The sequence below is a fragment of the Colias philodice genome, chromosome 1, assembly GCF_061535455.1.
Source record: "Colias philodice isolate Cphi_HAF_F1 chromosome 1, ilColPhil1 Martin Lab GWU primary, whole genome shotgun sequence".
NCBI lineage: Eukaryota > Metazoa > Arthropoda > Insecta > Lepidoptera > Pieridae > Colias > Colias philodice.
The window spans coordinates 11678984-11926590 of record NC_143086.1 but is presented as its reverse complement, the minus strand read 5'-3'; the positions used below and the strand labels follow the sequence as shown (position 1 = coordinate 11926590).

The window sequence follows — 247607 nt, the reverse complement described above, 5'->3', positions numbered from 1 at the left end:
TTACGGACTAGGTGTTATTAATTATTATAAAGTTTTAGTAAATATTCTGTAAGTAGGTATATTATAATCCTCTCTTTTTTCTCTTCTCTATCTCTATATTTATTAAAAATAAAATTCTCGTGTCACAATGTTAGTTATACTCCTCCGGTAAACGGCTGTGGGCTGAAACAATTCTCGAAAATTTTTTGAGCCAATTGGGTAGGTCTAAGAATCAGCCACTAATTTTCATACCCCTAATTGATAAGAGTAAGGCAGAACAACTACTGCCGGCACAGCTAGTACTTACCTAATGTATTTTTTTTTAATAAAGTGCAATGTAAAAAAATAAATACTTGCAAAGAACAAAAAAAGCAGTTAGGAATAGGTAATACCTACTTATTAGTACTGTGTAGTGGAAACTACGATAGAATTATTAAAATAAAGAACTAGAATGGTAAGTACTTCAAATTGTAAAATTATCATTCCTATATTTTTACGTTTGAAATAACGAATACCTAACTATAACAAATCCCAAAAACAGAACCTTCTTATTGAAATTCCCTTCCTATTAAAACCTTCTTATTAAAAACAATTCTTTATTAAAATAATTGGGTTTGATTGGAAACAGATATTCACCAGGGGCCTTTTTTCAATTCTCGGTTTAAAATTAATTCGTCGTATTGTATTAAAGTTTTAATTAACAACAACTTCAAAAACTTACTTATAAAAATCGCCCGCCTAATTTACGCACAAAGTACCAAACAATAAAGAGAATACCTAGTTACTAGCCTACTAGGTACGTAAATACTTAAAAGAATAAACGTTATTATACCTAATACATACCCAACCAAGTACCTACCCCACATAATATAACACTCAATAATTGTCAAAAAGAACTGTAGATCCTTGTAAGATTTCTTGGATATTTACACACGATTTTCATTCCAATCAGAACAAGAAACAAATTAATAGACAGTAACAAGATTAATATTTGCTACTGTTTCAATTTTCAGCTACGTAAGTAATAATCTGGAGAAGAAAGTTTGAATTTTTAATTTGACACAAGCGAAACCTTTTGAAACTGCTTTTCACTGTTAAATTCGTAAATTCTCAATTCGGTACCTAGTAACATAATATTATTATTAAAATGATTCAATTTATTCAGAGTTAGATTAGGAGCATTAGACACAGAATAATAATGAAACTGTTTACGAAACTCACGAAATGCAAAGACAAAATTTAAATTTCGGTACAATAATCTAATCAAAGACATTTAAATTTATATAGTGTGGTCTATGGTATGTGCAATTTTCTACCAATCAAATAATTAATTATTATAGGTGTTATTAAAATTATAGTATTTAAAGATTGAAATGTTCAAAATATATATTTTTAATATACTTAAATATTTTGTAAATAGTGTACTGCAATAAATGATATTCATACAGTGAACGCATTTTAGTACTGCCAACTGTTATAAAACCTTTACCAACATCTAAACATCAAACTGTCAATGTCAGAAAGTAGAAAAAGGGCTTACAACATTCGATATTTTGCTATCGATATTAATAAGTTAGAACAAATTTTCTAAGCAAAAATTGTTAGTGTGTAAAACATGAAGCCATAAATAGAACTGTAACAGTGCTATTTTTAAGAGGGCATTAGTACTAGCTGAATATAAAGAACCATGCCCATCTCTGCTCCTGAAATTCGGGGATAAAGTACATAGAGCTGGAATTTGGGCATTGCATGGCAAGGCATTGCTGACTTTCAGCTCCATTGTAATATGAGCATGGTCCTTTAAAATAATTCATTTTAAGTGAATGTTCGATCTGTAATATAAATTACAAAATCCAACAAAATATGGTTATGAGAACTTTTGGAACAAATCTACCTAAATAATATTTACCTAATGCTAAAATGGGACCGTGAAGTTTTAATTAAAAAAAGAGAGCGTATGTGCCGAGCACATGTGTCAGAAGTGATTCTTCTTCGGCAAAATTCAAAGATAACTAAATTACCATCACTCATGGCCTTACGCCATGACTCATGAGTGACGGTATTGCTATGACGCGTCCTTGAATTTTTACTGTCAACACGCCTAAAGAAGTTTCACGTCTGACACATGTGCTCGGCACACACGCTCTCTTTTTTAAATTCAAATTAGGGCCTATATTCGGCACGGCGAACCTTGATTCCTAAGACAGTTCGTGTTAGTGATTGGTCGTGTCGATACTTTAATATTTTATAGGCAAAGGTATGGCTCGCATTCAGCCACGTCGGTAATCATGTTTTTACAAATATTATAAACTGCATTTTTAACTAAGATTTTTACCGCGTAGTTATTATGTTGTTGTTTTATTAATTTAAGTTTTTAGCATAGATTAAGTAGGTAAGTAAAATATTAGTTTTGCAAAAAATAAAAATGCTCATCATCATTATTTCCTCGTAATTTTTAACGCGTTAAACACGTAATCGTTAGTGTATATAACATTTTATCATGAAAATGGATGTCGTCATTTAATTTGTCTGAAAAACTTATGTTAACATAGGTAAATGGATATTTTTCAGGTATAGTCTCAATATTTGGTTTGATTATTCGGTTTTAAAAATTTGAATTCATTTCCATTATAGACATTTGTTTATCGATACTTCCGCACTAGTAGGATACATAGCAAACGGTGTAAGTTTTGCAGGACGTAAACGTAAAGTCAGATTGAAATAATTTCTCGTAAATGTTAAGAATTGTTATAATCCCAATGGAATATCATTGTAATAGCATAAAGCTACGTAAAAATTAATACAGTGAAACCTGGTGCCATTTTTAGACGCTTCCAATACGTTTCTAATTTAATGGTGACGCCATTACAAGGTTGTATCTTGGGAATAACTGTCAGTGTCCTAAGGATTATGATATTTTATCTTAAAGACGAGGAAATTCTATTACCGTTATGATATTTTGGAATATAGTGATTTTCAGGTTTCATTCCATGCCTTAAGGCTTAATGAATAAAAAAATAATTGAGAACAAAGTATAAATTATCGATAACAAGAATATTTTGTTAATATTAAGGTCAAGTGAATTAGTCTTTAAAGAAAACGATGCCTTTACTTTTTCCGTTTATTCGAAGTCATTTCGAAGTTAATAGAATAATGTAAAAAATCTTCTCTTTTGATAAATTAGGGACTAACCATGGACCTAAAATAGAACTAAGGTTAGTTTTTTAAACTACACATATCACAAGAATTTGTTCTTTATTTATTATCGATAGAATACGCGTACAGCCCTATAAGTCTTTCCGGTTCGATTGGTACTACACACAGGCTACAGTTACTTGACATTTATTGCTTTCTGCGTTTGGCAGTTCCGTTTGTAAGCTCGAGATGGAGATTGGAGATCATAAAGACTGTCTATGTTTTTAATTGTATGTGAACAGTGGTGTGCGATTCCTTTCCCATGTAAAAGAATTGTTATACTATTATATTAATTAGTTATTGATGATAACTGAACAATATAGTTTATTACAAGAACTGGATTACATTGAATCAAAATAATAATAGTTTTCATTGTGTTTTGTGATCATCTTGTGAGAAAAATGAAAACATTTACGGTATGTATCCAACATATTTAAAAAAACAATAACAAACCTTAATTGTGAACTAAACATCTTATTTTTATATTATATTTTTGCATTAAATGATGAAACAGGGATGTTACGGTGCGTAAATAACATTTCATACGAGAGTAAGTGAAACAGAGCAACTATTATATACTCTATGGTAAAAGTGCATTCGACGCATGTTCAGTGGAGGCACATTTACCTGGGATAGCATCAAATCAATCAATCAATCATATCCTTACTGCGTCACCGGCAACGCTCTCAGTGCATTCCGGGATTTCGCCAGTGAAAGACCTCTCCACTTTTTTCGGCTCAAATATTCTAAATAATTATATCTGGACTTGATTCTGAAGTTTAGTGTTTGTTTGTTTTTCATTACCCACCTGTTTGTCTTGTCTTATAGATAGCCATCTGGGACAGCAGTTGGTGAATAATGTGAAATAATACATGAAATTTAACAATCTTAATTAGAAAGGAGCAGATATCTCAGGAGTGAGTATTATTGCTTTGTTGTTTTTAGTAGGTTTTTCTTTTGGGTTTGGTGTAGTATTCATTTGGTATGTTTGATAGTGGGTGATTGCTGCTGCAAGAGCCGGGCTCCGGATGTCTTTGTGTACGCAGCGCCTGGCTCTTCACGGAGTTCAACTTCATCTGAACATCAGCATAGGGCGGCCAGAGTAGATCCCAATCTGGTGAATCGGTTGGTGCTGGATATGCTGAATATAGCAGCTTCGAGAGTCGACAAGTAAGTCTTGATTATTTCATTTATTACAATCAAGTGCCAGGAGAATTTTATTTAATGAATGTTCTGGGTTCATGATGTTAACAATCCAAATGTATTATTTCAGCGGAAATTAGACTCTTTGTGTATTTTAGGTAAAATGATCAAGATACCGTCAAAGGATAACTCCAGCAATGCAATTCATACTGTAATATGATTTTATTTGTTTTCTAAGATTTTTTTTTTTATTTCACTAATTTCTTTTATTCATATTAGATTGTAGAGATTGTTATTCTTTGTCTATGCGAAGGTTACAACACTAGCAATGCATTTATATCTATGTGTGAGCAACAGCGAAGAACATAGCAAGCTAAAAAAATTATCCAACATATGTTTCAAAATGGCCTCCCTGAAATATTTCATAAAATTATTTTTTTTATGTTTGAAAATTAAAGTACTTAATTGTAATGGTTTCAAATTTATTACAATATTATCACAAATAACATATTTTTATAAACATTTTCTGCAACATTCATCCTATTTTCATACATATTTTGTCAAAATAGCTTTATATCAAAAATTCTACAAAATTATATCAGAAAACTTAAAATTATTGTGAAAATAGCCCTCATTGTAGCTGGATATGGAGAAATTTGTAAATTTGAATGCTTATGAGACTCATCTGTTGCTTTTATTCTAATAAAGAATCCATATGTTATATTGCGCCGAAAGTAACGCGTAATTTAGCCTCGCCCATAAATCAATGATTTCAACAATTTCACAAGCAAGATTTAGTATCATGTTCTAAGTGAAAAATATACTTGAACTCTCAGCAACAAGTGGTTATTTGAGGTTTAGTGTATACATACTGTAACACAAATGTATCATTTTAATCACCACATAGGAATTTGATATCATTACGATTTACGACACTTTTTGCTTGAGAATGATGTTTTGATGAACATCAACATTATTATATTTTATTATATATATTTTCATTATATATTTATAATTTCTGATAGGCGGATTAATTAAAGCAAAGTTTTTATTTGGCCATGCAACTAGGTCAATGTAAAATCGCAATTAATTCCACTTCACAATAATAGATAAGATTAAAGAAATACAGCCATTTGTAAAATCCTCTTTATTGGATGAAAATTGTATTGCCCCAGCTTATGAAAATATAATTTATATAATTTATAAAAGGGCAGCTATAAAAGCATTTCTTAATCCACCTGAAAGGGACAACTGTTGCACGCCTCATAAGCGAAGCGTTGAGGTGGGTACTACTGTCGCTTCGCGCAAAACATCTGATTTTTCAAACTTAAAATGTCTTTATGTATCATACATTGCACTTGTTAGATAATACATACACACACATATTAAGAAAAAACACTATTTTTAACATTCATGATATTTTTGATGTCATTTTTGTTATTTAAACTAGTTAAAAAACAGTTTTAAAAAGTTCTGTCTTGGACGTCCGTGTGTCTGTATGTGCGGATCCTTTTTCTTGTTAACACGATAGCGACCGAAATACTTTACTAATCGAGTCTTTTTTTTCTCTTACACTTGAGTATGCTCAGGAATAGAACCCTTTCATTTTTCAGGGTCTGATTCGATGTGGTTTAATTGTTATTAAATAAACAAAAATAATAATTAATAAATATTTATTAAAAAAAAATTATGAGGCGTGCACTTTTGGATTTTTCAAATTATTTTTTATTTGCTATGAAGGAAGATGCTATACAGCAAGCTTACCAATTTATTTGATTTGTATGAACTACATTGGCAATTCATATTGTCATTATCATATTTACGAAAATTTTAGATTATTATCAAGAAAAAAGTACCTTCTTCTTATTCTTGCAATGTGTTAATAATACTACATAATATGTTCAAAGAAATATTACTTTAATTTTCATCTTGAAAATTGTTTCTAGGTATGCATTAAAGTTAAAACTTTGTAATATCTAGAGTGTAAATAAATGGTAACTTTAAATATTTTATTAGATTCATTATAAATATATAGATACTATTAAAAGTTTATGCTTATTACTATAAATAATTAAATGATGCTGATAAATAGTTTGCATGAGCAACACTCTAATCTCAGGAACCCCTGGACCCATTTCAAAAAAAATCTTACCCTTTGAGATATTATGTATGTTATCCCTGACTGCTAAATGCACTATTATGTACCATGAGGGAAGTCATTACCAGTAGCCTATAAAGAAAGAAAGAGACACCTATGGAAAAACAATTTTAAGCTAAATTATAATAGAAGTATGTGATATTTATCAACTCATCTACTTACTGTGTTATTATATGACGTGGCTATCGGAAATCGGTAATTTCAATTCAATCAATTTTTCCACAATGTAAACTTGAAAAAGGATAGTTTTATAATGTAAAATGAATATTCGAATGAAATAATATATTTGTTTAGTAACTGAAGCCAATGTAGAACTTCGAGGTCTTCAAAGTTATGAAATTGAAATAATAGATGGATGGGTTGAATTTCACTATTTTCCCAAGAATATGCACGGAAATAGGATAAAGTTATTTATGCTCCGAGAAGTGGAATAAAAGTTCGCATTGTATGTAAGATAGATCGCAGTTTCTGAATTAAAAGAAATAGTAAGTCTCTAGAGGTTTCCATCGAGATAAATACATGATTGTGCGTAATTGAGTATGATAAGAGCATTTATTCCGATAGATTTACAGGAAAACTATTCCACTCCCTTTAACTCGGAATGATAGAAAATATTTTAAAGTTTGAAAGCTTTAAATTACGAACGTATTTTATGCCTAGTTTTTTATTCCGCCCTGTTAAGTTTACTGTGAATTCTATCTGAAGCTTATGGTTTCGTACAACTATAGTCAAAGTTAATCTAAGTTATGTGCCTGTGCTATTCCTATTAATAATAAATTTTACGAACAGCTTTATTGCGAATGTTTAACATTATCAGATTCAAAGATATGCGTTGGACAGACTTTTAAAAACAAAAATTTAATTGCCAGCAATTCATCTTAAATGGGGATGGGTATAATTATCAATTTCATATAGTCCATTCTATGTGAACAGTGACGAAGACTCTCCTGTATCACTCGTAAAGCTGCATCTCATAGCTGACAAAGAAGAAGGATGGCTTCAGATGATATCTTCGATGGCAAACGTCATTCCCGTCGAGAACCCCTTTGGGCCGACCGCCATCTCAATACTGCTGGACGCCTGTCCTCTGCCCTCCAGAGAGTCTGTAGTTAAAGTAAGAAATGCTTTATAGAGCTATGGGAAAGCCAACTAATCGGGAGGAAAGAATGTAAACAGACTAATGTCAAAACGAAATGTCACTAATTTCTTTACGGGAGATGTCGAACCACTATCAGAAGTACATATAAGAAAAATATTGACCTAGTATTTGATTACTATCGCAATGCAAGTAGGGAACGGTCACGTTGTTTATATTTTATACCTCGATTTGTTGGCCTTACTATAGTTTCGAATGGAATTCTGCGTTTATCTCATTTAGGAAAACAATAAAAATTAATGATAATGTCCTTTTCCCTAGGTGTCCGAAATGTTCAATTTGTCGAATGAGAGGGCAAGGGCGGAACGTGCCAGAAATAGGGTCGATCGCAACATATGCGTCGTGCTCGGCTGCCTCGCCGAAAAACTGGTCGGGCCTAACAGCATTGCTATGTTCACGACCAGAACTCTAGACTTCCTTTACACATTGATTGTAAGTTTATGGCCTTTTATTGTATATGTTAATTAATATTTTTCAGAAATTGGGTTAAATATATGAAGGTACCTTACTTTGCCATATCTTTTATATGCAATGGAGATAGTCTTTATTCTTATTTTCTTACTAATATTATAGAAAGGAGATTGTTTATATGTTTGTCCCCTTTTTACGTCGCAACGGAGCGATTTTATAGTTTTGACTCTGGATATAGGAAGCTAGAGAGTGCATATATGCTACTTTCTACCACGGTGAAACAACTCATTCCCATGGGAATTTCATTTGACCACGCGGGTGAAGTCGCTCGCGGAAAGCTACTACAAACATAATAATAATCGTCAGTCAGCTGTTTATAAACTTGCATTCACTGTACTGTACTGACCTGACAATGACAAATGACCCCAAGACATAGCGACATTGATAATAAACCTTCGCCCTGACACAGTGCGGCTAGAATTCTCGTTCCGATACAACGCGAGCTAATACTACATATGACATAACGTATATATAGTTATAGTATATATACTAACTAGTAATATAGTAATATGTGAGAAGAAACCTAGAAACTGTTTGACTTCGAAATGCCCACGTTACAGCTTCAGTCATAATTATTTCGGCTCTCACTACGATGTCATCGAGTTGACAGTGACATTAACGACGCTCGGTCAATGTTAACGCAGATTTTATCCAATTTTTGGATGTGTGATAGGCAGAAATGAGGATTTGTCATAAGCGATTGATGGCAATACAGATTAACTTTTAGTTATCAGTGTATAATAACACGTGGATATGTTTCCACCAGGCCGAGCCTCGGGATCCATTGCTTTGCTTATTCGCAATGGTCGCCATGGAGAAGTTCGCTCACACAATGGAGAACAAACTCAAGATCAAACAAAAGTTCACACACAGAGATAACCCTTTGGTGGATTTGGAGAATCACTCCAACGATGAAGATTTTGTATGGAGGCAGGTGGGCTTCGTCGCCGCATGGCTTCTGGATAACCTATGTAAGTAGCTTTTTTTGATATTTTGTGTTTTCAGGGATTTTACGGTTTTTGGTCTAGAACTCGGTCTGGAGATCTTGGAAAAAAATTGACACAGGCACATATTTATAAGTATGGTCGGAATTGAACCCCCATCCTTAACGATGCCCTACAACTACGTCATTATCTGCAATATTGGATCGACGTCTTCATAAGCCTTAATTACGTTCAATTTCTTTGTATAAATCATATTTCCACAGCTCTTCATCATCTCGCATAATAGAGCAAATACCTATTGCACAGAATTCCATCAAAGTAAACTTAATGAAATGAAGAATTCCATGAAAATGCGAAATTAATCAAAACATGCTTTCATAAAATTCCCTTGCATAATAAATGCGAGCTTCTGCAAATGCTCAATATTACATTTTCCATTAAATTATCGCAGTATGGTATCTTTGAATATTCAATACCGATTTTACATTATATGAGCGAATGGATACCATGATTGCAGTTGATAATGAACATAATGAATGTGATTACGGAATCAAATAGTGCGCTCACAAGTAAGCACAATTTGTTGAATGCAGGCTAGTTTATTATGCAAATGATGTCAGCGATGTAGCTTCGACGAAATGATAATATAGAGCGGAGTGGAAACTTTATGTAGCCTATTGGAGCTTGATTCCACGAGGCTGTAAATATGGGCGGAAATCAATAACAGATTGTATCTCTCCTACGAGATGTATGTGGGCTGGATGAAGGTCACATGTTACATCTCGTTCTAACTATCACTATGGCTCTGATAACGAAACTATCTCGTATTTTCTTCGTTTTTTAATTTCCGTATTGAATATTTTCGATTCTAATTTCGTTAAACACATACTATTATGGTAATGATTTAAATATATTATTATATATAAGATTCTTCAACAAAAACTGTCAAGTACGGTCAGCCATTGTAAGTTATAAAAGATTCAATAGGAAATTACGAAGGTTTATCGCCAATGATTGTACAGGCCGATTAAGGAAAGCTGGCATGTTCACAGTACTCACACTTATGCAATTTTATTACACAGTATGTTCAAAAATAAATGCGACTCTAGTTTAAGTGTAGACTTGAATTGTAAAATGGGTGCGTTGTAAATAAATACATATATATACAAATATAATTATGAAAGCTCTCATAATTTATATATGTTATATTATAATTTAAAAGTAACTCAATTGATGAACTTAATTGTTTATTCTCATAATCAATAAATAAAAGTATTAATAATCATTCAATTATCAAATAATAATTAAATTTCATTTCATATTCATAATGACGATAAAAACATTACAAATAACACGTGCGCTCACTCCCAAGAAACAAGACAAGCGAAACCCTAGCACGTAAGAGATAAGGGCTACATTACACTATAAGCTGTATTGTATTGTTCAGCTATGTATGTAAATTTTAACATACGACGTTTACATTTTGCTTACAAAACTTATTATTAAAATTATTACATAATTTACCAATAAACTTTTTTTATTTTTACTAAAAAAATATTCTAATCCGCGTGCCGTGCTTTGTTTAAATTACATCACCCTGTATTTATAAACAATTGCAAAATAAAAACAATAATTGTCCCCTTCACGCCCCCCTAAGCTAGTCTGCGCGCGAGAGAGATGGGCAGACTTTTCATGATGCGTATGCAGTATGACGTCAAGCCGCGCGCGTCTTCACAGACACAACACATGTGCAATGTGTAAATGTGTTGACGTTTCAGCTCTTCTTAATCGGCCTATATTGTCAACAAGTTATCAAGTTAGCAGTTAGCGAGTAGTAACGTCCGGCGTCCGCGTCGTAATAATATGAGTTCGGGTGACCATTTTTTAAAGGCACACCTGTAGTACGTTCCAGACAATAATTATTTTTGTTTGCTAAGCTGATCATTATACATGCCAACACAGCTTAATCTTCAATTTCTGATTTACAATGTTTCCTAACATAAAGTTCACTAACAATACGTGATAGTTTCTTTTTAGGGTTCCGTACCTCAAAAGAAAATAACGGAACCCTTATAGGATCACTTTGTTGTCCGTCTGTCCGTCCGTCCGTCCGTCCGTCCGTCTGTCCGTCTGTCAAGACCCTTTTTCTCAGGAACGCGTAGAGGTATGAAGCTGAAATTTATATCAATTACTCAGGTCTACTGTCCCTTGAAGCTGTGAAAAAATCAAACTTCTAAGCCAACGCAATCAAAAGATACAGCCGTTTATGCCGAAAATTTTCGACACTTGCAAGGGAATCAAAACCTACAGGGTGCTTCCCGTGAACTCAGAATCTTGAAATTTGGTACGAAGCAACGTTTATAGCATAGATAAAGGAAAAATTACGAAAACCATAAATTTTTAGTTACATCACATAATATATATTTTTTAATAATTTTAAACTTACTACCCATTTCCTCATAAACGCGTAGAGGTATTAAATTGAAATTCATATCAAATATGTACTTAGATCTAATTGCCTTTAACCCGTGAAAAAAAAATTGCAGGTTTGTACGGAACCCTCGGTGCGCGAGTCCGACTCGCACTTGGCCGGTTTTTTTTATATTTTAATTTAAAATGGATCAAAACGTTCCATGAAATCACATTGTATCGAGAATCAATCCGCGTGATTGCTGGTCATATAAAATACTTCTCGAACCAGCAATTAAATTAAATTCGTAATAAATTCCATTGAAAAACGATACTTGGATATGGCATTAAATATCGATTTCTAATATGTATTCACGATCTATATCAATTATTATTTTTAACAAAAAAATTAATCACCTTTCAAATAAAAAAGAATTGCATTACAATTCTTTGCTTTAGAAACAAACAAAAAAATCTCATTTATGATTTTGGTTGAAAAAAATAATGTTTATTTTACAATATGACATCTATTATATAATTATGTAAGGACAAGTAACATATAAAGGGCTGAAAAATAAACACCGTACGATGTTGGTTAACATTAAAGGAAACAATATGCTATGTGTTTATTTAGCAATTTAATGTATTATGAATACGCAAAATAAAGGATTAAGTAAGTACATAGCCCACTATGTTGTCGGATTTTAAAGTTATTCTAAAAGAGCGAGAGGACTTACATGTTAGAAAGCATGAAATTTTAAAAATAATTTCAAGGAATTAAAAAACGTTGTATAAAACTTATAAAATATTGTTGAATCAAATACGTACATTGAAATATAATTGCATAGAGCTTAGAGAAGGAAATAAGAAATAAACGTCAAGAAAAATGTATACAAACAACTGTGATGAGTTTTCTATTGTGGTAAAGGTCACAGTAAAATTGCTTTTGTTTTCTCGTTAAACATACTTTACGAGAACATTTCAATTGTTGAATAAAAGTAATAAAATATGTAAAGAAAGCATTCGTTTATTGTGGACACAAGTACAAAAAGAAGACACAAAAAAAGGTTTGTACATAAGTATTCAATGAATAATTTTATTAATAATTTATATCTTTTCCAAATGCACGTATTATTTAAAATTAATTAAAATGGAGTTCATTCTTTACATAGAATGTATATGGACCATATTTCAGATTAAAACGTTAACTAAATACGATTGCAGTAAACATACCCCAATATGTTATTAGAAATGTGTATGAGAAAGACGAAAATTGTCGACTATCTTGAATTTTTATTTGACGTTATATAGTGTATACATAGTATTTATACTAGTCAAGACCTTTAATTTGATACGCATATTGAAGGAGCAAAGAAAAGCTGACTCACGGATTTTTATTTAACATATCTTAGAACCACCGCAAATAAACTGGCTTACAAATGAAAAAAAAAACCGCATCCAAATCTATCCGCTCAGACATCGATGACAAACTTATAACACCCTTCTTGCCTCTGGGGCTAAAAACGTGTGCAGTTTTTTTAGAATCATGCCCTTACATATAATCATACATTTATCTGGAAATATATGCCCTTCACTCTACCTCCCGTTAATAATTAATAAACCATTCGGTTCTTTTCTGTATTTTGACTTAAAACTATGAATATCTCATATCATAAGAAAAGTCACTCTTGTTCAAAACAGACTAACAAGTCCATATAAATTTCCAGTCATGGTCGAGGGCAGGCTATTGTCCTTCGAAAGACAAGACATGAGCGGTATCAACGCCATACTAAACTGCAAGGACGTGAGCGAATACCTCCAGATTGCGCCAAACGGCCTGGAGGCTAGATGTGACTCGTATTCGTTCGAGAGTGTTCGGTGCACATACCAAGCTGATGAGGGATGCTGGTACTATGAAGCCACAATGATTACACCGGGCGTGATGCAAATCGGATGGGCTACTAAGAACAGCCACTTTTTGAGCGATGTAAGTACTTTGTCGATACTATACCAGTCTCACACTTAATTATTTGTACTGAAATAAAATTGTATTCATTTCTGACGTGTGAAAATATATGTAATAGGTACTCTTTTTTATAGTTATCTACTAGTAAAGCGATAGGTTGTTCATTTAACGTGTTTTACTTTATAAACATTTCTAAATGTGCCTAACTAGCCATAATTAAATCATGCCATTTTATTTTTCCTGTTTACCTATTATATGTTTTTGTGCCGTTTTTGAAGATTGACCACTGTATCTTACACCTTATTACTTATAATATGGGTTAGTAGGATAGTAACAGGGGTGTAAGTCGCCTTATAGCCGTAAGCAAGTAAACCACAGTGCCTAGGAGTGAGCAATGTTTCAGGAGGGTTTCGGTATCGGTGACGATCTGTACTCGATCTCGTACGACGGCTGCCGCAGGCTGGTCTGGTACAACGCGAAGCCAACAGCCGTGGACGAGGTGCAGACCTGGCAGCCGGGAGACGTGCTCGGGTGTCTGTTAGACCTGAACACCAAGGAGGTGATCTTCTCCCTCAACGGGCACAGGCTGCCGCCCTACAATGATATATTTGAAGCTACCAGGTGAGTTTTTGAAGTGAAAACTTCTTTAGCGGCGTTAAGCACTTTTTCTGTAATGGGTATAAAATCTTAAACTCGCGTCAGGACACGTGACCTGATCGAAAAAGCGTAAGACGGATGGATATCAAACATGCTCAACGTTAATAATCAAGTTTTCACTTCTGCCGGCACTCCCGGAGTGCAACACGTCTTTTTTTTTTACTAATACAAAATGCCTTGCGAATTAATGTAGCAAAGTAATACGTAACGTAGGAAAGCTCTCGAACAATATTAGCAGCAACGTTCGTTCAAATATCCTTATAGCAAATTGGCCCCTAGTTTTTGCTAGATATAGTGTCATCTGTAATTGTTTTTCTTAAATAAATAATATTTAATGTAATGCAAAAATGTTTTATAAAAACATATACATTTTTTATCTTTTTTGAAATTTTATTACAGAAATATGTCTCAGTACCTAAAATATAAATTTCAAATATGGTTTGAAAACCAGTCGTACATTTATTAGCGGACAGCATACATAGTAGATTGATATTATATTTATTTCTTAAACACATTCTTTCTTTAAATACGATACGTATAGATTTTTCTCTTTATCAAGAGGTAATGTCCCAAATTTTCCTTATGTCGGATGTAAATACGTTTTTATTTGTAAGGATAAAAATCATTAGGTGGAAAATTCATCGCCACACGCTTTTTTCTGTTTTATAATCGATTATAGCTTGTACGACATGTTTTTACTTCTAACTTTTAGATCGTCGTTTAACGATAAAAACATATACTAGGGGCCTTTCATTATTTCAGAGATAAATATTTATGAATAATAATTGCTTGTTTATCTAACGATTCTTCGTAATCCCGTCTACCTAGACATAATAATGTGGGATGTTTTATAAACAATATAACAATAGTACTTAATTGAAGCTTGGAAAATAATTATTTATTTAGGGCGTATTGTTTGTTTGATTCGACCTTGGAGATGTGTACACAACTGAAAGGATTCTGATTTATAATCAATACTTTTGGAACAATGAATTTCTACAATCCAAATGAAAATATAAAATGTACTGACTTTAAGACTTCAAGATATTAGTGTTCGACTATAAGACTACTAATACCAGTTTTGAATATTTACTGATTAATCTATCCTTTGAAATGTGTATCAAATAAAACGTTTAAAAAGAAGCCCCTCGTGTCTATTAATCCGATAACGTTTAAAACATTCGGTTACTAAGCGATTTTCACCTTATCTTTTTCGGAAAATTATTTATACTTATTTTCAGCTTATATTTTTCGAAACATTATTGTAACCTTTCTGCCCACGCCTTCGCTCGGGGTCAGAGGAAAATTCCCATTCCATTTCCCAATTTGTATTGTTTCATCACCGTACTATTGTACGGACATCGAAAACAATACCACACCCACACCACAATGACTGTTGGAGATCTACAACTGTGCCCTTTAAAATATGTTATATCTGGAATAAACTCCTTCACGCGGTATTTCCAAACAGCTATAATCTAGGGACTTTAAAAGGATTACTGAACCTAAACGGCCGGCAAGATACTCACAAAATATATCTTCATCTCTGGCTTTGTGGGTGTATATGGGTGACGTGAAGCACTTACCATCAACGATAAAAAAATATAAAATAAGGATAAACAAATAAATACGCTTTGCATTTATAAATATAGGGGTAATAATCATTTAGGTATAACTTAGTACTTGTGCCTTGCCTTGCCTCTTTTAAGATTCCTAATAAAAGGCCTGGAAGGGATCACTTATAAGTGATAAGGCCGCAAATAAGTTGTGCTCTTTTTTTTTTTGAAGTGAAATTTATTTAGGCGCGTTGAGAGTAAAATTACAAGGTCGCGTCTTGGCAATACCGTCACGTCTTGGAGTAAGACGATGATTTTTGTATCTTTGAATCTTGCCAAAGAAGTTTCACTTCTGACACGTGTATTCGGCACACATGCTCTTTTTTTTTTAGAATTCCCAATAACATATCCTAAATTTGTGTATATTCGTTCCAGATACGGCTTCTTCGCGGCGGCCAGCTTCATGGCGTACCAGCAGTGCCGGTTCAACTTCGGCAAGGACCCGTTCCGGTACCCGCCGGTCGATCGGCTCTTCGCCACTTTCAATGATTTCGGCATCCTCACTGAGGAACAGAAGATGGTAATCTTTATATATAAAAATGAATCGCAAAATGTGTTGGTAAGCGCATAACTCGGCTGCACGGCTGAACCGATTTCGATAATTCTTTTTTTATTATATTCCTTGAAGTACGAGGATGGTTCTTATGTAGAGAAAACGTAAATATGTACCACGGGCGAAGCCGGGGCGGACCGCTAGTAATTATATAAATGTGCTTGCTTAAAACGTCTTCAAACATTTCTAGTAATAGTAGGTTCCAAAATATGAGTATTTTGTTGTCGTACTATATCTCCACCATTTTAATTCTGTACAAATATAATATTTCACTTATGTGTAATGTTACTAATATCATGTTTTATCATGATCTAGTTTCAATATTTGAAAACAATGTAGGATTTAGAATTTTTTCTTGATATCTCCAAGAAAGAGCAGATAACTAAATGAGAGAAAAAATTAGCAAAATCTAAAATTATATAAAGAAAACAACATTATTAATGCAAAACTAGAAAATAAGTACTCCAAAAATATAATGCTTGTCAGAGGTCAGAAGAAAAAAGAAATAATGATTAACAATAAAGACTTGTACACACTGAAGAATAATCCCAAAGAGATGTATAAGAGATATATATTAATAGCTTCACTATAAGGAAAGACCTTTATGAATCCATACAAACTTAAAACACGATAAACTTTTTATCAAGAGGAAAATCCAAGCCAAGGTAAAAGGAAAAGCCGAAATCTATATAAGTACTTATATAATTTTTAATTTTGAAACAATTGAGCAAACAGGAAAGAAAATTCAATATAATCCACGTGTTTTTTTTGATGAAGCCTTGACAACAATGAATAATAATAATTATGCTAACGTCATTAACGACCAGAAAGAAAAACTTTAGTTAGTGTAACATTATAGTCATCATACACAATGAACAACAAAGTATCAAACAGGAAGATATATTTTCAACAGAAGAATATTTGAAAATTACTTTACTCCACTTGAAAATATACTTGTCACACTTGAAAATATATAATTTGACATATATAGGTATGTGCGATGTAGGATTTTAAATAAGGAAAACATTCTTCAAAAGCTCGGTATAAATAGACCTTCTTTTCGTTTAAGGTAAGTTTTAGCAAAAATGTACCTCAGGGAAAATTGTGAGATCTTTATCTACAAAACGATCCTCCTTCTATATTTTCTAAGAATCACAATTCGAGACTCAACTGCATAATATGTCTTTAAAGTATATCTTTTAAACCACTCTCCCAATGAATCCAGTAATCGAAATGGATGCAGTAATTTCAGGCATTTTTGCTATTTGACCACTTTTATTATTACTGGGCTAGAAGAATGAAAGAATTGCATTATTGTAACTAAAATTTGGTTAACTGGATAAAATGTCAATAACGTATGGTTCATATACAAACAGACAGAGAAATGCAGGTGGTACTTTGTTGGTGGTTTAGAACCAGAAAAAAGTACAAATAAGCACAAATACAAATATACAAATAAAAATTTTTATGAATATAAACTGTCTACAACATAAAGCAGAAAATGGACATGGTTATCAGTTATCACCGTACAACAAATACTTAAAATTTAGTGGATTTTTTATCACATATCCTAAGAATAAAAGCAAAGAAAGAGTCGGTGGTAAATGCAAAAGGATGTAATGACGATTCAAAAGTACTTCTTCTAGTAATTGAATAATATAACCGTACATGGTGAAATAAATAAATGTTTGAGTAAAGATACATTTTCTGTAACCGGCTAACGGAATAAGCAATCACAAGGAATAGAAAAGTTGAAGAAACAATTACGTAAACTACAAGGTAAGGTTTACAGAATGAAAGTGCATAATAACATATAATTTAAATATATTTAGAATCACAAAGCGAATATTTTAAGAGCTGAAAACATAAAGGTAAAAGCTAGAAGCAAGTCAAAGCAAATTATAAGTAACTAGGACATGAAAAGATATCTTAGAGCCATTCACCATATTTTTTTCAAGAACTATTACTGCATTAATAAATTACATTTATTCTAAGAAAACTAGAAATAAAAAAATAGATGAAAGAGAAGTATAGGAGCATATAAAACATTAAATATGACAAAAAACAAAAAATTTTACAATACGCCCATCAATTTAGTTACTTATTAGTATGTGGGACTCGCTGCGAAGCCATATCCACTAAAACCCAGCGGTGGCCGTCTATCACCCTGAACGACGGGGGTTAACAGCCAGGCCTTATACCCCCGCCGTCTGTAAATTGATACACAGCCTGATATATATATAGATAATATGATGGACATTATTCTACTGAACAAAAAGGGCAACCTATTAGACTTATTGTCTAACATATACTAAATCTTTGCATGACTTATTCTACAATACATATCTAACAAGTTAACAAAACACAATTATTTAATGATACAGGGTCAGTTCGTGCTTCAGTACAATTAGGGACAACCACCAATATTTTCTGCTGTATTAGAAACTTTTTGTTATCACTTTAGAAAATGATTCTGATAGAACATTATTTTCCTTACGTAACCTATTAATTTTGATTTAAATAAGATAAAAAAGTTAATAACATCTTATTATTAACAATCAGTTTTGGGCATGGCTATCTAAAATTGATGATATCTCGTCAAATTTAGCAGAACTTAGAACTCAGAAGCTTAGGAATACTTCCAAAGAACATCGTATTAACATGGTATTCAACATTATCATTTATCTTTATCATGTACGGCCTATTTGACTCAAGAAAATGGAGCTTTCTACTGGTAAAAGAATTTTTGAAACCGGTGTAGTCGTTTTTGTGGGAAATATCTACAAATATTTCCTCTTTATAATAAAGTTTAGACAAAACAAAGATTTTTCTTTTTACTGAGGACTTTAAATTTATCTACAATTATTCCATTTTCTGTGTCAGAAATTTCTTTATAAATCTTAGAACCATCCTAATCTCGCAGCTGACAGTGTTATGGGAAAAATCTCCAAAAGATATACAATTTATTTATGTACTCATAAACTCTTATATGTACTTGTAGCAATGGTCTGTATACATTTCTCGTTATTTCAATAATTACTGGACACTTGAAATATAAACATGAAAAGGAATGTGAGGAAAGAGAAAATTAACGCCCGCAATGGGCTGAAGAAATAAATTATATTGAAGGGAAAGACTGGTTAATCTCTGGTAAAAATCAGGCAGATATTGAAGGCGATAAAGGAAACCGTCACTCAAGCTCATCCTCGTGCTTCATGATTGCTCATGGCATAAAATGTACGACATCTAAAAAATATTATCTGTCTTACCAAAAAAACTTTAGACAGGATTTAACTTTAAGCGCGGGATCTCTTTAATCTGGTTTTTTCGTATTTCACATACTCAACTATTAAAGTGACAGATCCCTGGTTTAAAGTTAGACTGTGTTTAATTTTTTTTTGTGGTAATCCTACTAATATTATAAATGCGAAAGTTTGTGAGGATGTGTATGTGTGTGTTTGTTACTCTTTTACGCAAATTCTACTGAACCGATTACAATGAAATTAAGCACACATACATAGAGGGTAACTTGGATTAACACATAGGATAGGTTTTATCCTGGAAATCCCACGGGAACGGGAACTATGCGGATTTTTCTACGAAAACGCGGGCGAAGCCGCGGGCGGAAAGCTAGTACCATATAAGTCTAAAAATCAGTTACTTACACAAACTGTTTTGTATCCAACTGTATTTATTCTAAATTAAGGTTTGGAAAAACAACAGACAAATTGTGATGTTGGACTGAAAATTATACACCGTTTATTCATAACTAACACGATAGTTGGAAATTTGCATACTAAAAAGAATAATTATTATTTCCAATACTCAATGTATTCGTTTGTCTCTCTAAATAAATACGATAACAAAGCTTTCAAATGTCTACTTTTCATGTAACTCTGCGACATGCATACTTGAGTTGACATAAATTGCACTCCTTGCAATCTCTCCATTATTATTTATTTACAATAAACGTTGGGTTGAAACAACATTTACATTTACATTTACAATTATCCAGCGCTCAACTAGGGCTTCTACAATCGAAATACGCAACATTCCACCAGAGGACAAAGAATCTACATCACAACTGTCAAACATAGTCAAAAAAGTTTGTTCCGCAGTAGACGTGACGCTGGTTGAAACAAATATCCGGGATGTATATCGATTACCAGGTAAAACAGGAACCATAAGACCCATCGTCGCCGAGCTTAGTAACGTGCAACTAAAAAATCAAATTGTTACCTCCCTAAGAAGCTTCAATAAAAAACATTCGAAAGATCATCGCCTTACTACTCATAGTATCGGCTTGCCTGGAGAAGATCGTCCAATATATGTATCAGAACACCTTTACGCTAGCTCGAGAAAGCTGTTTCTTGCTGCCAAGGACTTTGCAAAACATAATAATTACAATTACTGTTGGACAACAAATGGAAACATATTTCTAAGAAAAATTCCAGGCGCCAAACAAATCCTCGTTAAGTCAGAACAAACATTGCGTGAGTTACAATCACTTAACAATACTAATCAATGACTATATTCCAAATTTTTTGAAAGTTTTGTCGTATATAATGATACTATCTGTATATTTAGCATAACCTTTGTAAATCGATCTTATCTCTTCATAATAGTTATAATTAATGTTATTAATAATATCCATATAGAAAGGATTACACAAACATACAATTTAAAATCACATTTTAATTTCCCATTTATAACTTCAGCATACTTGTACTCACTACTTAACACACATACAAACAATAAAACACATTCATTAATTATTCTGCACCGCCCGCATCACTCTATACCATGTTTAAAATTTAATAACATTTATCATTTCTCTCGCACTAATTTAACACAGAACACTTGCATTTCATTAAACACATTCTCTCTCCAAACCTCCATACATAATAACCCATCGCGTGTATACTTAAGTAAAAATTGCTTTGCATTCCGAAACATCAAAAGTCAATTATTATTAAGTCTATTAACTATACTCAATGGCTCCTGTAAATGATATAAACGACGAGTTGGACAATCTCATTGTCTGCTCTTCATATACATGTTTTCCAGAACAATGTAAAAAATATATAAATCTTACTGAAAGCTCGCTTAACATAATGCACATTAATATCAGAAGCATTACCAAAAATTTCAACGATTTACTTTGCCTACTCGTAGCGATGGATATCAACTTAGATGTAATTATTTTAACTGAATGTTGGCTGCAAAAGTCTTCTATTATTCCACAAATACAGGGATATACCTCAGTCCACACATCAAAAGTCATAAATAAAAATGATGGAGTAGTCCTTTATATCAAAAACTCCTTAAGCTTTAATATTTATGAACCAAATCTCACTGATGCAAGTGGCCTAGTATGCAATATATACAATAAAATTATATTAGTAGCTTTATATAGATCCCCATGCCATAAAAACATAGACAATTTTTTAGACAGCTTAGATTGCATTTTAATAAATTATAAACAATTTAGTAATATTTCATTAATTGGCGATATGAACATTAATATAACTCCAAATAACAGTGATCATCGTTCAAATTATTATTTAAACTTTATGGCCTCGCATGGGCTTCTTCCAGCTCACAATCTAGCAACTCGGTTAGATAATTGTCTAGATCATATATTTATTAAATCAACCTATGTTCCCACATCTCTTATTCTAAAAACATCAATTACTGATCATTCGGCTTTATTATTAAATTTAGAAATAAAATTGACTAATAAAATCACTCACTTTAATCGTCCCCACTTAAATTTTACAGAAACCGTTAATGATATTCAACAATGTGATTTATCGAGTGTTTTCAGTTGTACGGATGCTAACACAGCCATGAATAGACTACTCCACCTACTTTCGCCTATTTTGACTAAGAATACTATACTTAGACCCATTCCCTCCAAGTTCAGACTCAAAAAACCGTGGATGACAATTGGCCTTCTCAGATGTATTCGCAATAGAGATAGGATGCACTATAAATCAAATAAAAACCCTAAAAATACTATTTTAAAATTAACATACTTACGTTACCGTAACTTCTGTAACAACCTACTCAAAAAAGTAAGGCGAGTGTTCGAAGAAAAATTATTCGTCGAGGCCGGTAAGGACACTAAAAAAATGTGGGGAGCTGTCCGTAACGTGTTAGATCAGGACTCATGTACCTCATCATGCACCGAACTTCTTAACACGCATAGTAACCCACTGGAATCAGTTAACACCATAAATAGCTTCTTCGCCAGCGTAGGTAAAAATATGGCTAATAAAATAAATGCAACAAGTCAACCCAAATTTGCAAACTCAAGCTTAAATTGCTCAATGCCTAATTCGATAGTTTTCTTGGAGATCGACGAAAATACAGTTGATGGTATAGTAAGTAACCTCCGCATTGATAGTGCCCCTGGGTGGGATGGCATTACCCCCAAACTACTTAACGCTACCAGATCAAAACTTGTACCTCCCATCACACACATCTGTAATCTTGCTTTAACTTCGGGTATTTTTCCTACAGCTCTCAAAAAGGCTATCGTACATCCGGTTTACAAGGCTGGGGATAGAGATAGTATAAATAATTACAGACCAATTTCAGTACTGCCAGCTATCTCCAAAATTTTAGAACGAATAATATACAAGAACATGAATAGCTACCTTGAGAAATATAAAATCATCGCTGACAATCAGTTTGGTTTTCGAAAAGGCATGTCAACAGAAAATGCAGTCGCTGCACTTCTAGAATTTTTAGTTAAAAATATAGACAACAAACTAAAGTGTATTGGCATATTCCTCGACTTGTCCAAAGCTTTTGATACTGTCTCTATCCCTATCCTACTAAAAAAGCTCGAGCGAATTGGTATCCGGGGAACGGCTTACAAACTACTTGAAGATTTCCTCTCGAATCGAACTCAATCCGTTAAGATTGGTAGTCACATCAGCACTGAAGAATCTTTGGAATTTGGCTTACCCCAAGGTAGTTTACTATCTCCACTCCTCTTTCAAATATATGTTAACGAACTTTGCCAACTTGCTTATCCTTCTACACGTATCATAGCATATGCTGATGATACTGTCCTTTTGGTGAGTGGCCGTGACTGGGATGAGGCAAAGAAAGGAGCGGAAGGTGCTTTAAGTGTTGTTCAAAATTGGCTTTCTTCAAACTTCCTGAGTCTAAATGTTCAAAAATCTAAATTTATTACCTTTGCCAGTAAAATATCTGCCATTCCACCTGAACCCTCTTTCAAAATTTTAGCTCACTCGTGCGATAGAGTAAATACCTGCAATTGTCTATCTATAGATAGGGCCGACACAGTTAAATATCTCGGTGTCTGGATAGACTCTTGCCTTTCCTGGAAACAGCACCTTAACGCTATCTCTTCACGAATAAGGAAGTTAATCTTTGTTTTTAAAAAATTACGAATCCCTGCTAATAAAGACGTTCTTAAAATAGTGTACACCGCATTATGCGAATCAATTATTGGTTACTGCATCACCGCTTGGGGAGGTGCTCCGAAAAACAATATTCTACAAGCCGAACGAGCTCAAAGAGCAGTGATTAAAACTCTTCTCAACAAACCCTTCAGATATCCAACGAAACAAGTATACACTGATTTTAAGGTACTTACTGTGCGCAAAATGTATATACTCCGGGCAATGATGAAGAAGCATAAAAGCCTTCCCGCAACTAAAAGTAAACTCTCAGATAAGAGGCGACCCCCGCCGATATGTCCAGTCATATATACTAATACTAAGCTTGCAAAAAGACATTACGACTACCTAAGTGCACATCTATATAATAAATTACATAAGACACTTAATATACACAACATGAACACATTACAATGTAAGTCCAACCTAACTAATTACCTTCTAGAGCTTAATTATGATGAATGTGAACACTTGTTAGATCATTATATTATTTAATCCAAACTACAAACTAGAAAACACACACACACACACACACACACTCTTACACACACACGCACACCCACACACACACACACTCAATACGTATATCCTTTCTTTTAAATTCTTTTAGATTTTTTGTTAAATTTCTCTCATATATATATATATTTTTTTTGCAAAGAGTTTATTCTTTAAAGTCATCAAATTTTCGGCTAAAGTGATACTTGCATAGTATAGAATTGTTATAATATTCAGGTATATTATATCTTGTATCAACGGACGGATAAATGTCTCCTGTAACACAGGACATTTCCTAGCATAGGAGACATTGTTCAAATATTGCAATTAATTGTACCTACAGCTACGGTTTTATGTTTTACTTATATGTAAGTTATCCTATAATTGCATGTACATGTATATTTTTTGTTGTCAAATAAAGAATTTATTATGTCTCTCTCCATAATACACGGGTACCACCAGAAGGAAGATACCCGGTCCTTTGGAAGGCTTACGTGGGGACACAGGTCCAACACGCAGAGGCCCTTTAGAGAATTTAATGTGTTGTGGGACACCAGCCGCAGCCTGCCCATGACTGCACTATAGAGATACAGCCCTGGGCAGTCCGCGGCCAATGTAGGACTATTGCAGAAAAATGGAAATGAATAAAACTGGGTTATGGAATGGGGTGTTAGATGGACTGGTATATTGGTTCTATGGGGACTATGGACGTCTGCCTTTTCAATATTAAAAATTGAAAATAATGGCAGACGGTGACTCGCCAGTTCGGTCGATGGGCTCCCAAAAAGGTAATTTATTATTATTATTTTTATTTGCGTATTTATATCTCAGCATAAATGCTGGTAGCAGCCACATTTACGGGCGGAAACCAAGTAAATGCAGCATTTGTAATTTATGTATGTGTCTGTCTGTCAAGTATTGTCACTTTCTTCTATTTGGAGGAATCTTCTTACTATTCTGCATGTGTTAAGTATTACTGCTTTTTGTAGTTGAATAAATACGGTTTCTTCTAGATGAATTTGTTTTAGACTTTGTTTTAAATGTTTGGGAATAACACCGGTAGTAGAAAGAACTATTGGTACAATGTATACTTTATCTTGTCTCCAAATTCGTACAACTTCTTCTTTTAGATCATTATATTTATTAATTTTTTCAGATATTGTTTTTTGTATATTATGCGTATTTGGAACTGCTATATCGATGAGGTAAGTTGTTTTATTTCTTTTGTCTTGTAAAGTTATATCCGGTCTGTTAAAATGAATTGTCCTATCTGTAAGTATGGCGCGGTCGTAATATAGTTTATAATGATCGTTTTCTAGGACAGTTTCTGGTGTGTATTTGTAGTATGGTGTGTTTGTGTTGTGTATGAGTTTGTATTTGATTGCAAGTTTTTGATGAATGATATTGCTTACCTGATTATGTCTATGAGTGTAGTCTGTTTGTGTTAGTGTTGTGCATGCTCCCGTAATGTGCTGTATGGTTTCTGATTGAGTGTTGCATTTGCGGCATTTATCATTTGCTATTGTAGGGTCTTTGATGATATATTTTCTGTAATTTCTTGTGTTGATTATCTGGTCCTGAATTGCTATCATGAATCCTTCGGTTTCCGGGAAAAGATTGCCTATTTTAAGCCATTTATTTGATGCTATTGTATCTATGTGTGGTTGTGCCAGGTCATGAGGGTGTCGTCCATGTAAGACTTTTTTTCGCCAATCTTCGATTTTTCCTTTAGTAGGATCTGCATCTATATTTGGTATATCTGTGTTTTCAATTAAGTTAAGTGGTGTGTATTTATGATCGTGTTGGAGAATGGTCTGGTGTATGCTACTGGTGCGGGATTTAGATTGGAAAAATATTTTTAGTTTGGATATTTGTTTCTTCCAGAGATGTCGGATATCTATTAAGCCCCTGCCTCCATATTCTCTTTTGATAGTAAGCCTTTCTATTGCAGATTTAGGATGTAAGTTGTTATATTTTGTAAGTATCGTTCGCGTATTACGTTCTATTGTTTCTATATTAGTTTTACTCCACTTAATTATTCCAAATGAATATGTCAATATCGGTATTGCGTACGTGTTAATGGATTTTATTAAAGCCTTGCCTGAAAGTTGTGTTTTACAAAGTAAACTTAATCTCTTTTTATATTCTGTAATTAAAGTCTTTTTAATAGTTGAGTGGTCTAGTCCTTTTAATTGCTTATATCCTAAATATTTATAGAGGTCAGTGGGTTCAATTGCTGCTATTGTTTCTCCGTTTTCAATTTCATAGTCTCCAGGGCGGACTTTACCTTTTATTATATGTAATGTCTTACACTTATCTAAACCGAATTCCATTTTAATATCTTTACTAAATCGAGCCGTAATATCTACAAGCTTTTTCATATCTCTGTCGGATTTTGCATAAAGTTTAATGTCGTCCATGTATATAAGGTGCGATATAACAGTTTCTTCTACGTTTCGTCTGAAGTAATAACCAGCTTTAGAACTTTGTAGTAGATGTGATAACGGATTTAAAGCTAGGCAGAACCACATGGGACTCAAGGAATCACCTTGGTATATACCTTTTCTAATAAATATTTCTCTAGTGGAAATATTAATGTGATGTGTGCTGAGATGAAGTGTGGTCTTCCATTGTGTCATTATGTTCTGTAAGAAATCTACCAGTTTTGAGTTTACTTTATATATTTTTAGTATTTGTATTAACCAGGTGTGCGGAATACTGTCAAAAGCTTTTTTATAATCGATATATGTACAGTGTAAGTTTCTATTTTTTGTGGTTGCATGTTTATGTATTGTAGAATCTATAATAAGCTGTTCCTTACATCCCATGTGACCCCGCCTACAGCCCTTCTGCTCTTCTGCTATAATGTTGTAGCGTTCGATATGCGAATTAATTTTTACTGTAATAGCTGATGTCAATATTTTATAAATTGTTGGTAAACAGGTGATAGGTCTGTACTGAGAAGGTAACGGGGAATAGTCTGTTTTCGGGAGCATATATGTTATTCCAGTTGCAATAAATTCGGGTATATTCTGATGTCCTTTTATAATATCACTTAAATTTTTAGCTAATGATTTGTGCAAGACGATAAGTTTTTTATACCAGTAATTATGAATTCTATCTATACCAGGTGACTTCCAATTGTGTAATCTAGCTGTTATGTTTCTAATTTCGGATTCAGTAATTTCGACAAACTCCATTTCTTCTATTGAACTCCACTTTTCTGTTTCTTCAGTTATCCAATCAGCTTTGTCATTATGTTCCACTTGCTGCTCCCAAATACCCGCCCAAAAATCTTCTAACTGTTGTACTGTGGGTATATTTTGATTATCTTCTCTGTGTATACCTGTTATCGGCTTCTGCAAGTTTCTATAAAATTGTTTTTCATTTGTTGCAAACATTTTATTGTCATTCTTTCTCTGTTGTGCTTTTTTATATCTTTTTAATCTATGAACTTTAAGTGCTAGCTTTTGGTTAAGAGTATCTAAGAATTCTTCTGGTTTTTTATTATTGTTTTCATGTCTGGTATGTGTGAGTCTTGTTTTAAATATAGCTTCTACTTTTTTAACTAATTTTTTAGACCTATTATTATTTATATATTGTGTAAGGCGGCCACAATCTGCTCTTAACTTTTCAATATCCTTTTCTAGTCTTATTTCCCAGGGAGGTTTCCTATAATTTTTTGATTTGGGGTCCTGGCGGTTATTGATAATTTTATAGTTTAGTTTCTGTGATATTACTAGAGCTGTGCAATATATAATTGTATGGATATCTTTTAATTGTAACTCATCATTAATGAACTGTCCCAGTATCTGGCTGTTAAATATTTTTACAAGTTGATCAAGTTGAGGACTATATCTTAGTTTAGGCAGTTTTGGTCTTACTGTTGGGTCTATTTCAGAATATTGCATTTGTACTTCTCTAAATTTGTCGTATAAATCTTGAACGAGTTCATTTTCTGTCATGTTATTGTTATCTGTTTGAATTACGGTGTCGTTTTCTAATGTAAGTGTTGTGCTTTCTGTTTGTGTAAATATATGTGAAGATTGTGTGGGTGATTGAGATAGCGAGTAAGTAGATAATATCATATTGTCCGTCGGGGTATATATTGGTGCGATCGGTTCATTAGTTTCTGTGTTTTGAATTTCTGTTTGTAGTTTGTCTTGTACTTCTTCTTTTAATCGGTTCAGCGTCTCTTGGTCCAGTAGTTTATTTCTTACTATAGTTCTCCTTTGATCAGAAATTCTTTGCTCTGACACGTTTATTTCTGGGTATTCTTGTGTGAAAAGTTCATGAAGTTGTTTCCTATATATAGTAAAATCTGTTTCTAATTTAGTTATATAGTAGTAGGTGCGCATGATAAATATGTTTACATCTTTGCTCCATCGCATGCGCACTCTTGGTTTTCCAGCTTTGGTGGACGCAGGTAAGAAGGCGTTAGCCTCCCGCGCAACATCCAAAGTCGGTGTAGGGGAACACGGATTTAAACTAGTAGTAGATGGTGACGACGATGCGGAAGGTGTGTATGATATTGTGCTTGGGCTATATGGTTCTTCTGGGGTATTCGTTCTGTCAGTCGGTGCGTCATTTTCGTCGTAGTGTTCGGCTGTAGTATTTTTATCGGTAGAAGCCCGCCTGCTCAGCTCCTCACCGCTGACGGTTCGCATGCTGAAACACCCAGCGTCAGCTCCAGGTGTGCCCCGGCGATCGCCCCCGGGCAGCGACCCTATACGTTTTCTTTTAGATAATCTAGTCTCCATATTAAATTCAAAAATCTCAAATGTTAAATGGGTAGTTGGGACCGTTGGTTGAGAAGGGTAATGCCGAGATGTTGTGGCTATTTTGAGTCTCACCTGTTTTTTTTTTTTTTTTTTCACAGGGTATAGTCAAGTTGGCAGTGACTATCAATTAAATGATCATGCCTTCCCGTAAGCCCCCCCACCACGACAAGGTGGTCCCGTGGGGGGGTTATTATTATTATTATTAACATGTGTTCTTTCGGTCAGATTACTCAGCTATTATCGCACTTACAACAAAGAAAAGCAATCAATTGAAATGTAATTACGACACTGTTATTTTCTAACATCGTTAGATAATTATAGACTTGTTTAAAATTATAGACGGTGTTCTTTGTCTATATAAAGAGTCAAGCGGGGTCATCATATTGGTTTATACGTGAAGAACTAATGTTTGTTTTGGTTAAGATAAAACCTGGTAAAATGCAAATGAAAATATTTTTTTAATGTCTTACAATATTCCAGACATTTGTCCGTTCTGACCGAGTTAACTTGTTCCAGGTGAAGCCAAAGCGCCTGTACTTGCAGCAGATGCGCACCTCGAGCGTGAAGGAGGACTCGTGCACGCTCTGCTATGATGCTACAGCTTGTTGCATCCTTGATCCGTGCGGACATAGGTATGTAGGTTTTTAGTAAATAAATTTCAATGGGTATTCTTATTAGAATTCACTACAACATAATATGGTGTTATTTGTATATCATTTTCTTAAACGTAATAAAGTGTAAGGGAATTATACTGTACCATTTTTTTCATTTTTTATCTTTGCTTTGTCTAAATAAATTAGTACTAGGGTTTACTCATCACAAAATAAAAGGTCCGTTTTGACATTTGCCTTCGCGACGAAATTACTCATGTAACCATACGACTCTGTACTCTATCATCATCATCACTACCAGCCTTTGTTTGTCTGCACTGTCTGTCACTGCTGGACAAAGGCCTCCTATGAGGGTACAGCCGGTACAGGCCATATGATGATGTGTATAATTTGTGTAAATCTTAATCTTAATATATATAAATCTCGTCGCACAATGTTTGTCCTCAATGGACTCCTAAACCACTTAACCGATTATAATAAAATTCGTACACCATATGCAGTTCGATCCAACTTGAGAGATAGGATAGTTTAAACATGTAGGTACCACGGGCGAAGCCGGGGCGGACCGCTAGTTCTTTATAAATTTATATAATTTCCTGTGTGTAGGGGCTTCTGCTCGGTGTGCACGTCGATGCTGCGCGAGTGCCCGATGTGCCGCGGCTCGATCATGAACGTGCGCCGCGAGCTCTTCTGACACGGGGACGGCGACTACGTGCCAATCTTCTACATCGAACTGCACGACCTGGACGCCATTCAGGAGTTGGACGAGAACGCGCCGGAGCAGCTGTCCAGCGACTCCAACGAGTTGGACGAGGACGCGCCGGAGCAGCTGTCCAGCGAGTCCAACGAGTTGGACGAGGACGCGCTGGAGCAGCTGTCCAGCGAGTCCAACACCAGCCAGGACTACCTGCGCGTGCTCTCTCCCCACTCCTCCGACCGCTCCTCGCTCGTCTCCGTGTCGCCCATCGACTCCGAGGACGACTTCTTTGATTAAGTCCAACGAACACGTGCGGATAGTAGGGAAGGAGTGGTGCAGCTGTCTAATTTTTTATCATAATATGTGTCTGTAGTGCCAACGTCAGCTGCCGATTTCTTTTCCATCATACCGAGTGTGACGCAATGTAACATCAACAGAGACGTACGCAATATACTCATTGACGAAATTCGAATTTCAGGTTTGCACAGAGACGTTGGGCGAGTATAATACTCATTTTCAAATTCGAATTTCGGAATTGACACAATTTGCACAAAATACCATAGACATTGGACGAGTCTTAATCGGTCTACTTTAGAGGGGGTATCTCATTCCTGAAGCCTGTAGAGTGTAGTAGTAGTGGTGGCCTTGAAAATAGGATACTGTACCATCGGTCCCTCTGAGCTGAAAAGATCACTTGATCCATACATAATTAGCGTAATTTATTAAATTCCTTTTGATGATATTATATGTGTTGTAGTGAATGTCTCAGCTCAATGGATAATACGTAATTGTGTAGCGTGTTATTGTATCTCTTATTCTATCGCTTCGTTATTTGTATGGAAAATAGTAATATTCAAATTTTGTGGCAAAAGATTCAAAACAGACTTGAAGTCCATTTTGGTTTATGTTATTTTTTGCATATTATATTAATTGCTATTATAGCACGAGCTTCGCTTAAATTGTTAAGAAAACTTAGGAATTCCTCATTTGCAACGATATTTTCATACGTATATTTATTGTTACATATCTTGTATACTCTATGTGTTACGTGTAATTACTGTAATTTACAATTATCTTAATGTTGTAATATTAAACTATAGATAGACGATAAACTCTTAAGCGGTGGTAAATTTAAATTATTGTTTTATTTATGTCACAAGGACAGCTTTAACTATTCTAAGCATTTTTTTAAGGTCTTTTTGAGTTGTATTTGTTAACATTTCTGTCTTACAGGCGATTCTTCATTATTTTTTTGTAAAGAATCTATCATTTATTTTTGTGATCACTACAATGTCTAGATATTATGATATAGATATATGAAAGTATTAACATAGTTGTATGTTCGTAACATATATATTTGAATGTCATGTTTTGATGTCTAATTGATTATTATCGATGTATAATTTATATTACTTAGGTCGTTTTATTATATTTGTGGTCGGTTTGAATATCCAATCGATCTCAAATTGGTCGTTTGCGCTTTCGTTGAGAAACGCCAAACTAGCTCGGACACTCTTGGAATAATTTCTGAACGATTGGAAATTGAAACCAGGCATTAGTCAATGGAGATAAATATTAGATGTCTATTGTCTACTTAAATGTTTAAATTAGTAAAAATAACGTAGTAAAATTCCGATTGTTACATGACATTATTGTATTACTGATTCTATAGCATGTTTTGAATTCCATTTTTTTATCACGTGTTTCGACTGAGATTTAGCCCCGATTCAGGTGTGAGAAAAAGCTTTATTGTGAAGGTTTATAGAAACTTGAAAAATATATGATTAGTTATTGATATGATAAATATATAATTGGCTAGGTTCAATAATATGAAATTATTAAAATTTCAACAGTTACTTGACTTGATTTTGGCTAAAGAATTCGTAAGGCCTAAACGAATATTATTTGTTTTAAATAATAGTTTATATGTTTAGGTCCCTTTTTCAGACGGCCAAATCGTATATTATTTAGGTACGAAATGGTAAATTAAATCAGTTTTTGCATACACAAATATATAATAGCTCGAAACTAGCGCAAAAGTATCAAATCAAATATACGAATCTAACTAGCTGATACTCGAAGTTGGCTTGATATGATTTATTTTATCATTTCTTTTCTCTCTTTTAGATTGTCCATCCTTCTTCCTACAGGATTTGAGCTACCAAGGGGAATTTGAGAAAATTCTGCTTAAGAATGAATAACTTCCAACTCTGTAAGCTTTTCTTATAAGATGTGTAGGTGTGATTTTGAAAAGTTTATGGGTATCCAATATCTATTACCTATGTTCTATGCAAGATCTCTTCATATATTTATCGGAAATGCACCCAGGAAATGGCTTGTCCTAAAAAAGGTAAAGGTAACCTAAAGGAAAGAAGAATAATTTTTTAATACATTGTATAAAACTGACCTCGTGTGTATCTTGTAGGATGAGATGTATGTTTGTAACAATCACGCTAAAATTTCTAAACCGGTATTTTCGACATTAGAAAGGGAGTAAGTTTATGTTTTGTAAAGGACAAAGGCTACGTTTTAGCAACGAGGGTAACGTAGGGAAAGGGTCACATTAAAAAAGCGAACATTCAAAAAACACGACCGAATAATAAGTATCCATTTTTTTATTTAATATAATCAACTCGGAAGACTGTTAGAATACCCCTACTATTATTTTTTAAACGTACAATAATCCTGTATTTCACTTTAACTAATTTAATTAGTAAGACTTCGAAAACGACTGAATGGAATCTATTATATACTTCCTTGATACTTGCTAGTTGCTTTACTTAATATATTTTTAGCGTAGCTTTTTTTAATATCTCTATACGGAAATGTAAATGATGGTGCACGAATTACTTTAAGTTGTATATTGTATCACGGGAGAGTGTAAATATATTGTAGAATCGGGCAAATGTCGGAAAATTATACTTTCGTTACGTTCTATTGGAATTTGGGAACACCTCTCACTGGCTTTATTTCTTATTTTATACGTAATGATCTTATGTAAAAAAGGTCTTTTTTTGAAAAATTGCTAGTCATTTAAGGTTAAGTTACAATAGTTTTATTTTTTTATATTATTTTATATTAAACACGCTCATCTCTGAATCCATAAATTTTCTAATGCTAATTTTTCAATAGACCTAAATCAAAATTCTTATATAATAATATTAAATCTTATTATATGTGTATTACTGTTGTGTATTTAAATAATTGGTGTAAATAATGGAAAATTTATTATCTGTAGTGACTTAAGTGTTAGTCTCAATTTATATTCTATAGTTTGTAAAAATTTAAGTATTCTCCTTTCATTTAGCTTAAATATATTATTGTATCGCTTATTTAGCATCGAATATCAATATAGTACCTACCTACGTAGGTATAATATTCATCTATCCGTTTTTTTAACGCAAATTTATTTGACATTATCATATTATGAATACGTAATATCACTAAATAAAATTAAATTATCAAAGTTATTAATACTACTCAAAATTCTGTTTTATACAAAAACAAATACAATAAATTACCTCAGTCCACAATTTACATAAAGAATATAGAATTCTATATATCGAGTCGTATTTGGATCAGTTTATTAGCGACTGATTCACTTGCGTATGAAAATAGGCTAATTTACTGACAATATACTCGTTTCTGTAAAACGTCCTTGCCGCCACTCGCTCGTGTGATTGGCCGGTAAAAAATCGATCCTATCGCACCCAGCTTAGACAATATTACGTCTAATTATATTTCTATGGGAAAGCCTGACGTCTTTACAGATGTATTTTTGTAAAAGATAATGCAACACATCTAAAGTATAAATGTGAGCATTTGTATTTTCTGACATTTGTTAGGAGCATTTATTTTTTTCACAGTATTTTACTATTGTAGCATATACTCAAGAAAGGTTGTAGGTAGTGACTAGTTCGAGTACTATAAACTATATTTCATAACTCAACTTGTAAATGTGTAAAGCACTTCAGTATGAATAAAAATCTCTATTCTAATATATTTTAGGATACCGAAACGGAGTCTGTCCAATCCAGAGTTATATCATAAACGGCTGATATTTTTGCAACGATTTTCTCTTATGATGATTAATTTGCAATTTATTACAGGTCTTCAGTTCGATATAATAATTTGGTGTATTATTATTGAATTGCGCTCAATTTATTTGATTCTTTGTGAATTTAATGTGAATTAATGTGTATTACATGTTACAAATATTTTGTCTAAATGTAAAAATATATTTAAGGAATCACTGTAATTGTTGTTGGAGTCACAATAAAATAATTATAAAAAAAAAAATATTTTTTAATTAAAATGAGTAAGTATAACCTAACAAGAAACAATTAAATATACAATATTTCACGATATTTATTATTATCGCCGTCACATTCATCGTTCTTTTACTTCGTATGCTCAAACGACATGTCCAAAAATGTATGAACCAAAAACCCAGAAACGACAGGAATGAAATGTGTACCAATGGGATATTGAAGTATAATATAACTAGTGGTCCGCCCCGGCTTCGCCCGTGGTACCTACATGGTTAAACTATCCTATCTCTCAAGTTGGATCGAACTGCACATGGTGTGCGATTTTTATTATAAGTAATCGGTTAAGTGGTTTAGGAGTCCATTGTGGACAAACATTATGACACGAGATTTATATACAGGGTGTCCCACTGTTGGTATACTAAGCTCAATGGAAATTTTAGTTTTGCATACGCTGAGTACGTAAAAAATACTTATAAAATTCCAGATACAGTTTTTTTTTTCAAATAGATGAATTCTTAAAACTCTATGTGTACACCCATAACAAGCAACCCGCCCAACTTTGCTACCCGCACGTGAGCTATCGTTTAAGATTATGTTTTCATAGACAAAATGCTCACTTTAGCGAAACGGTATATGCCGGCTGCGCGAAGTTAGAGAAGAAAACATGGATTTTCAGGAAAAATTTAGCAACAATTTTTTGATGTAATTTTGTTATTTAAGTATTTTTTACGTGATCAGTGTATGCAAATCTACAAGTCCCTTCGCGCTTAGTATACCAATAGTGGGACACCCTGTATATTAAGATGTTTCCAACGGGGCAACTCTGAAGTCGTTGTAGTAGGAGCTAGGAGCAAAATAAAATAATTGAAAACCAAAATTTAGCACGTTTTCTGCAGTACATCAAAATACTTATCGTTATATAAAAACTAGATTTCCGCCCGCGGCTTCGCCCGCGTTTTCAAAGGAAAATCCGCATAGTTCCCGTTCCCGTGGGATTTTCGGGATAAAACCTATCCTATGTGTTAATCCACGTTACCCTCTATATGTGTGCTAAATTTCATTGTAATCGGTTCAGTAGTTTTTACGTGAAAGAGTAACAAACATCCATACATGATGTATGGATGTTACGATACATCCATACATCCATACATCCATACATCCTTACAAACTTTCGCCTTTATAATAGTATTAAGATTAAGATTATTTGCAAAATCAGAAATTCCATTATTAAATAATTCGTTTTCGATTTTTATTTTAGCCTATTTTTATGATTTTATATGATCGAGCAAAATACACGTGGTTGTGTAACAAATTAGGACACTTTTTAGGCAATATCTTGAAGTGTATTGATTATTTTTTTCTAAAAGCGTCATAATAATTATAATTGCAAATACATGAAAAATTTGATCTTGCAAACCAATTTTACTCCGCTTCGCTAACAGGACTCCCCTTAATAAGTTTACGTTATGTTGTGGCTTAATATGACGTAAGACGTTGTTATAATGTTGTATCACTTGTGTTGATAATTTTATCATATTTGACAAGCAACGAAACAAAAACGTTAGCAGAACATAACAAAAACTCTCGATTTTGTAGTTTTTTTTAATCTTTTAGCTCATAATATACAGGGTGTCCCAAGAAGTATATGGATATACTGAAGCCAGGAGGTAGAGGACCTAGAGGTCTATCCGAATCACCCCCATGTATGTCCTGCGATTTTTCGTAGTTATGACTTTTTTTTTTAATTTTTCACCTATCGCTGAGTACGATGAGATTTTTACTCATGGTGACGTCAATTATTGCGGTAGATGCTACTACAAAGACCTCGGCTACTTTTTAGAATGCCACAATTTGGACAAAATAACCCGGAAATTCATAGTAGCAGAAGAAACCATTAAAAATGATAAAAGGGCATTCAGACATTTAAAAGACAACTTTTTACGGTGATGATACTTGCATTGACCAACATTTATTATTTTTTTATTTCCAACCCTTAGCCACAGAATTCGGTACCAAAAATGCATACAGTACTGTAGCAATTATAGTATCTTGAGCCAAAAGAAAAATCTACAAAAAAATGAGTCTTTGTTATGTTATGATTGAACATGATGTTATTATGTTGATGTTGCTTTTAAAATGTGTTAATGATAATTATTATCAAGTATAACACAAGGGATACAACATTATTACAACGTCACATTATTAAGCTACAACATGACCTAAACTTATTTTTTAATTTTTATAAACGAATTTCTTATTTATTTTATTTTGCTCCTAGCTCCTATATACTATAACGATTTCGGGTTTACCGCTGTAGCTACATTATATTATATTTAATTATCAATCCATTGGTACACATTTCATTCCTGTCGATTCTGGGTCGTTTTTTGGACATCTCTTTTGTGGTGAGCTTTTGCTTTAATCCTTGGACTCTACATTTAGTATTCGTTCATTTATGTTATTTTTCTTACAATGACTAATTTTAGAGGTTATGTATCAATTTAATGAGATGCTACACCATGCTATCGATTTGGTGGATGTAAGTATTTATTTAGATCTACCACATCGGGGGCCGTGGGTATCTTTGGAAGATTTCCCCACTATAAAAAAAAAAGTACCACATGGACTATAAAGTTGGATGTGAAATTAATTACGCTTATTCATACTCAACCATTTATTTATTTTTTATTAGACTTCTAGAAGCACTTTTTATTTATTTCTTTTGAATCGTCATAACATAATTTTACCATATAAGCTCCACAGGTTCGGAAAGCAGTTGTTTTGTTACAAGAAAGCTGAATTCCATCTTCTGAAGGATTATTTATCTCTTACACACAATACACGCCCTTAGCGTTTAATATAAATTTAAACGCTAAGGGCGTGTATTGTGTGGGTTCTGAAGGCTTTCGCCTTGGCATTTGTGATTTAACGAGTTCGTCAATTACGTTTAACATAATTTTTATAAGAAATATGACTCAATAATCAGCTATTTTGTCCTTAACTAGATATTATTGTTGGAAAGATATCGATATTCTAGAACAGTAACCAAATATTTTTTGTATTCCTACTGCGCTTGATCTCTTTATGTACATTAACTAGGAATAATATAATAAAAGTAGCTTTTGACAGAAGGTTTCAAATTAGAGCTAGCGCGCACGAGCAACTTTGTCTCCGCAACTATTTTGTCTCTCCCATCAATTGTATGGAGAGTTGCGTCGCTACGTGCGCGCACTTTCATACTAGCCCATAGGTGGGAGAGACAAAATAGTTGCGGAGACAAAATAGTTGCGGAGAAAAAGTTGCTCGTGCGCGCACTGTCTTAAATTACATACCTACTGAGAAGTTAAAAATTGGACATTATTCTGCATTGAGAGCGGTTTCCCTTCGTTAATTAGGCCAGCTTCAAAAAAAGTATTTGGCTAATATACAAACTGCTTTAAGGTGCATAAAGATCGATTTTGGCATAATTTGTTAAAATTGGGTGTTGTTTGGCATTAGCTACCCACGATACCATTTTAATGATCAATAACAATGAACCCGACTTTTTCTTTGAAAGCAACACTGTTCAATATTTATAAAATATACTTCGATTTTTTCTTTGATAGATACAGACTTGGGAATAATAAAGCTTCGTAATCCTCTTACGACCAAGCTTTTATGCTTTTCTGACGTTAGATTATTAAAAACATTATTATGGAGCTTCATTCTGTTTTTATAAACATTGAACAAATAGTATAATTTTTTTCTTATTTAGGCTTATTTTTGATGATTTGAAACAAGAGCTTTTTACTCAGCTTTTGAATAGGGTGTTATAATTTACAATTTGTCAATTGTGCATAGAGACGGTAATCATACTCTTTTAAATTATACTATTATCTAGTTGTTTGAGTAGTTAGTTCCCTATTTCCACAGACACGACAAATCTACTAATATCCTATCCTATCCTACTAATATTATAAATGCGAAAGTTTGTGAGGATGGATGTGTATGTGTATGTTTGTCACTCTTTCACGCAAATACTACTGAACCGATTACAAAGAAATTTAGCACGAGTATAGAGGATGACTTGGACTATCACATAGGATAGGTTTTATCCCGGAAATCCCACGGGAACGGGTACTATGTGGATTTTTCTTTCAAACGCGGGTGAAGCCGCGGGCGGAAAGCTAGTCATAATATAAAATTCGCTTCGTTCGGGGTGAAAGAAAGACAAACAAACACTTTCGCATTTACGGTTAGACATTTATTTATTTAAAAAAAAATATGTATTTAAGTACCTAGTTTTATCGATCCATTAATCATTTAAATCTTTTCAGCCTTTTGTAATAAGTGGTGTTATGTTGGAATAGATTAGTAATAGACCGGGAGATATTGACACAAAATTTCGAGTCATTTGTAACAGGATGGCGGTTCTACAGGGGTCTTAGTACGCAATGACAAAAAGAAAAATGATGATGTGAACGCTGGTACCGGCGGCTTAGTCGCGTGGGCGTTAGTCGAACTCGTCGGAAAAATAGCGAAAGTCAAACGATTTGTAACACAAAAATTTTAGAATTTACCGATATATGGGCATAAAAAAGAAGTAGGCGGTAGTGTCATGCCATACTTTTCCGGTGTGACTTACAGCCCGCCATACCGACGCGAATGTGTTGATTTAAAAAAAAAACAATTCAACCATTTGTACCAGGCTAACTTTTGCACAGGTAACCATCGTCGTGCAGCCATTTACGAAAATCGCCATGCCATACTTTTCGGACGATTCCAATGGTCGCCATACCGCCGAAAATCTGCATTCACACCATCATTTTTCTTTTTGTCATTGCGTACTAAGACCCCTGTAGAACCGGCATCCTGTTACAAATGACTCGAAATTTTGTGTCAATATCTCCCGGTCTATAATGTAAGGATTATGCTACAAGATAAATAAATATCCCTTATTTCAGCAATAAAAATTTTAATTTTATTTAGTCATTATCACTATTCACTAAGAAACAGTCTATGAAATTAAGATTTTTACACAATAGTTTTCAATCTACAGTTCTTTCAAGTTCGAATAAACGCTCATTCATGAAATAACACCTATCATAGGTACCTACACCATTTTCTCTGTAATCTAATAATGTAATGTACTAATTAATGTATTGATTGCACTAAGCAAAGTCTAAACTAGGATAATTTGATAAATAAGCAAGATGTAACAGTGATTGTTATTGTGAGTCTTGTGTAAAAATCAAGTATCTATTAACTTTTTACAAAGTGAACGGGAGGAAGGTAAATAATAAAAGTAAAATTTGCTGTTAAAGAATTTATTATCAAACATTTGTAATGATCCTGTAAACAAGCTGTTAAATAATGACGGTATAAAATTACATCTTCCACTCTTTTTCTAATGAAGCGTCGTCGTTATCTACACTAATATTATAAAGAGGAAAACTTTGTTTGTTTGTTTGATTGTAATGAATAGGCTCATAAACTACTGGACCGATTTTAAAAATTCTTTCACCATTCGAAAGCTACATTATCCACGAGTAATATAGGCTATAAAACATGAAAGTACCACGGGCAAAGCCGGGGCGGACCGCTAGTCTGAAATAAAAACAAAAGAACAATATTAGTATATACGGCTTTAATTAAACGGAAACACAATATGAAAATGTACATCATAAACATTAAATAAAAACATTGGACAGATCAATAACAAAAAAATCACATAAGTATCTTCATTCTTCATTTCCGATGCAAATATACAAATGATACATTTCGTAAAGCTGGATAGACGATGTTGGCACATAGCAGTTGCGGCCGCAGAGAAGTCAACAAAGCTGGCTGTGATATGTGGAGTCGGACAGCATGTCACCGCCACTTTGTCAGCTTCCCCATCGCCCAAACGTAATCGCGTCAAACACGAGTCCATCGGTTCAATGACGCTTGTCGCTCATCAAAGCTGGCTGTGATATGAATGGAAGCACACGACAGCCACTTTGAGAGACACACGCGTCATATTCCCAGGCGCGGAGGCTCCTTCCTCCTCCCTCTGCGTTCGTCGATCTAACTCGCAGCCCAACTCGTCAAAAGTGGCTGTGATATGAATGTGCAGCATTTCACAACCATTTTAACGAATGGGCCACGGATTGTCCCCTGTAACGCTTACCTCGATCATTATTATTAGCGACATGGATCTCCGTAAACCGACCACATCAAAGTGGCTGTGATATGAGCACGGAGACATTTCACAGGCGCTTTGACAGGCTAGGCTCGAGAAACGAGGCGGTGCGGCGCTGTAGCGATGCGTTCGTGCGGTTTGTAAGTGGAGTCATGCTCATCAAAGCTGGCTGTGATAGTTACGTACTGATCTATAACAAACCGACTTTGATGCCACAACTCTGCACCTAAATCTTCGAGTTTTTACTGCTGTGAATGATACAAGTGCTAACACAAAACATACAATAGTACAATAATATAATTCAGTAGGTATATAAATGTTTGTCAATACTGATAAATTCTGCGCCAATCACATTTTAACGAAGTTACGAGAAGGGCTATATTCGGACCGGGCATTAAACACTTTAGCGATGTAAATTGTAGGTAAAATCCTGTCTGCGCATAGATTCCACGACAGCGAGATTAAATTCGCCCACGCTCTATCAAAATATCGGAGATAGAATTACAAATTCCAGGATAATATTTCGTTAATTTCGACCGTCATAATTTCTTCTCACTAACTTCGATTGACAGATTTATTTTGAGCTGTTAATAATATTAATTGCAATGGAGAGAAAGCTTCATTAAATATTCAGCACTTATTGACAGGTAAAGTTCAGACATTCGTAAATTATTACAAGAGATATCTAAGCTCGTGCTATTGTGCGAAATCTATTCAAATCATTGACTTTGCATTAGTTATGAAAATGGATTAGTTTAAATTCTTAATGAAATAATAAAGCGCGTCACACACGGTGAAGATACTATAATATTTTATCTTAAGATACTGTTATATTTTATATTACAGTATCTTATCGCATCCGGTATCAGCGTTCGGACCATCATTTTTCTTCTTGTCATTGCGTACTAAGACCCCTGTTACAAATGACCCACAAAATTTCGCGTCATTTGTAACAGGATGGCGGTTCTACAGGGGTCTGAGTACGCAATGACAAAAAGAAAAATGATGGTCCGAACGCTGATACCGGATGCGATAAGATACTGTAATATAAAATATAACAGTATCTTAAGATAAAATATTATAGTATCTTCACCGTGTGTGACGCGCTTAAAGCATTTGTGACTCTATCGTAATAGATATATGTATATGTATAGCAGGAGTAATAATATTAATTCAAGTCCAAGAAAATATGTCCATGATACATTGTATAGTAAACGTGAACTGCAATACAAATTGGATTCCACTAGGTATAGATTCGCAACGAAAGGTTTTCTTCGAAATAAATTTAATCATAACAAGTAAAGGTTTCTAATCTCGTATTTTCTATACATCCAGAACGTCTGTAGGGTCATCATTAATATCATCTATTCCGCGAATAAAATATGTAAAATTGAATGAAACTTATATCATGGTTTAATCTGGAATAAAATTCTAAGATTTTTCTTTTCGTGAATGTACCTCCTTCTGTTATAAACATATTAATATTATCTATACATATAACCACATAGTTATAACGATAAAGCGAGCCAAACGAGCATCCATTAGGACATCAAAACACGTTTCGCTAACCGGCAGGAAATCACGATTAGGTCCTTTCATACATGGTCAGCTAATATTAATCGGAAGTCCATGGAGTGTAAATGCACGGCGAATACCACGGCACGGCTACGCTCGATTTGGCCTACGTTTGGTTAAAACAAATGGAATGTTTCTGGCATGCAGAGAAAAGGAGAATGGCAAATCCGAATAGTCGCATCAAAATTTGGTGGAAATCTATTCAACGTTTACACTTTGTATTGTGAAGCGGATATCTACGCACTAACAAGGACACAAAGGCGTAATGCACAAGGCAGTCGAACTATGCTTTATAGGGATGAAAGCTTATTTGCTATCCGAGAGGCGACTAATTAACGTTTCTGCGTGCGTGTCGGCCCATGGACTAGTTAGTTAAAATTGAGTTATTGAATGCAGAAGCCCGGATTTAATATCAATTTGTGTTCACTATTTATGAAGGAAGTTAAAGGTTTTTACACAATAATTCTTTCAGTTTATCATTTATGAAATGAAATTAATAAAACGAGGTAACTCAATTCTCACTTAGTCTCCGAGACAAGATATTCAATTTCAGAATTAACAGCTGCTGCCAGCCATACCTAAGAAAATTCCGCTAATATGTATTACTTCATTATGAAAGCTGAAGCTTATTAAGCTCCATGTCACCACGACTTTATTATACGTGCACATAAGCTTGCATCTTGTAAGACGTAGAGTATAAACAATAGCAAACCTGAGTACCGCAAGTACCTTACGTTAAATAACGTAGTATGTAGTACAATATTATATTTGGATGGAGAATTGTATTTGTGCGCAATATACAATAACATACTATTATGACTAGAATATATTATGTACGTTTGTTTTAAAAGCCGTTCCTATATTATGAGTTTAGACCGCATTCAAAACTGATGATTAATAAAAAGTATGGCGAAGTTTACTTGACAGTAGAAAACAGTTTAGAGTATTGAAATTAATTGTATATAATTGTCTGATCTTGTAAGCGGGTAGAACTATTTAAAAAAGAATATATTATTTAACTTTAGTCAGACTAAAAGGCGTCATTCAATTTGCGTGTTTAAAAATTCGGGACGGTGCATATTTCGTGTTAATCATAAAATTTTTGTGTGTATTGTGGTGTGGGCCGTGGGCTGCGGCTCGGATAAAGTGACGTTAAGTACTCAACGTGCTTAACGTGCAATAACCGCCCAACCGAAAATCCATTAACGTCGAGGTATATTGAGCGATTTTGGGAAAGTGAACGATGTATTTTTATTTGGCTTATAAATTGGATCGTTTGGAAATAAATTGAAAATATTTAAAGCGATGAATGTTTAATATTATTGCTTTGTCAAATAGCAACAAAGTGTTGCGTAAAGTCATTCCCATAGTTAGTTCTATTAGCCTAGCGATCGACAATCTTCATTGGATTAATACGAATTCTTTCTAATGACTCTCACTTGCGTGAGAATTTCGCGTCGCGATTAAACGTATATAAGTTTATTCGATAAATCCACATTATATATATATTAAAGTACAGATAATATTTAGTGGGACACAACGTGAGCGCTGCGACGAATGAATGAAAACATTTGAAGCGCCCCATACAAGGGAATTCCATAGGTTGTAGAGAATACCGTGAGACAAAGGCATTGTTATCACAAGAAGCAGACTACATCTTATTAGAAATTGCGCAATAAACATTTTAGTTTAATATGAAATCAAGCAGCTTTAAGCTTTAACGTGGGAGCGGAGATGCCCTCTAGGTAGAAATTCTAGAAAAGAGGATTTTCCTGTAATGCTTATAAAATAGCTCCTTATACCAGAATCTTAGTACTGAACGAAGCCGATATAGAATTTCATTGAAATTCAAGGCGTACACTTAAGTATTGTACTTAGAATCATAAATTCAAGATAATTAATTTCAAGAGGTTCTATCATTTTACAATATTTATTTATTTTACTTGAAGTTTTACGTAATTAGTACAATATTTGATTGGTACACTAAATATCATTTATACAAGTTCAAAAATGAGGGGTAAATTTATAAAACCCCGGTCGCCAACCTTTTGACTTTTCCGGGGTCAATGATCTGATCATTGAGTCATCGTGTAGTACCTACGCGCAACGCTCGAAATCATATTTTATTAAGATTTGAAGTATCATTTCATTTAATTATATTAAAATAAATACTACTTTTAAATGAATTTATAATGAAAATAATTAAAAGCGTTATTATTTTGTTGCCATAGTGTAAGTTTCGATAAATTATACTAATATAATTATTTATAATCTAAATACATGCATACAATTTGAACAGTAACATTTTCGTCAGTTTTATTGAAGAAGTAAAGTCATGAATAACGAAATAATGGATCATACACATAAATGGACACGATGTTTCATATTCTCAATTACATAATTTATTTATTTTAAGTTCATTAGTATCCCGTTTCTCCCGAATAATGGGATTGGCTTTTTCGGATAATGAAAATTTCTGATAAAACCGACGTCCTCTATTTTACTCGTGATAATCACGTTAATAATGTGAAATTGGATTATATGCGTACAAAGAAGGATATATGGTTGTGAGGTTGCATATTTTAAGTAGACGAGTAAAAAGCTACGAACATATTAAAGATTAAGTCTTAAAAAGCTCAATAAAAAAACTAGTTTATAAAAAATTTGTTACAGACAAAATTTGCCATTTGGCAGCGGAAGTAATAGGATGTATTTATTTTATTACCTATCAAATCAAATATTAGAAAAATTACTTCAGATAAACGGGCATATACATTGCAAAGTACATTCATAGTAAAACGACTAAGATTTCTTAAAAAAAAAAACATTACCTACGCACCACTGAAGCAAAAGGGTTGTAACTGTTTTCGCATTATCTTTTTTTTTTCGTTAATTATTACTTGATTTCTGTAATGATCAATTGAATTTAAAATAAACTCAAATTGAAAAATATAGTTTATAAATAAAAGTAAATTATTGAAATAAAATTTCAAATAATTATCATCGCGAAAAATTTATAATATATAAAGCTTAGTAAGTCACCCCTCGTCCACGAAGTCAGCAAAAAGTTCGATACTTGGAAATGTATATCGCGATGCAATCTCTTGGCATTTTTAAAGCTCGCAGAAGTTAACTAAAGACGTGGCCGCTCGCGATGGCGCGGCTCGCACGACTAATAGTACGTACTCGGGCATCTCGCCGATGCGCATGTTTGTGTGAGTGAGTTGTTTCGAACGTTTTGTAGGTAGTTTGCGTACTGTCGATATTGATACTGTAACAATAGGTCTCGGATTTAAGCACACTTATAAGTTTAATATTAATTTAACAACTACTCTTTAATTTTTTACGTTGTTGTTGTTTTATATTTGCATTGTATATTTCTTACGTAGTTATGAAATAGTGACTACTATCTCCGATAGTATGCGAAAAGCTAACGTGCTGGCCACGGACAATTCGCTATAGCGAAAATTCGCGCGGCGCGACCGGCGGCGCGTCTTGCGAATGAATCAAATGTATGGAAATGTACTGGGCATGCCACGCGCAGCGGCGACCAGCGAGACGACCGGCGAATTTCCCCGAGCGAATCGCGCGGCACGACTAGCGATCGAAACAAATGTATGAGTTATTACGGCGCAGGCCACGGAGTCGAGCGGCAGACGCGGCGACTACTCCCGGAGCGAACTTAATTTAAAATAGTTTGTTTTTTTTTTCGCGAAAATGGAGACGGAAGCTTTTATTGCAGAAATTCTAGCTAGACCAGCTATTTGGAAGTCTAGCCACCCGCAACATAATTTTTCATCATGCCTATATTTTTCATATTTTTGGTGGAATTCTCCGTCTGTAACACGATTTCTATTTAATTCGTGTACTCCACTATATCTTCCAAACATTAAATCTTGAGCAAAAAAGCTGCTACTCTCCAAACAACGTCGAGCTAACTTTGATAAAGCCATCTCGTCTCCTCGTCTACACTGGTCGCGGCGGCGAACGCAACTGCCCGTGGCGTGCTTACCGCGCCGCGCGAATTGCCGCGCCGCCCGTCGCGCCGTCGGTCGCGCCGCCGGTGTCCGTGGCTAAGGTGTAACAATGAATTATGATCAGAGTAATAAATGTCACACTACTTTCGTCTCCTCGTCCTTCAAAGAAATCTGTTACGTTTTTAGTTTCCAGAATCATCTGCATGTATGACTTGATGGTTAAGAAAATGTTCTAATCTTCATCATTATAAAAACCAGTCAGAAATCTTGTATAATCATATTTCCTCATCAATTATAACGTAATTTAATGTGTATCGAATGATTTATGACTAAACTCAACGCGAATAATTCTGAATTAAGTCATTTATGGCCAATGTACCTACAGTGTCTATATTGTACTGCAAATAAAAGTTATAATGATAATAATGAATTAAGACACTTCGAAACCACATATTCTCTATTCTATTCTTCTATATTCTATCTATACATTAAATTATCTTTTTCCGTCAAGACTTTAACTTAATATGAAATAAGCCCAGCAATAACATATTATCTTGCTAAGTACATTAACAGCATTTAAACTCTTTGAAAATGCACAATAAATTCCTCTAACGAGCCACTCTACTTTGTATAAAATATTTTCTCAGACAATTTTCCTACCTTTTCAAAATAGATTTAATACGCTTAAGTGATTATTCATTTTCCAGACAATGAAGAATGTTACTAGGTATGCCAAATCCCTTGAAATTGTGTCTCAGTAAAGCCTGTATGTATACAAATACACTAGTTTTTGTCGTAGTCAAAAATACCAAGTAGTTTTGATTTTATACGCATTCAAAGTTTCGAAAAATATCGAGTCCCGCTAATAGTCACGTGACCGCTTGTGACGTCACGTCACAACGCACCGCGCGGCCGCGTCCCCGCGCGGTGTGTATAAAGCAAAATTACCAATCTTCTATTGGATGATACGTGTAATATTCAAGACCAAATCTAAAAAATAAAATATATATATCAAACTAGATGATATGTTCAACGATTCTGTTTAATCAAAAACATAAAATATTAAAATTTACTCGATAAAAAAAAATTACCAAGTTAGCTCTAATTTCCACACTTTTACGTTTTCTACTTGACATGGTAATACTTATTATGATTTTTTTTTCATAAACAATTATATTAAAACATTTGCAAGATATTTGTCAGATCATTTTGTGTAATTACTTTTAGTTTTGGTTTTATTTTTGGCGCTCTTTTTTTCTCGAGATAAACGTTTGGTTTTGTCACGATAAAAGTGGTTTATCGCAGATAAAACCAGAACTAAAAGTAATTATTCAAAATGCTCTGACAAATATCTTGCAAATGTTTTAATATAATTGTTTATGAAAAAAAAATCATAATAAGTATTACCATGTCAAGTAGAAAACGTAAAAGTGTGAAAATTAGAGCTAACTTGGTGATTTTTTTTTATCGAGTCAATTTTAATATTTTATGTTTTTGATTGAACAGAATCGTTGAACATATCATCTAGTTTGTTATATATTTTATTTTTTAGATTTGGTCTTGAATATTACACGTATCATCTAATAGAAGATTGGTAATTTTGCTTTATACGCACCCTAGTATCAAGTCGGCAGCGCTGTAGTAGGTGTTATAGCTTGCGCAGTATTTTGATGGGTTTTCGTCCGCGAATTTCGTTAATAGTCCAATAATAGTAATTATTATTCGTTTAATAAAATAACAGTCATGCCAAAGTTTCATCTTTATTTAATAGTTTCTCAAAATATTCTATACGATTGCGTTTTTGCACTGCTGATCTCTGAGGTTTATCTTCATTTTCCTGTTGACATTTGAATTTGTGTGGAACTATACCCTGTTTTTGTTTAATTCTTCCCCCGACCAACTTATATTTTAGTATAGTTCTCCATATCATTCTCAACTTAAAACAAGAAAAAATCTTACTAGCCATCTACCTATACTTAGCCCATACGAGCAGAGCAGAAGCACAGTCTAGTATAGATTAAAACTTGTATAGAAAACAAAGGATAACGCAAAACAGCTGCAATGTTCTCAAAATATTATAATATGTAGCTTACTTCCTTTGCAACTATAAAAAACAACTTATCCGGCGAATTGGTAGTTGTATTTTTACATTTAGGAACAACACATGATTTTCTGGTATTTGGATTGGACATTTTTAAAAGTATTTAATTATAATTTCGACGGCGCGGGCGCGCGATCGCTAGCGGACTGAGTGAGCCAGATTGAGCGTGTTGTGGTGTGACGTCACACCATCACCGGGCGTTTACAACTTGTTTTACTTCTAAATCGGAAAATAATTGACGTATCGAAGTAATTTTTTCACTAGTATTATTTATTTTTGACAGAGAATATGGAGTGCTAATAATCAAAATTAGTGAACATTCTCCATTAGAGGGATTTGAAGAAAATGTATAACGAGAACTCGTTTTAATCCCAGATTAAGAATCTTGTATTTTTCCGAACGTAAACAAGCTTAATAATAAAATGGTTGTTGAAAAACAAAGAGAGCGCCGTAGCTCTGATAGTGGGCGCTCCGAGCCCCGCTGGCTGTGCCCACGTCACAAGCCAATTAAGGTCTATTATGTCGATCTAAGTCCAATTAGAATAATAATACAAACGTTATTTCGCACTGAGCACAAACAATCTGCAACTACACATTTATTGGTCAAAAAGAATTAAACGGACACGATGCAATTCACATGCTGGCTAACGGTACAGTTTAAAGTGTACGAATACCAGAAATTTGATAGTAAATGTAATTTACTACCACTTTGACTTTTATTTCATTTTATAAAATTCAACAGTTCTTTCATATCTGTTACAATAACGAATATTATTCCATTGCAAATTAATTAAAACATGTTTCCAATCACAGCCGTGTCAAACAATTCCAACATATCTCTTTCAGTTATTGAAATAACGATATTTGTTTAATAAACAAGTGTTGGTATTAAATTGGAAATGTACATTGTATATACAAAAACGAATATCTATCTGGCCATGTTAAAATTTGCGCATCACAATGTAAACATCAATTTTACAAGGAATCCATCATATTATAATTTTTATCAGCAATAACATTATCGACATTAAAGTCGCAAATATTTTTACATCTCATCTCAAGACTGGGCTCGCCATGCGAACATGTGTTTTCATTTTAATAAAAGTTATGTTTTCGTTCGATTTACTCAAGTAATATATTTGCAAATTAAAAATTACATTAAAAGAAAACTTACAAGGATCCACACTCCACAGGGAAACTTGAAAGGGAAAAACTTTTCGCATCCAACAGTAATAACCAATCGGCAAGTTTCTAAAGAGAAAACTTACAAATGCAAAACGTTCAACTATTCAGTCTCGCACGTAAACATCGCAGAAATGTTGCTTTAACTTAATTAATAACGTTTTTTCATAGCTGTATATTAATTAGATGGACAGCGACCTACTGTAGTTAAAAAACACGAAGTTATTTTTATTAGTTTCATTTGGCACCGAAAGACTTTTGAGAATCTCAAGACAACACACTCTTTATTGCCAAAACGTAGTGGTAACACGGCTCTTTATGGTTATTAAGTCATTCTGGCGTGCAATAAGGATTAAATTGTGTTTCACTGTAGTAGTTTTTAGTCGCTATTACGATGGTGATAATAATTTAAAAAAACAGTGAAGTTGTAAATAGGTCCATATATCTAAACGCGCTGTGAATCAGCATATAATGATATTCTGAAAATCTTTTACTAAACCGTTCGCCGTTAGTATTATTCTCGAGCACCGACTCTGAGTTCCACACTCGAGTGTGAACAATGCCGTGCATGGACATTGTTATAGAACAGACACTTCGTTGCAACTCTGTATGTTCCTATCTAACTTATTGTGAAGCCACCGTGAACTAAGCGTCGACAGTCTCGGATTATTCCAGATTAAACAATAGAATAATTATAGCACCATACTCCATGAAAATCCGTAAATGTTAAATGATGGTTATGTGTAAATCTATCTTACAACCGTATGTTTCTCTATAGAATACGAAACATTTTGCAGATCGACTCGATTATGGTTAACCAATACTTATTTTAGTTAATTATAACAGACGGAAACAGTGCAACCGTAGACAGAATAAATTAATGAGCTCGCTACCCGACGCGCGATCGATATCACATTTTAAGGGCTGATTTTTCAATCCTTGGATAAAACTTTTTCCTCGAATAATGTATAAAACTACCATTTTAAAAACGTATTCTAATTGCCCGTATTTGACAGTTTACGTGACATTTTAATATTATCGTGTAATACTTTATTGGACGGATAAGTTGAAAAATCGGCCCTTAATCTCACGCATTATATTCAGAATACACCAGTATCTATGAATAATGAAATAAACTAGGTATTTTATCGATATAATAAATCCTCCCTCAATTCAAAAACAATTTCAACACACAATAATAGAATCGAATTAAGATACATTATCAGTTCTAATAGCAAAATTATATATGAATAATTAATAATTATGTCAATCGTTAAATGTATGACTAATTCATTAAGGAAATTACTACAAACCTACATAAATAACTTATGCCATTAAAGTATATTGAAATATGATACGATTATATTAGTAATAACTAATAATGCATCTTATTAGACATCGATTATAATGAACATTTAATATTTAATAAACTATAAATTTACATTAGCCCGGTTTACACGCACACTCTTTACCGCGTGATTGAGTGCGCGGGATTGAACGCGGGAAAGCACGCGCGCTGAGGAAAGAGGAAAGATTGTGCGTGTAAACGATAATCGCGCGCGATTGAATGAAGGAAAGCATGGCGCGTTGGAGTGTGTGCGGAGTGGAAGCGCAATCTCGTTCTCTCTGTCATCGTTTAAATGCTCGCTCTTTCCCGCGTGAAAGCCGAATCGCGCGCGAAAGAGCGTGCGTGTAAACCGGGCTATTCACATATAAATCTATTTGTAATACATATATGGTTATACCCTGTAATTTCATCGTACGTCAATGATAATGGAACATATATTATGGAATGAATTTCCAAATCACACAGCTATTATGAGTGTACGGAGAGATGTAACAAAGCTGTCTGTAAGGTCTCTGAATCAATTTTTGCCAATTTGTATATTGCTATGGATGGTGACCCTCGGTGAGCACAGACTTATTGTTGTGACCAAAAAGGTTGAAATGAGATGGCCTTTTTATACAGCGAATGGCAATTTCACGCGGACAATGTCGGGTCCAGAAAGCTAGAGACATATATGCAGAATCACATCGAATACGTTTATTCAAAGAGTAATATCAATTTTAAACTCACGTTATTATGGACTCCCAGAGGTCCACCCACTTAACTACACAATAACATGGAAGCGATTGCAAATCATATTGGAAATATTGGAAATTGCGATAGGTTTCCATTCAAATCGCAACATCAAATAAAATCAAATATTACATTTTTATATGAGAATTTTCAAGTATTCTCCTTGTGCTACAAGCAATTACCCTTATATATATTATATCTACGTACATAATAATTATTTTCGGATCAACACGTGTACAAATTTCAATGAAAATATCAAAGGGACTTTATATTCTACTTCTAACATTCACACTGAAAATCGCAGCTACAATAAATAAAATACAATTTGTTAAGTGTACAATAAAATAATGTAAAATTTTTTATAGAAAAACATTTATCATATGTTTGCAAGGATATTCAGATCTAATAACTTGATAGTTGGTACCTGATTTCACAAAATGAAATGTTGATTTCTAAACATTAATCTAAACATATAACATCAGAATTATGAAAAAGGATATTTGAGCCGAGTTGTCTCGAAACTCAAATTACAACACACAATTCGCGAACACAGACATGTCTGTGTGTTTGTGTTCGCGAACCGTGTGCTTGTAATATGTACGCCGCAGGGTAAGCATTCGCATTGCAGGAAAATCTTCAAGTGCGCCTCACGGAGACAGTGCTCATTCCGCATGAAAGACAAGGTAGTGAGAATTGGTGATGTACAGGACATCTCATTACCCATGTCTTTCAAGCGGCGGAGAGCAACCGAAGGCTCTGGAACTCTTCGCAGACATTCCTTGATGCAATCGACTTATTCTCTAATAAACTCTATTCATCGTATTTGAAGGACTGAATCTAAATGCAAATTGACAAGGCAATTTTAAAGCAATTTTACATTCTTTCAATCGTGAGAGAGGACTTTAAATATGTATTTATTTATTTTAGAACTTATCATCATAAGATTTAATTATAGTTAGACGGATCTGAGACTAGACGCAATTGCACTGTTTCCACGCTAAATAGCATAATTAAATAAAATATCTAAATAAACGGAGGCAGCTCTACCTACATCCTCCCTATGTCAATACTTAAGTATTTCGTTGGACTTAAAGTTCACCTGTGTTATTTGTGCATCAATATGATTTATTCATTTAATAAATATGGTTAATTAAAAACCTCTTTGTAGTTATAATTATAAATATTATGACAACACGTGTCAATAGTAACGATATCGTTAGTAGCAAGGTTAGTAGTTACCAAGAAGAAAATCATCTTACAATAATAACATATTATATTATCTTTAACGAACTAGCCTAATTGCCTATTAGTTATTTTATTAATAAAATAATGATATTATCTTGTAAGTATTATTATTATGTTTAGTGTCTGCCCCGCCTACGTCTGTATCAACAAATAACCTGAGAAGAAAATAATACGACGAAAAATATGTAATTATTGAGTAGTCATGTAAACATAGTCTTAGTATATTATATATTCGAGTAATTGTCTAATTTATCAAAGACTTTTATATTGTCTGTTGCTTAGTTGTTATTTTTCCAACGATATCTTTTCTGAAGCGCTGAATTGCTTCAAGAGTGGAAAAACATCTTCATGTTCAAGCGTAAAAAAATCAACTATTGCATAACTCATTGAAATATTGTGACAATTTTTTCTGATGGTATTAATTGTTCTTTTATGTATATTAAGCCCCTGAATTTTTTCCATCTTAAATTTTGTATTTAATGTGTTAAAATCACTTTTATTAATAATGTGTCTGAAGAAGGCGTGGCTTATGCAAGTCGATGCAGGCATATTTTCATCCCTCTGGGAAAATTATAAATATTAGTTCTACAAGAGTTGTGACTTATTATAGGAAATATGGTGCCCCTTTTTGAACCTTTGAAATCATTCTATCCAATAAAAAAATCTTAGCTATTTTTTTAGATATTTGTAACCTAACTCCTTTTCTATTGTCTAGCTAATAAAGAGTTGTGCAAATTCGCAATCAGTATTTCATTGTTTTTTTCAAAAATCATCTCGATGCCATTGCGAATCGAAATGACACCTCAATCATAATTTTCGGAGACTGCTGAAAGAGTTGATTGAAAAGGCACCTGTTTATTAGGCTATGAACTAGGTACCATCCTAAAATGAAATATCACCGACCCGAAAAGCAGCCTGTCGAATTGTCAATCATGATGCTCCTGCTCTTTTTGTTTTCGTTATTTCTCATTGATATTTTTGGTCTTGGATTACTGATAATAGGAAATAATCCGAAAAGATCGATAATATAGGTACATTATGTTGAGAATTTAATGAACTGACTAACACATAAGCATAGAGCGCACAACTTTCTCCAAGGGACATTTAGGGCATATCCCAGACATATATGTAGATAATATATTTTTTGAGCAGTCAAAGTAACATATTTTGATAAAGTTATACAGATACTAACGTTGAAAATTTTAAAATTGACTTATCGACGCGACCATTTTTTTTCGACTAATTTCATACATCAGAGTTTACAATTATTGTTCTTTTTTGTTCTCTGTCGTCTGTTTGTTTAAAATTTGTATCAGATTATTTTTGGCTTTTCATGTTCATCACAAGTTCGAACTATAACTAATAAGTAGATACTAAGCTCCATCTTATTTTAAATTACGTGTTTTATAAAATCAAAAGTCTCTGTTTACATTTACAAAATCCCGCCAATAAAACATCAAACAAATCCTAATACTCTTTCAGCCATGCAGATAAATCAATCTGTTTATTCACAAACATTTGTAAACCGAGATACAAAAGAGACCATAAAAATGTGCCAATTGTTTTCTTTATCATGAGAACACACGCCACACTTGGTTGCGAGCAGTGCGTTTTATTTCGACAACAAAGGTTCTACGTTGACCACATCCATTCTTCTTTCTTTATTTTACAGCTACGGCTGCGGCCGAGACTTTAATAAAAGCTCTTCTGAAACGCATTCAATAACCGTCTCAACACAGGAATGTACATTCACTGCGAATACAGAAAGACAAATCTAGCTTTTTTTAATTACGCAAATTTGCAGAAAATGTAATATGTAAGTATCTGGCAACTGCTAATTCAGCTAATATTAGATACCTTTTTACTCTTTGATAGCATTAAATAACAATTTGTTATATCCTGTAAATATTTAGATTAGATTTCTTTTCATTTTACGAATAAGATCTTTCTTAATTACACGTCTATGCAGAAAATGTAATATGTATCTGGTTAACGCTAATGCAGCTAATATTACCTTTTTACTCTTAGATGTCACAAAGTAACAATTTGCTACATTGTGGAAATACATTGTTATATTTCTTTAATTTATGAAGAAATTACTAAGCAAATAAAAAAGCTTTGTAGAAAATTTAATTTGAAACTGGTTTTGGTTAATGCTAATATAGCTAGTTTATAATTTTTACTCTTGGATATCATTTTAATAAGTGTTATTGGCTTTTTTAATTTTATGAATAAAAAAAAACAAAACAAACAAAGTACAAAATTACCAATTTTTGTACTATTTCAAATATTTAAAAAGAGAGAAACATCGATCAGGATATACTGAGTGTTATTGTAAATTTCAACGGCGTGATTAACCTAAATAATGAAAACTAAAAAAATAGCCAATCGGAAAATGAAAACACTCGCCGTAGCAGCTAGCGCAAAAAGCGCATATTATATTGCAGTTATTACACATACATTTATTTACATGTAGGGCAATTAATTTGTAGTATGCTATAATGATTACTGGAGAGTCGTACGAGTTATTCATTGCTAGTTCATTGATTCAATATTCGTTAATTATTCCTTATCAACCAGCCATTGATGAACGTTCGAACACGACCTCTAAAATTATGTCACGTTATAATTGCACTAGTATTTACAAACACGACTGTAAAACACGTTTATCAGTCGTCATAGGTGTTTATATCTTATTAATTATTATTACAACGCATTAGCGATTAGATTGGGGTATATTACTTGTTTAATTATGTAATATTTTTATAGCCGTTATCAATATAACTATGCTCATTATATACTGTATTCAAGAGTACTAGTCGTTTATCTGATTGACGAGCAGGGAAGTTTTACGATTGTATTTTAACATCAAATTGAAATGGTTAAAGCTTCGCCGGTTTGTACGTAATCGTGACGACAAATTGTCGCTTCGGTAAAAGTTTCGTGACTCGCATGTACAATTAGAAGTGTACACAAGCGGCCACGGAAAGCGATCTTCTAGTACTTTTTTCCGGAACGGCGGTGTGTCATCACGAACGAGACTTTAACTATGGTGTAAATGTTGAGTAAACATTACTAAAGTCGAGATGTTCAAAGGTTTTTGAAAGCCAGTACGTTTTTATTTGAGACAGTTTCCTAAAATGTAAACCAAAGACTGTGTGTAAACCTGAGCCCTCGATCTGTCTGACGAGGCCATTAAACGTGTTAATAACGTACCAAGCCAGGCTGTAAATTGAAATAATGCTATTATTAGTATATTTGTATGTGAAGCGTGTAATTAAAGTTTACTAACTTAAGTACTATGTTTACCTACTCATTCTCAGGCGCAATTTAAATATTTATTAGTGCTTAGTATTTACTAGGCATCTGCATGTAATGTACCTACTGTTTTACAATTCGAAATGAAACAATGGATGGTTAGATCTTGGACAATAAAGTGCGTCACACACGGTGAAGATACTATAATATTTTATCTTAAGATACTGTAATATTTTATATCACAGTATCTTAAGGTATCCGGTATCAGCGTTCTGACCATCATTTTTCTTTTTGTCATTGCGTAGGTACTAAGACCCCTGTAGAACCGCCATCCTGTTACAAATGACCCACAAAATTTCGGGTCGATGATACGTTCCAAATTGACTGAAACAACGTATTTTTATGTAATGAACACGAACAAGTTTAAAGCTTCTCATTTTTTTTTTCAAATGACAAAAGAACATTCTCAATGTTATAATACAGTAGATTATTTAATAATGTAAAGTGTAAAGAGAATTGTTTCATGAGAAGTTGTGTAAACACACAGGCTAACTGTAAATATCCATAACTGCACAAGAGATCCTTTTCAAAACAATCAAAACGTTTCACTTAAAACGCGTACATTTTATGGTTTTATTGCTCAATTTGTTCATTGTATTAGTCAGGTAGGTACACAATAAAGATCAACGTTCGAGCCGATAATGTAGTGCAAATGGATTCGGAATGCAAGTCGGATCCGGACTCGCTCCACGCAGTTTCAACTTTCAACTAATTGGCAAGTCAACTTTCTTGCGCGCACACACTGCTCTCGCAGTTTCAAATACGGCAAGGCAACAACAAGTACACAACAACTTTTATCCTGTATGTATTACAATTATTAAGGTCTTGCACTGATGACTTTCAACGTCAGTTTCGAGATTACGTGCAGACAGAAAATTATCAAAACCGCATGTCAATGCGTTCCATACATTCCCTATTTTACTGTTAAATTACACTTAACCTTTGTGTGATAAGAAATTTTAGGAATATTTTATTGTTTTTTTTTTCATATAATTTAAAGTAATATCCATTTTTTTTATCACATTTAAAATCCCCACTGATTACAATACTGTTTTTGTCTACTAGTTGTTCACTAGACTAAATAACCATTATAGAGTCAATATATAATTATAAACTTCTTTCGTTAAACTCTTAAAATTTAGAACAATAATTGTCGCCATGTGAAATGCATTCCAGAATGTAAGTAAACAATAATCTATAGTCTCCTAAAGTGAAGCATTGTCGCTTTGTCATTTGTGCTCGTTTACCTGACATTAATGTCGGAGTTTCAGGACAGCGCATTTCAATAGAGCCTTTTGTTAGCGGAGCACCTACATGCCAAACACGTGTTGGTCTTCCATAGATAAGTCATACAGTGTCAAATACGCCTTTGTGTACGGTAGATTAAGGATACGCTACGATGTCCGAGTAAAGTGTTAAACAGTATTATCAATTATGAGACGATTAAGCTTCAATGCCGTTACCGTTAATGCTCATCAAGCTTGGTGGGAAAAATGCACACAATTTTGTATTTGCTTCTTATTAAACGAAGCATTTCTTTCTTCAATTTTTAAACACGTTTCATTTACATTCGACTCGTACTAATTGAAAACAGATTGTTTTAGAAAGCTTGATTGTTCCATTAATGAGCACTAATTGGATTTTTAATAATGCTTGTCTGCTGTAGGAAAATCATTATATATTTTGGTGTTTGAGCTTTCACACATAACGTAAACAACTTTGTTCTATCAAACGTTTGGTAAACGTGCTCACGTATTTCGTTTGCCAAACGTACCGTGTATTAAAAAAGGTAAGTACATATTGATATCAAAGGGAACGGCACAGAATAAACTGATCGGCTTGTTCAACACCCCTGTGTGAGATCGCAAATACCAAACCAAACCATAAAATGAAAGTAAAAAATAGAAAAATGCAGCGGATTTGTTTTTCCACGTTAGCAAATTCCAACATTCATTACATATACTCATCGTAGGCATATATTCGATCATTGGTTTTACAATGTGAAAAGCGAAAGGTATTTCAGGGGAGGCGGCAGAATATATTGACATAATCGGAGAATGGAAAATAAACAAGTCGAGGCGGCGGACGACCGCACCGCGTTTGAAATTTTATTTTACCATTTCATTTTAGTGAAATGTTGATTCACGCTAATTAATATAACTTTCTCTAATTAAAATAAAACTATTGTGAAACAGGAATGTGTTTTAATTTTCCTAATATTCAATCCTGTTTCAAATAAAAAAATTAAAATTGATCTCCTGTTTCTATCTCGCTGCACAAATTTTCAATAGGAATTAATAAACCTGTTAATTAATTTCAGAGTGCCTTCAGTAAATTTCTGTGTATATTTAAATGAGACAGTCCAATCATACTTGAAAAGTATTCAAATATACCTAATATTGGAATATGGAAATTTTTAATTAATGAATTCTTTGAAAATTCCTGCATAATTAAATATTGAATGCAGCTCAATACCTATCAATATTTTGGTAAATACCAGCTACATGCAATCCGTAGAGAAAGTTTCGGATATTATTATTCGGATATTTGATATGAAATAATATTGATTATATTTTATTAGGTGTATGAGGTAAGTTCACATTTTAGTTACAAATTTTTAAGCAAATCACTCTTTGTTAGTTATATGTATGTATAAATTAGATATTTCTCTTTACGAAAACTCTTTCAGACAGAAAGCACTATTCAGGAGTGACAAAGTTATTTTTTCAAATTGATCAACCTTGACGTGTTCAATATCATTATGCAGTCAACATTAAAATTGAAAAGTTGACTGTTTTTTGGTTAACAAAAGATCGAGCAAATCGTCGAATAGCCTTAAAGACACCGGAAACCTGATTATATGTTATTCCATTAGTCGCTCGCGTGTGATCATCTGATACACTATTCATTGTACCTACAAGTGTAGACCATTGAACGGATATAATTTTTTTAACACGCCCAGGCCCATGCACTGCCATGCGATAACACAAAGCGAAACCGTAGGGTCTTCTAAACAATACAATCTGGTCACCCTTCTGTGGAAGCCATTTTTTATTCAGACGGTTATCGATTCATACCGATCGAGAATTAAAAGTTATACCCATAACATATTGATGGAACGGCCGCGGCGAGGTAATATTCCCTAGCGCCTAATCGAAAATCGATGGGACTGTGCGCAATAGTTTTAGCGGATCGCGTTTCATTTTTAGAGATAGCAGCGAGCGTTTATGTTTGTGAATTTGGATATTACAGTATCCTAATTTAAGACTTTTTAATGGTTCATAATGTGTACATAGACATATACAAAAAATAAGTTCTATGAAGTGTTAAGTAAGTTTTAAAATGCGTAATAAAGTTATCAAGGATCTCACATTATTTTATGGAGAAAAATTTATACGTTGAAAAACGTGAGGTTTGAAAAACAAATCGTGAGCAAATGCACACAGACATGAGATTTTCAGTTTAACAATTTTACATTTTTGTTCGCAATCTTGTCGTTTTGTTCACATAACACAACTACTGCCAATTTTGTTCGACATTTTATTAAATTCACACATTCGATATTATCATCTCTTACTAATACATAATACATCTCTTATTAATATTTCTAGTATAAATTAATAGTATTCTTTATTTGTTTCGTTTCGTCATAACGAGAGCAACAGAGCATTTAATAATAATAATAAAAAAACACTTTATTGCACACACAAACAAAACAAAATCAAAAAAAATACAAAGTAATATAGAGCGGTACAAAATAGGCGGCCTTATCGCTAAGAAGCGATATCTTCCAGGCATTGTATGATACAAATTCAATACTTGTATTTTATTAGTAATTATATGTACAATTTGCAGTGTTTTAATTTTGACTTGTGCGTTATCAGTCGCGATAAGAAGCAAGGTGACCAAATTCACGTTTTTAAATATTCAATGCGTAAATAAATATGACTGATTTGAAATTTCATTATAACACACTATAATATAAAGAATAAATCATATACGCGCTTAATATAGAGCTAAAGAAAGCTCTCTCTATAGCAGATATAAAAAAAAAACTCGCTTCTTTTTATACTGGATTTCTGGAGTAATAATTTATTTTTTACATTGTGATACGAAATCATGTAGCGCGTTTTCACTCGTCAAACATTTATTATTAATTGGAAATGCTCGACAATTTGCAGTAATCTCTCGAACATAATCCCGCTACGTTTAAATGGATTCATTGCGAAATATAATTGAAATCGAAATGAACAAATCCAGCAGCTTTATTATGAATAAGCGCGAGTTTATTTAAATACAGTTGGCGCGCGTTCAGATTATTTTTTTTATCCCATTCAATTCAGTAATGCCTCTTACAACACACGCTAAGCTGTCTATAGTGAAGCACGCTAAAGCTCTACCTGTGAATCCTTTAATAAGATTTAGCCAAGTACTGGAATACGAATAGTGTAATAAGCGGCGCGGGCGTCTGTAAATCGTTTTAAAATAATACATATTCTCTACAGCGAGCTATGCTATGCGTTGGTTTTGGTATGTTGTATGTGGAAGACATTTCGAACGAGAGTCGCGAAAGCACACGAAATAACAAGTCAGCTAGGCAGTGCGGAGAATCATTTTTACCCACACAAATGCTTATAATTTATAAAGTGGCAGCATCAGTTACTGTACGTCTATTGACAAGAACATAGTGTTATATTTTTCTAAGAGTTCTGTATGAGCATCAGCCAGAGCATATGCGAAAGTTAAGTGTTCGTAGAACTTCTGTATCATTTCCAATTTATTTATATAGTAATTATAAAATAGATTTCCTATAAGTGATACTGGATACATAGTCGAGATGTGATCTAACTAATGTTTGGTAGAAGCAGATATATGTATCATTTCGTCTGAAATTCCTTGTAATACGGGTGACGAAACCTTACATACGGTAAACTTTTTTTAAGCAGAACCACTAACAAGAATATGTTCGACTAGTTTAAATTTTGATGGTAAAATATTTATTAAAAACTTATGTTTGTGAAATATTATTTTCAGTAAAAAATGCTTGCAAATACTTAGACATGTTCGTAGTATAAACATTCTGTTGTTAAATAGCGTGTTTTTTTAATAATTAAATACATAATAATTTAGGGATCACAGACAGTCCGCTATGCAGCGCATGGATGGCGTCCGAGGAAACGGCAGCCCACGTCATCATGGAATGTACGGGGGTTGAGGAGTACAGGGCAAGACACCTGGGGTCTCCCGGGTCCCTCCCTGAAGCCTTCGGCAGCCCTCACAAGCTGCTTGGCTTCATGGAGGAGCTCGGGTGGTTTCAGTTTAAGCTGGTTTCCCCCACCTCCCTCTCTCACGCAAAATAGGCGCTTGACGTTGCGGAGAAATGCCCGTATATTATTATTATCGTGTTTTTCTGTATTGATTAATTAATTGAGGGATTTTTCACATATAATGACATATAAGGCTAAAAACAATGGTTTTGTAAGATTCTCAACAAATATACACAGCTGAAAAGGAAATCTACATCCATCCCATCGCTCAAAGGAACTAGAATTTGATTTTGATTCATTTTATTCCAGAAATACTAAAGCAAAAACCGTGCATGGTCATTTCGAGCGTAGTATCAAATGTTTTAATTAAAAGCGAATTTTACAGAGTAATTGCAATACAAATTGACGAGGGGCACCTACGTGGTTATGAAATTTGCCCCTTTCTCTGCGGTCAATGAATCCGCGTGGAGCCGTATTACCGCGGCCCTCCTGTACTTTGAGTGGAAAAAGCAAGCTGATCAGTAGTTTTACAGCGAATACTATTATTGCACCCCCACCAGGGGTCAAACGCGAGCTTATCAAAGTCCAATTCCGATATAGTCCATTGAAAAGTTACATTTGGGGATGCATTTTTTAGAGGACGCAATTTTATTTTTTTGATGTGTAGGGGGGGTCAGTGTGAAGCTATCACCAAGTTTGTGGGCTCGCCACCCTTGTCCCACGGCCACCATCTTGAAAATAACGGTTGATATGATTTTTACGATAGATCTCTTACATATCAAAAAAACAAAATTGCGTCCTCTAAAAAACGCAAGGTTAGGCCTAAAAAATGTAACATTTCAATGGACTAGTACCACTGCTAAAATAATTACTGCCAAAATTAAAAGGCGGAGGTGCTTTATTGTATAAGGCATTTATTATTTCGTGTACAAATTTCATTACCTAGGTATCACTTTTAATGATACAACTAAAATGCAGTAAAACGGAACTTTTCATTATTATTATGTCATCTGCTGCTCATCGAAAAGTGGTAATATGTATATAAATTAGTTCAAGTACCTACTTACGTGGTTAGTATTGAAACAACTTTACATACATTTCGGTTATTAATCTGGCTAGCTTTTAATCGAGCAATTAGCAACTGAGATTTAAAGCTCAATTATTATACGCACCAACCGCTAAATTACCAATAAATGCATAATATGGTTTCTGTTATCATTTTAATTAAATATAGAAGTTATTCTGTAGCTGCATAATTCAAGGGTATCGTCAATGTTAAAAAAATAATAACTAACCCCTTTATGATAAACAACTAATTAGTGTGGGCACGATATTGTTTCCAAGAATGCCTTCCCTGCTGTAACACAGTGGCGTCAGCGACTAGCACGGAGGGACTTTATGTTTATTTAATTGCTATGTACCTATATCTTACTGTGTACCTATATAAACTGTTGTGGAGTTTTTAGAATTTTATAGTAGAGTGCTAGTTATGCATTTAATTAATTTATGGCATTTTTTTTGTATGTATTTTCAGTATTATTTTAAACTCTAAGAACAAGCATATTCCGTATGTCAAAAAGTTTATCTTGTGCCTTTTATATCTACGAATCTATGTTGATAATACAGTGATTTCAAAGACTAAAATTGTTACATTGTAATATTATATTGGTGGTGGTAAGGTGAAATAAATGATGTAAATGATGTAAAAAAAAATATATGCATTGAATATATGATGATATTGATTAACTAATGCTATGCAAGCATACTTGCCATTTAAGTTATTAGAGCTTCATATAAATTATTCAAATTGAGTGATAGCATTTTCAATTTATTTCACGATTTCACAACATGTTGAAAATATGAGGTAATATTAACATAGCTAGCTAGATGTACTTAATATGTTTGAGTTCATTCATGATATTTAGTGCAAATACTATTTCAGAAAACAACAAATGTGTTATGAGTCAGGGCTTGGAATCCTATTTAAGCTATTATCGTGCTTCATAATATCGATTGAACATGAACCGCCTCTGTATTACAAATACAGTGTAAACTCTACATAACGACACTCGATTTAACGACAAACTCTCTAAAGCGTCAAAATCAATTGCCTTTGGTTGGTTTAGCTTATCTACCATACAATGATACACTCTACATAGCATCACACCCACTCTCAATAACGACAACAATTAAGTAATAAACTCGACGTCATGCATACCGAGCTTTCTAAGAAATTCGTTCTTTTGTTTACAAATTGGGATTGCTTGCACGTGTAGACTGTTTTTGACCATGCCTAATAAGTATGAGTCATGGATTATCTATACGTTATCATATTCTTAGTTGCTCAAAAACTTTCAAACTGTAAACATGGCTAGTAAAAGAAAATCATTGTGTATTGACGAAAAAGTTTTATTGATACGCGCAATAGAAACGGGAGAAGATAAGTGATGTTGGCAAACGCTTTGGACTATACACAATAGCGTTCAAGTAACATTCTTTTTTATGTACATAACTACTAACACTAGTCTGAAATAAATTTTCTCTTTTTCTAATTCTAATTTTTCTTCTCTCCATTTAACGGTATAACGCCATAAAATGCACAGTCCCTTCGGTGTCGTTATATAGAGTTTACACTGTATTTTCTACGAAGTGATTTACTTGGATGATAAACAATGTTTGACAGAAAATGGCTTTTAACGAAATGGGGTTAAAGCTAAACTGGCGTCGAATTTGTGTAAAATATACAATTAATATTACGATAAATGTATGAAATAAAATTAATATCCAAAAAATAATTAAATGAGTTTAAACTTACGGTGATGAAAATGTGGAAATAAAATTTAACCGCCGAAATATTCTACGGTTTTTATGTTTTTAATAAAATTTTATCCAGTTTTATTCTACACTAGCGACCCGCCCCGGCTTCGCACGGGTGCAATGCTGATACTAAATACACTACAGAAAAATTGTGAACGTTGTATAGGTATAAAAATATAGCGGCCCGCTCCGGCCTCCGGCATCGCACGGGTATAAAATACATAGCCGGGCGGCCGCAAACGCTACGTCCTGCAATTTTTAAATCTGTAATATCTTCGAAAATATTCACTTAAATCATACGGTGTAAAGGGCCATATAGATCTATATTAAATGAACAATGTATCCATGGTATTTAATTGGTTAAGGATTAATGCTGTATTGGTTAAAATCGCTTCGAAAATTAGCCATTATTTGTCGTAAAAAGTAAATGACAAAAAAAAGTTATTGTGGGTTATCCATAAGAGATAGACATATACCATCGCGGACTTTTCTGTAGACCTTTTCAATGTGTATAATACTTAGTACATTATTTTGATAAAACTCGTAGGGTTCAGCCTGCGTTTGCAATGTAAGCGGAATAAATGTAATTTTTTACGACATCACATTAGAAAGCTCAAAAATAACAGTACTTCTCCACTACTTAATGGATGTTATTATACATATAAACCTTCCTCTTGAATCACTCTATCTATTAAAAAAAACCGCATCAAAATCCGTTGCGTAGTTTCAAAGATTTAAGCGTACAAAGGGACATAGGGACATAGGGACATAGGGACAGGGAAAGCGACTTTGTTTTATACTATGTAGTGATAGGTACTTACTTACAAGCTCACTTCAACAGGCAATGGCATTTACAACAAAAAATACCTGCTCTCAACATAATTTAATCTAGTACCTACTTTTATTTATAAAATTCACGAAAAGCTTATTAATATTAATTCTTGTCAATATTACCTATATAAAAATCTCTACATTTTCTTTAGTTATGTATTAATTCCGAGTAATTGTCGAAATATGTTAATAAATATTAATATTCACCAGCATATTTTGTACTTATTTGAATAGATTATTTAGATAAAGTTAGCTGGCAACAATATTGCAAATTTGAAGTGTGTCAATGTTATAAAGCGTACACTTGAAATATAGGGCCCCGGCGTTTCGTCGCCCACGCAATACTCAACTTGAAATCGCTAACAAATGACATCAGTTTAAACAAATTTACTGTCGATCGTGAATACTATGAATACAGTATAATGATGTTATATACGGCAGTTTGGATTTAACTCACTTTGACAAACATTTATACAAATACGATATAATTGCCCCAAACAATATTTGTTTGCTAAGTTCAAAAATACATAATTCAAGTATATTGTATCGTTGCATAAATACACTTTCATCTATAAAGTTTTAAAACACGACGGAACTTTAATGAAGTATTTATTATATTCTAATAACAACAGTCTATACTATACATACTCAGCAAGGAAAAATACTTTTTGGGACTACAAAACCTGGAGTAATCATAAAAAAGACATATAACATCAATAAGAAATAAAAATCGCGCAAGCATGAACGCGAGCGTTAAATTGCGAAAAAAATATAAAAAGCGGTTGTATGTACAAAATGGAAATAGAACAAAACATAAATAGAACAATGATTGGAATGCACAATGGGGATGGGAAAGCGTCGGTGGTTGACGTTCCTTGGCGGGCGAAATGTTTTCTATAGCGTAGCTTAATGTGGACCTACCTGTCCCGGCGCAATGCCGCCGCCTCGCCCTGGCCGCTGCTTTCACCGATCCGCGCTCACGGAATCCGGTAGCTGTCAAAATTTATTTCAAAGTCTATACAGTTCTTCCTTACTACGCTTCGTACTTTCAATTCTTCGGAAAGCGCAGAGCAATGTTGGCAATGTGAAGTATTCGTTAATTTCTTTACTTTGTCAATACTATAAGGTAAGTTACGTACATTATAAAAAATCGAGTATTATCAACTTTGTTTGAATATAAGAAAAACATGATCAATTGCAACAGCACACATTCGCTTCATAAGATACAATAGCAATGCACAACTTAACATACTTAGGAACTATAATTAATACTAGTAATGGTTACATTTTTTAATTACCTGATTAATAGAAAATGGTCGGAATGTAGCTGTCATCTAGAAGTTTTGTTCTTCATCTTTACTCCGGATGTACAATCAGCGATCTGTAACAATGAAAAATAATATTAAATATTTGCTCTATTTATACGATAGCTTAACTAATCGCACAGCTGGGGATAGTACATCGCATTATACATTATGAATATTTCGCAATGGCATTGTAAATTAATAATTATAATATATAAGCGTTACAAATACCGTTGATCAACCAACTAGATTCGGGCTGTAACCAGGTTGAACCTGTTCTCCCATCGTTCAATTAAATCCATTAATAATTTACTAGTTTATAGGTTGGTCCGCGGTGGTATAAATGCTACGCCTATAGTAAAAAATAAAAACTTACCGAACAGGTCCTCATTAGCCATCTCGATAAAATGTCCTCGATATCTCAGCAATGTTACCTGTGGGAAATAGAAAACGTATGATTTCAAACAACAAAATATAGGTTTCGACTTCTATAAAAATATTATAATATGATAAGCTATTTGAGAGATGAAAACATAATTGTTAAGTAGCATCGGTGTAAAGGCAGACTATTATTTGACGTTAATGAAAGCCTGCAGTCGCACAGAATTTGCGTAATGCATCGTGTGAGGAATGCTGCATTCATTATATCGAGCAACAGGTGAGTCGTTCATTCATTAACCTAACTACATTTTAATACCCACACTATAATAATGCGAAAAAGCTTTTACTTTTTGTACGTGAGTAACTTTATGCCGGCGTTTGAAATTACTGGATCAGTGACCTAAGCCACTCGTGACTCGTGAGGCCAACCGGCTAACGTGACGTCATCGACTTGATCATCGTTTCGAATATTTGTGATACGAATCATCAGTATTTCTAATTAGCTCCATGCGAAGGTATCGAAGTTCAAATTTTTGTAAACCCAAAAACGTATGAAAATGAATGTAGAGACGATTTAGTAAAACTACATTCAAAATAAATCCATACTTATGTACCTACTATATAAGTTAATATTCCGTAAAGTGACAAGAGGTTATCGTAAACACGACAAGTTGCAAGTTCGCTCCGAGTTATTAATGAGAGTTGTAAACAGCAAACAGACGTAGTACGCACGCAATAAGGTTAAATTTAATCCATTTTCTTGGGGCACATATTAAAAAGCTTTCCGTATTTAGAAATCGATCGAACGACGCTTGCGCCATGCGAACATTCGAGATTCGACGCCGGTGTAGGCCTATTCCCGCACTTTGATTACTTTAATGATTTTGCGCCTTTGACGGATCATGGAGGTCATTAAATAATTTGTTCAAATATAAATTTGAAGTATACTAATCAATTTGCCTGAGATAAAGTCATATTTTAATGCAACTTTTCTTGCAAGACATGAAGTAAAAAAATTGGGTAATATATTTAAAATTATATAAACAAACTAGCGGCCCGCCCCGGCTTCGCCCGTGGTATATATGAAAAATAGATGTTGGCCGATTCTCAGACTTACCCGATATGCACAGAAAATTTCATGAGAATCGGTCCACCCGTTTCGGAGGAGTATGCAGACTAACATTGTGACACGAGAATTTTATATATAAGAGATACTAAATAAACAACTACACATATCACATACTTTGGCCAAACAATGCGCGAGCCGCGAACCCACGCCTAGAAAACGCAAACGCTTAACTTAGTAGGTATTGTAGTGTGCAAATAAAACAATAACACGGATGAGGTCAAATCAGCTGTAGTTTTATGCACGTATTTAGTTAAGCTTGTAACTACAATAACGCGCCCTGACCTCGGATAAAACTAACGGGTCTGGTGCATTCGCGAAGTTCAACGGCCCTTGTTTTTTCGCCAACGTTTACAACCGATGCCATTCAAATCGTCGCGTCGCGTCGGCTTCGAGCTCATTGGATTACGAGGGGCGCTTATGCAGTTCTCGGCAGATGGCGTTGTTATCAATAGCTTTAATCTTCACCCACAAACGCTCTGTTAACCTAGTACTAATTCAAAAGGTGAGGGAAAATTTGAATCAAAAAGATTAACGCCAATGCTGTTTAGAGAGATCATCTCTGTCGATAAGGTTGAAAAGTGCTACTTATCAGGTCTCATTCAGGTAAGTATTACGACTATAAACATTGATGTAATAAATACACCAGTTCAATAACATTACTTATCATTGAATGTAATAAAACCGATCGAAATGTTTGGGATATCCTTGATAAACTTTTATGATGAAAACATTAATATAATTCGTTGTAAATAAAGTAAGGTAAAATGCAGAGCGATATGCCGCGCATAGCATATAAAATTGTTTATGCGTCGTTCAGATTGTCTATGAATTTCAACTTGTTTTGTTTAACCTTGCCCTTGTTTTCGGCACATAGCATTTATCTAGTACGCATTGAACTTGCACGAGCGATACGACCTGTTCACTGACCTGGCTTCTCTGAAACAGACGATCATAAACTAAAATTTTTATTTTACATTTTTGTACGAAATCACTTGTGTAGTTTCATGGCATCAGGATAAAACGAAATGTTTCAAAATAGTATTTTATCGTGACGTCATTACCTCAGGGCGCCGGTTTTACGAATATATTTATCGATAAATACTTCATTGGGATTCAATGACATGTGAAGAAGTCCACTCATTTGAATATACATATTTATATTTCCTTGTACAATAAACCTTTACACATTATCTTAATTTAAATTCAATGTGTTCGGAACGTGCTGAATAAATACTGACGCCTTTAACAAAACAGAATTCCCGTCAAATTGGAAACCGAATTGATATCAGATGCGAAATACTATTGTTGGGAATAGATGGGATTTAGATTGAGACCGATCAAAACTAACAGGAATATTGCATTTATGTAGATCACTCGATCTGCTTTCGCATTCAAACTCCAAAGCTATTGAATTTGGCGGTACGTTAAAGTTAATCCTTGTTAATCTTCTAAAATATCCAAGTTACTTGATATATTGAAATAGAAATCGCCGGCGTCTAGACATCAGATCTAAAAGGTAACTAGTGTAACGTATAGACTGGGGTAGAAGCCTTTGAAAATAATGAAAAGATAAAAAAAATCGCAGTCGGATGAAACCCATTAGAAAAGGAGGGGAATATGATAAAAATGTAAGGAAAAATAAATTACGGTCAATCCGAGTTCGGGAAGCGGGACGGGGGAGCTTTTAAGAGAAAAAAATGGTTTCTCTCGATTTCCGACAAAACTACAAATCCTATAGAAAAAAGTTCAATGGCAAAGTTGTAGGTAATTAAAAGTTCTACAACTTTTGTATTCACAATTTTTTCACATAACCTATAAATTTAGGTGAAAAATTCAAAAAACCAAGTTTTTGGTCTTTTATTTCTATCTACTTCAAAATTTATTTTTTTTCTACGAAATTTGGTGGAAACTTACTTTATTATGTCCCAAATACACTGTAATTTATTTGATTGAAAATATTTATTTTTTCGCCTTATTTTGAATTAATACCAAAAAAACAACCTAATTTTCAATCGAAAAGTCACCCGTCAAAATATCAGCTTTTTTCAAAAACTTGGGGAGCCTTTTATTCATTGAAATCTCTACTTTCATATGGTGTAAAAAAAAATAAATACTACCATAGTAAATGTTCTCAGGAAATGCATACAAACAGTGTGATAATGAGCTTTTACTAAATCAGGCACACTTCTCGAACTCTATATCTTCTCTTGTATCGGCTTTTCGGTAATATTTCAAAAGAAAAATAATTATCTGTTCTAAGTTTAATATTTTACAGCATATTCAAAAGCAAAATGATGTCGATAAAAACATTTCAGGTAGTTCGAGAAGTGTGCCTGATTTAGTAAAAGCTAATTTTCAGACTGTTTGTATGCATTTCCTGAGAACATTTACTATGGTGGTGTTTATTTTTTTTACACCATATGAAAGTAGAGATTTCAATGAATAAAAAGCACCCCAAGTTTTTGAAAAAAGCTGATATTTTGACGGGTGACTTTTCGATTGAAAATTGGGTTGTTTTTTTGGTATTAATTCAAAATAAGGTGAAAAAATAAATATTTTCAATCAAATAAATTACAGTGTATTTGGGACATAATAAAGTAAGTTTCCACCAAATTTCGTAGAAAAAAAATAAATTTTGAAGTAGATAGAAATAAAAGACCAAAAACTTGGTTTTTTGAATTTTTCACCTAAATTTTTAGGTTATGTGAAAAAATTGTGAATACAAAAGTTGTAGAACTTTTAATTACCTACAACTTTGCCATTGAATTTTTTTCTATAGGACTTGTAGTTTTGTCGGAAATCGAGAGAAACCATTTTTTTCTCTTAAAAGCTCCCCCCTCCCGCTTCCCGAACTCGGATTGACCGTAATTTATTTTTCCTTACATTTTTATCATATTCCCCTCCTTTTCTAATGGGTTTCATCCGACTGCGATTTTTTTTTGTTTCAAAAATTATCTACTCTAGTCTAGTATTGTAATTAATATGCTTCAATTAGCATAGTAAATTTATGCATTGATAGTAAATACGTCACGACAATGATAACGAATGTTATTAGAGAGCGCTATCGTATAACGCACTTGGACACGTCACACCTCTATCTGCTCTATGTCAAGAATAATTGATTACAACGAAATTAATGCCTTGCCTTCATTACTATAACAGCTCCAGTAATGAAGCTAACTACCACTTCTAGTTGAAAAGACATAAAAGTATAGGCATATCAATATTTCGGCTTATATCTATACTAGAGGTCCGCCCCGGCTTCGCCCGTGGTACATATTTCGCAATAAAAGGTAGCCTATGTCCTTTCTCGGGTATCAAAATATCTCCATACCAAATTTCATGCAAATTGGTTCAGTAGTTTAGGCGCGATTGAGTAACAGACAGACAGAGTTACTTTCGCATTTATAATATTAGTATGGATAAGGGTTTTTTTATTTCTATATTAAATTAAAAAATCCACGCAATAAGTCATGGCCAAAATAGTTATAGCGGTGCGTATCGCTTCTAACTGCACAGTCAGTTGACACACCTACTGCGAATCTTGTTTCTGATTTCCCATTTACGGAAAGCCTTGTAGAATATTTATTATTAAATAACGTCCAACTCTAGAAAATGCAAATACATACGTAGTCGCTTCGAGCGAAGAAATTATTCTATGGATATTAAAAAGACTCCTACGTTAAGATTAAATATATCAATCATTGCCCAATTAAGTCAGATAACGAATTCTTAAAAAAACCCATTATCATTCGAGAATTTCGAAATATAATAAGATCAAATAAACGCCCATTGCTCACGTAACAATAAGTTAACACCCATGTAAAATCGAGGATTTAATAGACCCACGCGCGAGTAATTAATTAGCTTTGAAGTATCAAGGGAAACGTCTCTGCATCAGTGGGAACCTCGATATCCTATTAGAATATGGATGATTTCGATCTACCTACGGCGAACATTCTGCCTGTATTTTAATGGTTAAATATAACGATAACAATAACAATGTTTTCCAAAGAAAAAAATCGCGTTACTATGCGGCGCGCCGTGAATATTGTGCCTCGAGTAACTGCGTTGGCAAACTCCCAAAGATTATAAACAGCGACGCCAACTTGTACAATCGTCATTATTCGCAGTTTTCAACATCTCTTCAAAAAACATTTCCAAGGTACTAAAGAGAGCCAAATGTTGTTATTATTTTTCTACATTTCCAGTTTTAAAATAAAAGGTATACAATAAAATATGCTACTTATAAATATGTATATCATACCAACAAAAAAGATTAAATTAACAACGATCGCGAAACAGCTTCGAAAATTAAAATGAAACTGTTAATTATTTTGAAGAAATTACGTTCCTACCTCACAAGTCACATCGCAGTGTGCCGCCATCTTCTATAGTCACCCTGTCGACCCTTTTGTGCCATCTGTGAAAAAAAGCCCATGTTAAAAAAAAAGCAAATAATTTAATATATAAAAACTGGGTATATATTTCGTAAAGTAACAAATGCTGAATTACAATATAGAGATATTCTCCACGTTCTCAGCAAAGGCTACTACCTGGATATGATAATTTTAAATGAAAACCCGAGTAGTGAATCGGCTAAAGACAAAGTTGTTTTCGCATACCATTTTATATTTTTTTGTTTTTGTACGAAACACAATAGCTTTTTTTAAATCGAATGATCAACCACGGTCCAACGCGCCGTGTGCACGAGAGTTGAAAAATGCATTGCACAAAATATTTTTTTGTGAGAATTAGGGGTTGACTTTAGTGGAAACGCACGACTACCTGCCCTCGGCGGATTGGCTCCGAACAGATGCTACATCCCGCTTGTGTTCCGTAAAAAATCATTTCAAGTATCCCATCCGAACAAAAAACGTCCAGTTTCTTAGAGGGCAGGATAAAAGCTTTCATATTATTTTACAACATGTAGAGCTAATTTTAACAGTAAATTTGTGATATATAAACATTTCTTATTATAGAGACATTTACAATGAGACGCAATAAACTAGTTGTGCATTATATCTGAGACTTCCTTTGTTTTTAACTACGAATCCTGAATAATCACGCGTTGTTCTAAGTTACAAGTACGACGCAGAAGAGTAATATAATTATATTGCAACTAAGCCAGGCCACATCAAGGTCAATATTAATATTATGTGAGGCTACGCTGTGCAACGGGTCAAACGTCATGTACGCGCCTATAGTCACGTCGGCCCGTTAATTAAAAAAGTTCTAAACTAGTTTCTTCCATCTCATCAAGGATCAGTAGGATGTCGGCTCTGATATTGGTAAAACTATGGACGATAAAAGTTCGCCGAGATACGATTAATTTTATTGAATTTTGGTAATGAATATGTGTATCGATATGAATATTTAAAAGCACATAGTTGTACGTGTCCAATTGCGTGCAGCCCCGCTCTACTTCGTGCAACGGAACGTCGCGTGGCTTCGATGAGTTTTTTGAGGACCTTGCATCCGTAACGTTAAGATTCAGTCACGGTTTACTCGTTTCTCTATATGTTTTCTCATACCGCAATATGTTGTATTCGAAAAACGAAGTATTCTTAAATAAATGAATGAAAATGTTAATGAAATCAGACGACGCGTTCAGCCTGCACGTTTACCCACGGAACTACATATATACAAATTAGAACCTAACATTAAATTAAGTAATCATTTTATTGTATTTAATGGAAAGTCTTGTGTCCTTATTTTAAGAGCTATGTTCCTTCAACGCTATAGACATCGTATGAGCAAATTGTATATTCAAATGAAATCATTGAATTGTTCCAAGTCACGTAGACGTACTCCTCTTTCAATGGAGAAGTTTACTAAATTTTTTTTCGATAAATTATTAAAATTAAAGTAAATTAAAATATATCTGTGAAAAAATCAATAAAATATCTCAATCTCAAGAAATGAAAAAGTTATGGGACATTAAAGTTGCGAAGTTGCGTGACGTCACGACTCCTTCTAGACGCGCAGAGTTCATACGAATTTGTATTTTTTCGTATATAAACAAATAAAGTAAAATACTATTTATTATGTTTATTTTCCGATAGTAGGAGTTAAAAAAAAACACTTATTAATATTTTTTTGATCGTATGTGCCAGAGCACAATAGTAAAAAAGCCCGAAATTACAATATTTTTATTACAATTTTCTTTTACAGTTTTGAATAAAGAAATCATACAATCGAAGTAATCTGCCCTAGCGCTACTAGCGCGAGTGGGAGTGATGACGTCACAGGTGCATCGAATCCACAGATCTTTCGTGCAAAAATATGTAAACTTCAATAATCTAAGTATATCTCAGACATTTATTGGTGGATTTCAAAATTTTTTTCAGCTATTGATTAGTTTTGATCTATATTTTAACACTATTATGGTCAATATAATAATTTCAACATGAGAAAACTTCTCCATTGGTCAAAGCACTGGCCTACAACGCCGTACCAAACAATGGTGTAAATTATACTTGGACAAGAGCAACTGCCAAAGCGTAATTCAAAATCTAGAGTAAAATATTCACCAGAAAACGTTCCGATGATATATTTAATGAAATTTGAGCCGATGTGGCAAAACTAGCCGGAATCTAAATGTATGAGATGAACGATAAACCAATGTAATTTAACCGAAAAATACATATTAAATTGTAGCGACGCCGCGCCCGCTCCGTGTTGTCGATTTCATTCATTGACATTGACGCTTTGATTGTGACCGTTTGTTTAAACCAAGGCCTTAAGACAAACGTCAGTATCGCCAATGGTCTGCTTGCCTACTCATTTCAGTGTATAACTACCTGGCAAGCAGGTGTAAAAGGGTAAGTCAAAATAGGTGAAAATATTAAAATCTCCCGTCATTCTGGTTACTCGGAAAAAAAAATTTCGAGGTCAATTAATACTAAAATAGGTTTTTTTTTGCGATTTTTGCCGAGACGGTAAGTTTATGATACAATCACCTAGAACCAAAATTGTAGACCATAAAATTCTATCTATATATCTAAAAAAAAGGTTATATACATTTTTTTCCAGGAACCACCGTTTCTACGAAAACCCATTTTGTTATCCATTGATCTCGAAAAATATTTTTCAAAACACTAATACGACAGGAAATTCTTATATTTCATTTTTAATTGTGTTTTGCACAATTTTATTTAATTTCGACTGGATGAAAATTTTGTTCGTAGTCGTCGTCTTCGTTGGTAGGGTGACCGAATCCTTAGGCAAAACATCATACGCTTAATATGTCAATTTGTATCAATAGCGTATTCTATTCCTTAGCGTTTTACCGTTTGTCTCGGCGCTCAAGTTATGAAGTGGCTAGGTCTTAGTGACGTACTCAAGTAATTACTGTTTATATAATATACTATCGTTTGTAATATCGCATCGAAAGTGTAAAATTAACGATGTTTATTCGTTGTGAAAATCATTAAAATTATACAAGATGCTTTACAATTGTTTTATGACTTATAGTTGAGATAATATGAAAATTTATATTGAGATATAATAAATCGTTCTAATCTATAAACTTATTTTATTTGCTATTTACTGTATATTAAATATTATCTAAGCGTGAGACTAGAAACCCTATTCAGCGAAATAATTTCATTACTTGTCCACATCCAACATCCATGTATGTGTTAAAGTGAATCAATGGACGAGTTGCACCCCCACATGGCCAGTGCCCGCTAATGTGTGTGCGGCGCGGACACATCCGGCTATCCTACATTCGGATTGTGAAAAAAAGTTTCTGTGCAGCTTACTTTATCTCATGTACTGATTCTCAATTTTATGGAAACTTTAATTTAATAATTTATAAACCTATACTGATAAATGATTATGTTCAGATACAATTTGCTTCATATATAATTTGTGTCATTCTTTTTACCAAAGATATAAATCAGAACAATTGTCGCAACAGTTTAGTTCTGAATTTCGTTATTGAGAATTCTTTGTGAGAGTAATGAGAGAAAAGCTGCACATACCAGCCGTTGCGTGTATCTATAACAGCGCCGTCATAGCCCATTCCACATCAGGCCTCCGTTTGTGTATTTACAATGTTATTGAAAAATTACAATGCTCCTCACGAGAAAAAGTAACGTTTGAAGATTTATATTGGACGTTTAACTTACTTTTTGATTTCAAATGCGTAGAATAATGCGGGCCAGCGACGCGCCGAAGACATCGAGTTTAATGGGACGATAAATAATAATCGAAAGATTAAAAGTAACAGAGGCAAGTGTCGTGTCACGTGTCCGACTCGCTTCTTAAGTCCTACCGAAGCTGATAGGAGCAGATCTGTGAATGAGAAGGACTGATGACTAACTCTTTCGTTGGGTGGAATGCGCGCGCAGTTTTTCAGGCAGCTCTACAACTTGTTGAAGGCGTCGCCCTCCGCGTTGGGTACGACCTAGGTACATCGCTACAGTACACAACTACGCCCCCACCGCGAAATAAAATGTAATAACTGCATCACATGATTGAATGCCGATTTTACGCTCACTCTATTTACTACGAGAGTTTAATTGATGTAATACGGTTGTCGCAGATACAATTATGTTACCTTTAAACTAGAGAAATTCTATCGTTGTGAATTTTAACTTTTTCATTACATTACGGATACCATTATAATGAGCGCAATGCGGATAATTTTTAAATTAGTGTGAAATAAACATTGCGCTTGCTTGCTTTTTTATACAAGTAATTTTTTGCCGTATTTAGTAGATCATAGAAAAATACTTCAATACATTATTTAGAATCATAATCAACACATTTGACACAATCATATAAGTTAAATCAGTTTCAAAATTTAGTAAACACGTGGCCCGCAAGAATATACATTGGAGAGGCTCAGCGAGGCGAACTTGTGGTCATTGGCACTACGGAGCAAGGTCTTCGGCCGCGCCATCTCGTGGCAATAACTGACCTAACACTAGACGCACCTTCACCGTAATCGAGGGTCGCATACACCTGGCGGCCGAGGCCGGGCTGACGCTAGTTTTTGTACAGTAATGTTAGCTGACTGTAGAAGTTTATTTTAATAGTGCGAGCGCAGATGGCGCGAGCGCAGGATTCAAGCTCGGACGGGAACAGTTAATTATGCACCCAATGGTGTTATGCACATGGAACATTCAGCTTTGCACCACTCCCTGGCCCCGAGTTGTAAACAAACCGGGTGAGGGCAATGGCTGCCTGCCACTCCCCGCGCTCGCCGCACCGACGACGCCATTCAACCGGGAAGTTCACGCTTTATTTTTAGCATTTCACGAAACGAACAACGCCACACTATAACGGAGTTTGCCTGGACGATCTTACTTAACGGTAACATGTAACACGAAGAGACTGACCACATAAAACTACACATTTTAATGTGTGAACACATTATTGTCACAAAAACAAATTTATGATGCGCAGACGCCACTGGGTACCAAAACCGCCGACGCATAATAATAATTGTAGAAAAAATGTATAGAAATGGCAACAATAGCGTAATATATCGTTCGATACAATTTAAACTTAACAATTTATACTAAGGGTAGAGCTGTAATAGCCAGGTGTGGTTATAGGGGTCATTAGCCTTCGCTGCGTAACAAGTCAAGATTCACTAAGTAATATCGCCCATAGGAAGATATTTGTAAGACATGCAGACATGGAAAAATGTTGCGTCTGGCACGTTTGAATAACGGCATTGACATTGGACAGATAATGAGGGACAGCCACGAAGCCGCTAGGCCAAGAGCGTGGTACCGTTTCCGGGAATTGTTGTCTTCGTCAATGTTGGCAATGACGATTATGGCAGCGGCAGTGGACAGGCTAAGTCAATGACCCGACAATCAGGAGGGCGCGGGAGGGTGCGCGCGCACGCAGCGGTGCCCCGCCTTTATTTATTACGCTACGCGCGCTGCGTTCGACGCCGGCAACGCGCGGCGGGGCGGAGGCCGCATTCCGGGCGGCCGGCGCCGGGGCCCGACGGACGCTGCTAAAATAACATGCCCGACAACATCTCACAGATCAACAGACGTCAGCATCGAGTCACACTTTAAAATAAGCCAACTCAAACTTACTCACTTTCGGGAACGAGATGCGAGCACGTGCGTTAACCTCGTGAACCACTGCCACAGTAAAGTCTCTGCTAACGGCACCATAGTCACTGTCCATGATGGCGAAATTGCAAATTAATTTATTATTATCGGTATTAACGATCGCGCCGTCGCGATTCAATGTTCATAGTCAACACAAGAAGTTCACATGGCGCGCGCGAATTGCCGTGGCGAACGACGAAACACGCGTCGTCTTCGATAGCGGTATGACGCATCAGTGAGCGCGCGGCGCGGCCGTACCGTACGGTGTGCGCAAGCAGAGGGGCGTGAAGAGGCCGCGGGGCCAGGGGGGCAGCCCCCACTCGCCACCGGCACCGTGCTGCCCCCTACACCGGGCTCATCGACCGCGCTCGCCCTCGTACTACAGCTGCCGTGCCGCTCGTACTGTAACTCGACAACGCGCCTATCCGCACCCACTGAGACCTGCCCGACCTGCTGCCTCACACCATCATCGCTCTATTCATGAATGCTATTTTCACGGATGCTTGATACACTAATTGTCAATAGAATTAAGACACTGAGCTCACTTTTAGATACCTATCTGGGTAATCGCTAGTTAACTCATCTCATCAATATCACTTAATCACAACCCTCTATTGTAAGATTAATACAATAATAGAGTCATTTCCGAAATGAGACTATTAAGACACAAATGGAAGGAACTAAACATTCTATTGTTTTACAAAGTTAGTTTTTAATAAGCCTCAGAATTTTCAGCAGTATCGTACAAAAATATTAATGAAATACCTACGTCGTATTATTGTCTAACTTTTTGCACGTTGTATTCACCGGATTTTTATTTTTTGTGTTCCGGCCGCCGGAGTAAATCAGTGCGCCCCGAATTGGAAATGAATCACGCGATTGTGGCCCAAGCTCCACGCTTCATGGTGGCAGTACACATGGGCCCAACGTGTTGGGCCAACGGGTTGGGCCAACGTGTAGAGAGCTACTTGGCGGTATGTTGGCTTCATTAGCCTAGTTGGCGCCAATATTGGCAGGCCAACCGAATGTTGTCGGTTTTTTGTGCACACTTCAAAGGATCTTGGCGCGCTCTGCAAACAGCGTTCACACGTTGGTGTCTTGTTCAGATTGTTGTTACTCGTCAGCGGAGACAGTATCGTTGCGCGTCAATGAAATTTACGTTTCCATGTTCCGATAGCGATGGCGGCGCCGATGTTGACAAGCAATGAGGTTTTACAATTCGTAGAATTGTATCGACATGAAGGAATTTAATAATTTGGAATCGACGGCATGAACTACACAAAAATAAAAACCTTATGACTCAATAAATTAGATGTTTTATTTTCTATTTATTACATTATATTATTCTAGATGTTTTCATAACTCACTTTCATACATTTTCGAAAAAAAAAAGAATATATATTTATAAAATGAGTAAAATAGTAGGTATGAAACAGTTACTTGTTCTTAAAAATTAAATAACAATATACAATGAGCATGATTTTGATTAAATTGTGCTAATTGATCAAATATCACCAATCAATAGGTACATCCGTCCGTAATATTTCAAGTTTCGTTTTATAGGTAATTAAAATTAAATTGATATCATTGCAGACGGCAGAGTACACTCATTGTTATTGGTGCACATATAGGTACGTAATAATTAAACGCACTGTTTATATAAATTGCCGCGGCTGCAAGAACTTCTACGGACTACGTCCATCTTTGAAGCGCCAATGCAGAATGATCAGTAAGCCAATGTGTGAACAGGAATCTTCATTTTTGCCCAACACGTTGGCCCAACACGTTGGCCCCATGTGTACTGCCGCTATTAGAATGTAATGCTAGATGCATCGTCATTTGTACGAAATCAAAAGTGTACAGGTGAATGCCTTTTTTATCATCTAAGAATAGCAGTAGATGTATCGACGTAGAGATACAACGGTATGTCTTACGTTAATTAAAATCTTGCGGTACTAGAATTAACGATATTTTACAGTATTTAATACATTATTTTTCATGTAATATTTTAGAGAAAGAATGTTTTTTCTCCAAATAAACATGCTTTTACAGCAAAAACTAAATCGACCGTAGCCAAACGTATTTTGCAGAAATTTCCTGAACACTGAGAAACCGTCCCGGCTAGCAATTTTGCCATGAGTGAGTGGTCTGGGAAGTTGAAGATATTATAGACGTATGACGCCTACGCACGCCTCACAAAAATAGCTGCGCGAGCGCCGACAGTGACTCAACGCAGACAATGGTGTTGGTGTCCCCGCTCGCGAATGCTTTCGCCAATAATTAACACGTCATCTGAATATACTATATAGAATGTCTAAATCAAAATTTAGCAACATAAATAATTATAATTTTTAAAATAAATCAGTTACTTATATAACATGATAAAAGCTCGGCAATTTATCGCATTAATATATTATTAGTATAGATGAATTACTTAATAACTAAGCTTTTTATTTAATCTCCTATCAAACAACCACAGCGCGTGTTGACCTCATCTCCGTATATTACGATTTATAAACGGACCACATTCCTTCACTTTTCGAAGAGCGATAACAAACCAAATATTCATTTTGAAAAAACCGGTTCCGATTCTTCACACCAAAAATATTTAAATGGAATTACTAAGATATTTTATTAGAAACTATTTAAGTTCGTTTACGCCACTGAACAATTTGGACTCTTTTGTAGTGCCTACTTCAAATTAAATCGATTCAGATCCTATACTTCGTTCTATTGAAGAAATCTCGGAGAAATGTTTAATATGTATGACTATTCGTCCGCTAGAGCAATCAATATCGTGTTTCGAGTGAGCGGTCATTTCGTAGAAGTGCGGTCAGTCAAATATTTCTCAAGTCAATCGAGTGGCAAACGACCCGGAGACACATACTAATGTGATGCTTACCATTACGCCAGACACATATTAATTTAAGTACGGCACTTTAGCCACATCGACAATAAAGGCTAGCTGTCAGTAACGGTCACCGCGGAAAGGAAACCGTTGGTACGAGAGACCTACATGCATATCGTTACTATGTACTCGAGCGAAAACGCAAGTCTCGTCCATTTCTAATAGAAAAATTAGTAAATCACATACTGTTTATTCGACGACAATATTCATCATACAAAATTAACACTGGCAAACATAGCTATGAGCGAAAAGGCAAATATTCATAAAGCTGAATAAAACCAATAGCAAACAAGTGTTTTTTTACATGTCCACTGATGCTACTTTGTGCAGTACAACTTTTATGTGAGCACTATAGAGTCTGAACGAGACCACAAACCGATATGAAATATGACAACTCTACATATTATCTGTTCAATACTAAATCAATTGGGAATGTTTTTAACCGACTTCATAGAGCGTTATTTCATGGGGAAGAGAGAGCTATGTGGGTTCGAATCCATCTCATCTTTAGGACACATTCATTATTGTAGGTTTACAAGGTAACAGAAACTATTCTCCCTGAATTTAGCTAGTCCCTGTAATATTTATAAAGTGTATTATCGTTATTTATTCTTAAAGACTCGATCATTTTGTTATTTTAATGGATATCCAAGGAATTTATAATTACGTACAGCCGATTACCTAAATGTGAAATGTAATATGCAACAACGTTCACGTAGTATACCAATAATCAACATATATCATCCTACAAAATCTTATAGAAATTGATTGAATTAATGAAAAAAAAAAACACTGGAACGTTAAAAGCATAAATGCAGCCAGCAGTTATGGGAACAACGTTGTGAATACTTTTGCACCGAACATCGCCTCAACTGGTCGCGCTGCATTCTCCACCGCTACCATATTAAATAGCCAAGCCTAATAGATTGTACATATCTTAAAATACCTTACTATCTCACGCTCAATAAATAATAATAGTTATTATTAAACTGTTTGGTGCTGAATTATTTAATTATACTTGTTAATTACGATCATTTCGATAAATTGTATAAGGTTTAACTAAATTAATGCCCGAAATAAAATAAAAAACTTTATCAGCCGTACAAATAAAAACTTGCTTATTCAAACCTTATGCAATGCATAGATATGATAAGAATAAATAAAGAATAAGGATGTCATAATTTCTTACAAATAAATTTGGAATAACGTCGATGTAACTATGCTCACGCTATGCAATAGGCGCGGAGCGGCAACGTAGCAATTCATTCACAAAATTATGAAAAACATTGAAATTGTCTACGGTTAAATCAGGGTGCTGTCATTTTGACGCTCGTTTGACTTCGTCGAATTTGTTGTGAAGTTTCATCATACGATGTTCTGTTTATTTATTTTTTAAATATTTATTTGAAATAATTTAAATATATCATTAAATATGCAAGCAAATGAAACAGAACCCTATCCAATATCCGGAGAACAGAAGATAAACCCACCTTGAGATAGAGAGTTGCCAAATAACTGGTACTCAAAACATACAACTCCAAGCTTAGAAGATTTATGTTTTCAACGAAAGTTTATATTATTGTGATAAGTTTAGAAATAAGTGTTTTATGTATGTATGGTTTGGCGCATGTCGTAAATAAATAAATCATTATAAATATCAAAAGGGTTTTTCATAATTTCGTATATTTTGACATTTCATACAAAATTTTCCATTTCAATAGGTACGTAATGAAATTATTAATTTGCTCAACTTTTTCTAATTCTCGTATTACTCTTATTGCTATTATCTCAAATTTAGATTGAAAATAGGTTCAAAAACTTGTAAAACACAGCACAATGTACTAAAAAATACATTATAACTCAGTTATGTCAGACTTATACTAGGGTGGTAGCCGGAATAAGGACGAAATAGCATTAGTATGAATACTTATTACGAAGTTATACTAGGTTTCATTTATTACGTGTTTATTTGTATGATTTTTCCTTATTCTTAGTTTATTCTTTTCATAAAATGTTATAACTCGTTTATTTGTACGGCTGTATGAATATAAAAATGGGTAATTTATAACCCAAAGTTTAATATAAATACTTATTAATATTTCGATAAAGCAGTGCTAGATAACAGGCATTAAAGTAGGTATCAACCTGTTATATTTATTTTAGGTATTTGAGGTTTACCATTAATTGTTACACAAGTAAACAAGAAGAGATAAAAAAATAATTGAAGCACGACCTAACATTTATTCAGTCTATGAAAAAAGATTTTTCATGAAGTACGAGTATTTAAACAGAGAGGATCAAATTGTTTTATTCCTATTTCCTATCGAGTGCTCTACAAAACGTGAACATTTTCCAAATTTTAGTCTCTATTTTCGTTTGTGGATTCGCGATTGAAATCGAATAAAAACAAAACATCAGCTTTGAAAATATCGTCACTATGAAATATAATATTAACTCACCTATGTGTTTCATCAAAACTGTGAATTTGTAGCAAAGATAGTGTTTAACAAAATGACGGAAATATAATGGACTCTCTGGAGGTGGTCAGTTATCGATACGGATACACTTTGGAAGGACGGAGTTAGGTTGAATGGACTCCGTTTAGCGGTGAATAGACACGCCTGGGTCTTGGTCGCATTGAACTTGACCAGATTGGCCTCGCCCCATTCGGAGACTGCCTGTAAGGACAAGTTCATGCGTTGAAATTAGTCCTCATCGTGGCAAAATATAAAAACGAGCAAACAAATATAATACATTCTGGTGGTAACTGAATCTACTTAGTCCATTGAAATGTTACATTTGGGGTTGCGTTTTTATATCGTAAAAACCATTTCAACCACTATTTTCAAGATGGCGGCCGTGGGACAAGGGTGGCGACCCCACAAACTTGGTTTTAGCTTCACACTGAACCCCCCTACACATCAAAAAATAAAATTGCGTCCTCTAAAAAACGCAAGGTTAGGCCTAAAAAATGTAACATTACAATGGACTAACTTGTTCGGTTAGAACTTAGAATTAAAAATTTATAGTACGGAATACTAGACCGGACTCTCAGTGGAGTTTCGTTTGCAAAAATAGCGGACCTAAATCTGACTTCTGATATATATTGTATAGATCCCAGACATCCTATAGACAGATGTTGCCAACCAGTTTTGTGGTCCCCCTCTCCCCACCCCGGTAATTAAATATGGCATACAAAGAAAAAAATAAAAATTTCCAAAACATGCCGTGTGGGGTATCAAATGAAAGAGCTTATTGAGTAGATCACGAATATATAGCATACTATAACATTTCTTACACTTTCTCTAAGATTTTTTAGAAAATTTACGATAATGCTCCATTTTTGAGTTAACTTTAAACCACTATAGATTGAAAACTCATGAATATATTTTTTAAATTATTATTTTAAATAATTAACAATAGTCCATTGTTTACGATTCAATAGTTCGTACAGTGAAATAGTTGCATGGGGGAGTGGGGGGAGAATAGGATGTCAAGGATCTAAACAATATATATATCAGAAGTCAGATTTAGGTCCGCTATTTTTGCAAACGAACATCTCCTTGGAGCCTGCTCTATACTGCAACATGTCAAACTGTCAGTCTAGGTGTATTTACGAAATGCCGTGAAATTAAATTTATATTTTTAAACATTTCATATATGGCTTGATATTATGACGAGCGCGTCATAATATCATGCCAAACTTGAAGCAAAGGTCTTGAAAACGTTTTACAACTTTTTACTGAAAAATGCTTGGTTAAAAACACGTCGTTAATTTTAGTCAAAAAAGTACAGGAAAATTGAGCGTGGGAACGCATGAACTCACGCAGCAGTGAGCCTGCGGCGATTCAGCCGAGTCGCTGGAAAAAGCGGACTAAGAACTTTGTTGTGCCGAACCTTGTTACCAATTGGGTAACGGGCCTTTCAACTCTTCATTAAACATAAACTTAATCGATGTTTTTAAAAAATTCAACATATTATGACATAAACTGTAGATTAGAGGATTAGGTGGGATTATGCAAACTATCTAGTTAAGTCATTCATGATAATTTGCTATTTTGTTATGAGACATTTCTCATCCAAGTGAGAATCGTTATATCATAAAAACTCTTTAATTTCTCCTTATCTTTCGTTATCGTCTTGATTAACATTTTCAATTCATTCAGTTAAAGTAATTGATGTTCTTTGTTCCGCGCTATTATGATTCTGTAACAGTCTGAGTCAAGAGGGTGAGGAAACTTACCGTATCCAAGCTTAGTACCTACGTTTAATTGTATTACTACCTGTGTTCCTCTCATCTGATCTTCATATACATATATGTATCAAACGAAACAATCATGTTTTAAAGGTCGGCAAAGAAGATTTATGTCACAGAACTGTAACATAAAATTTCAGTGTGTGAATATAGGAAGACATAAAAAATTTAAGTTTTTATAAATTGAATATTTTCTTTAGTAAAACATATTTTCTGATCATTAAATATCTTACATTTTATTTAAATATTTATTTGCAGTTTCTATCTACTCCCTGTCCGAATAAGATTCTAGGAACTCTACAAATACGCAAAAAGAAAATAATGTACAAAAAATATTTTGAAAGTAATAAATCACCCATTCGATATTGTTAAATGTATGTATATTATGTTACACAAAGTGAAAATTAACTAAATAGAGTCAACATAACGGACTAAGTAGGTACGACAAGGATTCATGGAATCATAGAAATCTGCACGATGATATAAAATAAATATAAAATTACAGGTTGACGTTAGCAACATACAAAGAGTGAATTAAGAATGAAAGCAGAGCGCAAGTAGGTGTAACCACTTCAACATCAGTAACGTAAACCCCAGCAGTTCAACACAATTAGTGCTAATTCAGTTCTCTCGCGGTTTATTTCTCTCTAGCGTCTAACCGAGTTACGTGTTGCTTTTAAATCTAAAGTCACTCCAACTTTACTTCTTTTCCTTTGTGAAAGTCTTGCCCTATTGAATATTATGTACCTGTATTTAATCAAATCTAATATACATTTTTTGGTATAAATTTTGTCTTTGCATTAAGTAATATTAGCGTATTCATTCAAGTATTATGGTATCTTATTTGTGTACTCCACGAATTATATTTTTTAGATATATATTACTTTGTCCTAATTTATTATTATTATCCAGTAAAGCAGCTGACAATCTGGATGTCGTAAGGGGGTCACTGAAAATCAGTGCTGAGGTATTATGCCTCAGGTATCCTGAGTGGCTTCCTTTTTTAGCGCACGCAACCACACATATATACAGGGTGTCCCACTATTGGTATACTAAGCGCGAAGAGACTTGTAGTTTTGCATACACTGATCACGTAAAAAATACTTAAACAACAAAATTACGTCAAAAATTTTTGGCTAAATTTTTCCTGAAAATCCATGTTTTCTTCTCTAGCTTCGCGCAGCCGGCATATACCGCTTCTCTAATGTGAGCATTTTGTCTATGAAAACATAATATTAAACGATAGCTCATGTGCTGGTGACAAAGTTGGGCGGGTTGCTTGTTATGGGTGTACACATAGCGTTTTAAGAATTCATCTACTTGAAAAAAAAAATGCGTCTGGAATTTTTTAAGTATATTTTACGTACTTAGCGTATGCAAATCTATAACCTCCTTTGGGCTTAGTATACCAACAGTGGGACACCCTGTATATTATGTTTTATAGTACCTATTATTTATAATTTACAATGCTATTTTATGTGTGTTGTGTGTGTTGGAATAAATGGTTTCTTTCTTTCTTTCTTTCTTTAATACTTATTGCAGATAGTCAAAATGATAAAATCTATACTAATATTATAAAGCTGAAGAGTTTGTTTGTTTGTTTGTTTGAACGCGCTAATCTCGGGAACTACTGGTCCGATTTGAAAAATTCTTTCGGTGATAGATAGCCCATTTATCGAGGAAAGCTATATATCATCGCGCTACGACCAACAGGGGTGGAGCCACGGGGGTGAAACCGCGCGGAGCAGCTAGTTTTAAATATACACACCGTTAAAATATTACCCTTATCAAAATATCTTACTATTTTTTTTATTGTAAATACTATAGGTACACAGTTTACTCCCTACCTTCTAGTTAACAAATATTATGTAAAAGATCCTTCAAGTCCCAGCAAAACAATTATGAAACTCAAACATTTATTCATTCAGGCAAATGACTCCTTTCAGCGCTGTGGAATCGTTATTATATAACACAAAACAAATAACAATTAAGCACCGTCTTCTTTGGGTTTTATTATTCTCATTCGCACCCTGATCTCTATATCAATTAATAGCTGTGCCCCGCGGTTTCACCCGCATTGCTCCGCTACTATTGGTTTTAAACTGATGATATTATAGCCTTATGGCTTTCCTCAATAAATGGATTTTCTAACACTGAAAGATTTTTTCAAAAAGGACTAGCAGTTCCTATAATATCAATATAGATTACAAAATCTGTTACATGTTAATAGCAACAAATGGTGAGGAATTAACACTTCAGCTTACAGCGCAGATTATTACTATTGTATCAAAATTTGAAAACAAGCCCATATGACAGAGATTGAACATCCATTGTTGCGCGTTAATAGAATTACATGGTGTTGTTGGAGCTGAAAATACGTTAACAACGAAGCTATTCACAATATTCCCGTTGTTTTGGAATACACGTGAGTCAACAGCAAGTTAGTTGCATTTAAAATAACAGTTAACAGTTGACCTTTGCATTTAGGATACAAAACACAGCTGAATTCGATTATTGACTATATTTTTTACTAGCTATTGCGGCTTTACCGTTAATAATAGTTCCGATTTGTATATGTACTATTTATGTCCTTTCTCGGGTCTCGAACTATATGTATACCAAGTTTCATCCAAATCGGTTGAGCCGTAAAGAAGAGACAGATAGTGTTACTTTCGCATTATAATATTAGTGAAGATTCTAAATTAAAAGGCGCAGAATTATATCTAACACTTAATTAGGTTAGGTTAGGTTTCTAACTTTGTATCCAAATTCAACTGATGAGTTGCTATCATCAATTTCATTTTATAATATGTTTTTGGTTTCGTCTTCTTACCCACAATAGTCTTATTAAAATGTTGTGTATCTAAGCCGTCCTAGATTGGACAGCGCCAGACACATCTATTTAAGTGCAGTTATTCTAGTGAAAAGCCTTCTCCGACGTATTATATTTCAACTATATTTGAAGGTGTAATAATTATTGTGAAGATATATTCTATACCTTTATTATTTGCTCCATTTGAGTTCCATTTTTATATAACATTTCTAAGAAATAAGCCCACCCCTTAGCAACTGGTTGGTTGTAGTGGAAAAACCCATAACGAAGAAAATTCCTTTATACTTTTTCGACAAAACGAAGGAAAAAACCGAACAATGGTTCTTTGCGAATACAAACTTATATCAAATCATTTTCATGAAAAATAGACTCAAAGAATACCTACGTACCTACCTTACAAAGAATCTGCTCTACTATCTTAATGGACGCAAAAGCGATACCTTCTAACAATTAATTAATTAACAAAATTCTTACTTTCAAAGTCAAAATTAATAAAAGAGCTACACTGGAATTTCAGTTAATTTCTTTACAATTATCTAACAGAGTTTAGCAATATAATAGGCAAGACACTGTTGAAAGCTAGCTTAATATTGATTGAAAAAGAATACTATAAAGTTATCCAAAACATATTAGACTACAGGCCCATGTTGAAAAGTTATGGGTCATTTGTACCACCAGACGACCTTTTTAGAACCATATAAGAGCATAAAATAATAAGATTCAGCACTATGCCGTTACTTGTAAGCTGTCCACCTGAGTGCAGATGAGAAAAATGGTTTAAAAGAAGAAAAATGGTGGTCCACAAAGTCGGAATTTATTTTTATTTTCCGACAATTGCCGGGGTAAATTTGGTCATTTGATTTTGTACGGCATCTGTATCATACTACATATTTGTATACTGCTTTTAATCCATTATTCCGCAACGCCGTACTAAAATCATGGAGACAAGGGGAAAAAATCTCTACCTGTATTTTCGAATTGTCATCTGCACTCAGGTGGACAGCTTACGAGTGACGGCATAGTGCTGAATCTTATTATTTTATGCTCTTATTTCGTTCTAGATAGGTCACCTGGTGGTTCAAATGACCCATAATTTTTTCAACATGGGCCTGTAGTATAATTGTTACCTATGCTTATCGCGTACTTCTTAATATTAGCTTTGCCTACAATATAAGCAAGAAAGATATTTGCTTTTCAAAATATAAAGATAGTAGAAATACAACAAAAATAATATAAAAAAAGTATGAACTAGTTTCATTCCAAGCCTTATCTGGGAAAACAGACTGTCACAGCCCGGTGACTTCATTTAGGTAGAAAACTGATAATGAAAATATTCGATTCAACTTCATTGAACAGGAATGGTAAAATAATTAATAAATTGCAAGCGAAACATTTTATTATTACTATTTCATTTAGTGTATACATTAATAAAGTAGTTACTGAAATTCAATGCAGCACACCTATAACTTTGTTCATTACATTAGAAGTTAGAACGAAAATAATTTGAAATGGACATTTTAATTAGTTTCCTTTTGTTTTATTCCAATTTATACAGACTAGAAACCTCTAGTTTTGCATTTGTTTGAGAATTCTAATGAAATTGTGGTGGCATTTAGAGCGAGCGCGCACGAGCAACTTAGTTGCCCGGCAACTATTTTGTCTCTGTCGCTGTCTCCTCGCAAAGTTTTGAACGATGCGCTCACGAAAGCGACAGCAACGCAACTTTTTCTTTAAAATGTTCTGCATTTATCAACATGGATTTCGAAGAAACGGTTGTGGTCCGTGCTCATGTCCCGCATAGTTCCCATTCCCGTGGGATTTCCGGGATAAAACCTATCCTATGTGTTAGTCCTAGTTACCCTCTATATGTGTGCTAAATTTCATTGTAATCGGTTCAGTAGTTTATGCGTGAAAACTGAAAAACCTTTTTATAATATTAGTATAGATATGTAATCGTAATTGAAAAAAGTTAAGTAAATGTGCAGTTCCAACAAAACGAAATAACATATTTTTCTATGGCGTCGTTACTAGATTACGTTGCTGAATTTTGTTGAACTGTCAATGTTGCTTATTAAAATGGCTCTACTATACACAGAAAAACTACTAATAATAAAAATAACTTCATTAAAAACAATATTATTAATTATTATTAATTTATTAAATAGGTTTGTAGTCGGTGCCAAGCATTAAGCACTTAGTAAAGCCCGTGCACCGACATCAAACTTTTTTAGTACATAAAACATCTAGGTAAATAATATGTAGGTAGTAATTAATAATATCAAATCTTTTTTACTTTTTACTTTTCCGTCTTTGAGGTCGGTTGTTTTTAACGAAGTTATTTTTATTTAATACTTTTTAGTGTATTTTTCAACACGAATCAAACGAGCCCAAACTCGATAAAGTTGAGTCAATATATTACTAAGTTCCTATGGCCACCTTCCGATTCCATCATCAAATCCAATTTACATACGTGTACAAAATTTCAGTTGAAGTTGTGAGTTCGGTTACCTGGAAATGAATCAAAGTTACTTGCTACATTTCAATTAAGTCATCGAGATCAGATAAAAATGCTCACAAAATAAAAACTACTGGGCTTATCCGAATAAATTTTATGGGACCAATCCCACACCATTCTACATCAAACAAAAAAAGAGTCACGTAAATCGGTTCAGAAACCTCGGAGTAATCGGTGTACATACATAAAAAAAATATACCGGCCGAATTGATAACCTCCTCCTTTTTTTTGAAGTCGGTTAAAACTACTGTGTACGAGAATAAATACGTTGACATAAATACGTATTATCGCTACGCCGGTTACGCGGCAACTGGCCGGCGGCCGCCGACGGGCAACATTTTTGTCGCCGTGCGCGCACTTGCATTGAAACCAATAGATAGGGCGACAGTTGCGTCGCGGGCATGTCTCCGAACCCGCGGACAAAAAAGTCTCCCGGGAGTTGCGTCGCTACGTACGCGCACTTTCATACTAGCCCATGGCTGGAGAGACAAAATAGTTGCGGAGACAAAATAGTTGCGGAGACAAAGTTGCTCGTGCGCGCTAGCTCTTAGAAGATATTATTATAAAGAGTGATATTTCCGGAAAATTCACTCATTCAATAGTGACATAGTGTGAGGTATAGATTTTTTTTAATTATTATCATAAAATTAGAAAAGTGTTTACAAATCTCATAATAATATAAAACTCTGTATAATTTGGTAAATATCGTTTATTCTGGAATCTATTTCTTGCTAAAGCAGGTAGAAATATGCGTGAACTTTCTCACATTAAGCTTTTTCTAATAAAATTATAGTTACATCTTTATTTGCATAAAAATTGTCAATTTTAAAGCAAAAATCGATGAACAATTTGAAACATATGTAATACACGTTGTATATTTTTTGTTTTAAGGCAGTTTTACATGGAGTCAGTAGCTGTCGTCAGTACTGGCGCCGAAAACTGTCTCATACTATTTACACGCAGTTAATGGTAGTCGACGATGTTTCTTTTGGTTTACACACTTTTGTAAAGTCAGTGCGGAAAAATGAATTCTCGAAAACAGCAAAAAATTAAACTCAATAATTTGTTGAGAAAATTTACCTTTGTGATGACATATCATTATATCTTTTTTGTTTGATTTACAATATTATGTAGGTACTCATAAATCTGGGTAGAATCAGGGATTTCTTAAGTTGTTCATAGAGCTGAAATATTTAAAATTTGGCCTGAAGGCTGATGTTTGTACATTCTTTTTTTTATTCTTATAAACTCTTTAATTTTCCTGCTTCTGGCCCTTAGTAACCTCATTTATCCCTATAAAATTAGAATAAAATGGAGTTACTTCCTGTTAAATTAATTCTAGTTGTTGACAATAGACGGGCTGCCAAAGTTTCGACATCAACAAATAAACTCATTTCCTTATAAACATTCTCTACAATTTGTTCAAATATTTTAAAAGGCTTCTCGTGAACAGTAAAATAAAAATTGTGAAACATTTATCCGATCCCTCCACAAGTTTCTACAAACTTGGAATGAACAACTAAGTTTCGCAATCCGTCTAGAAATTGCAAGAGCTCTGTTCAGTATAAACAATAAACCGATATCGGGTACAGAATTATTTATAAAAAGCTCAGAACTAGTAGGAGCAACCGAGGGTTGTCAACCTGACTTTATTATTCATCACTAGATATAATATAGTGCATTTCTGAAAAAATATGTCTTAACAATATGATGCATTGACCAATTACATACAGAAAAGGAGACGCCTTCTAATTATCATTATATGATAACTTCCGCTTTGATCATCTAACTTCGACAACTAGAGAAACCAGCCAGAATCGCAGCAATACCATATGCTATTGCAAGTTTCACATGGAAGATGACGGAATGTTAGGCGCTAATGATTCTAATATCTAGCAACCCTAGATTGATCGCGAGGCGGTCGACCTTGCTTGGTGTTTACGTCGGCGCATCGGCCGGCAGCACGTCAGGGTCGCGCGTTGCACCGTGTGGGACACAAACAACCTATATAAGCATACTTACAGCGATGCTAATGTGGCTGTATCAATATTGTGGCTCGAGTATGCAGGACGCCGCCGTCGCCTGTCGGGTCCGGTTAGGCATTGCGTTCCGATCAGGGATGCCACTGAACTCTAAATGTTCATTGTAAACTTAAGGTTTTCCTACCCGATCGGATAGTCGTACACGATAAATTCGATTTACTATTTTTATGTTTAAAGCAAGAACGAAACATTCCATGTAAATATGTAAAACATATTTTGATGTCCTTCCTTTCTTATTATGCATTTATGAACTTATGTGCAATTATAATTTCAGAAATATAAACTCGAGGATGTATGAAATAGCAGTTTTGTTTACAGGAAAATGGGTATGAATAATTTAATAAATTGTTTATTGCATTTAAAGCATACGGCAGGAACGGCAACTATGCGGGTTTTTCTTTAACTGCGCGGGCGAAGCCGCGCGCGGAAACATAGTTCTTAATATTTGGTTAAGTTTCTAATTAGACCACATCATATCAAATGGTGCGCCGGATTTTGACAAAATTAGAATTAATTTATGTGTTTAATGATCGATATTCTACAAATCATAACACTAAAAATAAAAAAATAAATGAATTTGTTGACAAAATAGATTAATTTCACATTCCAATTAATGAAGTTGTTTTCCATTTACAATAGACTTCAAAAATGTTATCGAAGAGTTACCCTATATTGTATTAAAAGTATCAAATTTACCACAGCGTAGTTATTGTACCCTAGACGTCTTCCCCTATTTATTGATTGATTGATCATATTCGTTATCCTTTGCGGGGTTCTAACGTGTAGTTAGCAATACCTGGATGATAAATTGTAGAATATGATAGTGACAATATTTCTTTACAAGAAAATAATTATCACTGAAAGATGACTTACTAACTACTTATTAAATTTACACGTTTTATTTAAATAGTCTGGTGTAATTTCGAAGTTAAGGTATTTCGATAATAGTAAAAAAGTAATCCTTCAGAATAAATCGATTTGCCTCGTCATTGTCCATATTATTGTCCTATTAAATTAGGCACATTTTCTCGTCTATGGTTAAAATCATATCAATAAAAAAATTGTTCAGTAGAGTGTTTTGTGAAAACATTAATTTATATGAAACATTTGCTAATACTGCATACTAATAATATTACAATATTATATCAGTAGGTAGCGTATAGTTTTAAGTCCGAGCTCACAAAATGGTTTATTGCAACGGCCAATGTAAAGTCCCATAAAGGTAACGCAACTTTTATGCGTTTAATTTCCACGAGCAGACCGTACATCGTGTTTAAGCCACAGTATGCTCGCCCGTACACCTTAGCTACGTCATTAGTTTCAGTTACATTTATGATACTAAGCAACGCTATACGTTGCACGTCGTCATCTTCTCGAATCCTATGAGACATCACGCTTCCTGGGGCTTATACTTTATACACTGAGTGTGACGTGAAAGCTTGCTCGTTATTGCGTTTTTATAGAAACTCCCACAGCCAGTCTCTACAAGGGTAAGTACCTAACCGTCACGTGGAAGTCTTTTATGGGACTCAGAAACCGCGTATTCTAAATATCTTGGCCTTTGGATTTCCGTCCTCAACTGTTCACTATATTATCCTTAAGCCGCCTCATGGGCTATTAACTTGTCATTTATCGGTATGACCGTTACTTTTCAAATATGTTTATGGAAGATAAAATTGTACGATTAGATAAAATCCGCAACCGATCGCGATGTATGAAATAAGTAACGACAGATATTATTTATACATAATAGCTAAAATGTTTTAGATATTATGCTTATTGCTATAATTATATTATTGTTTGTTTTAAGATTTAGTATTTAAGTCAAATATCCAAATTATTTTATATAATTGCATATTTATTTGAATAATCTTTTTACACGCTTTTTATTAGCTTCACCTGTATGTTTGTTTGTAACCGACTTCTTTGGGCGCAATTTTGACGCACTTTAAACGGCCAGATTTCGTTCACACTTTGTAGATTTATTGAGGACCAATGACAATACACTAATTTGATAAAATAAATAATAGTTAAGAAAAATAAAAAAAACACGCTTTTTACAGAAAACCGAACTAAAAGCGTGTTTTTTAGTTTTTTTTTAACTATTATTATTTTTATTTAAATTGAGAATTCTTGATTGTAACCAATATTTAATACTAAGTGATCCATTCACTCAGTTGTTTAACCCAAAATAAAACATGTAAATTGGTGAAAGCCGAAACATGTCCAAAGCAAAAACTCAAAAACAATAACTTCAACGCAACCTCAAACGCGGCGTGTTCGTTTTGCGATGGCAAAATCAAATTATTATAACTCTAAAGGGAAAAGTTTCCGCACAAGTTTTGCCGTTGATGTAAAAATAACGGGGCCCATAATTATATCTGAGGGAGGTAAGAGAAATTACCCGCATTACGGAGACCCTTATACTATCTACCTGTGCAAATAAGTAGGTATTATCAGTAAAACTTCACTAACCCACACTGAAGTAAAATTATCATACATAAATAATAATGCATGTCATGTAGACGCTCTACGAATAATTTATCTAAACAAAAATTATGGATAATAGACACCAATCTTTAAAGTGTTTATTATTCAGGAAGAAAACCCGTAAAAATGCAGTTTCATGCCTTCTTTTGTTATATTACCCTATAAGTCTATAACCATCGATGCTATTTATCTGATTGAGAGTAAAGTTGGTCTCACGTGAGTGGTTCTAGAAGTTGATCGAGTGGGCACTCGGCGAAGCGCAAGTTTCGCGCGCTCCGAGTTGCGACCGCCTTTCAGAAAGCAAACAACGCTTTCAATGCACGCCACCACTCTAGAACGAAACGGAAGGTGAGCAGGATCTCTGCGTGCGATAGAGACACCGAAACGATCGCGGAATGCGGCGCGCTTAATTTTTCTAACGGACTGTGGGTCGAAAAGCGTGCGTCGCAGCCGCGAGGGCCATGTAGTACGACCGCAGGGGGCCGGGCGCGGGGGAATCGGCTGTAGTACGACGGCCCGCGCTTCTCGTAAAGGAAGCGACCCTGGCGCGGTCATTGCTCGCCGCGGCCGCATTCCTCGCCCCCACTCCTCATCCCTCCACGGCGCCTGCGCATCAATGAACGGCGCGCGCGCAACCGTCGCGTCATTCGTTCGTCCTATCTCATTCCCGCGACTATCCGTTTAATCCTTCCACCACCACTTGCCACCATGAAATTTATCTATCGTCATCGATAACGTGGCAAATGTCACGTAATTATGTATACTGCTCAAGAATCTAAGTGCTCAAGTATATTTAACGCTCCAATATTATCTCTAACAAATTATTTACATATTTATTATCTTCATATAATCATGAATCTGTTTATATCTTATTGAAAAAGGGTAAAATATAAATTCTATAAAAATGACGAAACAAACGACGAAACAAATGTGTTTCCGTTGAGATCCATAACCGATATTAAAAAACGCGGCAATCCTGTTGAAGCGCGGCGTCAACTTTGTTTAAATTACAAATTATACGCAATAAGTTTTAAAATAATAACAATGTGTCAAGAACCATTTTGCGAAAATTAACATTTCTAGTATCATTAGTAACTGTACTGTCAATCTTGGGTCTTTCAAATCCTTTATTCATTGTGTCTTTGAAAACATTCACTATTTCCGATAATCTCTTATATATAAAAATGAATCGCAAAATGTGTTGGTAAGCGCATAACTGGAGAACGGCTAAACTGATTTCGATAATTCTTTTTTTATTATATTCCTTGAAGTACGAGGATGGTTCTTATGTAGAGAAAACGTAAACATGTACCACGGGCGAAGCCGGGGCGGACCGCTAGTTTAAAATAAAAGGAAGACGGCAATAATGATAAGTATAATACGTTATAATCTACATATTGTTAAAACAATTAAAACTTTTTATTTAATATTTCTTGGTAACAAAAATTACATCCAGTATATCATGTTGAACCTTCATTAATCGTCCATATAATGCTTTATAATTGACTATATTGAACGTTTTCATTATAAAAAGGTACAACTTGTTTTAAAGCACCTACTTATTGTGATGTTCATACTTCATAGCACAAACATCAAGTACCAAACTATAACGTCGCGTCTACTATTTACAACGGTTTTAATTACGCCGTAGGCGGCGCGATGAGAAAGGTCGAAAGCGTCTTAATGGTGTACGGGAGCCTTCGAAACGTCCACCGTAGCTCGTCCAACGGCTTTGCGTTTTGAGGCGCGGTCAACGCACGGCAAAGTGCTGGACTTACAGGTTGGACATGGGGCATTGGAATCCACAGGGGGCAAAAAAGAAACGCGCCGCGAAGCCCGACGCTCATCTCGACTACTAAATAACGCAGTACCTTTTATTATATTATGCACTTCTGCCCAAATTATCCTCCTTTCGGATCGGCCGTAATATCTAAATGTAGACATTACTTTTTTATTCGTTCCTGACACCAGCTATTAACCGTTATGGATGAATATGGAATATTCGTGTTTTTAATCATTCGGCTGCAGCAAAATTTACTCATCTGTAAAAGCTCTGTTCGGAGCTTTTGCTGATGAATGATCCGATTGTGAATATAAAAGTGATTTTAAAAGTCGATCCATCTATTAATTATTTTTTTCGATATGGCTACAAAGTAAACAGCTTTTCACTCAATAAACTTTGGATAAAAATTGACAGCCTTTGTTAGTGCAAACACCTAACAGTTTTTTAAACTGACATTGAATGTCTAAAACACGGTTTTCACTTGGTTTTCAGTTTTTCACTAACAAAAGCGGCCAAATATTAGTTTTTTTCTTTATGTTGCGTCGACAACAAACGCTGGTTTACACGTTATATAACGCCATAAACAAGGAGTGTTCAAAATTGACTTTCATTTTTTTCAATTATTTACAAACAAAAAGAAACAACCATTTTAATTTTTACGGATACCATAAAAATGATAGAGTATTCTATACAACCTGATAATTTCCTGATACAACGTTGTGTTACTACGTGAAATTAAAAAAAAATCAAAGCGTCTTCTAAACGATTCCTTAAAGACATCAAAAAGGATTTTGCACTCTGCATGATTGCATAATATGCAAACATAGCACACATTCCTGACAAATATGTCTCAGAAGCGCAAGAACTTTCTTAAGACCTCAGATGAAAAATACGGGTTGTATATGTGGAAAATAGACGCGCATTGTAAACTCAGTGGTGTAACTTCTGATGTACACTTTGCTATGTGAGCAACAAGGTAACAAAAGGCACCAACAGAGCCAATACGCTACGTGTGAATAAAGCTACTCGTACAGCTAACGTCGCTTTGATCGTGTCGCGAACGACGCGTTTGCGGAGACACGTTAATGCTTTGAGACGAGTGGGACATGTTGACACTGCAAACGCTTTACGTACTTGCTTTACAAGTTTATTTAAAATCACCGGTAGTTTTTGTGCCAACTGCACTTACGAGCGGAAGCAATAGAGATTCAACTATTCTCAAATTGGATTTGACAAACATTTTAGAGCTGATATTTTCTGTACATTTACCAGATTTTTTTGGCTTTACAAGATTTCTACAAATTATGTGTATACAAGATGCAAATCATGCCTTTTCAGACGTATATATTAGTCTTCATAAAACTTATGAATTGTAAAAACGTGATTAAAATATGTAGTATAATTTAATAAATATAAGAATGTAATTAAGTTTCAGTTAATTTTCCATTACATAAACCTGATACTGTAATATCATAGATCGCTATATGAACAGATCGCACGGTGGTTTATATAATTTATTTATAAACCACCATGGAACAATATTCTCTAGTGGAATCTTTTCTTATTATATCAAGGATTTGTTCAAAACAGTCACAATCTGGCAATAGGTAATAATAATATTTTTAATTATGTTACCTATAGTGGTTGTGTCCGTGTAAAATAATAATGCTTCAGTGTCTCGCTTAAACAACAAACCTCTACATAACCGGCAGAAATAGAGTCGATGTTTGATGGAACGAGCAACAAATCGTAGCGGCCCGCAATAATTTGAAACATTGTCAGAGAATTTGATACATGCGGAACTGTTGCGCTCAATCCCCCGGTCGTTAAAACAAGTGATATGAAAGAAAAAGGACCCGGCGCCGATACCCTTTTCCGAGAATCCCTTTCTCGTTCACCGCGTTCTCGGAAGAATCGCACCAACTTTTTACAAACCGAATTCTTATTACAAAGATGCAACTGCGCTTTTAAAAGAACGAGCCCTTTGACGATTCTCAATTTATTGAGCGTGGTACACACATTGTGTCAGTGAACCCTTCGCAAACCTGTCTCTCGATCGACGCTTGCGACGTGCGTTCGTATATTGTAATTGTACTTAAATTGAAAATTTTCGTCATTATATTTATGAATAAATGTGTTTAAAGGACAATGCAATTAAAATTTGTTGATAAATGAATTACTTTTAAATACAAATTTCCCGCGTACCTAGACAAAATATAATGAAGATTTATCTTTTATAATTAATAATCTGGTCTTGCTTTTTTAACTCAAAAGCAATCAACTTCTATTCCAACAAATGACGATTCAATCAAAATACAAAACATAAGCAAAATATATAAAAACGAGTAGGTTCACACCTAAGTTATATCGTATACGTGTCTGACAATCAGAAGAAAGCGCTGTAAAATATTAATTATAAAACTTGCTGTAATTAAAGGTCGTACATGCTTAATTGTTGAACAGTTCCGGGTCTAAGTCATTGACCGAGCTCCGTCGGAAATAGATACTCCCCCCACTGTTCCGGTACTCAGTCCTCATTACACACATTCAGCTAACATCCTTAATCGTAAATAGGCACTTTTATTGCTGATACACGTGGACCGCAAGCGAAACGTTACCGCTTGCACTGTAATATTGTAAAATTAAGGCGCGAAGCTATTTGCAATGAACATATCTTGGGGCAGGGATTTGTGTAAAATTTTCCTTGAATAAGATCTAAATAGGTTTAACCTAGTTTCAAAAAAGTGTAAAATACAATCCCGTTAAATGTTGGTCGATAAATAAAGTCACAAAGGCACAGAGAGTCTGATGGACAAAAATCATAATAAAGTAATTAAGAAGACATGTCAAAACGCTCAAATTAATCCCTATTGACATTCGTTACGGCGCACCGGGATACCGGAAGACAAGGGTTGACTCAATATGACGATGCCGCTAATTGAACTAAACAATATTTGCGATCTGACTCTACTCGCTTTAATCGTATGTGGTATATACGTCCCCCATCGTGTTAACCTTCGCAAGAAGGCAGTTAACATTGTAACAAAAGTTCTTAGTTAGTCAAACATTGAGGATATAAACATAACCAGTCTATTGTGTGCTAACAGTTCATTTTTTGATATAAGTAGAAAATAAGCAGTTTTTGCAGCTCATAGCTCTAGTTGAGATTTCACGCGTGCCTCTTGCCTGCTATACGTTTTTGTATACTATTAAAAGCAAAGGCACGTTTACACCGAGTGACAATAAATCGCGTGCTATTCAACTGCCATCAGACGTTCTTATTTACGTTTATTAAAAAAGCAGACGAGCGCAAATGTCAAATGGCGTAAACAAGGGGCAGAGCAAGACAGACAGCGAGGCTTGAAGGCTACAAACGTCGGCTGCGGCTCATAGTATTTCAAACGCGGTCGTGAAGTTCCGCGAGTAGGTGGGTCGGCTGATCTCTCCGGCATTGCAATGCACATCCGGGCCGGTCGATACGGCCGACGACTTGCGCGCTACCGCGGCGTCCCTCATCGCCCCGCGCTACTATCGCGGCCCCTCACGTCTTAGAACCCCTCCACGACGACTCACATCGATTCATGCTTTTGATAATTATTGAACGTTGGTGGTAAAATTACAACACTGACAATCTTATAGGTGTACCCACCTCTTACGACCTCGCTATCCGTACGACTTCCTTAAACATATAGTTATGTACAAGACTTGCAAATACTATCATTGGAGATAAATGAAAATAAATAACAGTTAATTAAAGAAACAAGGTACATTCCTACATAAAAAAAGTAAAATTTATTTAAATCTGCCTATACTGGTTTACTTACTAATTATAGTTTGAAAGTTTATAAAAATATCGATGTATCAACATCTCTTAGCTATTATTCCAAACTACTTTATTTTTATTCTTCAACTTCAATAAATTGACTGCAGGCTAAAATCAGAATATGGGTAAACACAAACACGCTGAAAATTATAAAACTTTTAATCCTTCGTCCGCAAACTGTGCCATCGTGGCCGATTGTTAAGTCTCCGTATTATTACGTCATTCCAATGCATAAACTACGTGTTGTATTGAAATGCTGAAATACCGGATACATGAAGCAATGTTTTTTTTTTTTAATTTACTATAAAACAAATAATAGAGAAAGTCTTAAACGTTAGAATGTGAAATAGTGCTGCAAGAATCTAATTTCACACATTGAGCATTTGAGAAACGACAATAATAGCTATTATAGCGGAGGTTTAATATTACGACTGGAGCATAATACATTTCTGTAGCGCAGCTTCGTTTTGTAGAATCGTATTTAAATCGTTTCAAGTCACTGGCTGTGAATGTCGAGAATTTCTACTATGCGGGAGGAGGGTTAACGATACGTATCATCTGACGATAAGCATAATGTCGACTGTAAGCATCCACAACCAGTGTTTGCGGCTCCATCGGCCACCCCTGAAGCCGAAATAGGTGAAATTGATACAGGACGTCAAATAAGAATAATGCATGTTTGCGGATGTCCGAATCCCCACAGTAACTACCTTCAAAATTCCAACTTACGAAAACGGCTGTGGTGTTTGTAATCATGCTCTCCCAGTATTCACATTTCAACGATACCAATTATAAAGAATAAAATCTTAATAAAATAAAGAAGAATACAATTATTTGTATTGATCATTAGTATGTTAATTGTCATAAACAACAAATAAGGATGAATACTAATAATGCAAAATTCTGTTATACTTCAATATTTACGGATATGCTTAGAAAGAAGCCACCGCAATCCGCATCGACTGTAACAATACAACTTTAATACAAAGCCAGCGTACGAAATATGCAATGCGAAATCTTTAAAACTGTAACAACCGCGCATATCAATTTCAACAAATATTGGTATGCCGATCAATGGTGCCGATTCATTGACCGAATATTTACTGGGAGCTTAAATGCGCCTCATTGTTATTTAATACACTCATGTGCATTTATACAAAGGGTCATTACTAATGTGCACATGGTTTATATATACCTACTGCTTAATATTATATTGAGGATTAAATACATTATCTATATTCCTTATTAAATATTCAACAGAATTCTGCAATGTCAGCCTGAATAATTAATTATTTTCGTACGGATATCACAGTCTCTCATAGCAGAAGCTACCTCGTCTTGCTATTCGCAATATCCTATATTTAATTAGTGGAAATTGCAGACATTTTCTCTAAGCTAACTTACTTTAATATTTTGCAATAGATCTTAATAACGGTTCAAAGAAGAGAATTCTTTTAAGACTCAAGTTCTCTAACGTAATATTGACGTGTAATTTCTACAAGAATTTGAAGCAATAAAAATCTGTAGGATTGAGGACTTAAGCCAATATAAATGTTATATGTACATATTTTTTATTAGTCTTATCTACTTATTATGAAGTGAAGTTTTATTTGAATGTACGGGTACCTACCTACCCCATTTGACGAATACTGCGCGGACGGAGTTTCAAATAAAAATCTATTTTAATCAGAGCGCCATCAAAAGCATTTATTTTTGGGAATACCAAATGATTTGTTTATTATTTTTCCCTTTTCAGATGCGCTTTGTTTATAATTCGTTATACCGGTCACTCACATTTGCACGAATGCAAGTTATCAGTGTATTTGCAAACTATTTTTCCATACAATGCACAAGCATTAGTCTATAGAGAGTGAACCGGGTGAGACTACCTAGATATTCAAAATATTATTATAGGAAGTTCAACTTACTATTATTACTATAGGCTATACTATCCGAACCGATAAAAATAAGTGATAATACAGTCCAGAATCTACATACTTAATAATATTATAAAGGCGAAAGTTTGTAAGGATGTATGGATGTATGGATGTATGGATGTATGGATGTTTGTTACTCTTTCACGTAAAAACTACTGAACCGATTACAATGAAATTTAGCACATATATAGAGGGTAACTTGGATTAACACATAGGATAGGTTTTATCCCGGAAATCCCACGGGAACGGGAACTATGCGGGTTTTCCTTGGAAAACGCGGGCGAAGCCGCGGGCGGAAATCTAGTACTTAATAAAAATGAATCGCAAAATGTGTTGGTAAGCAAAACACGAAAACGGCTGAATGGATTTCGTAATTTTTTTTTTATAATAGTCCTTGAAGTACGAGGATGGTTCTTACGGAGAGTAAACGTAAACATGTACCAAGGGCGAAGCCGGGGCGGGCCGCTAGTACCTACGTAATAATTATCGACTAAAAATGAATTAAATGTCATTGTCACGAAAAACTGTCTGTCATTGCCCCTGCGCTTTTTGTGTTTTCTGTTTCCTCATTCCATTTACTTTAATTAATAATACAAACCTAATAATGAAAAATAAAAACTTAAAAGCTCATTGTTACGGGTAAACTATGTTGAGAATCAATTACAGAATTAAAAACAACTAACCAGAGAGCGGATTGGTGACATATCCCAGACAAGTTCAAATCTAAATATCATTTTGTGGGCCTTCTCGAAACAGTTTTGTCTTGATAAAATTGCTGAGAGACTAAAACTGAAAATTTTAAGATATTTTTTACTTTAATACACGCTACCACTTCTCAACTAATCTCATACGTATGAGAGTCTGCTTGTCTGCCATTGTTCAAGTTATCAGTGTCGCCCATGTGCAAGCACAATCCCAAGGATATCCCATGTGTATTATCGGGCTTTAAAATAATTTAATAATCCCCTTATTTTCGAAAACAGCTCATTTTAGTACAAAACATCTGAGCAGAAATATCGATTATTTAATCAAGAAGCATGCACATGAATATGATAAAAGTGGCTTATAAATGCGAACTTTTCAAAGAAACTTATCAAAGAACCGCCTGCAAAGATGCTAATGAAATTTTAAATTATGTAAATGACTGTCAGTTCATGTAGCGATTAAAACTAGATCAAACAAATTTTTACTTTAATCATTGTCCAAGTTTCGTGCAATTTAGAATGGCAAAAGTTAAAATGGGTAACTAAAATTATATATAATCATACACACCTATACTAAAATAATAAAAAGAAAGATTTCAAAAACTACTAGACCGGTTACATAGTATTACAGGTCATGTCTTATTTTTTGTTTAGCCAGTTCAACCCGGACAAAGGCAACATTACTTAAGAATATAATTCCTGATAGGTGAGTAACTGATCGTCTTTAATTACAATTTTAGAGGTGGTTGATGATACGGTTCGTTTGTTTTGTCTCGCATAAAAAAATATTTTACCAAAAAAATACACAATTGAAACGTTAACCTGAAAGCAATAAAACAAATTTTCCTTTTTTATGATATGTAACAGCCCTCGCACTGTAACTCTGAACGTTTAAAATCTTTGTAAGTATTTATTCACAAAATGCGAAAGTTTATGGAAACCTAACCTAGGCTAAACCACAGGTACAGACAAAGAATTTCAATAATCTATTTTTCCGGCAAAAATATGAAAATTTTGCGTTCATATACGATACCTTAACGTAACCGAGATACTAGCATCCAAATTAAAGTGAAAACTAAAATGCATTTATTTAATAATATAAATTTTTACCCGGGTAACTATTATAAAATAAAAAAAAATTACTCTCAGCATATTTTTGAACTTCAGATGGTATGTTCGAGTCGATAACGGTACATTTAGGTAGGATTACTTAAAAATCTATTGTTTTCGAAATTGTGCATTGTCTAAATTGTATTCCACAATGCATTTACCGGCAAACGAGTCATTAATAAATTGTTAGAAAATGTATTTATAGTCAAGTTGCAATAAATTATTTAAATTGGTATGAATTATTAAACGAATTGCATGTTCGCTCTGTATGGCATCTGTGATATTAGATATGAAAGTAATAAGTTTCCTGTAATAAGGATGGTCTCCTGAGTTTCAATCTGATTACCAATCATAAAGAACGTCAAAGAAATATGTATCCGATATATTTTTAATAAAAAATCGATCAACTTTAATTTATTTTTCCACTCTTAACGTTCTGTAGGATTCCTCTAGTGTACCGATCTAATCATCATTTTAAAGCAAGGAAAATTCCACTATTTGCTGCATAAAAGGAAGAAGTAATCTCTGAACCTTTCTGATATTCTTATGTATCTACAATGATCGTCTGCTATTCGAATTTATTTATTAATAAAGCGACACAATATTTGTTATGACTTACGGGGTCATTACTGAGTGTACTGCAGATTTCAGCATATTGACTTGAAGTTACTGTTATTTAGAGAATCTAGCTACCTAATCTCCAATTGATCTCGAGTAAATTGTTCACGATTGGCATCAGGCCTAAATAATTATAATAGTTAAAAAAAACTAAAAAACACTTTTAGTTCGGTTTTCTATAAAACGCGTGTTTTTTTATTTTTTTTAACTATTATTTATTTTATCAAATTAGTGTATTGTCATCGGTCCTAAATAAATCTTCAAAGTTTGAACAAAATCTGGCCGTTTAAAGTGGGTCAAAATCGCGCCCAAAGAAGTCGGTTACAATTTACAAACATACAGGTGAAGCTAATATAAAGCGTAAAAATACATTGGATCATCAAAGTAAATACATAAATGTAATACGTACATAAGCGAGTATAAACACGGTATGATTTATTCAATGTGAATAATTGTATAAATTAAACTTGAAATGTAATTAAGCTCGCTTCCACCCAATTTCCACCACACTTGTCTCTGTTGATTCAAATGGAAACTCTATAAGCCCAACTATTTGTAGTTATGTAATATTTTACATATTCATTACATGTCAACGCTGCAACGAAAAGCCATTTAGAGGGTTACGTATTATACGCGTTCACAATACGTCTGGCCGCAGGGGTGTGATCGGATTGTCACCGTTGCGTTCAATGTCCGGTCATGCCGCTACAGTCCTTTTCGATGGCCATTCTAATTGGCGTTATGACACATTCATTAATGCAAAAAATGTATACCTGCGACGGTTGACGGGGAAAGCTTCGTACACATTTTGATTTGCGTTATACGGTACAGCTTTTATATCCTGCAAACTTTGTTATGATGGAAAAGTGAAATAAGTAGGTAAGCTTATTTCAAAAGAGCAATAATTGTAAAGAAACGAAAGTATTATTTATTTATTTTTGGATTTCTTTCGTTAAATAGAAGACGTTATACATAATCTAATTTTAGCCTTGAATTTTTTTACAGTTCTCTTTGGCCGTATTTATTTTTTTCTAAAGACGTATTTCCAACCCTGTTCTATTATAAGTTCAATTGTTGAGCTAATTTAAGAATAAGCTTCGTGATAACATTTTCTTATTGTCGTCCCTTTTCCATACCCACGTCTTTTATTTAATGTTCTTTACTTGCCTCTTTATTTTTGGTATCGTCCTTATAATTTAAATTTCAATTATAAACTGGATTACTGAATATTCTATTTATTTCGATCCTGTTTGTTAATTCATGGTTAGATAAAACCCTAATGGCACTTTTGCGCACATGTCGTAAACATTTAAGTTTACAACCAAGTTCATTAAAATTGAATGATTCTGAATTGCATTTGAAGCGTCTTTATATTATGTGGTTTTAAAGGACCTTATTATTCTCTGCTTTATGCAAACGGGCGCGAATGCATCCTCACGCCCGGATTGCGCGGATCAGTAAGAATGTATAATTTACTGCTTTTAGTTTTTAGTTTTATTTACCCCCATTTTTACTTAAAATACTAGTCAGGCGTTTTTAGTTTTCCTCGTGCTTTTTCGATATTAAGCATTTATAGTGCATTCGAGGAATTCCGGATGTCGGATAATTCGGAAAATTATGAATATACCACTTCAGAGCATCGTTTTACTAACAATGAGTATCGCGAAGGCATCGCATGAAAATAAACGGGTTTGATAACAATATTATTCATATTTGTTTAATCAATCAATAGTTACGTATTAATATAACGTTATTGCATTTACCCCATCATCCGGAATTACCCTGATACACCTTCATTTTCGTTGAGAATGTTTTAGTGTAATTTTAATAGAACACATCAGATCAAGCAGCGGTGAGGATAAAGCAGCTAATAATTGTGGCAGCTGCTTACATTTAATATCTCTCTCAGCTCTCTACATTATCACATTCACTCAAGTCATAATTAAAGTAATTATTATTCCGGACCAGACCACGAAAAACTATTATATGGATGGTTACTTTGAAGGACTGCTAATTATATCGAGCTTACTATATGAATTTCTTAGTAAAATATATATCGTACTTCCCCGGTAAAATGTATTCTAATCTTTATAAGTCCTTTTTCATCCGTCTATTTCAAAATCACGATACCCACAAAAGTAAATTATGCATAAAATTGATACTTCTTTCAAGACTGAATGGATTTAGATCTCCAAGATGAACGTAAGTAACTGATAGTTAGGCAATACATTTAACTCTAAAAAATGAACGCAGACCAAGTCACACGCAACAGCTAGTAATCCATAATAACTATCATTATCGTATTGGACGGAAATTGGACGTGAACGAAATGATCAGGAGTGGGATCGACGGTTTTATTCGCCTTCCGACGGGGTGTAATAGCACCACCCCCGTCTTCAAGACGTTAGGTCTATTACGATGTTTTGCTTTAAATCGACTATGACTAAGTAGAACTCTAATTCGTTCTAAACCATTTCGTTTCAAGACATTTTTTTCTAAAGCTTAAGAGCCGTAATAATGCAAAAACAGTTACACTGCCATGACTTGAAAATCTCCATCGAAAAATTATGTTCTACGTACATAATAGTGAGTATAAAACAGAAAAAATAAAGCATACCCTAGGCTTTAGGAGTTCTGAAATAGCCACTTAGTAAAGAAAGGGGCTAAGATACATTGTAAGGTGATCTCTAAGATGGTGGAACACATTAGGATAAATAATGCTATTATAAATTATGGCATTTTATGAGTTTTATTTTAGAGGATGTTTATGTCCAATAGTGGACTTATTCAACGGAATGGGTAGTTAAACTCTCAATTCCATCATACAATTTCTTGAGTACATTTTGTTTAGTCAGATAAAGAATGTTGCAAAGCCTATATATTCATTTACCCATTGAGCCCCAAACGGCCAGATCCGACCGTGACACAATAGATTTTCTATTGTGTCTGTGATTCCGGGGCCTGGTGGATTAATTAATACTTATATAACATGTCTTTTAATGGACTTTGAGAATATAGTAAATGAATGCAAAATACTGCAAGGAGTCTATAATTGAAAACAATCATAATGATAATTTACAAATATAAGCATGCATGCAATGCAAATAAAAATTGGATTTATATGTCTAAAGTGGTAGCAATGTGCAAGTTGTTAAAAAAAATAAACTTAGAAATAAATAAGAAAAAGCATTTAAAAGTATGGATGTAGTTACTTACCAATTTCTGACCAATGTATGTTTCGTGCAATGCATAGTGATTTTAATATAAATATACTATAATCATATAACTTATCATAATCTATTTTATAAAGGTAAAAACTAAAAAATAACTAAGTACTATTATATTAAATGCATTAATTAATTTAAAGTAAATGCTTGAAGGGATATCAATGTTTTTAAAGTACTTGAAGATAAATGAAAATAATAGTTCAGAAAAATTGCTAGAAAAAATATTGAATTGTCAAAAATGTGAATTAAATTTTAATTTTATTACTTAATACTTACCTAAAATCTTTTACCCCTAATTAAAGACTATCAACGAAGACTAACAATAATTTATGATTTTAAGTTATTAATAAATATCTTCAGACCATATCGATGAGGAAAAGAGGAGGGATTTATTAAGATTATGAATTTGAGTGGGTGGTAAGTTTCTTATAATATCGTTTTAGTGTAGTATAATAGTATGTATTTAACTACTTACCCTTCAGGCTGCAAGATGTGTAGTCACTATATTATCACTTTGATTTACAATACATTTTACAGTTATAATTATTTAATTCTTCTGATAAATAATATAAATTTCCAATTTACAACTTTCAAATATCAAAATTCAAATTTGTAACACATTTGACAGTTGGCACTTGGTAGATTTCATAAGAGTTGCCATTAGCTAAAAACGTTTATTTTATTAATTTTATGTGTTAATTAAGCAAAGAATACTACTGTAAAAATGTAATTATTTGGCATATAAAGTTCATATAAAAATATTTTTTTACAAAAGCTCTGATAAAATAACTGAACAAACAAAAGCTGCATATTATTTAAAAAATATGTTAATATATATGTATTTCCATACATAAAAATCATAATAATTTATGTACTGTCTTGTACTGTCTGAAAGCTTGTATTGTCTATGAATATTTCTTATCTGTGCTTGTATGCTATTTGTGGACAAGGATTGGACGCGATATCCGTCACTGTATTCCCCTCCATTTCGTAAGGCAATTTATGTTTTGATTTCAAGTGTTTTATTATTTTATTTCGTTAGGAATTTATTTAATTTCAACATAATTACACAATAAAAATGACTTGGGGATTCGTAACGTGTGGCCCAAATGAGGCACTTGTAGTTTCTGGTGAGTACCTAGTAAACTAATGATAAATGCACCGATAGAGATGTGAACTTCAATTATTTTTTGTTTTCATTTCGTTTAATTTCCCATGAAACATATTTGTTTTATCATCTTTAACGAATATAATATAAGTTCATATAAGTAAAATAAAATTATGCAAGTTTTCGTGTTGGCAATGCGATTTTTGTTACAAGTTTTCCTCTAATCCTAATTGGACTTATTAACTCCTTCCATAGTTCATATTACTTCTATTCGAGTGGTGTTATGTGAATCATATCTGCGTAGCGAATTATATATAGTCTGCTTCTCAAATAAAAAGATGTACACATTCCTCAGACCATCTCATACATTCAAATGTATATATGTATGTATTTCAATGTTTTGTATATTAGAGTATTAAGGTATTATTGTTGAGATATCACAATGTTTTTTAATTTCTTCGTTGTAATAAATAAAATTAAAACTTACTAGGAGTTATTTTCTGCTCTATAGCTCATGTTCATTACATATTCATTGCAAACAGAATATTATGTGGTTTAAGTTTCAGAGTAATATGTTCTATTTTATACATGAATAATTGTATGTTATACATATTTGCCTGTGTACACGTTTATAAGTACAGCCATAATAAACCTTCCTAGTAGGAAACACCAGATAATTATTTTTTACTGTTATAAGTTAAAAATACCGAATAAAAATGTTTTATTGAGAAGAAATTCTCTCATAACTCAAATCATATACTTAAGTGTAAACCAAATAATCTAAACGTACAGGTACCTTTAGGAGATAATTATTTAATAAAGAATATAAAAATAAAAAGGATAGTATTGTATTCTCTTTATTTGTATGTAATTAATAAACTTAAAATTTGGTTGTTACAGTACCTTCATTATGTTTCATGTTTATCTTGTAACATAGGCTTTTTTATGTTAGATCTCAATTTGGACAAAGACAAGGCAAGCAGCTAGTTTATAGTATAATTTAAATGAGACTCTTCATCACTTGTGGTTTAAAATACCTACACACAATTAATTAAAACATTTGAAGAGGTGGTACATTATCTGTCTTTTTATTAACAACTTACCTTATTTTATTCGTAACAATTGAAATTAGATCTCCTAAAAATATATTTCATTTCTATTAAATCTAAAGCAAATTGTAACTAAAACTAATTTCTTATGGTTTTGACTTTAGAGTAAAGAAGACTGAGATTAACATAATTTTCCCTCTTTATCACTGACCTTAATTTGATGCCTAAAGCCATGCGAAGTTATTTTTAAATATATTTGCGAATTTTGTAGTATTTAGATTAATATTCGTGGAATTATTTCTAAGTTTTGAAAAAGAATCAATGTGAAAATGTATAATTTATGTTAGTGTCAGAATGCCCTTATGTCCACACAAATCTACTTAACAAATCTAGGTGAAATATTGTATAGTCAATATAATAAAACCATATTACTGAAACCTGGATACCAGACAAGCAAAATCTCAAGATTGCATGAAAATATTCTTACTAGAAATCTGATAAAAATTGTACCAAATCTATTGTCCTTCTTTCTCGTCGCAACAAAGCGATGGTATGATTTTATGTCAGGAAATAATTGAAGACTAGACAATTATACATAGGTTAGTTTTTACTGAGGTGTAATATATTATTCCTGTGGAAATTGCCTTTGCCATGCTGATGAAGCCTGAAAAGTTACTTTATATATTATTGATTTATTTATTTTAGATTTTAAACAATAATCTGAACTAGTATTATTAAGAAAAAATTCTTTTGCATGTAACACACATGTAATGTTTTCACACAGATAATAAATTCAAAGATTATTTCACCACCAGAAAGCTTCAACGAATAACTGAGGCAATTTTTTTATCTCAAGTTATCCTTTCGAAGCTGGGGCAAGTTGATTATAAAATGAAAATCTTAAAATTAGGTTAATTTAACGGCGATTTTTTATATTGTGTCCGATTGCTATCTGTATGTCCAATTTATTATATTATGTCTTTGCAATCTGTCTGTTTGGATATTGAATAAGTCTACAGTTGTATACTTAAATACAAAAGCATAAACAAGAAATGATCCTTAACCCATTGAGCCACAAGCGGCCCGATCGGTCCATGACACAATAGATTTTCTATTGTCTGTAGTTCCGAGGCCTGAGTTATTACATAATATGTAAAATTGTTCTGATCTTGCAGGATGCTGCTACTCGAAGCCGCTCCTCGTGCCCGGGGGTCGCGCGTTCGTATGGCCGGCCATACAGCGGGTACAGAGAATATCTCTGAACACGATGACCTTGCAAGTTGAGTCGCCCACTGTGTACACAAGCCAGGGCGTGCCCATATCGGTGACCGGCATCGCACAGGTAATTAGTACAATGCGTTAGTCATTGTGGCCATTGTGCTGACCTCAATAGTGGTGTCAATTATCCTAGTAAATGGATATTGCATGGAATGGAACAATTGTTTTAGCTGAGTGTATTAATTTAATCATATGTTCAGTGATTATGTGTTATTGGGAGTGTTTAAATCAACATTCCTTTTATTTATACTAGTATTCATAGAAGGCCAAAATGTAATCTCTATATATTATAAAAATGAATCCCTATTTCCCTTGGTCACGGCATCACGCGTAAACGGGTGGACCGATTTCGATAATTCTTTTATTATTATATTCCTGTGAGTACGAGGATGGTTCTTATGGAGAGAGAACGTAAATATGTACCACGAGCGAAGCCGGGACGGATCGCTAGTCTTTCATAAAACACTTATAAAGCGAAACTGTATATCTTAAATTTATTTTCATCTAAGCTATTTTCTGAGAAGAATGTGTCTTGATAAGCACTGAAACATGATTGGATCAATTCCCTGTGGAGACTAAGATACAGGAAGTTGACTCACTAATTTTTTAATGAGTGTTATGTTTCATGCTCTAATACTCTCAGTAGACATAACAAACATATTTACATTTTGCCTGCTTTAGCCAAGTTATTTATAGGTTTTAGTCATACAATGCGTTTGTAATTTTACAGGTAAAAATACAAGGTCAAAATGCAGAGATGCTTTTATCAGCCTGTGAACAGTTCCTTGGAAAATCAGAACAGGAAATTCAGCATATAGCCCTAGTGACCCTCGAAGGTCACCAGCGAGCTATTATGGGATCCATGACAGTTGAGGAAATATATAAAGACAGAAAAATATTTTCGAAAAAGGTAATTTCTTTTTTACTTTTGTAACAAAACCTTTAAGTCTTGTTTTTAATTAGATATATGTATTACTCAATCTTGTGAGATTTAACCTGGTAACAAAATAATTTGTATTCAATATTAGTACATTTAGCACATATTATAAAAAGAAATATCTCGTAATAATAAAACAAATGTTTTAAAGGTATTTGAGGTGGCATCCAGTGACCTCATTAATATGGGAATAACAGTTGTATCCTACACACTCAAAGATATCCGAGATGAAGAGGTAAGATATTGAGTAAATTTACTACATACTGTAGATAAATGCTTAATTTAATTTATCATTATTCATATTTGCCATTCAATAAGGTTTATAGATATATAAACATCATTTTATACAAGTCAAAATCTTTAAGGATTTTTAAGTAATCATTTGGGCCCTGCACTTTTCAACACTTTTTATAAAGACAATTATATTCAGCATAAGCCAATAGTTTATATGAACATTTATTTGTACTTTAGTGCAATATTTTTCTTTTACCATGGCATGGCATGACAGGAAGCTAAGGTATGTTTTATTTTAGTAACTTAGAAATATGCTCTTAGAATTAGGTTTCATATTAGTCTGCTGGTTAAGCTACAATTTGAGCTGAAAGAGCGCATGGGATTTTTTAATTTATAATTAAAACTGCTACTTGTTAAGATAATAAGCTATTATTTGGTTAATGCCACCTGGGATTTTACATAAGAATTATGGTTATAAGAGCATACATTAACTAATCATATTTCGGGTTTCTAGGGAGGGCATGTAAATAAATGCAAAAATGCAATGCATATATTAATTAGCACACAAATATCCTGCAATATTAATGTTCTCACTATCACTTTTGTCTCAGTCCATAAATCCACTATGAACACATATATTTGAATTTTATTGAGTCAACTAAAATCTATACTATTATTATAAAGCTGAAGAGTTTGTTTGAACGATCTAATCTCAAGAACTACTGGTCCGATTTAAAAATTATTTCGGTGTTGGATAGCAAATTTATCGAGGAAGGCTATAGGCTATATTATATGATCACGCTAAGACTAACAGAAGCGGAGCCACGCGGGTGCAACCGCGGAGCGCAACTAGTGTATAGTAAAAGTTCGCGAGAGTATCGCTAATCATCGCTAAATTATAACAGTACTTGACTCTTAAGTATATCTTTCTCACTATCGTAAATATTTACCTTAGATATGATAATGTGAGACAAATAAAAAATTCAAACATAAATAGTTTATTAAAATACTATAGTATGATTACTAAAATAAGTAAAAAAAAATAAGCAGCACAAATATAGTATAAAAATCAGTATTTTAAAGAAATACAATGAATGTATTGTTTACGAGTATTGATGATTCATGAATCACGAATAAGACAACATGAAATGAATTTTAATAACATGATATATGCAAGTCATAACATTAATTGAATGTTTATTGTTAATAAATATTTTTTCTTTACAATTACATATTAAAATGATCTTATTAATGAAATGCTCAACTTGGCAGGGGTATCTAAAAGCGTTAGGTATGGCTCGAACCGCGGAAGTGAAACGCGACGCTCGTATCGGTGAAGCGGAGGCTCAAGCTGAAGCCAGGATTAAAGAAGCAATGGCCGAGGAACAGAGGATGGCAGCCAGGTTCCTTAATGATACCGAAATATCGAAGGCACAGAGAGATTTCGAACTCAAGAAAGCAGCTTATGATGTCGAAGTTCAGACTACTAAGGTAGTGTATTCAAATTTTGGTGTAACTTGTATGTATTTGAAGTGAAACTCTTAGAGTTACATTAATTGAAGTATTTCTGATTGCCAAATATTTGTACGTCTTCTCATCATTTAACATTGCAGGTTTGAGAGTGTTCTTAAATTGTTCTATTGTTAAAAACATTTTTAACATATTCTTTAAATGTAAATGCTGCCCTTTGTCTCGTCATATGTTAAAATATATAAATTAATCATATTGACCATCCAACCCGGATCAAATAGCATTAAAGAGCATCATATTTACTCATACAAATAAGTAAAAAAAAAGACGGGTTGAACTCCGGGAGTGCCGGCAGAAGTGAAAACTTGATTATTAACGTTGAGCATGTTTGATATCCATCCGTCTTACGCTTTTTCGATCAGGTCACGTGTCCTGACGCGAGTTTAAGATTTTATACCCAACGCCGCTAAAGAAGTTTTCACTTCAAAAAAAACACAAAATATTTGTATTTCCTTCCTCAATACTATTGTACAAGTAAATGAAAAAATGACACGAAATATGTCCCTCCTAAATTATGCTATTATTATGAAAACAGGCGGAAGCTGAAATGGCGTACGAATTGCAAGCGGCCAAAACGAAACAGCGCATCAAGGAGGAGCAAATGCAGATTGCAGTTGTGGAGCGTTCCCAAGAGATCAACGTTCAGAAGTGGGAAGTGCAGCGGCGGGAGAAGGAGCTAGAGGCCACTATACGCAGGTAACACGTGCAAAAAATAAGCCTGACATTTAAAAAAGAGCATGTGTGCCGTGTCAGAAGTGAAACTTCTTTGACAAAGATACCAAAATCGTGACGGTATTGAAATGACGCGACCTTGAAGTTTTACTTCTCAACGCGCCTAAAGAAGTTTCACTTCAAAAATGTATAGTTTAATCTTTTTGGAGCTGGAAATCAGTATATTAGGTTAATATGTTGTTTGAAAAAAAAATTGTTAATGGAAGTGTAATTTTGCAAATTTAGGAATGCAATTTCTTATTATTAAACTGATTTAACTATAATTTTGTTTGTAGGTAAAATATTCTTAAAAAAACTTTAACGCAAGCAGTACCGCAGCATAACTGATATTTTAAGAACTGATTTCATTGAGCATCAATAAACAACTTTAAATATGTATTTCTTATATACCAAAACCTAAAAAAGAACATAACAATCATCACGACTTTATGCAAAAAAATATTCAGTTTCATTATCTAAATTATCTGGTACAATAAACAATTATACAAGTTTAATTAATAAAAAAGACGGGTTGCACTCCGGGAGTGCCGGCAGAAGTGAAAACTTGATTATTAACGTTGAGCATGTTTGATATTTTGGAATGGTATCCGTCTTACGCATGGAATATAAAAGCTAAAAAAAAAGTCCGTCTTACGCTTTTTCGATCAGGCCACGTGTCCTGACGCGAGTTTAAGATTTTATACCCAACGCCGCTAAAGAAGTTTTCACTTCAATAATTTTATTTGTATCACAGGCCTGCAGAAGCAGAGAAGTTCAGACTAGAGAAACTCGCTGAAGCGCACAGACTGAAGACGGTTCTCGAAGCCGAAGCCGAGGCCGAGGCAGTTAAAGTCCGTGGAGAGGTATGTAGACTGCAATTATTTTGTTAATAAGCATTTGTTAATAAGCATCTTTAACTAGCTTACCGCCCGCGGCTTCGCCCGCTTTGTCTATAACCTAATAAATTATATACTAAAACCTTCCTCTTGAATCACTCTATCTATTAAAAAAAACCGCATCAAAATCCGTTGCGTAGTTTTAAAGATTTAAGCATACAAAGGGACATAGGGACAGAGAAAGCGACTTTGTTTTATACTATGTAGTGGTCTAGCTGTTACCCGCGGCTTCGCTTTTCTCCTAGGAATTAGATGCTTCATCGCAGTAAACAGTAGCTTAAATCACTCTCTGAGTCTAGAGACAGTTAGGAGACTTCCTATTTGTCTCCAGAGGCAAAAATCGCATCATAAAATCGCTCTGTTGCGACGTGAAACAAGGACAAACAAATAAAAAACACATTTTTATTTATTATATTAGTGATGAAGGATGTTTGATGATCGAGATAAAACCTGAAAAAGATACTGCAGCATATTCATAAATAGACTTATAACTACACCCAAAGTGCATTTTTTATTAAATATTTATGCTGTTATGGGCCATTAAAGTAACAGATTATAATAATATTTCATACTTGCTATATGCGGATACGGCCAGGCCAATGTTATGACAATGTTTTTCAGTGTATCAAATCGAAAATTGTAAATAAATAAGGTTATTTTCAATATAGGATTTAATTTAAAAATAAAATTCAAGTTTTCGTTTTAATCCCGTAATAAAAATAAGCACAACATAAAGGTAATTCGATTTGTTGTGTCAGAAGTGAAACTTCTTTGACTAGATTCAAAGATACTAAAATTGTCGCCTTATTCCATGACGTGAAGGAAATTTTACTCTCAACGCGCATAAGAAGTTTCACTTCAAATTTTTTTTTTCTTTATTTATTTATATTTTACTCGTGGTACATATTTCGCAATAAAAGGAAGCCTATGTCCTTTCTCGGGTATCAAAATATCTCCATACCAAATTTCATGCAAATTGGTTCAGTAGTTTAGGCGTGATTGAGTAACAGAGAGACAGACAGAGTTACTTTCGCATTTATAATATTAGTATGGATTTATCAATTTTTTTTATAAAATGTGTTCGTTTAATAAATTGTTTTAATGAAAACAGGCTGAAGCATACGCGATCAAGGCAAAGGCGGTGGCCGACGCGGAACAAATGGCGAAGAAAGCAGATGCGTGGAAGGAATACGGTTCCGCTGCTATGGTCGATATGATGCTTGAGACTCTACCCAGGGTATGTTCATTTGAATATTATTTATTTTTTATAAACGATTAAAGCGCGTCACACACGGTGAAGATACTATAATATTTTATGTTAAGATTCTCTAATATTAAATATTACAGTATCTTAAGGTATCCGGTATCAGCGTTCTGACCATCATTTTTCTTTTTGTCATTGCGTACTAAGACCCCTGTAGAACCGCCCTGTTACAAATGACCCGAAATTTTGTGTCAGTGTTTCGGGTCATTTTTAACAGGATGGCGGTTCTACAGGGGTCTTAGTACGCTATGACAAAAAGAAAAATGATGGTCAGAACGCTGATACCGGAGGGATACTGTAATATTTTATATTAGAGAATCTTAACATAAAATATTATAGTATCTTCACCGTGTGTGACGCGCTTTATGTGTAAAACAAAAGCTATGGTGTACATTTTAAATGTACTGATAGTACAATGTTCACACATCTCATGATTCGAGGGATTCAAGGAATGTTCGTCGGTCACTAGGATAGGCAATGCCGATTTATTAAATATTATGTCTCACACTTTATCAATAGATTTGTAAAATATCCCTATAGGAATATATAATAGGCTTGACCGATATTTGAAAATACTAAACTCTTCAATTTACAAAATGCAATGGTAATACATAACAATAAATACAAACGGTTTTAAAATAGTTAAATATAATGAAGCATGATTTACGCCACATCGTGCCGGTGTCGGGAAATGAAACAATATCTATCGATATTTCAACGCCGTGCCCCATCCGGACCCTGTCCGTGCACGATCGAGCTACGGTCAGACATAAATCACTTCATACAAAAAAAGACGTGTGGCACTCGGGGACTGCCGCGGTAAAGCTATTGCATGCTATGCCTTCAAGCCACACCTCCGTGCCCGTCGGAGTGGGGAGCGTGAGGTTTTTTCGTTACGGAATTTCTGGATTCGGTCCCCGCGCTCAAGGCCCGCGATAGAAGCAATGCAATAGCTTAAAAGTATACAATAATGTTTGATCGTACACAGACTTGAGTGTAAACCATGCAATCATCTGCATAATATCCCGCGTAAATTTTATTTTTCATGTTTGTTTTAAACATGAAAAATAATTCTGTACAAGTAATTGTTCAAAATATTGATCGCAGCTCATATAATATAAGATTTTATTAGGTATTGTTATTTTATTTATCTATAAGGAGGTGCGGTACTCATATTCAAATGAAGCAATTTATTTAACTTGTAGGTACGTTATCATTGTCGGTATAACGTTTGTGGCAGTATAATGATACTAGATTTAGAATATTTGCATTTCTCCGTAATGCTTTGTTGCCTTTCGAATATTATGCTAATTATAATTCATGACATGAGGTATCCTTTGCGTAAAATGATAATTTTAAATACATATTATATTTTAAATGTTCGCCCGCGACTTCACTCGTATATAAAAGTTATTCTTCGTCAATGCATTAATTCCCAGTTTCTTCTTTCTTTTTTATGTAAAAATAAGTTATATATTTAGCCTCATTCATCGGATCATCATAACCTGAAAATTATTTCAAAAATTGTGTGCTAGATCTTGTCTGGAAATGAACCAAAGTATAAATTATTGTGATATTTAGTTTGTGTTTTTAGTTTTTACTATCCTGGATCCTCAACACGATTACCGTGACCTAGTGCCGCCATAAACGTTGTTTTCCTTAAAACTCTGTTATACCTACTATAATAAAAATAATAAACAATAGAGTACACTCTATTGTTTATTAAAAAATAATAATCAAGCTAGACAAGGACTTTATTTCCGGTCATGGGTTTGATGATCATTGCTTAAACAGCATTATAATTCAGTAATTGAGTCAATTATTTGCTTTCTGAAACGACTAGAAATTCAACGAATACAAGCTATTATCTAGTCCGGCCATGAAACAAACATACACATTGTTATGATAACCGCTCCGGTCGTTTACGCTTAGTTCCATAATGTGCGAGCTAAATTGCAAATTAAAGCTAAGAATATACGGCTGTAGTTAGTTTAATCCAAAAAATGTTACATTTTTTACGTTCATTATTATACATTACACGTGACATACTTTTGATTAAATTTAGTCAGAAAATAGTTTTGTTATCAGAGAGACTGTAGTGGAAAATGAGACTGTAAAAAGAAAATTAATTAACCATGGCTCTTTTGAAAGATTTCACACGTCTTTTTAATTTAATAAGTAATTAATGTCACTCACAAAGGCACGTGTTTATTTTCAAAAAAAAAAACAAGATTGCATGCTCAGTGAATGCTACAAATCGATTACTACATTATAATAGTGGCGTTTAATACGTCACATGTTTGCAATTTACACAGCTCAGATAAATTTAGATATTCGTATTGTTTTTGTGATGTTTATGTTGTATAACTTGTTTTGTTGAAAGATTGTGACGAATTATAATTTCTTTCTTTCTTGCTACTATTGAATCCATTATCCTATATTTAGACTATAGACTATTTATTTTACCCTACTTCATCTGTTAAATAATATAGTAGGAGTTCAAAGTTATTCCGTTGTAGGTTAATTGGGACCAATACAAATAGGCAGTATCGGAAAATAGAACGTCTATAATCTTATTTTAAAGTGGAACTGGGTCACTAGTTTCTGCATTCGTTATGCATAACATCATTTGCCACTCACGATGGTTAGCAAGTTTGTATTTATAACTGGGTTTCGTGAATGTCAGAGGCTATACCGAAAATATATTTGTCCTCTGTTATGATTTTGTCAATAATCAATACACAAATGTCAGACATATTTGGTGAGCGTTTACCTATAATTTTCGTCTTAAATTAGTTTTAGCTGAACTATATATTTAAGTGAAAACTTATGTTATTTATTACCATAAATAAGCTCGACTTGGTTGGATGATAATCCTATCAGCTAAGACATGACATTAAGCCTTCCCCATTTAGCTATTATTTTGTACTATCTGCGCTTTGCGGTTTCACCCGCGTGGCTCCGCTCCTGTTGATCTTAGCGTAATGATATTAATAGCCTTCCTCGATAAATGGGCTATCTAACACTTAAAGAATTTTTCAAATCGGACCAGTAGTTCCTGAGATAAACGCGTTCAAACAAACTCTTCAGCTTTATAATATAATAAGTATAGATTAACATGTTAATTAATACTAAAATTTAGACTAAACAGACGTTTCCCAATCTCGCCACCAGGTGGCAGCAGAAGTAGCGGCGCCACTGTCTCAAGCGCGCAAAGTCACGATGGTGTCGTGTGGCGGCGGTGAAGTGGGCGCTGCGAAACTCACCGGTGAAGTGCTGAGCATCGTGCAGTGTATACCTGAGCTTGTGAAGGGCGTTACGGGCGTGGATATATCCAAGATCAAGGTGAGTGTACACTGGCCTTAGCAGGAGACGTCGTTACTACCAACAGTATAAATGATAAGGGCGAGTGCTCACAGTTATGATTGTGTCGTCTGGTGGCGATGAAGTGGGCGCTGCGAAACTCACAGGCGAAGTGCTGAGCATCGTGCAGTGTATACCCGAGCTTGTCAAGGGAGTCATTGGTGTGGATATATCCAAGATCAAGGTTAGTGAGCACTAGCCTTAGCAGAACACGTTAATAGTAAAAGCGCAGAGGAGTGCGGAATGCTGAGCATCGTGCAGTGTATACCCTTGTGAAGGGTGTTACGGGCGTGGATATATCAATAATCAAGGTGAGTGTACACTGGCCTTAGCAGAACGCGTCGTAGATACCAACAACAAGAGAAATAAGGGTGCACTCCCACCGGCCGCTACCGGTTGGTATGCGATTTAAAAAAAAACTTTTAGTCCAGTCATTTTAGGGGTTGACCTAGGAAAATTAAGATAGCCAGTATATTACAACGAAAAAACTTACTTAAAAGCCCTCTATCTCGAAAACAGTTTTTCAAGTTAAGAAAATATTAAATAGGTTGTAGAGAATGAAATTCTCCAATATTCATATTAAAAACAAATAGCGTAAAAACCATAGAAAGCGTAAAAATAGATTTTTGTGACCTTTGACCCCTGAATTTCAAACTAGTGACCATTCAAATATGTGAATTTTGAGAACAGTTTTAGGATATCAGAATACAAGTTTTTACGTGGTTATATACTGAGTGTCTCGATTTTCCGAGATTTGCACCTAATTTGGCCTAATATTACTGCACTATTTGAATACTGCTTATGTGAAGAGAAATCGAGAATACAACAAAATAAAGTTGAGTATGCATTTCCTAAAATAAATCAAGGAAAATCTCGGAGCTTATAAAAAGCAGAATTGATTTCTTTATATTATAGGACATAAATATTATAAGGTAAAGGTGCCAACATAACATAAGAATCATCATCTTCGATAAATAATATGGTTTGTATTGCACCGTTTGCTATTTTGAAGCTAACCAGTGTAAGCTAATAATATTAAAACTTATAGCATTAAGGGCCGATTTTTCAATACTTAGATAAAATTTATTCGTTGAATAATGTATAAAACTACCATTTTAAAAACGTATTCTAATTGCCCGTATTTGACAGTTTACGTGACATTTTAATATTATTGTGTAATACTTTATTGGACGGATAAGTTTTATCCAAGCATTGAAAAATCGACCCTTAATCTCTTTAAACAATGTGTCCACTGCAATAAGGCAATTCCAATATATCAAATAAAACGATCAATTTTTCGCTAGCACTCAAAGAAGTAAAACCTTTATTACAGCTCCATTTCTATGTCCTAAAAAATTGCAAAATATAATTTAGTATTAGCACTATAACAATACAAGTGACCTTTTAACATTTAGCGTTATAGAAGAAACAAGTCATTGTTATTCTTGATAACAATGTAATTACTAATTACAGTACTTATCTTGCGTTTATTAACTAACAGGTTTTCCACGACAACCTGCATTAGTTAATAGGTAATTATTTTTGTATGGCATACCATCGATAACGAATAATACCTAGGATAGTTTCTAATAGTCTTTTCCGTACTAAATTCGCCTTTCTATATGAATTATTATTCGTTCTACTTACGTTTAATATTTTGCTATATTGGAAATGAGATATTATATATACACTATCTCGAGCAAGGGTTATCATTAAATTTAAACTTTTGATCTCGGGGAATTTTGATGCTCTTACCCTATTTACAGCGATTGTTTACAAAATGAAATCGAATACTTTTTTATGAATTATTTATAATTTTCCTACTATTTATTAAGGTATTATCTTGGTATGGTGCCTTTTATTTATTATGTTATGAGAGTTATCATATATAGCTAGTTGAATAGGTAATTGATTTATATTCATTCAAGGAAAAGTGACATAGATAACGTCCTTATATTTGAATAGTAATACATCATTCCTCAACATATACATGTATATATCATTTACCTTTCTCTTTTATATTATTATCTAAAACGTTTTACTGCTGATTTGTTTTCTAAATCGGTTACTCAGTTTTTGTATCCATTTCTCAGTACCAGCTTTGCATTAAAAAAAATATAAAATATTACTTCTTCATAATATTAAAGCCTTACAGGATTTAATTAGTATAAAAATTTTATATCAATTCGCAATACTATCACAAATTGGTTTCTCTTTCAATACCAGCAATCCACAGCAAAATATAAGACATTATATTGATTGAGCTCTAGAGGAATCTCTAGATGTTATCATTTGAAAAGAAATTCTCATAGACATGATCTAATGAGTTCTACTCAAATACATAAGTACCCAGCTACTTAGTTCGATAACAAGGCTAGCAATTTATTTTCTTGCAAATAATTTTTATGGACATAGAAATGAATTTGCTTCTTTACTTTCGCATTAATATTATCTGAACCAATTTATTATATTCCTATTTAAATGTTAGAATTAATAGGTTTATAGTTGAAATGTTTTATTTAAAAATAATTATGTTACATATTATTTTATACACGAAATTAATGCACTACGTTTTTTTTTAATATCAATCAATGTTATTACTTATTGCATATGCTCCTGAATCATTTTGAAGGACAATTAATGTTGCTGTAATTTTATGTTTTTAAACATTCGCTTACAACTTTTTGGATGCTAAACATAAATTCTCTATTTATCAGTGGAAAACATTGTGTTGTTACTAATTTTATTTTGTATGTCTAACACCTGATCACTCCTAACACAACCGACGTTTACGTTGCACACTACATGCATTTTACATGCATTTACAACTGTTTTTTAAGTGAAACTTCTTTACGCGCGTTGAGAGTCAAATTTCAAAGTCGCGTCATGGCAATACTGTCACGTCATGGAGTAAGGGGACAATTATGGTAACCTTGAATCTTGCCAAAGAAGTTTCACTTCAGACACGTGTGCTCGGCACACACGCTCTTTGTTTTAACTAACCGGTAAAGACAACAAAGACTGTCTGCTGCTTTGTTAAGGACTCTCAAACTTCTTTCTTCCCTGTTCTGCATCTATTTTTATGATTTTCTCATGTAAGTACTTCAATTGCAAACTCCAACTAAAATACTACACCAGTGCTTAAAATGTACGTAATCGTCGGTTATTTTATGCAAATTGCTAATATACACATATATATCACTAACACTAACTCGGTTGGCGGTTAGGCAATATCGGAACCGACGCCGGTGCCGACGCCCACGGCGCGCGGCGACGCGAGGAAGGTCCGATAACTTGCGATTGGTCACAATTAGATAATGCTCGTCGAGGTAAATATGGATCAGTGCATGGATATAGCTACATATGTAACTATCCACTTGCGATGAGAGGGTTTCGGTACGACTGAATGGTGTTTGATTTGTTCGCACGAAACTGCTTGTGTTCAACTACACGTATAGCTATACATACATTGTTATATACATGTTAGTATATTTAACAAAGATGTATGTTTCAAGGCAATATGTGGAGAGAACGCTATAAATGCTTAAACAGCGTATAGTTTGTAATCGAATGCAAATATCAATTTTTGATAGTCACATAAGATAAACATATTAAATAATAATCAATTATACTTATCTACGATTTACATTGCGTGCTGACAAGATATTTAAAATTTGATATTTGCCGTACAGATTTGGAGATATGTGGATAGTTATGTATGTAATTCAGAGATTAAACTTGTTAAAGTGTATTATTGTGTTTTTATGTAGCAGATAAGAAAGTATGGTGTTGTATGCTTTGTAAAAATAGTAAATAGTAGAAATCATATTATAAAATAATTTGGAAAATCCAAAAGTGCACACCTCATAATTTTTTTTTAATAAATATTTATTAATTATTATTTTTGTTTATTTAATAACAATTAAACCACATCGAATCAGACCCTGAAAAATGAAAGGGTTCTATTCCTGAGCATACTCAAGCGTAAGAGAAAAAAAAAGACTCGATTAGTAAAGTATTTCGGTCGCTATCGTGTTAACAAGAAAAAGGATCCGCACATACAGACACACGGACGTCCAAGACAGAACTTTTTTAAACTGTTTTTTAACTAGTTTAAATAACAAAAATGACATCAAAAATATCATGAACGTTAAAAATAGTGTTTTTTCTTAATATGTGTGTGTATGTATTATCTTACAAGTGCAATGTATGATACATAAAGACATTTTAAGTTTGAAAAATCAGATGTTTTGCGCGAAGTGACAGTAGTACCCACCTCAACGCTTCGCTTATGAGGCGTGCAATAGTTGTTTAATTATAATTTATAACCGGCCAAGTTTGACTCGGAGAACTAAATATATTTATTATTTAATAGTTGTTTTCTTGTGTTCCTGTTGTAGATTCCGCAATAACTTTTAACTATTTTAATCCTTAAATAATTATGATATATTATCGCTAAAAAATTTCCTGCGTATTTTGATTTCGGCGTGTTTGTCGAACTGTTTTGCATTATTTTATCGTTATTAATTAGGCAATTGCATGACACATATACCTTGCATGCGTTTTCTTTCGGCTTCTGATTGATTGTTGCATAGGTACATGTTAATATAAATAAATTATATTTTAGTAATTAGGTATCTAACTACGTAAATGTAGTTGTTAGTTTAGACGTAATCACAAAACAGTCTATATTCTCATCCTTTTACCGTATTAATTTAGCTCCCGTAAATATATTATTTTGTCTGTCTGCAATGTATTAGTATTTTGATATCCCGAGCATAAAATTCCAATTATTTTCCATACTAAAAACGTAATGTTGTTCGCAGGGTATCAGCGCCGCATAAGCAGTCTGTAAGTAGAAGTAAAGAGTGTGTACTAGCTTCGAGTGGAATAAACGTACCGAAATAATTATATATTCTATACTTCCAACGATTTAAGTGCTACTTCCTACATACTATGTACAAATAAATTTAATTAAAGCTAGATCAGGTTATTGCGTCGATGTTTTGATTATTATTATAATATCATTGTAATTTGTAAGTATTCTGCAATATTGAAGTCAGTACAGAGGTACGGCTAAGGATGCGTTGAAAGCTCGGTGGGCGAAGGACGAATGATTTGTTGAAGCGTTAAATTAATTACGACCAATCGCCTAAATGTTCTCAATGTAGTTTACTGAAATGACTGTTATACTAATGAAGAAAAAAGTAATAAAAAACTTATATTTTTTTATTTAGCTAACTGTCGTTAGGGTATTAAGACAATTTGGTGTTCATAAGGCAGTTTAGGTACTCTTACGGTAACTGTGCATTCGTAGACATTTTTCTTTTCACATTTTGTAATGAGATGTATGTACTATAATAATTATATTTTACTATGAATGAAGTAGGATAAAGCGCTAGTTTAGGCTATGGAGTAGGTAATTTGGGGAGGACACTATATTTCGATTAAAAAGCTTTTTTATTATTAAGGCAGAGTCGGCGTAGCAAAATTATTTATTAAATAACTATGATAATAACAGAATACCAGGATGTGATTCAGCAATTCAATCGAATCGAATTTTTAATGTATATATATAACGTGCGAGCTTTGATAGAAACGAAATAGCGGAAGATACGACACGTCCATAGAGTAATCAAATGCAAATTGTCAATGCACAATAACATGAACACACTGACACGGCTATGATTCAATTAACGCTGCCGAATGACTGTGGAACCACGGAGTGAAACACAGTTATTTTTCTTTTTAAATCATAGTTGTTGAATTTTACGCAGAGAAGCGAACAAACCCGCAAATTCCTAATACCTAGTTTGGTAGTTCCTACTCAAAACAATATGTCAGTGTATAAATATTTTAACTTTTTCCTATTCTTTTTAATAGTGAAAGAAACCGGATACCGAATAGCTAGTATTCGGCGGGATAGACATTTGGCCAGGATTTTTGTATAATCCATTTAAAATCACAAAAATGTCTACTAAATGCCATTAATTGATAGAGCCTGAGATAAGATTTATATGAGGTATCGCCTCCTATATTCCGATGTTTTGATTTTATCAAAGCGTGCGAGTGAACTAGCGCTTTTAATTCCATTAGTAAAGTTTTGCTAAAATAACATTTTGATGTAATAATTTTAATATATACTTACTACCTATTCAATTTAAATATTTATGATAAACTTGACGTTTTTTCATTATTATCGGAATCACACTTTAATTTGTTTTCAACATAAAAATTTTAATAGTTTGTAGGATAGATATATTTTACTAAATTCTCAGTAATTCACTAAGAAAGAGTAATTTTTTATATTTTTATACAAAATTACTCTTATTAAAATAACACCAAAATATACTAATTATTATACTCAATAAGGGTACGCTTTGTTTTCTCCATTTGGTTGTTTAAGAAATTATTTGGAATCTCCAACTTTATTCATCCTCGATCTGTACATGTAACGAGCATTAATACAGAACATTTTTGCGTTATTTAAAATGCCTATACATAGCAAATTGTATCGTTTGTTACATTTACTATTGTTCAGTATATGGCGATAAAAACATGAAATACCTTTGCCTAGGACTATGTACAGTCACGAGCAATAATATATGCCTAGGGGGCGATGTGCAAAAATATCTGTCACTAGAACAAATTCAATAATATCTGTCTGCCCGTATACAGCAAAAATATCTGACATTAGTAGGCAGCATTATAAAGTGGCATCAAAATTATATGACGAAAATGTAGAGCAAATAATTGTGACAACCTCTCGAAGCATAAATATGTGACGTAACCTAGGAGGCAATAATATCTGACACAATTCTATATTTCTGTATTGTAAAATATAATTGATTCCTCACAAAAAGCATAAATATGTGACACTAGCTTTCCGCCCGCGGCTTCGCCTGCGTTTTCACAGAAATACCGCATAGTTCCCGTTCACGGCATAAATATGTGACATCAACTAGGTGGCAATAATATCTAACACAATTTCATATTTCTGTATTTTGCATCGATTCCTCACAAAAAGCATAAATATGTGACCTCAACTAGGAAGCAATAATATCTGACACAATTTCATATTTCTGTATTTTTCATCGATTCCTCACACAAAGCATAAATATGTGACACCAACTAGGTGGCAATAATATCTGACACAATTTCATATTTCTGTATTTTGCATCGATTCCTCACAAAAAGCATAAATATGTGACATCAACTAGGAAGCAATAATATCTGACACAATTTCATATTTCTGTATTTTGCTTCGATTCCTCACACAAAGCATAAATATGTGACACCAACTAGGTGTCAATAATATCTGACACAATTTTATATTTCTGTATTTTGCGTTGATTCCATACAAAAAGCATAAACATGTGACATCAACTAGGAAGCAATAATATCTGACACAGTTTTATTTTCAATTTAATATTGAATTAATATAAAATAAATAAATTTTATTTTAACTACGTTGTTTTAAAACATGATTACCATATTAATTAATATGTGCCGTCGTTGTATACACATATTGTATGTCTAGATATTATATCCTACTAGCTTAACACCCGCGGCTTCGCCCGCGTTTTCAAAGAAAAACACGCATAGTTTCCGTTCCTGTGGGATTTCCAGGATAAAAGCTCTCATAAGCGTTAATCTTTTAATTATTAAATTTTAAGGTAATTTTAAATTAAAATTTCACATCAAGTAATTATTATTGTAGGTACCTTTGTTTTTGTAATTTGTTGGGACATTTGACAATGACAATTCGTGTCATTCTTATATTCTTTTAGTTGTCACGGATACTAGCGCTTTGGACATTTGAATTGTAATTTACACAAGTAGTGTGTTAATTTCGGTATATAATAACTGGTGGTAAAGGTCATGTTAGATTATTGGATTTTAAACTTAGACTTATTATTATATTTAATATATATTTTTTTTATTACTATATATATATACATACATATATTTTAAGAATATTATTTTTGATATTAATTATTTATTATTTTCGTCATGGCTTTAAATGATAGCACGGAAAGCGAAGCGTTTTTTTCACTCTCTTCAAATGGTTCAGAAAGCGACAGTTTTAATAGTTTGACTTCCTCTTCTTCTCCTTGCATTTCCTCTCTATTCTCCAATCAACCTAATAACTTTAATGTAATTCATATAAATGCCCAGAGTATTCCGGCACACTACCCTGACCTCCTTGCTACCTTTGACTCCCATCCTGTACATGCCATATTAATTTCAGAGTCCTGGCTCAAACCCTGTCTTCCTTCCTCTTCTTATAGTCTTCCAGGATTTCAGTTAATAAGGAACGATCGCATGGGTCGGACCGGAGGAGGGGTTGCAATTTACTTACGTTCTCACATTCCTTACACTATTGTCAGCTCCTCCCCTCAGCCGCCACCTAGCGATGCTGCTGAACATCTCCTTGTCGAAATAACTTCTTCCAACACTAAAATCCTTTTAGGCGTCTTCTACTCCCCTAACCTCTCTGTTAACTATTTCCATTCCTTCGACCAGATCCTTGAATCCTTTTCTCCTCTTTATAATCATATTATATTTATGGGAGATTTTAACACCTGCTTACTCAAGGGTGATCATCGTAGTAATAAGCTTATAAATTTAGTTGATTCCTATAATCTTAAAATCCTCCCTTTACAGGCTACCCATTCCTCTCCCAACTGTACCCCATCCCTCCTTGATCTCATTATTGTTTCCTCCCCAACGCATGTCGCTGAGCACGGACAGCGTTCAGCTGACATGTTTTCCTTTCATGACCTTATTTTCCTTTCTTACAAATTAAAACTTCCTAAATCGAAACCTAAGATTATTTTGCAACGTAATTTCGGTAAAATTAATTCTGAGCGCTTGTGCGAAGACGCAATAAACATGGACTGGTCGGTTGTTTCGTCTGCTGAAACCATCAATGATAAAGTGTCACTTTTTAATTCATTAATTCTTCAACTTTATGATTCGCATGCTCCTATGCGTCCAGTTAAGTTGAAGCACCTGCCTGCCCCTTGGATGACCGACAACCTTAAATCACTTTTACGGAAGAAGGCGCGTGCAAAGACTAAATTAAAGTTGTCTAATTCGGATATAAATCGTGAAAAATTTAATCGAATTCGAAACCGCTGCAATACTTTGTGTAGGGATGCTCAACGACTTTATATATCTAAGTCGGTTGACAATGGTGATCCTTCTAAAACTTGGAAATTCCTAAGATCCCTTGGAATTGGCAGATCCCAACAAAATCCTTGTCTTAATTCAACCCAGGCCAATGTCCTCAATTCCCATTTTTCCAATCCTCCCTCAGATTTCCATCCTACCCTTAAATCTTATACACTATCCTACCTAAATAACCTACCCCATTCCAGCTTTCCTCCTTTTGTATTCAATCGTTTTACCGAGTGTAGTGTTAAGAAAAGCATATTGTCAATCACTTCAAAGGCCGTCGGTAGTGACTGCATTGGTCGGAACATGATCATTCCTATCCTCCCTATAATCAATCCTACTATCACACATATCCTTAATTTTTCCATTACATCTGGCATATTTCCTGATGATTGGAAAAGTGCTCACATTATACCTCTCCCAAAAATTCCTAACCCTTCCACTACATCTGATTACCGACCCATTGCCATCCTTCCATTTCTCTCTAAGGTTCTCGAACGACTGGTTCAAGAGCAATTGAGTATTTTCCTTAACTCCAATAATCTCCTTAATCCTTTCCAATCTGGTTTCCGTCCCGGTCACAGTACGACCACTGCACTTATCAAAATCACTGACGACATCCGGCGAGGTTTTGACAATAAGCAGCTCACAATTCTAACGTTGCTGGACTTTAGTAACGCTTTCAATACGGTCGATCACGACATATTGCTGGCTTTGCTGCGGTCCCTTAATTTATCTGCATCGGCTATCGATTGGGTACATAGCTACTTAAGGGGACGTCGGCAACGTATACAGATTGAGGAGATTTCCTCATCTTGGTGCAATGTTACTGCTGGCGTTCCTCAAGGTGGCGTTCTCTCTCCCCTCCTTTTCTCCATTTTTATTAACACCATTTCCAAAAATATTGAGTCACCCTACCATATGTATGCAGACGATTTCCAATTATATAAACACGCATCACTACTCGAACTACCTGAAGCGATTTTTCAAGTAAACGCTGATCTTGCGACAATCGTCTCATGGAGTAAACATTACGGTTTAACAGTTAACCCAATTAAAACCAAAGCTATTATTTTCGGAAGCAGGCAGCTCGTATCAAAAATCGACTGGGCCGATTTACCAAGTATCGTTGTTGATGGTGTGTCTATCCCTTATAGCACACAAGTAAAAAATCTTGGTTTGACACTTGACCAAACTTTTTCGTGGGATGAGCAAATAAAACAAGTCCGTAAAAGGGTTTTCTCATCGGCGTTCTCGCTACGGCGCTTACGAAACTTTTTACCGATCGCTACGAAAATTACGTTAGCTCATTCTTTACTCCTTCCTCTCCTTGATTTTGCCGATTCATCCTATCCAGATCTCCACGAATACCAACTAGACACCCTTGAGAAGCTTCAAAATTTTTGTATACGATTTATTTATGGATTACGTAAATTTGATCATATTTCTGAGTTTAGAACAAAATTAAACTGGCTCCCCGTTCGCTTCCGCCGGAATACTCACATTCTTCATCTCCTGTATTGTATTTTATTTCACCCTAAAACACCGCCCTACTTAAAAAACAACTTTAACTATCTTAGCTCTACTCACACTCTCACTCTTCGTTCTTCCAACCTTTTATTATTATGTACTCCTGTCCATCGGTCAAACTTTTATGACAATTCGTTTACTGTTCGTGCCATTCAGCTCTGGAACGCCTTGCCGGAAAGTATCCGACGTGCACAAACGCTCTGTTCTTTTAAGTCCCTGTTGAAAGCTCATTATCTAGCCATGCAATAGTTGCATTAATTTATGTATAATTATAATTTTTGTATATATTGTTATATATATATTATTGTAGTTTGTGTAGTGTATAATACAAGTATATTTATATAACTATGTGGTATCTATGTACAGTATATGTAGTTTATGTAGTATGTAGGCATTTTTTAATATATCCTTTCTTTTATTTCTTTTTGCGCTATCCTTATTCTTCTTACATTTCCTTTCCTACCAGGTTGCCTGGCAGAGATTGCTGTGTAGCAATAAGGCCGCCTATTGTGCAAAATTTTTGTACCTCATTAATTTGTATCTACCACATTTCCTATATTGTTTTGTACAATGAAGTGTTATAAATAAATAAATAAATAAATAAATAATCCAAGTTACCTTCTATGTGTGTGCCAAATTCCATTGTTTTGTTTTATTTGTGTGAAAGAGTAACAAACATCCTTACATGATACTCACGAACTTTCGCATTTATAATATTAGAAGGATCATATCATGACAAAATTAAAGTATTCATATAATACCCACTTGGGTAGATCTATTTTATTTGAAGGTTCAGTGTAACCTTCATGTATTATTTAGAAATTGTTTTGTTATATTTGACGTTAGCGACGTTTGACACGATTGCTCCGTTATTCATTTTCATTTACCTATAATATTGCTATTTTTTTATTGAGTATCGAAAATTATGGCAAGTTATAATATTATCGTAATTTCATTTAAATCCATACTAATATTATAAATGCGAAAGTAACTCTGTCTGTCTGTCTGTTACTCAATCACGCCTAAACTACTGAACCAATTTGCATGAAATTTGGTATGGAGATATTTTGATACCTGAGAAAGGACATAGGCTACCTTTTATTGCGAAATATGTACCACGGGCGAAGCCGGGGCGGACCACTAGTAAAAAATATTTACAAAATATAACTAATGTGTCTTTTGTTCATATTCTTACCCCAGCAAAATACAAAACACTAATTAAATAAAAAAACGTTTGGCCTTTTTAATATCCTATCCTATCTTATCCTACTAGTCCTACTATAATCCTACTTCCTATCCTACTAATTTAGTATTATAAATGCGAAAGTATGTGTATGTGTGTGTTTGTTACTCTTTCACGCAAATACTACTGAACCGATTACAATAAAATTTAGCAGACATGTAAAGGGTAACTTGGGTTAACACATAGGATAGGTTTTATCCCAAAATTCCCACGGGAACGGGAACTATGCGGTATTTCTGTGAAAACGCAAGCGAAGCCGCGGGCGGAAAGCTAGTGTCACATATTTATGCTGTATAAGAGGAATCAATTATATTTTACAATACCGAAATATAAAATTGTGTCAGATATTATTGCCTCCTAGGTTACGTCACATATTTATGCTTCGAGAGGTTGTCACAATTATTTGCTCTACATTTTCGTCATATAATTTTGATGCCACTTTATAATGCTGCCTACTAATGTCAGATATTTTTGCTGTATACGGGCAGACAGATATTATTGAACCCGTTCTTATGACAGATATTTTTGCTAATCTGCAAATGGTAATATATTTATGCTTCTGACTGTACTTGTGAATGTACTATAGTAACCTAGTAACTCGAATTTCAACTTAGCCTAAACCAAATCAAATGTATTGTATAAATACGAATATTTTCATGGATCCGGTGCCATATTATGAAGTAGTTATATTTTTATTTATTCCTTGTTATTTTTCTTTTATAGTTTTAAGCATCATTTTAATATTGTACCTACTAATTTATTTAAGTAGCGCCTATACTTTGTTTGGAAACAAACAATTTATCGAGGTGCTCATGTTCGTAACTTATGAATATTTTTGCACAAATTGTTTACGATTACCACCGAATGAATGTATTAATCGAACTAACGAAATTTGTTATGGTTATTATTTTCCACTTTGTACAAATATAGTTTGTAAAATCCAACCGTGGATTGTGGTCGGTGTCGTTGAGTGGAGGACAGGCCGGCAATGGCGGAGATATAACTGAGAGGGATGTGAGGTGGAACATAATAATTAACTTTGCGTGTTTTGCTAAATAATTTTCCATAGATGTACGGCGTTAAGTACTAAGAAATTGTTGCACTGAGAGTGGCACAATTCTTATCTGTGTGTTTCACATTTTTATTCATGTGTATTGACGTGGTTTCTATTCTTATTATATTCAGCAAAAATTGCTATCCACTTGTTTTATTTACACCCAGCCCCACTCGTCTTGGTGAGATAAAATAAAATATAGATTGCCAAAAAATATAGGTTTTATTTACATTTTACAGCTATTATTTATATTCACAATTATTTTTATAATATCGATACATTGATAATGCAATAAATAGAATGTCATTATAGAAATAACACATTAAGCTTAGCACTAGTTATTATTGGAATCTAAATTTTAGTACAATATGAGATTATCACTGGTCGAATCTTCCATAGAACTTCTATAAATTATTCGTTGTTCAATACTTCCTTAGAGCATTAGTCAAGCCGCCATATACCTGTAAATTAAAATTGGTATTATTTATCTAATTTATAATTAATTGATGGAACGTAGGTAACAAATCTTGCTTGAATTTTGAACAACAAGCTATAAGGAATAATATCCCATGATATATTATAATAAGATATAATATAAATAACAAATTTGCAATACGTCTGCTACATCAGATTGCATGTTGATAAGTATTAGCGTGGTGTGGTATTGACTGTGGGAAAACGAGATTGTTTTAAGTAGCTAATTATTTCCTATTGAATATGTTTTGTAATGTCCCGTTTTATTGATTAGTCCTATGAACTAAAAGTGTACCTAAGACGGATATTTATAATAAACTACTAAATAATTGATAAGCAAATGCAAAATAAATAATATTTATTGAGTAATATTTATATTTTTAAGGCTTGTAAACCAGTAACCATATGCATTTTGGGATTATCCAGGATAAAAAATATAATTTAATTTCAGTTAATTTGAAAGAGTGTATAACGAAATGAACGTTTATTCATAAGCAACAACAAAGCTTTAAACACCGAGTCATATTAAGGACATGTTGGTACCCCAAGCGCAAGCCAGTAAGAGCAATGAATATTTAGCGAAATTCCATGTAATTAAACAATATGAGCATGACCATTCTTTTAAAATATTTTAAAAATCGTTTAAATCGTAATAACATTATAAAGGAGCGTAACTATACTTATATTATTGGTCTTTCCAAGATCGTATCATATTTTCACCCTCCACCGATATTATGAAAAATCAAAACTGACCTGACTCTAGTTAATAGAAGATTCTCTCCAGACGCGATGAAGCAAACTGCTTAAATTAAAGAATAATATTAATCGGTCATGAATTAAAACAATTATATTAAAATAAATTATTTAATATTATTTTATAAATTTCTACTAGGGCAGCTTTAAAGTCTTTAATTAACGACTAAAATAAGTTATAGGTGAAATTATTAAACTAAACGAGAGCATTGTATAATGACATCAACCGGATGTCAACAGTAACAAATGTTGCAGAAAGGTCATGGTATAACCTCATGAATAATTATCTAATCTAATGCTAACAAATGATATGTTAAATCACAATACGGAATGCATACACGTACGAATGTTATTTTAGGAATGAATTATATATATTGCATTATATACATTTAATTGAAACAATAAAATCGGAATAAAATAATATACCTAATCTTGGAAATAATGATTACGGTTCTTCAATAAAACTGTGAACTTGATTGATAATATTCACCAAATAATAATAAATTAAATAAGATCATAGCGGTTTATGATAGATAACTATAATTATTGTTCAAAGGATTTATAATGTATATGCTACTGTCGATCTCCAATCTCTATGAATACGAATCTTAAAAATAAAATTCCCCTTGTAAATTTCACTACATTATATTATATATAATAACTATTATAATAAAAGTTGTCTATTATCTTATTTTAATTGAATATTGAGCTTTATAAATAACAATCATTAAAATTATTAATTGCACAGGTACCATTGAGTATCCGTTCTATGATTGAGCTACAAATGTTATAAACTAAAATCCTGCAAAGTACCGATTTTTATATAATTTAATAAATAATTTAAATTAACTTTTTAAAAACAAACTTAATGTATAAACATGATAAAATAGTGTGTATAATATTTTCATAGTAAAAATTAAAATCGTCATTCCCAAAAAATGATAAAGATTAAATTCTTAAAGTATTAAAAGTGTACCTAATACTCTAGTAGAGACTTAATAATCATGATTGCCAATTTTTCATGGTTTCAATTGTGTTACTCAATATTTAAAGCTTCATTAAAAATTCCAAAACAAATAGTGATTCAAAGCAATTAATGTTATTGAACCGAAGTAAAATTAATTTATTAAAGATAAAATTGTAACTATCTATTTTATTAAAAATATATATACCCAAATAATTTTTACACTTAATAAACCAAATAATAAATATAAATTATTATTATCCATAAAAAATACAGAATTCATTAAATTTATAATTCAGCATGTTTAGATTGGTGATGCTCCGTTTGTTTTATTTCAAGTCACAAACTAGATACTAAGTAAATCTTGTAAAACAGAATGTCAAAATACTTGACTAATAAACATGAATGTATAATAAAAATAAGTTATATTTCAAAATGATAACAAAATTCAAATGCAAGTAAAATGCAATTATGTATGATTCTGAGATGATGATTTAATGAGATCAGATAGTAGAAATAAGAGAGTTGAAAATACTACAGAATGATGGTTAATTGAAGATATCATTTGTTAGGAAGAAATAAATATAAATATATATATAATAAGTAGGTCATTATCAATTTGAAAGTTGAAACAAACTTTCACTTTATCTAATAGAATAATATTACGACAAGTTGTATAACCTGTATGTTTATATTAATCTATATTTAATCAGTACCAGTTTATCTTTTGCACAAGATAAAATAAGAGAAAGTCAAATTTTAACAGAGAATAAAAATTAAATTATGACTAATGGAAGTTCATAGAAACAGATTTAAAATTCCTAAATGCATTATTCAATGCATATTAAACACTAATCAATAAATAGATAATATGCTTAAATTCTTTTCGTTCCTAACATAATAGCATTATAGTGATTTTATGTACAAAAACTGATGTTATGACTTATGATCATGCATATATCTCACTCATATATCTTACTCATTTCAGATGGGTCTGATTGATTTAGTTGTAAAGTTATACTTTATCCCAGGCATGCTTATAGCGACGTTTTCTAAAAAATCTTTTAGATAAGAAGTACTTAATAACTAAAATGAGAATAAGAAAAGAAAATATGTACAGAAGGCTTAGCATTCCAATATCCAGGTTCGATAGCGGGCTTTGCGCTGCAGCTGTGGATCTCGCTCTTCTAGCATCTTGAATGTTGTTGGCTCCATACATCCTTTGCAAATATTGATACACTTTGGGTAAGTTCCAGGCGCCTCGGGCCTGCCTGCATTCAGGACACTTGATGGCACTAGGAAATTGAATTTTGGGGTGTTCAGGATCTTCAGTGACGTCTCCGGCCAACCTTAAATTAACTTCATTGTGTGAAATCCAAAGCCAGAGTACAGCCTTGTCATTTTCTTTTACATCAAATATTCTGTTCCTTGCAGCCATACTTTGGAAATGCTGGGAGCAATCAGTGCAACCAAAGAAATGTTTGACATAGCCATGCATTGCCTTCAATACTTTGGGGCCTTCTATGCCAGGCTGTTGTGCGGCATTCACGGTTAATGTATGGAATAATGTCCACAGTCCACAAGTATAACCTCTATATTGAGGTTGGCTTCCTCTGCATCCTATATATTCTAGTTCTGGTGAAAATACTGTATTATAATTATTTTCTAGCCTTTTTACAGTTTCATATATTTCACTTCCACTCCATTGAGATTTTTTGCCCAGAGTATTGCGTAACTCAATAAGGTATTCTTTTAAATTGTATCTAGCTGGAAATGATACAATAAGCACATCTAAATAATCCAGGAGTGCTTGCAATGGTTCACCACTCAGTACTTTATGTCTAGTTATTTCTGTATGCAGACTTGTCTTAAGTGTTTTTTCTAGGTCTGTATAATAAACAAAATCAGGATCTTGTGCTGGTTTATCTTTAGTAATAAAACTGTCATTGTTGTCATCAATTTCTAAATCTCTAGCAGGCAACACATAATTTTTAGACCTTAAAAATGCATTAACAGCCTTAAGCAGGGTTTGTCTTGTAGGATTCTTTGGTGTGAGTGGTGTTGGTTCTAATGTTGATCTAACTGCAACTAATCCAGGAAATCTTGTAACACCTGCTACTGTGGCCAACTCACAAATTTCTTGGACTCTTAGAACCTTAATATGCTCATAATCATTAATGTCTAGAGCTAGCTCAGAACCAATAGTAGAATTTTCATTTTCAAAAACTAGGAAAGTATATATGACATCATTGGGCATAGTACTCAAGGCAGTAGTGTAAGATTCATAAGCTGCTATATTGAGTAGAGGAGCTGATGATAAACGGCCTAGAGATTGTTCAGATTGCAGTTTAGCTATCAGTTGAGCTCTTAGTTTCTCTGCTGTATCTGCTAACTGGAATTTTTCTCCAACAAAGGCATTACCTTTTTTGTAGAACTCATGTAAATAGCGTAAAGATGGATATGCCATTACTTCAAATTGTCTACATATTTCATTATTTTCCTCCACTGAACAATCAATGACGGCCAATTTTATAACATTTTTCCATGCAGAGACATCAGCAGCTAAGCTTTTAAATTTCGGAGCAAACGCGCGACAGTGTCCGCAGTAACTGTTGTAAAACTGGACTATGTAAGCATTTTTTTGACCATATACTTTTCTATTAAAGTTTCTGTTAGTTAACACAGTTACGTGGTCCGACTTACTATAAAGCCCTTGCTGCTCTACATCATTACTGTCTGGTACAACAGCACCATTAACAAATATCAGAAGAAAAACACCTATGAATAGAAAACACCAGTAGTTCATTTTTAAGCACCACAGAAACAAGTTCCCCGCGAGTCTGTTTAGTTTAAAAACTAATTTAGTAATTTATCAACACCGATTTATATTTCCCTCTATTCATCCGTGTTGAATTAATACGTCACAGCCAGTTTACTATCGCACCATTAATGTTTAGGTACGTAACACAAGACGTCGCAAAGGCAAACGTAGAAAAATGAAAGAAATCACAGAAAGAAATTGCGAGTCGAAATTCTATCAACTTTTTGACAAATGACAAGCCCGATATATCCACAGAGTAAATTTTTTTATGTTATACAGATTAAATAGCTATAAGCTGAGGCGCCGTGGCTCGCCATAACCACAACATAAAGCTCACTAAACTTGGCCCCCGCAAAAAAACTTTTTTATTAGTTTTAAATTTTTATTATGCCATATCGTTAGTTCGTGGTTTGTTCTCAATTGTTTGCTATAAATAATTGTTTGTTCGTTAATTGTTTATTAGCAATAAATCAAATAAAAGTATACTGTTTGGTAGCCCCCCCACAAAATTATTAATATTTTGTTCCATTATTACTTTATAAACATTTATTATCGTTTCGAGTCTATAGAGATCTTAATAGAGACCATAGAAATGATACATATGGTGATCAATTTGAATGATCGATTTGAATTTTGTTTGCCTTTGCACCATCTTAGAAAATAGGTATCGTTAAAAAAAGAAAAAAAAAGACGTGTGGCACTCGGGACTGCCGCGGTAAAGCTATTGCATGCTATGCCTTCAAGCCACACCTCCATGCCCGTCGGAGTGGAGAGCGTGAGGTTTTTTCGTTACGGAATTTCTGCATTCGGTCCCCGCGCTCAAGGCCCGCGATAGAAGCTATGCAATAGCTTAAAAATCAGCCTCTCGTCTGTGGAGCAAGCCCATCTTTTTTTATATGCGCATGATTAGGCGCATCTAAGGGACCACACTGTGGTATTCAGGATGTAATTTTATAATACAGCACTGAGATATATTATGCTATTACAGTACACGGTCCCACAGGGGGTGAGGTTTTTCCGTCTACGGGCTAGTAGGGGATGTCCGGGTAGCGAGTAATCTATAATTTCAAGGTACCTCCACATGCGCACAGATTAAATAATTTATTACACATGCGTAAGAGCGTTTTCACATTATCCGATCCGATATCGGATATCGGACGCCCATAGTCGATATCCGATATCGGATACATACTATTTTAAATGGGAAACAACTGATGAAGATCTCTGGGTACCTAATCATTAAATTTAAAGACGGTGGTATAACTCGTACTCTATGCATAAATGCATTATATATACCTCCTCCAGCTAATTACGAGCACTTCGACAGGATTTTAACTAATATTTCACACATTATTCAGCATAAGCTGCCCTCTCACTGTCTTCTTCTGTTAGCTGGTGATTTTAATCTACCAAATTTATCATGACACTTAGACCACAGTACTCATTCACTTTCACCAAGTTGTAACAATTCATCAATAGAAAATCTTTTTGTAGATACTCTCTCGTTTAATAATCTTCACCAAGTAAACTCTGTTCCTAACATAAACGGAAAGACTTTAGATCTTATTATAGCGAATGTCACCAACGTTTTCATTGTTCGACAATGTGATGATCCTCTTGTAGGTACTGACAGATACCAACCTGCTCTAAGTATAACCATGAAATTTAAGCCGTCGAAACGAGTTAAGATTAAAGCATTACCATTCTCTTAATTTTTCCAAAGCTAATTTTTCACGCATCCTCCAAGAGTTGGATACTGTAGACTGGAATACGCATCTTAAATCTAATTATTCGGTTGATGACTCTGTTGATAATTTCTACTCTGTCCTAAACAACATTATACAAAAACATACTCAATAGGCATGACGAAAGATTTTGAAATCCTCTTCCATAATGTGTGTATACGTTTACTATACAAGAAAAACCCTATATTTCGGTAATATACTTAAATTTAACGAAGATAAAAGCCATTTTCCAAAAAATATTTATTAACTGTGCCAAAACAGCTCGCAGGTGTCATGGCGTAGGCGTGACGTCACACTTTGGTAAATACGTAATTATTTGTACGCATTGCGAAGAAAATTAAAAAAATATTTATTTAATATGTGTTATAGAAACGAATTTCAAAGTTTATAAGTGGTGTGCAGTATTGCAGTGTGAATCCACATAAAAATAATGCTCAAAAATGTGTGAGTAATTATTTCAAGCGAGAAAATAATAAGAAATGATTGTATAAAGTTGGCGCGGAGAACCCCGAAACATGTATTCGTGAAATCGCAATTATATTTCTGTTCTGAGGCGATAAAGCATACGTGAAACAATAGAAAATAAATAAAAATGCGTATTCTCAACATATTCATAACAACAAAAAACATCTAACGTGAGTTGTTTACTTAAGCGTGACGTCACGCGTGTTTTAGTCATAATGGCCAACTGCAGTATTTCAATGTTTTATTTTATTGATAATCTCATTAATCTTAATGTTTTTAAGATTTCTAAGTCACTATATGTAATTTATCTATTATACATTTTCCCTTAAAAACACTAATACGATCATTTATGGATACTGTCGTCATGCCTATTATCTAGTCCAAGATAACTACCCTTCATGGTTTAGCCTTCCCTTAATAAAAGCCTTATAAGAAAAGGCCAAATTTCGTTCCGATATCATCATGAGTGTTGCCAGAAATTTTTAGAGAAAACTAAACAAAATTGCCATATTGTATATTTTTTTATATTAAAAAGGTATGATTGAAAAAAAATTCAATTGATTAGATCGTAGTTGTACATACTGTAAAAATAACCTTAAAAAAACTGACTTCAAAAACGGAAAAGTAAAATATAAAGAAGATTTGATATTATTAATTACTGCACATTATTTAGATGAGCTATTTACTAAATAGTTTTGATATCGGTGCCAAACCTTTTCCTTTTTTTAATGAACGGTTTAAGGTTAAAAACAAAGCACTCAATCTGTGACTCAATGACAACAATACAATAAACAGCAAAACAGCACAATACCCGAGTAGGAGGAGGAGCGAGGCAGAATGAGTAAATAAAGATGATAGAGACTAATGTCTTGAAGATACGGTTGAATTTAAGAACGCAATATATTTTTGTTTACTTCAGTTCAGCCAATTGCCGTATATATAGGACGGTATTAAAAGAGCTCCCGTATAAATCGTATTTTTAATGCCTTTAAATACTTAAATGAATGTTTTCTTAATAAAAAGGTTTAAAGTAAATAAAAGGATTTTTTTTACATTTAGCGCCCTTTATGACTGAAAATACACAAACTAGTGCTTTTTTTGCAGTTGGTATAATCTGGCTATCGGCGTCCGATATCCGATATCGGATCGTATAATGTGAAAACGCTCTAAAGGTATTGACGTTGACACTTGACAGTTCATTTATTGATTTTGGTATTCAGCATGAACTGTATCGGAGTTCTTGTTCTTCATCTGCTATTTAAGTCTTAAATGTATACATACTTTATTGTATATTTGTGAACAGTAAATCTGTGATTCAGTCAAATTTACATCGTTAGAACCATTGGGCATTGGTTTAATTATTAGAAGGCAGCAGCAGTCAAGTAAGAATATTCGAAATTCCATGTTTTTATAAAATATGTTCTAAGGGGGTATTTCTCATTAAAATAAGTATAATAACGTGAATTATTTTCAAGTCTTCTATTAAAAATTTAAGTTTGTGGGTGAAATAAGAATCCTAGATAAGAAATTGAAAATAAATAATAATTTTACAGCAAGTAAAATCTGTTTTGTAAATCAGTCTAATATAAGCACAATAATTCAGCAGAATGTCTACTCGAAACTTACGAAGACTCTTAGGTGCAACCACACTACCACCAGTTGAGGATGAAAACTCTGATGATGACTTTGTACCACTTTATACAAGACAAGAATCTGCTGGTGCAGCTTATTCCATTGTAAGTATAGATGTGTTTTTGAAAATTTAACATTGCAAAGCAATTGTTCTTAATATTGTATTTAAGAAATGCTAATGTATAAAACTTGAAGTTTATTATTGTTTATTACTTATTGTTTAGTATTGAATTGGGGGGTTGCACTGAGATGAAAAATAAACAATGTAAAATTACATCTTTTACAAGTGTCTAAAGCTGTACTTGTTACAAACAAAACAAATCTATACTATGTAAAATGCACTGCAAATTAATGCAATTTGAAAATTTTAATAGTATCTAAGAATCTTCTAAAGGGAAAACTACTGTTAAAATTTACGTTAGCATATTGCTTAACAAAGCTGCCCTAGCGAAGTTTATTCTTTAGAAAATTTAAATTAGCATAAGTGTACATTTATTATTGAAAATACAATTTATATTATGCTTTGCTATATCAACTGAAGAACCAAAGATTTTTAATACATGTGTTCTATGCGTGATATTTTTTCATGATTGATCAACCCTAATAATAAAAATATTAAGTTCCATACAAAACATAGTATTCAATATTTTGTTGCCAGTTGGAAGTAAATTCCACATCTGAGGCTGAAGCGGAAGCAGACAATAAGCAAGAAGAGGAAGCTGAAGTAGAGAATCCGCGGCAAGAAAAAAAGAAGAAAAAGAACAACAGGAAGAAAAGGAAGGCAAAAGCAACAGCATTTGAAGTAAATATTATGCTGTACACTATTAGTTTTATAAAAAAATCTTTATGGAATATTAATCTTAATCTTTGATAATATTAATCTTTGATATAAACAATTTGATCCACAAATACTTTCCCAAATCCAATTCCTTATAATTTTGTGTACAAAACTGTAAATCCTAATACTATTATAAAGGCGAAAGTTTGTATGTATGGATGTTTGTTACTCTTTCACGCAAATACTACTGAACCAATTACAATGAAATTAAGCACACATATAGAGGGTAACTTGGATTAACACATAGGATAGGTTTTATCCCGGAAACGGGCTTTTCTTTGAAAACGCGGGCGAAGCCGCGGGCGGAAAGCTAGTATTGTATATACATTATACACATACATTACTGGCTATCAAAGACTGCAGATTTGTATTGTTACTCATGATCATCTATTAACTATTCAAAAGAAAATAAGAGCCACTTGTTTATTACATTTGAGTTGACATGATTGTTTAAAATCATTCCTAACTAACTACGTACTTATTTATGACATTGTAATAAGTATTATTTAATACTGAAGTGTTGTATTTTAATTTTGAAGTATGTTATTAGTAATTTTGGGTATGCTTTAGGCCAATTGGTCAATTATTTATCGGTGGTAATTTATTATTTTTCTGAATTTTGACAATGCAAATCGCTTCTATATGAAGATAAGCTGAATAAAAAAAAAATTGGTTTTTGAGGCATTCATACAAAATGAATGTATGGTTTCATGGTTTAACTTTTGCTGAGTTTTCTATCACATACATTGTGTATGGTTGTGTATGGTGAGTGGTATGCTGAGGATTTAAAGAACCTTTAAATTGGAACCAGGGCCATAAGGATTAAGGATATTGAGGACATTTGAGATTACAAATTTCGCAAAGAAAGCGATTTGTCAATACAAAATCTTTCACACCAAGCGACAGTGACAAAAACTAAGACATCCAATGATTGTATGAAACCAGCGAAAGGAAATGTTTCGTGCGGATATTGTTAACCGATTTACATTTGCAAGGCAGCATCAGGTAAGGCACCCCGGAGTGGCTACGGGGCGGTCGCGCAGCGAATGCGTCCCGAACACGCCGCGTAGCAAATTATCGACGTATATACAATTATACACTCAGTAACAATATGTATTCTTATTACTTCGAAGATGCCGTTGACAACTACGAAAGCATTGACAAATTTGGGAACCGTAAAGAATTCTCTGCGCATGCGCGGCGTGTACCGAGCCGCTTTGAGAAAGCTCGCAATCCGCTAGTATGATATGGCCCTAAGCCACCAGCACCAAGCCGAGCGTTATCACCAATGCCGCGCGCGCTCACTGCGCTCAATGCTCTACTGAAGTATAACCCAGAATGTGATTTGTTTGCGGATACTTGAGGTTTAATCATGCTGGCATCTATCTGTGAAGATTATTTATGATTGTTTTTTATAGTTTTTAATGTTTATTAATAAAAAAATGTAATTTTTTGTATAATGTTTGATGTTTTCACTTTGATGTTCACAGGTTTAATTATAATAATAAATAAATAAACTCTTATAAAGTAAGCTAATGATATGTAAATAGAAATAAATCATTATTCAAACATCAAAAGGGTTACAACAGGTAGATAAGTAAATAAATGTTTATTAATATGTAACAACCTTTTTATTTTCTCTTCATGATTAACATCCTAAATCAGGGCGTTGTGTCAGAAATCCGATGCTATAAACGCAGATGCTGCAGCGGAATGGTTCGACGTGACAATGGTGAAAAAATATCGGACCATAATCGGACCTTCTTTATCCTTCTTTATCGGACAATAAAGAAGAAAGAAAAATTGAGTCGAGGAGGTCGAAAACGACAGTCACCGTTCGGTTTTAGTCCCTTGTTTCTTTCTTTCTAATAAGAGACAGCTTACTAAATAGCAAATTGCTAAAGTTCAGTTGGCTGAACACTCAACAAACACACTATTTGATAAGGAGGGAGTGTACAAAAAGGAAAAAAATGGTGTATAAAAAATGTTATATTTTCAATAAATACAAAGTTTATCAGTTGTTTTAAATTAGCTATTAATTGTACTTATTATAAATCAATCAAGAGCTTCCAAACATAACCTAATACATTTCATGAAGAAAAAAAATTTTGGCCCTTGTTTTCTTTTGTTTGAGTATTATACACCGTGATTTTGATTACCCTGTTAATTTTATTTGTACGTATACTCGCGATGATACTGATTAATTTAACCAAAGTTTCAAATTTAATTGATTCTTGAAAAATTTATACCTGCCTGCGCATATACCTGCGCCCCCGAGTCTTCCCATTTCTTCTTTCTGTTCGGGACCTCTCCTTTCTTTTTCGCAGCGCTCCGTGCCACCAGAGTGAGCCTTCTGTTTTGTTATTTATAACTTTCATCAATCATAAGGAATTTGTACATTTTATGATTTTAGATGGATGAAATTGATAGATCGGTCCGAGAGGTAAATGCTTTGCTCGGAGAACCAGTGCCAGTCGTAGAGGCTCCTGTACAGGAAGTTAATCCTGGACCTGCACTATTTTCCGTCCAGCAAAAACATCTGGATGCTAATAATGAATTGCGCAGAATATTCGGCCCGGAATCAGATGAGGATGAAAGACGGTGTGTTGTTTATCCTAAAGTATCTTTAAATATGAATTTTCTGTTCATACCTACGTTTGATACTAGGAAACTGATCCAATTGAAATTGCATTTGTTATAGACATATAATTGCCCTATTCTATAATTATATATAATATATAATTAATCTAACTTAAATTAACACCGAGAAAAAGGGTTGTAAAGGAATTTTTTGGATACATTTAACGCTTAAAAACTCTTGCAGGCGTCTGCGACAGCACAATGTTCGCCCACAGAGAAATATTGTACTTCCCAAGAACTACAATTTCAACAAAATGGGTAAAACAGTTGTTTTGATGTAAATTGGTCTAATTTTTATGTGTATGTATTTAATATTTTAATGGGTTAAAATTCTTCCTACAGGTCTCTCCACTGTCATAAGAGATCGAAAAGATGATGTTACATATTTCAGCTATGAACATAGCAGAGATTACAGGACGATGCAACAAACATTCTTGGACAATGTTGCAGGGTGAGATTACTTTAAGTTAACTTAGAAATATACGCATATTGCAGCTATTATACCAAAAGATCTATTGCTTTATCTGTTAAGTGCAAGTAGTTTTAGTTTAATAATTATCGTTTAGTGCTTTTCATATGGAATATTTATTTTATTAATTAAAATATTGTAACAGTTTGAGGGCTGCTGGAGTTATGCCTCCATTAGAGGATTTATTGAAAACGATGCATGTTGAAGCTCTTTTAGAGGTAAGTTTGATAATACATTATTATATTATACTTGTAAACTTAGAAAAAGATTACTCTAATTTATATGTATTACTGATATACAATTTAAATTCATATACAATATACACATAAGGTAAATTTCCAAATTACAGTCAGCTGATATCTTCTTCCGCATGGAGAATTACAATTTGGCGAATGATATAATCGAGCAAATCATTGCGTACTTGCAGTATGTGGCCCACCCTTGCTTCACAATCACTGGTGTAAGTGTAATCATAGTCATATTCATATTCTATAAGCTAAAAAATTACAAATTCTTCAATCTAGTATTCATTTTTACCTCTAAAATTTAATTACCATACTCTTTAATCTTTATACATTACAAAAAAAATAAAAAAATAAAAAAAAACTTTTATTTCAGCGACGGACTCGTCTAGAATACAAGTTCATAGAGAATCGTCCGTTCCACATTGCTCTGCTCAAATATCTGCATCTGCTAACGAACAGAGCTTGCCACCGAACCGCTTTGGAGATAGCCAAAGTCCTGCTCAATTTGGATCCCACTGATCCCTTGGCAGTGATCTTTATAATAGACACTTTGGCCTTACGAGCTCGGGAACATAAGTGGTTAAAAGATGCCGTAGAATACTGGAATTCTACTCGGGAGGGGAATTTTCTTTTCAACTTGCAGTACTCCCGGGCTATGTGCTGCTTCCACCTGTCTAGGTCGAAAAATAACCAGTGTAAGTTAGGCGGGGATGGATGAGTTTTATAATCAATTGTGATCTTTATAATTATTTTGACGTATATTTATGTCCCTTTACAAAATAGCAAACATTGTTATATTTATTTTAATAATATTGAATATTATTCAGATCCACCCGGTTATCAATAGTGGTATTTTTTCAGTCGACATTGAGGAAGCGAACAAAATATTAAAGGAGTGTTTGTTGAAGTTCCCGTTTGCCTTGATGAAGATCTTGGAGTGCAGCAGCCAGAATCTGTCCCAGCAGTTAAAGGAAAGCCATTTGTTTAACGGCTTTGCGATAAAGAAGTAAGATGGTCTATGCATAATTAAATGCACTGCATTATTCAAAGGAGCCTGCGACTGTATTGCAACATTTATTGATTTATTAATATTAACGTCACAAGATATGCACAGAACATTTTTTATATAACCAGGATTAAAATTTGTATTTAAATTTCGCTAGATTGATCTAACACTTTACAATTATACATCCATTGGAAACATATCCATTGATGTATATAAAGCTGATCAGTTAAATGCGTTCCTCCCTGTACATATATGTATACTAATTACTTTAAGTGGCAAAAATGTTATATATTGGCCAGTTTTAATGATTGTATTCTATAAGGAATATTTTATTCCTTTATAAATCGGTAAATTGAGATCGCCTTGATTATTAACATACATATAAATATAGATACACATTGACATACATTCTTGACTACAATATTGGCAACAATTGTCTTTACAAAGGAGCAGTTGCACTTTACTTATGTATGTTGTTTTCTCTAGTACGCCAAAAGCGCTACAAGACTTAATGTCGTTGTACGCAAAATTCACTTGGTCCCGTTGGCGCGAACCACCCGTAATGGAGTGGCTGCTAAAGAACGCCACAGAACTGTCTATTAAGTATGATTCTGATGTGAAGTCACAGGTGTGTATGTTTTGCGTTGTGACCTTCAAGGTAAGTACCGCTTCGGGACGCATGGGTTTATAGTCGGGCCATTTTTTCTTTCTTTTTTTTCGTTATGTTACACTTGATTTTACACATATTTATACAATAATGACGCACATATTATGTACCTACAGCCATTGGTTTTTATTATTATTTACCTTATTAAATCATCAAGTAGTCATAATATTGACAAATTTTTCGTTGTGTTTACTTTTTTTATTTTTAGTTTGTTTTTTTTTGCAAGATTTTTATTATTATTTACACTTTATGTTAGTAAAATGGCCTTACTATAACTGCTTATGATTATTATACTTTAATTAGTTTATGTTTACAGAATCTGTCTTGCAGAATAGGAATAAACACTAGTTTGTCCCAATAAATAAAATTATACGAGTTTGTTATTTCAGTGAGGTTTTTAAATACAAATTTAAATTTTTTGAGGCTTGTGTCTAGGTGATTGCAATAGAGCTTGTCCATTTTAATCATAAGTGCTAATAACATGCTTTGAGCTAATAACACTTGGTTTGAGGGAATGCCGGATCTTATTCTTGGAATGGCATGTGTTATATGTGTTTGAGTTTTCAGGCTATGGCATTGAGGGAAGTAGAGAAGAACTTATCGGTGCTGCAGAAGTGGCCGGTCGAGATCGTGCGGCATCTGTGCGTCATAACCCCGATGTCAGATTTACTTGTTGATGGTGTAAGTGTTTAGTGATAATAATTCATATTCGAAGGTATTTTATTTTATACAATAGTGCCTAAAATTTGGAATTAAACCCATATGATTTCGAACGTGTGATCACGTTTCTCAAGCTCTAATCCGAACTACGAGCGGTCACGTTTGTATTTTTTGTCCAGTTTTTGTAGGCCGTAGGGCGTTTGTCCACTACAAGGAATTTTACGGTCCGGCATTCCGATTTTTTACGGTCCGGTATGGCACGCCTTTAATCTATATACTAGCTTGTGCACTATACGTAATTTTACTGTCCGACATTTTACTTTTCTCTATTCCGGATGGTTTTTTGAGTTTACGAGTCGCTGTAGGTATAATTGTTTTCGAGTGCCCATTTGCTTGGATTTTACTCTTTTTATTGCATATGCCAATTGAAAGCAAGCTCTTGTTTTACTTTCTTTTAGCTGGCAATGAGATTTGAGAAGTCGGTATTGTTATTTTATATACATTGACCAAGCATTGACCTAAGTATAATTATTATCTAAGTAAGTGTTGGTAAGTTAAAGTTCAAGTGGGAATAGATATAGCTCCTCGTCACCGATTAAAATAAATAAGTGAAACACGCATTTTAAATCTCTTACGGAACTTTACTTATTATTATAACGAAGTAATATAATATACCTTCTATATTTTTACTCGTTTCTTGTAAAATGCGAAAACAATCATTTATGATAGCATTATACCGCCAAACTTCCTTGAACTGTACGGCACTGATCCGAGTAAAGACGGACAAGTGCACAAGCAATTCATCGGTTTTTTCATGCCACACCGGACCGTAAAAAATCGGAATGCCGGACAGTAAAATTCCTTGTAGTGCACAAGCGCCCGTAGGGTAAAGAGAAAACACAGTCAAAAAAAATAACCTCTATATTAAATTATTTTGGCAAAGTATCAAGCGAACTTCGTTTATATGAAATCGATTAATACATCTAGTAGCAAATGAGAAATTAAAAAAAAAAAAAAATAGAAAAAATTCGATTGCGAGCCGAGATTCGAACGTGCATCTTTGTGCCGTTCCAAGGCGTTTCTAAGTTTCCACTCATCCCTTTACGAAGTCGGTTAATCCCTCAGCCCCCGGAATCACAGACACAATAGAAAATCTATTGTGTCGTGGCCCGATCGGGCCGCTGTCAATTTACGAAGTCGGTTAATATAATTAGTAAAGCTTCCAACAGACCTCTACGAAGTGGGTTAACTTTCCAGGCGGTACCAGAAGTGCCGTCATACCTGAGCGCTGACCCAGTGCCGCCTAAAGAGAACAACATCAACCGCTACGGTTACGTCATGCAGCGTCAGGTCAACCGCCAGTTCCTGTTGGAGTTCCTGCGCACTCTGCAACCGTTCTTCGATGATAACGACTAAACTGGTTAGTATGGGACTTGGTGATCGATTGGCCTAGACTCTAGAGTAAAGACTGAATATCAGGTTTCATGAGATAGCTCTAAAAAGTAAAATATACTAAGTGCATGTACATATGTTTAATGTACGGCTATTTTAAACAGGTACCATATACCTACGTAGATTTGATTGTGACTTTCAATGTTATTCTTTTTTTCAGATTGTGCAGAGATGAAAATCACAAGAAATATGGTGTGGTTATAAAATGAGCAGAGGCATAGGAACGCATTTTTACTCAAGCATATAAATCATTTTAAATGTTAGAATATCTTGATGTGCTGAATAACCTACCTATGAAATTATTACCATCTCTCTATGTGTTTTATATAATATCTTGATATTGTATATTAGGCCTACGATTTTATGAGTTACTCCTGTTTTGGATTTTAAATTGTTCCTCGACTGTGCGAAGCACATTAGTCTGTCAAAACTTTTTCTACTTATTAAGATTTTTTACAGATTTTTTATAATCCTTGTAAATTTCATCAAGTATCATTTATCTATCTTTAAACGGTACATATATACCTTGATATTTTGCTGTCTTTGCGATTGTAGACAATATTTCTCATCGTATTAAATGTTGTATTGAAAATATAATATTATTATCATAATAATTATATCTGTTTGTGATAGTAGTTTAAATGTCTAGTACACAAATTATATTTTTAGATTCAAGATCTTGATGTCTATTATCTACATATTGCTGACAAAGCGTAGACATTTAAAAATATTTAAATAGTCGTTAAGGTATTCTTATTAAGTTAACAGAAGAAAGAAAAGCTCTTGCTTGTATGAATTTAAATTGTTTGCGTTTACAAATTAAGATTTTATTTTGAAATTTTACGAAAATGAGTTTATATGACTGCTTTATGGTCGATAAGTAGCAATTTATTTGTGCTATATACAAAACTTGTAAATAGAACTATCCGAAGCCTATTTTTTTACGTTTTTAATCAAGAATAGATATATTGCTAAATGACTGGATCATTGATGAGAAGATGTAAACAAACTGCATGCCAAAGTCCTATTTTTCCAAATTGAATTCTTTTCGATTTTTTTCCAGTCCACGATTAATATATTCGCCGAGGCCTATAACCCTCATTTTTTTTTATTATTACATAGATTTTTCATAGAATAGCATAATATTTATTATCTCAAAGTAGTGCATCAAAGTTAATGCTAATAACGATACAGATCTCAATGTGATTTTTGTCTAACATAGATGTTTTTTTGAAATATCTAAATGTGAAACAAGTTAAAATATTTAAACATGTACTACACTATAAGTCTCATTGTGAAAAAGTTTTAAATAAAGAGAACTCCAACATGTTGGTTTTTATTTGTCCCCAGCAAGTCCCCAGATTTCTTCTTGTTTATAATGAAACATGTCATTGTTTTAAATGAAACATGTCATTTAAAACAAGACGAAATTTTTTGCAAAAGGATAGGAAGATTAAAAAATCGGTAAAGTGCTAGATGGACTGGCGTCACTAAGGGTTCCGTATAAATAAGCATTTTTTAAATGACCCTTTTTAATTGCAATGCTACGGTGTTAATTAATATTTTATAATACATCTAGTTTTATTTTTGTGATAGCTGCCCTCTATTGTACTTTATAAGAACCTATAGTTATGAACTTGAAAGTGACTTGAATACATATTATGTACAATTATTACCATAATTTGGATTCATTATTATCAATAGAAGTCGCTATTATCAATAACGAGCAAAAACTTACAAAAAAATTTACACGTTTTTGATCCCTAAATATTGTTTTTATTTTTATTTTATTGTTTTTTTTTTTGTTTAATATTCCGTGAATATTCCAAGCGTCTACCTTTTGCCGCTAACAATATCCAGCAAAAGAAGTTCGTTTGCTATGCTTATTTTATTCTGCTTTTAGTGTTGTTGGTATACCGGCAGTATCTAGGAATGCATAATATCTAAAATTTTTCTATTTTTTCCCTTTCGCTACGGAACCCTAATAAAATGGGATTAATAATATGAGGGAAGATGACGTGTTATATCAAAACGATGGGGATTGTTTAAACTTGAATTGTAATTGTAAAACCCCGTAAATCCCAACTCTCCTCATAATTTACGTAGAGCCATTCATAGTTGACACTATTTTTAATTTTTATGTCTAAATTGCCCAGGCTGTTTAAAATTTTTGAAGCTCATTTGCTCAAATTCAAAGAGCGTGAGCTTCAAATGAGCTTCAAAAATTTTAAAAGGCCCGGTCAATGTATTTTATTGATTTCTTAATATCTATGCACTATAAGATAATAATTAAAGCAATAGATACGTTTGTCAACATTTAATCTTTTCATCAAAACGCTTTCGTTTGCCGAGAGCCCGAGAACTCACAAAATTTTATATTTTTTAGATTAGGTATACCTACGGAATACGGATGCTATCGGACTATATCTACTATAATATAAAAATAAGTCGGGTTTTCCTTCCTGACGCTATAACTCCAGAACGCACGAACCGATTTCCACGGTTTTGCATTCGTTAGAAAGATCTCGGGCTCCGTGAGGTTTATAGCAAAGAAAATTTGGGAAAATTTTCAACAGAAAAGCGGGAAAATATGAAATGTTACATAAACCGTTTTTACTTAATCTCTAAAAAATTTCTAGTTTTGTTTGCTAGTAGTCGTCGCTCGGGTTTGCTAGTATAATATAGATAGATCGGACATTTCTTGCGGAAGTTTTCTTACAGATGGAAACGCGGCCTTAAGCCTTGAATCCACTTGAGCATGCTCAGGCGAATGAGCGGCTCATTTGGCCGAGCCGCTCAAGTGGAGACGCCTGAGCACGCGCGGCCCGAATATGTGCGAAATATATGGTCAGATGGTCAGTTATCAGCTCAAAGCTGGTATACACTGGTATATCATTGTTGTGATCATAGTGTATACAGAATACAGACATTAGTTATAAATTATTATCTATAACAATTTGTCTTCTTCAGTGTTGTCTTCAGTCTTCTTCAAATCAGTCAGTCATCTTTCAAACAACGTTTTCATAATACCATATTACCAATACAAACAATAAATATTTATGAATTGAATGTTTATTGATAATTTTCATAGTAAAATGTTTCATAGTAATCCTACATCGATATTTTGTATAATAGCAACGGAATTTTGCGAAAGATTTTCATTTTGCGGCTTACGAAGTAAGAAGCATGTGAAGGTATGTAACAAAATTATGTGCGTAAGTAATTATACTTATTACCTATTTCGTTTTCTTCAGCTATTTTATCCTTATACCTACGAAACGTCTTGTGCCTTCATGAAAATGCTGCCACTGTTGTTTACCATATTTTTATAATGATGTGCTACACAATGCCTTTGGTGGGAGCGATACTAGCAGATAATTTTATTGGTAGATACAAGTAAGTAAACGAAACTATGTATATGAATATACTTACTATCTAAAGTGAACTAGTAGGTAGACGATCGAAGTTATCACAGCGAAGCAATGTGTTATTATAATTATTCTTCTTTAATATACAGGGTGTCCCAAAAAGTAGTGATGAACGGAAGCTGGGAGGTAGAGGACCAAGAGGGCTATCCGAATCACCCCCATGTGTGTTATGCGATTTTTCGTATTTTCGGAGTTATTACATTTTTTTCAATTTTTCATCTATCGCCGAGTACGATGCGATTTTTATTTATGGTGACGTGAATTATTGCGCTAGATGCTTGATTTTTTTTGTGTGCTAAGCTGAAAGATAGGCCAATTTAGTATGGTAACATTTACTATCGTTAGATCTTCGAATGGAATAAAAAAAAGAATTAAATGCCGAGAAAGATAAAATTACCCAGTATGTTCATAACTTCAAGGGCTCATAAAAAAATAAAATCACATAAAAAAGGTTTTCCATTTGGCTTTTAAAAACTTGCTCTATCGATCAGATAGCTACCCTAAAAATTTCATTTTATTATTCAGAAGGCTTCAATCGAAAAATTGAAATCTAAATGTGGTAAGTGCAAAATTTTTATTAACATGATGATCATTAAAACCAATAAATAGGTGTTAAATTACCAGAATTTTTTTAAAATAGCCCCGCTGTTGCTCAATGCAAGTGCGAAATCACCGTAAAAAGTTGTCTTTTTAATGTCTAAATGCTCTTTTATCATTTCTAATGGTTTCTTCTGATACTATGAATTTCCGGGTTATTTCGTCCAAATTGTGGCATTCTCTCAAGTAGCCGAGGTCTTTTTAGTATCCCCATTGAAACAAATCAATGGGGTTTAGGTCGAGGGACCGTGGAGGCCAGGCTTTAAAGCAGGCGTCACCGGCGCATGCGCAGGCTGCAACGACCAATCCATCTTTCAGGGTATTTTTGCCCTTTAGCCTGGCCTCCACGGTCTCCGGACATAAACCCTATTGATTTTTTTCTGTGGGGATACTACAAAGACGAGAGACTGCCACAATTTGGACGAAATAACCCGGAAATTCATAGTAGCAGAAGAAACCATTAAAAATGATAAAAGAGCATTCAGACATTTAAAAGACAACTTTTTACGGTGATGTCGCACTTGCATTGAGCAACGGCGGGGCTATTTTAAAAAAATTCTGGTAATTAAACACCTATTTATTGGTTTTAATGATCATCATGTTAATAAAAATTTTGCACTTACCACATTTAGATTTCAATTTTTCGATTGAAGCCTTCTGAATAATAAAATGAAATTTTTAGGGTAGCTATCTGATCGATAGAGCAAGTTTTTAAAAGCCAAATGGAAAACCTTTTTTTTGTGATTTTATTTTTTTATGAGCCCTTGAAGTTATGAACATACTGGGTAATTTTATCTTTCTTGGCATTTAATTCTTTTTTTTATTCTATTCGAAGATCTAACGATAGTAAATGTTACCATACTGAATTGGCCTATCTTTCAGCTTAGCACACAAAAAAAATCAAGCATCTAGCGCAATAATTCACGTCACCATAAATAAAAATCTCATCGTACTCGGCGATAGATGAAAAATTGAAAAAAACGTCATAACTCCGAAAGTACGAAAAATCGCATAACATAAATGGGGGTGATTCGGATAGCCCTCTAAGTCCTCTACCTCCCAGCTTCAGTATATCACTACTTTTTGGGACACCCTGTATATAAATCTCGTGTCACAATGTTTGTCCTCAATGGACTCCTAAACCACTTAACTGATTATAATAAAATTCGCACACCATGTGCAGTTCGATCCAACTTGAGAGATAGGATAGTTTAAACATGTAGGTACCACGGGCGAAGCCGGGGCGGACCGCTATAGTTATAATATATAAATTATAAAATAATACATATTAAATAGGTCTGGTTTCATAGGTTTTTGTTTATTTTATCAGTCAGTTAAAATGACGAATAAATAATAATGTATGAAAGTAAACGTTCAAACTGCTCACAATTGCGAAAAATTTATTTTATTGAAACACAGAAGATGTTTCAATGGTAAAAATGAAGTTTATTTTCACACATATACAAACAATGAAAAGCTTTTAAGTTTTTTTAACTGTTTCAGTTAAGTTATTAATTATTATGATTCAGTAATTTGAGTTATAGGCTAGGGCTACAGACATTAATATCTAAGGTGCGATAATAGGTTGATTCTTACCACTTAATAAAGGAGAATGGGCAAATTGGGCCTGAAACTTGGGCTAAGACCAATACACACGAAATATTGTTTTTGTGATAGATCATTACACATACCTTACGAAAAAAATAAAATAAAAAAATAAATCAACCGGGTTCTTGTACCTACAGTCAAGGCAAAAAGTTTTATTTATTTGGCTATTATTTTGCGCACAATAACGGTGTTTTTAATTCGAGTGAAGTAAATATATATGTATCTAAATGTCACTGGAGTGACTGAGTTTAACCACAAAAAACGTCTAACTACGTTGAATTATAATAAACACGGTATAGGTACCTGTTACAAAACATAATATTAGTGTATTTCGGTTATTAGAAGGCTTAAGATTAGTACGTATTTGTAAGTGAAAGTGAATTGGAGTAACATAAAGATATTATCATTGTCTTATAACAGTTATTTACTGCAAAAAATATTATACACAAAGAAATAAAACTTGATGTGACTGTACAAAAACCCGGTTGATTATTTTTTTATATATATTTTTCCCGTTATCTATGTGTTATGATCTATTATAAAAACAATATCTCATGTGTATTGGTCCAACTCAAGGGTTCAGGCCCAACTTCCATAGTAAAATGCCCATTCTCCTTTAATTAAACATACCTACTGAATACCCACTTATGTTTGAGTATAAAACAATATCATTTTGTGCAAGCAACATTTTGGGAAATAAATTAGTCGTCGCCACTAGAGCTGCACTAAAGCACCCTGCAAAGTACCCTGTATGTCACTGTGCTAAATGCTAAACGTACCTACGTAAAATATTTTGGTTTACATGACTATTTCGTGAAACAAACGCCGTAGCCCGTAGGTACTTCGTAGTCGGGAATTTGCCTAAATATGTTGCTATAAGGTTGCTATGATGTGTAAATTAATATAATATACATTTATTTCTACGTATATTTTTAGAGAGCACAATATCTGTTGCCACTTGTATTGTTTCAGAGTTATATTGTATTTCTCCATTATATACCTATTCGGAACAATATTGACGTGTTGTTCTGCGATACCTCCTCTCATGCTGCCGCCCACGTGAGTTTCATGTATCATCTATCTCAGATTAAATTTAATCTGAGTCATCTATAACCAATTTCATTTAAATGAATCTTTTATTTATTGCATAATGCATATCAATATACATTATAGTTTTATTGAAGATTCTCAAATTAAGTATATCTTCACCTACATACTATCTATTGCAAGAATCTTTGATATGATCTTAGAATGTATCTACATTGTATATCATTCTATAGTAAGTTTCCTTAGCAACAAACTAAATTTCGTGTAGTTAGGTATGTTTTACTCGCTTAGAATGTTTGGATTGTCATCCACAGCAGAATAGCGGAGATCGAGTGACCAGATTGCACGCTCTAGATCAGATCTATTGAAGACCGCAATCGGATTATCTGTATGTTTACTAGAGTTTCACGGTTCACTTTAATTCACAGAACTACATCAATGATCGGCTTAGCATTGATTGCTACTGGAACGGGCGGCATCAAGCCGTGTGTAGCGGCATTTGGTGGAGATCAGGTAATTCAACTACATACATACATAACAGTAAGCTTCGCTTGATCCATTGTTACCAAGGATGAAAGCGGAGTCCAGCATACCTTTCGAATAAGCTGTGTGTGTTATTGGGCTTCTTTCGAACAACTTTGAGTTCATAAGTTAAGTCCCTAAATAAAATAAGATGTAAACGAGAGCTTTTTATTATGGTATTAACTATACAATAATTTTTGATAGGTACTTAGGCAGGAAAATATTTATTTTATTTTAAACAATAACTAAAAAGAACAATGAACTCCCTGAAAATTTGTTTTGTTGGGTATTCACAGATTCCATATAAAATTTAATAATGAACCAAATATACTGGTATGCAAATAATACCAGCATACCAAACAATACATACCTGATTAATACAGTTGTTTCAATATTAATTTAATAAATCCTGAAACAAATTAAATTAATTATTTTATATTATTATCTATCATTTTGATTAAAGTTTTCAGATAATAATAATAAGCTCCGCCCGGGCTTGCGTTTTTGTAATATTTTCATAATTTTAGTAGGTAATCCTAACGCAGGGGGAGATAAATCCACTTAAAATCATTAAAATCCGTAGCGCCGTTTTTTCGGTTTCGCCTCGGTACGTATATTTTTGTCGGATTTTAATAAATCTTTCATCAAAATAGGTACATTAGTTTATAAGATAGGGGGCTAAAATATTCACAAGCAAAACAAAGTCACGGCGGCCTCACGGTTTCGTCACGAGCATTCAATCAATTATCAACAGTAAAAGAAAAAGTCAGTTTTATTTTGTAAATTACTTTAATGGTAACTAGTCTCTAATTTATTATGTAAGAAAATTAGTCAAATCAAATTATCGCTTTAACTACCTGATTGTTTATAATCAAAATAATGCATAGGCCAATCTATTAAAATACGCCTATAACTTGTAGTTCCGTTTACCCGAAGAGAACCAGCGCTTGCAGCGGTTCTTCTCCACATTCTATTGCACGGTGAACCTGGGCGGCTTCATGGGGACCATAGTGACGCCGACCCTCCGCCGGAGTGTCATGTGTTTTGGCGACGATACGTGTTACGCGCTCGGCTTTGGCTTTCCGTCACTCCTTGTTCTCATTTCTATTGGTATGAATATTCATTATAGGTAATTATAATTATAATTATAAGAGCTTATTGATTGAACACCATTAACACGAGTAGGTACCTCGTAGGTAGGTATGTAATCTTATGTAAATGAAAAAAAAAACTTATATACATAATATATCATGTCTTTACGTAACATTGCATTGCATTTAGGTATACCTACTTCTTAATGCAATATCTTTGTTTTCATAAGATTAGGAACAAGAATGAAGAACATCTATACTTATTTGGTACCTATTTTGTTCACGGAAGTAAGTACCTAAACATTTAATTGCTCTCTTAACAGTAAAGTTAAGTTAAGACAGCAATTAAATGTTTAATTACTTCCATCATTCCATGAGCATAATGCCAAATAAGTAGATGCACACAATACCTAATACCTATTTGATGAGATTGATAATATTATGCAGGATGGCAAAAGATAGTTCCATTAATTAGGTAAGCTACTTAAGTTAGGTAAGGTACTCAACCCGGATTGTGCATTTGTAATTGTGTCATTATTATTATGTATGTTTCATTCTAATATATTACCCTATTATTATATTTCAGTATTTCTGTGGGCTACAATACTAAGCCTCTTAAGAGCAGCTAATGGTAATTGAAGATACGCAGAATTATATTACTTGTTTAATAAAGGTTTTTTACAGTGACTTTTGTCGCGGGAAAGCCGTGGTACAGAATAAAAAAGCCGCGTGACACTATCACTCTCAAATTTGTGGCATGTGCTTGGGTTAGTAGCTCAAAGAATCTCAAGTCAACTGTATATATTTTGGGGTTCCGCAGCTCCATGACTCGGGGGACGTGCTTCTTTTTACGTTTGATAGGAAACTGCTAAGGCCTCAATTCCCAGGATCGTTGATGACAGTTTTTCTAGAAAACAATGCTTTTACAAATAGTTTCGCTGCGCGATAAATACATCTTATTTATCTCACAAAACAGGACTTTGTATTTATATTATTTTTATACCTATTAGAATTATCTAAAGATAAAGATATACCTAGTACCTACAATAAAACGCCTTAGCAATAAAGACGATTATGAGCGAAATATTTTAATACGGAATACCTATCACTAGATCGAAATTAATGACACTAATTTGTTTTCCTTAATATAAATAGAGCTCTTTAATGTATCATGGTTAAATATAAATCATCGAGTAGGCATATAAATGACCTGAATATGCTTTATAACGTTTGACATGTCGCATCTATCATTCCAATAGATTTGAGGATGAGAGGTGCTCAATCACATTTTATTCGTTTATCATTTTGTAACAACTTTACAAGATAATCAAAGGTTCTATTGAATTGTGTTAGGCCAAGCTTCCAAAAAGCATCTTATGACCGATTTTTCGTGTAGTTTATTGAAAAATTTTCTCATTTGAATCGCCCAACGAATAAAGGTCCGTAAAAATCAATCTTCCCACGAAATATGATAGATATGTCGATAGCGGGTGGTTAATATATTAATTAATCCGTCAGGCTCCAAAAGGTGTTTATTTCCATTTAGATTCCGGTTAATATTAGTGAAATTGGGGAGACAGTTCATCCGCGGAAATCAATCACCCGCGGCGAACGCCGGCCAAATAGGTTTGCGTCGAAATGAGTTGTTAACCCGAAAACAAATTTTACACTATCTATATAAACGATATTGCAACCTGGGGGCATTTTTATTACGTATCTGCAGTTGATAAAATCAAGTTTTAAGTATTAAAAACATAATATTATATATATTTCATATTTATCATGAAGTTCCATTTTACAACGTATAAAGTTAGAGCTCAGGGTGAGTAGTTTTCATGAAAGGTTGTCTCTCTGATCGCTAATATATGCGTCCTCTGTGCGCTCGCTGGACAAATAATCCTCTTACCAGATACTTTAGGACCTTCATGAGGTGCGGCGATTGTTACTGCACCTGTCCTGATCTCCGTATTGTGTGTTGTAACAGTTTATTTATTTATGTTCACAAGAACTCAATTGTTACTGCCCCCGCTCGTACAAGTTTTGTGATGTTTTTTGAAATGGTACATACCAACACATGTTTGTTCTCACAAAATTCAAGCCAATCACATTTAAGAACTTTGATATCATGTTACATGTATAAGTTCGAGTGTTAATTTTTATATTATATGTAAAGGAATTATGAATTATTCAGCTGAATATATTTTATTATATCAAGACTGTGTGAATGATGAACTCTTTAGGAATCAATTTTAAAACTGATGTTTTCAACATATTTTTAGTATGCATTCAAGAAGAGGTTACAGCATGACATAAACGTGGATGGTCCACCATTACAGCATTGGCTTGACTACGCTATCCATAAGTATGGCGATAAGCTGGTGGCAGATATGAAAGTTGTATGCTCCATACTGTACTTGTACCTCCCGGTCCCGATATTTTGGTCACTGTTTGATCAGCAGGTTTGTGTACTTTTTATGAAACAGATATTGTAAAGTTTTAGCTGAAATGATTTAAGTTATAGATAGGGATATTAAGGTAGGTACATAATTAAGTTCTCTAAAGACGACCAACAAAATATCAGTATTTAGGTTACAAGGAACTACGAAATATTATCACCTATACTATTACAGCAACTTCATGTTATTCGTGGTTATTCGTTATTCAACTGTGACCCATGATTAATAAGTTGGTTAATAAGTTTTTAAATTGTGTTTATTTTTTTATTTAGTTCTATTGCTCAGAAAATGTTATAATGAAAATTAAAATATTTAAATTTTAAACAATAGGCGGTCTTATCGCTGTGTAGCGATTTCTTCCTGACAACCAGACGTATGGAGAGAAAGTTAATTAAAGGAAAGGATATACAATAGTATGCTCTAATCTAGTTTCCTTACTTATTCTATGTAACATTCACGTCATAACACGGCGATTGTATGATATGATTTTTGTGTCTGGTGATAGTTATGACGCTAGAGAGTGACATAGGCTACTTTATGGCTCGGTAAAACATCTCATTTCCTTTGACAACGTGGACGAAGCCGCGGGCGGAAACCAGTGTGCTAATGAATATGAGCTGTGAATTGAAATTGCTTTGCCTTTTGCTCGTGAATTCAGTAAATCGGAAAGTTTAAGTCGAAAACAATGTTTCCGTTGCGTTAAAACTTTATCTCGATCTTATATTTCGCTAGCTGGCTACAGGCATAAATTAAACGTCCTTATTTAATAAAATAAGATTCGGTTTATATATTTATTGAAAGCTATAATTGTGTTTATGTAATTAATTGTAGACTTGATGTTTAATTACATATGTAAAATATACATATAGGAAATAATTTCCCGAAATATAATTATATAAAGTTGTACCAGGTAGTCAGGTACACCGTACAATTCGATTGTGTGCAGACGAAACCAAATTTCATATAAATTTGATTTGGAAACTGCAACTACAAAAGTTTCTTGCCGACTTTTCTCCCTAAAACAGTTTGCTCCATCTTATTGTTCATATTTAAAGTGTTTCTAAAATACGTGTAGTTGAATGAATGTAAATTTGAATTTGATATAATTATAGTTTATAGCTAATAAATAATAATGATAAAAAGATGAATTTATTAGCCTTCACAACAACATAACTATTACAAAGGAACTAAATATGTAAGCATGTAGCATTTTCGTTGTGAAGGACTAGTGTCTGATGTAGGACCGTGAAATTAGCCCCCCTCGCGGATAGCACTATTATAACTAGGTAGTTTTATTATTTTAAATCTATTGATTACAAAAGTTGAAATATTAGTCAACTGGTGCACATGCACCAGTTTCTCTTAGCTATCGTATGTATTATAATAAACTAGCTTTCCGCCCGCGGCTTCGCCCGCGTTTTCAAAGAAAAACCCGTTCCCGTAGGATTTCCGGGATAAAACCTATCCTATGTCCTTTCTCGGGTATCAAAATATCTCTATACCAAATTTCATGCAAATTGGTTCAGTAGTTAAGGCGTGATTGAGTAACAGACAGACAGACAGACAGAGTTACTTTCGCATTTATAATATTAGTATGGATTATGCTTGACAGCATATTCTAATCTATGTGATCGGTATTAATTATTAGGTATAGTTATACTTATAAGTCTTCAATATCTATCATCACTATAGATAATTAGTTAGGTAGAATCTAATTAAAATTGGGCGCTATGGTAGATGGTAGGTTTCTAGGCTACGAACTAAATAGGAAATGTTATATGCTAGTTAAAGCAGCTGATATTTACTATCCGGCATCCATTCGAAAATCTGCATTCATTGCAAATAACTAATTATGAAAATTATGGTACGTTTGAAGGAGCATCCTTTAAATTTTAAAATGTAAAATCAAAGTTCAGTTTATGCAAAGTTTCTTTTACGCAAAAATGAGAATCGAACGATGCGGAAAGTAGAATCGATACGTACCTATGCTTACTGAAGTGCAAGGCTATTTTAATTATGTTCAAATATTAATATTTCTAAGTTAAGGTTTACACTCTAGATATTTATCTTTATCTCTTTATCAGGATATATATTGATATCTTAGACGTAATATGAATGAGGGATGTGCTTTATAATATTAGGGTTCCCGCTGGACATTTCAAGCTTCGCGGCTACGGAGTGAGATTTTCGGGGTGACATTAATGCCGGATCAGCTGCAAGTGATGAACCCGGCCATGGTGCTCCTCATGATACCAGTCTGCCCGGGAGGCGCCTGGCCAGTTCTACCTGATCTCCCGCCGCTGCATAAGATGTTCATAGGCGGAGTTCTTGCAGCAATGGCCTTTGTTTCCGCTGGCATTTTACAAATCGGGATTGAGGTAGGTTTTTTGAAAGTAATATGATAGTTATATTTATATTGCCTTTGGTTTTTAACTAATCATGATTCATGAGCATAAGTATTTCATGTTTTTGTTGTTGTCCCTAATGTATAGCAGTTGACGTACCAAAGCTGAAATATCAATCATAACAACATTACTAATAAAATACCTACTATTAAAAAGTAGATAATTGGATTTTCAACCTTTCTATCACATAAGAAATTGTTAACTATAATATCATTTCAATATTGCTACATGTAACTTTATTGATTTTAATACACAATGTACATTTTATATTACTTAATGCAGCCTTAATAAGCGTGAGCGACAGCCTTGCATAATATTTAGTTAAGGCTTATACATGCGCTAATAACCTTGACCATACTTGACGGATCTCAAACCTCTCCCGCTGCACCTTCCTTTTTCCTCGCATTTTGTATTTAAAAAGATACCAATCAGTGAAACAAAAAATCCTCGTCAGGGACTGTTGTGTAACTGATAATTTATTAAACATAAAATTTTCAGAGCTCTAAGTCAGCAGGTTACGAAGTTTATAGAGTATTTGCGGAAAAATCGATGACCACGGCACATTTTTTTTCTAGAAATCTATTAACTTTGGAAAAAAGTCCTCGCGAGCAATTAAAGATCAAAGACCATCCTATTTTATATATTTTTTTCGGTATTGTGCTTTATGTTGTACCAGACTTTATAGAGGTTGAACATAGTCGAAATTGCCGGGTAACGCCTTAAATCTACTTACTTATTACGATGGCTGGAAATTACCTGCCTAATTAATAATTTGCATCAAGAGTATAGTTTCATCAACTAGGGTAATACCGATAATAATTTTGCGGTAGGTATCTAGTAATTCGTTTTAGAAATAAATCATAGGAAAGTATATTATGTAAGTGTTGATATTCATTATCATCATTATTAAGGATACATCAAACATTTGTTGATATATTCCTTGGTTTCAATGTTACTGATATCTTCCTAAGTTCTTTTGGTACGGCAATATTAGGATCTCCGTTAAAATTAATAATAAAAAAAGATATAATAATAATGATACAATATCAATTATTTCGTAAGCTAATATCGTTATTTTTGTTTCAACTGCAAATAAATATTGTTAAAAATACAAACTTTAACAGCGTTCGACTCTACAAGCCCCGTCTCACGATCAAACGGGCCTCGTGTTATTGAACACCCTGGGATGTCCCGTTGAAGTGGGCGTGAGGGGGGAAGGCATAGCACACATTGAGGAGCAGGGCACGGCGCTCATGACTTCCTTAGCGCATCAAACCTATCTCGTCTCTGCTAGTTGCACGGTAATGTGCGCCGGGAGGATCATGAAACGACATTTGATCACCGCTCGAATCAATACTGTGGGCGGAATGGTTAGTCTGATTTCAAAGGGTATTCATAGCGTTGTGTCACTAATTCTCGGCTCTCCGTTCGGTGGTCGGATACATTTCAAGTAATTGCATGATAGCGTTTCCATAAACAAACCTTCCGGTTTTACTTCACCGTAAAAACAGGTAGGAATAACTATTACCTGTGTTCTTATGAGTTGTAATTTGTAATTTATTTATCTCAATATTTTATTAAATGGGTTATTTTTTGCTGATAATTTCATACACACTCTTAGTCTAAATAAAATGTTATAATAATAAACTAAATATGTTGTATGTTATTTAAAAGAAATATTAAAATTCGTTCACTGCCAGCCAGTTGGCTGCAACGTGGTTACAGAAAATTAAAATATTATTTAAAAAAAAGTCTTGGCTTATGCAATATTTATAAAAGCAGCAGTGTCTAAACTGCGGATGCTCTTTATATTAAATTAGGGCTTTGTGTCATACAAACTTACATTTTAATACACGTTAAAATTGCATGACTGCAGTAAAGTATTACAAAATTTTTGTTCCTTTTATTGTACGGTTATTTTATTACAAATTCTGTGACATAAATCTCCTCGAAAGCGGCGATAATAATTGCTGGGTAATCGCGATAATCGCGGTTACCCAGCAGGTATCGCAGTACTTTTAAATAATTTGGAAAATCCAAAAGTGCACGCCTCATATTTTTTTTTTAATAAATATTTATTAATTATTATTTTTGTTTATTTAATAACAATTAAACCACATCGAATCAGACCCTGAAAAATGAAAGGGTTCTATTCCTGAGCATACTCAAGCGTAAGAGAAAAAAAAAGACTCGATTAGTAAAGTATTTCGGTCGCTATCGTGTTAACAAGAAAAAGGATCCGCACATACAGACACACGGACGTCCAAGACAGAACTTTTTTAAACTGTTTTTTAACTAGTTTAAATAACAAAAATGACATCAAAAATATCATGAACGTTAAAAATAGTGTTTTTTCTTAATATGTGTGTGTATGTATTATCTTACAAGTGCAATGTATGATACATAAAGACATTTTAAGTTTGAAAAATCAGATGTTTTGCGCGAAGTGACAGTAGTACCCACCTCAACGCTTCGCTTATGAGGCGTGCAATAAGGCTAGTTCTTGGATTTGCTACGATGCTACGATGTTTCCCCGCGTAATCTATAAGAACCTGGGAGCCCCGAGCTTCAACTGTTTCTATCATGCGTTATAATATAATGTGTATTATGTAATATCTGTTTATGCCGCAATATACAAAGGACCGATTTCAAGAAAGATGTTATCAGTCAGTTCCATGAATCGCTCTCGCGGCGCATTTTGTGTAAGAAAATTTTATGTAATCTGAAGTTAGAATTCAAAGAGGATACATTATTGAATATTCATAATTCAGCGAAGCAAGTTATTGTCATTTTGTTTATGTGCTTTTATTAAATTTTAACATTGATTTATCAGAATATTTTTTTATTACATTATTAATTTCAGATTTCCTTAATATGTTCACTTCAAACGCTTGTAATACAAACAATACATAAGCACTTATGGATACTACCTCCATAGAGTAGAGCATACCCTTTTTAATAAATATAATATTGGAGCTACTAATCTATTAATGTTTGATTTTAATACTGTTTGCAGTTTATGCCTGTTATCGTTGGACAAAACTCCGATGACGAGATCTCTTTTTATTTTATGGATCCGAACCCTTTTATGAAGTCATTAACAGGGAAGCCAAAATTGAAGTATGCTATGTTATTTCATATGCCTTTACTAATTAAATTCGCTTACTCAGCCGTCGTTTCATTAATAACGTTAACGTTTATATTTAAGGGTGGTATACATTGGCGACACTGGGCCCAATAAAAACGTTTCAATAACTGTGGAAACCGATAAACAATTGAGCGATATTTACTACGTATCGAACGCTCCGATCGACCACATCGGCGAATCAGCTTACATGTGCTTACAGCCAGGGAAGTGAGTTCAGCGGCACTGAATCAATATTCGATATATTCGAAAATAATTTCGTCGGTATTGGAATGAGTGTTTCGAATTTCCAGAGACGTAAAGGTCTATACACAATGCTACGTCGTACAAAAGGGTTAGACTAGAGTATGGTTGGATAGCGTTGGAGATATTGTGTGAGGCACCTATAGAGTGCAGTTGTTCGTGCTCCACCGCCCTCCTCCCATTCATGTCTACACCTTATCGATGCATAACGCTCTGATACATTTTGCGGGCTCTTATGTCCAAACTTACGTGTTGCTACGGTCTCGATTTGTTTCCTATACAGATTTATATGCGCGAAAGAACGTACATGTCACGTACACGAAAGATATACTTATGATTCGTGTATGAAAAATGTATAATGTATGCATTTTTCATACACGAATCATAAGTATATTGCATGCGTTGCAGATATTTTGTAAAATCACCTCGTATATGTAGCAAATGTCAATTGTAATTATTCATGAACACAGATATCCAATTAAGTTGGGAAAGACAAATCAATGTATAGAGATAAACGGATCAGTCATCAGCTATATTACCATATATTATGAAGTAATTAATTCTGTATTATTTACTTTTCGGTATTGTTATAAATCCATAAACTGATAAACATACAAACTTGATATATAATTTTATAAATTATGTAGAGTTATAGGTTACATACATAATTAAAAATTTTGAGAAATATAAAATTAACCGAATCCTGAACATACGTCCTCACTACTTCACATACATTAAGGATGTCCTGTTTATCTTCCTTTCAAGTCGCAATGGAGCCATTTTATGGTATGATTTTTGTAGCTGGAGATAGTGAGACTAGTGAGATATAGTTAGCTACTTTTTACCGCCTGCATCTCATCTCCACGACGATATAATTTCAACACTTGCGAAAGATGGTTTATACATGTTATACTTCAGATTTAAATGGCGCGCGAATAGTGCGGGCGGTGAAGTATCCGGTTCAGGCGAAGGGTACCTGCGCGCGGGCGGCGTGTACGTGCTGTGCCTGCGCGAGCGGCTCGGCCGGCTCGACGCGGCCGTGCTGCACGCGCCCAACCCGCCCAACGAGCTCCACCTGGCCTGGATCGTGCCGCAGTACTTCCTGATATCCGTCGCGGAGATCATGTTCGCTGTGTCGGGCCTTGAGTTCTCGTTTACACAGGTTTATGGATGATTTCTGATAACGCAACCTTAATACGGGTTTAGTAAACAAAGAAGTAAGAACATATTTATATGATAATTTATATACAATTTTATTTAATTACTTTACCACTATAGGAGAAAACATTTTAAAAATATTTGCGATAAATCTTTATTAATTAAGTTATAAGTAAGTACTTATAACTTAATTAATAATTAATGGTATGCGTCGTTTTCTGAGAATGAATGTAAGAGTTTACTTTCATTGAAATGTAGGTATTTACAGTACCTACGTACTTTCAGGAAATAAGATGTCGATATTTCCATGTAAGCTTTCTTACATGGAAATATCGACATTCAAGCTTTCTTATTCTCTACCTTCAATTCTTTGAAACATATAAATATTTTGTCTATCTACAGATTCCTTTTATAAAACAACATACATATTATATAATTAAGTATAGAATTGAAATTAAACAACTTCTTTTTTTGATAATATAAATAATATTAAATTGTCCAACCATTTTGCATGGGAATGCAATATAATTAATGTTTTTGACAATTATTTTTAGGCTCCAAAAAGCATGAAAACTATAACAATAGCTGCGTGGTATGTGTCAGTAGCGATTGGGAACCTCATTGTCATATTAGTGGCACAAACTAAAATATTTGAATCAAGAGTAAGTGCAATAGCATATTATTTTTTATATACATATATATTAGAAAAATGATAATATTTAACATAATATAAATATCATTACAATGTGATTTGATTTTTCTTGGCGACCTCTGAATTTTTTTGGTACTCATAAATTTCGAAAAATATCAACTTCGTAAAATAGTTTGGGTTTCCTTGCTGCACTGAGACCCTGACGATTTATATTTTGTATTTTCGCAGGCTGCAGAATTTTTCGTCTATGCCGTCGTATTGACAATCGCAATGCTTGTGTTTTTAAAAATGGCCCAAGGCTATTGTACTCGAACAATAGAGGGTGATGGTTCATCGACTGAGAGCCACCCTTTGCTACGTCATCATTCTAGGGTGCGAAATGTATCAATTTTTAAGTACTAAACGTATTAAGCTCCGTGTACATGAACGTAGACGGGTGGAAACTTTGAAAATTCTATACACGATAAAAATGAGGGAAATATGTTGAAATTAATCTTTTAAAAATTTACTGAATTTATTTTCTAATAAGCTAGTATTGATTTATATATCTAGTCTTGATATAAATAGACTTGGAGATTCGAATATAAATACGTTCTATAAACTTCTTTCATATGATTCACTGTATGGTGTAATATAGTGAACGGGGAGCGTTAGATTTTCACCTCAAAGCGTAAAGTAGACGTTTTGTTCAAGGAACTTCAAAACAAATACGTAGCTTTCAAGCGGAGAAGTATTTTCCGAGTTGGTGGCTGGTGAAAATTGCAAGCGGGACGAATTCGCGCAAGTTTACAGTTAGAGTCACATACAAAAATTAATTTCCGAGTGTCGCCATTGAAACTGTTTTGACGCTAATGGATTTTCTTTCATAACTGGCCATGCGCTGAACTTCGTTATAAAATTTCTTAGTTTCTACGCGCCTAATAAGTCTTGAAAATCTAGCTCATAACAAGTTCCTAACAATTAAGTATACAATCATACACTCATGACTCAATCGATCCCAGATAAAAAGGATCAGGCATTAGATTGCTTTGTTTCATTGATCAACTATGTTTACCGTAAAGAAACATGACTGATTTTCTTTGCGTTGCAGATAAATTCGGATTTACCTGAAAATAAATTCAATCTCAAACTTTGGAATTTAATTTCAAGTAGATTGTATGATTAAGGCATATTATCTGAAAACCGCTTTCTCTAATTAAGCAGGCATTAATAACAATTACGTCGTTTGTACAGACTGACTAATTCACTTAGCCTTAATGCGATGTGCTTACAATTGATTAGGTTATATCCGTCCATTCATTATCTACGAGTACCCGACCAAGGACGTACAGCGGGCCGGCAAGTAGTGCAGCATCTTGTATGGGCTTCATGGAGAGGGCGCGACCTGCTGCGTGGCCGACCAACGCCTTTGTCCATCTTGCAACTCCGAGCTCGAGTGACGTGAAAGCTACTACATTGGCTAAGGACTAACATGTATACACTAACACTATATACTACAATTTACAGCACAATAGCTTACAATTATAATTATAATTACAATATTATCGAATATCGATATAATTTGCGTAAGGACTTATCAACATATAGATTAAAGATGTATTGTATATTGAGTGAGATTGATTTAAGTTTGTATAATACTAGCGTATTTATGTAGGTATACGTACAAAAATATTTATTGCTGTTACCACTTTTTTCTTTCTAAGGTTATTATTGTATTTCAGTTTTATTATAATTGATATTTGATATAGTCACATATAGTTTATGACTTAAGTTTTAATAGACTTGTTTTAACTATTATAAAATTACGTTTTTTATTTCGAACCCCCTGCAAATATATACTTACTAAAATAATAATTTTATGTATTTTTCTATGTCCAAAAGCTCAGAACTTTCAGTCCTAGCCAACAGTTGCCGCGCTGAATTATATTTTTTTAAACGGATGCCCAAATCCTTATCTACTAATAAATTAGTATTATTATCCATTACGGCATAGCCACATAGATTAAATATTGTTCATCGATACAAGCTCATGTGTCGTAATAAGATATGCGATACATATTCATCTGGACTTGTAAGTAGCACACTCTTGTAAAGAAGTTCTGTAAAAAAAAAATTCATAACACGTGTCCCGCTATTTTGTTCAGTATTATGGGCAGTATATGAAGCAGAGTCGCAGTTATCAACGAAACCTTACAGTTCGCTTTTTAGTGAAACTGGTTACCCATATCCAGGAGATATTCCTCTACTAAATAGAAAAGTGAGTTTTATTTGTATATGTACAATACATTTCATACATTGTAACTTTTCTGGTTGCTTGTGTTAAGCAATTCGTTATATGAAAAGCTATAACAATGAATGCGTTGTTCAGTAAATCATTATCATTTGCAAATATGAATACTAGACATGATAAATTATATTTATTTAACACTTTGTGCTATAAACCAGGTACATAAAATAATAATTTGCAATAAACAAAAGCACAAAGGGCGGCCTTATCACTATGCAGTGATTTCTGCCAGGCAACCACGGGGAGAAGGCAAAGAAGCGAGATAATAAATTGAGAAACAGAAAAAAAAACAATTATTAGATTAAGTAGAAGTAATTACATAATACAATAAAATGCATACACAATATTAATTATAGTATCTCTGAAATAATATAAAAATGATAAATCATTTTACAATTAAAATCATTGGTCATGTTTGGAATTTGTACGATTAAAACATTCAAAGAAAACATTTTACCGCTTCAATTAAAAACAAATATGAACACGCTTTAAAAACCAATTAATTCGCAGCTCATCATTTTCGACATAGTGAATACAATAATTAAGGTATAAAGCGGTGTTTGATGGGAAATTTATTTACTCTTATTTAATATTATGTTGGAAGTTTTTAATAAATTAACGTTAGTCGGCTACAGTAATTACTGATGGGATGAACTCATTTTAAATATAAAATTAAAAGGATAAATTAGAGTTCATAGATTCCAGATAATCACTACATAGTATTTAACAAAGTCTGTATGCTTAGATCTTTAAAATTACGCAACCGATCAATATTATGATTCAATAAGAAGGTTTAGTATGTCATTTGTTAAGTTTTAGACAGAGAGGGCGAAACCTCGGGCCGAAAGCTAGTGTAAAATAAACAAATTGTTTGAAAGCCTACGTATCTTAAGAGCGTCTACGAGGTGTCTACGCGGCGACTACGCGTATAGTTATTTATAATCCAGAGCTCAGCTTGATATTATGTTCTAACTAATTTTATTTTTATCTTTCATATACATATTCTATTTTTATAATTTTATTTTTATATTTCTATTATTCAGTTTGTCGCTGTCTGAATAAAACGTTAGAATACCAACGTATAGATATTTTGCCATATTATGTGTAAAAATAAATATACTCTATATTATCACATTGTATTAAGCAAGGTACCTTAACAATAGTACCAAGTTAATTAAACGATCAAATGAAATTCAGAACATTGTTGCTTTCGATAGATATTTAGTATTAGATTTTTTTATCCGTTAATAATGGAGGGATGAGCTATATTATTTTGCAAAAAAAGTAAGGAACGGTTGGAATCAGAAAGAAAAGTAAATACTAAAAAACATACTGCCTCAGGTGCACTAATCTCGTCGCGCATGAGAAAATGAAATTAGTAAACTTTCAATTAGATAATACTTTTCATTTTCAAACGTAGTAATTTTATGGATGTTTTTAGATTTGAAAATTGCAATTTAAACTCATTTAGTATAAAATTGCTATTTAAATTATTCGCAAATCATGGTAAATTTTGGGATGATATCATATTCTGATTGAATGTATTGGGTTAGAATCACGTTAGGGGGAATAAATTATTCTACGACACTTTACGTACGTTATTAACTCTAGTATCACATAATGGAAAAGCCACCAAAAAACGTTGCATAATATTTCCGACTGTGTTTATTTAACCAGCAATAATATATTTAGTCCACTTAAACAATAGCACGATAGATAAACTGACTATGCAAATCCTCACTAAATTGTATTTGAGGATGACTAACATAGGGTATGTAATAGTTGTGGTTCTACTTACATGGTACGGATTGTGTGATTCATATGGAACACGTGGCATGTCCTCGTGCTTTGTTATCCAATATAATACGTATTGATTTCAGAATTTGTAAGTTTTTTTTATAAGCATGATAAGATGTTGATATCATCATCATCATTATACTATCTTAGATCAAACTTTAGTGACCACTTCGGAGTGTCGCCACAAGTAGCTTGTGCGACAAATACTACGAAGTAATTAAAACAAATAATATGTATGTACATAATTTATACGGTATAAAGCGAGCGTGATATTCCCACCATACATACATAGGTGTATAATTAATTATGTACGCCAGCACCCGCCCACCATGCTGATTTTCTTCCTGTCCTGCCGATGTATCTTTACTTGTAAAATAGAAATTGCAATTGTTTTAATTACACTTGTTCATACTTTAGAACTTCCCACGAGTCTTGTTTTCGACGGAAACTGTGGTATTGAAGTATTTTCACCTTACCACTTTAGAACAAGCCCCGGCATTGTTTAACTTCTCGCTGCCTAACAAGCAACGCGGCAAAGATGATTGACTCCCAATTATTGTTTACCTGGAAGTTGGTACTAATTAATTGAATAAGGAATATTTCCCTTGTAACTTTCAGATTTGTTTCGGAACTATTCGTTTCGATTTAGTCGTTTCCTAATGTCCGAATAAAACTCATTTATAGTACCTAAGTCTAATAAAAGTTATCTTATTTATAATAAAGGATATAAACATAATCGTTATGATTTATCATTTAACTAATACGCTCCTCAATGTTCATCAAACGACTGGATTGATATTCTATCAAGTATCAAATCTTAAAACGATAGTTGATATGTTTAGTTCCGTCTACCAGTATTGACGTGTGTCTACTGTATAGTTCACAGGTATAGTTGGTAGGCAATTGGTAGGCATATAGAACACAATACCTATGTTCACAGAATATGTACGTGTGTCGACTGCAGGCAGCACTGAATACAGTGTGATTCTGTGTTGTTTATGGCTTTTGGCTTTGTAAGGGAAATATCTTGTACACTACGAATTTACCAAAAGAATGGCATTCAATCTTTTACTTTGTAAATGTCGTGCATTTTCATGAAATCACTGTTAGTTTCGTGTTTTAAGATTATTTTGGGAAATATATTCTTCAATTATTATTAAATGGGAATGCGGTCGGGTTTAATTATTTCCTTTTCATTCATTAACAAAATAATCCGTAATAGATTTTTTAGCAATAATAATCTATACTAATATTATAAAGAGGAAAGGTTTGATTTTTTGTTTGTTTGTTTGTATGAATTGAATAGGCTCCGAAACTACTTGGCAGATTTGAAAAATTCTTTCACTGTTGGAAAGCTACATCATTTCTGAGTGACATAGGCTAGGTTTTATCCCGGAAATCCCACGGGAACGGGAACTATGCGGGTTTTTTTTTTAAAACGCGGGCGAAGCCGCAGGCGGAAAGCTAGTTTATCTATATTTTAATTACAGAATTATTATTCTTATTAAATATTTAAATAGGTATAGATAGTAGATTTATGTTTACGGTGGGAACAATGTTAAATTCCTGAATCATTGCTGCTAATGATACTTTTTACGATTAGTAAATTCTAACAAAACATTGGTTTTAAATTATGCAGTGAAATAGTTAATCATATGCAACAAGCATCATGTAAGCAATGTCCTTCAGAAATAACTCGCATTGAGAAAGCATTATTCAAGGACTCGCAAGTAGTAGAAGCCTTAGCAAACCTGATTAATTCTTCTAAGATTTTCTCTTTTTGTTTATTTTTTTTCATTTCAATAACTTAACCGCTGCGATTTGTATATTGCATTCTTTTATATAATAACATTAAATAGCATAAGATACTTCTCTCCATAAATGCGTTTCGCATTACGGAACTGAACGAAAAAAATATATTTGCATTGCGGCAGATTTTTATAAAATGGGATAAACGGAATATAAAAAAATTGTTTCTATAAAGCCAACACAGACAGGATTAGCCTGAAGCGTTGTGGAGGGTTGCTGATTGCATTGTTGTAGCCGGCACGTCTACGCACGGCCATTTCGCACAAATGCCAAACCAGTCAACGTTCTCGGTTCTAAAGAGCCGACAGAGATTGGTCGCGGCACTTTAGAGCACGGCAATATTACAGAATTCCGTGGAATCCAGTTACGTGGCTACCTAATATCCTGTTTACATACCTTGTATTGGTTTGCTCACAATCAATATCACACTCCAATAAACTATATTCGTAAATCAGATTATTATCTCGCATTTATCGCGAATAAGCGTTCAAAACTTAAATATTAAAAATACCTTAGTTTTATAGTATAAACCTGCTTCTTTTTTCAATATATATTTCAAATATTTCAAAGGTGTTGGGAGGGAGTGTGTGCCGAGATCGGCGGTATGTGAAAATTACATTTAACCGGGAAAGTATAGCCGGCAAACATGCCAAATATGTCGGATAGTGATTTAATAATGTTACCTATATGAACTCCGTTAATTTCAGGTGGTGGAAGATAAACATGCTAATTAAGTAAAATATTTTTTTAATATAGACTTTTTCATAAAAGAGTGGTGGAATAATTGCTAAAAAATATATTTATTAGAAACGTAATCATCACACATGAACCTATCTGTTGCAAAACTAGATCCACAATCCAACACATAATTTCTAATAAGAAATAAATAATAATACAATATTTCTAAAGCACTCACTAACAGGCAACGAGTGTGCTGTATTTAATTACACATCGTTATGCGTTTCATTTCACTGAAAGCTTTCATATCCCAAATAAATTTAAATTCAATCATTACGGGCTTCATTTTCTACGTAATAAGATTAAAACATTGATGTTTCAGAGTAATTCTATAAGCATGGATTTATCTCACATGAACACTTTACCAGTAATTAGTATATTTATAACGCACGTGATTTTAATGGAAATAATAACGAGTGCTTTACGAATTATGATAAATGTACATTTAAGCTTTTGATCGGCTTTTTATAAAATATAGAATGAAAATAATGAAAGTGTATCATTAACTGTTGGTATTAACAGTTAAAGTTGTTTATTTTCAACACAATGCTCTATATTTTCAAATCACTTCCAATTCCTGCCTCAAAACTCAAAAGGCACTTGACGGCCATTTTTGTGAATATATATTTTAGCGTCTGATTTGTGTGATGTAGAAGAAAATTTTATTGATAACAATAGAACCGTCGTGTTTTATTCCACGGATCTCTTATAAGATTAAGCGTCTTGATAGTGTGAGCCTCTGTGAAGGGATACATCTTTCGTTGAAGTAGAATGTAAGGTTTTAAAATATTAAATCTTTGGTTCCATGATTTTTATAAAAGTATTTACACCCATTACACATAGTATATCTAAGTCTTAAAAAATGGCAAATTTTGGTGAAAAATTAAAAAGCATTCGATGTATTCTTGTTTATTTTATAACTTGCACGTTTACAGTAAACTTGATTGTTTTCAGGTATTTAGAGGTTCTCGCGTCACAATTAGAGAACACCCATACATCGTCAGCGTTCGCAGAAATTTTGTCCATTACCTGACTGGCAGCTTACTAACAAAAAACGTTGTTTTGTCTGTCGCACATCCCTTGTATCGGTAATGATGTTGTAATTATCCTGGCTAGTATTAATTAATTAACGTTACATAAATATTGCTGCAATTATTTTCTTGAGATAAATACAATATTGATAATTAGGTAATAACATGGACATGATTAGACATAACTTACTAACAATAAATTGTAATAAAAATGTAATGAATGTAGATACATATTTTTTTTAAGTTCAACTGTTAACGTTTGTAAAAGTAAGGAAGTATAAGCTCATATTACAAATGTAGGTACTTAATATTGCGTATTATACAGTTTAATTATATAAAGTAACATTATAAATCTTCTAGAGTACCAATCGACGAATTGGCTGTGGTCTCCGGTGAAAACTACTCAGACCGCGGCACCATTGTTCTGACAGTGGTGCTTTTGATTATACATAAACAATTTGATCCGTATACGCTGAAAGCAGACTTGGCACTCATAAGATTTTACGAAGATATTGTCGTAAGGTACACATTCAGTAATACATAATGTATGCTATTTTTTAACATGTATTTTTTTCCGATAACATAGATAATTTTTATTCACATTTAAAATTATAGAAAATTCATTCAAATCTTATCACATTCTATGTAATTTTTGTAGTTATGTTATCATATAACAGCGTAAAATTATAGAACGAGATTATTTCGTGGACATATAACATTTAATAAAACTGCAATTGACACCATTTATATATTTTCAACATGAAAACACAAAGTTTAATACATCCGATCGCCGCTCAAACAAGAGCATACATAAATACATTTAAATGAAATGACAACATGCAAAAATGAAGTTGGAAATAAAATATTTAATATTAAGACACAATATACAGATACATACGTATATATCTGTCAACTGTGATTAAGATTATTCCTGATAATTATTACACTGATTTGGTTTCTTTGCTTTATCCACAGGTAAGGAATTTAGGTAAATACTAGCCTAAATTACGTGATCGCATTTTTTTCTCTTCCTAGAGTTTGTCACAAATCGTAGAGTGAATCTGAACTGGTTTATTTTTGCCTTTTACAACGATGAAGCGAGGTGAAAGAGTGTTTTCATGTACAACTCGCGACACGGGAAATTTTTTCGTTACCTGCAAAAGACAATTGTGCGCGGCGGATCGAAATTTGTTGACATTTTTACGAAAAGTTTCATTGCAGTTAGGGGAAATCGTTTCTGTTTCTTACTATTATAATTATTGTGACTCGAATTATTATAAAATAGTATTGGTCCAATTAAACAGTTGGTGCTAGAATGTCAATATAATAATGACAATAATGTCATAGGTCACCGCGTTCCTTTGTTATCATTGAACCGTGCGTGTTGGGGAAGCGTGAGAACACTCTAATTGGTAATTAACTAATTATAACGCGTAATGCATTAACTAAATAATAAATGATATGTTAATCCATGCAATGATATGATCTTAATATATTAAATTGTAATTGAGTTTCATCAAATTTTGATTGAAAATTAAGTACCTACCTAAGCTTTGTTTCTGTGGTTATCTAATCCGAGGGGATTGTTAAATTCTTTTTTTGCTTTTAGTGGTTCTAATATTTAAGTCATAAACCAGAATGTGTTCATCCTACGATTAATTCTACCTTACTTTTCAATTAAGTGTAAAACTAAACAAATAAAAAGCTTTTCGTAACCTTGCGTCCATCATGTAACATGTTTTCCATGTAAATCGCATACGAAAAATATTTCTACTATTAAAAAAGGTTTATTCTCGGATGTAAAACTTTTTAATCGAAAGCTTTTATGCTCTTAAATTATAAATAAAGCAAGCACAAACGGCAGATAGACTTGATTAATCAGTCAGGCTTTATGCCACCGTGCTAAGTACAGAGGACTAATAAACTTACAGATAAGGCTGATTATACACGGCATTAAATTGTTAGTTATCCTTATACAAATCTGAAATCAAACCTTTTACATTTTCAAAATGTGAACAAAGTAATTAAGGAAGTGTTTAATGCACCTTAGGTCAAATTAAAGTACCTATTTCTGGTTTATTTTTTTATATTTTTCAAAGAATAATGGGTTCTTTGCTCAATCATACCTTTGTTTTGATGATTGTGTTTTACATTACAGTATATGAAGACGCATACAGGGTTTAAATTTCAAACTATAAATTGGTGTATAAACAAGATGGACTCCATGTGGACTCCGAATTTGTGTTATCATATTAGGCGTCGAGTACTTCGTGCATTATATTTGCTGTAATGATTAACCGCTAGTCAGTCATTGCATGACGTCCATGTACCAGGAGCAAGCTATACATCGATTCCAGGTCATCCACAAAGACGATCGAGCTAGTGTCACCGACGGCCGCTATATTTGGTACCAGGGCCTTTGTAACGGGCTGGGGACGATGTGATTTTACGGTATGACCCCAAATTGCGTTACTATTGTACGACGTCATGTCGCTAAGCTTCTGATGTGTCATTTTTGTTTGTGTTATGGAACAAGCTTCAAATTGCTGTGATCGCGTTCTCTGTGAGAAAATATCACATTTTAGTACAGAGAAAATGGAACAAAGTATGTAACTACTATATACCTATAACTGACTGGCAATGACTGGCGTATTGGGTTCGATTCCCAATGAAAACTTGTTACAGACATCTTATACCACACAAGGGATATGTAACTTTTGGGATACAATTGTGCAAAAGCTAATAACTGAAAATAAGCAAATAAAATAATGCAACGTCTTTCAAGTTTTTTTTGCAAACTTTATGTTTTTCCTATTGGATCAGATATTAATTGGCCAAATCATAAAACATGAACCCATACCTAGTGAATTTATTTCATATCATGAGTTATATTTTATCGAAAATCATTACATTATATCGAGATTCATTTCCGATAATTGAAAATAATTGGTATGTGGTTATTTGCAATAATTATTATTGTATTATTAAGTTAATATTACTGGATAATCATATACTCTGTGTTTATTCAACGTAGAGCTTAATGTACACACAGAACAAGTATTGATTTTAAGAGTAAACCTGAAACAAAGATTTACGGTTAGCAAATAAAGAGAAGATGAAATAATAATTGAGGAAACTAAAGTTCCTGTATTGGAAATAAAAATAATATCCCGTTCAGACTTTTCCGGTAACACACACAATAGTAGGTTGTATTCAGTGATGTGTGAAAATAATTGATTCCTAAAATTATTGCTTCGGACTTCCCGGAATCCGGATATCTCCTCTCTGAACAAATGTTTCTTTGTATTGGGTTAAAACTTTAGTCTATACGTATATTAATAGCACAGTGGAGAACTGCGCATGAAGGATAATACGAAAGTGCTGCGAGATAATTGTATTTTCCGCTATTTTAATGAAACAATAGCTTTTATAAAAGCATTTTTTATTCAATAAACTTGTAAATAAAAGCATTTATGTCTTGTTTTCAAATAATACTGTACTATTAACTTAACTAATAAGGATATATTATGGGTATCATTATTCGCCTCATGGATAGTGGGTATCTGCCTCTTCAGGTAAGTACATTTCTGAGATCGTAATTGTTTTTATTTTATGAATTAAGAACTTAATTATGTGTTTTTATAACATTTCATACGTTCTTTATTTGCATAATAAATCATTATTTTTCTATAACAGACATAATTATAAAATAATGAAGAATAATATTTCAAGTAATAGGAAGTAGATTTAATTGAACGTTTTCATACAGGGTAAGGAGCTATGTTTGCCGCGCTCGTCTCTCTACAGGCCGGATGAAAGGTCGGACCCGATGCTTCGTACGATTTCCTTTGTTATTACTGAACGAAATGTTCACTGCGACGTTTATAATCAAGTTAGTAGAGTAATCGATTAATCTCACATGCTATAGAAGAAAATTGTGTTTGGTGAACGGTTTACTGTAGCGAATATATTACAAAGAAGTTTAAAAAAATTGTATATGAAAAAAGGGTTGAATGCAAATACTGATGACAGCTAAATCTAAAATATAAAGGCTGTCCTATTATATTTATTTCCGATAATAAAAACAATAAAGAGTTATATAACGGTTTCCATTGTTAAAAATAATGTTTACATTTTCCTGTCTGCTAAAATGTGCGTTCGGAAAACTGGCGCCCCAGGCTACATTTAGTTCTCATTTGGAAAATCTGATAGTGCTGTAAAATTGAATAAATTTTACTATTCAAACGTTATTTTTTAGTAACTACATATTGTGTAGGTACAGAATGAATGTAGATAGATGTAGCAATACAGTTGTTGGAAGTTGGTACTAGGTAGGTATCTAGAAACAACGGAACTTAATTAAATTGATTGTCGTAAGCTAATAATTCAAAACGATTTGCTTTACAAGTGGGTACTGAGATCATATTGGTAATCAGTTACTAGCTTAATTTGAATATTTCCCGAGAAACAAGAATTCGACCAAATTCTTTGTAGCAGGTAAATAGCGAGAAATTGGTCGTTAATTAGGTTTACGAGCAAGGCATCCGTATAAGTAAAAATTGATTTGTTAACTAATGAGAATTTGTAATAACAAACAAAATTGAACAACATTTAATTTACCCAAATAAACTGTATTGATTTTAATTACTCATATTTCATTTTCTGACGCAATAGGAGCGAGTAGGTCTCAATTAAAAAGCTCAATCAAACCGTTAATGATGTTATTGATTTGTTTATTTGTGCCTCTACAATATTACGCAAGATTATAACTGCAATTGAACGTAGTTTTCAGTAAAATCCTTTAAATAGGGTATCGTTTTTACAGCGGATGGATAATGTAAGGCACAAAATCGAATTTCCTATTGTTAAAATAATAAAGTAAATAATAAAGTATAATAAAGTAAACAGTAAAGACCTTAATTAGCCTGGCGTTGATATAAAGTTCATTGTTCCCACATAATCATCGAAATGATATGCTTTTAATACGAATAGTAAAAATATTGGACACGCTCTGTGTTATATAAGCCTTCCGAGTTTCAGTAGAATCTTCCCGGCTTGGATGTCAAATTAATAAAACATAATGGTTATCCATACGATGTTCCCGCCGGGACACGTATACTATTCCATTAAAAAAACTAATTTAAAGTAAAGGAGTCTGAAGCCACGGAACACTTTATTTGTCTTAAAGAAAAACTTTATTTAACAAACATTCGAGCCTGTTCTTCCTGATTCCAATATATTTTCCATTGCATTATTTTTATTAGATAGTCTTATGAAACTTAGTATCCTATTATCAGTTTTCTTTTCATCTACTAGTTGCCCATATTAAAGAAGCATGAGGAACATATTTTCTTACATGAAGTTTTATAGCTAAAAAATAAAATACATAACAATATGGTTTCTAAGATCGTGCGATGCTATAGCTAGTAGAAATATTTATAATATTTCTAGAATGCATTAACATTATACTCACATTAAATTTGTGATTAATTTACTTCTGTTTTCTTTCAGCATAGCAATCCTCTCGTCCCCGGGCAGCTTTGCACCGGGGTAGCCCGGGAGATGGATGTACTGACGCCATGTATGGCGGTGCCCGGGGCCCCACTGGTGGTTTGGGGCAAGCTGGTTGGGGTCCTGTCGTGGGGCCTCGGTTGCGGATACGCTAATGATCTCCCGCTTATCTATAGCGATGTCCAATACTACGGCTCGTAATTAAAATTTGTTAACTATGTGACTAAATGCACAGTAAAAGTCGATGTGTAGTGATTATGTGGTTACGCGTACCATTGAAGCAGCGATATCATTTTAAGGATCATTTCACTTCAAATACTACTTCATTTTATTTCATTCATTGCTAGATATCAGCCGACATACGCATTAACAATTTGTTACGGTGATTAGCGAGAGAAGAGACGGTCTGTACTCTCAGCCGTTTACGATTTCCGTTCATGTAATGGAAAACTTGCTACGGAATAAAAGTTTAAAATGGATTCCCATTGATTCTCGAGCGACGGCTTAGCTCTGCATCACTGAACGAAATTGTACTTGCATATTCGGTATGGTTATAGACTTGTTGTAGACTATTATGTCATTAATAAGTTTATAGGTAATTGTAATATTATATTGCATTATATAGAAAGTATGTGACAGTAGCAATGAAACTAAAGATATATGAATTATGTATTTATCATGATGTAGGTGCTATACTGATCAATAACTTCTAACTGACAGGTATAATATGCACTCCAGGGTTATTGAGTCCCTGTTTATCCTGCAGATCTAATATTGCACAAATAAATCAGTAAAAGTAGTTTCAGATATTAGGGAACAAAATATCATAACCGTAAAATGTGTTCCATTACATTTCATATTGATTTTACACCGATTTTAAAGCCGCTCTACCTCAATTACTTTAAAAAAAATGTACGAAATTCATTGCTTAAATGATCACTCACTAATCTACTGCTATGACTAATCAAAACTCTTGTTATTAAGCTGCAATATGAGCACTATTTTATTGATACGAGCTATATGAATCCAATTATAACAAGCTTGTGAACTTTGCTAATAGGATACGCACGCTGTGATGCATGATATTCTTGTCTATTGTGTCTATCACATTGATATTATGTCTTAAGCTCCAATAAATTCTCTTTGAAGGCAGTTTAATATGCTTATATATAGGTAAGTATATAGGTATTACATGAATATAGTTTGTGATTGTGTTAATTACGGTAAAAATTGAACAATTTTTGTTCTTTTTTTGTTTTAGATTTACCAGTTCAATCAATTGTAACCTAACTTTATAGAATATTCAAGGTTGAGTGCTAAATGCGCTCGCAACTCGACAATTGAATGGGACCGGAAAAGTGAGCACTGAGGATACACTTAGGCAAATTGCATACCGCAACCTATGTAATATAAATGCATCAAGCAAATTTTAAGCCAAAAACGAAACGTGTCGTGTTTTAAAATTCATTAAACGAATCCAACGGGCAGCGATGCAGATCGTAAGGTTTACGGATTTTCGGCCGGCTCTAGTATCTCTCTAAGCCGATATATTTTTCATGTCTCGTTTACATTCAGTGAAGTTGACCGAAACACGCCGACGTTGGGATTAAGTTTAAATTGGAACCTACATCGCATACTTATGTGGCCGAAACTATTTCTTCTAGATCACAGGCGTAGTCAGAGTTTAGTTTCAGAGACGAGTCGGGAGTTCATGAAAGTATAACAACTAAAGTACAGCAATAGGTAAAAAGTCAAAATAAATAGAAAAAATAAAGAATGTAATCTCCTAAACCTGGAACTCCCCAAACTTCCTCCTATCGTGGCTGCGTATTATGTTGGTCTGTATCTTGCATTTCTGCTTTTCCATTCGTAAAAATATTTTTGGTATATAAGGACTTAGGATGATAAAATTTGAATAATAAATTTCACTATAATATGTATAAATGCATTCTTTATAAGTTTGGTTGTATAACGCATCCTTACTTAACCATTCGTAAAAATGCTCTTTGGTAAAAGGATTATAGATGGCAATAATAAAATGCATTATAAAATGCATTACATAAATGTACTCTTTATAAGTTCGGCTGTATCTCACATCCCTTTTGCAATCGTAGTAATATTTTATGAGATGAAAGTAGAATTAAATTTATAGAACTTTGATACGCGATATTTGAACACATAAGCTGTAAGATTATAGCCAAAGACAAAAATAAATCACATTTTTCAATGAGAATCCTATAAATCATCAAAACCTATATATTTTTTACATTTTATCTCAAAATCGTAAACACCTTATTAAGAATAGGAGAGTCGAGAGTATTGTATGTATTTTCGCGACTTCAGATGAATATAAACGAATTTGTTTATTTTAAGTACGAGCTGTTTAATATGCATGATGTAGTGATTCAATCATGTTTACTGATTTTTGAACATATAAAACGGTTTACCTATGTCTGAAATTAACCTAGATATTTCTTCTAGGTGGTTGACAAAAACTCTTAAAATGCTCAACAACATCACCCAACAGGATTTAAATGAACTATTTTTGGCAACGAAATCCAGTAAATTATCTACCTGGCTTTTAAAAACTAGGCTGAGTAAGCCACTCCGGCAGCCCATTTCCGAGAATCAGGAAATGCAGTCGATCGAAATTGATAAGGATTTATCAGCTTTTGATGCTAAACTCTATGATATCAGAGACTTCTTGTATGACAAAAAATTCCACGTTAAGAAGAAGAAAATATACAAACGTATGAAGGCAGCGATCAACGCAACAACGCCTAATGTGAAATTAATGAATTATTTCCAATTACCTGCCTTGAAATTGCAACCATTTTTGAGTAATAAATCAATATATTTTAATCAAGATCAAGAAGAAAAGAACGATGATGATAGTGATTAATGATATGTTAAATTTTAAAATAAATCATCAGTTCTCATTTACGAATGTTAAGTAGGCACTATGTAATTTCTTTTGGATTAGGGTTGTAAAATAAAATGCTATATATTTTGATACTTTTATTTGGCTAAATCCATTGGTACAGCTTTTCTACGAGATTTTAACATCGAGATAATTTATATTATAATTCTAAACGCCTAGTAAGAGTCGACGCCGGTATCCATTGTTCGGTGCAATTCGGTTACATTTGGTATATTATATTACTCTTAACTTTAAATTGATTATTATCTGCGGAATGCAAGTTATAGGTCACAATGTGTATTAGTTATGACTCCACTACAATATTTGAAGATACATTAATAATATGACACATCAAACTACTCTAAATATTCCATAAAATAATAAACGTAATTAATAGTAATGTAATTAAGTACAGCGGCAAAATATTCAATAATCGGTGAGTTGTATTTAGAGCTAATAATTTAGATAACTACAAAATAATATTTAACATAATATAATAACAAAATATGTACACACTTGACTAACGGAATGTATAAATGAGTTTTAAATGTATGTTAAAACTTAAAAGATACACTGGTTTGAAGCGACAGAGATATATATGTATAGATATAATCAGTACATGCATTTTATGCTTAAATCTTAAATATAATTAATCACTTAATAATAAATATAACATAATTTATTTGACTAAAGTATACAGTTTTTACATAAAGAAAAAATTTACGAATAAAAATAATACTAATACTGTAACTACGGGAATGAGACGGTAGTTACGCGAAAATAATTTTGCTGCCGGAGAGTCGGTACCATAGTCGGTACAGAAAGGTTCATTAAATTATACCTGCATACGCAAATTATAATACATTCTTAACACAAGATAAGGCGAAATAATTCAGTCATAAATCTAAGAGCTTTCTTCGAGAATTACTTAAGAACATACATAGAGTAGCTCGCTTACTAGCTTATCTTTGGTATGATTTATCATAATACAACATTTAAGACTACAGCACAAGCGTTGCGTATGTGCGGAATAATATATCGGTCGAGTGATTTGTAATTTAAGCGCATCCCGGTTTGCGGAAGATACGCATCTCGCTGGTGGCGACGGCGATCCACTCGTTGCGGGCGGAGTCGAACCAGGTGAGGCCGAGCGTGTACTTGCCGTTGATGTTCACGTGCTGGCAGTGCGAGAACCACCAGCCGCCCTCGTAGTTCGCGGCGCAGTGCGTGTTCGAGATGTCGCGGTCGCGGTCGATGGCGGAAAACTCCATGTGGTTCTGGTACTCGAAAGCGTCGCTGGCGTTGCCCTTGAAGCCGCTCACCTCCAGCACGAAACCGGAATCAGCGCTGCCGACGGAGAAGTGGTCGTACTGGGCGTACCAAACGCTGCCGTAGATGTCGGTCATGTCGATCCTCATGGCGGAGCAGTTGTCGGCGGTGATCTCGTGCATGGATTGCAGACCGAGCCAGAATTCAGAAGAAGCGTCGCCGAAGCCCTGGACGTATTCATCGAATTTCCTGTTGAATTCGACCGTGCCGTTGTAGCGACGTTGGAGAAGTGTAGTGCCGTTGTTGCACCAGGTGTCCACGGGAGTGTTGCCGGGGTGGATCAGGTAGGTTCCAGGGGGACCAGTCACGTTGGAGCAATCCTTAGGCAGCTGTTTAACCAGATCCTCGTACTCACGTTCGACGGGTTGCAACTCCTTCACTTCTCCCATCAGCTCGGGAAGAGACACGATCTCCGTGTAGTTCGAATCGACGTGCGTAGCCTCGCTCTAGAGCAATAGAAATTATTTTTTGTTAACGCGGAAATACTAAAATCGTTTATCGAATGCGACATCAAATATTTACAGAAAGTATTTATTTTTAAAGTCAATAAAAGAAATGTAATATTCGAATATTCAATCATTCGAATCAAATAAAATGGAGCCAATCGGGACAGTTGAATTCTGCATTTATTATTTACATGCACTTTATTTATATTTGCCGGCATGGCTGGCAATAGCAAATATAAACAGCGCTGTGCAAGCAAATTTTATAAATAGTGGAATATATCAGGAATATAGCTTCGGGTTGTGTTACTGAGAGGACTTTGTGTGCTTTGCCATATTGATACCTCTCTGTTTGTGCACGAGAGAGGGTTCCCTCAGCTAGAGCGGAACTTGTGTAATTTGGATCAATGGCTGCTCAGTTGAATACAAACATCAATACGTAATTATTTGACCGTAATATTAATAACCGTTAATTCTAAAACATTTATCGAAGCAAAAATTACAGTACCTAATTAAGTAGTTAAATTAATATTTAAATCAAGTCCAAAGTTTGATCTAATTTTGAACCAATACTACCAATCAATAATTGAATAGAACCGACATCCAGCAAATACAAACTGAACTAATCTATAATTTACTATCACCAAACTGATGTAACGTCAGCAAAAAGGCACCAAACTCTTCACCTATAAAATTGTTTGAAACGTACCTTCAGGATGTGATCATTGAGGCGGTAGAAGTGTTGTTTGGCAGAGGCCTTGAGGTCGAGTATGGAGTCGTTCAGCTTGTTCATCTGCAGCCGCTCCAGCTCCGAGCGGTCGATGACGTTGCTGACGCTCACGGCGATCGCTTTCACGCTCTGCTTCATGTTCTCTTGGTTCTCGCGCAGGTACGAAGTCGCGGCATGCAACTAAACATTATGATGGAATTAGACATTGATTTGTTGGAAAGTATACGAAAATTAAACAAGTATGTGTTTTACTTTAACGATCTTTTAAAAAAATATTTCATTAAGCAAAATCCAAAATTTTAAAGGATAAATATTAGACACAAATACTACATTTCAATATATATAGTTAAAATAAGTTTAAGATTCTGCTCAAGAACATTCTAACTGAACGGTTTCAGTATATCGATAGGAAGTTAAAATGAGTAAAATCAAAAATGTCATAAGCTCACCTGAGCAAAACTAATATCCAACTTTGATATCTCCTTCCTGAACTCCGGGATCGTCTTGTCGACCTTGTTCTCAATGCTCTCGACGTCCTCCCGCAGCTCTAATAGGGATGCGTGGACTTTATCGAAATCGGATATTTTCTGCGATACATTTTTCAATTGCTCTCTCAGCGACTTAGTCTCGAGATCGAAGAATTCAATTTTGGCCGTAATTAGGTTCCAGTTGGGTTCCTCGATGCGGTCGAGACGTCGTTGAACGTCCAGTAATTGGTTCTGCAGGCTCTGCTGGTACGCGTCGAGTTGGTCCTGGCTGCGCGCCAGCCGCGAGATCTGAGTATGTATCATTTTGTTGTGCCGTATTTTGTGGCCTCTCTTGCTCTCGTGCTCCAAAACTTCGTTGTAGTTACCCATATTCATCTCGTCCAGTTGCTTCGCTTTCAACTGCAACAACGTTTCAATTAAATATCTATACATATAATAAATCTGTAGAAGGGTCAATTCTGTACATTGAAAATATTGAAGAAATAAATAGCAGGGGGTGTTACTGGATCGATACCAAACCCAAATATGTGATTAAAAAAATTTTTGTCTGTCTGTCTGTCTGTATGTGAAGACATCACGTGAAAACTACCGGTTCGATTTCGATGAAACTTGGTATAATTATACCTTATTATCCTGGGCGTAAAATAGGATACTTTTTATCCTGGAAAAATACGTAGAAAAAAATTTGTCTTAATTTTTCAGTTTTATCCATAGACGTTGTTCTGTAGAACCGCGAACACACGTTGCGTATTATTATAGGCCTAGCCGTATTTGGGTCCAATAGATATTTATAAGATGTCATTGTCAGAGTTACTCAAAATGGAGAAATAAACCATCCACGCGAAGACCGACATCCGCGCGGACGGAGTCGCGGGCGGAAGCTAGTTGTGAATAAACACATTTAAACCATGCCATTGCGAAGTATGGTATGGTTTAAATGTGCTTATAGGTCAAAATTAATTACCCCGACTATACATTAATATTAAAATATGATAATAACACTATTAAATGTGAAAACATAATTCAACGCATCCTTATTGTTTAAAAAATATCTATAGTCGCAGCTCGTAAACGAACTAATTACCGCTTTAGAATAAAATATACCTCTGGTAAAAATTCGGACGCGGGATATCTTAACTCCTGTGTTAAATTTATAGAGGATTTACATATAGAATAGTATTGATACAATGATTCCAAATGTTAACAAGAAATAAATATAATATACGAGTATTGATTCACAATTAATACTTGGTGTTATTATGCAATTTGCAAAAAAAACACTAATTATCGATAACATTCCTTTATTCATGTAAATGTAGGTTGTTAAATGTTATAGCTGTATTTTGCTTGGTGTACCGTAAAGAAATATTTTATTAAAGTACCTACTTATTATTATGCAATTATAAATGGTATGGCACTAGCAGATGTTCTGTCGTTAGTCGCTCTACAACTTTTCGAAACTTATCAATTAAATTTTACAATTTAAGTTTAAACGTATTTAAGATGCACTTTGATAGAAATATAGATTAATACATTATTTTAATTTGTAAATAAATATATTATTTCTTCCTTTTTAAATAATATAATTCCTTTCTAAATAAATATATTAATTACACCGAACTTAAAAAAAAGTCATTTCTATTTCAATATTACTATTGAAATTGTAACTAATTAATTCTGATTAAAGTAAGTCTAAGTTTTGTATAATGGATATCTCTCTTTAAACGAACAATCTTGACTTTACACGTTCAAAGATACGCTCATAAGAACGTATGTTTCAGTATGGTAATGGAGCTGCATAACGGTACCAGCGCGGTAAAACACATGTGACTCGTGACGTTACAGATGGCGACTTTGAAGGAGATGCCAAGGCATTAAATTGTTTATTTTGAAACTAGTATACACCAGCTTATACGTTGCAACTATGTGATGAACTTTATGCTTCGCCGTATAAGGGGTAATGACAGTGAACAATCCGAAATAACTTTCATCATTACACCGAAAGTGCTTGGCTCAATTATATATGTATCCTGATTGCAATCGCAGCAATTTGAAGGATAGATAATTACGGTATTGCAGGTAAGTGAAATGGCCGTGGCCATCTGCTACAAATCATTGGTAATAATTAAGGGGAGTCGAGAAACTGGTTTCACCACGCGGCCACTGAGGCCCGCCGACGCTCACTTATAAAAGCTTAATTCCTACGTCTTTTATTATTTGCATCAATGCACATGCATATTTCAATATTTTTATCGTCAATAAAGTAATTATTTTCTTTTTTACCATTCTTAATGTGTACGTGTTGCATCAACGGTGAGTATTATTCGTATGAAAGTATCGTACCTATAAATTTTGTACCTGCTTACGCTGCGAAATTTATCGTTGACTTTATTTCATCAGTTTCAGTTAACTACGCATTACAATATGGACAAGCCCCAAATGTGGTTATTGTACATTAAATTTAATTCATAGTGTTCCTATTCGAATGCTATTCGAGCAGCAGAATAAGAAGCGCTACACCGTAATCGCAGGCTGTGACGAAGGTCAAGTTAAACAGGCTCCGCAACAAGTGACCAGGTGTTCCAGTAAGATATAGATCCCCGTTTCTAGATATAGATACAATATAGGCCTGGCAGATGTTTGCCTATAATATTAATAGGTACCTTTATTTTAAGAAATTCTTGCCTTCTGCTAAATTATAAAATCCTATAAACAGCCCGGTGTTCACTCGATATTAGTTTTATGAGCTTACATTGACCATTTTCAAACCTAGCGTTGTTACACTAATAATGCGCTATTTGCTTCTCGGATTTCTCCATTTAAATAATTTGTGGATTCACAAATAATTTGGATAATAGACACATTAAATTCAAATATTTAGGCAATAAAATTTAAAACGAGAATCGAAATTTTATACAGGTAACGACTACTTTTTATATTTGCACGTCTTTTTTATCTTTTCCAAAATTCACGTACCCCAAATTGCAGGAAGAATGAAACTAGATCCTAATTTTATGAATTCTAGCTCATCTGATGAGAACGAAATTCCGATAGTAAAATTTTAATAGAATATTTTATATACTTGAATACCGAGTAACTTCGGAATCAGAATTTAACACCTGCCGACGGTCAAGAAAGCGGTTAATGACTCCCGTCATGATTTCATTTTATGTTAATTATTTTGTTTACGTTACATATAGTATTTCTTTATAAATCATATTAATTCAATTTAATTTACAAGACGAATGAAATAAGTCAATAAGCTCGTTATGAGAAGGGCATTACGGGGAAAGTTTATACAGACTCTTCAATTAAGGATATCGAAAAAGAAAAATTGATCGATCGGTATTGAACAAGTTGAATTAATTCTTGTGAATCCTTAGCACTTTAACCAAGAAAATTAGACGAAGCGAGACCTCGTAGCTTACGCCAAGTAAAAGTTAGTCGTTTAACATTAAATTTAACTCGAGAAGAACTTAATTCGGATCGAAATGCAGACTGGCCTGCCAATAAGTATTTTGAAATGAAGCTATTTATGCCCAGTCGATTTTTCTTTATTGGATGATTCTGTATCCATCCGAATCCGTTTTATTTTGTAAAAAGTAATGACAATTGGATAAAAAGAAAGATCATAAATGTTCCATTCTTTTTCAATTTCTTTAATTATTTTCATATTTAGTAGGTAATCAAATGTACTTTTTAAAAGAATGCGTTATTAACTTATCATGTTTGATTGTATATGAGTATAGGGGAAGACATAATTAAAATTTGAACAAGCTTGTTCACACGGGGCGCACCTGTTTGTTGTGAATTTGCACGTATCGTATGCGAGGGAAAAAGTTAATCTCGAACGTTAATTAATTAGTGCCGGGGATTGATTTTCGTGTAAACTGTGTCCCAGTCGGTGTGGTCTCAATTTTTTGCAAACATCCAAAAAATTTGTAAAAGCTGTTACGGATTTTGGATATAAAGTTTTTGTAAATAACTCTTAATACCAAAAGGCTTGATTAAATCAAACGTTAACCTATCCAATATATTGATTTAATTTAGGTATCGAATAATTTATGGAATGCCGCAGTTGCCACAGTTCGCATCGCGAAAAATTACATTGGAATGATTGAAAGTATTTGATTTAAAAATTATAAAGGTCAGTTGTTGAATTTTTATTGGAGTCGTCGCTCGGTCGGCTCTCTTTGTCGTTTTATTTATATTGCCATTGTGCATGTATTGAATGGGATTTCCGTGTTGCGTTTGCGAACCGCAAGGGTGAATACGTTTTGATGACAGGTTTTTTCAATATCCTTTATTACAAATGAAATCTTTTTTGTGCCCAAATTCTTCGGTTATACTTTGACCGAATTCTTCGAGATAAAAACTCAAAGGCAGGTGTAAGGTTTCACAAAGATTTGTATAAAGTAGCGGTCGAGCCCGCGTATCGGTTTGGGAACATTGCAATTATTGGAGCCATGTGGAGTGATATATACTCCCTTATTCCTTTGTGGGCTCGCATGAAAAGCTAGGAGGCGTGGGTGTGACGGTTGCCAACGGTCGTGTCCAGCAAGCGTGAAGCCGAGCTCCACCTGTTACTAACTAACTCTGAAATCTTCGACCTTAATGCCCGACCATTAAACCATCGCAAACGCATCGAACATCACGATTTATTCCAACGAACATTTCACATAGCGTTCGTTGAAAAATAACGGCCAAACGTCTGCATCTCGTCAAGTATTTCGTAACATATTCTCCGTAGAAAAATATTATAATTTCGCGAATCCGCTTCAAATATTTGTTCATGCATTCATCAATAGGCGAGGGATAAAAGCCTGCATCGCTAATGCACGAGTCTCATATCATAAATGTACTATTTTAATTTCCTTAAGAACAGGTCCGTGAATGGATCCTCGGGATTGTACAAACTACAAACGTCTTCTGTGGAAGTAATTTTATTATGAGTGAAGAAATTGAATATGCAATTCACTCTTGTACTCTCAGAATTCGCCGTGAAGGGAATTTTACCCGTGGGAACAAAAATTAATTATTTATTTACAAAAAGTAGACAGAAGTACGGGAGCTGGACGACTAACCGTGAAATTATTTAATGAAAGAGAGAACCCATGTCACATTGTATTCAAAAGTTCAATTCGATGTATTTATCTCTTTGAATAGACTGCCAATACATATGGATTAATTCGACCATAGTTAACATGAATATACTCATTTTAATTAATCAAAGTGCTTTCAGTTAATCATACAATTAAGAATTACAATCATTATAATGATATAGATTGTTGAGTAATACATTGAGTGCAATGTATTTCATTTAGTAATAATGGAATTATAAGTATAGTCCCAAACAAATTAATGATGAGACGATGATTACAGTTTTATTTTCCCAAAATTCACGTTAATTCATCTTAATCTTATCGCGGACTGTGTCCTATTAGCTGAGGCTCGTAAAATACGAGTGCCCAACTTTTGTTACGAGCATATTCCAACTAGAGCCGAGGTACTACAGCCGAGTTCGTATACTTATCTACGTGGTAATTTTCTACAACCTCACTGGCTGCATTATTCCGAGAGTGCAATTGCTATGCTGGGAGCTCGGGAATATATGTTCATAATTGTTCTTTAATTTTTAAGACCGCTTTTCGTGACTAGATTTTAAAGCAGGGCGATGTGTTAACATTACATTTGCAGAAGTACGAGATTTTAATTTCTAATTGCACGATAAAGTACTGAGCGAAATCGGTAACGACGTGACACTGTTCATAGAATTCAAAGGACATATTGGTTTTGTATAAACATAAAAAATACGAGGCACTGTAACTTGTCTAAAAAAAAATAAAGGATATGTTTCAACTGACCTCTTTAGAAAGCTTTCCGACTTGAGTCCTCAGCTGGGCGATCATTCCCCTCATTTGCTGATTTTCATATTTAAGTCTTCCAACTTCGCTGTCCAACTTGTCAATCCTAGTTTCTTGGGTCTTGGTGAGCTGCACCAAATCGGAAGCCTCCGTCAAAGCTTGCTTCAGCTGTAACAAATTTGCTATTTTACGAAGCTGTAAAATGTAGCGACATAAATTACTATGTACGGCGTTTTATGACACACTCGTAATACAGAAATATTTAGGAGCTATCTCGTAGTTCTGAATAGCGCATCTGATAAATTACCTATGTCTTAAAAAGTGATAAAATAAAGAAAGCGTAAAAACGAACGAGTTGTTAACTTATACATCTTAAATATATAGTTTGTCATAAGATCAATTCTTAATCACGTAATGTAGTTATCGGTTATCAGTTTGCATGTATATTAGAAGCGTACCTAGTGAACAACTTTGTTAGCTTGTCGCCGTAATATCATTATAACACAGTTACGAGCCGGAAGGGCGATGTGGGTGAAATTTTGCATTAATGTTTCCTCGCTAGAGCAGACTAGCGCTTATTAATTGTGTTATTATTTTAAAATTGAGTTTTCGATGCGTCTTTCTAAGAGTAATTCTTGTATATGAATATTTTATAAACGAATTACCAACTAGACTATCTGTATTGCTATTTTGCATTCTATGTATCCAGTTGTATAGTGAATTTTTGTGGCGTAAAGCATTTGTAGGATCTCTAAAGAATTTGTAGGAAATCTTACCTCATTCCGCATGACGTGAAGGTGTTTCAAAAGGGCCGAGCTGTTGACACTCTCGCCAAGTTCACGCATCTCCACTCGAAGCTCGTTCATGGAAGCCTTCGCCCATTGCAGAGTTGCCTGTTCGTTTTGCTCGTGGTTATCAGTCGGAGTCTGGTGTTGTCTGGAAATTTATCTTCGGTTAGATTCAGGATACAGTGGTAAATGTCAGGTCAGGGTCATTCGCTCAGCTCATTGATAAAACTATTCGCAACTTAAAACTATTGTAAAAATGTAGATGATTTTTATATCTGTGCATTGTACAATAAAGTGTTTTTTATTTATTTATGATCATGATTATTTTAAAGTATTAACGCTTCGTTTATGCACAATTTAACGTACTCAGATATCCGATGTCGACATTCATTTTTCATTTTTAATTGAGTAGATATTATAAAGCCATTATAATTAAAAATCCAGTGCAATTTCAGAGTGCAGATACAAATGAGTCGGTGTCATATGTAATGGGATCACATGTCTATCATATTTCGGGTCAACGATGGACGTTTCGAGCAGACTAGTTCAACGGAGGGAAATTTAATTTTCCCGTAAATCACTCGTATCCATCACGTACAATTCATTGCACCTGAAATTATGTTATTTGAATTGCACACGTACGTATTTCTTACGCTTAACTTGGGATTCAAATTGAATTGCTTAATAGAGGGAAAAATGATTGAGTATTTAATAGTGGACGTTTTGCATTTGCATATAATATAAAGTATTTTTTTAGGAATACATGTATAAACCACGCACAAACTAAAGCGGAGGGGAAATAGTAATTATTTCAATGATTCTTCTAACGGAACAGGATATATAGTGTTATGCAAGAACGCTTCTCGGACACCGTGTCTCCTGCGCACCCCCTCCGGCACCGGCAAATACGTTACGCATTTATTAGTTTAATATAAGGGGTTTAAGACGTAAATAATTGCTAAAGGGACATTACAAGTGACCGTTACCACTTATCAGTTTAAAATCTGAAATTCCTTTGATTTCGTTAACCTTTATAAATCTCTCTTCATCCTTCATATTGCCCTTATAACTGTATATTTTAATATCGATATTTTATTTACCCGATCTTCACTGGCAGACAAGATAAACAATGAATTAAATCTCGAGAGCAAATATTGTTTCTGTTTTATACAAGCAGTTAGCAGTCAGAAGTATTTCATTGGCTTAATGTTCATAATTGAGGGTAAGTTATAAATTGAAATCTATAGCGTTACGCGAATAAATTGAAGAGTCGCAACTCTGACGATCCAATTTTTCAATACAGATTTGTTATGGAGCTATCTCTTATATAAAGTGAAACTTACATCAATCCGATTCAAACTTTTCACTTGGTTTGTTCAACGATTTAAATAAAAATTATATAATTGTTTTATTCAATGTTTTAGCATGAAAGTTATGACTTTATATATATATATATATATATATATATATATATATATATATATATATATATATATATATATATATATATATATATATATATATATATATGTAGTTAGTATTATGATACTTACACCATCATATTTAAATTAACATTGATCAATATACTACTTTGCCAGAGAGAGAAGAGAAGAGAGGTTCTATTTAAATCTATACTAATATTATAAAGAGGAAAAGTTTGTAAGTATGTATGTATGTATGTATGTATGTATGGTTTTCACGCAAAAACTACTGGACCGATTTCAAAAATTCTTTCACCATTAGAAAGCTGCATCTTTACTGAGCAACATAGGCTATATTGCATTTTCAAAAAAATTAGAGATCCTTACCAAAAATGCAATAATGTAACCCAAGGTGTAAAAAAATCCTCAATAAAACTTCTGTCATCGCGTGCGCTGCGGAATCTATTGAAGATAGAACAAAAAAATGTTCTACGATATTATAGAATGGATCAATATCTACAAGAAAGTCCGCGATACCATATGTCCATCTTCAGTAGTTATGTTACTACAACAACTTTTTTACGTTTTCAAAGTAAATAGAAGCGCCGACAGTAATCAAACCATGTTATCCATACACATATATTAATCCTTATCCCATTAAATGATGTTTTATTATAGACTGTTTCAATATCAGCAAAATACTTTTTAAATGAAAAGAATTGGATATTTCATTCAAAAGATATAACGAATTTTTAAAAGTGTCAATCTACAGAAAATAGTAGGTATACTGTTCGAGCAGGCCGTAGTGCGGGGGTCACGGAGGAATTCTACCAATATGCGTCTTGACGGAACACAGTGGGGTTTTGGTCGGTAGGAATCCGACATAACCCCCTCACCCGGAGGCCGTGGGTATCTATGAAAGATTTCCCCACTAAAACAAAAAAAAAAAAGGCCGTAGTGCGGGACGGGGTAAAGGTGATTTTCATGTGATTTAAAATTAAACCTATAGTCCGACCTATAGTAGACTTTTCACTGTAACGATATCGCTATCTATGCGGGTGAAACCGCAGGGAATTGCTAGTATCTTATAAAAGGCCAATAAAGTTGTATGAACAGGCTTAACAAGCGCAGTGGTTCGTCGTTTACTACTTATTTAAGTAATTAAGTACGGTAACAATTCTATCTTCTTGAATAATTTAAAATGCACTGAAAACTTTGCGTTCGTCGATGGAAAAATACCGTTTAAAATGATATTTATTCCATCTCAAAGGTGGTTATAAAATTTTAGTCTTTGCTCAGAGAAGGTCATATATTATGGATTCAATGTAGAAAAATAATGCGACTCGTGAGAATTTGCATCAATCGTGCAGGTTAGCATGTGTTGCCGATCTCTTGACGGGGTCACAAATTCTAGATGGATGAGGTCGCGTTATTTTTGTCGTATGGAGTATTATTTATTCGCTTACTATTTACATTTCTTACTTCTACCAACCTTTATCAATCGATAAACACCTGCCGTATATATTTTTTTACTAAAAATTTTAATAATTTGATTCAAAAATATTGTATGAATGACGTGCGATAACGCGCCTCTTTAGAAGTTGGTTAAGCAAACAAAATACAGGATATATCGACCTACCATTTCTAATCTTATCAAAAAAATTGGAATGAAGTAAATATGACACGTGAAATAGTTTAATATACTTTCAACGTATACACCGCAACCACTATGTACCTAGATAAACCGCCTAAATACTTATATACGGCAAAAGTTAATATTCTGATCGGACAATAGTTGAATGAAGCTGTTCTTATTATAACGAATCGTAGTATACAAAGCCCATGCCAAAGGCCTATTTGGTTTCGAGTTATCACATTGACAGAATTCAACCGTATAGTGAAATTGGATGCATTGACGTTGGGCTCGGTAAACCTCTCAGAGACTTATTGAATAGCTCTTTATATCCTAAAATTGTGTCCATTGAAAGGACATTTGAATAGCAATTAATTTGCACCCTAGGCTTGTTAATACGGTGGCTATTGTGGCAACAGTATTTGTAGACCGCTGATTGAAATAAAACCAAAAATGTAATATGTATGTGGATAAATACAACGTTTTAAAAGTTAATCACAAAAATATATATCTTTATGTATGCAACTCGCATCATTTGTATTCTTTAATATTTAACGAACTTTCAAACAAATCTGTGAAATATAATTCCACTTGTATAAGACCGAAATCTCTAAGTACATACCTATTTGCTATGTTTAAGCAGTTAAAAGCTATCCGCATTCTTTATTGCACCTTGTTGTTATATTTCTAAGAGCAGATGTGTACACCATATGTCAGTTGAGGGCATTAGAAACAAAAAAAAAGTATAAAAAATTGAATAATATAACCCTTATATCACCCGCACGGAACCGAACGCCGTTTAAACTATTAAAATCGAAACCTACAAAATGAGCAGGTATATTGATAACAAGAAGACCCAAAATCGCTCGCAGATGGCAGACCACATTGGCCCGTGGCTCACCTTTCTTATCTTCCATTCTATTAAGTTTATTCATGCTCTAAATTACGGAATTTGATATCTAATAGACTAAGAGGTAAAGCGATTGGGTCTATTTTCCCGTGACAGACACGTGGCCGAATAAAAAATTCTAATCTTGCGTCGACCAAATGGTGTCCAAAACTTCTGCACCTGCCGTTTCTTTTACGAATTAGAAAATGTTTTCGAAAGACCCTAATTGACCATGGGCATGACCGCATAATAAATATACATTCAGTGGCCTGTTTCAAAATTACGTTATTTACCACTATATGCAATACATGTTTACATAATGCAACTATATTAAAAATAAAGTAAAAAGATTTTCCTTTACTTTAAGTAGAGCTTTTGCAAAATTACTATTTAGATTGATCGAGCACATTTCCACATAATTCAAGCAAAAAATCGTTCTAAATAAAGACGTTGCAAGGTGCTGTCGCCATAGTTAAAGCTAAGCTAAATACTTATTGAGTTAAGCAATATCGTATTTAGTTACAACGGTCCCGGACTTCCCGACTAAATTGCGATCAAATTTACATCATGACCATAATAATTATAATCAAGCGGGTCGATGGGTGGGTGTTCTTTTTTAATTTTACCCGCGCACACGCCATTTGCGCCTGCCGGATGTGTGCCCGTAGCATATTACTTCCGTTAGGGATATAAATAAACATCCCATTAGAGCCAGATGCTCGCCCCCATCGCCAGCATTACGAGCACTAGTTTTTGACTTGATTTCCACAAAAAGTTTGTATACAAATTACAACATTTATGAACAATTAATTATTATGCCAATCAAACGCACGAGCAATTCCACCAATGCCGAGTATCACCGACTCTTTTGTAAAATATTTCAACCATTCAATTTCCGAATTTTTTGACAACAACGTCGAATGCAACATGTTAGAACTACAAAGCTTTGGTATAAAATGTTTTACCTGAAAGCTTTGTTCGTTAAAAGTATAAATACGTGGAAAGGGGAATATGTCGATGTCAAAAGCATAGAAACGTTTAATGTTTTAATGAAATAATACCTTTTGACCCGTATGTATAGACTAAAGTATGTATGGGTAATATATTGAAATGGCAAAGGAAACTGGTTGTATTAATTTCTTTTATTTTTACGATAAATACATTTCAATATCAATGTGTGCGATTAGGCTGCTGGGATGTGCATCTATGCAATAGCTAGTAGAAAATAAAACGAAATAAGAATTGACACAGGTACAAAGCGCAAACACCTGGCGATATTGTATTTCAAGTATGCAAACTAATTTTGTAGCATAAGAAACACATTTCGTACCGACTTCCACTTTTTGATAATAGATATCAGAATAAAGTTAAACTGGCTTATTTAAACATTAGATAATATTTTAGGAACTACGATCAAAACATCTAAAAATTCATGTTGTTAGTATATTTAAGAACTCTTAATATAAACGAGAAAGGCTCAACTATCTTTATTCATCGAGTCTAGAAAGTAAGAACATTTTTCATCTTAAAAGAATATCATAAATAATATTTTCATTCGCAGAATCAAGTCCTACGCTTAACTCTTGTGCCGTAATTCAAACATCAAGGATACGAAAGTAACGTGAACGTCGAGTAAGTCCCCCGAGGAAGGCGAGAAAAATATCGCGCTGATCCAATGGCCTGGTTCTCAATGAGTGGCCCTTGTTATTCCGCAGTCTCGAAACACCACTTTTACTTAACAAGTTTTGTATTACGGCACGCCTTGACAAACTTCAAATCTCGCGAATATGACTCGAGAAGCCCTTAAGACCGTTTAGATTTTAATTCCACTCGTTGGCTTTTTGGAGAACGCAATTTTTGGTAATGTTTTATCTTCAATTCTATCTGCCGAGTCAAAGAGTGAACAATAACCCACAATTTTACTTTGAACAAAGTTTCTTGGAGCGTATCATTTGACTCGATGAAGTTATCCAGTTGAGACAAAGAAGTAAATATTTACGTTTGCTAAAACCTTCACGTGTGAGATGCCTTTGAGGCTTATAAATAATTTAGTGGGAACTCAAACATAAGTTACAGTTTAAAAACGTGAGTGTTTTATTTCGCAAAAAGTTACATGTAGAGTACCTACTGATAAAGTGAACCGCACAAAACGGAGAAAATCAGTTTATATTTAAGCTACGATCAAATACCAACCGAATTCCGGACGATAATAATATGCACTAAAGCAAAGCATTTTGCGTACGCTCCCATGCGGTATTAATACGGATTCATGAACAGAGTAAAGACAAACGTTCGGATATACCTACAATGCATATCATTAACTGGATTGATAAAATGATGTCCTACCTTTGATAGCTCCGTGTGTATGAACTGTTATCTAATTTGTAGGAGTTTCTATTAAATGCAATGGATTATCCACGACTGTAACTAAAATTATTGAATGCGCAATGAGGTTTATTTGTATAATATCAATAGGTACGCATCTAAAACTTACATCAGCATATCTGAGTAAAGCGTCTATAAAGTTTACTCAGGTAATCATCTTATTTGGAATTAGGGAATGTAAGGCGAATGGCAGTTCTGGTGCAAATATCAAACATCTATGCTATTATATTATCTTAAACGATGATTTCAATGGCCCATTCAAAAGTTGCGGCCCCCCCGATGGGCCACAATCAGGTACGAAACCTTCGCGCCGGTAATTCTAGGATTTGGGAGTGTGCTAGATGACGAGCTGGGTTTTTTTATTTTTTTGGTTCAATAATGTAAAGATTAAGATTTTTTTTATTTATAAAAGTAAAGTGGAATGCCACGCGCTCGAATGATACATGTTCAATAACTTAAATAAAATTCAAAAACAAATCTTTAAAATCTAAAGTTAATGAAATAGTTTTTCACAACTACCTTGTTTAACCCCACATAATAATTATTAATTAACAAGCATTCTATTAAAAAGACATTCATGTAACATTCAGTTTAAGACTGAGCTTTTGCATAATCTGTAATGAGCAGACATAGAGTGGGCAACGTATGCAAGTGATAACTTCGTCGGGAGTACCTACATCAGTAATCCGACTTTTAGACGTATGCAGAAAGAAAGCTGGAAACTTATAAGCGCTTATCGGCGCTTGTCAGCGCTGGTAACCCGATAAGCGCTGAACGGCGCAGACAAGTTCCGACAAGCTTCAACACGCGCTGTTCAGCGCTGGGCGCTGCCATATAAAATAATTTGTCTTGGTCTGCTTCAAGTTTCAACCGGCTTCCTTTGTGTAGAACGAACCAGCGCTGACAAGCGCCGGTAAGCGCTTATAAGTTTCGAGCTTTCTTTCTGAATACGGCCTTAAATACTTAGCATGAGAACTCTGTAAAATTGAGATAAGCGTGTTGTTGCTAGTATGAAGTAGGTACGAGTATTTCGGATTACACATTTTCTGACTCGAAATGAACATTAACAGAAGTAAAATTAATTATCATATTTTTTTTATAATCGTCTTTTACATTAAAAATAATTATTTCCAATAAAATCATCTCACCATACAAGCAAGTTAAGACAAAGTACAACCACAGGTACAACGATGAACGATTGAAGTCGCGTTTATCCAACAGTAGGTAGGTAAGTATGTAATAAATTTTGCATTTATAATTTTTATTGCAGTAGATTCCTAACAATTTATTAAAAGCTTAGTTTATGGTAAAAATTATACCTGTTAAAACCTGCTTTTAGTATTGTTTATTACTGTTTTTAACCGACTTCAAAAAAAACGAGGAGGTTATCAATTCCGCTGGTATAATTTTTTTTGTATGTATGTACACCGATTACTCCTAGGTTTCTTAACCAATTTACGTGATTCTTTTTTTGTTCGATGCGGGATGGTGTCGAATTGGTCCCATAAAAATTTTATTCGGATAGGCCCAGTAGTTTTTATTTTATGAGCCATTTTTGTCTGTAATCGATGACTTAATTGAAATGTAGCAAGTAACTTTGATTCACTTCCCGGGTAACCGATTGAGCTGAAATTTTGTATACGTATGTATGTAAATTGGATAGCGATGAAACATTATTTATCATGACATAGAGCTGATTTGATGATGGAATCGGAAGGTGGCCATAGGAACTCAGTAATAAATTGACTCAACTTTATCGACATTGGGCTCGTTTGATTCGTGTTGAAAAATACACTAAAAAGTATTAAATAAAAATAACTGCGTTAAAAACAATCGACTTCAAAAACAGAAAAGAAAATTATTTAAAGAAAAATTATTTAGATGTGCTATTTATTAAATAGGTTTGAAGTCGGTGCCAAACATTAAGCACTTAGTATTAAGCCCGTGCACCGACATCAAACCTTTTTAGTAAAAAGCACATCTAAATAATATGTAGTAATTAATAATATCAAATCTTTTTTATTTTTTACTTTTCTGTTTTTGAAGTCGGTTGTTTTTAACGCAGTTATTTTTATTACTTTGTTCTACACGCTATGCATTAGAACTGCATTGCAAGGAAAGGTTAAATGTATTTTTTATATTATCCATGTAAAAGGGTAGGTTAGACCGGCCAATAACTTTGTCAGATAAAATCGAAGAAGTTTATTTTACGCAATAATATTATTTTTAAATTATAATCGAACAATTTTAATAATACATGATCAAATTACATTTAAAAAGAATGGAAAAATAAATCATGAACATGGAAAAAGTTTACAAAATATTGAACACATATAATCAATATTTAAATTAAATAAAGAAATTAAATTCAGAAATTTGATTGAAATTTGAATTAATTAAATAAATAAAAGAAAATAAATTTATTTAATAAGTAACCAATGAATAGGCGCTCAAATAAAAATATGTACTTTTATAAAGTGTTTAAAAAATACAAAAAAATAAATAATGATATGATAATTGATGCTTAGTTGGAAAAAGAAAATAAAACAAATTTGCCGTCCAATTATAAAAAAAATTGCATATCAAAGCAAGTCGCAGTGGCACTTAAACGTCGCAGCATCGATACATTATAATAAAAGAGTCGCGACGCGTTTTATAGAGTAGAAAAAACAAGGATTACAATCAAGATAATTATTTAAAACATAAAACTATTAAAAATGAATGTTTGAACTTATAATTAATTTTTACAATTAAACTTACTTGAGCTCTTCAATTTCTTTCTTCAACTTGGAGATATCAGACTGGTGCATGTTCTTCAGGCTCTCGATCTGCTCCATCATCGCCTTCATCTCCTGCTTGAACTGCATCTCAGCTCCATTCACAGTCCATAAACATAATATTAAAAACGCACAAATGTTCAAGCACTTCATTTTCGCGCTCAAGTTAGTACCGATACAATCCGCTAGGGGTGTACGTGCACCTCGGCCGGTAGCTACTGCGCGAATGCGTTGCGACCGCTCTTGAGCCTTATTAATACACTAGGGCTGTGCGTCCAAAGCGCAGATGCGTTCAACAGTTGTTCCAGCCTGAAGCGAAGCCTTCATAACTCGCCCCAATCACAACCTTATTGACAACGCGTAGAAATTATGATCGTATCTCCTTTTTTTGAACGTTACTTTTTGAATTTAAGGTGAATATTAAGGCTTCTCGTGTAATTAGTACAGAATTTTTGCACAGTTTTAAGTTTAGGTAGCTTTTTTACCTGAGTTCGCTGCAATAAGAATAACATGCTTTTATTTTAATATGATTCAAAATTATAGGTATAGTATTGGGATGTTCATAAGTGGCGCTAGAGTGATTAAAATAAAATATGCCCCGCTATCTTTATACAGTATCTATAGATATTTCTGCGCTATTTCAATCCCTTGAAACATGTAAAATTCCACAATAAAATAATCTGCAGGTATTGCAACAAAATCTTTTTGAATACCGTGTAATCGCCAATCGCTCTGTCCATCGATACCTTTGAAAAGCTTTTATATTAATAGATACACAGACAAAGCTTTCGGTCAAAAAAGAAAAAACTGTTTGACTCTATTTGAGGACAAACTACGAGTGCACTCAGCACTCACAGAGAGTGAACCTAACTATTCTACCAACTACATTCACTAATCACTGTCGACGTCTCTGTCCGCGGGAAACTAGGAAAACACTCGCTCATAGATTGTGTGTTTTTCTTATAAAGTTCTGCGAGGTTGGAGATTTTGCTAGTTTTGTAATGGGATTACAATATGAAGCATCTTACAATATAGCTTAAGTGATTAGTGTTAAATTCTGGATCTGCATTGATTCCAATAAATAAAAAAAAGTATGCCTTGAGAAGCTTTTTCGTACCTATTTTCGAACTTCGGTTAATAACTATTAGTTAATTTCATAATTTTGCTACCGACTTACTCGCCACATACTGACCCTCACAATCTAATGTCATCCTCATCATCTCGATACCATTTACCGTAGGATTTAATGAGGGATTTCTTACCTTGCACTACACTTCTACGGATTGACGGTTGACCTTCTTGAAACATTATTTCTGAATCGATAAGACACGTGGCCTTACAAGAAAAAAGCGTAGTCTTCTCTTAAATGCTGGCAATACACCCACTGTTCTCCTATAGTTTCATGGGTGCTTTTGAGCGTCCGCGTCGGCCATCATAACAAATTGTCCTGTAATCATAAGCTCGCATGCCCATACCATGCAAATTAATAATAAGAAGTAGAAATAAGATAATAAATAAAATAAAAATATCTTTATTTCACAAACGTAGTGCAATGAGAAAGATTTAAGGATATATCTTTAACATTATTCCTTGGCTAATGTCTTAAATATCTACCAATTAATACCTAATAGTCCGGGATACATCGCCCATTTTTGCAAGTGATTACTATCAAGCTAATTTTTCGTGAGTAGCTTTATTTTGATGAGATGCCCAATAATTTCATGTACGAAACTCTCGATTGTGGTAGCTACCAGAGGAAACAAGGATAAAATATTTTGATTTGATGGTTCTCAAATATTAATTACTAAACTGAATGTTTTTTTTTTGTTCAATCTCAAGATAATTATCTAAATTATTCGAAAAAATATTTGTCCTACAAAATCTATGGTTTGATCAAAGAGTCTTCCTTTCCAATGTGTATCGATAACGAAGTCATCATAAATGATTACTAACCAGCTGATTTTTTTATTTTCACTTATTTAATACTTATTTAATTCAACAGACGTATTGTCCTACAAATTGCGTAATAAATATTTGAGAACCGTCAAATCAAAAATTTTTATCCTTGTTACCTCTGTAAGCTACCACAATCGAGAGTTTCGTACATGAAATTATTGGGCATCTCATCAAAATAAAGCTACTCACGAAAAATTAGCTTGATAGTAATCACTTGCAAAAATGGGCGATGTATCCCGGACTATAATTATTTACCACATTTACATTGTACGACGAACATTTACCACAAAGGTGTCAAAAATGATTTACAATGACTGATTCAACAATATAGACAAATCGAAAATTCTTTGCCCGAACATCAATACAAGGCTAGATCCGGGCAGCGTTTATGCAAAAGCTCCGTTTGAGTTCTTTGCATTCATTCCAGTCCTTCCACCTTTCGCTCATAATTTGACTGTATTATGCTCAATATGGTGCGGGCGGTGCTTTTTTAACTAACTTTATAAAAGGATTTCTCCAAAAAACTGTAATTGTTTACAATAAGAAACAGCTTTCTCTCCTTTAATTATAAATATACCTACTTCTTCAGAGTACGTACTACTACATGTACGAATTCGAAGACCTCATCCATAAGTAGGTATAAGATACAAAATTAAATACTGATTAAATATATTCCTGTCAGCTAATCTTAATATTTAACGAATACAAAAATGTATCTATAAAAATGGTAATTTAATACATATTACGAAACCATTCAAATAAGCTCGCTCGCCAGGAGTCACACTAGCGGCGTCATATGTGCCAAGTATAATTTATTTTTTACCGCTATTTCAATGTTTTTATTACGTACTGAGTACACATAATACACGCGCGCAAAAAGGAGAGCTCCAATGCAATCTGGTGCGTTTACAGATCGTCCTTACAACTTGTTTGAATAGAACGTTATGTAACTTATATGAGTTTCACATGGAGCTGTTGAAAATGTTCCTTTTTCATTTGACATAATTAAATCGTGATTAAATCCAATAACATGCTTCAATAAAATACATACTATAATTGCAATAGCGAGTGGACATACATTAATGAAAATCAATAACAATAACGTAAGTGCGGCGTGAAAATTCACATTAAATGTATAACTTTGCTATATCTCTGCTGATTGAAATGTACTGAAAATTTGAGCAGCTTATCATCAAATGTTTTTCTGATTTTATTGAGTTAAAATTGAATCTTATATCGTCCTAGTTAATACCAAAAGTTATCAATTGCTTGATCTTCTTAAAGCAGACGCCGATAAGAAGCCCGAAGATGCGTTCTGTGGCGGGTTATATATTGATTAAATCCAATTCTATTGTAACTGCGCAGAAAACTAAATGGAAGAGTTAAATAAATCGTCCTAAAATTATGTGAGTACAAATAAGATGTCGTGCAATTAAATTTAGTTTACTTCGCGTAATACACTGAGCGCGGATTATATTGTTACAAGTTATTTCGTCTTATAATAGAGTTGCGCTAAACTTTTACAAGTGTAAGTTTGCTATCTTTAGGTACGCTTTAAAGTTTAAACTATGATTATGCTTTATATATATTTTAGTTTAAAATCTTACTATTACCTTTAAATGACTATAATATTTTTTACTTCTATATTCGATATTATCCAGATTAACGACTAATTGTATTTAGGAGACGACGCTTTCTTTTCCTTATCATATACCAAACCCACAATGACAAATATGGATTAAGAATATTCGAAGACAAATACGGATTAATTGGATAGAGATGATACGATAATAAAGAAAAGCAAAAAAAGTACTTCAATCATTTGGAGTCTATATAAAATGACTAGCCTACCATAAAATAATATATACTTACCATAAAATAATAGGAAACATCAGACTTTTATACAAGATCCGATTTAGCCCAAAATGTATATTGTATTTCAGTAGGAACAGGAAAGCTCATTGCTTATCTTACGATGAGCGACACGCTCCGTAAATACACATCCGAAAATAGGAATGAATGCAAAAGGATGGGATACAGATAGGAACAAAAAGAGTAGTGTCTCGTTGTCCTACTTCCGAACGTCAAAAAAATTATGCCAATGAAAGTTCTACATACATAATGGATTGTACAGCATTTGCCTTTTACCTACTGCAAGGGATTTAATTCGCGCGTTACAATAAATTCCATGCATAAAAAAGTTTGAGTATGAATTACACTATAAGACCATAACATAATATGTATATTATACATACACAGTTTTACAAACACGCCTTTGGGTGTTTTTTACTGAATCTTATGCATGATCATTCGACTACATAAAAATAAGCTGATAAATTTATCTACCATGCGTAAATTATAAAATGGATTTTAATTAAATACGCATAAAGTTTATACCCACTTATCGCCTCACACTAACGCTATAACTCAATGGGTTCAACGTAATTAAAAACTAAATGAGGAGCTGTTTAAAATTCGTTAGCCTAGTTGATATTCAGTTGAAAATAAACGGGGGTGAACGCGTCACACTGCAAGGGCACTCCCGTGATGAATTCCCGGCTGCGATCTCTTTGTAATACTACCAATGAGGCAATGAGCTACCTACATATTGCATAGCTTTACATATTATTGAATATTCTACCTGCTTTTTGCTGGATTGAACGCCAAGTTGAGCCCCATACATGATTACTATGATTTATGAATAAGGAATACCTGAGTCTGAGGTGATTGTCTCACAATTACTTATGGAATACGATAAAGTTGACGTACTGATTTTCAACGCTAGTTTGTACTTTGCACACATAAATATTATAATGTCCTAAAAAAATCTTTTATGCTCTAAAATTATACTGGCGTATTTTTGTTGCGTTTCCAAATTAATAAATAGACTGCACGTGCACAAATACATAAATATATTTTATTATATAAGGAAGATGTACAATCGGATCGAAACGTAGCTTCGGAAATTACAACATAAAATATTACTACTGTGGATAGCATGATGACAATGTAAACGGTTTGATATTCATATTACCTACCGTAGAATACTTACAACTCTACTTATCCAATCAATTTAATTTTCATAATGAACTTTTTAAGTGAGCTGTCGTGGCTTACTTACATATTACGTGATATGTTAAAACAATTTGTAGAATAGGTACTTTTCACAGACCTTCATAAAACCTTTTATTTTTTTATAGTTATATTTCATTGAATAAATACAATTAGATATATATTGAAGTAAATATTGAAGATTTTCAACTATATTCTATAGAATCAATATTTTTTTATTACTACCTAATTACAATTTAGAACTTTTTGTTTTATTTTTTGATATAATGAGTAGGTACATGTAATAATAATAAAAAAAACCTGTGTGAAATAAAACGTTCAGACCGTTATTATAATTGAGCTCTCATAAAACGCAGGACATCAAATTTATTATGTAAAATTTTAAATCTAATGGGTGTTAAAACGTCCACAAGGGCTGAGATCAGAATCTAGGTTACAAGCTGTAATCTTTCCTTCCGCGCTCCACACTTCATTTCTCGTAAGATGCATTTTTGTAGTACCTACCTACGCGCTGACGCTGTAACATCATTATCATAAATTAATTCGTTATCTTGCTTTAAAATCGAGGATCGCAATAAATATAATATTCAATAAATAAATTTATAAGGAAACTGCAACTGCAAGTCAAACGAGCGTTAATTCATTAGCACCGTATAGGCACTCCGGTCAAGCCAATTAGTCACTATTCATAACGACCGCGACGTTGTCTCTTTGAGACATCACCCGTGCTCACTTTCGCACGGACGGAATCTTTCAAACGGCTTGAACATTGATATTTTTGGTTTTATGACATTCAAATGCTTTATAAACGGCAAATTATTATGTAAATAATTTGCGGCATACATAATATATGGTATTAAAAATTAACACAATATCTCCAAATCAAATCATTAATATTAAACAACATAATATCTACAATACAATTTAGGTACATGAAATATAAACAATAGCTAAATCGATTGTGTTAGTGCAAACGCAATTGGAGGGTCAACAGCATCAAATCCTTGAGTGATACGAGCTGACGTGCGACCGAAAGCGCCAGGTGCACCAAACCTCACTAGATGCTCTATAATTTATTCAAGTAATGAAATAACCAACTGTCATTTACACTGAATATACCGGGTTTTATTGGACTAAATACGAATGGTGACCATTCAGCAAATGTTGAATCCAACAAAAAAGTAGATGAATACAATCAAACATTTAATTTACCTTTGTACATTTACATTATTTTATCTTCATATTACATATAGTTATATCTTCTTATATATAAAATTCTCGTGTCACAATGTTAGTCTGCATACTCCTCCGAAACGGGTGGACCGATTCACATGAAATTTTCTGTGCATATCGGGTAAGTCTGAGAATCGGCCAACATCTATTTTTCATATGTACCACGGGCGAAGCCGGGGCGGACCGCTAGTGTTTTATATAATTCACTCTGTTCTTAATAGTCCTGTCATAACAAAGCAACGAATTTTAGACCTCTATCAGTAATAACTAATAATGATACGCCAAATAGCAGTAAATGTAGCTCTCCAATCATTGAGATTATCCATTACGATTTGTACGATAATATTATCATTAAACACCATTTCATTATGGTTTCCATTACATTACATTTGTTCATCGATGAACATTATCACAATTAAGCACGTTAATGTCTCGTACCTAATTGCTATATCTGTACTTGGTATTTAAACGAAACATCTTTGCGTTAATATCCCCCGCTAAAGCAGATCATGAAATAATTCGTGTATATTGATAGGCAGCAGATGTCCGTAAGTTAAAAGCAATAAGATTAGTGCGTGCCGCGTGTTCCGATACTTTTGGAAACACATTGTTATTAAAGACAGCTGCAAGACACGCTCCTATTAAAAAATGAGCGTAAACTAAATCGTCTACCTGAGTCCTCGTTGTTTGATTCCTTTTCTATTCCAACTTTAATGTGAGGCAGCGTTAAGGTTCTTGAAAATGGAGGATGTGTATCTACAATTGCATCAACTGTTAATTATAGTTTATACGAGGATATTCCTTATTTACAAGTAGATGTACCTACTTTGGTCTAGTCTAGAGACACTTATCTACTTATATAGTTATTCCATTAATTTTAAACAGCAGCTAGGATAAAGTAAGGAACTATTAATTATTGTTAACAATTCTTATTGATGTTTGTACCAAGATAGAGAAAAAATAAATAAGAGACAAATTGAGGTGAATTTTGAAACATAGAATTAACGTTGTATATTTGATTAGTTATTTCAACATTTTCTAGCAGGTAATATTGTCCCCAGAATCGTGTGCATATCCTAAATGTTATTTCCCATATTTGCATTAAATCCCTGTGCAACAAAATGGATTCATGGAATTTTGTACGGGTCAGTGGGTGTTATTAACTTATATTGGAGTGTGTACATTGCAAATGTATACATAGAACTAAAGCTTAGTTAGATGCACATATAAGTTGATGAGTGTGTTTGATCCAAGCGCGCCACGTGAGAGCACGTGAGAGCCTTTTACAGTTTCAAAGTCGACTTATTTACGTAAGGCAAATATACTAATATGACACACTTTATACATTTTGTGCATTTTTTTCTTTATTTGTTATTTGGCTGATTGTGGTTGGTTGAAAACGTTACTCAAGCAAGTCCTTGCCAATTTACAACTACTGTCTAACAACAGTCCATCAACTTGTACACGCCCTTCGAAGCTTTAAGTCGCTTTTGTCCGAATGACACAAAGTGTTCATCCATCCTCAAAATGACCGCGTCTTAAGCTATTTAACCTACAAAATGTTCAGTGTCTGAAGATATTCGCATTCTCCATGTTTAAAATGAGTGAATTTCCGCAGTTTTCTGAAAAGTTACCTTATAAATTACGTAGTACCTAGGCATTTTATTAATATAATGTATAATTATATAAATTTGTTGTTTTGCAAATATTGTAATGCTGTTTGCATATAAACCTCATGTAGATTTATACAACGCGAACGGCTAATATAATTTATGTCAATCAAATTCAAATAACATTGTAATAATTTCATTTATTTTAGCAAATAACGTTATTGGGATGTTAATGTGTTTGCAGACATAATTAAAACGGATGGAACATTAATGTAGGCACATATTTACACACCTACTTCTTTACTATATTTTGTGATGTGATACAAATTTACTACAATATACATACATATATACATATTTCATATTGTCTAATATTACATAGGTATATGTAGTTATATTGTATTAAATTTGTCCGAATATGTAGATTCATTTTAATCATCATGATCACATTAAATGCAAAATTGAAACACCATGTTAAAAATATGTTCATGCTTTATGTGAGCATAAACATATTAAAGATTAACAATAAAACAATTATAAGTTACGGCATTGTTCGTTGTTTACTATACAGGAAGATATGAACAGCCCATAAAATATTGTGAAAAAACACAAGACCTGGTTTACCGATACTGCAAAAGTCGCCATATTCTCGAAGGCGACTCATTTATTATTACCATAATCATAATTGCATTCTGTGTTCCTAGCGTCTTAAGGAGTCGCGTCTGTCAATGTATTGAGCGGCGATCTGCGCCGGCACACATGCCTGAACATCTGTCCTATCTTAAACACCTTTGCGGAGTAGCGCACGGGCCGACAGCCGTGCTACATTCAACAGGGTGTAAAAATATGCCGCAAAATCTTCATTTCACATTTGTATAAAAACGTCGCCTGATGGTTGGCGACAACTGCCGCATATAAATTTGCGCGGAGGCAAAAAACTTAATGGACTGCTGCTCAAAATTTAGTGTATTTAATAATCAATTTGATAAATAGTTTTGTTAATTAGTACTGGCATTTGTTAAGGTTAAAACGTGGTTAAAACCTGCTGATAATGGGTGAATAAAAATTTATTATATTTTTAAACACACTTTTCTAAACCTCGGATATTCATTTTGTAAATGTGGAATCTAAAGTACCTACATCTAAAGCAACTTATATTACAGCCTGTAATCTGTATATAAAGCGATGATTAGTTTTCGGTTTACTTCCAACAGCATTCACAAGAGTTTACAGAATCCTGGAATTCTGTGAAATATGAGCTGGAAAATTTTAGATTAAAATCTTAAGCGGATAACAGCTCATAACATGCCCAAAGAACCCTTGCTGTATCCTTCATAATATTATAGACATAAACATATGATGCAATTTAGAAAAATAATGGGAACTACTTATAATAATATAATTATATAATCTTTAATACACGAATAAACTCATTTGAAACACATTATAACAGGTAATAACCGTGTGCATTATCTAAAAATAAACCCACTCCTGTATATCGTCGTTACCTTCAATATTTTACATCAAAGGAACGTTTCTAGGAAAGCTTATCGGAGCAATATAGAGACGAGAAAGCATAACTGCGACTGAGCGTCGTCCGTCGATACAAAATTTATTCTGCGTTAAAATTGCAACCCAAACGTTTTAATTTGAACGTTTACGCTCAATGAACATTTGGAGAATATTTCTACTTCTATTGGTATGTTTATTCAATTGTGTTACTAATATCTTTGATAAAAAATCTACAGATATTATTTTCACATTATCTTTTTAATATTATTGATATTGGGAGTTATTTTGTTATTCTATACAAAAGTGAATATATAAATACTTGTATCAACAGTCAACACCCTGTGTCACAACATACAATCGTATTTGAAGCAGATGTTAAATCCGGTCCAGTAATTGCATCATGGAAAACAAAACGACACAATTTATTAGCATTTACATTCAATAATGTATTAAACTAGTTCTGTTCGTTATTATTCAAACCATTTAAATATCTAACGAAATAATTAAAAACATATCTGTAGCTACTTTCATCCCGAAATTACCCTTACATTAAAACATCATGTTTTATTTCTTCACTAAGTGCAACATTGAAATAGAAAAAACATCTAAAGAAAGCAATGCAAACAAATCAAACAATCGATAGCCAGTTGCGCCGCCGCCGGCTGGCCCTAAACCAATCTGCGCGTACGCAGTCCTCTTATAAAAATGTGGGTAATAACGATTTATTCAAGTTCCATACTATGTAGTATGTATGCTACATGCGGCGACCAGTTATCAATATCAACCTGTACATCGATATCAGCCGAGATCGCGGAGACACCTGCGCGCGCACCTGCCGCCTCTGATTCGCCAAAACGAACAGTCGGATGCATCACCTGCCGTAACGATACTCGTGTTTGTCGAATATTCACTTATTTTACAATCAAATCTCACCTTAATTACCCCCAATAGTGACCTTCGATAGAGCTTTTTTATTGACAAACATGCATGCTAAGATAGTAATCGCAATGTGTTCGTGCAAGTATTTCTCTCATATTCCTACAATTTATTTGCGTCTATTTTTTACATTTTAGACCTTGAAATAATCTTATTCATACACGAGAACGCATTCACAGATACGTTTTGCGACATTGATTTTTAATTTCAGTTGAATAGGTGATCAACTGTCTGCCTCCTAGTGTACAGAGCAATTTTCTGTCTCCAAAGAGAATTAAACCCACGCATGTGAATGGAACGCACTGTTTAATTGCATACATGATTCGCTCACAAATACACGATTAGATTTACATTCAGGAAATCGTAATTAAACATCATCTAGTTGGCACGTGGATGAAATTAAAATGCTCTATAATATGTGTCCCAGAACTTTCATAAGTTTAGTCGAGCAGCATTTTTAGTTATTAGTTTGCTTTACTAAAACGAAATAAAACGTTTAATGATATGGCATCAAAATGTTTAATCGGTTTACGACGATCTGGATATATTTTTTTGAGCAAATTCAATCAGTTTTAGCTTTAATTGCATATCCAATAGGTACATGTGTATCAGTGGTTACAAATTCAACCGCAGCTTGGAAAATGCTCTGGGGAGCAAATTCATCAAGTTTCTCAAAACTCCATTGTAACATGAACAAAAGTTAGAACAAAAAACAAAATGTTAACAATTGTGCGATATGTAATGAAGCCTTACTAGTGGCGAATATTTCTTCACAGATTGCGGCAAAATTTTTAAAATTCCTTCAGCTTAATTACCCTTTTTATATCACTTGGCTTCTCACGTTCTCATCGCCAGTGTTTTGTTGTAATTAAGGCTTTATTATGTTCTGATATTAAAATACTGTTAGTAATAATAGGAGATATTTACTAATAGTAATAGAGCAGAGCTTTTATCCAGGAAGGTATATGTTACGAAATAGTAGCATTCCGAAATACAGTCGCAAATGTTTCTCGTATTGAATCGCTTGATAATAGCTGCACGAAAATAAAAATTATCGACGTGTTCATCTTCTGTGTCCTCTGCCACGTCAGCAGAAATGACTAATTGAGGAAAAATGCTAAAAAGTCCAAAAGTAGTTCCCAGAAATGCAGGTGAAGCCGGCACAAGGTATATCAGAAAGTAATTAGCACCCATTTGTCGCCGGCAAAATGACATAGACATATCTAGGGCATTCAGCACTGAGAATTACATTTTGTTTAGTTAATATGGCCGAAAGCTTTTCATTGGATATTCACTATAATTTTATAGTTATCATGCATATTTTACATGTTATTTTTCATTTCATAAATGATCATGACAGTAATAAGTTTTAAATTCAATTCTTCTGTTGTATGAATATATTATATTCATAAATATGCGAATACCTGCATCTAACGTGAATAGCTGTTCAACACCTTTAAATTTACTCGTTGTATAGTTAGGTATATAATAGTTGGTTTAGCAGGTTTTCTTTTTCAAATCAATTTCCTATTCCTTTGTGAGAGGAAAATAAAGTTTCAGGTGCATATTGAAAATGCTCATGTTTGAGCTAAGCAGCTAGAATGTATATTAACAATAAAACGATCGACATCTAATGTAAACTGCGGTCGAACATATTATTGTAAGCTTTAAAATTCACTTTAAATGTTATTTTCTTATTTCGATTCTATTGAATGAAATCACGAGCAGTGCTCTTTATATGGAATCGATAAGAATAGTTGGTTTTTGTTAGAAATGCAACCTATACAATGCAGGGAGGTCTCTTCGGAAATTTCTATTTGGTTTACAAATAACTAATGGTTGTCATCCCTATCGACACTGCGAATCTACAGCGCGCTCATTATCGCCGATCATCAAAGCATGCAAAAAATACGGGGAAGCTTGAATATTACTTAATTAGCTATTTAAATCTAGACAGCTGTTAAAGATTCGTCGTTAAATAAAACTACGATGTTATGTTGTATATTTATTTCGATGGGACGGTTATTTGTATCACATATTGCATTCAAATATACACATAAGAATACTTAAATACTACACATATATTAATACTAATGGACAGATCGTACATAAAACTAATAATACAGTTTTATAATCAAATGTTTTCAAGTGAAGAGGGAAGATTTGTTACACTTTTCTAGTTTAATATTGAGTTCTTTCCAATAGTAGACATAAGATTATTCGTTGGAAAGTTATCCATAATTCAATAAATGCGTAACATTTGTTTCATGTTATTGGAACAAAATAAATGGTCAGATTTAAATTTAAAAAAATATATTATTATTAATTTTAATACAATAAACGTTTCTGTCTTATTTACAGAAATAAAGAAGTATTGACTGCGTTCTGAGTGGTCAACTCAAGTCTGTATTTCACACATTCATAATAAAAAGTCAAACTTAGAAATAAAAGAGAAATATTTTATAAACAATCTAATATTTAACAAGACATCGATTAAATGGCGCCTGTTAAAACAACTCGTTACGAAAACAATTTTCACCAACATATTAAACATTCGAAAAATCAACATGTAATTAAGACGTGAATAACAGTTTACATTTTCAAAATAAATCCTGTAACCAAACTTTTAAAATTTTAATAAAAAACGTATTTTAAAGCGTTAACAGCTTTATCCATATTTTTGAACATTGCAACATCAATTTAATACGGGCATTGCGAGCGATGCAAAACTTATAGTTAAATAACCAATTATTATCATTATGAAACAATAACAATATCTGGCTCCACTGAATTGATATTTAGACAGTTTTAAGGTAAACGTATTGTTTGTAAATCATTAACAATTGTTAAAACTTAAAATACATTCATTGCTGTTCCGAGTTATCAAAATATTTAGTATTGGGGCAAAATGCATTGAGAACTGGTTTTTTGTACTTCTAATAATACCTAGGAAATAAGGTCGCATCAATAAACTGGCGACATTATTGGCGAATATGTAAAAACACATATTCAATATAATACTGTACAATAAAATATGGCTTACATCATGTTTAACAAAATATTCTTTGTGCGTAACTTTTTACAGCTATTAATAAAATACTTATTCTTTCATAGAAAAAGTACATTATCAAAGAGACACAACCGTGAAAATAAGAACACATACAATAGAATATCTGTGATACACGATATGTAATAAATAAGATTCAATTATCGCCACGACATATTGTGTCCATTGCTCGGACTGTTCGGAGTGGATTCGTTCGAGTCGTTGTTAGACGAGTCGTGTATAGAGCTCTCTCGAGATTTGTCCTCTACGACGGAATACCTACAGAAACCGCAGTGACCCTTCGTCAATACTTGTATTTCGTAGTCCTCCATGTAGAACAACTGTATTAAAAATAACATAATAATAAACACTAAATTACCTTACCTTATAATAATATGAGAACTTACAATTACACACCAGTTTTACCTAGAATATTTCCATACAAAATAAAGCTTAGCTAACAAATAGCGAATATAATAGGAAACCGATATAATACGTTTTCACACAGAATTCGTAGAAACGGATTTATGAATACCAATATTTTTGGTCAAATTATAAAACAACATTCTAACCAAAATAAAATAGTATATCATCGTATTGTGTCGTTCGGTGAATATTAACAATATTAAATTATTGCCACAATTAATCAACTAAAACATATATTTAAACAAACCAAAGCACTTATTTAGTGTGAGAAGTAAGTTACCACGAAAGGTACTACTTTTGTACTACAGGCGTTAAGTAATTGTTCCGGGTCAAAAAAGTTAATATTTTGGCATAATTTGATAAACATAGGCGTGACGAACGTGTTACCAGAAAGTAAAATAATGGACCCAGACTGCAGTTTCTCAGTGTCTATAGACATATGGAATGATTAAAACATTGCGAAATTATATGAAAACATCAGCCAAGAATATGACTGAAAACTTAATAAAACATTGAGAGAATCACTCTCGTTTATACTCTACTCCACAAACTGTCAAACAGTTCCGAATAGCGTTGTTTCAATCACGTTTTTCATACTATTTTCACGTGTCTTATTTCATTGTTCAAATTCTATTTTTCCAGTGCAATTGTGTTTGCATTCGATCCGTCTGTAATTATTTAATTTTGATAGCGAAAAACGAATATCCAACCAGTGACCAATTTTAACACATGTCACAACCCATCGGAAACTATCCAATTTTTTTAAACTGGAATACTTTTAATAAGCGCGCAACAAAAAACAACGTAGTAGTTATGCAACTTTAAACATCAACATCATATATCAACATACATATTTGAACTGAAAATAAGCTATGCGAGCGAAATGCGTTGCTATTACTCGAGCCGTGCTTGACGGACTTATGATTAGTATTCTCTTAAATATAGATAGACTATTGCAAGACTATTTTCTACTATGTTCATAAAAGCTCTCTAATTTACTTTGTCCTAGAAAAATGCTCTTTGAGATAGTTAAGCCCTGTCTAACTGTGCAATTTGTTTCCGAGATAATTTCGTTTGTTTTGCACTTTGATTTTATTTTATATCAAATTGGAAACAAATTCGTTTACAATGCAATTAAAACATAACAATGAGGTTCATTACATTGTCTGTCAGCTACAATTCGCTTCCGAGATAATTTTGATACTGTCGTATCTATTGATAAAATATTCATTGTAGCCGAAATGTTAATTATTTACGATGCACGTATATACCTATTGCAAATATTGGAAATAATATGTTTATTGTGTATGCATTACGAGCATAAACCTATTATTCAAATATTGTGTGTACACGTAATAATAGCTTTCCGCCCGCGGCTTCGCCCGCTTTGTCAAAGGAAATTCGTATGGGAATGACAGATGTGAAAAAGTCTCTTAACTATCTCCAACCAAAAATCATACCATACATTTCGTTCGGTTGCGACGTGTAAGAAAGACAAACAAACACTCTTTCACCTTTATAATGTGAAGTGAGGATTCTATCGTGAAATATCGGTAGCAAATAATGAACCTTTTCATTTTAATAAGCTTTAGTAAGAAGAATTATGAGAAAAATTTACTATATTACGGTTCGGTGAATCAATATAAGTGCGGTATTATATTAAAAGTTCTAGTCTATCGAGATGCTTCTAAGCTGTGTACTGTGAAGTAGTTTCAACGATATTCGACTTTCATTTTTCTATACCATTTAATTAATTATCGGAGGAATCTTCCTTTTTATACTTGTTTTTTAGATTCCAAGACTTAATAATGACGAAGAATTTCATAAAACTCTTATTAAATTACTAGCTGTTTGCCGGCTTCGCCAAGATTGACCCGAGTAGAAAGACATAAGTACCTACCTTTATAAAACTACCTCTAAATATCAATTTTTCTTTTAAGTTATATTTTTTGTTATACCTACTATATTTCCTATTATTTTGGTACACAATAAAGCAAATTAGATTATTTCAATACAATTAGTATGAACTAAACTCACATTACTACACCCATCGCACACAGTGACGGGCAGTTCTGGCAGCATGTTCCTATAGAACAGCGGTGTGAGCGGCCGCTTGTTCACAATCAGCACTGCGGCTGGGTTCAACTGCAACAATGCCTGTCTACTGCACACCACTACGCCGGTATCGTCATCCTGTATATGACATAATTGATTCAAATTATAATATTTTACAAGTTGGACTCGCGACACTTATGGTGCGATTACACCTAACGAGTACAGTGGCGAGTCAGTGTCCTCGGCCGAGTGCTCGGTTGGTATAAACACTTTAACGAGTGCTCGGCCGAGTACTCGGCCGAGAAGAGCGGCGAGAGAGTCACTAGAATCCCAATTTGTTTACTAGGCCGAGTACCCACCTCCCCGCTTCATTCTTCTGCCCCCGCAGCGACTCGCTATCCCGCTCGGCACGTATAAACACGCACTCGCTTGTCACTCGGCCACTCGCCACTCGTTCGTTATTCGTCATCAAGCAGTGTGCGTGTTTGTGTATTTTTTCAAACAATTTATCAAAATCTCAATTAAAATGGCCGCTAATAACGAATGGATCTACTGCATTAAAAAGGCTATTTGTTGCTCCAAAGGCATTTCGCCTTAAAATCCATTGCAGACGTCGCGTCGTAATCAAAACTAAACTGACTCGCAACTAGTGTAAATGCGTGTAAACACCCACTCGGTTCGGCAACTCTCTTAGGCCGAGAGCTTATTTACTGACTCGCCACTGTACTCGTTAGGTGTAATCGCCCCATTAGGGTTGCACACACCAGATAGAAGCAACTACAAAACATTGGTAATCCCGTTTAGGGTTCCTAACGAATAAGTGAAAGAGCATCTGCAAAAAAAATCATCTTGTTAATTCTTTGGGTACGGAACCCTAAAAATGAAACCATTATTTATACCTCAATGAATATATTATAACAATGACTATAGGCGACACCTCATTAGATCTGTAGAAGTTGTGGACGATTTCCACCGCATGAGAGTGCGTGCGTGTGCGTATGCGTGTGCGTATGCGTGTGCGTTTATTTGGATGCATGCGTATGTGTATGTGTTCGTGAAGTTATGAGTTTTATTGAGAGCGAAAGTGTGACTGTACATGGAATTGATTTAGTTTTATGATTTTAGATTTCAACACATTTAAAATGTTAAGAAAAATCCAATTAAATTCCGGATCAAATCCGTTATTCTTAAATAAAAAAATAAATAAAAGCAAACAATCGTCTCGCCGCTCGCGTTTTCAATCGTGCAGATTCACATTACGAGAGCAAATAGAGGAAATTTTACTCCCGTATACGAGTCCCGCTGACCGAATTTCAGTCACGGCGGCCAATCTAGACTGAGACTTGAGACTAGCGAACTACGACGAAGATATTATATAAAATATAGTGCATAAGTATACAAAGTGAAAGCACTCCATTACTATAAAGTATGTGCATCGCATATCGCAATTTTTCTACATTTGAAATAATTTTTATAAACAGTTCGCCTGTATAAGTTTCAAATACAGTACAGTCAAGTCTTCATAAAATGAAAGCTTTCTAGTGTATCAAATGAAATGATATTAAAAAACTATGTTCTGTCATCGGAAAAATAGTTTCACAATATGTGTGTTGACTCTCGCGTATAGAGGTTGAGTGCAACTATTTGCTCTCAAACTAAACAAAGCTTGTACTATGGACAATGCACGGACCGTCCCGGCAGAATTCACTCAATTTGCTCATTCGTTACCACGAGAAAGGTAAACTAAAGCTGAAACTAAAACTATCGAGTTTGTAATATTTTGAAAGCTGTTAAAACTGAAACGAAACATTAAAGTGAAAAACCAGTCCAATTTTTTCGATATTCTTTCACTCATTGGGTTTACATTTTAAATTGAATAGTGTGGCAGATGCATTTTACACCTGTATCGTATATTTTAGGGAAAGTAACTTAATCTGCTGACCGAAAGACTATAAATTGATTGGGAATCTTAACCAATAATGAGTATGGGGACATCTATGTGTTGAGTCCTTACATAAGACATTATTAAAAATTTCCTCACGATTGAAATAAAAAATATATTATGAAAGTTTATAAACTTAATTGGAACATATGATTAATAAATTTCCATAGTATCTTGTAATTTGTATTGTACTATAAATACATACATTTAGTTATATGTAGTTAGATTTAGACTCATTAGACCTACCGTACCATATTTTGGTACACCTGGCCTGGTCTTATTTATTAAATGATTAAATCTCTTACCTCGTCAATTTTATCCAAGAAAGGGTCAGCAGTATCAATGTCGTGATTGATTGTTAATATTTCGGTGTGTTCTTCCATTTTCTCTTCTGGTAGCGGCATTCTTTCGATTAGTTGTAACGCCTCTTCATAAGTTATACCCTCCGCTGGGACGAATTGCACCAATGGCAGGACTTCTGTATTTTAATATTAAATAAGGTTAATTAGTATAAAAGTATTTTTTTTTTTTTTTTGAAAAAGGTATTGCTATTCTAATAAAATTGATTTCAACGAATTTTAAAGTATAACATGTTGTTAGTCTATTTTTAGGTATTTGTTGTAAATAAACTCCATGTTTGTATTCTGGAGAATCAAAATTGAATTTCGTTTTGAAAAACATTGTTTGTTATGTAAACAAAATAGACTCGGATAGAATTTAATTTGTTTTTCCTTGAAGTGAAACCCGTGCATAAAACGTCTATATTTGTATATTTTTACACATGTAGGTACAAACTATTAACTAGCTTTTTTTAAACCGCTAAGCATCATTATGATTCTACTGAAAAATACCAAGAAGAACTAAGGATATTTATCTACACCACTAGAAAACAGTTGAATGAATCCAAGCTTTATATTATACAAAATATCAGATGTTCCTTGTGGAGAATATTTTTTTGTTTTAATTACAGATGTTTTACTAATAAATTGGTAATGGAAATTTGTACACATGTACATATCGAATAAAAAAGACTTTCTCAATTACCCACATTGAGAAAGTCTTTGTTGTCTCAGGAAGTCGATATCCGGGGTTTCTTTTGGAACATTTATTTATAGGTTTGTTCTCGTGTCTTTTTGCTGTGAATTAGCAACGAAAACGTAGGAAATTTTTGAAAACTACACATCTATAATTCGAAACTATGGTTAATTATCTATACTTAGTATATAGCGTTAGTTTTATGTTTTAAGATTTTTTGATGTACTGTATACACCTATAATAATGGTCAATTTAGAATATAATACATTTTTACAAAAAATTTGAAAAACATTTTCAACAAAAGTAAAAAATCTTCATCTTCAACGTTCTTAAAAATTGTAAACAAATAGCTTTTAAATCCTCTTGATGAGCATCTCTATACATATTTTGTAAGTCACGTATACAAGCGATCAGTGTGCGTAGTAACTAGTACCTGGGGCTATGTCCAAACTATTCTTACTAAAAACAAATAAAAAAACAAATTCCTATGCGATGCAATCTGTTTGATTGAACGAGTTTCCGAGTACGGGGTGCGGACTGTGTTCCATGAAACTTCCTCTGCTTTTTTCCCCATTTTTTACAATACTTTCCTATTCGCCATAGCGAGATTTCAAATAGCTTATAGTTTCCTTCGAAAAACGGACTATGCAAAATAAATGAAATGTTACAACGAGCGTTATAATCTATACTTAATATTGCAAATATGAAAGATTGGATGTTTGAAACTACTGATCGGATTTTGGTGAACTTGGCGCTGATGTAGTTTATGTATTTGAATAATATATTAGTTATAGAAACACTAGGTGGAGCCTAGACGAACGGCTAGCATAAATTTATGTCCAAGCGGGCAACTATATATAAGCTAGGTAACGCTAGTGAACATCCCCTCAGCACATGGAGAGCTTAATTTATTTAGTATGTGAGTTTTGTATAAAACGAATAGATCTGTTCTCGTATATACTTGGTTTGTAAAGTAGCGTGTATGTATGTTTATGTCGTGAGTGATTAGGGAACAATGACACAAGTGAAACACTCGGACGTTAGATATCAACTGGTTTTATAATTTATTAACTGAGTTATAATACAACGCACCTTGCGGTGTCATCATTCTCACACTTTCATAGTACGTGTTCGTGTACATCATTCCCCCCTTTAAAAAAAATATATATATAACAATAAAACTACATATTAAAATTATTAAATAGTAGGTACAATCTATATAAATAAAAATGTTAATTCAGAGTAACGCATTAGTACCTATTACAAAACTGCGTATTCAGATAATAAGTTACAACAACACACGCTGCGATATTAAGTTACAATAACACAAGAATTAGTAACCAGATATGTCCCATTGTTGAGCTATCTTGTAATATTATGTTATTGTTTTATAATCGAGATACATTAATTTATAGATAAGTACAAGTTGTTTTGTGTTCTAAGTGCAATACTAGCTTACTGCCCGCGGCTTCGTCCGCTTTGTCTAAAACCCAATAAATTATATACTAAAACCTTCCTCTTGAATCTCTCTATCTATTAAAAAAACCACATCAAGATCCGTTGCGTAGTTTTAAAGATTTAAGCATACAAAGGGACACAGGGACAGAGAAAGCGACCTTGTTTTATACTATGTAGTGATTTGTTACCTACGTAAGAACATTAGGTATATGAAAAAAAACCCTAAAAACAAGAACATTATCATTTAGTTTTATTTAGTTATGAATCTCAATTTTCAAGTCGATTGACAAATGTTTCAAGTCCGTATCGATTAATTCACTTTAATCGATGTTTTTAAGCAGGTTACCTCTCTTCGAAGATAAAATTGATAGACGTCAAATGTTGCCTATTAAATTGGCTCGACTATAGAGAACAATTATTTTTTATAAGAATGTAGAATATTTAATTTTATTAGAGACTAGCAAACCGGGCGAACTCAGTTTCGTCACCAGAGACACCTTTTCTTTGCTATAAACCTCACGGAGCCCGAGACCTTTCCAACGAATGCAAAACCGTGGAAATCGGTTGAGTGCGTTCTGGAGTTATAGCGTCAGGAAGGAAAACCCGACTTATTTTTATATATTAACCCGACTTATTTTCCCTCTCCCTCTACCAGTAGGCAACACCCGTAACCCAGTTACGGTAGTCTATGAGCGGCGCACTTAGCTTACCATCAGGCAAGGTGTCGGCTCGTTTGCCTTCTTCTACCATAAAAAAAAGATATTAAAGAAGAAACCCTGTAATCTCGCCGTTATACCCACCGTGCGTGGCCAGCGAGTGCACCAGCGCGTGGGCGCAGCGCGGGCAGCGCGCGGCGAGCGGCGGCGCGTGCCGGCGGCAGCGCCAGCACAGCGGGGACACCTCCTCGCCCGCACTAGCACTGGCGCCGCTCTTGAGCATTAGCAGCTCTACGCTCTCCTGGGAGACACATTTGTTCGATGCCATACCATCTCAAACATGAAAATATAATGTTTGAGATGGTGTTTGATTTTACGCGAGTATTATAAATTTAGAAATTAAAGACTTTTTAACGGATTTTAAATGCGATTTATTCATTCTATTATTTTTCCCGACGTTTCGAACACTACAGCGAGCGTGGTCACGGGGAGACTGAAATAATAGATATATAGAATAGATTAAATAATCGAAAGAATAAATCGCGTTTAAAATCCGTTAAAGTCTTTAATTTCTAAATCTCAAACATTTATTGATTCAACTAGGTACACTTCCTTTATGAGCAATTTTGTGTCGTCGAATCGTCAAAATACAGTATATATGTAATATTCACCACCCGTTCAGTTGTTAATATACTAAGGTAAGGTAAGGTAGGTAGGGTAAGATGTTTTCTTAAGTGTCGAAAATGACTCCGAAATGAGTTATCGTCAAAATCTACAAGAACGGTTTCACCGGGCCAGTAACGATATGAATAATGTTAGTTGTTAAATGTAACATTTCGTCTCGCGTTTAACTCGTTAAGTAAGAGAAAAACTGAAATAATTGAAAATACTAATTGCTATCTTCGAGTTTCAAAACAATTTATTCTTTATAATTATTAATCGTATAATCTATAAATGTGAACTTATTTCAGTACTGTTTCATCTAAGATATTAAACAATTAAATTATAGTATACACACTAGTACTCGAAACATACCTGAAACTTCTGCGGAATTTGTAGAGCCAAAATTTTGTCCAGCATCTTACGGGCCAATAGATTGGCGTTCAATACCTTCGCTTGTTTCGCCATACACAGATAGAGGCAGCTGGACTCCGATTAAGGTCAAATTTTTAAAACTTATGTTAATTAAATTGATTGCATTTGCGTTGCATATTACAGATAATATGCAACAGGAAATAAACCTTTAAAAAGGTGCAAAGATAAATACACCAAGGTCGATAGTCTGTTGACTTTTGAACAAAATTTTAATGGTATATGGTATTTTTATTAAACCCAAAAATGATAAGCAAAACTTAAATGTTTTTGTTTTATTGCAGTATTTTATCTTTTAATTTTCATAATTATGATAAGATACGATATGCATAAGTACTAATATTATAAATGCGAGTCTGTCGGTCTGCCCGTTACGCTTTCATAACTAAATCACACCGGTTTGGATGTAATTTTGAATAAAAGGCTACTTTATTTTTTCAAAAATTTGATTTTGTTTTTGTCATCTGAAATCATGGAACATAATGTCTCCTCAATTATTTTTAATTGTCGATGTAATAAATATCGATCGAATAATCGATCCCAAAACATTATGCAATTCATTATCTAATAGTATTTGTAAAAACATACCGGCCGAATTGATAACCTCCTCCTTTTTTTTTGAAGTCGGTTAAAAACTAGGTCACATCCGCGTAAGCAGTCGAAGCTAGACGAAAAGCATATACATTATATTTTATTGCCCGTCAAAAAGCACCTGCCCTTACCAGCCGAGTTACATATGAATAAAATTATCATCAAATTATAAACTCTAATTAATGGGGAACGAGAAACTTGTTCAAAACATTTTTAATTGGGTTACGCTGATGATATTCATCGAATTAATAATCTCTATATTATGTTATTTTGCCGAATTTCACTAACGAAACTGATGAATACGTTTTCTAATTTCGATTACGAAAAAAGGGCTAATCGATACTAGATGGTAATACTTGTGCAATTATTCAAAAGACAAACATCTTAAATCTCTGATTACTTAAACATAAAAATATGTGGGTTTAACTATAAGAATAATATTTATATAAATATAATAAGTATGTGTATGTGTAAGTATGTGTGCAATTAAAGCCATTGTCTTCTACTGCAAATACATTTTAATATACATAATCTGGAGACTTGGTTGCATAAGCAAAAACGACACAGCCTGACACAATATCAGATCATATTATTTTTATGGTACTGCGTGAGGAGAAAATGGGTTTATCTGATGATTCTAAAATAAAATAATTATAATACGTCTATCCTTCCCATTTACCAGACAACTAGCTAATTTACAAACTAATTACTAGCTAATTAAGTATTTTGCTTCAATTCAAATTTCAGCCATATCCGATACGCCATTAATGTGTGAAATATTTATATATTCTCCCAAAGTTTCGTATTTAGAATATTATAGACTACAGGCCCATGTTGAAAAAATATGGGTCATTTGAACCACCAGGTGACCTATCTAGAACGATATAAGAGCATAAAATAATAAGATTCAGCACTATGCCGTCACTTGTAAGCTGTCCAACTGAGTGCAGATGAGAATTCGAAGGTGCAGGTAGAGATTAGCAAAGATTGATATTAAACAATACTGATACTAATAGATACGTAGTATATTATTATTAGTCTGTGCTAATAGGATAAAAGGTAAAATTTTTATTTAACACATTATAAAGTTACTAATAATCATCTTTCCTACCAAAAGTTTACAGTAGAAGAAAAAAAGCGCTTCGAGTAGTAATAACGAATACAAAACACTATAACAACCCTAATCTTTAACAACATACATATACAGGGTGTTATCGTTAAGTGTGCACAGGCGATTATTCCGTAACTATTGCAGATATCAAAAAACTTTAAACTGATATCGAAAGCCCTTACCTAATGAGTAAAATGACAATAATAACTTTTTAAAAATAAAACGGGAAATATCCAAAAAAGTTACAATAAACACTCCCATGCACTTCGATCCAACTTGAGAGATAGGATAGTTTAATCATAACCACGGGCGAAGCCGGAGCTGACCGCTAGTTTATTTATGTATTTATTTTAAAAAAGGATACAACATAGACACGCCAGGCGGCGGCTCGCCCTCGAGCGCGGCGAGCACGTACCGCGCCGCGTTGAGCAGCGCGTCCGGCTGGCTCAGCGCGAACGGCTCGTGCACGCAGCGGTGCACCGCGTCGTATGCGTGGTACACACGCGCGAGCCGGTCGTTGTGCGCGTACCGGTGCAGCGATGTACCGCGGTCACTGCGGTATACATACATAAATATAAGTATTTCACATTGAGATATACATGTTATGGAGACGACACCGCCTACATCACTTATGTATGAGCGGTTTTTTTTTAATGGTTTTAAAGTGAAACGCATCAAATATGCCTTCGTGTGTGTTACGATATTGCACAAATAATACAAATAATACGGAAAAGTGCAAAGGAATAATTTTCATCGGTAAGTACCTAACTAGATAATAATTTTTAAAACTTAGTTAGACCAAAAAATGGCGCACAGATTTTGTTCGTGGTGTCTCCTCCATACGTAGTAATATTATCTCAATGGTATTTCAGGACTATTTTCACACACGGCACAATCTGATCCCATACTAAGCTTTCGCTTGTGTTATGGAAACCAGATGGTTGATAAACATAGATATATAATTTTTAAATAAATACTTATATAGGTAACTAGCAGTCCGCCCCGGCTTCGTCCGTGGTACATATTTACGTTTTCTCTACATAAAAACCATCCTCGTACTTCAAGGAATATAATAAAAAAAGAATTATCGAAATCGGTTCAGCCGTTCTCGAGTTATGCGCTTACCAACACATTTTGCGATTCATTTTTATATATAAGATTAACACCCAGACACAGAGCAAACTTCTATGTTCATCACACAAATATTTGGCCCGGGTGGGAATCGAACCCACGACCTCTGGCTTGGAAGGCAGGGCCACTACCAACCAAGCCAACCGGTCAGTCAACGCTACGTTATGTGTCTGCATGTATGCGGTCATCGCATTTTAAAATCTTTATATGAAATAGTATAAGGCATCGCGCAAGTATCGATCCCATAAAATCCTGTAGGCATACAGGCGCGTGCGACGAGTGCAATTTAGCGTTGATGCTAAATGTATCGCGTAGTGTTAACGTTAGAATATCTTTTTTCTAAAGTGTGGCGTGTGTAAATGTAGGTAGTATGTACATACATCTATATATATAAAACTCAAAGGTGACTGATATAGTGATCAATCAACGCACAGCCCAAACCACTGGACGTATCGGGCTGAAATTTGGCATGCAGGTAGATGTTAGGACGTAGGCATCCGTTAAGAAAGGATTTCCCGAAATTCTAGCGGGAAAAACGGGGATGCACGTACAAAGTCGTGGGCGGAAGCTAGTTATGTATAAAATTGATATTTTAATAAAATAAGAGATCAAATCCTCAAATTTATTCACCAATACACCTATTATAACCCTACATACCCGTGACTATCAGCGGCCGTTTCCAAGCACTGTGCGGCCAGCAAGTGGTGCAAGTAGCCCGCGTCACTAAACCGCTCCTCGCTCACTGCGTTCTTCACTAGCACGCTCAGCACTCGCTCGGCTGTTGCTGTCTCACCCGCCATGTAGTACGCTAGATAGGAGAATTCATTTTAATGTTTTTTCAGCGATTTTCTCAAAATTAATTTATGTTGAAACGTTATTTATTATAGATTTAACTTCGCTGTAATTAAACGTAATAGCTCAGGCCCCGGAATCACAGACACAATAGAAAATCTATTGTGTCGTGGACCGATCGGGCCGTTCGGGGCTGAATGGGTTAAAAAGGCACAATACTTTTCGTTTGTTTTTCAAAATATATCTGCATTGAATTGGATGATAAATACCTCCTAAATATTTTACAGAGAAAGGATTCAAAACTAGCCCACAGACAACATCGAATATGCCAAAAGTACACAGAAAAATCAATAAAAACGTGACATATCCATACAGACCTTTTTGTGCCTCCACGAATTTATTTTCCTGCGCCATTCTATGCGCATACGGCAAGTACACGTCATGTTTGCACTCTGGGTGTTCGCGAGCTAACGCGAACGCTCGCGACCACTCGCCAGTGTTCACTGCTAATTGAGCTACTTTCCTGGGAAAATAATGGCCTATTATTATTGCTATATTAGGAATATGCAATGGGTCGTCTTCTTGTACGTATTTTTGATAAATCCCTGAATGTATCGAGATTGTACACATATTATTGTCATCAAAATATAACATCGATCAAACGTAAATCCCCTTGTTATAATAAATTTGCGCCTTCAATAAACTGTGGTCACTTTTTATGTAATGGTAACATTTTGTTTTTGTACTTCCTCTTCTCTGCGGACATTACTCGTGTAACACACATATTTTCATCGTAATAAAGATTTTCTTATAAAACGTGCACCTGGGTTTTTATTCACTATACCAACAAGATAACAAGGTGCTGTTAGGTGTTAAGGGGTGCCTCATCTCTATTTTTAATGCAGATTTGTCAAAAACGTTATTTGTATGCGTCAGGTCAGGTCAGATCCAATCTTGGAGAGTGAATATGAAGTTCGAATTTGGAACACATAGCGAGAGATGAAAACATATCTTCTTACTTATGCATCGCACTTATTTCCCAAGTAGGGGTCTAAAGTTAGTATCTTCATATTAAAATTAATACCTATAATCGCCAAGTCTTGCATATACATCCCCAGCGGTGGGATACTCGCCGGCGGTCACAAGCGCGTCGGCCAGGTGCCGGAGCGACTCGCTTGAACCCTTGTCCATTTTACGCGCTAGTTCTATTAGCCTGGGAAAGAAAGAATTAACTGTTGATTTCGTCGCTAGTTCTATTTAAGCCTGGGGAAAAAATGTTGTTTTCGTTAAGTATTGTAGTGAAAGTACAGATTTCAGAAAAGCTAGCTAGGTATTAAAATTGATAGGAATGGAATTTAGACTACCATAGGACAAAATCACGAATTAATTATCTATGCTTGAAAAACATCAAAGTTTATATTGTCTCCAGTCAGACCAACAGGATAGTTAGTTTGTGGCTAACTTTACAACATCAACATATGTAGCAGTCAACTAGTCTATAACACACATTCATTCATCATACACAGGTATACCGCAGCCGCCGGCTCGTTCACTCGACGCACGCACAAATTCTTAAAACCCATCGTATGTCATTTACTTTGTCCCTACCTACTATAGCACACACTATGAACAATCCCAATGTGGAAAAAGGCAGGCTCTTTCTCCTTATGTCGGAAAGTTGTATATTATATGCTTTGTAGCGAAAACATTTCGCTTACGTGATTCAAAGCAAGGTACTACTACCACACCCCGGACACTCCATACAAAATTATCATTTTGACAGTCACACTTTAGAGACTGCAAATGTGTGTGTTAACGCTTTATGGTTGGCACATTTGTGACTAGCGTAAAAAAAATCGCGTTTTTCTGATGAAATACATCCGTAATCAGCACAATATCTAACCATTTTCTACGAAAAACGATAATCACAAATCCAAAATAATAAAATTACTTTAAGTCAATTTGATTAATGTTGTCAATCTTCGTTGCGTATCGTCCTTGCAGAAAAATGCGGACCATTTATAGCCTGATCGTGCGGGGTGAGGTAAGTGTTTAATTTTGGCGGGAGGCGGAGAGTGTCCGTTCTGTAGCGTTTAGCTACTATTATGTATTCTGTGCTACTACACTTACATATCCCGTTTCCCGCTCTCAGCCAGTATAGTAGCCGCTCTCTTCACATCTCCCGCCGCTAGATACATTTCAGCCGCCGCTCTTGGCTCGTTCACTCGACGCGCCCACTCCGCTCTTCTACGTGTTAATGCTGTGAGACTCTCACCTTCACCGACGAATTCCTATCGAGGAAATATAGATTTTTATATTTATTTAGAATTAAAAATTATGTTGGTAGAGTGTAGAGACATTATAGTCATAACAAATCACATACAGAGTGTAATCGTTTAGTGTGCACAGGCGATTATTCCGTAACTATTACAGATATGAAAAAAACCTTTAAACTGGTATCGAAAGTAGTTAACTAATGAGTGAAATGACACCAACAAGTTTTTAAAAATATCCTAAAATTTAACATTAAACACTCCCATCTCTCACTGTATAATCGCCTGTGAACACTTAACGATTACACCCGGTATCACTTTTAAAATAGCAACATCATCATATTAGGGTACCAAATTCTAATGGGTCATTCTATTAGCATTATTTAATACATAATAAAAAATTAATATTATCAACTCACTTGAGCCTTCCCAAACATTCTCAAGTCCACATACATGTCGAGTGCCTTGTCGTCTCTCGCTATACTCTGGTAGGATCTCGCCGCATCTGCGTATCGGCCTCGATAAGCGAGAACATCGCCTGTTATCACTGCTCTTCGATCTCCTGTGTCTAATCGCTCCTAAATAAAAGGTATTTTTTATTGTTTTACTGATACTCTATATGGAATTAATTGTAGGTATATAAAAAAACAATTGCCTAGGGTAAATAGATGAGTTCCATACCCCACAAAGTTCGAAAAGAACCTGTTCTGTTTAAAAACTAACACAGCGTATGTACAACGGTAAATTAGGGCATTTTTAAGCTTGTAAAATGCAATAAAAAGTTCATAATTGTTTTGATTAGCGTTTTTCTTTTATTTCAAAACATTTACCTGCAACTGATCTATAAGAGTAAGGAACACAATATTCTCGCTTCTCTGGAAAGCTTTTTTGGCCACTTCAAAGGACAACTCTTCTAACGCAGCTGTACCAAGTCGCTCCCAATCTAATGCAGTTACTCCTAAACAGGCTACTGCGTACGCCTCACTTAAAAGAATATTATAATTATTGTTAGTTATAATATCTTATTGTCAATTGTTGTTTTTAAAATTCAGTTTATGAGTACCCCCAATTATCTAAATTAAAATACGGCTCAGAGCCTTTGCTCTGAAGACATATCCAAAAGACTACATTTCTAGTTAAGTTCTACAATTAGGAACCAATTGACAATTATCTACAACTTTGTAAAATTTTAAAATCAAAGAAATAGAGCAAGAATTACATTCAGTAGAAAATAAAAATATTATAATTATTATGCTTACTTGAACATCTTTTGTTGGACATATTGGTGAACTGCATGTGAGAGTGGAACATTTATAGATTGCATGGAGTTGGACTGCAGGCAAAATACTTGACCACCCTGTAATTTTTATACATATTCTTAAAATCATTTAACAGTTTTGAACATTTATATTTAACATTTTATGCAAATTTATATGTTAATTTTTTTATAAATTGTAATTGAAAACCATGCATTACAACATTAATACACAATACTATTTCAGTGAAAACATCTCAAATGTAAGATCAACTGAGTATTTAATTTCATTAATTCATAAATAATCTTTCAAATATCACTTGAAGCTGGTACAAAACTATAATAATAATAGTTAAATAAATAATTACCTGAAAACCAACAACAGATCCGTTTAGCGGTTGTGTAGCAGCGGGAAAGTTGCTGGCCTTTATAGATAACAGGTCTCCTCCAGACAGGCAGAGAAGATCATCAAACCACAGGTTATATGATACTGATGATATATTTTCTTCCTGAAATTAATTACATTATTAACTATCATACTATAGGGTTCATGTCATTTTAATATACAGTGGTGGACGTTTAATTTGAAACACGTAACACAATGAAGTAGTCTACAAATTGTTTACATTTGTGTATTAACGTATTAGAGATTAAGCATTATTTCATATGTAATAGAACACCCGTTTATCTAGTTTTATGAGAAATTGCTTCATTTTAATCAAACGTTAGCTTAAATTAATAAAATTAAACAACTTTAAGTGAAGTCTGATTTTCGAGTATTTTCAGTCTGGACAACAAATTAGAAACGGCATGGTTCGAGTGTTCCAAAGTCAAAACCTGTTGAAATGCCGCCAATATTTTTTTCTTCTACAAATATTTGCACCATTTTTTAAACATTCCATCTAAAAGTTTCTGAAAATTAATTTGCTTTGCAGTATAAATGGGTAAAAGTAAGATTTGTGACCCATCAACAAGAAAAATAATTTTAAGTTTACATTTTGACAAAAACTGGAGTTACAGGAAAATTGCAAATCATTTAGAGTGTTCGATACAAAGATAATCAATGCTACAGTTTATTTAAATGAGCATGGTACTTCTGATTAAGTGCCTAAAAAAGCTCGACCGTGGAAAAACCACTGCTCGCGAGCATAGGCACATAATTCTTTTCGCAAAGATGGATCCATTTAAAGGTTTCAATTCTATTAGGAAATTTTGCAAACGTGTTAAAATCTCATACAATCTAAGCCACGACCGCGACGTTGTAAAGCCGTTGTTGTCTATAAAGATTATAACAATCTAAAAACAACCCCATACGTGCCCATACTATAATGTTTCCTCCGCCATGCTGAACTGTTTATTTATTATCTAAGGCCTGGTTAACTGAACGACGCGTGTATCCTTTGCCATCAGAATTGATTAAATTAATTTTAGTTTCGTCCCAAAATAAAACTTTTTCACTGGCGGACTGTCCACGAGCAATATTTCTTAGTAAATGAAAATCGTTGTTGTCGCTGTACACCATAGTAACAAGCTGTACTTTCCTGGCGTCTCTCCCAAAAAAATTTGCCTCGACTTAGTGCCTGCGAACCAATCTCATCGACTCATTGCGAGGTTCATCTTCGGAAAAAAACTAATTTTATAATAGAATTTGAACTTTTAAATGGATCCATCTTTGCCAAAAGAATCATTTGCCTATCCTCGCGAGCAGTGGTTTTTCATGGTCGAACTTTTCTAGGCACTTGATCGGAAGTACCATGCTCTTTTAAATAAACTATAGCATTGAATATATTTTTATCGAACACTCTAAATGATTTGCAATTTTCATGTAACTCCAGTTTTTGTCAAAATGTAAACTTAAAATTATTTTTCTTGTTGATAGGTCACAAATCTTACTTTTACCCATTTATACTGCAAAGCAAATTAATTTTCAGAAACTTTTAGATGGAATGCTTAAAAAACGGTGCAAATATTTGTAGAAGAAAAAAATATTGGCGGCATTTCAACAGGTTTTGAATTTGGAACACTCGAACCATGCTGTTTCTAATTTGTTGTCCATACTGAAAATACTCGCATAATACTTAATCTCTAACGGTCTTACTTATAAAATGTTACCCATTCGCTAAGCAATGGATTAGTTATTGCAATAACCTGTCTTGTTTTTATGATTGACGTTTCATGTGAGCAAGAGCAGGACAGAGCTATAGTAGAAAATGGTAGAAATTTATCCATTGTTTAACTTTTTATAAGTAAGGCCGTAATACGTTAATTAATAAATTTTAAATTAATTTGATGACTACTTCATCGAGTTACATGTTTCTAATTAAACGTCCACCACTGTATATACTATAAAAAAGCTTGTGTTTATGTTTATTCTTCAAAATAAGCCGCAGATTAACCAGTTGGCGGCGAAATTAACATTCAAATAATTTTTTACATCATTGTGTTTCCACAATCAATACAAATTACTGTATGCCTTACTCTTATGATTTAGAGGAATCAATAATACTTAGATGTTGGCCGATTCTCAGATCTACCCAATAGGCTTACAATTTCATGAGTATCAATCCAGTGGTTTCGGAGGAGAATAACTAACATTCTGACGTGAATTCATCATGGAGTAAGGCGACGATTTTGGTATCTTTGAATCTTGCCAAAGAAGTTTCACTTTTGTCACGCGTGCTCGGTACACACTCTCTTTTTTATGTATATAGAGAAGAGAAGACGAATCTAAGAGTGGCCGTACACGGACCGCTTCAAGCAGTTGAGACTTGAAGCCGCGACCGCGCGGTGAACTATGGACATTCATTCACTGCCGTACTGCTCGAGCAGTAGCGACCGCTTTAAGCCGTCAACTGCGCGGTTTGTAGTGACAACTCGAGTAGTCAACGACCGACGGCTCGAGTAGTTCGTGTACGTCGCTCAGTCGTTAAGTGCTCGAGCAGTCCGTGTACGTCGCTCAGTCGTTAAGTGCTCGAGCAGTCCGTGTACGTCGCTCAGTCGTTAAGTGCTCGAGCAGTCCGTGTACGTCGCTCAGTCGTTACGTGCTCGAGCAGTCCGTGTACGTCGCTCAGTCGTTACGTGCTCGAGCAGTTCGTGTACGTCGCTCAGCCGTTAAGTGCTCGAGCAGTCCGTGTACGTCGCTCAGTCGTTAAGTGCTCGAGCAGTCCGTGTACGTCGCTCAGTCGTTACGTGCTCGAGCAGTTCGTGTACGTCGCTCAGCCGTTAAGTGCTCGAGCAGTTCGTGTACGTCGCTCAGCCGTTAAGTGCTCGAGCAGTCCGTGTACGGCCGGGCTAAAAAGCAAAACTCACAGTGAACAACATCTCTCCAGTAGGCATCGCATACACGCGGCACACGGACGCCTCGTCCACGACCGCGAGCCGCGTGCGCGACGCGTTCACGTCTAGACAGCGCACGCTGGCCGCCGTGTGCAGTAGCACTATGGAGTTACCCGTTTGTACTTCTACTTGGTATATCTGGAAGTTATCAATTATGTCCGTACTTTAACACACTATGAACTGAGAGATCAGAGAGTAATAAGTGCCTATTAAAAAAAAATGGTTGTCTGTAAAGTCGGTTTACTGACGATAGTTGAACGTGACAACGTCCGATTGTGCTTCTTTGTCGCTCGTTCCGCGCTCTCGCTTGCACTTCAAGCTTCTTCTATGGAACGCCTCAGAGCGAGGTAACGCCGCATGAGTCATGTTTTTTCGTGCATGCAGCCGGCTCTATCGAATTATAAGACGTTGTCACGTCAAAAGGTTATTAAAAAAATGTATGATAACGTTGTATGAAACATTCATTCAAATTAACGTTATATCGTGGCTGTAGTTTTCGAGGAATATTTTATGAGTGTTTGAGAGTCTTGTCGATTATTGTGTGTCCTTATGTCCTTAGATAATAAATACGAATGTGTGTTTGTTTGTATTTCTTTAATGTCGCAACAGAGCGATTTTATTGTACAATTTTTATGTCTATACGTGAATATGTAGGTGGCTAGGCAGTGATATAGGCTAATTTTTACCGCACTGAAACATCAAATTTCCATGAGATTTTCTTACTACCCGGCGAAACCTTTGGAAGCCAATATCTAGATTATAGTTGTTTTACAGTTGTCAGTGCCTTATCAAACATTTCATAAAACTTGTACTTACTTGTCCATTTAATAATCCCAGAAGTAGAACTTCTTGAAAATACAGGGTTGTAACTTTAACATAACGTATGGGCGCAGGCATTTCCCATGACTTTGGTGTTTGAACTCCTAGTAAAGATAATTTGGTATCCTGAAACATTTTTACAAGCTTACACACCATTTAAATGTTTTAAAATAGGGTAGTTAGGGATTAAAGAGTAATTGTGAAAATCGCCAATAGCACAAGGCAATATTAAACATTTTTCTTTATGCACTAATTAAATTTTTCGCCATGGCCAACATGATGTTATAATTAATATATTTAAAATACCACTTTCAGTATGATATAATAGTCATTATGGAAATTGAAACATAATGATAGTAGATTTTTTTACCCAGAGTTTCATGAACTGGGTCAAATGTTTAAATAATTCTTCAACAAACTATACAGTATACACATACAACTCTTATAGCAATGTAACCAAAAAACATATTCGCTTGCATAGTTTATATTTAAAAATAATGAATTTAAAATTTGCTTTGCAAGTATCACGTCGCTTTTATAGTATAGAACATAATCGCTTCTCGCCGTATATATATATTATATTATGCTTAGATCTTTAAACTTCGCAACAGATTTTGAAACGGTTTATTTAGCAGGTAAAATGGTTCTCAAGAAAGGTTTTAATATACATAATTTGTTTAGACAAAGCTGGTAACGTCGAGGGCAGAAAGCTAGTACTTATGTATAGAATAATTAATAATAATTAAAAAATTATAAATCACTAGCGGTCCGCCCCGGCTTCGCCCGTGGTACATATTTCCCAATAAAAAGTAGCCTATGTCCTTTCTCGGGTATCAAAATATCTCCATACCAAACATGCAAATTGGTTCAGTAGTTTAGGCATGATTGAGTAACAGACAGACAGATAGAGTTACTTTCGCATGTATAATATTAGTACGGATTCGCTGTAGCATTTTAGAAAACATAATCTTGCCTTCGCACAAACTTCAATACTTTATTTTTCAATGTAAGTAGTTTTATTAATAAATAAATATTATAATAAATAAAGTAAATATATTACCTGACATAATAGAAGAGTTTGACTGGTTGCAACAAGGAGAGAACATTCTGCCCTTTGAACAAGTTTATCTCTCACTCTATACATTAAGCCGTCTGTGTCAGTCTGTTCATAAATCAATACCCTTTCTGGTAGTTGTACCTGAAACACAAGAAAAAGGTTTTCAACATTACTATAATTATTTAATACAAGAAACATGTGAAAACCTGTGTCTTTACTCCAAATGAATTTATTAAATCTTAAAGGGATTCATCAGGCATGGTTGAAATAAAATGAAATACATAGTTTAGTACATGTAAACCTGCCTGTGTTATATCAAAAGCGAGTAAAGTAAAAAGATATTTTAACCAACTTACTGCTAATTTTTGTTTGTATATTGCAATCTTCTGAACTTTATCATGGCATTTTATTCTAACTTTATTTCCTGACGAGAGATGCTGTATAATAACATCAGTCATGTTTTCCCTGTATGCATACTTGTCTCTGTATAAACCATGTACTGTGTTGAAAACTACTTGATAACACCACAAACTTCCATCTTGACATGCGACAGCCTGTAGTAAATGAATAACATTAGTTATTACTAAAATAGTGTCATTAAAATAAAAAAGACGTGTGGCACTTGGGGACTGCCGCGGTAAAGCTATTGCATAGCATGCCTTCAAGCCACACGTCTAAGCCCGTCGGAGTGGGGAGCGTGAGGTTTTTTCGTTACGGAATTTCTCGATTCGGTCCCCGCGCTCAAGGCCCGCGGTAGAAACTATGCAATAGCTTAAAAATATAATATAATATTTCTATTCTATTCCAAACAGCAGAATAATATACCGTTATTGGAATAAGAATGTTATTTTTATAGCTTTATAAACAACCAATTCTATTCATTTATACCTTATCTATACTAATATTATAAAGCTGAAGAGTTTGTTTGTTTGTTTGTTTGTTTGTTTGAACGCGCTAATCTCGGGAACTACTGGTCCGATTTAAAAAATTCTTTCGGTGTTAGATAGCTCATTTATCGAGGAAGGCTATAGGCTATATATCATCACGCTACGACCAAGCGGAGCGGCTAGTTTATAATACAAATGGGATAAAAGTAAGTACAAACATAAAAAATTATTGAAAAATTAAAGTAGCATGGAGAACAGCAATTATATTTGCATGTGAATACCTATAATTGTTTGTTACATTTAGAATAAGTAGGTCAATAAGTCTGTAATTAATAATTAATGAAACAATGTAAACAAACGTTGGTATCCATACTAATATTATAAATGCGAAAGTAACTCTGTCTGTCTGTCTGTTACTCAATCACGCCTTAACTACTGAACCAATTGGCATGAAATTTGGTATAGAGATATTTTGATACCCGAGAAAGGACATAGGATAGGTTTTATCCCGGAAATCCTACGGGAACGGGTTTTTCTTTGAAAACGCGGGCGAAGCCGCGGGCGGAAAGCTAGTTTCTAATAAATAGATAAATAAATAAACAGCTAATAATTATATGATAAACTTACCAAGCTATTAAATGTCGGTGACGGGGCAATGGACCAGACCCACTCCAATTCAGTATTAACAATTAAAGTCCCCTCAGATGTTAGTACTGACCAACCACCAATACCACCCACTAGCACTAGAGCTCCCACAACTGATATTGATAAAGCTGCCAATCCTGAAATTATGTTATTATGATCTACTAAATGTAAACACTTTTGATTCAGTAATATAATAATACAGTAAGTCTATGCCCTATGGAACAAATAATATTTAAGCTGATATTATATTTATAATGCATATGATTCTTCTCACATTTCCTTTCCTACCAGGTTGCCTGGCAGATATTGCTGTGTAGCAATAAGGCCGGCTATTGTGCAAAACTTTTGTACCTTATTAGATTGTACTAGATTCCTTACATTTTTTGTACAATAAAGTATTATAAATAAATAATGATTCTATGCAATGTTATAATACTGAACAACACTAAATACAAGTTTTAGTTCACACTAAAATATCACGAAAGAATGCTCTTGCTTTAGCTCTAGCTCTATGTTCGTTTGATATAAATGCACCATAATCTGTATAAATGTGCCAGCAAATTTTGCTGCTTATTATTATTTAGGACAAATCCATACTAATATTATAAATGCGAAAGTAACTCTGTCTGTCTGTCTGTCTGTTACTCAATCACGCCTTAACTACTGAACCAATTTGCATGAAATTTGGTATAGAGATATTTTGATACCCGAGAAAGGACATAGGATAGGTTTTATCCCGGAAATCCTACGGGAACGGGTTTTTCTTTGAAAACGCGGGCGAAGCCGCGGGCGGAAAGCTAGTTACCAATATTTTTATCCTTGCCAACTTGCTGTCCAAGTACGTCATAAAAAGAAAGTGTTTCATTCCAATCAGTGATTAATAGGGTGTTCTTTAAAAAGGCAACTGCCCACACCGCTGCATCCCTCTCTATCCTTTGCAGTTCTTCACCAACCTGTAAATGTAATAATAAAATTTGTGGGATAAAGGGATTCCGTAACACAATACCAGATTAAATAATGATTATATCCTTATATCAACCTTATATGATCATATCAATAAGTCTAAAAGACTTATTATTACACAATAACATTCAAACTTAGAAAAAGTGCTTTGATTTCATAAAATTAAAAATAACCTACTTTATCTCTCATTGAAACTGCACCACTAGCCAGCCCTATTGCTAAATATTGTCCATTCCAAGACCAAGCACAGCTGGTTATTCTTCCAGATAATTTAACCTTTTGTACAGCCTTCACGTCTGCAGACCAAAATGCAAAATCTGACAACGCACATGACGCCAAGTGATAAGTGACTGGATTATATGCGAGACATTGTATTGCTTCACTGTGGCTGTAATATGATTAGAATTTTAGAGTACTTAGCTTATTCATATTCACTTGTGTGCAGGTGGATTATATTTAATTTTTAATTTTTATTTTAACCTCTATTTTAGATTCAGCATAAATTTTCATACCACAAGTATACATATAGTTCAGTGATTATGTATGTAATATAAAATTTAAAATGAACCATACAATTAAACAGAAAAATGAACAAACAAAATCATTCATTTGGTGGCATAACATTGCATGTTGACTTCTCAAATTCAACATAGAAACACTATGAATTAATCAAATATATACACATCAAATAGTACTGTGTACATTGAGTCACACTTTGTTCTTATGTACATAAAAGTAAATGAATGAAAATGACTGTGAAATAAATAATTTATATATATGAATGTACTTACGAATATTTGAGTATGCCTTCCATTTTAGAATTCCAGATAATAACATTTTTATCAGCACTACCGCTCGCAAACTTCTTGCCATCTTTGCAATAGTCGACAGCATGTACTGGGCCTTTATGTGCCTGGAGAAGTTGAACTAAAGCACCTTCTTTAGGGTCATATACCATTATTTTCTCGCCAGCTCCTACAACTAACTGGGTTCCATCTGGACTAAAGCATATAGTTTGTACACTAAAATGAATGGGAGAATTAGTACATTCAGTATTATGTACATTCAGGTAATCTGCAGTGCGTTACAATATTAAATTCATTAAAATTAAATTAAAATTAATTGGTGAGATATTGAAGTCATAAGTCAATAAAGGGCTGGCTATTTACATGAAGTCACAATAACATAATAATTTAGATTATTATACATACCTAGAGCACTCTACTTTATCAGCTTCATGAATTTTATTAACCCATTTTGGTACAGTTCTCATTTTGACAGGGAAAAAGCTCTCGTCATAAATACATTAACAAACAATATATTTAAATGAACTTTTACTTTTACGAAGTATACCTCATGTCTGATAATCAATTGATTTACGATACTTCAATATTTATTACGCCGTAAATGGAATATTTGGTTGCCAACGACCTCAACAAAACTGTAAACAAACGATTGTTTGAAACTTTTGACGTAAGCTTTCATGTTTTATAATTGAACACAAACTTTTTTAAAAGACTGTGGTTTATTTAATTTATGTATATCATTAAAAATTAAATACGGAATACTTTTCTATTAATTCAACATATACATATTATTAGCATAAACATAATTTAAAAATTTATTAGGTTTTTACTATTTCTTGCCGCGAAATATGAATCATTTGGCGCCTGGCGGGTGACGGTAAGTACAGATTTTATTTTTTGTAAGGCCTAAGGGTTCCAGATACCTAAATTTTTGGTGATTACAGAAATTAATGAATGACAAAATAAATGGGTTATTACTAAATTAATTAACAACTAAAGAATGCGCGTAATTTAACATTCACAACTATATATACGTTTTTTTTACCACTAGATTATATTATTTTTGTCACAAGTAATGATAATTCTGCCATCTAGAGACGATAAGACAACAAAACTGGAATCAAAAACGTAACCAATTTGAAGCAACACAAGCAACCGGTTAGTTTGCTTGGTGATCTGTAGATGGTGCTTTTGCCAAAATTCTATAAACTTTTGAAAACTTGCATTTAAATATCATGGACGAATAATATAATAATATGCAAAGTGCATGATAGCATTATTATTATTTAAGTTATTTAAAGTCTGTGATGATAGGATGGATGGGAAAGTTCTTCAATTTTAAATTCATAAAAACAAAACTTTTCTGACTAGATGGCGCTGTGTGAAATATCTTGGCTATTAAAATACGAATTAAATAAACTAGACGTACGCGGCTCGTGTACTGTGGCATAATATTATTTTATACAAAGTGTTTCAAATAAACACTACCTATAATATTATATGAAACAAATATTTCACCTATAATTTTATAGAATATCCAAATTTTGTCATAATATTATTTATTAATTATTATATATTTTTTTATGTAGTATCTTGAAAGAAAAACAAAGTTAGCTGACCGATTACCATACGTCATGGTCGATTGTATGTCAGCTGGCTGCTTGAGCATGAAAAAAAATATGTCAGCATTGAGGTATTATTAAAGAGAGGACACCACGAACAAAATCATACACTTTGATACACATAGTGAGTCATACACTTTGTAGATATTCTGCATCTTATAACTTATAAATTAAAACCAATCAATGTAACAAATAAATATTGGTTTGAGACGATTGACTCTAACTCGTGTTACAAAGAGTGTAGTAGTAGTATCTCTCAAGTACCTACATAGTGCATACTAGTAACTCAATGATTTTCAGTGATTTCCTCTCAACTGAACATTTACCTAGTGATCGTTTACATGCTACTACATATAAATGAAAAAATATGTCAGTTGGCTATAACTCGGTGGAAAGTTCGTCAGCTGATACCTTAAAAGATGATTAAAGAGATTTCACCTTTATACTTGCAGCTTCAGCAGTTTTAACAGCATTTTTTGAATTTTCGTGAAGACTTTTTCTGCATAATATACATATTATAATTTATAATATCTACATAAAAATTGTTCAAACGTTTACTATCTAACTTTCTTACAGGGAACCCGCTATTTCCTTTTTTTCCCTACACAAAAAATAACTGTGAAATTTCTGGAAATATTTCATGTTGATGATTCGAAAGTCGTTATAAATGATGTGTGACATTCGAAGTGCTACCGTCCGCCTCTAATCCATAAATTATGTTTGTACCTTTGACATTTTATTAAGCCCTTAACTACAAGACATAAGGTTTATTTTGGCAGTGGACAGTGATTAACATTATGAGCTGTTAAGACATTAGATATCGTTGGAAGCAGGAGACTAGAGATAACATTGATGAGTGTTTTTTCGGCGCGGATCAGACAGCCTGTCGCCGTGACCGGATGCTGGATAGTTAAGGGCAAACTTTTTGATAATTTACTATGGAAAGTTTCAAGTTTCAGTGTAAAAAGTTTAATGACCAGTTTAATATATTATGACGTGATCTTGAGCAGATACAAGGTAGGTAAATGTTATAGAATAAGAATCAATACTGTTGCAAACCTTACCTTACGGCAGTACCTACCTACTAGTAATATATTTTTAACATAATGCCTAGTAGCCTCTTTGATCTAATTTATTCCTTAATAAAAACATTGGATTAATGATTTATAAAACATAAAACAGCGAATTTTGTTTCCTTTAAGTATACAGGGTGTCCCACTATTGGTATACTAAGCGCGAAGGGACTTGTAGTTTTGCATACACTGATCACGTAAAAAATACATAAACAACAAAATTACGTCAAAATTTTTTTGATAATTTTTTCCTGAAAATTCATGTTTTCTTCTCTAGCTTCGCGCAGCCGGCATATACCGCTTCTCTAATGTGAGCATTTTATCTGTGAAAACATAATCTTAAACGATAGCTCACGTGCTTGTGGCAAAAATGGGCGGGTTGCTTGTTATGGGTGTACACATAGAGTTTTAAGAATTCATCTATTTGAAAAAAAAATGCGTCTGGAATTTTTTAAGTATTATTTACGTACTCAGCGTATGCAAAACTATAACCTCCTTTGAGCTTAGTATACCAACAGTGGGACACCCTGTATAGTTAATTTCAGACATTCCCACTTTATGAAGAATGGCTTCCTTCTTCCTGCGCCGGAGAATCCACTACTAAGATAGGTAATAACCACAGATCACAGAAACTAAAGGGTAATAACTAATAATCTTGTAAAAAGTCCTATTTTTTATAGTAGCATTGATGAAAATCTTTTTACAAGATATACAAGATACACAATACAGTAGTTAGGTAGGTAGGTATACGAAAATACATACCCAATAAAAACGTTTTCGTTTCGTTTTGTCTCACTATCGCCAATTTAACAATCTACATTCGCATGCACGCTTTAAAAATTTCATCTTACAACATTAAGTATCACGAGGAAAAATCTAAAGAAAAAATAACGCGTACGTTACAAATGTTTAGCTCTTAGCCCCCGTCACGTCCTTTAACACAATTAATCCATTTCGAAATTATCCGGTGCATCCCCTCTGGCTTTAATTAAAATGTAAATGGCGGCTTGCTCTTTACGAGATATCACATGAACGGAACTCATCATTGAATTTTGATGGTCCACCCGCCAAAACTGAATTCATGAATTTTAAACACGGCTTCGCAGGTAGAGATAGCTCAGTTCTGTTTTTAATTTTTTCGTGTTAACCTATAGATACGTTTACCTAAACGTATATCTATAGGTTGTACCTACCTATATACGCTTTTGATAAAGTAGGTAGGCAACGTAAAATCTGTAAAATAAACACTGTAAAATGAAACAAAAAAAGCTCATGCTTTTTTTTTGTTAATTGTGTATTTGGTCATTTGTAGTAAATTAAAAAAAATTTTAGTGTTTTTCGATAATGTTATGTGAAATAATATCTCGTCCGGATATATTTATTTAAAGAACAAACAATGGATTGTTTCTGAAATTCGAACCTCAAATTATCGTCAAGTAATTGCTGCTAAAAAGCAGGCTTTCTGCATCAAACTTTATTAGATAACTACAGACTAAGCACAAGAAAATAATTAATTAAGCGTCATATCCGCATTATTTTTAAGTAACAGCCGGCCATGCCTACATCCAATGATATTATTAGTAGATAGCTTACCAACACCACATTATATCTTCAAAAACGGCACACTAAACGCACACATGATAAGACGTCTAACTAATAGGGCATGGTTCGAAAAAGCAAGCAATCAATTAATCAAGCATTAACGAAAATGAGAAAACCTAAGGAGAAAACTGATTTAAAATTACTGATTGATTCTGAGTAAGATGTGAATAACTGATGAAATTTTGCTATAACTCCGAAGTCCGAACACTGAACTTCCAAATTTATTATTACATATTAGATTTAACCATTTTCCATTGTATTAAAACAAAGTTTAGGGACGGAAAAGTCATGGCCTAGTTTTTTCAAAATGCTCTACATTTATACTATTTATTTATAGACGCTTGTAATAAAATCAATATCTTGCTTATTAGGAAAAAACAAAAAGAGAATCTAAATGGTCAAAACCTCGTATGTCTGTAAACTCATGGCATTACATACTAAAAGTCCTTTTCATTTAGGATGATTCCTGTGACACTTCATCGTGTTCCGAATTACGTATTTTATGTTTAAAAAGTCAAAATAATTTTAGTGCATAATATTTTTATTTTATGGCGGCATTATTACCAAAAATATAAAAATGAAACATCTTAAGCTTATAAATCAAAAACAGTATTGTTTAGTTTAATATAATGAAAAATAAAATAAAATAACACAAAAATATAATACCTACGCAATTCGTGTACATGAAATGGATCGTTGAAAAATCATAGAGTTGGAAAATCATATAATCGGCGCCCATCTTGTGATCGTTTGTCAATCGAGTCAATCGTCTGTACGAGTACGTCAGCCTTGTATACAAGTTGCATTTTTATATTGATACTTTACGTGGTATTCTGTTATTTTTACTAATTGTTATTGTTGACTTTTTGTTGCTGTTGTTTGCTAAGTTTCCTTAGTTAATTGTTGGCGAAATGCCGAAAAAACTAATTTTGGTACTTTATTCAAATCGATTTCATTTCCATATAGAATATTATCGATTATCGGAAACAATTGATACGATTTCAGTAACCGACATCTCTACACGTGTCAAAAATCGATGTGTCACAGAAATCATCTTAGGTGGAAAGGACTATAATAAAATTTTCGGAAACACGTCATTCACATAGCACGCTATTTATCCTGCGGTTACGCCCGCTTTGTCAAAAACCTATTCATGTGTATTATCTATTATTGTGTATCCTCGAGAATCTCATCTCTCTATGTATTTGAAAAACCTCATCAAAATCTGTTGCGTAGTTCAAAGATTTAGATCGTCAGTGTGTCTGTATGCCTAAGCATACGGCATGACGGCGGAAAGCAACTTTGTTTTATACTAGTTAGTGATAATCTATGTTTCGGGTGGTTTGATATAGTTGTTTATATATTAATGGTTTCGGTACTAAAACTAGTTATACTTTGTAGGTACTTACATACGTATAACTTAATATTATTATACAGTACCTACCTACTTGGATGAAAAAATGGAAGGTTAACATTGATCTCAAACAATTTATTAAAAGTTGATAGTACGGAAATGAAGAATTTAATAAGTCATTTTCCTTAGTTATCTTCATCAAAATCTTGTTCCCTTTTCCATATCCATCGAGCTGGCCAAGAGTGTGTTGATAGAAATAACAATTTGTCGATATTTTTGGTTCTTAATTCTTCTTGGTTTATCGTGATGATTTCCTTCAGTTGGCGCGTGATTTTGTCGATAACATGCAGGTAGATTTTAAAATGATAAATTATTTTTAATAATTTTTGCACACTGGTATAGCCACCCACTTTTTAGTAACTCTACAAAAATACATAATATTAAATTCAGCAATTCTTTTTATTTCATTTATATTTTTCTTTCATTCCTATCAAACAAATATTATAGAAAATAAAAATATCTATGTAGAGACAAGGCAAATACAAAAATATAAATTACACCTAACAACAAATTTGAAATCCGTCCGGAAGTCCCCAATCAATATTTCAGCGCCAGAATGAGAC

The 247607-nt window shown here is 33.8% G+C and overlaps 7 protein-coding genes and 1 long non-coding RNA gene across 15 annotated transcripts; 4 read left to right on the top strand and 4 right to left on the bottom strand.

Annotated features, from left to right (window-relative positions):
- The first annotated feature begins 4180 nt into the window (after positions 1-4180).
- LOC149491380 (RING finger and SPRY domain-containing protein 1-like) lies at positions 4181-30587 on the top strand. The gene is made up of 9 exons (XM_089697905.1): positions 4181-4344; positions 7409-7589; positions 7893-8063; positions 8869-9073; positions 13183-13442; positions 13825-14042; positions 16070-16214; positions 29476-29591; positions 30177-30587. Exons 1-9 carry the CDS (start codon positions 4313-4315, stop codon positions 30262-30264), a joined length of 1416 nt encoding a protein of 471 aa, XP_089554031.1. The 5' UTR covers positions 4181-4312; the 3' UTR covers positions 30265-30587.
- Positions 30588-39828: 9241 nt separating this feature from the next.
- Positions 39829-108251, bottom strand: LOC149491379 (uncharacterized). Of its 4 annotated transcripts, none has more exons than XR_016316002.1 (6): positions 108228-108251; positions 72267-72331; positions 66775-66832; positions 66393-66475; positions 66016-66087; positions 39829-39945 (listed from the first exon to the last, which is right to left on the bottom strand). It is a non-coding gene; the product is annotated as an uncharacterized LOC149491379 (long non-coding RNA). The 4 variants fall into 4 exon arrangements; XR_016315999.1 differs by lacking the exon at positions 108228-108251 and adding an exon at positions 77976-78369; XR_016316001.1 differs by lacking the exon at positions 108228-108251 and adding an exon at positions 77659-77898.
- Positions 108252-109190: 939 nt separating this feature from the next.
- Positions 109191-126579, top strand: Flo1 (flotillin-1). Of its 2 annotated transcripts, XM_089697942.1 has the most exons (11): positions 109191-109368; positions 111571-111737; positions 112404-112583; positions 112762-112845; positions 114117-114335; positions 114910-115070; positions 115840-115948; positions 117093-117218; positions 120420-120590; positions 123836-123937; positions 125435-126579. In XM_089697942.1, exons 1-10 carry the CDS (start codon positions 109317-109319, stop codon positions 123899-123901), a joined length of 1335 nt encoding a protein of 444 aa, XP_089554068.1. In that variant the 5' UTR covers positions 109191-109316; the 3' UTR covers positions 123902-123937; positions 125435-126579. The 2 variants fall into 2 exon arrangements, with proteins under 2 accessions (XP_089554068.1, XP_089554060.1); XM_089697934.1 differs by lacking the exon at positions 123836-123937.
- Positions 126580-133816: 7237 nt separating this feature from the next.
- On the bottom strand, positions 133817-138832 carry LOC149491377 (sulfhydryl oxidase 1-like). 3 transcript variants are annotated; one of them, XM_089694356.1, is made up of 3 exons: positions 136925-138832; positions 134843-134891; positions 133817-134076 (listed from the first exon to the last, which is right to left on the bottom strand). In XM_089694356.1, exons 1-2 carry the CDS (start codon positions 138610-138612, stop codon positions 134849-134851), a joined length of 1731 nt encoding a protein of 576 aa, XP_089550482.1. In that variant the 5' UTR covers positions 138613-138832; the 3' UTR covers positions 133817-134076; positions 134843-134848. The 3 variants fall into 3 exon arrangements, with proteins under 3 accessions (XP_089550482.1, XP_089550491.1, XP_089550499.1); XM_089694365.1 differs by having other exon boundaries at positions 134843-134888; XM_089694373.1 differs by lacking the exon at positions 134843-134891 and having other exon boundaries at positions 133818-134076; positions 136925-138831.
- A 3218-nt stretch (positions 138833-142050) lies between these two features.
- On the top strand, positions 142051-170268 carry LOC149491376 (uncharacterized). The gene is made up of 28 exons (XM_089700730.1): positions 142051-142219; positions 142391-142573; positions 143128-143271; positions 145721-145908; positions 146132-146205; positions 146290-146398; positions 146562-146634; positions 146766-146876; positions 147035-147356; positions 147523-147667; positions 148154-148325; positions 148902-149015; positions 150252-150409; positions 153553-153623; positions 153701-153842; positions 157052-157138; positions 157555-157639; positions 158569-158758; positions 159424-159506; positions 161019-161198; positions 163337-163573; positions 164725-164970; positions 166617-166720; positions 166809-166955; positions 167907-168150; positions 168701-168808; positions 169027-169170; positions 170080-170268. Exons 2-28 carry the CDS (start codon positions 142445-142447, stop codon positions 170266-170268), a joined length of 3996 nt encoding a protein of 1331 aa, XP_089556856.1. The 5' UTR covers positions 142051-142219; positions 142391-142444.
- Positions 170269-170392: 124 nt separating this feature from the next.
- On the top strand, positions 170393-184873 carry LOC149491375 (trypsin alpha-4-like). The gene is made up of 8 exons (XM_089700719.1): positions 170393-170408; positions 170943-171055; positions 176384-176517; positions 176821-176982; positions 178818-178911; positions 180230-180352; positions 181972-182168; positions 184453-184873. Exons 1-8 carry the CDS (start codon positions 170393-170395, stop codon positions 184871-184873), a joined length of 1260 nt encoding a protein of 419 aa, XP_089556845.1.
- A 587-nt stretch (positions 184874-185460) lies between these two features.
- Positions 185461-203850, bottom strand: LOC149491374 (protein scabrous-like). Its single transcript, XM_089694346.1, has 6 exons — positions 203622-203850; positions 194522-194681; positions 193746-193913; positions 187843-188280; positions 187373-187573; positions 185461-186666 (listed from the first exon to the last, which is right to left on the bottom strand). Exons 1-6 carry the CDS (start codon positions 203789-203791, stop codon positions 185950-185952), a joined length of 1854 nt encoding a protein of 617 aa, XP_089550472.1. The 5' UTR covers positions 203792-203850; the 3' UTR covers positions 185461-185949.
- A 12109-nt stretch (positions 203851-215959) lies between these two features.
- On the bottom strand, positions 215960-242179 carry Oseg1 (intraflagellar transport protein Oseg1). Of its 2 annotated transcripts, XM_089697141.1 has the most exons (24): positions 242096-242179; positions 241739-241968; positions 241319-241549; positions 240705-240915; positions 240370-240517; positions 239547-239701; positions 238389-238586; positions 238036-238173; positions 236973-237101; positions 236130-236294; positions 233189-233329; positions 232825-232922; positions 232396-232549; positions 231985-232143; positions 231423-231583; positions 230377-230505; positions 229670-229815; positions 229158-229308; positions 227734-227922; positions 225611-225719; positions 224720-224876; positions 221732-221904; positions 219467-219622; positions 215960-217344 (listed from the first exon to the last, which is right to left on the bottom strand). In XM_089697141.1, the coding sequence occupies exons 2-24, from the start codon at positions 241798-241800 to the stop codon at positions 217165-217167; spliced, it is 3540 nt and encodes a 1179-aa protein (XP_089553267.1). In that variant the 5' UTR covers positions 241801-241968; positions 242096-242179; the 3' UTR covers positions 215960-217164. The 2 variants fall into 2 exon arrangements, with proteins under 2 accessions (XP_089553267.1, XP_089553259.1); XM_089697133.1 differs by having other exon boundaries at positions 241739-242171.
- Between the last annotated feature and the right edge of the window lie 5428 nt (positions 242180-247607).

What these genes read in the sequence shown, in the direction of transcription:
- LOC149491376 (XM_089700730.1), top strand. Translation starts at nt 142,445, where the DNA reads ATGTCTACTCGAAACTTACGAAGACTCTTAGGTGCAACCACACTACCA. An exon ending in TTTGCGTTGTGACCTTCAAG is followed by an intron (nt 148,326 to 148,901) that starts GTAAGTACCGCT and finishes TTGAGTTTTCAG; the next exon opens with GCTATGGCATTGAGGGAAGT. An exon ending in TTCATTTTGCGGCTTACGAA is followed by an intron (nt 153,624 to 153,700) that starts GTAAGAAGCATG and finishes CGTTTTCTTCAG; the next exon opens with CTATTTTATCCTTATACCTA.
- LOC149491377 (XM_089694356.1), bottom strand. Translation starts at nt 138,612, where the DNA reads ATGAACTACTGGTGTTTTCTATTCATAGGTGTTTTTCTTCTGATATTT. An exon ending in ATTGGAATGCTAAGCCTTCT is followed by an intron (nt 134,892 to 136,924) that starts GTACATATTTTC and finishes CTTTAATTTAAG; the next exon opens with CAGTTTGCTTCATCGCGTCT.
- LOC149491374 (XM_089694346.1), bottom strand. Translation starts at nt 203,791, where the DNA reads ATGAAGTGCTTGAACATTTGTGCGTTTTTAATATTATGTTTATGGACT. An exon ending in TGGATATTAGTTTTGCTCAG is followed by an intron (nt 187,574 to 187,842) that starts GTGAGCTTATGA and finishes CATAATGTTTAG; the next exon opens with TTGCATGCCGCGACTTCGTA. An exon ending in TCAATGATCACATCCTGAAG is followed by an intron (nt 186,667 to 187,372) that starts GTACGTTTCAAA and finishes CTATTGCTCTAG; the next exon opens with AGCGAGGCTACGCACGTCGA.
- LOC149491375 (XM_089700719.1), top strand. An exon ending in TTCCTCTACTAAATAGAAAA is followed by an intron (nt 171,056 to 176,383) that starts GTGAGTTTTATT and finishes GATTGTTTTCAG; the next exon opens with GTATTTAGAGGTTCTCGCGT. An exon ending in ACTGCGACGTTTATAATCAA is followed by an intron (nt 180,353 to 181,971) that starts GTTAGTAGAGTA and finishes GTTTTCTTTCAG; the next exon opens with CATAGCAATCCTCTCGTCCC.
- LOC149491380 (XM_089697905.1), top strand. Translation starts at nt 4,313, where the DNA reads ATGCTGAATATAGCAGCTTCGAGAGTCGACAA. An exon ending in TCACTGAGGAACAGAAGATG is followed by an intron (nt 16,215 to 29,475) that starts GTAATCTTTATA and finishes AACTTGTTCCAG; the next exon opens with GTGAAGCCAAAGCGCCTGTA. An exon ending in CTTGATCCGTGCGGACATAG is followed by an intron (nt 29,592 to 30,176) that starts GTATGTAGGTTT and finishes TCCTGTGTGTAG; the next exon opens with GGGCTTCTGCTCGGTGTGCA.
- Oseg1 (XM_089697141.1), bottom strand. Translation starts at nt 241,800, where the DNA reads ATGAGAACTGTACCAAAATGGGTTAATAAAATTCATGAAGCTGATAAA. An exon ending in GATCTGTTGTTGGTTTTCAG is followed by an intron (nt 232,923 to 233,188) that starts GTAATTATTTAT and finishes TAAAAATTACAG; the next exon opens with GGTGGTCAAGTATTTTGCCT. An exon ending in GAATGTTTGGGAAGGCTCAA is followed by an intron (nt 231,584 to 231,984) that starts GTGAGTTGATAA and finishes TTTCCTCGATAG; the next exon opens with GAATTCGTCGGTGAAGGTGA.
- Flo1 (XM_089697942.1), top strand. Translation starts at nt 109,317, where the DNA reads ATGACTTGGGGATTCGTAACGTGTGGCCCAAATGAGGCACTTGTAGTT. An exon ending in TGCTTGAGACTCTACCCAGG is followed by an intron (nt 117,219 to 120,419) that starts GTATGTTCATTT and finishes TCTCGCCACCAG; the next exon opens with GTGGCAGCAGAAGTAGCGGC. An exon ending in TGGATATATCCAAGATCAAG is followed by an intron (nt 120,591 to 123,835) that starts GTGAGTGTACAC and finishes GTTGGCGGTTAG; the next exon opens with GCAATATCGGAACCGACGCC.